This window comes from Schistocerca nitens, chromosome 4 (assembly GCF_023898315.1).
Source record: "Schistocerca nitens isolate TAMUIC-IGC-003100 chromosome 4, iqSchNite1.1, whole genome shotgun sequence".
In the NCBI taxonomy this organism is placed as follows: Eukaryota; Metazoa; Arthropoda; class Insecta; order Orthoptera; family Acrididae; genus Schistocerca; species Schistocerca nitens.
The window spans coordinates 68170173-68458530 of NC_064617.1; the positions used below are offsets into that span (position 1 = coordinate 68170173).

At 42.2% G+C, this 288358-nt stretch overlaps 1 long non-coding RNA gene across 2 annotated transcripts; it reads right to left on the reverse strand.

Moving 5' to 3' along the window:
* Positions 1–29280: 29280 nt before the first annotated feature.
* Positions 29281–158414, reverse strand: LOC126252981 (uncharacterized). 2 transcript variants are annotated; one of them, XR_007545877.1, is made up of 3 exons: positions 158329–158414; positions 29956–30556; positions 29281–29867 (listed from the first exon to the last, which is right to left on the reverse strand). It is a non-coding gene; the product is annotated as an uncharacterized LOC126252981 (long non-coding RNA). The 2 variants fall into 2 exon arrangements; XR_007545876.1 differs by lacking the exon at positions 158329–158414 and adding an exon at positions 34250–34338.
* Between the last annotated feature and the right edge of the window lie 129944 nt (positions 158415–288358).

The window sequence follows — 288358 nt, forward strand, 5'->3', positions numbered from 1 at the left end:
GGTGTGTTTTCGACAGCACTAGGACCGTTCTACTGCCTCCTCACAACGCACGCGTCAGCCCCAAATACATTCGGACCTGCTGCCGAAAGTGCGAAGTCCTCATGACGAGGTAAGTTTTGGCGAGCGCGTTCACCTCGGCCGGCTTCGTCACGTCACGCAACCGTTGCACGCTGCTTAGTCACTGGACTTGGTTAGTCAGCCGGCTTGCAACATGGCCATTACAAGGTCGTACGTGCCTCGTCCCACAACCTGAGGCTGCATTCCTTCATGTTTAGGCCTATCAGCACCACCGAAGGCATGGGCGTCCGCTGTAATGTATCCCGCCAGGAAGGGGCTGGGTGAGAAGACTAAAACTGCCATTTATTGTACAAATGAGTTGGTCAGTTTCGAGAAGTACAGTGTTACAACTGGATCTTGGCAAATCACCTCTAGTGTCGTATGAGAATTCTATATTAAATAAATCTGTGCTACAAATTCCTGGGGGTTGCAGGGGTGGGGAGGGGAACTATTCCCTCGTGCCCCCCCCCCCCCCCCCCACTCATCTTGTGGACTGCTGAACATGTTCATTAATGAAGGTAAAATTTCCTAGGCTGTTAGGCAACGAAATGCTCCTTTTCAAATTTCTTCTCACCCAATTGACGCTCGGCATCTCTTTTGGCATTTTCTTTAGGATCTTCTTAGATCCTGAACACTGCCAAAGACCAATGTCACCTCCACTTATAAAAGCAAGTTTTCCTGCACGTGTTCTGAAGAAGAGAAGTTCTTCGATCAAGTTTATCCGATTACTATTGGTGGACCATTATCTACATCTACATATATACTCTGCTAGCCACCAAGCGGTGTGTGGCAGAGGGCACAATTCGCGCCAAAATCGTATTCCCCCCCCCCCCCCCCCCTAGTTCCACTCGCGGATCACGCAAGGGAAAAACGACTGTCTGAAGGCCTCAGTACAAGTTCTTATTTCCCTTGTCTTTGAATGGTGATCATTGCGCGATTTGAAAGTTGGTGGTAATAAGATCGGATTTCGGAATTTAGTGAGCAGCCCCTTCTGTTTAGCGCGCCTTCCATCTGCAAGTGTGTCCCACTCCAAACTTTCTATGAGATTTGGAACGCTCTCGCTATGGCTAAATGTACCAGTCACGAATCTTGCCGCTCTTCTTTGGATCTTCTCAATCTCTTGAATCAGACCCAACTGGTAACGGTCCCATACAGACGAACAATACTCCAAGACTGGACGAACTGACGTATTGTAAGCTATTTCCTTTGTTGAAGGACTGCATCGTTTCAGGATTCTACCAATAAACCGCAATCTAGAGTTCGCCTTACCCGTTACTTGTGTAATCTGATCATTCCATTTGAGATCATTTCGAATAGTCACACCCAGATACTTGACGGACGTTACCGTTTCCAAAGACTGGGCATTTATTTTGTACTCGTACATTAATAGGGATTTTCGCCTGTTATACGCAGTAGATTACACTTACTAATATAGAGAGAAAACTGCCAGTCATTACACAACGCATTTATTTTCGGCAAATCTTCATTCATTTGTTCACACTTTCGTGTGATACTACTTTCCTGTAGACTACAGCATCATCGCAAACAGTCTAAGGCCGCTGTCAATACCATCAACCAGATCGTTTATGTAAATTGTAGAAAGCAGAGGACCTAATACGCTGCCATGAGCCACACCTGAAGTTACACTTGTTTCTGTAGAAGTCACCCCGTTCAGAACGACATACTGCTCCCTGTCTGTTAGAAAACTTTCTATCCAACCGCATATGCCATAGGATAGACCGTAAGCGCGCACTTTTTGTAGCAAGCGACAGTGCGGAACTGAGTCGAACGCCTTTCGAAAGTCGAGAAATATGGCATCAACCTGGGAGCCGGTATCTAGAGCCCGTTGTATGTCACGCACAAAGAGGGCCAGCTGTGTTTCGCATGACTGCTGTTTCCTAAAACCGTGCTGGTTTCTGCAGATGAGCTTCTCAGAGTCAAGAAAGGTCATTATGTCTGAACACAAAATATGTTCCATGAGTCTACAACAAATCGATGTCAGTGAAATTGGCCGGTTATTGTGTGCATCCGATTTTCTACCCTTTTTATAGATTGCTATGACCTGGGCCTTCTTCCAGTCCTGTGGAACTTTCCGCTGTTCCAATGATCTCTGATAGATGATGGATAAGAATGGTGCTATATTTGTAGCATAGTCAACATAAAATCTTACGGGGATACTGTCCGGGCCAGATGCCTTCCTGGCGTCTAAGGACCTTAACTGTTTTACAATCCCAGATTCACTAAACACTGTGTCAGCCACCCTTTCGTTTGTTCTATAACTGAAAGGGGGAATAGTGCTGCAGTTCTCTACCGTAAACGAGGTTTTGAAAGCTAGGTTTAGAATTTCGGCCTTCTCTTTACCATCGTCATCAGTTACATTACCCGTACTGTCAGCAAGAGAAGGTATTGAATTATTTGTAACCTTCATAGATTTTACGTACGATCGAAATTTTTGGGGTTATTCTTAGAATGTGCAGATAAAATATTGCTTTCAAATTCGTTAAAAGAGACTCTCATTGTCCTTCTGAAAGCTGCTTTCATTTCGCATTATTTCTTTTTATAGCTGGATATGTAGCGATAACAGACCGAGGGTGAGAGTGGTAGTTTTTACCAAAATACAGTGTAATTTTGAAGTCTACGAAACATTAAAAAGAAATCGGTACAGGTAAATGGCTAAACGTAACTTAACAAATGAAGGCCAAGTCTCGGTTTTTTGTGAACGTGGTGACGGCAAGTTAATTTAGAAAATCGTCCACAGGGGCGACACCGATTGTAGTTGCTGAAAATGGCGGCTTCCTAGGCAAAAAAGGCGTTTTGAATGCTAGAACAACTCCGTTGCCCATCGGTATTTGGGTATTGATGTTGCAAAGTCCCGTGGAGTCTAGCTATCCACCCAGTGAGCAATTAAACATCCCTCAGGAAACAGTGTAGAAAATCCTTCGTAAGTGATTAAGAATGAATCCGCACACACATTCAGCTCCTGCAAGCCATGATCCAAGAAGACAAATTGCGCCTTCTTCAGTTCTGCGTTGATACGCAGAAACGATTTGAATATAACGACTTCGTAAAGAATTAATCTTCACTTAGGAAGCCACTTTTGATACGTCGGTAAAGGTCTGCCGACATAGCACTCAGATATGCGGGATAGGGAATCCACAAGTAACAGTCGAACACGTCCGGGATTCTATGCCGTGTCCAACAAGACAGTCAAAGGACTATTCTTCGTCGCTGACAGAACTCTCAGTGGTATCACATATAACGACATGCTGCAATTGAAGCTCATGCCACAACTTGACACTGATAGCAGCGATTTCATCTATCAGCTCTTTTATTTGTTCATTAAGTATGTTGTCTCGTTGTTATGTCATGTGGGTGTATATTTCGATTTCTTCGAGAATATTTAATAATCTCCCTTTGTCTGCTTCGTCAAGAATGGTGATGTTTTTGTTAATGTCATTAGCAAAATGGTTGTATTCTCGTAAACGAACATTGAATACTAATAGACTGGTTTCACTGACATTGATATGGACTCAAATTCTGTTTTGAAGTTTCTCCCTGTTTATCCAACATAAAATTTTCACATTAAGTACATGTTGTTTTATACACACTTCGCCCTTATCTATAGTGTGCACAGGACGTGAACTCACAATGTCCTCTGTCCTGACGCCAATTTACAGCCTAGTTTTTCGGAACAGCTGTTTGTTCCTCTGTATCAGATGCCACTGACAATGAGTTATAAACCCGAAAAGCGGTTTTGGCAAATAAACATTCCTATTACGCCTCATAATGTATATAAGACGTCCTTTGATAAACATCTGAAAGCTGTGGAGCACCAAGATTTTTAAGTCCGGGAAGTGGTCAACATTTGTAACAATGAAAGTAATTTCAATAGAAATGACGGCTATGGGCTTCCAAATTCATGGCTTCCCGCCTTCGAAGAAGTGAACCCAGACAGATACCCGGAATCTACCTCCGCGCCCCGACAATAAAAGCGGTAAACATCCCCCCCCCCCTCCTCGCCCTCTCTCTCTGCTTGTTATCGCTAAATATCCAGTGAAGATGGCTCACCAGCACTAGCCGCAAAATGTTTACCTAACAACCTAACTTCTTCAGGCAAAGCTAGGGAAAACTCCCTTTCTGAAAAAGTGAAAGGGACACGTGTCCTCGGCAGTTTCAGCTAACCGGCGACACCAAGAGATTCTGAAGAAGGTCTCGGCAGGAAGGTCGAAACTTCGATTGCCGAAAAAGAAATTTGAAGAGGAACATGACGCGGCGTAATAACGTGAACATTTCGTCTTCAGGCTCAGAGGCTCATTAATGTCACTTATCACTGGACTGCATCTAACAGGTGATACGACGATGGCTGAATCTTACAGTGCTTCATTTGAATTACCTGTGTTCTAAATCTAGAACTACTAGACACTTTTCTTGAATAGGTGGTGTGGAAAACACTCCATTTCGTCTCAAGACATCAAGTTACCTGCTAATTCAGTACTATGTGCACCCTCAAACTCCAACGTGCACTTAGAATACATGAGCCCATGAAAACTTAGAGAATGTCGTAGAGATCAGTCTGTTGACTGCAGAGATTAATAGCATAACGTAGTTTAGTTCTGCACCAGTCTCGGCGTTTTAGCAAGAAACATCTTGTCCGACGGTGTACACAGGATCTCTGCGGTGAATGAAGAAATGGTTTTGAGATTTTACGAAATATTTCACTGCTTACACTAGATACAAGTCAATTCCATTATGTGTTACAGCCTTCTTCAAACTGATATTCTGTTTGTCTGTAGGGGCTTACTACACTACTGGCCATTAAATTGCTACACCAAGGAGAAATGCAGATGATAAACGGCTATTCATTGGACAAATATATTATACTAGAACTGACATGTGATGACATTGTCACGCAATTTGGGTGCATAGATCCTGAGAAATCATTACCCAGAATAACTACCTCTGGCCGTAATAACGGCCTTGATACGCCTGGGCATTGAGTCAAACAGAGCTTGGATGGCGTGTACAGGTACAGCTGCCCATGCAGCTTCAACACGATACCACAGTTCATCAAGAGGAGTGACTGGCGTGACGAGCCAGTTTCTCGGCCACCATTGACCAGACGTTTTCAGTAAGTGAGAGATCTAGAGGATGTGGTGGCCAGGGCAGCAGTCGAACATTTTCTGTATCCAGAAGGGCCCGTAAAGGAACTGCAACATGGGGTCGTGCATTATCCTCCTGAAATGTAGGGTTTCACAAGGATCGAATGAAGGGTAGAGCCACGGGTCGTAACACATCTGAAATGTAACGTCCACTGTTCAAAGTGCCGTCAATGCGAACAAGCGGTGACCGAGTCGTGTAACCAATGACACCCCATACCACCACGCTGGGTGATACGCCAGTATGGCGATGACGAATACACGCTTCCAATGTGCGTTCACCGCGATGTCGCAAAACACGGATTCGACCATCATGATGCTGTAAACAGAACCTGGATTCATCCGAAAAAATGACGTTTTGCCCTTCGTGCACCCAGGTTCGTCGGTGAGTACACCATCGCAGGCGCTCCTATCTGTGATGCGGTGTCAAGGGTAACCGCAGCCATCGTCTCCGAGCTGATAGTATGTGCTGCTTCAAACGTCGTCGAACTGTTCGTGCAGATGGTTGTTGTCTTGCAAACGTCTCCATCTGTTGACGCAGGCATCGAGACGTGGCTGCACGATCCGTTACAGCCATGCGGATAAGATGGCTGTCATCTCGACTGCTAGTGATACGGGGCCGTTGGGATCCAGCACGGCGTTCCGTATTACCCTCCTGAACCCACCGATTCCATATTCTGCTAACAGTCATTGGATCTCGACCAACGAGAGCAGAAATGTCGCGATACGATAAACCGAAATCGCGATATGCTACGATCCGACCATTATGAAAGTCGGAAACGTGATGGTACGCATTTCTCCTCCTAACACGAGGCATCACAACAACGTTTCACCAGGCAACGCCGGTCAACTGCTGTTTGTGTATGAGAATTCGGTTGGAAACTTTCCTCATGTGAGCACGTTGTAGGTGTCGCCACCGGCGCCAACCTTGTGTGAATGTTCTGAAAAGGTAATCATTTGCATATAACAGCATCTTCTTCCTGTAGGTTAAATTTCGCGTCTGTAGCACGTCATCTTCGTGGTGTAGCAATTTTAATGGCCAGTAGTGTAAATGAAACCGCGACTAAATGTTCCGCTCTTCGTACGACCGCCTCTGTCTGTTCTGTTAATGCAAATTAGTAAGCGCCCCGAACTGGTGATGAATGCTCAAAACTATGTGTCACTTGTGTTTTGTGAGGGATTACATGTCCTTAAAACTCACACATCGAAGCGAAGCCAGGAGTCTGCTTTCCTTGCCACTACTTTTGTATGGTCGAACCATTTGAGATACACTGTACTCAATCAGATTTTGCTGTACTTTCTGTTACGGAGTAAAGTCAACCACCAGCATGTCCGTCAGGAACGACAGGGAAGAGAAGGCTGTGAGAAGAAGTCAGGCAATCGCACGCTGAGTGGACCTCCCTCCAGGACGACAACGCGACAGCAGCGGCCCCTATGTGGAGAGGAAATAAGCGCCGCGACCGACTGGTGACGGCCCAGTTCAATAGCAACTTCACGATTAGCAAGTTGGATAGCAGCGTCAACTCTATTCACTTCGTTTGTACTCTCTATGTAGCACAGACTTGCGATCGTCTATACTGAAGAAGATTAATTATTTTGTATGTCGCCCTTTGCTTGTGTAATTGCCGAAGTTAAGTATCGTATCTTTTCTTTTTGTAATAAAACTGATTAATACCACTTGTTTGATCGTTTGTCTAGCGAACCGAGTATGCCGGCTTCCTAGACACTACAGTTTTGTTGCTACAATAGTTTGTGACAGCTTGCAAACAACAAAAATGGTTCAAATGGCTCTGAGCACTATGGGACTCAACTGCTGAGGTCATTAGTCCCCTAGAACTTAGATTTAGTTAAACCTAACTAACCTAAGGACATCACATACATCCATGCCCGAGGCAGGATTCGAACCTGCGACCGTAGCGGTCTCGCGGTTCCAGACTGCAGCGCCAGAACCGCGCGGCCACTTCGGCCGGCTTGCAAACAACATAACCAACACTTAAATGTTAATTTATGGACGTAAAATCCCACGGTTTAATGCTTGAACTATGTGATATTACCTACATCTACAACTACACCTACATCTACACTCCGAAGACCACCATTCGGTGTGTGGCAGAGGGTACTTTGTGTACTAGTGTCATTTCCCTCTTTTCGTGTTCCAACGGCGCATGGTTTGCGGGAAGAACGATTGCTCGCAGGCCTCTCTACTTTTATCCTCTTCGCCTTTTCCCGAGATACACGTAGGCGGATGGAAGAGACTGGTTGACTCCTCTAGGAACGTACACTTTCTGAGTTCTAACAGTGCACCACACCGTGATGCTGCAGTATGCCTCTCGTGCAGCGTCTGCCCCTGGAGTCGCCAGAGAATTTCCGTGACGCTTTCGCGCTGACGAATTGAAATTATAACGAAATGTGCTGCTCTCCTTTGGTTCTTTTCTATTCTCTACGTCAGTCCTATCTGGTACGGATCCCATACTTACGAGCAGTCTTGAACTATTAGTCGAGCGAGTGTTTTATAAGCTACTGCCTTTTTTCGATGGACTATATATCCTGGGGATTCTTCCTCACTCGCGATTAATTTTATGTGATTGTTCCACTTCACATCGCTTTGCACGCGCACTCCTAGGCATGGTATGGTAGTAGCTGCTTCCAGTGATGGTTCTGCAGTTGTGTAAACATACAATAAAGAGTCTTGCTATGTCTTCGTAATGCGTTACATTTGTTTATGCCGAGGGTGCACTGGCGCCCGCTGCGCCAAGAGTTGCGACTTCTCTGTATACAAAAGCGTCATCCTCAAGAAACCTAATGGAACTTCGGACGTTATGCACTAACTCATTTATACATATTTTCAAAAGTGACGGGCCTATAACATTGCCTTGGGGTAAGTCCGAAGTTATTTTTACTTCTAAGGAATTCTCTCATTTACATACACTGTCAAAACTAGCTGCCGTATAATACACCATTGCAACACCCTCGAAGTTATTTTTACTTCTGAAGACTTTCCTCCGTTCAGAATGACATGCTGTATTATGTTTCCTAGAAACTCTTCGCTCGAATCACACGTTTCATCCGATACTGAGTACGCTTGTTCCTTAGGTGGCAGTACGGAACTGCATATCAAAGTCTCACCTTAGTTAAGGAACACGGCGGCTACCTGGTTGCCAGTACCTTCGTCTTTCTGGGTTTCGTGGACGAACAGTTGTTTACCGAACCCATGTTGATTCCTACATAGGTAATTCTCAGTCTGCGAAAATGTTATAATGCACGAGCATAAAACATGTTCCATAATTCTATAACAAGCCGACGCCAGGGATATAGGCCAATAATTCTGTGCGTCTGATCGACGACCCTTCTTGAAAGCGGGAGTGACCTGTGCTTCCTTTTTCCAACCCATAGGAATGCTTCGCTCCTCTAGAGATCTACGGTACACTGCTGTTAGGACAGCAGCAAGTTCTTTCGCATACTCGTGCAGAATCGAGTTGGCATACCGTCAGATCCAGTGGCCTTTCCTCTATTGAACGATTTCAGTTGCTTTCCTATCCCTGGCTCACTTATTTTGACAGAGGTCATTTCGTCAGTTATGCGAATATTTAAAGAAGGAAGTACAGTGCGATCTTCCTCTGTGAAATATTTTCGGAGAAATACGTCTAGTATTTCGGCCTTTTCTGTGTCATACCCTGGCTCAATTTCGTAATGGTCACAGAGTGTCTAGACTGGTGGCCTCGACACGTTTACTGATTTAATGTAAGACCGAAATAGTTAAGGATTTTCTGTAAAGTCGACAGACAAAATGTAGCTTTCGTCGGCGTTGAACGCTTCGCGTATAGCCCTCCTTATGCTGATTTTGGCTTCATTTGGGTTTTGTTTGTCTGTGAAGATTTGACTATGTCTGAAATCTCTTAAAGTTTGCTTGACACATGTTTGTCGGAAGCGTATTCTACGACGCTCTTAACTGTGTTCATTGATGCTCAACATTGTCAGTGCTGGAGATGAAATTTTACCTGTCATGTAATCTAAAGACTTATGTAAATTCTTAGTATTCCATGGACAGCGTCACTTTGAATAAAATAATTTTTTATGTTAGGCTGCATCACTCAAAAACCAAGAGATCTAATGCAATTAAAGTGCCATCTTTTCGACCGACATACCTCGGCCTAACATCCAAAATTATTTTATTCAAAATCTGAAATCTGTCTCTTCTCGCTCTTCTTAACAGAAAGATCTTCCTTTCTTTCTATTCCTACTTACAGCCATATTCAATGATGCAGTAACGGCCTTATGATCACTGACGCACTGTCCTACGCTAACTGAATCGAAAAATTCGGGTCTCTTTGTCACCAGCAGGTCCAAGATGTTATCTTCATGGGTCGGTTCTCTGATAAACTGCTCGAACTAGTTTTTTGATAAGGCACTGAGAACAATTTCACACGATTCTTTATCCCTACTACAGTCCTAATCACTTGACTCTTTCTTTCTGTAGCAGGTAAGTTAAAATCTCCACTTCAAACTATAACACGACCACGAAATTCACGCGAAAAATTTTCCAAGTTGCCTCTCAGAAGTTTCGCCACAACTACTGCTAAGATAGGGATCCATAAAAGCATCCAGTGAACACGTTCAATCTACCTTTGGAAGGGCACGGCCGACTTCCTTCCCTAATCCGATGAGACCGATGACCTCGTAGTTTGGTCTCTTCCCCCAAACAACCCAACCCAACATACATACTCTGCAAAGCCACTTCAAAGTCCTTGCCAGAGGGAACTAACTGATGGATCATAAACATGAGGGTTTCGCCTTAAATGCCTCTGTGCGTACTGTAATTAATCTGGACTTGTCTTCGTGGTCCCTGCGACAGCATTACGCAACAAGTTGTAGTACAATCCTAGATCTCCACTTAATACTGGTTTTCCTATTTCGTAAGCAGGCTTTCATGGGAAGCTTTGGCGTCCATCTTCCCAACAGTTCAGGTTTTCAGCATTTCCATGATGCAGTCCAGCAAGTAAATTAACCTGAGACAATTTGGCCGCCGTTTCTCGTGTAATTTCAGTATCCTTGTCAGTCTCATTTGATAAGGACACTACACACTTGAGTATTAGCCGGCCGGAGTGTCCGATCGGTTCTAGGCGCTACAGTCCGGAACCGCGCGACCGCTACTGTCGCAGGTTCGAATCCTGCCTCGGGCATGGATGTGTGTGATGTCCTTAGGTTAGTTAGGTTTAAGTAGTTCTAAGTTCTAGGGGACTGATGACCACAGCAGTTAAGTCCCATAGTGCTCAGAGCCATTTGAGTAGTGTTGTGACTGCATTCTGCCAGTATCCGAGCAATGAGCCGTAGTTTTCCACCTGTTTTATATATGAATAAGTCTCTGCGATGACTGCAGTCTAGATCCCCGCCGTTAGTCATAGAGTCCTTATGGTTTCGTTGTGGTTTCGCAAGACAGTTTTGATCCAGCTCTCTACGCTAATCTGTCCTGTCCAAATCTCTTCATCTCTGCACGACCACTGCAGCTCCATTTGAACCTGCTTGCTGTATTCGATCTCTGCTCTCCCTTCAAAATACCCACCACGCTTTCCTCAATTACGATTTACATTATATCTGAGAATGTGTCTTGTCAGAAACGATCCCTTCTCTTAGACAGGTTGTGCCACAAATTTCTTTTCTCCTCAGCGCCTCCTACATCTACATCTACATTTATACTCCGAAAGCCACCCAACGGTGTGTGGCGGAGGGCACTTTACGTGCCACTGTCATTACCTCCCTTTCCTGTTCCAGTCGCGTATGGTTCGCGAGAAGAACGACTGTCCGAAAGCCTCCGTGCGCGCTCTAATCTCTCTAATTTTACATTCGTGATCCCCTCGGGAGGTATAAGTAGGGGGAAGCAATATATTCGGTACCTCATCCAGAAACGCACCCTCTCGAAACCTGGCGAGCAAGCTACACCTCGATGCAGAGCGCCTCTCTTGCAGAGACTGCCACTTGAGTTTGCTAAACATCTCCGTAACGCTATCACGCTTACCAAATAACCCTGTGACGAAACGCGCCCCTCTTCTTTGGATCTTCTCTATCTCCTCTGTCAACCCGACCTGGTACGGATCCCACACTGATGAGCAATACTCAAGTATAGGTCGAACAAGTGTTTTGTGAGCCACCTGCTTTGTTGATGGACTACAGTTTCTAAGGACTCTCCCAATAAATCTCAACATGGCACCCGCCTTACCAACAATTAATTTTATATGATCATTCCACTTCAAATCGTTCCGCACGCATACTCCCAAATATTTTACAGAAGTAACTGCTACCAGTGTTTGTTCCGCTATCATATAATCATACAATAAAGGATCCTTCTTTCTATGTATTCGCAATACATTACATTTGTCTATGTTAAGGGACAGTTGCCAGTCCCTGCACCAAGTGCCTATCCGCTGCAGATCTTCCTGCATTTCGCTACAATTTTCTAATGCTGCAACTTCTCTGTATACTACAGCATCATCCGCGAAAAGCCGCATCGAACTTCCGACACTATCTACTAGGTCATATATATATTGTGAAAAGCAATGGTCCCATAACACTCCCCTGTGGCACGCCAGAGGTTACTTTAACGTCTGTAGACGTCTCTCCATTGAGAACAACATACTGTGTTCTGTTTGCTGAAAACTCTTCAATCCAGCCACACAGCTGGTCTGATATTCCGTAGGCTCTTACTTTGTTTATCAGGCGACAGTGCGGAACTGTATCGAACGCCTTCCGGAAGTCAAGAAAAATAGCATCTACCTGGGAGCCTGTATCTAATATTTTCTGGGTCTCATGAACAAATAACGCGAGTTGGGTCTCACACGATCGCTGTTTCCGGAATCCATGTTGATTCCTACATAGCAGATTCTGGGTTTCCAAAAACGACATGATACTCGAGCAAAAAACATGTTCTAAAATTCTACAACAGATCGACGTCAGAGATATAGGTCTATAGTTTTGCGCATCTGCTCGACGACCCTTCTTGAAGACTGGGACTACCTGTGCTCTTTTCCAATCATTTGGAACCCTCCGTTCCTCTAGAGACTTGCGGTACACGGCTGTTAGAAGGGGGGCAAGTTCTTTCGCGTACTCTGTGTAGAATCGAATTGGTATCCCGTCAGGTCCAGTGGACTTTCCTCTGTTGAGTGATTCCGTTTGCTTTTCTATTCCTTGGACACTTATTTCGATGTCAGCCATTTTTTCGTTTGTGCGAGGATTTAGAGAAGGAACTGCAGTGCGGTCTTCCTCCTCAGCGCCTCCTGATTAGTTACTCCACAGACTCACCTGTTTTTCGGAATTCTTCTGCAACACCATACTTCATTGTCTGAACTATTATCTTTCACCTTCCACTTGTGTACATGGGTACACTCCAGGCAAAAACCTTGAAAAACAATTTTCTAACATTAAAACGTATATTCGATGTCAACAGATTTGTTGCCGAAGAACGCAACCAGCTATAAATACCTTTAAAAACCTTTATTTTAATATAGTTGTCCGTTGCACGCTATCCGGCTCATCTTCAGATGGCTAACTTTTCCATTCATAGTAATGTATTCGTCAGAAGTGTACCTTCCATTCCTGCACTGCACAAGAATATTTGTGTATATTTAGCGCATCTGTAGGTGCTGTGTGAATCGCAAGAGATATGTATGCATGTAAGAAGATTTGAATTTGTGAACACTTGCTCATGTTCAAGTTGACGACGTTTCATTTGACTTTGTCCTTATGCTTATTCAGGATGATGCACAAAGTGTTGCAGTCTATACAGCATACATATTATCACAAATCCAGCATGGACAAAATTAATCTTTTTCAGAAATGATTTTCTTACTACTGACCGTCCATCATCAGTTATTTCATTTCCTGATCTAAATAATTCAGCATTGCTGGTTTAATACGACTACATCTCATTACCCTTCTTTTACTTTTGTTCATGTTCCATTTATGACCTGTTTTTAAGACTGTTCTCCCAGGTCTTTTATTATGACATTTCGATCTTTATTATAGTCTTCGCTGACTACAGTGTTGATGCAGTCATTTAAGCTTCGTTTCATGTAGGTCTGTCGCCTGCCAGCTATCATCATCTTCGTTTCAGCACAGCTGAGGTATCCCAAATTCTAGACGGTCTGCCTTATGTACTCGTATCTAGACTTGTCCTTGCGACTCGTTTCCTATATAATCCCTCCAGCTACTGTTTTCAACAACGTCATCCACCACATTTCACTAGTGCGACGTCCCATTCAGGTGCATACAGTTTGATTGTCCCTCACACCCTCGCTTCGAGAACCTTGTCATTTACCGTTAGTTATCAATTCATCAAAATGTCGTTCTCTTAACCACCAACCTGTGACAGGTTTCTTGTACCATTATAAACTATATGTCACAATCATCCTGTGCACCAATGTCTTTCGACAAGGTGAGTGTTCGTGAGATCCGCCCCATTTCTCGGCAGCTCGTTCAGTAACTGAACCCTGTGAGCGGCAAATACTACTCTGCAATGTCTGATGACTGATTCGTACAGAATATTTAAAATTCCTGCTGTCACTAAGAGTGAATTTCTTCTGTCTGCCACAACCTTGAGTGGGATCTGAGCTTCTCTGCCGTCACATTAGAATAAGATGATTGACCTTAGACGCCTCTAACCTATATAAAATCTGTTTTACGAAATCTGCAAATCTGTGAACCTCTACAATCATTGCGTATTCACGAAAAATATATCTATTATGTTGAAGTTGTGTGGCTACATTATTATATACCAGTATGTAGAACTTATTTATGCTACGCAAACCGTTCAGTGGTGTTTCAATAAATTTTTACACTCACAGTTTATGTTTGGCGTATCCCAGAACACATTTCTGATACGTAAAATTTTTGATCTACCACTGACGTTCATGAAAATCAAAATACGCACTATACATCCCCTAATTATCATCGTCATCATCACCATCATCAGCCATTGGAAATCCACTGTTGGCTAAAGGCATCCTTTTGTCTCACTCATTAGAATTTTTATCTATGTAAATTCACGTTTGTTCTATATTTTACCTAAACCACTACAAGCAACCTCGACTTTTTTCTGTCTTCTAGTCAGTGTATCAGCTGCCATAAATCCAAAAACCCGAGAAATAGGTCTATGACTTAATTCATCATTTCTAGTTCGTGGAGAAGGAGGAGGAGCTTAGGGGGAGCTTAGTGTTTAACGTCCCGTCGACAACGAGGTCATTAGAGACGGAGCGCAAGCTCGGGTGAGGGAAGGATTGGGAAGGAAATCGGCCGTGCCCTTTCAAAGGAACCATCCCGGTATTTGCCTGAAGCGATTTAGGGCAATCACGGAAAACCTAAATCAGGACGGCTGGAGACGGGATTGAACCGTAGTCCTCCCGAATGCGAGTCCAGTATTTCTAGTTGGTCCACATGTACATGACTAGTTGACAATTCACGCTTAAGATGTTTGGCAGAAAATTCATAGAAGCACTTTCACCCCAATAATTTTATAAATCATTTCAAACCCTCGAATAGCACACGGGAAGAGTGAGCACTTAAATTTTTCCTTGCGAGCTCTATTTTCTCTTAGTGTATTATGATTGTCATTTCTCCCTCCGTGGTTGGAAGTCAACAAAATATTTCCGAAACCGGAGGAGAAATTTGGCTATCGAAATTTCGTGAAAAGATAGCGTCGCAACGAATTATGCCTTTGTTTCAATGTCTGTTACCTCAACACGGTCATCAGATCAGCGATATTCCGTCCCCCATTTCAAGGCAGTACAAAACTAGCTGCGCTGTTTTGAACATTTTCGAGATCATCTGTCTGTCGAACCTCTTAAGTATCCCTCACCGCGTATCATCACTACGGAGGAGGACACACAAGCGTATTTTAGGCCATCTCCTTAGCAGATCAGTGGCACTTTCTATGAGATCTGTCAGTACATTTTCTGTGTGATGTTTTCAACTTAAATTGTTCGTTATTGTAGTTGTTACGTATGTTGTGGAATGGAAGGAACTAAGACTTTTTATTGAATAGCATCAACAGCCACTTGTAACTCAATGTGGATATCTTGTCTAAATGACTTCACAATTAATTTTGATCTTTTGATGACTTTGCTAGGAGCTAAACGACGGTATCATCTGCCAACAGTTTTCAGAGAGCTGCTCAGTTTGCCTCCTAAATCGTGTACATGTATAAGGATCGATAGAGGATCTAGAACACTTGCTTGGGGGACAACATTTCTGTTCCGCTTCTGTCCACTAGATGTCATTCCATTGGTTTTGCATATACATCTACATAGATATTCTGCAAACCACATTTAAGTACCTGGCAGAGGGTTCATCGAACCACCTTCACAATTCTCTATTATTCCAATCTCGTATAGCGCGCTGAAAAAGCAAACATCTATATCTTTCAGTAAGAGCTCTGATTTCCCTTAATTTATCATGGTGATCGTTTCTCCCTATGTAGGTCGGTGGCAACAAAATATTTTCGCATTCGCAGGAGAAATTTGGTGGTTGGAATTTCCTGAGTGGATTCCGCCGCTGCGAGAAACGCCTTTGTTTTAATGATGTCCACCCTAAATCCTCTGACCTATTTCGCGGTAATTCAAAACGTGCTGCCCTTCTTTTAACTTTTTCTATGTACTCCGTCAATCCTATCTGGTAAGGATCCCACACCGCGCAGCAGTATTCTAAAAGAGGACGGACAAGCGTGGTGTAGGCAGTCTCCTCAGTAGATATGTTACATTTTCTAAGTGTTCTGCCAATAAAACACAGTCTTTGATTCCTCTTCCCCACAACATTTTCTGTGTTCCTTCCAATTTTGCCGGCCGCGGTGGCCGTGCGGATCTGGCGCTGCAGTCCGGAACCGCGGGGCTGCTACGGTCGCAGGTTCGAATCCTGCCTCGGGCATGGGTGTGTGTGATGTCCTTAGGTTAGTTAGGTTTAAGTAGTTCTACGTTCTAGGGGACTTATGACCTAAGATGTTGAGTCCCATAGTGCTCAGAGCCATTTGAACCATTTGAGCCTTCCAATTTTAGTTGTTCGTAATTTTAATTCCTAGGTATTTAGTTGAATTTACGCCCTTTATATTTGACTGATTTATCGTGTAATCGATGTTTAATGGATTCCTTTTAACACTCATATGGATGACCTGACACTTTTCGTTATTTGGCGTCAATTACCAATTTTATAAATCGTTTTGCAATTTGTTTTGATCTTATGGTGACTTTTTTACTCGATAAAACTTTGTTAGTCGATAAACGACACCGTCATCTGCAAACAACGTAAGACGGCTGCTCAGAATGTCTCCCAAATCATTTATATAGATGAGGAACAGAAAAGGGCCTATAACACTACCTTTGGGATCACGAAAAATCACTTCTGTTTTGCTGGATGACTTTCCGTCAGTTACTACGAACTGTGACTTCTCTGACAGGAAATCACAAGCATGCAATTTCACTACAAGCCTCTTGTGTGGTACAGTGTCAAAAGCATTCGAGAAATCTAGAAATACGGAATCAATCTGAAATCCCTTGTCAATAGCACGCAGCACTTCATGCGCGTAAAGAGCTAGTTTTGTTTCACAAGAACGATGTTTTCTAAATCCATGTTGACTTTGTGTCAATAGACTGTTTTCTTCTGGGTAATTCATGATGTTCGAACACAATATATGTTCCAAAATCATGCCGAATATCGACGTTAATGATATAGGCCTATAATTAAGTGGAATACTCTTACTATCTTTCTTGAATACTGATGTGTTCTGTGCAACTTTCCAGTCTTTGGGTACGGATCTTCCGTAGAGCGAACGGTTGTATAAGATTGTTAAATATGGAACTATTGCATCAGCATACTCTGAAAGGAAAGTAATTGGTATAAAGTCTGTACCAGAAGACTTGCTTTTATTGAGTGATTTAAGTTGCTTCACTACTCTGAGGATATTTACTTCTCATGTTGGTAGCTGTTCTTGATTCTAATTCTGGAATATTTACTTCGCATTCTTTTGTGAAGGCATTTCGGAAGGCTGTGTTTAGTAACTCTGCTTTGGCAGCACTGTCTTCGATATTATCTCCATTGCTATCGAGCAGAGAAGACATTGATTGTTTCTTGCCGCTAACATGCTTCACATATGATCAGAATCTGTCTGGATTTTCTGCCAGGCTTCGTGACAAAATTTTGTTGTGGAAACTATTATAAGCATCTCGCATTGAAGTCAGCGCTTAATTTCGAGCTTCTGCAAAAGATTGCACATCTTTGGGATTTTGTGTCGTTTGCAACAGTGTTCTGACCTGTTTTGTGTACTAAGGAGGATCGGCTCCGTCGTTTGTTAATTTATTTGGTATAAATCTTTCAATTGCTGCAAATACTATTTCTTTGAATTCAAGCAACATCTGGTCTACACTTATATTGTTAATTTGGAAGGAGTGGAGAATGTCTCTCAGAAAGGCATAAGTGAAGTTTTATCTCCTTTTTCCAGTAGATATATTTTTCCTAATTTTTGGAGGATTTGGGGGTTTCAATATTCAGTCACGCTGCGATAACCTGTGTTCACTAATCCCTGTATTCGTTTTGAAGTGTGACCTTTGAGCCAGGAAATCATGAATTCAGAGGCACAGCTGACTGTGGGGCGATACTCCATAGGCACGCAATATGATTGGAATCATTTGCGCAAATATTTCTGCAAATCCCGAAATATGGAATCATAGACCTATTTCTGATACCGTTTGTCGAAAGCACAATTTCCCACCTTTTCTCGTTCGATTTGTCCGCGATACACCATTTTTAATTTTTTTAAATTGCACATGTTTACCTGTAACAGAGGTAGATATCCGCAAACCGTAGGTTTTCCCAGTTTAAGGATCTGAAATTTTCTTACAGGCTTCATCAGAATAGTTTGGCTGATATAGACACTTCTTTCAGTTATGAACTTCTCTCTGTGCTGATGAAGCTAGCGGGACTCAGTGCATTATTCCTGAAGGGCTGTTAGTAGTGTTTTTATGAGTCCGAGTCGAAAGCTTCCTCAAAAACATACTGAGTCCTCTGTTTATAATGTCGTGCATAACTTTCTAAAGATTAATTATGGTGCAGACACTTCTCAAGCTAAATTACTCTTTGCCTTATTGAAATCCAAAGCCTTTTTATGTGCCTCAAATATGAATAATCAGAACCTTCACGCCCACATTGCAAAAATAAGATCAATCGGTACATTGATCATGACATAATTAAATGGAGATACCTAAATAATTCTGATACAGATATAGTAGTAATAAGATTCCATACAATGTGACGTCTACGTCCGAATTAGTTGTACACATTTTGTTTCTTATATTCACTTTGAACTATGTGCTCAGTTCCACATACTTACCTCTGTGAGTTACAGCAACGAGGATAGATGTGTAATAAATATGTTTCTACTTCCCCATGTGATTTTAAGTCTGCTGTTCTACACATATGTCTCTATCAATAGTTAACTATGACTTTGGGTAACTTTTTTATTCTTCCACAAAATTAGGTGCAACTAGTTTATTCCTTGCTGTTTTTTAAATAGTCTTACGACAAGCCTGTTTTGGAATATGGACAATTTTAATGTGTTTCTGTTGAAATTACATTTATAAAACATTTTATTCTATGTCTATGTAAAAATACTATGAGATTTTTATCTCATATTTACATCTAGATGGATTAAGCAGATCAAATATCTTGGAACGTAATATTTTTTATTTACTATGTTGTTAATGTTGGTCACGCATTTACCTTCTATAAAAAGTTCGTGTTCATACTGTTCCATTCACATATTATGTTTACAAGTAAATTATATATTAGGTAGTTAGAGGTTGTGTTTTAACAAACATACTTTGCATTATGTCGATGTGCGAACTTAATGTTGCCTATTTTTTTGTTTATCGTATTGTGTTCATTCCTTTTTTCTATTGTTAACAAAATTTTCCAGATACTTTTTATGTTTGAGGTTCATTTGTTCGTTTAGGACGTCACTCGGATATCTATCTCTGTGTGAACAAATTTCTAGTTATTCCAAAATTGTTCATGGTTTCACCTTTTTGCATCCTTTGTAGAATTTTCAAAGCGGGTTCGGTTGAGTCCAGTACGGTTTTTTTTAAGTGTAGGTAAAAACTCGATAGTTGTTTTTGCAGTCTCTCTCGTGTTCTTTGAATCTTATACTAAAACTTCGTCCTTTTTGTCTTACTGCAATCATCTCAGGAGATTTTGTATATACTTGAATTAGAAAAGATAGGGACATCGCTCTTTCCTGATCTCAGATTACTTTGTAGGTAATTGGTAGTGGAAGTGTTAGCTGAATTTTCGTATTCTTTAACAGTTCGTTTATTTCGTGTGATATATCACACAAAATAAAAAAAAGTCAAATAATACGAAAATTCAGCTAACATTTCACTACTAAGAACTTACAAACAAAGCTGAGATCAGGAAAAAGCGACGTCCCTGTAATTTCTAATTCAACTATGTATAAAATTTCCTGTGATGTCTGCAATAAGACAAAAAGAATGAAGTTTTAGTATAAGATTTAAAGAACACGCGAGAGACTGCAAAATCAACTAATCAAGTTTTTCCTACACTTAAAAAATAAAAACCATAGATTGGACACAACCAAAAAAGTTTTGATAATTCTATGTAGGATGCAAATAGGTCAAACCATGAACAATTTTGGAAGACCTAGAAGTTCATACACACAAGAATATTCGAATAACATCCTAAGCGAACAAATGCATGTCGATCATAAAAATTATCTGGAAACATAATAGAAAAAGAAAAGGGATGAACACAACACGAAAAAAAAAACAATAGATAACATTAAGATCGCACATCTACATGACACAGAATATTTCTGGCAAAAACAAAAAAACATGTGAGTCTACCTAAGATATTATTTACTTGTAAACATAATCCATCAGTGGGACGGACTGAATTATTTGACAAATACCAAATGTAACATGAAATTTCTACAGAAGATAAGTATATCAGCTGTATTAGCAGTGTAGTAGATAAAATAAATTACGTTCAAAGATTTTTTGGACGTCACCCCATCTAGGCGTAAGTAAAAGATAAAAAATCTCGTAGTATTGCCACACAGAGGTAGAATAAAATGATTTACAAATGTAATGTCCACAAGAACACTAGAAAAACAAGCTTGTCGTAAGCCTATGCAAAAACAACAAGAAATAAACTATTTGCAGATAATTTTATAGAAGTATAAAGAAGATGTCGTATTTAAACCTTATGCAAGCTGAGGAACCAGCAGAGAAGAAGTTATTTAATATAAGATCGGGTGAGTTTTAATGACTTTATTCTCTTATTTGTATTTTTGTATTCCTCGTTCGAAATTTCTTTCGCTTCCAGCACCACTTGCTAAGAATATTAGTTTTTGAGAAAGAGGTATGGGACTATTTCCAGGTGTTAGTTTTCCTCGAATATCATTGGTGCCTATTTTGTGAATGATTCAATATAATTTGCTTCTTTATATAAATTAGAGTTTCTGTTCTGATGTGGCATGTTAATGCACCTACTGAAAAATTCGCCCATATTAGTCAATATCTTATATTAGTTCTTGATTCTTTAATTAGTTCTTTTAGTGTTACATTGATTATTGCCTTTAAATATATTGACCACTTTAAGAACCTAAACATTTTCTTAATCCAGCGTCTCGTGGACTTCTCTTTCACTTCAGGGAATGTAATAAAATATTAACTACTTTCATTTTGTTTCGTGAAATACAGTTTTATTTGTAATGTACAATTTGAGCTAGTATGTCACTGACATTCACATTTCACATCGCTTACTGTGAAGCTCAATCTTCTTTCAGAGACAGTGCAACGAACTTCGAACAGACGATGTCAGTTTCCTTGACTTTTATGTTGCTTTCTCAGTGAACAGGCCAGCTTGCAGCTCTCTAGATAAGCAGTGCCTATCTTTTCGAACATTAGGGATGTTCGTGTCCAAGTTACAAGAGAGGATTTCAACATGACTTTTTAATCATTTAGTGGAAATGGACAAATGTTCTATAGCAATTTATTGTAAAACATCCAGTAACATCGTTCCCTTTCAGCTTCAATTTCGCTTACCACTTCTATGCTCTTATATATTGATGAAAAAAAACAAGTCCAAAGTCGTTACTTTAGAAAACTCAATAGACAGTCCTGAGGCTGTAGCGTAAATATTTCTAGTTTCTCAGCAGTATTACTTGAAGGACTTTAGTTTTTCACGAGAATTAGGGCAAACAAAATTCAAATATAGTTTCATTGAAACATGAACATTTTACCTGAAACAAGGACGCTCGCAGGTGAGACACGTTTTTTTGTACTGATCGCTCTTCGTCAAAAATAAAAGTAACAGACTTTCGATGTAACAGAAGTCTTACTATGACTGTTATCAACGTATTATTTTTTCCACAAGTAACAGTTCTCTCTTATGTAAGACTTTCAGCTTCTCACTGATTTATAGCAACGTCTTTTCTCTGCGTTCCATGGATTAAAAAAAATGGTTTTCGCTGCCTGGTGTGATGCCAGATTTGCTGGCTTCGAAGCTGGCTCTCAGTCTTCTGACTTGTTTGATGTGACCCGTCGCGAGTTCGTCTCCTGCTCCAACCTTTTCATCCTAGAGTAGCACTTGCGGCATGCGTCCTTAGTTATTTGCTGTATGTATTCCAATCTCTCCCTTGCCCTACAGTTTTACCGTCTACAGTTCCCTCTGGTACCATGGAAGTCATTCCCTGATGTCTTAACAGCTGTCCTATCATCCTGTCCCTTCTTCTTGTTGCGTTTATCATATATTCCTTCCCTCGCCGATTCTGCGAAAAACCTCCTCATTCTTCACCTTATCCGACCACCTAATTTTCAACATTATTTTGTAGCACCACGTCTCAGATGCTTCGACTCTCTTCTGTCGAGGTTTTGCTACAGTCCATGTCATTTAACGACTAGGATCAGTTTGTTGTCCGTCTATCCAACTCTTAAAAATCCTTTTTTCTCAGGGTTGGGTAGAAGTATCAAGTCGAAATTCATGTCACATATTAATGTGTATTCTTTGACAGTGTAAAATATTGAAGTTTGAGAGTCAATGCAATCAAAAGATATGTCACATATTTCTGTGCTCATTAAACCTGTGGGATACTTCCCGTTGACCTAGAATCAAGAACTTTGGCAAGACAGTACAGTAAAGGAAAAAACATATAAAATTGTTAATTTGGAATTATATATCACAAAAACATATTTCTTTTACATTTTTTATTCGACTTCAAAATTAAAACAGTCTCGAAAGGCTTGTAACTCGCGGGACCGATACATTGCTAGTATCAATGTCGATAACAGGCAGAAGTCGTCGATTTCCGTGATGGATGAACTGTATATGTAAATAATTAAGTTTGTACGGAACCGTCACTGCGCGATTCCTACTCACACCTGCCCAGTTTTTTCTTCATTCACCAAACCTTCCTATTGCCTTACATTAGTGTTTAGGTTAATATTATCCCGAATACTCCTACATGTGTTCCATTTATTTCTGCATTGGATTGTTTTATTTTTTATCATTATTCAGCTTTATGCCGAGTGGCCCCAAGATGTACAACAACACCTATTTTCAGCGCTTTCTTTCAGCTTTCCTTTGTGCTCACATTACTCTCGCTCTATCACAATGGGCTCTTTTCCTCTTCTCAGATCTATATTTTCCGGTCTTATTGGGTTTTTCTTGCAGGCCAGCTGTCCAATTGTGAATTTTCTGCCTAATTTTTTCTTTCCGTTTGGTATATTACGTAATGTTACTACTGCTTCCTTCACATCTTCTTTTACTCCACCAATCCGTTGTACTGTTTCAGTTTTAGCTTTACTGAGGTTTCGTAGAATTCGAAAAATTATATGGTTAATCTGGTCCGTCCCGTCCTTTTAAACTGGCCATCAAATTTTAGCGTGCGTTTCTTTAGTATGTGAATAAATGTTGATATACTTTTCAATTGCTTTATTTGTGTGTGTGTGTTCCTTCTTCAGTAAAACTTGGACCTAAAATTTTCCTGATACATTTTCGTTCCATATTTAGGATTTATTTTTCTCTCTTTTTGTTTTAAATGCGTGTTTCAGTTCTGTAAAGATACTCTGGTTTGATGACTGTATTAAAGTGTCTCAGTCTCATGCATTTTGGAATGCATATTTTTACAGACGTCTTTTGTGAGACTGAAAACAATTTTTATTTTATGGCAATGAAATACGTAAACAACGTACCGCAGGACAGTTTTCTGAATGACTTCGTTTAAATATCTTAACTGAGAAACTCTCTCGATTTTTCCATATTTCACTTTCAGAATTTTGGCTGTCAGGTTGTTGTTAGACATGTATTTTTTTTTCAAATGTATTTAGAGCTCTTCTCTTTCTACTGTTTCTGTAAGAATTCCTATTAATTTTTGCGCTGTTTTAATCTCCTCACATAGAATCAACAGCACGTCTGCAGAAACTAAGGAGTATATTCTTCTTAATTTGTTTGGTTCGCCTATTTTGAACTCTGATTTCAATTTTCGATATTCTTGGATTACTTCCTCAAAGGCCAGTCGAAAAGTAATAGGGAGAATCCTTTACTTTGTCTCACTTATGATTAAATTGCAAAATGTTCCGAATTTTGTCCTCTAATTTTACTCTGAATTTTGTACCATTTAATGTTTAACTAGTAATTGCAGTATGTTTGAGGTCCAGACTTCGTTCTTTCAAAATCTGGAAAAGAGCCTAATGGTCCACTGAGTCATAAGATTGTTTTTAAAATCTAAGAAGCCAAACGCTACTACCTTGTTATTGATTTTTTTAAACCTTAGAATTACTGTCAGAACTAAAATTTGTTCTTGGCAAGATCTATGCGGTCTGAAATCTGCTTGATATTCACCAACTTTGCTTTCAGTTAGTTTTTGTACTCGGTTCACTGCACAATGAGATAGAATTTTCTGTGGAACAGGCAGAAGGTAAATGCCCCTGTAATTATTGAAATCCGTTCTCTCTCCAATCATCTAGAATTTATGAGTCGTTTTGCATTTCTTATATCTGGTATTTTGGCCAGCTGATTTCAGGAGTCCTGCAACAGTTCCGCCTTGCCCGGAAGCTTTGTTACTTTTTAACCTTTCAACTTCTCTAACAATTTCCTCTTCATTTGGTACTAGGGAATCAGGATGCGCTTTAAGGGCGACTTTGTAGTACAAACCTTTCTGTGGGATCAAGACAATTTAGCAGTTTATAAAATATAGGCAAGATTCTCTGAATTTTTCTTGGTTTTTAAGTGACAGGTGTCCGTTTTCCTTCTTGAAGCAGATATTTTGGGGCTGGTACCCGTTAAGCTTCGTTTCAAAAGTTTTATAAAAAGTCTGACGTTCATTTTGCGAAATACTTCTTCAATTCCACGGGAAGGACCTGATGTTGATTTTGTGGAATTCTTCCTCAATTTTACGGAGTTACCTGCTGTTTTGGTTTGTCCAATTAATTTTGAATGTTGTCTTCTAGTGGCTAGGAACAAGTCAGGTGCATGTTCTGACTTTTTATTATTCCATATTTTGAATGCCTTATGTCGATATACTTGACAGAAACGTGGGATATCCGCATATTTGTACTGAAAGTTGCAGCCCCCAAAATAACAGCGTGGTGCAGCATCCCTAAACACGAGCTTTCAGTGGATCTTTCAAGACAATAATTCATGCGTTGCCTGTCCTACGTTAAAGCTTTTTACCTGTGACCGCAGCTTTGGGTTACTTGGAAAGGAAAGCGCAATGTACTTATTAACGTTCCAGGCTAAGACTTTCATTAGGATATCCTCCTTTTTTGTAATTCTTAGACCCATCATAATACCCAGTATTCCGGGAAGAGCTTATATGTTTCTCCAGATACCTGTTTATTCATTTGACGTCATATTCATGAAATTACGTTTTTTGGTGCAGGAGAAACACAAGGCCAATTTCGTAAAATTCAATAAATATCATGCTATACCTTTGGTTAGTCATGTAATAATGTGTAATAAGCTATTACGGTGCGAATGTGGCGTAAATAAATGCAACAGAAATTAAAAAGTTTCCCAGGTTGTGAAGAGATTTTTTGTGCTTTACTCGAAATCACGTAAACGTGACTTATCTGGTCGTTGCACCAACTCCTTCGATTACTAACGGCCCCAGCAGCACACAATACGACATACGCGAGTAAACGGCACCAATCATTCCAACACTGATGAGCCAGAACGGTAGGAGCTTTTGCTTCACTCTAACTTGCGTCTCCGCGCAAGCGTCCCACTCCATCAAAAACCAACAATAGTTTAGAGCAAGTGTTCTGGAACTTCTCACGACGCTGTATCGTTGTATAAAGTTTTACGTTCAGAATTTCTCATGCTGTCGGCTTTCAAAATGAGTCTGTTACCTCCTGAAACATCCCATATCAACGACAAAAGACGATTACACACACACACACACACACACAGACAAAGAAACACAAGACGAGAACCGTATCTCAAAAGATTGTTCAGGACAACAATCTGGCTTATGAAGAGAACGTCTTCGCATGGATGAAAAACTCCTGCTCGAAATAAAGCTCATCCTTTAGATTTCAGTATGCTCAGGCACCGCGTAGCAGTCACTAATCTGGAATGTCAGTCTCTACACGTAAACAGAAAACTGAAACTACATGTAGCTGTTGAAGATTAGAAGATCCCCGTTGGCAGTTAAGCACTAACCATTATTGACATATCGTATTAGCATATTCGTTTTTAGGCGAACACGTAGCGTAATACGACTGCAGTCGAAAAGTCAGTTCGCTGGTTTGTGTTTAAACATTTTCCATTCTACAACTTTAATTAACTGCAGAACGTCCGTAAGATAACAAGGAAAGTTCGAATCTGGATAGCAGCATATTTTTAGTTTTATTTAAATTCCACATTTAATAACTATCGAAAATGTTACTAAACAAACATTAAGTCGCACTTTTTTAATAAAAATAACATGTTTTTTTTATTTTTATTACTATAGGTACAAAAATGCGAGTATTCACAGTAAATTAAAATTTAGTTAAAAAGTTTGAAACAACAAGTAATAAATATTTTTTTTACTTCTAGGTTGTGGACAGATTATTGATATGTTTATGATTCTTTTAGTTTCAAAAAATAATCGTTCCCCATGTCTGCACGAAATTTTAATTTGTTTTCATATGACAAATAATTAAATATAAAAATACGTTATAGTTGTTTAAAATTGTAATTCAATAGTTATTAAACTGACGTTTCCAATTGTTGATAAGAATGGAATTTGAATAAAAGTAAAAGACAACATGCTACTAGCGAGAGTCGAAACAGCCACTTTACTGTTGAAATTTTATTAGGCTATGCATTCACTTATCGATGAACACATCAATAGGCAAATAATGTTCTATGTAAATCTTGTAATGTTCAAAGACTATATGTACGAACTTTTTGAGAATTGTGTCGCAATGCTTCAACAAGTTTACGTCTGAGATCTGGCTTCCAAATCCGAAAACTATGAATGAAACTGAAAATGGCCATCTTGTAAGCTGCACAAAACATGTTCAAATGCCTTTGTGAAAAACACTCTACAATTACACGGTAGACACTCTTGAAGTGTCAGGTAACTCGGTAAGATGACGTTCAGCTTCTTCCGCGTGAAGAAGGATGAAGTTGAAGCCCAAGTTTTGCTGATAAACTGCGGAGAATCTATGTTGACATTAGCATGCAGAAGCAGCTTACGAAAACGTCACTGTGGAACCTCTTTTAACATTCTTTTGGCCTGTTTCAACACAATAAGGCTTATCTAAGAGCTCTAATTAAACACGAAATTTTGAAGGGAGACGAACGATAACTTAGTTTCAAGAAAATTTAGATAATGATCGTGATCTCTCCCTTCAAACAAACAAATATTTGTGACCAGTGCACATTAGCTCTTTTGTGGACTCAGTAGCTATAAATTCTGGATAGATTTCAGTTTCATCCAACTTGACATCGGACTTCCTGACACATTTGTAAAATGAATCTAGGGCAAGCTATTTACGGACTGTGTTAGTGGATGATTGCAAAATTCACTACTGACTGTACAGCTAAAATTAACTAATTCAATAATGTTCTGTTGATAGATCTAAAATTGTATTACACTCCTATGCTGTTGGCGAATGTGAGATGTTTCTGCGATTTTCTTATAAATGTCATTTCGCGAGAAGTATTTGGGGAACTTCATATGCTTATGGGTCTTCTTAAAACTTATGATATTGTAATTTTAATTAGAAACTTATCCGTTTAACCTCATAACTGTTTTTAGCAAGTTCACTTGAGTTGGATGACGAATGCTCATTGCTCACGGTCTGAATATGTGGTCCAGAGAAAAATCTTCCTCCTTTAGTGGCTAAAAAAATCGAAACGACAATTCCACAATTTCTGTAAGCCACTACGTACTAGCCATAGATCATGGTATTTAGCAGGAACTGCAATGGAGCGTGGTGGGTTTAGACAGGTCGTTTTCTTAAATAACTCAAGTCAGATAAGGATGTGGTATTAAATTCATGAACGTTCTTTCAACAAAACGTGCTAAATAGTGAGGCAATCATCTGTAATTGTCTGCCTCAAGACAAGGCGGCTATTTGTCCCAATAATAATAATAATAATAATAATAATAATAATAATTTTATGCCTATTTAACTGAAGTAGTATTGATGATAACGTCTTTGTGGAGCGCTGTTGTGTGAGAATCTACACGTAGATTCATAGTGGGTCTTCGCTTTTAATATTTTTCTTTTCACAATTTTTGTTGTTCTTGTTAAGTATAAAAGTGCTCCACACTTCGGCAATATGATATGCAGGAATATGGAACCTTGTCACCAATATAACGGCTTCCTTTCGTCCAAGTTTGGTAGAGAACTGTACCTATGAAACAGAAATGCAGTGTATGACAGATGTCTAATATTTTTATGGTAATGGACATTTCTGGGCTAATTACGCCGTTTTCATATCTAAAATACCAAAATAATGGTAGCTACCACCGAATGCAGTCCATGCACGTCGGCAAAACATCTGTTTTACCTTGACTGATTCTATGCAATATTCCATTTCATACCCCCACAACTTGTGGTTACGCACAGGTATTTGTATGAGTTGACTGATACCTATTGCTAGATAGATGCTGTAGTCACTGCAGTTTGTGGAAAACACAGTTTTACGCTCCTAAATACTTAAAGCACGTTACTTTATCTTTACAAGCCCCTGAAATCTTCTTAGTATCTGACTGCATATTTGTGTAGTTACTCTCAGATAGTACCTCCTTATACATATCGGCATCATATGCAAGACGTCAGAGATTTTGTGATCCATAAGCAGTGTTTCCATACACATTCCCTATATAGCTACCTAATCTCGCTGGATTAAGTGTGATATACGTGCTGTCCATTTACCGAGGAATCTGTGAGCAGGTATGTTCAACGAAATGAGGTATGTAAAACAGGTTCTGATACTCCAATGATCTCAAAATTTTCAGATCTATAGAGTGGGCAAATCCTGGACATGTACATTGTTGAATGAAACATAGACGTTCAGAACCTTGTCGTCTGTTACCAGTTTTACCATTACTTTGCATCGTCGACAGCAGTATTTTGTCATCCAACGAGAAAATTACTATTGCGGCTGCGCAGTACGGAAGTCGCTTAAAAAGAATACTGAAAAATCTCAGGAGTTGAGGAGTAATTACAGTAGATTATATCCGGAAACCTCGTGCAAGAACTCTACACAGTATCGCATATATATATATATATATATATATATATATATATGGCGATCGACATGCCAGACCAGCAATAAGTATCGTCGTCTTCACTGGCGCCTGTCTCGCCAGTGGATGGAGAGTGATAAATAACACCACACTTTTAAAAAAAATTAACAATTCTCTTTCATTTAAAAGATAGGAAACATAAGTGAAAGCATAACAGAAAACGAAACTAATTATCTACGGCGATCGCTGAAACACGTAAAACAAAAGAGAGGTAGTACTGACTATTACCAAAGCTAATGTTAAAAAGTAATTAACAAAATCACAGAAAATGCAAATGCCTTTCTCAGGTAATATGGTCCACTGAAAACTGTGTTTCTCTAGAGAGCGAAGTCCAACATGTTTAGTAGTGGTGATCAGTTAGTAATATAACTAACGCTCTAAATGGGCTGCCGGAAATGGTTTCATGTCAACAATCTGAGAGAGCGTCTATATTAGCTCGAAATATTTTCGTATCATTTATGCAATACAGACAGGTGAAAATCTTCATACTGTATTAACATGACTTGTTTTTATACGTTAACGAGCTTGCAAGTAAGCATATTTAAGTACATACTCAAGCTACTACAGCGATTTAAGTTTTACGATGCTACCTTCAGCTGCACCTAGTGGATGGCAGAGTGATTACTGTTGAGGCTATTCTTTGCTACCTTCCCTTCAAAAGTTCAGTCTCGCCACCAGCTCATTGCCTATTGAACTTAAAATCAAGTGGACTTGTAAATTAAATGGGCTTTGAAAAGACTATCCTTCTAAGGTATTCATTTTTGGGTGCCATACATTACTAATTCGATTATAATGATTTGTCCCATATAGAGCAGATTCATTGATAGTGAGACAGCGGTTGCACGACAGGAGCCCTGAAAAAATTGTAAAATCATTATATCTGAATTTATGCTAGTGATTATCAAAGTTTTTGTTCGTGCTTTGAGCTGAAATGATACATACCAAAAGGAATCAATGACCCTCAAAACACCAGGATATCTGTAACAAGGAGAATTTGCAAAACCTAACATTACAACATCTCCTCCTATACGTCATTGGCGATGGTAACTTCATCTTCGATAGAGCATTGGACCATTGTAAACATTCATATTAATCACACTCTGAAGATTAGATTTAACGTGAGATACACAATTAGTATCAGGAATCTAATGAACAAGATGTACCTTCATTATCTGAGTAGTCTTTGAACAGAATTTAAGTCTCGTTTGTTTCAGACGTCTACGAGTCACAGCTGAGGCACAAAACTAGCTGCATATTTGGAGCATCGTAACAAGTCACTTCACAACAAAGCTTGTCATTCTTTCACATGCGACTATTAGTTTTCCAAAGAGCAACCACGTTTTCAGTCTTCTCCTTGAGACGCGTGTACCTACAAAACACACACTTAAGAAATTTCTTGGACACCACAGTTCCCATCGTCGTTAACACGTTCACTGAACGGTAACTTCCACATTCTTCTACCGCTGCACTTCTTTCTGTCCTCTGTTACGGTGGTTGGCTCATAACATCGTGGACCTCCCAGTCGCATTCCACTACCATAGACCTGGAAAGAAAGAAATTTGTATCAGCCTCTTGTTATTTTTTGCTCAAAATTCGTACACGTACTACAAAAAAAGAAAAATAATTAAAGAAATGGTGTCTGAGATGCAGCAGTCGGATCGTTAAAGGAAAGCTCAAGGACTCCATACACACTTTTAACATTACAGCTTTTTCATGACCCTGACTGGCTAATTGCTGTATTTATTGAAATTTACTCTAGCACCTGTATTTTGAATAAAATAGTATCTACAGCCTCAGTGAAGCAGTGTGGCTATGTCGATTAAGGATCATTTTGCAGATAAGTGAGGTACTGAAGTATGTGGTACCTCATCTGTGGAAAGCCAAGATTGCATCCACTTCATCTTCAAATGTATAAGTATTACAGTTGGTCGTCTATAGGTAGGGGTAGGGGCTTGCCTATATGCAGGTGCAAGATGTCATCAAGAAATTTGAAAAATAGTGGGCAATTTAAAAAACAAATTACAGATGCTGGTGGCTGGTAAATTTAAACAAACACAAAACACACACACACGCACGCGCACACACACACATACACACTGCATAACGCACCACTTCCCTCTCATCTCCCCTCCTCCAATCAGAGCCTAGTATTTCAGCCACCATGAAAATGAACAGGTAATTACAGTGTAGTCCCATCTGGCTTGTGTTCAGAAGTATCTGAACGTCCTGATTTATTTGTCAAAAATACGTCACATACTTCCTTCTACTCTCCTCTCGTCCAATCAGACCTTGTAAAAAAATCGCACACTTAAATTATCTGAATTGCGTAACACGACTAATATGTCTGAACTAAGTTTTCGTTACTGACTTCAAAAATCGTATATAGGCTGGTCCAGCAGTCACATCGCAAAATTTCATTGCAGAGTATACATAATGTGCTTTGGAATAATAAAACCAAATCTGGAACGTAGCCTCTATAAACTACAAAAACTAACATTTGATTATGTAATGAAATTAACTAATTAATAATATATAGTTGTTGAACATCAGTTTTACTTTAAATACTATTCTGAAAAACTTCAGAAAAGCGAAATAATCAACTACTGCTTTAAGCTTCTCATTCCCTACAGGTGGTGACATCTGATCTGATATCCACGCTTAGTTTACGACACAACAAAGCCTCAAATTAAGTATTTTCCTCATCTATAATTCTTGTCAAGTGCCACAGTGTTATTTCTGTCTTAAATGTCTGCAAAAATACGTCAGAAACGAAAAAAAATCACGATGTTTACATCAAGTATCGCAATGTTATTTTTCACATACACACATATTCGTGAAATTACTGCCAAAAACATGATTTTCAACTTCAAAGTAAATACTCCAGTGGTGATTCCTCGACTAAAGCGTTACACATTACATAATAAACTAACAGTTCGATCGATATCGTAAACTAACCTGACCCAGCTTATGACTGCACATAATACGTGTTAGATAAAATGCTGCACTAAGCAGGCAAGCACATATTTCTAGACAAGCAAATATTTCCATGTCTAAATTCTTCTCAAGAGCCATTTAAGGAGGAATAAAGATAATGCATCATGTTATACACAAAAAATATATCTAGATAATACCGATTGGTAATTATTGCTTTTGTTACAAATGGCTCAAACTTACTAGAGCTACTGGAGATTATCAATAATAACTTTTTACGAAGGATCAATATATTTAGAATTCGGATATTTGCCAAGGCTCTCTAAACATTTATAGACCGTATTTCCTATACATAAATATTAAATAACACCAACATATAAGAAAAATACACGATGTGGAAACACATACAACATCGTTAAATGAGAAACAAAGTGAGCAAACACCGTATTAGGTAGTAAAGGGGAAGATGTTTTGAAGATTTTATAGTGATGTTGCACTTCGACTTTTTCGTAAAACACAATGAGAACTTCATTTATGTTTAGATACATATCACAATCAAAATGATGGGAGAACTGAAATATCCCCAAAGAAGGCAGTGCAACAAGACGGAGACGAATACCAGAGTAAACTCTTTACTAAAATTATTTATCACTTTCCAAGTGCAAAAACACTCGTACATGCGACTTGCATGCTTATCTCGACACGTAAGTGTAATTACAGATCTCTACAAAAATTCGAGCAAGAAAATTGTATTATTTCTCAAAATATGTAAGATTTCTGAATCTTTGCAAGCTTTATGTGCCCTCGAATTAAATATTTCTGCATCTAAATCGTCCACATTATTTGTTAAAATACTTAAAATACACACAGCACACTCATTAACAAAAAATGGCTCTGAGCACTATGGGACTCAACTGCTGAGGTCATTAGTCCCCTAGAACTTAGAACTAGGTAAACCTAACTAACCTAAGGACATCACAAACATCCATGCCCGAGGCAGGATTCGAACCTGCGACCGTAGCGGTCCTGCGGTTCCAGACTGCAGCGCCTTTAAGACTTTTGTGAGGTCTTTGTCCTACACATTAAATTGATCTCAAAACATAAAAATTGTTTGTGTGAATATGTGCATGAGCACTACTGCAGGCCTAACGTAGAGCCTAAAGCACACTGAGAATTATCTAATAAATATACTCATCACTTGACTTTGACTGCCAATAAAATTCAGGTGGACATTTGTTATTTGATCTGTTATGCTCTTTTCCTAACATAAGTATTTTTAACGAGCAACAGAATAAATTCCGTGATATCTCTTTCCCCGCTGGGTGGTTTCTTATTTACGGGGTACATTGAGAAGATAATACTTAACTCAGCTGTCGCAAATCAACCGTTGTTTGGAGGTAATTACATTACTTCACATACCTCCTCTGCAGGTAAAATGTCTGAGGAGTTGATTCTTTGTGCTACAGGGAATGCCAGCGATCTGTGGACTACAAGTTTATGGGCATTGTACTGTTGAAATAAAAAGTATGGTGTCTGAAGATACCGGCCTGTGGCTGCTACTGTGGTGGTGCGTAGCACAGACGCACTTGATTTGAATCCTTCTGCAGGAAGAGATGTTTGTCACCAGAATTCTGGAGGAAAACGACAGAGAGGTGGCACCACCAAGTGCCTAACATCCACACTACCCACCAGTACTCTGTGTTACATTCCAAACCTCTCTGTAGTGTGTCATAATGTGTGTTGTATGATCATGCTGATGGCGATCCATTAATCTGAACGACCCTTCCGATGAAAATGGAGAGGAATAATCTAGTGGTCACAGTTCCTCTGGGGACTGCTGCCGTAATGTCAAGATTTTCGATTCATGCCAGGAATTTAGATGTCGAGGACAATGCTCCAGTGTGCTTTGTTTCAGACTGGTTCAGACAGACCCTCATGAGAAAATTTGGTCTGTCACTGTGATGGCCCTATACCAGTTACGAAGAAAATCAGCAACAGTCACCCAGACTTACATACCACTCAAGGTGGGAGGTATTACAGGGCACACCTGTTGGCTTCTGCCGGTCCGACATCATCTGTAAGACACGAAAGAAACATGATGTGGTGTGGATAGGAGGATCACTAGACATAGACATGCAATCGAATGGAGCTATGCTGAACTTGTGTATTTGTAGTTGTACAGATCCAAACGTCGAACATCTCCAGAAAGACACAGATTTATGGGCTTCATTCCACAGGATATGATCGAGGTCAATACAGAATGAAATGAAACTAGATTCACATTTAGGAGGATTGTGGTTCAAACCTGTGTGTAGCCTTCCAGAGTTTGATTTTCTCAAATTGCTTCAGGCGCATTTTTTGATGATTGTTTTCAATAGGCCAGTTTCGACTTCCTTCTCCATCTTTGTCCAACTAAGGTTAAAGTGACTCTCGAATCATCCCAATGTTGTTGGGAAGATACTTTTCTTCCTGCTTTCCCATTTCCTCCAATCCTTTCTTCCTTCCTTTTCAATCAAAAGGCTGCCTATCTGATTCAGTCCTGCAAATGTTCAATGTGAAATAATTCTCGAGACAAAATAAATATAGATTCAATACTCATTTATAACAAAACGCAATACATTCCACAAGCACTCAGCCTATTCATCCACACAACATATATATTTACAGAACTGAATATCTTGTGTCTTTTTAAAACTGAGCATGAGACAGTTCATAGAAAAACATTCAATGTTACTTTTAAGAACTTTGTTTACCATTTCTTCTGTTTCTGTATGTATGCTTGAATTTCTGCTTGTTGTGTATTAGAGGTAAGATCGTTTAAATATATGATGAACAGTAGTGGACCTAAGATTGAGCCCTGGAAAATCCCACAAATGATTTCTCCCCAATCAGAATTATGTCCCTGGACTATAATCGTTGCATTACAAAATACAACTTTCTGCATTCTTTTGGCCCGATACGACATTATCCATTGTTTGGCTATACCATCAAACCTATAAAACCTCAATTTATGTAGCAGAATACTATGGTTCACACAGTTAAATGCCTTAGATAAGTCGCAGAAAATAGCAACTGGCGCTATTTTATTATTTTATGCTCATAAAACATGATGAGTGAATATGTAAATGGCATTCTCAGAGGAACAACCATTCTGAAATCCAAACTGTGATTCACTGAGGATATTATAGTTGCTAATGTGAGATATTGCTCTAGAATACACACCCTTCACAAAAAGTTTGTAAAGTGATGTCAGGAGTGAAACAGATCGGCAGTTATTGACAGCTCTCCCATCATGTTTCTTGAAAATGGATTTAATAATGGCGTATTTCAGTCTCTATGGGAAAAGAACCTGAGTTCGTGATGCATTACATATTTCCCAAAAGACTGGGTTTATTATATGGTAACAAATCTTTAGTACTCTATTGGAAACAACATCTAAACGAAATCAGATATTATTTTTGAGAGACTATATAATTTTCTTATTTTCAGAAGAAGTTGGTGATGCACTCATATGACTGAATTTTACAAGTTTACTTTTTCAACATGTACTGTGAGTTTCCTCTTGAGTTGTTTGTCCGTATGCTTTCTACTATATTTAAGAAATGAACACTAAATACATTTGGCGAAAAGAGTCACCAGAAAAAAAAAAACGCAAGATGTTCTTTGTTTCGTGTGGTCCCACACGAATACCGTCCACAGTAAATCTGCGAGACGTCCTAAACATTAACATTCGCTTTGGCATATGGTTAATTCATGAAGTGAATACTGATCCACTACATAGCTACTAGCTCTATAGGATTTGCCTATGTAGATAAAGGGTTGAGCATTGTAAAGTGTTGAAAGATGTTATTAGTACTCAGCTGCAGGTATAAACTATCCAGAGTACAAACGATAACTGTTTAAAGCGTACCACAGTGGTGCTGGGTTAGGTAGGACGGAGAATCTGATGTAAGTCACTTTCGGCCTGTCAGGCATGGAAGCAGCCTCAAATTGGTGTGCAAAACACGCCGAAGCGAAAGCGTAAGTGCACCACGCGTGATTTTCAGTCTTTCTCGTTTCCTTACGCCACCGGCTTAGTCGACTAATTCGTTATCATCGTTAATCAAAACTTTACTGTGGAGGTAATGAAAAAATACTTTTGAAAACAGTATGCAAAAAGTACTTGTTATGTTAAGAGTTCGATCTAAATTTGACCTTTACAAGCACTGTATTTTCGTCGTAAGGAAATAAGATAAACAAAACAGTTTGGTGGTTAATTTTTTGCTGTTAAAATTCACAGTATTTTGAGGTAAAATATACACAATCGTGAATTTTGGATTTTGTAAGTGCTAGAACAAAGAACTTTTAGTACTAAACGGCAATTTTATTCAGGACATCGCGCGGCTCGCATGTGCAGTAGCTTAAACTTTTGCTGGCCAAATTCAAATTTGACAGACCACACGCGTACTGTATCAATCCGTTCACCTCGACTTTCGGCTACGCCCGTGTGGTACGTTGTAAACAGTTATCGTTTACTTCCTGTAGACAGAAATAGGTAACATGCAGTATGTGCCAGAATCATGAGAGATCAGTAAGACCAAGAGGGAAGAGCCCAGACAGAGAAGAACGGCAGGCAGTGATGTAGTCTTTCTCCTATACTGTTCTACATGTACATAGAAGAGCGAATGACGGAAATAAAAGAAACGTTCATGGGACGTCAGTGATAAGATTCAGTGATGACAATTCTGTTCTCTGTGAAATAGAAGAAGAAACTGTTGACTGTAAAGAACAGTCTGTTGAACACAGATTGTATAAAACAAAGAGAGACGAAAGAAATGCCGAGTAGCAGAAATGGGATTTATATGAGAATTGAGGATCATGTAGCAGACGAAGTGGAGTATTTCTGCTACCTCGTTCGCAAAAAAAGCATGATAGATGAAGAACGAAGGATGTAAGAAGCGGAGTAGCACAGACGAAGAGAACACTGTCGCCAAATGATGCCTTCTGGTACGGAACATAGGCCTTAACTTGAGAATGAAATTTTTGAGAATGTACTCGTATGTGTGGAGTACAGAACTGTATGGAAATTCCCTTTCATATACATAGAGAATTAGAAGACGAAACTTGACCTACTACTAGGGCTCGAATTGTTAATCCAATACGACAGATTTAACAGAGTCCTTAACTTACAGGACATGTATAATAAAACAGGTCTGGAGAATTTTTCAAGAAGCTCAAGATAGGCAAACCAACTTACATCGTACACTCGAAGCGTGGACGATGTAAGCCGGGTTGCCTATCATAAGGTTAATGAAATACACCCCACGTCACAATTAAAGGATCAATTCTTCGAAACGCAATAGTTCTCTCCCATTGCGATTTAGAAGTTTGAAATTTGGCTCAAAGGTGCCTACATCCGTCCTCTGTAATGGATCAGAAGCGTGGCGCTCTAAGACGTCACTCTGGGCCTCCGTGACGTTTCAAACAGCAAGGTGTCGACACATACGAAAAAAGAGACCAGAGCTCAGAAGTTCATGTGGGAAGTAAGGTGGGTTAATGATGTAAAGTTGGCACCAAATTTCACCACCACAGACGATGGGAAGGTCGCCACACACCCTCTTGCACACGTTTCCCCGCTTCCTTCGACGCCTCTCCGATGGCGTCCAGCGTCCGATGACGAGGAAAACATTTCAGACACACCGCCGTTCAGAATCGACACTTAAAGGTCTTAGGTGGTGGCGTAAGGGGCGTTGTTGAATCCACCCCTTTCCTTGTAATGTTGTTTACCACACATTACAAGGCCGAAAATGTCAGTGAGCAGTGTGATCGGCAAGAGGACGACGAGCTTGAGAACTTTTCCTACTGCTCACAGCCCCTGGAGCGTTCAACCCCTTTCGAAACACATCGTGGATCTGTAACCCCACTGAATGTGGTCGTACCCATTCGGGGTGCAGTGGGGTGGCAGTCTTTGCTGTGGTGTACATGGTGCAACACTAGGACCGTTCAAACCCATTCGACGAATTTTATATGGGATCCAAAACAGCAAAGAGTGGTTATTGTTTTTCAGCCCTCGTGTTTCGCACCCTCGAGTGACGTTACCACGGACGTACGCTACATTGACACATGTGTGAATAAAACGCAAAGGATCCCTCTAAGAGCCTCTCCACCTCCCGCCACCCAGGTCGGCAACACCCTCAGTGCCATCCGGCCGCCTTTTTTGAACACTTTAAAAGTATACCTGAAGAGAGACACTCCGTGATGAGAATCCGGGGCACCTGCAGGCAGGCTGGCTGCTGCTCTTGCGCCTACTAGTAGGCGTGCGGAATCGGATGGCTGTCTGCAACCGTCCATGTCTCCATTAAACAATTACACAGGAAAGTTGTAGACGCCTTTGAGCCAAATTTCAACTTCGCAACGGGAGGCAATTACGGCGTTTCGAAGAAGTGATTGTTTAATTGTGTTGCATTTTCCAGTCAGTTTTATTTTGCCGATCCTGCACAAACAAGAGACAGCTGGAAGGAATTCCTTAATGGTTTCATGTACCTTTTCTGATATTAGTATGCGCATAGTGCACATATAAAAATAGCTCACAAATAACTAAGTAAAAATTTGCCGGGCTTGCTGTCTTTGAAATTGAAAGGAACAGTTAACTTGTTCCATTCATGTGATGTCTTTCACTGGAAAACCAATGTAGCAGAAATCAACTCATGTGACAACAAGCGGACACATTCGGACACACGGCTGAAGAAGAGGAAGCACATTGATGAACGAGCAAAAGTGTAATGTTTATTTGACACTATAATAGAGAAGCCAGTCACAGTACCGTACATAAAGTTTTTCTTTAAAAGAAAGGGGTCACATTACCGGGTTTAACGAACTTCAACGTAAAACATCAAAATTTAAAGATTAAAAACAGTCTTGATCGCAACTTTTTATTTTTATTGGAGTGACCGGTTTCGATTCTATTTAAGAACCATCTTCGGACTCTAAAAAAACATGTTACCTGATAGAACTAATAAATAAACATATCCAGAACGGTGGGTGGACTCCGTGGTGCAAGTTGCACCGACCTTCGACGCTGGAATAACTGCTAATTGGACAAGGAGACAACGGTTATTAAATAAGCTTGGTCACGCCCATCGTCCTGAGTGTGACATCACTGCTAGCCAATCAGAAAGACGTCTATGATTAGATAAGCACAAGAAGTAGATTAAAAAGTGACCGCAACTTTGCTCTTAGTTTTAAAGAACATACATCAGGTACTAGTCGTAATAAATCCTTAATTGACCAACATTTGAACGACTGCGATCATTCAGAAGGATCAATTCATAACAATTTAAAAATTCTTCATATTGCCCCAAAATAACCGTTATTAAATTCGTTGAACGAAATACAAATTTATACACATTATGAAAACAAGCCTCTAGCCTTACTCAACGAGCAGCTCGACTTCAGAGAAAAATTTTTCTTTGATCTTTGTGAAGACTTATTATAAGTAATGCTGCTCTTTCGTTCTCAAATACGTTATGTCCTTGCTATTTTTATAAATCATGTTGACTATTGATTTTATCATTACCGCTTTCACAATAAAGGATATAATTTAGTTTTTATTATTTATACATATATTTTATATTTTGATATAACCATTACTGTTACCTCATTACGTTCATGATAAAACTTGGATTTACTATATGTCATTTCTAGCAAATAATATCCCATTTTTCCTATATTGCTAATGGTCTCCTGGTTATAGACGTTCTATCCTCTAAATGCTAGAAGTAATGTAACGTTTATGTCACATATTTTTGTCAACTATCTCTCATTATGGGATTATTTCCTTAGTGTACACGAATATTGCTACCATTCTACATTGTAGCATCATGATTCTACTTTTTAACTATTTCGTAATCAATACTAGATAGGATATAACCTGCAATGAACACCTAAATCTGTCCGAGAGGACTCTGATTACTCATACTTCATTGCAGAAATCATTTCTCCCTACTTATAAGTGAATCAACAATATATTTTGGCAATTTGAGGAGAAAGTTGGTAATAGAAATTTGATGAAAAGCTCTTGCAGTAACGAAAATGCCTTAGGTTTAATGAGTATCACCCAACTCGTTTATCATATGCATGACATACTCTCCCTATTTCGCAACAATACAAAACAAGCTGCCCTTCTTTGAACACTTCCAATTTCTTCAATCAGTACTATCTGGTAAAGCTCCCATACCACACAGCAATATCTTCAGCAACAGGACGAACAAACGTAGCATAGGTAGTCTCTATAGTAGCATTTTGTGTAAGCGGCGGTGGAGAGCTTTTAGGAAGGTTAAGAATTGCATTGCAAAATACAAAGCTGTATGACTAGTTTAGTTGAAGACAGTCAATTTTGGTCCAGACTCTGCCAGTCTCATGCACCAAAAGGAGAAAAGTAGATAACTAGTGCGTAATTTCTAATGCATAACCATCATATGTCTATACATTACATATAGACCATCACTCATTATCACAAGAAGGTACATACAAGAAGCAAATCAGCTATGTACAACAAGAGTTGCAATGCCAAATGTAACTTACAGAACATCCCATTACTGTTATTAAGTGTCCATCAGTAAACATTACATCCTGACAACATCAGGGACAGCTGTGTCCACTCTGTTCCCACATTCTGAATTGAGTAGGCCAGAGACGCTAGGCTGGAGGCCCTAAATATTGCCAAGATATAGTACCTATAGATTTAGTCAGTCTGTCAACATATCAAAGATATCAATAACGTTGCATAACTCGACTAATAATTGCATTCACCCAGCTGTATATTATTGCTTATTCATTTATTGACATTAATTTCACCAGGGTACAATTTATTTCGTCATTTTACAAAAATGAGTTGTGTATTGGAAGTGGCTGATGAAGGGTAGCCAGATTACTACATACAAGGAGGGTAGTTGTCAGCCATCAGATGGCGTCACTGTTGGAGTCCGAAATCTTTATGCCATGTAGAAAGGTCATGAATTACTAACTCGTGCTCTTTTTGCAGTGACTATATGGAAGAGTGCTTAATTGATAGTAAAAGACGTCGGTGTCCGGTTGCTGCTTTCACATGTATTTTTTCTTGTTAAGTTTTACAAAGAGTAACAATTTGATTAGTGGTTCACTGCAGAAGGTCCAAAAAACTTAACTGTAAAATTAGTGAAATTTCTGAACGAAGTGAATAGGGAAATAGTGTTTGTGGGCTGAAGCCTAACTGTATGCAAAATTTACCAATACCAGATATTCCTGTTCAGGGCATCTTTTACTTGAAAATGCTGCAGGTCAATGCTTTTAACACATATAATTTGAAATGTATACACACAAACTCTTATGGGTACCATGATAGAGAAGCCAACAAAGGTGGAAATGAAGCCTGTTCATTTCTATACCATTATATCTAGAAACATATCCCAGAAGATGTGGAAGATTTTCACACTTTCTCCAATTGGTGTGCGAGTCATAATAAGAATAATACAACAATTAATTTTTTTAACACTTGTATCAACTGGGAGATTTAAGAAGCTGTAGCAATACTTCCATGTTCAAAGGCAACTATGAAGAAGTTGGTTGGCCATCATGGCAGGATGTATATTCTTGAAGAGTGTGCCATAATGATCAGAAAGGCGTCAAATAAATTCTCTGTGGGAACTGCTGACGATGTTGCTATCTCAGCATTTAAAAATTGATGATCTGTCTATTGCTTGTCAGAATCAAAAATAGAAAAATTTCCTAAGGAACATGCAATTCCTTTTTACTCTTTTAAACGGATGAGTTTTGAGTATGATGTACATTATTGTAGGCAAGTGGAAACAGAGCATTTCATTGATGGTGCTGTCACAGAGATATTTCAGCTCATCACAGCTTCACTAAGGATCGTGTACTTCCTATTGAGTTTGCATATAGTGGAAAAGGGTGCAAATCTATGTCAAAAAAATGCAAGATGTAATAAAAGTAAAAATGTATATTTTATCTAAGCATTCGGAATTCTATGAGCAGTTGGAAGAATGGCCAAAAACAGGGGGAACAAACAAGGATGATCATGACAAGAAGATTAACTTCTTTCACCATTGTTATAAGAAGTGCAGGTGCAGCTCAAAATGTGAATAAAAAAGTAATAATCTCATTTGAGTTTGCAGTTCACTGTATTTACTGATTTTGTACTGAAATAAAACTATGTTTCAAGTATATCTTTCATGTATAAAATATGAAAGCTAAATGAGTGAATAGCAAAAAGGTCACGACACAGCTGTTTTTAAACTTACATTTACTCTAAACTATAAATTACAAAATGGAAACACACAATGATACAGAGTATCTGCAGACTCAATAACCATTGACATCTAAATAACAATAGATGCACAAATGGTTTGTTCTGCAGGAAATTTTTGCTTCCTCTATAAATTTTTAGATTTATGACTCATGACCTTTTTAAAATTCCCAATTCAATTAGGAAAATTAATAGGAAATTAGATTAAAGGAAGTCATTATTCTTAAGGGAGACGAAAGGACTCCTCTTGTTATCATTACCAAAGAAGATTATGTAGAGAAAACTGAAAAATCCACTGAACATAATCGAATATTTAAAATTCCAAATGACCCCACGAAAAATTATCAAGACAGAATCTAAAAATAAAGTAACAAATCGTGTTTCCTATTTACTGATTTTCTAAAGAAAAACCGCATAGTCATTATTCCGAATGCTTCTAAGCTTAGAATACAGACAATAACAGATAAAATTAATGTCCCCATAAGGTCAATTGTAAATTACATTTACTGCCCAAGAATTGAATATGGTTCTACCAGATAATTATACATTCACAAAGAGACACAGGATAGAAAATGCTACAGAACTTGCATATTTACCCAAGATACTGTAATTCCAGACACAACTAGATTCCTTTTATTTGATGTGACTAATTTTTTACAAATTGATGAAACAACTTATATTGTTAAAAATAATCTTTTGACACTTGAGAAGATATGTAGCCATCAGACTGTAGAGAGAGTTGACAGTTTAGTTTTATCTCAGACCTATTGGTCACTCAGTGGGTCCGTTTACAAACATCCAGATGGCTTAGATATGGAAAACTGCCTAGTGGGAACATTAGCAAACATCTTTAAGGGTTATGTAGAGAACAATGTTTTCACTGAGCAACGTACTAGGTTGTCAGTTACAAGAGGTATGTTGATGACAATCCATATTCTGCTCAAAGGGAGGATAGTAGAAAACCAAATTTTAGATTATAAATTTAATGAACTACACGCCAACATCATTTTCGCAATTGAAATAGAAGAAAATAACTCTATCAGTTTGCTTCTTCCTAACATGGATATGTGGGAAACTCAAACTGAAAAAAGCGATCAGACAAGAAGAGATCACACTGCAGACCATTACAAGCAGGGAAAACTCCAGACTTACAAGCTTTCCATATTTACGAAAAATTTCTGACAAAATAGGCCAGATCTTCATGATCAGTACTGTGAATGCTGCTTTTAACAACTAATAAACTAAGCAAAAAAGTGAGACATACGGTAGAGAATGAGCCTGTATATGATGTCACAGGTATATAAGATTATCTGTGACACAAATAACCATACATATATAGGGCAAAAGGAATGGAAACTTAAGATGAGGTTTAGTGAACATTGTAATCTTCATCGCAGATCTGCTTTGAGTGTGCACCTCGAAACAGAGGAATGTACAATAGGCAACATAGAGAAAAAATATGAAAGTGATACATAGGAAAGTGTTTTCATATGAATCACCAAGAAGAAGTAAAGATATATGCTATTCTTAAAGTTGACCCTGTTTAGATACTTAACACATTCACGCTGGCGCTGCAAATTGTGTTTCTTGGTATGAGGCAGCGGGTGTATTCATGCTTTCCTCCATCTGGTGCTACTGCTTTCCCTGTTTCTTGCCTTGAAGCCGCAGTCATATTCAAACTCCCTAGGCTATTATTTTACTATATCCTGAACTATTGCTTTTAAAACAACGCGAGATCATATAAAGTAATTTTACACTAAATTAATCACAAATAATTTGATATCTCATTTGTTCGGAAAACTCTCTGGTTTAAGGGTACACAAGTTCGTGCTGAGGGCTGTTCATTGCGCCTGGCTGATACGCAATATATCACACGCTATTGTATTGCTGGTATCATAATTGGTAACGCCTAGTATGAACTGCCAGCGGCGAAGCCCATCCGATGGGAGCGTCTAGCGTGAGTCACCAGTGGTTCGGGCCACCCGATGGCAAGTCTAGTGCGAATCTCCGGTGGTACACGCCGGCGTGAAAGTGTTAATGAATAGAACAACCTCAAGAGTACCACATATTAAGACAATTCTGTTAAATGTGTAGAATAATAACAGCTACCAGGCAGAACAAAAGACGATTTTATATATGGGGCTTGCACCCATCTTCAGGTAGTTTATATTCATTTACATATTTCTATACTCAGTATTGCTGATCATTGTTGAAACAAAAAACAGATCGTGTGATGATGATTAAATAGAAACAATTGAAATAACTGTCGGTGGCTGTGCGACATATTTTGAAAAATCTGTATGCATGCGACACCATTTATAAAAACAAGGCCCTTGTAGGGCTCATACAACAGACTCTACTGATGATAGAGAGTTAGGGTCAAGTGTTTTAGATATCTCTTGGGCTAGGGGCCATTTGTAAACCCAGCAGAAGGATCGTCTTAGTGTCACTATCAGTGCAAGGTCGAAGTATGAATATTACATACTTCCTCCTGCTTAGGCAAATGGAGAAAATCGTTCTTTTTGCATTTAATATGATATACAATGGGCCTTAAGGGGTTTATGAAAACACCTTTATTTCATGGGTGGTTCATTAGAAGGCCTCAACAAAATAGGATTTTTACCATTTTTTCGTACCAGAACTGAGCCGCGGATTCCAAGTCGGCTATGCGCAACAAATACATGAAATTTTTACGATATATTCCTAAGGTCCTAATCTCGAACTATCTTGAAAATTTTCTTGATATGTTTACCCGTTTCCAAGATAATACGGAACTTCAAAGTTATCCTACATATACATGTAAAATATGCATGTAAAATCCGGTATGAGGCGAAATCTAAATAGCAGAAAACCGCAGCAAATTCCTCAAATTCTATCGGTTTTTCTCAGGGCATTTATACAGAAGTGCCAACTTCCCCTCTTCAGAAATCTTTATTGGTTCATGGACGGTTCCTCAAAAAACAAAAAAAGGTTATTTTACCGTTCTTTCGTACCAAAACCGAGCCGCGGTTTCCAGGATGGTTATGAACAACACATGGGTGAAATTTTTACATGTTCCTATGTCAGAGATAAATAAGTTCAAGGTTACCTTACATGTAGACGTAAAATACGTAAATGAAATCCGGTGTGAGTACATCAAAAATTTACCGATACATAGAGTTTTTTCATGAGTGACAAAGAAGCGAACCAGCGAAGCACAGAAAAAGGCGAGTATGGTACGACAAAAAAAACTCTGACTGGGAAGTGGGGTACCAGCTGCATAATTCTACCTTCCTAGCCGCGCGGGATTAGCCGAGCGGTCTCGGGCGCTGCAGTCATGGACTGTGCGTCTGATTCCGGAGAAGGTTCGAGTCATCCCTCGAGCATGGGTGTGTGTGTTTGCCCTTAGGATAATTTAAGCTAAGTAGTGTGTAAGCTTAGGGACTGATGACCTTGGCAGTTAAGTCCCATAAGATTTCACACATTTCTACCTTCCTCAGCACTTTTAAAAATTTCCCGAAAATTTTGGCATGTGATCGTATTCCCGCTTTTTTTTTATTTTGATAGAGGAGGAGACAGTGAGAATGAGGCAGGTAAGTAATAAATACTGGAAGATAGTAGTGGTTGTGGTGTAGAAAGAGCGAAGCAGACAATGGCATTTGCAAGATTTTAAATCTCCTCTCTTGTACCACTGTACAGGATAATCGTATCGTCAACACACTTTTTGTAGCAAGTTAGTCTATTTTTAAATAAACATTCTGACCAAGGCTGAGGAGACTGAAAAACGTATAAATGCTCTCAGTATTATGGACAATAACGTTAAGTTCACTGTAGAACATCATGTAGATAAAAGAATCCATTTTCTTGCATTTTCAATGTCTAATGTAAATAATAAATACGTCTTTCAAATCCACAGAAAACATATCACCAGTGATTGTGCCATTAACAACTCCTTCTGACACCCAATACAGCAAAAATGATATAAGTCCCACTTAGACCTCTTCATGAAAAAAAAATACTTTATCATAGGATTTGCACACAGCAGTGGATACAACCCAGATGTAACATAAACTTCACAAAAAAAAGAAACAATGCACACCACCTAGATCAGATTCACAAGAACGAATATACACATTTGCACAATTGCCCATTATAGGAAAGATTTCGTACCAAGTTGCTAACCTTCATAACAGTGGTATTCAAAAAACCTACAGGTCATACAATAAGGTACAACAGCACATCATTCTGTGCACCAAGACAAATAGTGTGACAGAAAATCAGGGTTTTAAAAATCTTTTATGTGACAATTGTCCACAATTCCATTTAAAGCAGACAGGTAGGAGTGTCAGTATAAGATATGAGGAATGTATAGATGCCTTCTGGCTAAACAACTTTGATAAATTCACTTTTGTAACACATCTGTATGAACATCGACACTCAACCGCTAGAGATAACCTGCAAATACTACACAATCTCAGCGAACGAATGAAAATGAATCTTCTTGAAGATCTTGAAATTTACATCCATAGTTTCCATTCATCAGACCTAATTCTCAGTGAACAAGTAGACCTTGTGTGTAAGTCATTTCTACACATTTGCAATGAAATACGAAAATTGTAGCTTGTTACCCCTCCAATCAGTAACTTATAAAATAACATTCACTATTTAACCTTATGTAGTCTGCCAGCAACCATTCTATGTATTATAAATGATGCTGTGGTTCCACAATCATACAACAATTTCATTTTCATAATTTGTAATATCCGTCACGTTTTTGTATGAGTAAAATCTCTTACGTCTTAGATCAAAGCTCTTGGACCATAACCTTTGTTTTCTGACATAAACATACTGTATGTTGTGAGTGAATAAGCTTCTGAAGTTGCTAACATCTGTAGTGTCACTACTATATCAGAGGCAGAAAATGGAAGTACCAATAATTACCATAGTGATTAATAATAATGTTAACGTTTAGAAATGGAAATATTTCTGTAAAAAATGTTTTCAGTGTAATGTGGACACGATGTGCATACTCCAGCTATGTAAATACTGTAATATCCTTCAACACATGTCGCTGAGCCACTTTCGGTCCTTTCAACTGTCTGTACTAGGTCCTTATGAAATTATTTTTTTACTTAAACAGTAACCTCCAAGATTGAGTATAGAATCCCGGTCGTTTTTTAAATAAAATCATCATCTGTTGTGACCAGTAGGGGTTATTATTTTGCAGCCTATGAAGGAACAGTCACGATTTCAACTGCATCCATTATGGATAAAATACTCTTAATTTCAATGAAGTTCTTGTATTACTGGAAGTGTAATTATGTCCAACAATAGTAGACAATTTTATGTATTCTAACACAATAAAGTTGATGACAGTGGTTGTATTCCCCGTTTAATTTATAATTTGAAAACTTTAGTTGTTTTACAATACGCAGGTATTTGATCATAGGATAGGGTTACAACTTGTGAGGATACGTATATGGTCTCATTGTTGCAAACAGTGCCATAAGAGCGACCAGATATTGACGCAGAATGTGTTTTAGCAGTTTGAAGCATTTTTGACATTGTAATTCTAGGTTCTTGGTATCAGCACATCATAAAAACATTTACTTTATTTACAAAAAAAGTCTACAGTTCTCCTGTAGGAATAAATAATTTCAAATAATTGTTACTTTCTAAATTCGTAAGTAGCGATTTTATTAGTATTAATCGTGTTATTTTTATTGATGATAACCAATTATCTTAAAATATAATTAATGTTAATAAGTGAATAATTAATAATGCAACTCTTGGGGCACACAATTATTAGTCGAATTAACCAGCATTATTGCCATTTTTCATATGTTGACAGACTGACTAAATCTATACTTATTATATCTCTGGAATGTTAGGGCTTCTGTCGTAAGGTCTTTGACCTGTTAAGAATGTGGTAATAGGATTGACATAAACGACTCTGATGTTATAAGGACGTAACCGTTACTCATAGACAGTTAATAATTGTAACGGAACATTCTGTAAGTTTTGGTGTCGCAACTGGGACAGTGCGTAGCCGAGTTGCTTTTTTTAAGTACCTTCCTGTGATAAGGCGTGATGATCTATGTGTAATGTACATACACTTGATGTTTATATATTAGTATTGTACATATTTGTTATCTAGTTTCCTCTTTCTGGTGCAGGAGAGTCGAAGATAGTCTGATGTTGGCCTGAAATCGATTGTCTTTAACAACAGTAATAGTACGATTGTGTTTTTTACAATGCAATTCTTAACCTTCCCATAGTAGATTTGTTACCTTTTTAAGTGGTCTGCAATTAAAACACAGTCTTTGGTTCGTATCAACCGCAACATTTGCTATATGATGCTTTTAATTTGAATGGTTTGCTTCTGTAATCTTTAGGTATTTCATTGAATCGACAACCGCTAAATTTTTGTGATTTATCTAGTAACTGAAATTTGACGAAATTTTTTGTTACTACGAGGAGGAATCTCACTTTTCTGTTGTTCAGGTCAATTGCCACCTTTCAAGTCAAATTTATTCACACGAAGTAGTGAGTGCTATCGAATGCAGATTTGAAATTTATTAAATATTTGTAGGTTTCTCGAAGGCTTTTGATACCGCTCCTCATAAACGACGTCTAATCAAGCTCCGTGTGTATGGAGACTGGGTTCCTCAATTTCTGTCAGAAAATGTCACTGTTTGAAGTAATTGTTGGGAAGGTATCCAGTGAAACTGAAGTGATATCTGGGGTTCCTCGAAGATGTGTTACAGGCCTTCTGCTATTCTTAATCAATACAAACGACTTAGGAGACAATGTGAACAGCCCTCTTGCATTGTATGCAGGTAGTGCTGCAGCTGAGCTGCAAGTAAAGTCGTTAAACGATCAAAGCGAATTGCTAAATGGTTTAGACAATGAATCAGTATGGTGAGAAAAGTGGCCATGGACTCTAATCAATTAAGCAATAAATAGTATGAAGACATCGAAAAAATTGAAAGAAGGGCCGTTATATTGTATTATATAGAATTAGAAGGGAGAGTGTCACGGATATCATAAAGTAGTTGCGCAGCAATCTTTAAAACAAAGATGCTATTTTCGTTACCACAAGATCTTTTCACGAATTTTCAAATATCAACTTTCTCCTCTGCAAACAAAAAAAAAATATTTTGTTCACTCCACTATACTCAGACAGAAATGATTAGCGCAGTAAAACGAGAGAAAACAGAGATCGTTCAGAAAGTTTTAGGTACCCACTTTTCGACGTGTTATTCGAGAGTGGAATGGTCCAGAAATGGTCTGTAATTAGTTCTATGATTCGTCTGCCTAGCACTTAAGTGTGAGTTTCAGAATAATCATTCAGTCCTAGAGGTGGACAGGTACTTCTCGATAGTTTTCACGTGCTCCGTTGTACTTTTTGTGTTAAGAACGAGTAGCTTGTAGTTCGTTGCTGGGGCTGTTGTCGGATCGCACAGTGACCAGCTGCAGCGGGGTTGCAGTGGACTGGTAGCTGCTACAGCTCGCGGCGGTCGCAGAGGCGGCAGACGGGGGCGGGTCGAATTTAGGCCTAGCGGCGCCGCCCCCATCGGGCGCGGGGGCGGCGACGGGTTGCTGCACGCACACGGCCGAGGATCGGGTCGAGTGTCAGAAGAGGCTCTACACGTGTTGTGTCATTCGAATGACTATACGCTGCGTGCACAACACGTCCCAATAAAACAAAGCACAATAAGTAAGACTGTGAGGCAGCTAATCGCTGTGAGAATAAGTTTTTCTTTCTCGGCAAAGAACATGGAGATAATACACTTTAACTGAAGTTAACACAGGACTGCAGTCTGTACGAAATGTTAGCACCTCTCCGCGCGCTGCAGAAACGTAAAAATGTTTTGCATTTTGAGCTCAGAAAGAAACTTGTAGAATCTGTAGCACTACCAACTCTAGATTATACTGATGCTATTTTTCAACGAATCTTTGTAGTTATGGAGGTAGCAAGGATAAAATACAGGGAGCGAACACTTATTGACAACATGCTCAAAAATCAGACTGCAGTTACAAGAGTACAAGGACATGAAACTGAAATAGTGGTTGTGAACGGAATGCTACAGGGTTTTCAAGTCTATCCCCGATGCAATCAATCTGTACATTGAGTAGGCACTAAAGGAAACCAAACATACATTCCGAGAGGTAATTAAAGTTCCCTAAGGTTGCCGAAATAAGGCAAAACGCGTAGTTGAAAAATAAAAAAATAAAATTGCAACCAAGACTGTTTTCAACCAATACTGAGGAGGTACTGAATATAATTGGTGAAAAAATAATTTTATGGCGTAACTTGAGTAAATGAAAGGTTCGGTTGAAATAACACAACCTGGTGCATCAAGGAACCGTCAGTTGGTAAAGGAAGGAATTGTCGGGTGAGAGATGGGCAAGAGAGAACAATGGATGAATACATTAAAGTTCAAATGGATGTATCGTTGGGGTAGGTATCAAGAGTTCACAAGAATTGCACACGATAGAATAGAGATCTGCATGAAATCAGTCTTCAGAGTGAAAACCACAGCAGCAATGTTCTTCAATGATTTTCGTATGAGAGTTCACGAATTTAAAATTGATGACGCGCTCTTATATGATGTACCTTTGTGATGTTCGTTTTATCGATCACATTGTATCTGCCTTTGGACAGTTATATTACACTCTACTCCACCTACCTTCTGCTCAAGCATTGCTCTCGTTCTTAATTAACTTCAATTTCACCACTATTTGAACAGCATAGCAGAAATATTCGCCATCAACAAAACAAAATCCTGTTTAGAGCAATACATAACACAGCTTTGTGCTTAAAATAATGTTCTGTTCAGGACCCCAACTTTTTAGTCACAAATCTTCCCCAAAAGATTCGAGAAATCGCTCTTTCCCAAAACACACATGCTGGTACACAGCCCATTACAATAGATATAGCCTTTCAACGCATTTTTTCTATAGTTCGGCCAAGTTGAAACTCCCCCTCCCCCCCCTGCCTTACTCACCCCCTGCCCACAGAGTCCTCTATTGGAGAGGACTGCTGCCCTTTTCTTAACACTATTACTGTCACCTCAATCTTCTCCTCTGTCAGTTTCCTCCCCGTTTATAATGATCTTAAACACGGGTTCAAAGAGCTAAACTATGTAATGTTATTGCTTTTCTTAAATTCAGCTGTTACTATTAAATTTCTGAAATATTCCGTCAGTACTTGGTGGAACATGGACGTTTTAAAAATTGAAATATACAATATCTGTATTCCACGTTGTTTACAATATTGGTTTGGCCTGCAAAGAATCACATGCAATAACTTACGTATTATTGTTTGGTCATTTCCCTCTTTCAGTCATTTTTCACTCTTTCCTTATTTTTTTCTTCTTTCTTCTGGCCACATTGTACCTGTTTTTTTTTTTTCTTTTTTCCTCCCGGAAACCCTTGAAATTTATTAATTTTGCTCTGAATCTTTCCCTCCTCCTATTTCTGCCTCCACTGTTTCCATTTCCCTCAGGGATGCTTTAACTTCGTTTATCCACGTTACTGATGTGTTGGGGCTTCTGTCAAAAAAGCTAAAAATTCTTTTTGTCATCCTGTTTTCATCCAGCATTTTCAAGGGTCCATAGAATACAACTCTTCTCTTCCTCATTGTGTCTGATATTCGCTCTGGTTTTATCATAAACTTCTTTATTACTTTTTAACTTCCATTTCCTATTCTCATATTTTGGTCTCAAGATTTTCCTGATTATTTACTTTTCCTTCTTTTCTATTTCACCTGATTGTTTGGCTGTATTTAACGAAAGGCATTCCTGTTTAGTGGCGGTATTGTAGTGCCGAAGTTTTTCATTTGCGGAAACAGGTTTCTTATTATACAGAATTTCGTTAGTTCAAAATTCACCTCCGTTGCCATTGCTAGGTTACCTTCTTTGTCTAAGGCATTTAGTTATGTTATTTCAACTAGATTTTTAAATTTTGTAGCCTTTTTATTCTACCGTAATCAGTTTCCATATATTTCGGTGTCTCCTTCACGTCTGTCACGTACTCTGTTTTTTCAACAGTTATATGTAGGCTTGCTTTTGAAGTTGTCTCTTGTAGGAGATTTATCTGCATTGTAGCATCTACTACAGATTCAGCAAAGAATGCAAGGTCATCTGCAAAAGCCAGGCACTTTAAACTGAGATTATCCTCTTTTCTCCCTTTTGTGGTTCTTCTAATTCATTCTTCTTCTGTTCTTTTCCTGCATTCCCTGATTGCCTCTTGTAGCACACAATTAAAAGACAGTGAGGACAGTCCATCTCCCTGCCTTACGCCAGTTTTGATCTCAAAACCCTTGGAGTTTCGCCTAAAAATTTAATTCTGCGTTTTGTATTTGTTAGTATGTCTTTTATTTTTATTATTAGTTATATTTAATTATTAATTATAACTATTATTTCTATTGCCAATTATAACTATCCTCATAATATTATCTCTCATGTACAGATAACTGTGCTACAAGTACGATTATAAACCGAGAAGCTTGGAAGATCATATTTATAATTACCTGTCTGATGTAAGAGACAGCCTGAATGTCCTAAACTGCCTAGGCTAAATAAAACAGTTCTTACTTTCTTTACTTTACCTTACATGTGGCAGGGGCCTTATAGACTATATGCCTTTCTGTCGAGTGTATGGTTTACCCATTTTATTCTGATGTTCATCCTAGTTGTGTCGTTGTTTTGTAGAATCCTATTCTGTGTAATCTATCATTTATACTACACGGCCTGCCTGTTCAACCTTCTTTTCTTTAGCACTTTGACGGTGTTATGGTGTTTGTACAATTCTCTTAATTCTTCGTTTTTGACCTACCATTCCATTTGTCATATACTGGTCCAAAAATTTTCCTTGGTATTTTTCATTCGAATATTAACAATTTTTCTTCGTCTTTCTCCCTAAATACTAATGCTTAACATCCATATAATGTTACTGGCATAACAGTCGATTGATACAAAGTTTGAAGTAAGTACTAAGTGATTTTTTCTTTATAATTTTGATGAAATTAAAATTTTTTTCGCTGTCAGTAGACAGGCATCTATTTCTACACCATTCTATCGTTGATACAATAAATCGTATATACGTGTTATTACAAAAACGAAATACATGTGTATATATTCCATATCTCCTCCTAAATCTCTGCATCGATTTCAACCATACTTGGTACACACAACATTTATTGTCTGGAATGAAGCACTGTGGGGGTAACAACGACCCAGCTTCTATATGGGTGTGGTGGGGCAGAAATCGTTTGGTGACACCTGAAATCTCACCTGTTCTACAGGACCGGCATGTAGTGTGGGTAGTACTGGAATGTGTTCCAAGTAGTGTACATGGGAACAGTTTGACTGAGCAGAGAAATGGGGGAGGAGAAGATGGTTAGTGTGACAGAGAGAGGGGATGAGGAGATGGAAAGAAACAGGAGGCAGAAGGAAATGGTCAGGGAGAAGGGGATGAGGTGATGGGCAGAGAGAAGAGGGAGAGCAAGTGAATGGAGAGGAGGTAGAATATGAACAGAGTGAGGGGGAGACAGAAATAATGAGGCGGAGGAGATGGACAGAGAGAAAAGGGAGGAAGGGGAGGTGTGGGAGGCAGATGTAAGATGGGTAGTGACAGTTGGCAAGTGGCAAAGGAACTTGGCGTCAAGAGGCGGATGGAAGTACTGTGGATGTAAATTATGCCTACTGTCCCTATGGATGTGGATGAGGATGACAAGAGAGCGAAATGTAAAAATGTTCTTAAACGATCTTTTGGTATTTTCTTGGTTTTTTGCTTTACTTGGAATATTTTAATAGTATGAAGCGCAATTTATCTATTATTTGCACCGCTCATTGTGTCGACTGGGTCTCGAGATTGGCTCAAATGGCTCTGAGCACTATGCGACTTAACTTCTGAGGTCATCAGTCGCCTAGAACTTAGAACTAATTAAACCTAACTAACCTAAGGACATCACACACATCCATGCCGGAGGCAGGATTCGAACCTGCGACCGTAGAGGTCGCTCGGCCCCAGACTGTAGCGCCTAGAACCGAGCGGCCACACAAGCCAGCCGGTCTCGAGATTGGTACAGTACTTTCGTCAGCATGTTTAGGGACCAAACATCATGCTGCATAGCTGAATATAACAAATAAATGTAACATCATCTCTGGGGTTGCTTAGTGTAAAGCAGCAGAGAATCAGTTATATACGTGTGAAATGCATGTGACTTATGGATACCAGGGCGAAGTCACAGATAAAAGGCAGGTAAATAAATAAAATAAGAGAAGGTGGTTGCTCTTCAGCTGTGTATTAGGAAAAAATTACTGTAACATATAATAGAAAATTAAAGGACTCGAAATATAACATATGAAGCTGTTGAAAATCTGGGATTAAAAAGAATGAAATAACTTGGCGTATCACCAATAAAGCTATTGAAGTAAACTGGATGGTGCTTGTGCGTGATCTTGGAGTACTATCTGATTATGTAGCAGATGGGGAAATACAAGTCACTCTATAGGAACAAAGAGACAGTAGGAAAGGTTTATTTATCGTCACAGATAACCTACTTCTTTACTAACATAAAATATGCAACAGAATTTTTAGTAAAAGGCACTGGTAAAATAAAAAAGGTAAAGATGCCCAAGTAGGGGATATATTTCAATACAATGGGTTAGAAAAATTCGTTCGGGTAAAATATATGCAAAATGAAGAAATCATAAGGAATAAAAAAGAACATTTGGAATAAAATTTGTATAAATCGAGAAATATAAAAATAGCATAGCAGTGAAACCAGAATTCCTCTGCATAAGTGAAAGCCTAGCATTGAATTATAAATTAGAAGAATTAGAAATACTGGAAAGAAAAATTGCGAAAAAAATTTTGAGTCAATAAGAAATACACAACCTGGAAATTAAAAACTAATGATGAAGTATAGTATAACATAAAAAAATAACAGAAAGAAAAAAGAAAAATACCTGATCCTCAGGTACGTCTGGGACACGAGAGTAATAGATATGAGAAATAAAAAAAAATGTTTAAATACAAAGCATAAGAAATAAACTGGAGAAAAAAATGATCCCAGACGAGAAATGTTAAAATTATCAGTATTCCAAGGTAGAAGTGTTAATAGAACAGGTATGAAGGACTCTGAAGAAATAAACACATAACATAGCGAAAAGATGGCTGAGTCTTCTGGAAAAAGAAAATAATATGTGAAGGAATTTAACAATGGCTAGCGATAATGAAAAGAGAAACGTTAAAGCAGTATTCCTCTCTTTTTCTTTGAAATATTTTGACTACACTTTCGACGCTTTAAAAATATTCAAATGTATGTGAATTCCTAAGGGACCGAACTGTTGAGGTCAGCTGTCCCTAGACTTACACACTACTTAAACTAACTTATGCTAAGAACAACACACACACACACCCATGCCCGAGGGAGGACTCGAACCTCCGGTGGGAGGGGCCGCGCAATCCGTGACATGGCGCCTCAAACTGCGCGGCTCGACGCTCTAAAACAGGCTGTCGGCAGCTAATCAAAACGCCTTCAATAATTTTAATTTATTCCATTGTAAGGTGTCCTGTATCATTACAGACAAAAGGCATTTATTCAAGGCAGTAAAAAAGCCATGGTGACTTTGGACGAGAGGGTTATTCCAGTCATTTCCTGGACTCTGATAGGTGGCGAACTAAATGATTTAGTCGAGTTTTGTGTGGCAGTTCGCTCTGATAGATGTAACAGGTTTCAGACTTGGTGTATGTTCTATCAGTTACACGCTAACTCAGAAAAAAGTGCTGTGTGTTAATTATACTTCGTGTGCTTCTGGTTTTGTGATCTCCGGCAGTGAAGTACTCAACATAACCTGTAACCTTCTCGCTTCTCTTGTATTGGGTTTGTTTTTCTACAGAAGTTTGTCAGCAGAGATAAATGAGAAGCTGCAAGGTGTAATTCGTGCTTGCAGCATGTGTAGAGACACTTCTGTCGCCATGTTTCATACCTGTATTCATGGCCGTTAGTGGGATACATAGAACTTCCGGCATTTTGTCACCAAGGGGGGTACGAAGAATGAAGGAGGAGAACGATGGAGAAGAGTAGGGTTCAGAGATTCAGCTTTAACCGTAAGTGGCTATTCTGGATTACGTAGTATGAACTAACTGAGCAGGATGGCGATTCTAGGGTAAGAAGAACGGACGATGAGAAGAAGATGGTAAAGCGGGGCTGAGAGATCGAACTTCTGCGATCTTAGCGCTGAAGTGGGGATCAGAGAGGTAACTCGATTTGTAACATCTTTGCATTACTGCAGGCGAACTTCTGAGGGTACGGTGCCAACAGGAGTATAAAGAATGAACCATTGTTCTTAGAGTTGTAGCCTCTGACCCTCCCCTGTCCGTCTGGAATGTATCTTTGATGGTGCTGATGCTGCAGTCGAACTTTTCGGTTGGTGCTAAGTGAGCTTACTTTTCAAAAACTCATTTTGAGCAATCCATCTGCAACTTCTTTTTAAGGGGCTCCGGAACGCCCTATACTTGCAATGTTAAAATAACGCTTATAAATTACATCTTTCCTCGCAAAGTATTTGAGGTAGGAAGTTGAACTTTCTACAGATTATTTATTGGAATATGGGCTACAACTTAACACAGGGATTTTACAAAACTTTAGTTCAGTTATTAAAGATGATTTTTTTTCAATTGTAATGAAAATTCACAACATTTTTTTGCAATTTTTTATTTATATATTCAAAAATATACAATTTTTTGGAAAAAGGCTGTGTTAAATTATGCAGAACGTACTGTGTAACATTTACTGAGAGTTTGAAACAAATATGTTTGGAAGATCCTTAGAAAACATGTAATTAGTATGAGAAAATAAAAGTTTTGTGAATCGAGCGACAAAGATTGGATTAACTTTTTAGTGCATTCCAGGTCCATAGGATGGATTATCTTCATCCTATGCAAACTCCTCCTCCAGCTTCCTCTTGTTCCTCCTCCTGTTTACTCTTGCTTGTATTTCTAGACTCTTTACAGCCCTGTCTGCAGCCCGAAGGCGTTCCTTGTCTAAAGCAAGCATCGCTCGTACCATGTTAGAACCTATCTTCATTCCCATATTTCTAAATACCTTGCGCCTTACAATGTTGCCATCATTGAAAGTCGCAACAGCATCATACACACCAAAGTGAAGTGTTTCTATTCCAACAAATACAGTCTTGGGGATTCTCGACCATATAACACTATTTACACTTTCATTGGGGTTTTGAGTTTTTCCGTGAATACACTTTTTCAACAGTTCAGGTTCTGCTAAGTCTCTGAATATAGGTTTTATCACCTCCATTATTGCATGAGGCAGACTATGCTTATGAGTGTACACTTCACCAGTTAGCAATCCTTTGTTATATTTACACCAACTGTCTTCTTCTTTGGGACACAAGCTATGTTGGGGAATTTCATCGTCTTTATTGTTTACAGTATTAACACATACCTTTGGCTTTCCAACATTTCTCCTTTTCTTAAAAGCCTTCAGAGGATTTCTAATAATTTTACTTTTACTCATAATTATACTTCAACAAAACAGAGACTCAAGAAACAGAATTAATTACGAATATTTTCGAGATAACGACAGAGTTAATAAACATGAAACAATCGACAATCACACCAGCGATATATATTGAACCATCACAGGTTAGCCACAACACATACTTTATCTCACATCACTAAAATGTACCTGATGAACACGGACGTTAATAATAACACCATTTGACAGCAGTTTAACAGCGCCACAGTGGGTCACGCCCATGTAGAACACATTTCAAAAAAAATTTAAAAATAGTTGTAGTCTACGGAATTGAATAAATTATATATCTATTAAAAGGTAATAGTCTGCAGATTCAGAAAACGCAAAAAAGTAAAAATTGAACTTTTCATGATTTTGAGCTTTTCCGGAGCCCCTTTAGACCACCATTCACATATGTAGATTAACATAAATAGGCGACTTTTTAAAAGTTTTTTTTAAAGGATTAACGAATAAGAAAACAGATGTCTTTGTTCAAAATGGTTACAATCTTATGCATACAAATTTACACGTAGATAATAAATCTTACATTATGTTTGTTTGGTGCAGTTTTATTAACATCCAGGTAAATTTTTTAATTACAATTTAAGTCTACATGCGAATCATCTAGTTCTTTCTCCAACCAAGGAAATGGAAAAAGAAGGTATGTCGTCAATTACCAATACATGCGTAATTTTTTTCTGTGGACTACTTGTTGTATACCGTTGGGCCACAAATCACTGTCTAGTGTTGGCATCACTGCCTCTAGCTACGTATATTCGTATTGTCCAAGTCGACAAATTTTGAAATACAGTGAAACGTATCACAGAAGCTGTTCTTGCCGTACAACTACTGTTAGCATTTAATCACTTAGACAGTATTTCATTGGGTCAAACATACTACCCATTGTTTAGACATAAATTATAGCTTCCAGTCAAGTAATACCATCGCAGGGAAAATGTAAAAGTTTATAATAATATGTGTCTATATAATAATATGTCTATGTCTAAATAATACGTCTATATAATAATATGTGTCTATAATAGACACATATACAGTCACTGTATGAAATCGGTACGACGGTTACCAATATTTCTGTCGACTCCTGGGCTTTTGATATGCCACATAAATTTGTCATATATCTTTTTACACAATTGGAACCGACCTTCGTTAAACAGTCTGTTCCAACTCTCTTATCGTTGTTCCCAATTTTATTATTGTTTCCCTGATAATCTTCCTGCTCATGAAGTCGTGGTTTGATGTTAGGCAGTCACACATCTCCAATTTGTTAAAAACCCAGCAAAATTTTGTTTTATATCCAGGCCCGTAAGGCAATAATCGTGTGCATGGAGTTGATGCAATATCACAGGCAGCCCATCCATTACTGAAAATATTTTAGTGTCAGCCAGTTCCACTTTATATGATAGAGTCACAGGACTTGTATATTCAGTTATGAAAAGGATAGATTACTACTCAGCATGAAGATGACACCTTGGATTGCAGACAGGAACAACGAAAAGACTGTCAAACACTGAGGTTTCGGCTAAGGCCTTCTTTAAAAAAGGAAGAGAAAGGTTTTGGGAAAAATCTCATTCCGTAATAGTTGGACTGTCTGTAGGTGAACGTGTTATCTTTACCGTCAGTAGCAACTACCTCTTCACAAGTGTTGACAGTCCAACCTGAAATTTGAATTGCTTGGATTCTTATATTTCCTCGAAATGGTTGCCAGTGCTTCCTTGTTACCCTGCATTTGGGAGCTACACATGGTGATACAAAGTGACAAAGCTAATTGCGACCATTAAGATCCGTTTCGAAATAAACAAGTATTAGCAGAAAAAAGCAATATGTTTGCTTTTGAATCGTAACATTGAAAATGATTCTATCAAGAAGTGATCGAAGAATCGATAAATATGACTTTGCTAGACGGGAAACGACAGCATCGTCTGCAAACGATCTAAGAGTGCTGCCCACATTGTCTCCTAGGTCTGTTATATAGATTAAGAACTGCAGAGGGTCCATAACACATCGCTGGGGAACCCGAGATATTACTTCGGTTTCACAAGACGACTATCCGCCAGTTACCACGAACCACGATCTTTGTGACGGGGATTCGTGAATCCAGCAGCACAGTTGAGACAGGACTCCATGGGCACAGAGTGTGGTTATAAGCCGCTTAGAAGGATGGGCGCAAAAAGCCTTCTGGAAACCTTCAAATGTGGAATCAAACTGAAATCCCCTGTCGATAGTATTCGTTACTTCTTGAGTTTAACAAGACTCTGAATCCGCGCTGGTTGTATGCCAATAGGTAGTTTTCTTCTAGGTTTTTATTAATGTTGGAATTGTTTAAAAGTTTCAAAATACTGTTAAAATCATTGTTTCTTTTATTCTTTCATTTTTTTTTACATTGGTGTAACATGTGCAACTTTCCAGCCCTTCAGTACGCCTCTCTCATGTTGTGAGCAGTTGTATATGGCTGCTAGAACTGTAGCCAGTTCATCACAATACTCCAAAACGAACCTAGCTGACATACAGTATGGACTAGAAAGGTCACCTTTATTACGGGACTCGAGTTGCGTCACTCTTACAGCTGTTATTTGCAGTCATGGACTGTGCAGCTGAACCCGGCGGAGGTACGAGTCCTCCCTCGAGCATAGGTGTGTCCTAAGGATAATTTTAAACCCGCTATAATCCCTCACGTTAAGTGAGTAAACGCAGAGATTAATAGTAGCCCAAATTTCTTAATACCAAGCAAAGTACAGGCATACATGTGCCTCCTGAACTGCACTCCAATTCCCACGACGGCGTGTCAAACAAGAAGTGTAGCTGTGTACTACAGAAGCGAGCAATCACCGAACGAAGATGTATTATGGTGCAGCATGTTTGCCACACCTCCGATTCCACGAATGGAGTCAGAAGTATTCCTATGGTGAGACTTCACCGTCAGCGTTCCTCCTCCGGATGATGCATTCGTGTTCAACCTCCAGAAAAAATTAGAGCCGCTGATGGAGACGTCATTGTGGGTAACTGCCCATTGACTATGTAAAAGTAGTAGTATTTTATTCATCCGCTGTTCACTTTTACAAAGTCGCCGTCTTCCGGGTGTCGACAAATTGCAGTACTGCTTACCAATGAAATACTTATTTTAACAATATACAAACACACACGGAAAGCCAACGTTTGGTGTATGGTGGAGGGTAGATTGTGTCAATAACAGTCGTTTCCTTTCGTGTTCCACTCGCAGATGGAGCCAGGGAAAAACGACTATCTATATGCTTCCGCACGAGACCTAATTTCTCTTACCCTGCCTTCACAGCTGTTAACCAAAATTTTCGTTGGCAGCAGCAGAATAGTTCTGCAGTCTGCCGCAAATTTCTGTTCTCAAAATTCTCGTAGTACTCTTTCGTGAAAAGAATGTTCTCTTCGCTATGCGTATTTCCATTTGAGTTCACGGAAGATCTCCGTAATACTCACGTGCTGATCGAACCTACGAGTAGCCAAACTAGCAGCTCTCATGCCTTCCATGAAGCCTGCCCGCTGGAGGTCCCAAACACTCAACCATCACTCTGGAACGGGCCACACTAGTGTTCCATACGCGGCCTCCTTTTCAGATGAGCCACACTTCCCTAAAATTCGCCCAGTAAAACTAAGTCGACCATTTGTTTTCGCTACTTTAATGCTCGCTCCATTTCATTCCGCTTTTCAGCGTAACACCTAGATATTTAATCGCCTTGACAGTGATAAGCAACACACTACTAATGCTGTGTTCGAATATTATGAGATTGGTTTTCCTATTCATCTATATTAACTTGCAGGTATCTACTTTTAGAGGAAGATCTCATTCATCACACCAATTAGAAATTTTGTCCAAGTCATCTTGTATCCTCCTATACCCAACGACGATACCTTCCAGTACGCCACAGCATCATCAGCAAACTGACGCAGATTGTTGCTCATTCCGTCTCTCTGAATAGTTATGTGTGTAGAGAATCCGAGCGGTCCTGTCACACTTACTTGCACTCCACACTCTACTCTTGTCTGTGATAAATACTCGCCGTCGAGGACAACGTGCTGGCTTCTATTACTTAAAAACTATTCAAGTAACTCACATAACTGGGTAGCTACTCCGTATGCTGAGCTCTTCGTTAACAGTATGCTGTGGGACACCTTGTCAACTCTTTCTGGAAATCTAGGAATATCGAATCCAACTGTTGCGCTTCATCCATGGTTCGCAGTGTAAGGAAGCAGCCTACTCACGCCGTTGTAAATTCACATCAGTCTTTCCATTGTGTGCCGGCCAGTCCACTGTTACTAGCTCTGACGTCATAAATGTTGCGCAATACTTTAAAAATCAAGTAAATAACCTGAAACGGTTCTAGCATGTCAGGAGTAATACTAAATTAATATGTGTTGAATATCAGTTCGATAACTTTAACCAGTTTCAAAATTTGGACGTTTTTCTGTAAAAATCATTGGCGCAACAGAAAAGAGCTAGAGATTTAAAAATTTATATTTAGATTCCTTTTCCATAATAATTTAATAGAAACAGTAATTTGGATCTCACAAATTAAAATTTTTGTTGAAATTCATAATTTTCTGGTTTTTGTCTTAAAAATTAAGGAAGCAAGATAGATTAAGTAGGCTAATAAATAAGGCTAGGATGTTTAAGTAGAATGGAGATCCGCTATAATCATATAGATGTGAGAAGTTTCAACTGAATAACTATAAAACTACAGTGATAGCGTATCTCCAAAGGGCAAGTTCAGAGCTTGTCTACTACGTGTAGTGTAATTAAATTAATTCTCTCGCCCAAAATATTTAACTTAGCCACGTCAAACTTTTATTATGATTACTTACCTGTGTGCTGAATGCACATTTAAATTGAGAGCTTCATCGGCCATCAGCAAAAGCAGCTATGATTTATTCGGTAACTTAAAGTGGTGCATTACTAGCCCAGCGGCTAGTCGGGAGAGCCGATTTGATCAGGTGTTCCCTTAGCCGTCCGCACCGCGGCTTTATATATAAGAACGCTGCGCGAGGAAGCAAGGCCCCAGTTCTCTCCAGACGCTGAATAGCACACCATCTGTGTCGGGAGTCGCGTCGCATTGGTATCATTGCTATAAACAGCCTCGGATGCCGTATTAAGTTACTCGGGATACGTGTACCCATGAAATGATTTTCGAGTGAAGTGTTAATTCTGGGATGACTTTAATTATCTATCTTCAGTTTGCGTATGTCGTATTTTCACGTACCGTCGCGGGACACACATTCTACCATTATCATCAGATTATGGTGAGCATTCACTTAAACATTTAATTTGGACAGTTATAGTTGCATCAGCGCATTAGACTCTGAACTGCTCTGTTAGTCAGATTGTGTGGATCCTTTTTCTTTTTTTTTTTTTTTTCATCTGTGACTTTCATAATACAGAGAACGTTTTTTACACAATCGTTTTTTTGATTATGAATCCCAGACAATCTCCTAATTCCTCAGAGCTATAAGCTGTAGCTATAAGTGTATTTCTCAGATGAAGTGGGCACTAGGAATTCTAATTACAGGCTTCACGTTTTGCTAATCACTTTCTGGTTGCCAATATTGTAGTTAGAGAGCCAGTGTTGAGAACGGCAAAAGACAGCATAAATAATAGTAACTGGTTTTACATTCAACATTATATATTAACAAAATAAATTCCACCGCCGCCCCACAATTGGTGCATCGGCCGGGAAGTGTTTCTACATTCTACAAAATTTTAAACCACCATAAATTCCACCGCCGCCCCACAGCAGGATGACATGTGAGAAAAGGACAAGTTGAGTCTCTGAATCCATGCTAAGTTGTTGACAGAAGCTTTTCCGTCCCAAGGAAATTTATCATACTCGAAATGAGCCATTCTGCAGCAAACGGATGTTAATGATATTAGTCTGTTTTTTGCTGGTCCCTTCTTTCACCTACCTTACATACAGGAGTCAAATGCCCTTTTTTCAGTCGCTCGGGACTTTGGGCTAGTCTAGATATTCGTATTAACTGCAAGCTAAGTCAGGGACCAATACCGTACAGTACTTTCTGTAAAAACGAACTGGTATCCATCCGGACCTGGCGACTTACTTGTTTCCAACTGTTTCACTTGCTTTTGTAACGCCAGAGATACCTATTAATATGCCCTCGATATGGGAGTCTGCGTGCCGATAGAACGAAGCTAAGTGTATCGTCATTGTGTGCAGACGAACAAACGGAGATAATTTCGTTGTCAGAAATAGTACCGTTGTCATTTCGCGGTCAGTCATTCATGTCGTTAAGACTTACCTGTGAGCATCTTGGTAGGTTTATAAATGCTTCAACAACGAATTCAACAGCACTTTTTCCCAACAATTCTCCTTTACCTATATCCATATAGTGGATTTAATTTTTGGTACTTGGGAACTGTCACCTATTGTCTTTTTGGTGTCTTTTTACACCGTCAACAAACGGGGGCAACACAGTACTGCGCAACTAAATGCCTGATTTTTAACTGAAATTTTGCCACGATCTGGCGTTTGGTTGCATATAAATTCATGATTACCGTCTTGCATTGTTGCTATCGTTACAGCCGTAGTATGAGCTACTGTGTAGTTAGTGCAAAAAAAAAAAAAAAAAAAGAAAGAAAAAGAAACAGACCAGATAGCCGGACTGAAGGGGCCCGCACAAACTAGGTTCGCTGTACTTTCTTAGCATGAGTCTAGTTTGACAAGGATAGGACAAGTAGTCGGCTGTGGCCTTATATTAGAAACCATGTCGGCATTTGTCTTAAGTACGAGAGTGTACAAAAACGTAATGCCCCCGAATTTCTTCTGTGAAAAGTCTTAAGCATTTAAGGGGCTCCGGAAAGATTCAAAATCATGAAATGTTAATTTTCACTTCTTTGGGTTTTAAGAATCTACAGACTTTCTCCTTTAAATTGATATGTTATTTATTCAGTTCAGAAGACAACTAGTTTTGAAATATATTTGAATATGTTCTGTGTGAGCATGACCCACTGTGACGCTGTTAAACTGCTGTCAAATTTGTATTCACGAAACTACATGCTCACCACATACATTTTAGTGATGTGAGAGAAAATAAGTGTTGTGACTAGCCTGTGATAGATATACATCGGTCGCTCGATTGTCGAGTGTTTCATGTTTACTTACTCTTTTGTAACCCTGAAAATATTTGTAGTGAATTCCTTTCACTGAAGTCTCTGTTTTATTGAAGAATAATCATCTGTAAACGTTAAGTGACTAGAAATCCTCTGAAGGCTTTCAAGGAAAGAACAAATGTTGGAACGCAAAAGGTAGGTGTTATTACCGTAAACAATAAAGACGGTAACCAAGTGTGTGAACTGAATCTTGCTGGTACACCTGTCCATTGCAATGAAAGTGAGAGAGAAAGTACCTCGCAGAGGAAGCTTGGTTCAGTTATCGAAAAGTATGAATGTTCTATGAGCGAATGGGATGTGAATGAAATATTTGATATGTCAGTTCTCAACGGTATTTTTCCAAACTGTGTAAGATTTATTCGGTGTAGTGAAGTCAGTCTGGAACTCTGTATCAAAAATTAAGTAGATCGCGTCAGCGAAATAGAACTTAAGTGTAGTAAGTGTTCATACACGACCACTTTTTGGAACAGTGTTGCAGTAACTCCAAATGAAGAAAATGGTAGCAAAATCTATGAACACAACATTAGATTTGTTGATGCTTTGCTTACAAATGGTAAGGGTGCTACTGCAGGTGCAGTTTTCTGTGGCATGATGAATCTTCCAAATCTTCCAACCAAGTTTACGAACTATAATGTTTTTATAGGGTCTAGAGTAGAAGATGTCTGTATAGAATCTATGAAAAAAGCCGTGGAACAGGCAGTAATAGAAGACAGTGGTAACAGACTTGACTGCCGCATTCATGGTATCTGGCATAAACGGGAACACGCATCTCTTCATGGTGTAGTATCTGCCACCAGTACGTCTATAGGGAAAGTTGTAGATGTAGCAGTAATGTCTAAATATTATAGACGTCAAAAAAAAAATAAAGGCACACATTAAAATAATTGCACAGCTAACTATAGCGGCAGTAGGAGGCATGGAAGTGGTTGGTATGGAAGAATGGAAGTTGTTGGTTTTGCTAGAATATTTCAACGTTCTGATGCTTGTAATAAAGTGCGATATGCGAATTACCTTGGTGACGGTGATTCTAAAAATTTCAAACTTATTCAAGAACTGAAGCCCGATGGTGGTGATGTTGTAGTGCAGAAATTTGAGTGTACTGGTCAAGGTACAGAAACGAGTGGGATCAAGGCTTCGGCGACTGAAAGCTTTGTAAAAAAACAAGGGAAGGGAAGGGAAGGGAAGGGAAGGGAAGGGAAGGGAAGGGAAGGGAAGGGAAGGGAAGGGAAGGGAAGGGAAGGTTAACTGACAGTGTAATTGACCAAATTCCCGACTGTGATGGAATAGCTATTATGCAAAACATACATGGTGTCGACGAAATGAATAAGGCTGTTTGGACTTTTATTTTTCATACTTTTTCAACCGATGAAAGTCCCTATCATTATTTGTGTCCCAAAGGAGAAAACAGTTGGTGTATGTACAACAAGGGATCGCTAACTGGTGAAGTGTACACTCATAGACATGGTCTGTCTGATGCGGTAGTGGAGGCGATAAAATCTATTTTCAGAGTGTTAGCAGCACTCGAACTGTTGAAAAAGTGTGTTCATGAACAAACTCAAAACCCCAATAAAAGTGAAAATAGTATTATATGGTCAAGAATCCGCAGGACTGTGTTTGTTGGAATAGAAAAACTTCACTTTGGTGCGTGTGATGCTATTGCTACTTTCAATGATGGCAACGTTGTAAGGTGCAAAGTATTTCGAAATATGGGAATGAAGACAACAGGTTTCTACATGGTACGAACGATGCTTGCTTTAGACAAGGGCTGCTGACAGAGCTGTAAATAGCGTAAAATACAAGCCAGAGTAAACAGGAGGAGGACAAAGAGGATGCTGGAGGAGCAGTTCGTAGAAGATGAAGATAATCCATCCTGGGGACCTGTAATGCACTAAAAAAGTAATGCAAACTTTGTCGCTCGATTCCCAAAAGTTTCATTTTTATAAAAATTACATGTTTTCTCAGGATTTTAACTTTTTAGCTCAAAACACGTAATTTATAAGCGCTATTTTAACATCGGAAAGATACGACTTTCCGGAGCCCCGTAAATAAAACCAACTTCATTAACATTCTACATCTTTTTCATTCATGTCTACACATTTACTTCTCAACATTGCCACCCTGTCGACGAACACATTTTCTCCAGCGAGAGATCAGTTTGTTGATTACGTCACTGTAGAATCTTTGACACTGTTGACGGAGCCACAACCTCATCTCTTCTTGCACCGCTTTATTAGTATGAAAGTGATGCCCTCAGAGGTGTTCTTCTAGTTTTGAAAACAGATGAAAATTGGATGGGGAAAATTCGGGACTGTATGGAGGATGATCGATTCCATGTACGGACGAACTCTTCGAATTCGAAACTCGATTAAAGCATACTGTCTCTCAGGCACCGACGTAATTTAATGACGAAACAGAAACATTAATCATGGTTCAGCACATCTCATTATACTGGACGTGTTCCAGCTTCATAAAATGTGTGCAACATCGCTGCTGTAGTAAATGTTTCCTGAAGTCAAGGAGAGGTGTGTTAATGTGTGTGAACAACATGAAGAATCGTTTCCGATTACCAAACCTCGGTCCACCACTAACAGCCGTAAATGAAATGAGCTGTTCAAGGATAATAGCATACCATATCATAAGAGGGGTTATCCTGTCCCTCTATTGAAATACAGTGAGTTGTAAGAGCTGATGAGCTTTGATTGAGTAGGATTCATGATCATGGCAACTTGTGAGTCAGAATAAGGCATTCTAATTTACTATGGTGTCAAATTTTATGCCCACCAGTTGATCTAGCAGTATTTTATAAGAGGTTACAACTTTGTTCTTGTTCAAAATTGTACTACTTGACTGCATAAGGTCTATAAGTCCTGTATTTACTCAAGGCGGTAATTCTAAACACTAATACTTGCCCAGTTATTCAAACCATGGTGAATACTTATTAATATTAGGCAACTTACATGTTAAAAGATATTCTAGTAGCCTTTGATTGCATTTATTCATAAAAACCACTATTGCAGTTTCAGCCATGTGCCAGTTATCGAGTGTAGTACCGTGAAAATTGTGCTTAAATCCACATCACAACTTTAAAATATATGTTCCTCCCGCCAACAGCGTCACTTGTCATTAATAGTTTACACATGTAGTGGTTTGATATAATTTGTGTAACATGTGATACCAATGGTAACATTGCCAAACATATTGTTGTGATGATGACAAAAATACAAGTCTGATATTTTTTTAAAGTTTTGAAATGTGCTCAGGCACAGTTTTGCTTAAAATATTTTATGTGTTTGTGAAACGCAGCCATGAGACATTTATCAGTACAGAATTTGTTTGCTTTCGTGTTCCAGAACTTTTCAATGAAACAAACGAGTGTTGCAGCAACAGATAATGTTAAGAGTTTATAAATTATTTTATGAGGTGAACAGCATTATGAGCCAGCAACCAATTAATTTTGTTACTGGAATACCTCATTTCCACAAAAATAATGGTAAGTGATGAAAAACTAGAAATGTAGTCGTTAATCACAACAAACGTAAGATATAAAAACAAAAAAGGGAAATTGTTAGGTAGGTAGTCATATTATCAACTGATTCAAAAAATGGCTCTGAGGACTATGGGACTTAACTTCTGAGGTCATCAGTCCCCGGTTCCAGACTTTAGCGCCTAGAGCCGCTCGGCCGGTTTATTAAGTGAATGTTAATTTTATAAATAATGTACTGATATAAACTATAAAAAGTGCATCACTATGCACATTAGATGAGTATATGCAAGTAATAACACAAAACGTGAAATAAATTTAATAGATTATGAAGTAAATAAATTTTAATAAAAAATTGTACAAAATACCAATCAACATGAAAATGGCAATATTTCTAGTATGAATATATCAGTATCAAGTCTGTCATGTATATTATTATTTTTATTTCATTAAGTTTTATTTTGCGATCCATTAATATCAGTCCTATAAATCCATCCAGTTCTATACTTCCACTGTATCTAATAATCTCAGTAACTGCAGTCTTTCTTCCCTCATGAAGGTATTCAGTCTGCTACATCCCCTCTAGCAATATAACACTGTCCAGGAATCCTTGGCACGAGTACAACAAACCAGTGTGTGTGTGCGCACACCATACTCCAAATGATTCGAGCTTGTTCTCTTGCGGATTCTGGACTGCTCTCAGTTTATTTGCGTACAGGGTCTACAAATTTTAGTCTTTCTGAAACTTAAGCTGATTCCTCAGCATAAGTCAGTGAAGACCAATTTCTTTGTCTGAAGTATGATTTCATTCTCAAATTAGCCAATTCTTTACGTATTCTTTAAGCTAGATATAATAAATCCTTCACATTATTTTATGTGAGAACTCCAACTTTGATATTAATTTTATTGTTAATCTTATATATGCTACAGCGAATTACCTTTGTTCTTTTTATTTCCTCCTTAAACACAGTTTTAGCTCTCATTCCAAAAAAAAAAAAATGTAAACACAAACATTTTTTCTCATTAGAGGGATGCAACAGGTGACTGTAGCTATCTACTGTTACTGTTTTAGTTATTTTTACAATTTTTGGTACTTTGGAACACACATATTGCTTTTGAGTATAAATTTGATACAGAAATTTTTATTTAGACATTTTCTAAGACTGTAATAGAATTTAGAAAATGCACGTCAGTTACATGTTTTTGTTTATTATTCACAAAACTCGACTGTACGAGTATAAAATGGAAAGTTCTGAACCATGAAAGGCATATTAGTTGGTATGAAGTATGAAATATTTAGTAAATGTAGTGATCAAAGTGAATAATTAATTTAAGTTAATGTTATACTTCGATAATACTTTGAAGTCCCTGTTAAACATAATTAATTTCATTTTTCCTTAGAGAGTAGTGTGATAAACTACGTAAGGCTTTAGGCTTCTTCTGGTCTAATCTTGATCCAGATTTTATTTTCTTGTATGGAACCATGTATTTTGAAGATATACTTCTAACCTTTTCCCAGATACTGAGATTTAAAGTGACGTCCAGTCGACAGCTTACGCTCCTGCGCCTTGCGACAAAGCATCTGTCTTGAAACGTCACAGCTTCACATCAGACTTGCCCGCATCTCGTGGTCGTGCGGTAGCGTTCTCGCTTCCCACGCCCGGGTTCCCGGGTTCGATTCCCGGCGGGGTCAGGGATTTTCTCTGCCTCGTGATGGCTGGGTGTTGTGTGCTGTCCTTAGGTTAGTTAGGTTTAAGTAGTTCTAAGTTCTAGGGGACTTATGACCACAGCAGTTGAGTCCCATAGTGCTCAGAGCCATTTGAACCATTTGCCATTTCACATCAGACACCATAGCTGTTTATCGTAGCAATGTAGCGTTATTTTAGATTATTTACAGGATATTTTCACAAACCTGTGGACACCACAGTTATTAATGTCATACTCCCCTTTGTATGTAGTCACAAGGATTTTTGTCAGGCATGGTGGAACCTCCCACTGTCGTATCTCGCCAACCTCTGCAGCTTTGAAGTTTGATAATAATCAGATCGAAATTTAATTTTTTTCTTTGGCACCGCGTACAATGCTGATAATGTTTCTTTGGCGCTTTCCAGAAGTGAAATTTAGAATGACCTGAAATGGATGGTTTCTACTTCTTCTCAGACACCATAGCTGTTTATCGTAGCAATGTAGCGTTATTTTAGATTATTTACAGGATATTTTCACAAACCTGTCCACACGCACACTTCACAGTTATTAATGTCATACTCCCCTTTGTATGTAGTCACAAGGAGACCCATCGGCTACTCCACCTGAACCAACAAGCAAGTAAAGTGCACTGTAACCTCACAATTCCGCATTACGCGACTCGAACTTTTCTGCGACATTTCAATGTTATTCTGAATGTTCAGTGGCTCTTTCTCATGGTGCCCCCGCCCGCCCCCCCCCCCCCCCCCCACCCTCCCCAACGAGTCAACAGCTACTGATAATTTGAAAATGAAAAGAAATAAACTTACAGCGAGGCCAAAAAACATCTTTTTAAACACAAATGAAACTTCTCTGAGAGTGTGCTGACATAGTAGCTCCATATTTAGCAGTTATATACAACAGCTCGCTCACAGAAAGAACCGTACCTAAAGACTGGAATATTTCTCAATTCATACCAATACCCAAAAAGGAAAGTAGGAGTAATCCGCTGAATTACAGGCCCATAACACTAACGTCGATTTGCAGTAGGGTTTTGGAACATATATTGTATTCGAACATCATGAAGTACCTCGAAGAAAACGATTTGTTGACACGTAGTCAGCACCGATTCAGAAAATATCGTTCTTCCGAAACACAACTACCTCTTTATACTCATGACGTAATGAGTACTATCGACAGGGGATGTCATATTGATTCCATATTTTTAGATTTCCAGAGGGCTTTCGACACCGTTACTCACAAGCGTCTTCTAAGCAAACTGTGTGTCTATGGAATATCGCCTCAGTTGTGCGACTGGATTCGTGATTTCCTGTCAGAAAGGTCACAGTTCGTAATAACAGACGGAAAGTCACCGACTAAAACAGAAGTAATATCCGGCGTTCTCCAAGGAAGTGTTATAGGCCCTCTATTGTTACTGGTCTAAATAAACGACATAGTAGACAATCTAAGTAGCCATCTTAGATTGTTTGCTGTCATTTACCGTCTCGTAAAGTCATCAGATGACCAAAACGAATTGCAAAATGATTTAAATGAGATATCTGTGTGGTGCGAACAGTGGCAATTGACCCTGAATAAAGAAAAGTGTGAAGTTATTCACATGAGTACTAAAAAAAATCCGCTAAATTTCGATTACGCGGTAAGTCACACAAATCTGAATGCTGTAAATTGAACTAAATGCTTAGGGATTACAATTACAAGTAACCTAAATTGGAACTATCACATAGATAATGTTGTGGGTAGAGCAAACCAAAGACTGCGATTCATTGGCAGAACACTTAGAAGGTACAACAAGTCTACTAAAGAGACTGCTTACACCATCCTTGTCCGCCCTATTCTGGAGTGTTGCTGTGCGGTGTGGGATCAGCATCAGGTGGGACTGACGGGTGATAGCGAAAAAGTACAAAGAAGGGCAGCTCGTTTTGTATTATCGTAAAATAGGGGAGATAGACATGATACGTGAATTGGAGTGGCAGACATTAAAACAAAGGCGTTTTTCTTTGCGACGGGATCTTCTCATGAAATTTCAATCACCAGTTTTCTCCTCCGATTGCGAAAACATTCCGTTGGCACGCACCTACATAGGGAGAAATCATCATCACGATAAAATAAGAGAAATCAGGGCTCGCAGAGGGTAATTTAAGTGTTCGTATTTCCCGCGCGCCGTTCGAGAGTGGAACTGTAGAGAGACAGCTTGAAGGTGGTTCATTGAACCCTCTGCCAGGCACTTTATTGTGAATAGCAGAGTAATCACTTAGGTGTAGATGTAGATATGGTTCATATCTCAGGAGTTCACGTCCATTTACGTATCAGAAAACATTATTTTCACTTATTGTGGATCTCTGTTGTATTCGCTCATCTTGTGAATAAATTGGAGTTAAATCAGATGGTTTTTCTATGAATTTTACTAATTTCTTCATTCAATAGAAAGGATATGAAATGTGCATCATCTGCATTAAAAGGCATTATGCAGAAATATTTCTCAGTACTACTCATCTTAAAAAACAACTAAAGACTGTAGACACAAAATTAAGAAGGGACTATACTCTTGGGATGTCCTTAACAAAACCGTCACTTGCGGAGCCTGTAGCGTATGTACGGGTGTCGCAGGCGGCAGATCGATGGTTGTAGCCAACCAGGCCGTGGCCGCTACACGCCTCCTAGCGTGGCGAGTTTTGGGTCCGCAGCTGTCGAACATTAAAGGAAACTAGTAATGTCAACCTCTTTCCTTGTATCTTACGACTAACTTCATTAAATAGAGTCTGTGTGACATTTAGGGTCACAAAATAAATACTGCATGACTTTAAGAGTTTATTTATTATTAGTTAATAACCGCCGGTCACTTTGTGTTTGTAAAAAATTATTGGTCCTCAAGACCACTTCCTTTTTACAGTCCTTTAATTGACATTTTCGGCATATATGTGGCAATTTTACGAGTATTTACGGACCTCTGCAGAGGAGCCAGACAACGCCCTTTATTTGCTCTTATCCTATCCTGTTCTCCATCTCTTGTCTTCGGAAATACGGACTTCGTTAGCAATGGCATGCCATCCGTATAGGAGAGGGACAACTCCAAATTGAAACTCGGAATCGGCACTTCCGTTAGGCGCAAGTACGGTCCAACCGGAAATGAGTGGTAATTGCCTGCAACCAACCTGACTCCGCACGTCGCGTATTTTCGCTCCTGTGGATCCAGTCAGCTAGGCCGAGAGGGTGGCAAGAGTAGTGGGCAAGCTCGCCGTCACCTAAAATCTAAGGCACAGCAGCATCCACGGAGAGGACACTCCATCCATGGGAAAACAACATGGATAGCGGTCGTAGGCTCGCTCTGATGGGCGTAGGAGCGGGGGCCAGGGGTCGCTGTTGGCAGTGGGAGGGCCCATCGCAGGTCCACTGGCCAGTCACTGCCCGCTTCAAGATGGGCAGCCCCCACTCAGTTAGGTACTGGCCCGTCCTGGTGCCGATTGTTGCAGTGGGTTTATGGAACACTAGCACTGCTAGAAGTCGTCACCGTAATATCGACCCCCCCTGCTACAAAAGTGAAAAGTAAAGATATTTCATTACGCTTCGGTACACAGGACATCCGCACTGTGCTGCAGGGCTTCCCGGACACCTGTGGAAGCTCACAAGAGCTACCCAAAACTGCTGCTATCGACTTAGAGATTCCATATCGCTATAACAGCACTGCATGAAACCAGGCTACCAGAAGAGGGGTCAAAATGGGAAAAAACTACACTTTTTTTCTGGAATAGCAAAGATGTTTCTAGCCCCAGACAGCACAGAATCGGTTGTGCTGTCCCCAGTGACTTGCTGTGTTGTACCGAAAACCCGATTGGGATATCAGAACGCATTATGACTCTGCGTTTCACAACGAGTAGTGGACCCCTGACGCTGATACCTGTACATGCACCAACACTTACCTCAGCTGCAGATGCCAAGGATCAGTTTTATGAACAACTCAGTGATGTGGTACAAGGAGAACACTCCGGGGCCGTAATGCATCCTTGGTGATTTCATCGGTCGTAGTGATTTTGCCACTTGGCCTGACTGCCTAGGTAAACACGGAGTGGGCAAGATGAATGGAAATGGTCTATGGTTGCTTGAATTCTGTGCAAAGTATCAATTGTGTGTCACCAATACATACTTTAAAGGCAAACTGAACCACAAGGTTTCCTGGCTCCACTCCCGCTCAAAACACTGGCACCAATTAGATCTTATTCTAACTAAAAGGAAAGATCTGCCCTACTTTCTCCATACAGGTTCTCTCCTTGGTGCGGACTGTGACACGAATCATGCACTAGTAGCGAGAAAAGTGCGCTTAGTGACTAACTAGTTTCACACCGTCAGAACACCTTGCAAAACAAAACTTACTCTTTGCCAAACAAGAAACACTGCTGCAATAGAAGTATTTAGTGACGAAATACGAAAAGAGGTGGATCCCTGGTACCCAGCTGCACCGATGTCTGAAGACTGTCAGAAGATAAAATCGCTTTTTGCAGTTACGGCTGGAAATGTGTTCGGTAATCTGGAAGCAAAATCCCAGGATTGGTTCATCGAGAACGTAGATGTCCTGAAACCTCTCCTTGAGGCTAAGCGTCAGGCCACTGTCATCTGGTATAAAAACCCATGCAATTCTACACGCAAGGGGCTAAGCAAAGCAAAGGCAGCCGTTCAACGCACTGTCCGAAACTACATCAACTCCTACTGGGAGCAACTTTGCACTGGCATACAGGAGTGTTTCAATGGTCGCGACATTGGTGGTGTGTACTCGGGCATCAAACGGGCCATTGGACCCATTCCAAAGAAGAGCGTGCCACTCAAGGAAATAGATGGAAATGTCATCACAGATCGAAATCGTCAATTGCACCGTTAGGTAGAACATTACTCCAGCCTCTGCTCATATCCCATCAACATTAGTCCAAAATCCATCCCAGAACATTAATTCCATTTCTGGATTTCATTTTGGTTTCCTTTACTGCCAGCTCAAAGTGCAGGTTCAATAACATTGTGGATAGACTACAACCCTGTCTCATTCAGTTTCGTATATTTTCACTCCTATCACTGCCGCCTGGTTTCTACGCCAGGTGCATATAACAATCGCTCTCTGAAATTTTATCGTTGTTACCATCACAATTTCTCAGACTGTACTCCACTGAACACTGTCAAAAGCTTTCTCTAAGCTGACAAATGCTATAAAGGTAGGTTTACCTTTCTTCTCTTTGTCTTGTAAGGTAAGTCGTAGCACTTGCCTGAAGTGTTCCCACATTTTTTTTTTCAGAACCCAGACTGATCTTCTCCGAAGTCGGCTTCTACGTCTTTCCGTTCTCCTAGAAATAATTCCTGCTTCTTTGTAATCGAGATTATTACGGTCACATGCTAAATACTAACACGAATTCCATACAAAAGAACGCAAAAACTGGTAGAAGCCGACGTTGGGGAAGATTACTTTAGATTCCAGAGAAATGTAGGAACACGCCTGGCGATACTGACAGTAAGACTTATCTCTAAGATAAGTCTTACTGTCAGAAGACAGAAGGTAGGTTAATGAAAGACAAACCCTTGTTTATAGTATTTGTTAACTTAGAGAAAGCTTTTGACAATGCTGACTGCAATACTCTCTTTGTAATTCTGAAGGCAGCAAGGAGTAAAATACAGAGAGTGAAGGACTATTTACAATTTGTTTATAAACCAGACGGCAGTTATAAGAGTTGAGGCCCATGAAAGGGAAGCACTGGTTGAGGAGAGAGTGATGGTTGCAGCCAATCCCTGATGCTATTCAGTCTGCACACTGAACAAGCAGTAAAGGAAACCAATGAAAAATTTGGAGTAGGAATTAAAGTTCAAGGAGAAGAAATAAAAACTTTGAGGTTTGCCGATGACATTGTACTTCTGTCAGAGACAGCAAAGGACTTGGAAGAGCAGTTTAGTGGAATGGACAGTATCTTGATAGGAGGATATAAGATGAATGTCAACATACGCAAAACAAGGATAATATAATGTATTCGAATTAAATCGGTTGACGATAAAGGAATTAGATTAAGAAACAAGAAACTTAAATGAGTTTTGGAATTTGGCAGCAAAACAACTGGAATATAGATTTCAGTGTCAGAAAGTCTTCTGTGAAAGTATTTGTTTGGAGTGGAGCCACGTATGGAAGTGAAACATGACCCATAAACGCCGTCCACTGTGGTCGACCGGTTCTAGGCGCTTCAGTCCAGAACCACACTGCTGCTACGGTAGCAGGTTCAAATCTTGCCTCGGGCATGGATGTGTGTGATGTCCTTAGGTTAGTTAAGTTTAAGTAGTTCTAAGTCTAGGAGACTGATGACCTCAAATGTTAAGTCCCATAGTGTTTAGAGCCATTTGATTCGGCCCATAAACAGTATAGACAAAAAGAGAATAGATATTTTCGAAATTTGTTGCTACAGAAGAATGTTGAAGATAACTTGATCACGTAACTGATGAGGAGGTACTGAATAGAATTGGCGAGACAAGAAATATGTGGCACAACTTGACCACAAGAAGGGATGCGTTGACAGGACACATTCTGAGACAGTAAGGGATCACCGGTTTAGCATTGAAGGGAAGTGAGGGGGGGGGGGGGGGTAAAAATCGTAGAGGAAGGCTAAGAGATGAATACGGTAAAGAGATTGAGAAGGATGTAGGTTGCAGCAGTTGTTCGGAGATGAAGAGACTTGCACAGGGTAGAGTAGCATGGAGAGCTGCATCAAACCAGTCTCAGAACTGAATACCATAACAGCAACATGTCTCTTGTCGTCGGTTCTCTCAGTGATCTTAATAATTTTAACAGAATGTCGTATAGTTGCGGTGGGTTGATCCGACATAGTTTCCTGTGCTCCGTGAAATAGTGCCCTTTATCGCCTACTTCCTCTTCCTTTTCCAAAATAATGCCTTCAACCATCTTTTCTGTGCGCTTATTCTTTCCTCTTTCCGTTCGTTGCCTAGTACTTGTTTGTCATCCGAGTTGCTGTTAATCATATAGCTCCTTTTCTTTTCTCAAAGGTGTTTTTTAAATTTTCTTGTCGATGCCACGTATCTTTCCCGTAATGATGGAAGTGTGTATAACACTGCAGTTCTTCTATAGGCACTCCTGCTTTGCACTTATCTTTTTGTCGTCTCTGTTCTCTTTTGCGTGTCCATATTGCTGTGTTTTTATATGTGGTCCTTTTCTTTCTTTATTTTTTTTTTTTTTTTTTTTAGTCGTCAGTCTATTGACTGGTTTGATGCGGCCCGCCACGAATTCCTATCCTGTGCTAACCTCACTTGCAACCTACGTCCTCAATTATTTGCTTGACGTATTCCAATCTCTGTCTTCCTCTACAGTTTTTGCCCTCCACAGCTCCCTCTAGTACCATGGAAGTCATTCCCTCATGTCTTAGCAGATGTCCTATCATCCTGTCCCTTCTCGTTATCAGTGTTTTCCACATATTCCTTTCCTCTCCGATTCTGCGTAGAACCTCCTCATTCCTTACCTTATCAGTCCACCTAATTTTCAACATTCGTCTATAGCACCACATCTCAAATGCTTCGATTCTCTTCTGTTCCGGTTTTCCCACAGTCAATGTTTCACTACCATACAATGCTTTACTCCAGACGTACATCCTCAGAAATTTCTTCCTCAAATTAAGGCCGGTATTTGATATTAGTAGACTTCTCTTGACCAGAAATGCCTTTTTTGCCATAGCGAGTCTGCTTTTGATGTCCTCCTTGCTCCGTCCGTCATTGGTTATTTTACTGCCTAGGTAGCAGAATTCCTTAACTTCATTGACATCGTGACCATCAATCCTGATGTTAAGTTTCTCGCTGTTCTCATTTCTACTACTTCTCATTACCTTCGTCTTTCTCCGATTTACTCTCAAACCATACTGTTCATTCCGTTCAGCCGGCCGCTGGTGGCCGAGCGGTTCTGGCGCTACAGTCTGGAACCGCGCGACCGCTACGGTCGCAGGTTAGAATCCTGCCTCGGACATGGATGTGTGTGTTGTCCTTAGGTTAGTTAGGTTTAAGTAGTTCTAAGTTCTAGGGGACTTATGACCTCAGCAGTTGAGTCCCATAGTGCTCAGAGCCATTTGAACCAACCATTCCGTTCAGCAGATCATTTAATTCTTCTTCACTTTTACTCAGGATAGCAATGTCATCAGCGAATCGTATCATTGATATCCTTTCACCTTGTATTTTAATTCCACTCCTGAATCTTTCTTTTATTTCCATCATTGCTTCCTCGATGTACAGATTGAAGAGTAGGGGCGAAAGGCTACAGCCTTGTCTTACACCCTTCTTAATACGAGTACTTCGTTCTTGATCGTCCACTCTTATTATTCCATCTTGGTTGCATTTAACAGTGGAATTCCCGTTGCACTCTTAATGTTACCACCGTTGCTTTTAATGTCACCAAAGGTTGTTTTGACTTTCCTGTATGCTGAGTCTGTCCTTCCGACAATCATATCTTTTTCGATGTCTTCACATTTTTCCTGCACCCATTTCGTCTTAGCTTCCCTGCACTTCCTATTTATTTCATTCCTCAGCGACTTGTATTTCTGTATTCCTGATTTTCCCGGAACATGTTTGTACTTCCTCCTTTCATCAATCAACTGAAGTATTTCTTCTGTTACCCATGGTTTCTTCGCAGCTACCTTCTTTGTACCTATGTTTTCCTTCCCAACTTCTGTGATGGCCCTTTTTAGAGATGTCCATTCCTCTTCAACTGTACTGCCTACTGCGCTATTCCTTATTGCTGTATCTATAGCGTTAGAGAACTTCAAACGTATCTCATTCCTTAGTACTTCCGTATCCCACTTCTTTGCGTATTGATTCCTCCTGACTAATGTCTTGAACTTCAGCCTACTCTTCATCACTACTATATTGTGATCTGAGTCTATATCTGCTCCTCGGTACGCCTTACAATCCAGTATCTGATTTCGGAATCTCTGTCTGACCATGATGTAATCTAATTGAAATCTTCCCGTATCTCCCGGCCTTTTCCAAGTATACCTCCTCCTCTTGTAATTCTTGAACAGGGTATTCGCTATTACTAGCTGAAACTTGTTACAGAACTCAATTAGTCTTTCTCCTCATTCATTCCTTGTCCCAAGTCCATATTCTCTGTAACCTTTTCTTCTACTCCTTCCCCTACAACTGCATTCCAGTCGCCCATGACTATTAGATTTTCGTCCCCCTTTATGTACTGCATTACCCTTTCGATATCCTCATACACTTTCTCTATCTGTTCATCTTCAGCTTGCGACGTCGGCATGTATACCTGAACTATCGTTGTCGGTGTTGGTCTGCTGTCGATTCTGATTAGAACAACCCGGTCACTGAACTGTTCACAGTAACACACTCTCTGCCCTACCTTCCTATTCATAACGAATCCTATACTTGTTATACCATTTTCTGATGCTGTTGATATTACCCGATACTCATCTGACCAGAAATCCATCTGTTCCTTCCACTTCACTTCACTGACCCCTACTATATCTAGATGAGCCTTTGCATTTCCCTTTTCAGATTTTCTAGTTTCCCTACCACGTTCAAACTTCTGACATTCCACGCCCCGACTCGTAGAAGATTATCCTTTCGTTGATTATTCTATCTTTTTCTTATGGTAACCTCCCCCTTGGCAGTCTCCTCCCGCAGATCCGAATGGGGGACTATTCCGGAATCTTTTACCAATGGAGAGATCATCATGACACTTCTTCAATTACAGGCCACATGTCCTGTGGATACACGTTACGTGTCTTTAATGCAGTGGTTTCCATTGCCTTCTGCATCCTCATGTCGTTGATCATTGCTGATTCTTCCGCCTTTAGGGGCAATTTCCCACCCCTAGGACAAGAGATTGCCCTGAACCTCTATCCGCTTCTCCGCCGTCTTTGACAAGGCCGTTGGCAGAATGAGGCTGACTGCTTATGCCGGAAGTCTTCGGCCGCCAATGTTGATTATTTATCAAACTTTAGGCAGTGGCGGGGATCGAACCCGGGACCGAAGACGTTTTGATTATGAATCAAAGACGCTACCCCTAGACCACGTGGTTTGCATGTGGTCTAGTGACATTAATGTGAGTGTTGCCCATGTTCGACGTGAACCTGCACTGACCACTCACAGAGGGCATGTGCAGCACTAACAGTCGAGGGCATACAAACCGTGTCGGGGGGACGCGGGAAACAGGGCATCCGTTGTAATGCGGAAACAGAGCGATTTATCTGTCATCCAAAAGGGCGTTATGACTGGTTCTCAGAGCAGAAGCATTTCCGAAACCGCTAAGTTTCTAAACTGTTTGCGTGCTGCCGTGGTTAAAGTGTACTGTGCGGCGGAAAGTGGCGCCGAGGGAAATGTGGTGCACCACGGGACGTAGTTGACAGGGATGAATGGCGACTGTGGAGAAATGTATGGACGAATAGCCGCGTAACTGTTGAGCAAGTGACCGCCCAAGGCGCTGCAAACATCGTCTCTTCAATGACCGTTCAGCCAACATTACTGCGTATGGGCCTCCGTAGCAGGTGCCTCGTTCACGGACGCATGCTGACTGCTATTCGTCGGCGACGAAGCCCAGAATTTGCACGACAATATAACAACTGGACTTCCACTGAGCAGCAATAGATGGCCTTTTCAGATGAGTCACGTTTCATGCTCCGTCGGACAGATTCCCGTCGGCCTCTACGTCTGGAAGCAAACACTCTGCAACAAATGTCCTGAGGAGGCAGCGATATGGCCTGAGGAACGTTTTCGTGACATTCTTTGCATGATCTCGTCATTCTGAAAAGCGCAATGACTTAACACGACTAATCATCTATCCTTGGGATTCTGATGTCCACCGCTACATGCAGTTTGTTTTTCCTCGGCACGCTGGCATCTGTCGGCGGAACAAGGCAAGCATAGCTCGCAGCGTACGTGCGTGGTTCTAAGAGCACCAGCATGAGTTAACCGTACTCCCCTGATCTTCAAACCACCCGGATTTAAACTCAATCGAGAATCTGTTGGGACCACCTCGATCGGAATTTTGCACCTTGCATCCTGAACCGAGAAGTCTAGGGCAGTTGGTCACGGCACTAGAATCGCCGTATCTCTACAGCCCTTTACAGAACCTGGCTGACCCTCTTCCTGCAATATACTTATATGGATATGGTGCCTCTTCTTTCGGTCATGTCCGAAAGAACAGACACCATATCCATATAAGTATACAGTTCTGGCAATACCGGCCAAGACCTTCTTCTTCTGTGCGGATGCGCACATATTACCCGAGCTCTTACGGTACTTGGCAAGAATGTCTTCCACGAGTAATGAGTGTGTTCGATAGGGACACTACGAATGTAGTGTGTCTACATATCGGGTGAGAATGTGGGACTCGCGGGAACCGTGCGCGAGATAGTCCCTGCAGTCGTACTATCCTCTGTGCCCTTGGAGGCTCAGATAGTTCAAGTGGCTCTGAGCACTATGGGACTTAACATCGAAGATCATCAGTCCCCTAGAACTAAGAACAACTTAAACCTAACTAACCTAAGGACATCACACACATCCATGCCCGAGGCAGGATTCCAACCTGCGATCGTAGCGCTCGCACGGTTCCAGACTGAAGCGCCTAGAACCGCTCGGCCACTCCGGCAGGCGGTGGCTCAGATGGATAGAGCGTCTGTCATGTAAGCAGGAGATCCCGGGCTCGAGTCCCGGTCGCGGCACACATTTTCACCTGTTCCCGTTGATATATATCAACGCCAGTCAACAGCTGAAGGTATTAATATATAATTCTAATTTCTTCCTGCAAGTCTCCCAACGGCCTGTGCTGCAAAAGGCTTTTGACTCGTGGTCACGCTAATGTGACTACACAGTGTATTTTCGACAGCTAAATTCAACATGTCCTATGTCGTCTAATGAGTTTTCCTGGTGTCTTCATTATTCATCTCTCAAAAGCTATAATTTATCTTACGATGTATTCACTTCCCCTGTCTCATTAATAAATGATCCAACGCTTCCTTCCAATAAATCAAAAGCACCAGTTTGCTTTTGTTCTACAATATTACTTGTATTGTTAACTGGTTTTCGGCTTACAACGCCATCTTCAGACGTTTACTGAGTATTATCACCCAACAAGTTTCAATGTTTGCCAACAACATTGGAAGAGAAGTAACACGACTAGACTGAAGTAGAAACATACAGTAAGTAACATCTTTGACAGTATGGTGGTAATGCAATGAAAAAGTAAAAAAAAATAATTGAACAGTACATAAATAGTACTGGAGTAGACAGGAAAACCTTTAACATAGAATAGGAATAGCATGCCTATATAACAGTTTCTATTAATAAACAAAACTAATAAAATAAAATAAAATTAGTACTAGACAACGCTACATCAGGAGGTATGAAACATGGAGAGTGATACACAAACCAATTAAAAGAAGAGACATGTATCAATGTAACTACAGAATACATAAGAAACTTAAGCAATATCAATAACATAAACACAAATAAATTAATGCAGGAAAATGGAGGTAGTAAATGCAATCTTTGAGAGTGTGGTGGTACTGCATTTTAATATTAACATTATAATCAAAACATGGCTGTGTAACAGTTTGCATTAAATAAATGAACAAAGTAAAATATGAACAATAATTGATGAGACAACTATAAGAGTTGTTAAACATGGACAGTAATACAAGTACCACTTAAAAGAAAGCCTTACCTATTGAAACTATGGTCTATATGGAAAACAAAGACAACCTCAACAAAACAAAAGAACTTAACGAATACAGGAAAATGGGAATATGTAGAAGAGACAGACTGGGAAGTAATGAACAACAGAGATGATTGTATGAAGGAGAGGGGAAGTGTTGAGCTGTGTCTGGTCATTTAGGATTAGATCTGGACTGTGAGCTAGATGTTTGTTAATTTCCAGCGCTTCCAGAAGGTTGAGTATGTGGCCTCTGTTTGCTATGTGAAGTACACGGGACACTGGCTGGTAGTTGTGATCCTCACTCAGTACATGTTCAGCAAATGCAGAGTCTGAATTCTGCAACCTCCAGCTGCGTTCATGTTCCTTCGAACGTCTTTAGTACTGTTGGTAATATTCTCACTCTTGAAAACTACCAGTTTTTGTGTAACTATCGTTACGTCGACAGATGCTTGGGACTTTACAGAATCATTACAGTTACCAGTATATAAACATCTAGTTCCTTGAGAGTTTTTGCAGACGAGGTCGGCTGGTGTGGCCGAGCGGTTCTAGGCGCTACAGTCTGGGACCGCGCGACCGCTACGGTCGCAGGTTCGAATCCTGCCTCGGGCATGGATGTGTGTGCTGTCCTTAGGTTAGTTAGGTTTAAATAGTTCTAAGTTCTAGGGGACTGATGACCTTAGAAGTTAAGTCCCTTAGTGCTCAAAGCCGTTTGAGCTGTTTGCAGACGATGCTGTTGTGGTGCTAACGTCATAGGAGTATACATAATGATCGAAGAGCTGCGGAGGATTGATAATAGATGCAGGGACTGGTAAGTGACCCAGAACGTAAATAGGAGAACAGATCAATTACCGTTCTACTAGGCTATTGGTGAAAACTCACAAGAAACAATAACAACCGTAAAGTGCCTAGCAGTAACCGTAAACTGGAATGAGCACATTGTAGAAAAAACATTGAGTCTAGATTGCCGGGATGCATTTAGTATTTATTTACCAATAAAGCGTTTCGCCTAATTCAGGCGTCTTTGGATGGACTGAATATTAGATGGTGTTGGGTACATGGGATACGAAAGGCGCTCCTGTCCGGGCCGTATCCTCTTGTCTATATACACATTCCGAGACGATGAGTTCCGGGGAGCCAGTTGCTCCAATTCACAAGTTTTTGTGGTCTGTTGTATCTTCGTTAAGTAGCTGAGATATAAACTATGTCCGGACTGGTAGTGTATAGCTATCTTGGCCGGAAGGAAGTATGTCTTTCTTTTATGTTAGGAAGGAACTGGTAAGTTCTTCTTGCTATTTTGTCATGTCCAAGATTTCTTACCATTCTCTATCAATGCACGGTTTTGTTTTCTTATTCGATGTGGCTCTTGTGGTTAGTGTCTCCTTTACCTTATCACATTCGCTCTTTTTGATCCAGTGTTGTGCACCTCCCTTTCTTACGGCTAGACCTAGAGGTAGCAAACCTGGAGTCACCAGAAAAGCCTCAGAGGGTGTTGTTCTATATGCACCTGTCAGCCGCAGGAGTAACCTTCTCTATGTTCGCCGAAGAGCCTATACTGTCATTACCTATATTTCTGTACGAACCCAAACACTCGACTCATAGCCCACAAAATCGACTCATAGCCCACAATAACAATTAAGATTACGTTGTGGTGCGTTCTTATTGCACTAATTGGTAGCTGAAAACTTCTTTGGTCAGTTGTTGCCATTTTATTCAGGATTTTAACGCCTCTCTGCCAAAGGATTTCTACATGTGTATGAAAGTATCAATTTCGGCTATGTTTATACCAAGTTCCCTACATACTTCCTTTTCTTTTCACAGGATGGTAATTTATTCTGATTCTGGAATTTATTTTCTCGATAATGTTGCTATTAGTAACTTATAAACTGTTTTGAGTGAATGTTGATTGGAATACTCCCTTTCAAATTCTGAAGATTGCAAGGGTAAAATACAGGGAGTGAAGGGCTATTTACAATTTGTACAGAAACCAAATGGTAGTTATAAGATTCAAGGGGCATGGAAGGGGAGCAGTGGTTGGGAAAGGAGTGAGACAGGGTTGTATCCTATCCCCGATGTTATTCAATCTCCATATTGCACAAGCAGTAAAGGAAACAAAAGAAAAATTCGGAGTAGGTATTAAAATCCATGGAGAAGAAATAAAAACTTTGAGGTTCGCCGATGACATTGTAATTCTGTCAGAGACAGCAAAGGACTTGGAAGAGCAGTTGAATGGAATAGATAGCGCCTTGAAAGGAGGATATAAGATGAAGATCAACAAAAGCAAAACGAGCATAATGGAATGTAGTCGAAGTAAGTCTGGTGATGCTGAGGGAATTAGATTAGGAAATGAGACACTTAAAATAGTAAAGGAGTTTTGCTATTTGGGGAGCAAAATAAATAATGATGGTCGAAGTAGAGAGGATATAAAATGTGGACTGGCAATGGCAAGGAAAGCGTTTCTGAAGAAGAGAAATTTGTTAACATCGAGTATAGAGTTAAGTGTCAGGAAGTCGTTTCTGAAAGTATTTGTATGGAGTGTAGCCATGTATGGAAGTGAGACGTGGACGATAAATAGTTTGGACAAGAAGAGAATAGAAGCTTTCGAAATGTGGTGCTACAGAAGAATGCTGAAGATTAGATGGGTAGATCACATAACTAATGAGGAGGTATTGAATAGAATTGGGGAGAAGAGAAATCTGTGGCACAACGTGACTAAAAGAAGGGATCGGTTGGTAGGACATGTTCTGAGTCATCAAGGGATCACCAATTTAGTATTGGAGGGCAGCGTGGAGGTTAAAAATCGTAGAGGGAGACCAAGAGATGAATACACTAAACAGATTCAGAAGGATGTAGGTTGCTGTAGGTACTGGGAGATGAAGAAACTTGCACAGGATAGAGTAGCATGGAGAGCTGCATCAAACCAGTCTCTGAACTGAAGACCACAGCAACAACAACATCGTTAGTCTGTTTTCTACGCACCAGTTCCTAGTATTTCAAGAGCTACCCGACCGAATTATTAGATTAAAAAGTCATGATTGCAAAATACTGATACAAATTATTTACAGAATAATGAAAAAACTGATAGACTCGGTGGGAACACGAGGAAACATTGACCCTACGTTTATGCCACGTTTAGATTTAGAGAAATCTTTTGACAATGTTGACCGGAATACACGGTTTGAGATTCTGAATATAGCAGGGATAAAAGAAATGAAGCGAATCTTTATTTACAACTTGTTCAGAAACCATATTGCAGTCATAAGAACCGAAGGAGAAAGAAGATGGTGCTTACAGGCGCTCAACAGCGAGGTTGTCAGCGGGCAAGAAAGAGAAGCAGTAGTTGAGAAGAAAGGGATATAAGTTTGTAACCTATAGCCGATGGTATTCAAACTGTAATTTGAAAAAACAATAAGGGAAACCAAGGAGAACACTGGAAGTTGACTTACAGTGCAGAGAGTAAATTTAAAAAAATCGAAGCTTACCGAAGGCATCCTAATTCTTTCAGAGCCAACGAAGCACCTGGGAGAGCAGTTGAACACAATGGATAGTGTCTTGAAAAGAAATTTAAGACGAATATTAACAAAGCTAAAACAAAGATAATGGAATGTAGCCTAACTGTGTCAGGCGATGCTGAGGAAATTAGACTGATAAAAGAGACACTAAAAGTAGTCTATGAGTTTTTGTATTTTTGCAGCAATGAAACTGATGATAGCCAATGTATAAAGGATATAATATGCAGACTGGCAATAGCAAGAAAAGCATTTCTGAAAAATAGAAATTTCTTAACACTGAATATAAATTTAACTGCTAAGGAGTCTTTTGTGGAGGTACTTCTCTGGATTCTAGACTTGTACTGAAATGACGTGTCTATGCTAAAGAGTCAAAACAATAGCGGAATAGAAGCTTTTGAAATGTGATGTTACAGAAGAATGCTGATAATTGGATCAATGGATCGAATTACTAATGAAAAGATGCTGAATGGATTTGATGAAGACAGAAATTTAAGACACAACTTGTCTAAAAGAAGTGATCGGTTGACACGATGTATCCTGAGGTATCAAGGAATTGTCAGTTTCGGTAGATTAATGAAGTGTGAGGCTTTAAAAATTATAGAGGGAGACCACTGTCTGAATACAGCAGGAAAGTTCAAATCGATTTAGACGGCAGTGCTCATGTAGAGATGCAGAGACATATATACGGCAGATTAGCATGTGAAACTGCATCTGATCATTCCCTGTACTGATGATTACAAGAATAACGTGTAAACTGTCATTGTGGTTGTTCCAAATAACCAGATTCCTTTTCATTTCGATACAATATAAGTCTTTAAATCTGAATTTCCATCTTACCAGCAAAAGACTACACATCAGCAGCTGAAGAACCATCAAGCTGTAGAGATATTACATCGAAAATTCCCGCAAGGCCTGCAACAAATAATTGAGAAGAACATCGTTCGAGACCAACACTTCGTTTGGTAAGGAACATATGAGAGTGTACCTTTAGCCACTCTGTGGAAGCCATCAAAATCAGTGGGAGTAAATAAAAAAAATAGCCGTAATGTATTCATTACAGAAATAAAGTGTTCTAGAATGAAAACGGGACAGTATTTACCACCTGCACATCAAGTTACAAATGTATTACGTTAGGAACTTGCGTTTCACACAATTGACATAAAGTACACACAGAAGAAATTCTACGGTACTGGAAAATTAAAACGTGTAAATATGTTGTTGTTGTGGTCTTCAGTCCTGAGACTGGTTTGATGCAGCTCTCCATGCTACTCTATCCTGTGCTAGCTTCTTCATCTCCAAGTACCTACAGCAACCTACATCCTTCTGAATCTGCTTACTGTATTCATCTCTTGGTCTCCCTCTACGATTTTTACCCTCCACGCTGCCCTCCAATACTAAATTGGTGATCCCTTGATGCCTCAGAACATGTCCTACCAACCGATCCCTTCTTCTGGTCAAGTTGTGCCACAAACTTCTCTTCTCCCCAATCCTATTCAATACTTCCTCATTAGTTATGTGATCTACCCATCTAATCTTCAGCATTCTTCTGTAGCACCACATTTCGAAAGCTTTTATTCTCTTCTTGTCCAAACTATTTATCGTCCATGTTTCACTTCCATACATGGCTACACTCCATACAAATACTTTCAGAAATGACTTCCTGACACTTAAATGTATACTCGATGTCAACAAATTTCTCTTCTTCAGAAACGATTTCCTTGCCATTGCCAGTCTACATTTTATATCCTCTCTACTTCGACCATCATTAGTTATTTTGCTCCCCAAATAGCAAAACTCCTTTACTACTTTAAGTGTCTCATTTCCTAATCTAATTCCCTCAGCATCACCCGACTTAATTCGACTACATTCCATTATGCTCGTTTTGCTTTTGTTGATCTTCATCTTATATCCTCCTTTCAAGGCGCTATCCATTACATTCAACTGCTCTTCCAAGTCCTTTGCTGTCTCTGACAAAATTACAATGTCATCGGCGAACCTCAAAGTTTTTATTTCTTCTCCATGGATTTTAATGCCTACTCCGAACTTTTCTTTTGTTTCATTTACTGCTTGCTCAATAAACAGATTGAATAACATCGGGGAGAGGCTACAACCCTGTCTCACTCCCTTCCCAACAACTGCTTCCCTTTCATGTCCCTCGACTCTTATAACTGCCATCTGGTTTCTGTACAAATTGTAAATAATCTTTCGCTCCCGGTATTTTACCCCTGCCACCTTTAGAATTTTAAAGAGAGTATTCCAGTCAACATTGTCAAAAGCTTTCTCTAAGTCTACAAATGCTAGAAACGTAGGTTTGCCTTTCCTTAATCTTTCTTCTAAGATAAGTCGTAAGGTCAGTATTGCCTCACGTGTTCCAGTATTTCTACGGAATCCAAACTGATCTTCCCCGAGGTCGGCTTCTACTAGTTTTTCCATTCTTCTGTAAAGAATTCGTGTTAGTATATTGCAGCTGTGGCTTATTAAACTGATTGTTCGGTAATTTTCACATCTGTCAACACCTGCTTTCTTTGGGATTGGAATTATTATATTCTTCTTGAAGTCTGGGGGTATTTCGCCTGTTTCATACATCGTTCTCACCAGATGGTAGAGTTTTGTCAGGACTGGCTCTCCCAAGGCCGTCAGTAGTTCCAATGGAATGTTGTCTACTCCGGGGGCTTTGTTTCGACTCAGGTCTTTCAGTGCTCTGTCAAACTCTTCACGCAGTATCGTATCTCCCATTTCATCTTCATCTACATCCTCTTCCATTTCCATAATATTGTCCTCAAGTACATCGCCCTTGTATAGACCCTCTATATACTCCTTCCACCTTTCTGCTTTCCCTTCTTTGCTTAGAACTGGGTTTCCATCTGAGCTCTTGATGTTCATACAAGTGGTTCTCTTATCTCCAAAGGTCTCTTTAATTTAATTAAGATAAATATAGCCATTGCAATAAATGATAATACAGCGTACTCATTACAGTTTGGCTGAAATGGCTCTGAGCACTATGGGACTCAACTGCTGAGGTCATAAGTCCCCTAGAACTTAGAACTACTTAAGCTTAACTAACCTAAGGACAACACACACATCCATGCCCGAGGCAGGATTCGAACCTGCGACCGTAGCGGTCGCGCGGTTCCAGACTGTAACGCCAGAACCGCTCGGCCACCAGCGGCCGGCTCATTACAGTTTGCAATGAAAATATGATTGTAGCCGAAAACTATGACACTACTGAGTATATGACCATTAAATATATAAAAGAACGCCAAGAAGTAGGTTCCAAATATTTAAAAAAATTTAATACAGTGATTCAAGAATCACTGACAATTCCTCTTAGATCAATGCAGGAACTAACTCAGCATCCTACAGCCAACTTTGTCTACAGTAAGTGTAAACTGCAGTTCAATCACGTAGACACAGCTACAATAACATAAAACCCTCAGATGTTTGTCACCTGCTTCTGTACCAGGCGAAAGTTGCTAATGATGGGGGCTGTGCAAGTTAAAACGTCTGGTTCTAGAACTCTGCTGTCCACCACTATACATCCGTACAAATTTTACAAGGGCGATTGAAATTTAAATCTTTAAGTTAGTAATAAGGAAAGCGAAAACTGTTAGTAGTTTAGAAATTTCCTAAAAGTGCTCCGGATATTTGGTAGGTAGCAGCGCAGTGGAGATGCATAAACACCGCCAAAGAGCCAGTCTGAAGATGGTTGCCCACTACCGACTTTCCCCAGGGACGAGCAGCGTTTCTACACGGTTTCTGCGTACTGAAGGAGTTAAACCTATTGCAATTCTTGGCAGAATTTAGATCCAGAATGGTGATTAATAGCTGCAAGTCTACGAAAGGAGCCAGAAGTTCGCAATGAGTGTCACGTCTGCGACCGATGTTACACATTTATAGAACTGGCATTTGAAGCTCATTGCCGAACGATTCTACTGCCACCAGCATACATTGCGCATGAGGACCACGAAGATACGATACGAGAAATTAGGGCTAATACGGAGGTGTATAGACAGTCGTTTTTCCTTCGCTCTATTTGCGAGTCGAACAGGATTAGAAATGACAAGTAGTGGTAGGAGGTACCCTCCGCCACGCACATTACGGCAGTATCTACGTAGATGCAGATGTAGATCTGTCTCAAGTAGAGAGTCCACAATATATTCCAACCACTGGCTCCATCGTGATGGGAAAACTCCAGAAAACACTGGATAAGATTGCAGCAACTCTAAACATTACTCATGATTCACCATACCACATTGCCCGTGATGTGCTCCAATTTAGCAAAATGTCGTTAAGACAAGAGCCCTGACGGCTGACTCCCGAGTAGAGAACGATCGACTTCTTCGATGTGTTTAGCACCCAGATGATACCTTACTTGTAAGAATAGTCACTATGAACGAAATCTGGCTCCAATACTACGAACGAGAAACGAGGAGAAAAAATGAGTAACGACGACATTCCTCGTCAACCAAACCAAACAAGCACTGAACACAACAACGATCAGAGAAGGTGGTTTTACGAAAAAAGAATGAAGATTGCAATATATCCTCGCGTCGCGAACTTGATCATTAGACACAAGGCACAGGCTCGGATTGGACGAGAAGGGGGAAGGAAAACGGCTGTGTCCTTTTTCGGAAAATCAACCAATCTTTTGCCTCCAGCGATTTAGGAAGAGATGGAAAAAATCTCGGTAGGCGACACGCGGGGATTTCAAGCGCTATCCTCTCGAATACGAGTCGTATTTAGTCTGTTGTCAGCTGTAAAGAGGGCTACATGTGTTTAATATTGCTGATCATTTCTTGGGTATAAAATGGATCAGAGAATTTGTATTGAAGTTTGATAGAAAAACGGAAAAAAATTAAATACTGCTTGTGGTGAGTTCATCAGTAGAATATTTGTAAGATGGCCGGCGAGACGGTGAAGATCACGAGCGCCCTGATAGCCCCAACTTATCATGAGCCAATGAAATTGTGGAAAAAAGGGAGAAAGTATTATTTACGATCGCCGAATCACAATCAGAGATGTAGATGACACATCAGATGGGGCATGCCGTGAAATTTTTCGCATGTTTTGGGTACGAAACGTGTGATAGAGAATTTGTTCAAAAATTGTTGACTTTTGAACAGCGGATAATGCAAGTAGCTCGGGTTTCGGTCACTGGATGAAGCCACCAGCGATGCAGAATTACTGAAACGTGCGACGAAAGATAGGTTTACGGGTATGACGGAGAAACTGTGGTGCAATCGATCCGGAGGAATCGTTCGGGACCGCCAGGACCGAGAAAGTCTCGAAGACCGCGTTCAAATGTGTTGTTAGATTTTAACGGCATGGCGCACGGTGAGTTCTTGCTTCAAGAGAGGACGGTCAACAAGAAGTCCTACTTATAGCTCCAACGCCGTTTCTCTAGGCCAATCCGAAATAAAAAAAACCTGTCATGGCTTTGTAGCGCGATTATGCACATTCTTTTACTTCGCGTTTGTTCGTGAACTTTTGGGGAAAAAACGGTACTCTTCTGATGCCACAGCTTCCACATTCGAAAGACAATATCCCGTGCTCTCCAAAATAAATATAACCTTACAGGGCCGTCGTATTAGAAGAATGGATGAGATTAAAAACGCAGAGATCAACAAGTTCGAGTTCGGGGATTCGGAAAATCGCTGTTTCTAAGGGAGACAAATTTGAAGAGGATAGCACTGTAGGCGAATAAATGAAAATATTTCTAAGAAACAACAATTCGTCTTATTTTTTGAACACCCCCGCTATCTTCTCAAAGTTATATTATTGTACGAAAGTGTAGAAGTAGGTCAAAGTGAAGAACTGCATCAAGGCTATGTTTCGAGATTAATCCACCCATTGTTGCCAGTGGCAGTTATTTCATCTTTCAATGAAAGAAATGCGATTAGTCCTTAATGTCAGTCATGGTTTGTTTAAAGTTTACTTGGTGTCAACTGATGGATGTGCAAGAAGCCGGAGTAGGAAATCTTACGGATGCGACCTTTCTCATTCTTACAGAATTTGAACGTCAGTGCCACAACATCGATTTCCTAAACCAGTACGAAGCAGTTAAAAAAAAATTGATTTCCTATCACTGTTAAGTACACACATTTGCATCATATACAAAGAATCGATGGCTACTGAATCCTATTTGGTAAACAAAATGAAATGTCAAGATAGTGTTTGTTTAAAACAAATGCCTAGCAGAAAACTCTTGAATTAGCGAGGCCTTTGGTCAGATATTGCCCAGTAGCTTTCTGTTTTCGCTTATAAATTCTGCATTTATTATCAGGTAGAAACGTTAATCAACAAATATTGAATCACAAGTTTTTAATAAAAGAATATCATTTTAATTTTTACTAAAAAGAAAAACTATTAAAATAAATTAAAATTGAATACAGACATGCGGAGTGTCGTAGTGTTAAATGAAGAAATCGTATACATGAATAATACTGTTCAATTACTAGACATAAAAAATTATTTTATTTTATGTTTGATGTTTCACATTTCAATTTTAAACTATTTCGAAAACTTACATTTTTTGTGTCAAGGAACAAAGATTAAAAATATTATTCAATATTTATAATTAATACACTCCTGGAAATTGAAATAAGAACACCGTGAATTCATTGTCCCAGGAAGGGGAAACTTTATTGACACATTCCTGGGGTCAGATACATCACATGATCACACTGACAGAACCACAGGCACATAGACACAGGCAACAGAGCATGCACAATGTCAGCACTAGTACAGTGTACATCCACCTTTCGCAGCAATGCAGGCTGCTATTCTCCCATGGAGACGATCGTAGAGATGCTGGATGTAGTCCTGTGGAACGGCTTGCCATGCCATTTCCACCTGGCGCCTCAGTTGGACCAGCGTTCGTGCTGGACGTGCAGACCGCGTGAGACGACGCTTCATCCAGTCCCAAACATGCTCAATGGGGGACAGATCCGGAGATCTTGCTGGCCAGGGTAGTTGACTTACACCTTCTAGAGCACGTTGGGTGGCACGGGATACATGCGGACGTGCATTGTCCTGTTGGAACAGCAAGTTCCCTTGCCGGTCTAGGAATGGTAGAACGATGGGTTCGATGACGGTTTGGATGTACCGTGCACTATTCAGTGTCCCCTCGACGATCACCAGTGGTGTACGGCCAGTGTAGGAGATCGCTCCCCACACCATGATGCCGGGTGTTGGCCCTGTGTGCCTCGGTCGTATGCAATCCTGATTGTGGCGCTCACCTGCACGGCGCCAAACACGCATACGACCATCATTGGCACCAAGGCAGAAGCGACTCTCATCGCTGAAGACGACACGTCTCCATTCGTCCCTCCATTCACGCCTGTCGCGACACCACTGGAGGTGGGCTGCACGATGTTGAGGCGTGAGCGGAAGACGGCCTAACGGTGTGCGGGACCGTAGCCCAGCTTCATGGAGACGGTTGCGAATGGTCCTCGCCGATACCCCAGGAGCAACAGTGTCCCTAATTTGCTGGGAAGTGGCGGTGCGGTCCCCTACGGCACTGCGTAGGATCCAACGGTCTTGGCGTGCAGCCGTGCGTCGCTGCGGTCCGGTCCCAGGTCGACGGGCATGTGCACCTTCCGCCGACCACTGGCGACAACATCGATGTACTGTAGAGACCTCACGCCCCACGTGTTGAGCAATTCGGCGGTACGTCCACCCGGCCTCCCGCATGCCCACTATACGCCCTCGCTCAAAGTCCGTCAACTGCACATACGGTTCACGTCCACGCTGTCGCGGCATGCTACCAGTGTTAAAGACTGCGATGGAGCTCCGTATGCCACGGCAAACTGGCTGACACTGACGGCGGCGGTGCACAAATGCTGCGCAGCTAGCGCCATTCGACGGCCAACACCGCGGTTCCTGGTGTGTCCGCTGTGCCGTGCGTGTGATCATTGCTTGTACAGCCCTCTCGCAGTGTCCGGAGCAAGTATAATGGGTCTGACACACCGGTGTCAATGTGTTCTTTTTTCCATTTCCAGGAGTGTATTTATATTTCATAATAAAACAGATTTTAAAAATAAAAGTAGAAAAAGCTACTAACAAGAACAGAACAAAAGTTGTCGTGAATACAAAACTCACATACTGCGCATTTTTAACTTATATCTTTTATTTTCTAAAATGCTATGAATTTCAGCTTTGTAGTAATATTGAAACAAAACTTAACCACTACCAACACACCCCTCAAATTATTTCAGTAATCAGAGCATTAATTTTGGAAAGTATATGGACACATAAGAAAAATAACGCAGACAATACCAGTGTACATTTGTATCCACAACAATTTAAATTTTTTTAACAACATTAGATTATCACAAATAGATTTTTTTGAATTGGGTCATAATGGTTTAGGAAAGGTCCGTTGAAAATGTTGAACCTGGAGAGTCTCCTGAAGGTTTTGTCGAAATAGTCGTAGTAGACAGGATGAAAAGAGGCAAAATAAATTTTTTATAAACAGAAACACCTATCATCTTGAAATCTAAACCCTGAAACCAAGGAAAAAAATCGTGAACAGTATTCCGTATGGATGTAAAATATGGACAGTTGGGAGGACAGATTGAAAGTACTGGCCGGTCTCTGGTGGCCGAGCGGTTCTAGGCGCTTCAGTCTGGAACAGCGCGACCGCTGCGGTCGCAGGTTCGAATCCTGCCTCGGGCATGGATGTGTGTGGTGTCCTTAGGTTAGTTAGGTTTAAGTAGTTGTAAGTTCTAGAAACGAGACTCCTGCTCCGACACAACGAGAAAAAACGTCTAATTAAGAAATAAACGAAGAGGTAAAATATTTGGTCACATATCACGACGTGATTCCTTTCTAGAACCTGTAGCTGGAGGTATCAGTGGGACAGGACTAAACGTGAGTAGATAGGGCAGATGTGGGATGCAGGAACTATGCTGAAATCAAGATAGTAGCTGCAAGCGACAGGGTAGGATATCAGCATCAAATCAAACTTACGGTTGAACACCAGATTCATAACTTGGGTATCGAATGGGAATGCAGGTTTCCTCATCAAATTTCGCTGAAGCAACCTTCTCAGGCGAGTCGCCCGCCTACACAAAAAACACGAGGGCACGGCTCTTATTATAAACCGAGAACGTTACGTCAACTACGTATCAAATGCCTTCTAATAGCCAGCGAGAAAAAGTATTTTTCCGTGACGAAGTTTGAGACCAGTTGGATAGGACGATGGAAAAACTAGAGCGGCGCGTTCTGCTTTTTAAAACGCAAATGCAATAAGCCCGTTGAGGCCACGGAAACTCGTGTTAGTAGCGCCGGTCACGCGAGCCGCTTCGACCCCACTGATTTCAGTGAGGCGATTGGCGGAGTCGAAGCAAAACGCAGTGATGCCAGAGGCAAATATTAATGCCACACGACGAATGCTATATTCTCCTTTCTCTGTGAGGTACTGGATGGTTTAAACAAAAGGTTTCGAACGCCAGGAATATTTTTTGATTTAACTAAGGCGTCTGATTGTGCTGATCACAAAATATTGCTCCAGAAGTTGGACCATTACAGAGTACGGAGAGACGGCCGCAGTGGCCGAGCGGTTCTAGGCGCTACAGTCTGGAACCGCGCTACCGCTACGGTCGCAGGTTCGAATCCTGCCTCGGGCATGGATGTGTGTGATGTCGTTAGGTTAGTTAGGTTTAATTAGTTCTAAGTTCTAGGGGACTGATGACCTCAGATGTTAAGTCCCATAGTGCTCAGAGCCATTTGAACCATTTTTTTTTAGAGTACAGAGAGTACCTCACAATTGCTTCACTTCTTACTCTAGCAACAGACAACAAAAGGTCATTATTTACAGTGTTGAGAATGGCTGCGATGTGGGGTCTGAGTGGGGTGTTAGTGGGGTATGGTAAAGTGGGGGGTGCCCCAGGGATGAGTGTTGGGGCCACTCCCGTTCCTCATCTATATAAATGATATGTCCTCCAGTATTACGTATAACTCTAAAATACGAGGGCCATTCAGAAAGTAACCTCCGGTTGATTTAAAAAAATACACCAAGTTAAATAAAAATATTTTAATATATACATCTTACAACTACATCTTTGCACTATTTTTCTACATAGTCTCCATAGCGATTGAGGCACTTATCGTATCTCTTTACAAGCTTTGAGCCGGCCGGTGTGGCCAAGCGGTTAAAGGCGCTACAGTCTGGAACCGCGTGGCCGCTACGGTCGCAGGTTCGAATCCTGCCTCGGGCATGGATGTGTGTGCTGTCCTTAGGTTAGTTAGGTTTAAGTAGTTCTAAGTTATAGGGGACTGATGACATTAGAAGTTAAGTCCCATAGTGCTCAGAGCCATTTGCCACAAGCTTTGAAATTCCTTCTGCATAAAAATCACCCGCTTGTGCCTGGAGCCAGCCTGTGACCGCATCTTTGAGCTCTTCGTCGTCATCAAACCGCTGTGACCCGAGCCATTTCTTCAAATGCATGAAGAGGTGATAATCACTTGGCGCCAGGTCTGGGCTGTAAGGTGGATGGTTGATAACGTCCCACTTGAAGGACTCAAGAAGGGCCGTTGTTCTGCGAGCAGAGTGAGGACGGGCGCTATCGTGCAAAAAAACGATACCGGAAGTCAGCATACCACGGCGTTTGTTCTGTATAGCCCGTCGTAACTTTTTTATTGTTTCACAGTACACGTCTTGATTAATGATCGTACCACGTTCCATGAATTCAACCAACAACACCCCTTTGGCATCCCAAAACACCGTTGCCATCAGTTTTCTGGCAGAAAAATCTTGCGAGGCTTTTCTTGGTTTGGTGCCCACATCTTTGATTGTTCTTTTGTCTCAGGGTTCACGTACTTAATCCAGGTTTCGTCACCGGTCACGATTCTGTTTAACAATGGTTCTCCTTCGTCCTCATAACGTGACAGAAAGTCTAATGCAGAGGCCATTCTTTGAGTTTTGTGGTGGTCGGTAAGAATTTTGGGCACCCATCGTGCACAGAACTTACGGTAACCCAATCTTGCTGTCACTATCTCGTACAAGAGAGTCTTAGAAATCTGTGGAAAACCAGTAGACAACTCCGACATTGAGAAACGTCGATTTTCACGAACTTTTGCATCAACTGTCTGAACGAGTTCGTCAGTCACCAATGATGGTCTACCACTCCTCTCTTCATCATGAACGTTTTCTCGTCCACTTTTAAATAAACATACCCATTCACGGACAACTCCTTCACTCATAACTCTTGGTCCGTACACGGCACAAAGCTCACGATGAATAGCTGCTGCAGAATATCCTTTGGCTGTAAAAAACCTTATGACAGCACGCACTTCACATTTGGCGGGGTTTTCTATTGCAGCACACACTTCAAACTGCCACAAAAACTAAACTAGCGCAGGTACGACGTTCACTCGACCACGGCTTGATGGCGACTGACCTGTTGAGTGCGTGAACGCACAGATGGCGTCGCTACTTCCCCCACAACCCGCACTGTGACCAATCGGAGGTTACTTTCTGAACCGCCCTCGTATTTATGTTTGCTGATGACAATAGCTTGGTAGTAAAGGATATTGTGTGCAACAGTCGTTCGGTTTCAGATAGTGCAGTTCATGACATAAGTTCATGGCTTGTAGAAAATAAACTAACGCTAAATCAAAGTAAGACTCAGTTTGTACAGTTTCTAACAAGAAATTCAACAAAATCTGACATTTTAATTTCATAGAATGAGCATATGATTAGTGAAACTGAATAGTTCAGATTTCTAGGTGTTCAGATAGATACTAAACTGCCGTGGAAAGCCCACGCTCAGGATCTTCTTCAAAGACTTAATATTGCCGTTTTTACTATTCGAACGCTATCTGAAGTGAGTGATCTTTCAATACGAAAATTAGTCTACTTTGCTTATTTTCATTTGCTTATGTCGTATGCTATTATATTTCGGGGTAACTCTTGCCATTCTAAAAGGATAGTTTTGGCTCAGAAACGGGCGGTTCGGGCAATAAGTGGTGTAAGTTCACGAACTTCATGTCGACCCCTGTTCTCGAGACTGCGTATTTTGACATTGGGCTCTCAATATATAAATTCCTTACTGTCTTTTCTTGTTAACAATATTAGCTTATTTCAAAGAATAAGCAGCTTTCACTCGCTTAATACTCTGCAGAAATCAAACCTGCATTTGGATCGGACTTCCTTAACTGATGTGCAGAAAGGTGTGCACTATACTGCCGCATCCATTTTCAATAAGCTACCACTTGAATTCGAAAATCTTAGCAGTAATCCACGCGCTTTCAAATAGAAACTGAAGAGTTTCCTCATGGGTCACTCCTTCTATTCTGTCGAGGAGTTCCTTGAAACTTAAGCTGAATTCTGTGTTATATTGTTGATTGCGTTTACTTAAACTTATGGTTTGACTTTTTTCGGGTTCATAAACACTTCATTTTTATGTATTATTACTTTTATGTTGTAATTTCATGTACTGACGCGTTCTATGACCTTGGAGATTTGCTCCTCAATTTGACGTGTCAAGAACGGCGCCCTGATGCTCACCGCACTGAGAACTGTCGTTTTCGACCGCGAAACGTGGACGAACCAACGCCTCAAGCAAATAAGTGGTTTCATTTAGGCCCTTGATGCCAACTTCTGTGGCCGTTTGATGTTGATTCTGTCTAGGCGGTGTGTCTGAAATATTCTCCTCTGCCAACCATAAGAAAACTGCGTGGTTTCAACCCTGCGTGTCGCCGTTCTGACCCCCACCGTACAGGTGTCAAAAGAAAGGGTGAAATGCAAGAGGGGATGTGACGACCTTTCCGTCGTGTGACGCGTCCGCAGTGGCGTTGAGCAAAATTGTGGTGAAATTCAGTGCCACTGTGACATCATTAACCCACCCTACATGCCATATGAACTTCTGAGCTGTGGGCTCCTCTTCGCATGTGTCAACACATCGCTGTTTGAGGCGTTGCTGAGCCCTTGGGTAACGTCGCAGGGCGCCACCCTTTTACACCATTGCAGAGGAAGGTTGTAGGTACCTTTGAGCCAAATTTCAAACATATGAGTCTCTATGGAAAACAGTTTCAGAGCTTCGAAAAAGTAATCCTTTGACCCTGTTGTGCAGTGTATTTGTCTATAACAGAGTCAAGAGGTACCGTTCATACACCTACGGGATTTCATTTCGGTATTATTTCTTGTCGAAAAACATTTCTGGTCGTTTGTAAGTAAAGCGCACCGGTAAGGCATTGTAGGCATGTTGTACAATACACAATAGCTCGTAGTTAGTTCTCGATAATTTTTCAGGATAGCAGTCGGTCGGCACTTACTAACAGAGGATTTGTGTAGTCAGGCCTGAAAACAGCAGCACTTGAAAAAACATCTTGATGGTGGGACACTTCCATAGTGTGGCGGCATGGAGAACAGAAATTGATGGAGTTTTTACTGAGTCTTAGCTTTGTGTGTAAGAATATGCACTTCAACACGTAAACAGAAAACTCAGGTTGTTTGCCATTCCTGGATGTTCTGATCAGAGGAAAGCTGGGCCTATAGAGCACTCACACCCAAACTGATTTTTATTTGCAGACATAAGATGTAACCACCACTTATAGCCTACGTGTATGCTTAAAACACTTCTGAAGAGAGCACACACTGTTTCCGATTCGGGAAGCTCGCCCACCGAAAAAAGTGGTACGCGAAACGGGGAACTATCTGCTTAAAGAAAAACGGCAGCCATTGGATACCGAGAGGAGGACGCTGGCAAAATCCACAGTTTTCTTTCGTATGTTGGCCACGTTCGTATGAGATAGCCAAGATCTTGCGGACATTTCAAGTTTTAATCTTTTCCATCCAACGTATAAGATTGCAGACAAACTAGGACAATCGAAAATCATGTTGCACCACCGTCAATTCCTGTGAAAATTTTTATTACTGCTACTAGTTCCATCATCGCCAGTCACAATAAATTTTCAAATTACAGTATCTGTGTGGATACATACTTGAATTCCATCCCAGCCGACACAGCGTCAAAATACGAACTGGACAACAGAACTCAATACACAGAATTTAAACATTACTGAGAAGATCCCAAATGTCAATAATTGTACAACGTATCCAACATCTGGAGACATGTAAACCGTTGGGAAACATCTCTGTGAACGTCTGAGCACCGATTGCGCAGGTATGTATCTATATAGATACGGTAATTGAAGCTTTCGAAATGTGGTGCTACAGAAGAATGCTGAAGATAAGGTGGGTAGATCACGTAACTAATGAGGAGGTATTGAATAGGATTGGGGAGAAGAGAAGTTTGTGGCACAACTTGACTAGAAGAAGGGATCGGTTGGTAGGACATGTTTTGAGGCATCAAGGGATCACAAATTTAGCATTGGAGGGCAGCGTGGAGGGTAAAAATCGTAGAGGGAGACCAAGAGATGAATACACTAAGCAGATTCAGAAGGATGTAGGTTGCAGTAGGTACTGGGAGATGAAGAAGCTTGCACAGGATAGAGTAGCATGGAGAGCTGCATCAAACCAGTCTCAGGACTGAAGACCACAACAACAACAACAATTGAAATATTTGCCGGCCGGAGTGGCCGAGCGGTTCTAGGCGCTACAGTCTGGAACCGTGCGACCGCTACGGTCGCAGGTTGGAATCCTGCCTCGGGCATGGATGTGTGTGATGTGCTTAGGTTGGATAGGTTTAAGTAGTTCTAAGTTCTAGGGGACTGATGACATCAGAAGTTAAGTCCCATAGTGCTCAGAGCCATTTTTTGAAATATTTCTTCTGTCTGAAGATTATTAGTAACGATTGACACTGTAGGCAATACTAAAGGTTTTCATTGCGGATGAATGTGGCACAACATTATTTTGGATAAACAGCTGTAAACTGTGGAGCACAGACAGTAGGATCCGTAAGAAATGGTTTACTACTGCGAAAGGCCAGAGATTCTAAAATAATTTTATGTACATAGGCCGGAACACACGCACCGTGCAAGTGGAACAGAGTAGACATGGACACCGACACTACACTCACCCATATGCTATTCCTTCTCCAGCTAGTTATTTGAGGCGCAATATTATCTACACGTGATCTAGCAGCCACATGCTCACTCTGCTCTTCCAAATCTTCCGCCTGTTCTATTCTTCTCGCATCATTCGTTCGCACAGCTAGTAAGGATCTCGGTCCTCACATGAATTGTTTTTGGTTGCAATTAATTATTTACTAATTCAAATTAAAGTTGACAGATGGTTGCAAAAATAAGAAAAATGTTGTCCTGGTGTGCCACAGAGTGTCGCGAGAGGGCGGTGTCTAGTTGGGATTGGGTTGTTTAGGGGAGGAGACCAAACAGCGACGTTATCTGTCTCATCGGATTATGGGAGGAAGTCGGCCGCGCCCTTTCAAAGGAACCATCCCGGCATTTGCCTGAAGCGATTTAAGGAAATCACGGAAACCCTAAGAATGGCCGGACGGGGGTTTGAACCGTCGTCCTCACGAATACGAGTCCAGTGTGTTAGCCACTGCTCCACCTCGCTAGGTGCGGTGTCTCGTCCGGTTGCTGATACGCACCTGCGAAGACGTGTCCCGTGTGTTATAGTTTCATAAAATTTGCGCCACATCGCAAATATTTGCGTATGTTCTCATTTGCGGAATTCCTGAAATAGGTAACTAATAAAATGCAATTGTTGCTCATTCAAATGTAGATTTTTTTCACTACGCCGTTGCGAGGCATCCTGTAAGCTTAATAACAGTTACCAACAGAATGAGAGGAGTCCATAAGCCAGATGTTGCCTAGCGGCCACATACAATGCGATCTACGGAAGATGCCAAAGTTATTCCGCTATTGTTTCTCAGAACATTTATTTTTCATGCACTGAACTTAGATACAAAACTAAGCAATTCAAATGACTATATTTTCGATTCGTACAGCTTTTTCAGACTTCTGCGAGCACTTCCAATACCACGAAACGGAATACTGGACCACCTTAAGAGTATTCAACCATGACGCTACGCTTTGTTGTTTTTCATGCTTTTACTTTCTCAGTTCAGCTCTGTTGCTGTTGTTTCGTTCGCTTGCTCCTTACTTTGTGGTAGTTTATAGTTAATTACATAGAGGCAACCTCTAGTTTCTGTTAAAAGACTCCTTTAATATTTTATCCAGTTTACTATACCAATGACAGTTACTGTCTCCACTGTATTCGCATTAGATTTTAGTCTGATGTTGTTGTCTATATGAAAATATCGGCAATGGGTGATTAGAGTAAAAGCATAACTACTTAGGCGGTATTTATATTTAGTGTTCCGAATGCGATCTCTGTTTCAATGGCGATAAATGCTGGTAAATGCAAGAAAATACCCACAGGAAGGAAGAACGAGACGGTCTGCGACTGCAAGCCTAGTGGAAAACTTGTGGGGCCTCTCACATCGTTTACATGTCTATAGGTCACAAATTATATCAACACTCGTAATCAGCAGCGGAGAAGGCGCATGGAAGATTTAAATCGTTGGGTACAAAATGAGGTGCATTTTCAAACAAAACAGCATACAAGACGATTTTGTAAGTTCCCCTAGAGCACTGTCCCAGCATTATGAATCGTTATCAAGCAAACAAAGAAAAATCTTAATTGTACGAAAGAACTGGATGGGTACATAATGATTTATAATGGTGTTATGCAAGATGTACGGGCAAAAGCTGGGATAGCTACGTTTATTTCCTAAAGCTAGAAATCGAGAACCGACAATTCATCAATGAGAGTAAAGATAATCAAAGGCTACTTAAGTACAGTGCGACACAAAGAAACAGGAAGTTTTCAAATACACAATAAATATTTTAAAAGAAACTCAACAAAAAACGTTTCGTTAACAACATTTGCACCACTGCACCGTACCTTCTAAGAGACAGATATTTTATCTCTTCCCTGATTGTATTTTCCTCTTTTGCCCGTAGATTTTCATTTTGGCTGACTGTGCTTCTTTTCTCTCTTTTGACCATTTGCAGGCAGGACGTGGAACTGGCATAGTAAGCGAAATAAAGTGTTCAGTAATTTTGACTTTTTCTCTGAAAACTTCTCGATCCTGAATGTCATCAAATGAAATTTCAGCTTCCTGTAAATCCTTTTTAACTTGGCTTCCCCATTTAGAATACGATTTTGTTTTTCAAATTGATGAATGTATGCGATGAGTAAGTCTTTGCGGATTTATTCTTTCCAGATGACCAAAAAACATCATTCTCCGCTTCCTCACGCTGGTGACAATGTCTTCTGTATGTTCGTATAATTCACAGTCGTGTCTTCGGCGGAATTCTCCGTTTTCTTTGATAGGGCCAAGGATTTTCCTCAAAATTTTCCGGTCTTTTATTTCAAGTTTTCGTAGTGGTCCTCTCTTCCCATGTTTAAACATTCTGATGCATACAAAGCTGACGGTCTAATTACGGTGTTATGATGACGAAGTTTTAGGTTTAAAGACAGGCTTTTGCTTTTGTATAAGTCTTTGCACAGATGAAAAGCACCTTCTATCTACTATCTTCAGCTGCATTTTCTGAACCGTCAGGTGTAATTATTTCTCCAAGATATTTAAATTTCTTCGACTGCTAATTTTCTCTTGTTGTGTTTCAATATGAGGAGGAGCATGTTCGATGTTTGTGATGAATTCAGTTTTGTTAAATAAGAGACAGTTATACAAATTATAGCGTCCTCTAGTACGTCTGCATAGTTCGAATCTTCTCTTGAGATTCCTCATTGAATGCTGCAGCATCTCAGATAGGATACCGTGAATTGAATATTGTTCAAAGTAGCGCAAGAAAAGATTACAATATCTCAACATACCGATCCGAAGTTATAATCACTGTGATCATCTCTTCATTTTCGAAAAAGTAGGGTCCGATGACCCCATGTCACGAAAATCTACACCATACTGGCACCTTGCTGACAAGTAAAGGGCGTCGATGAATTTCATTACGGCTGCTGTCTGCTCGGTAACGATAGTTCTGCTTATTCACGTTACCTCTGACATGAGAGTTGGCCTCGCTTGACATGCTAAACTGATCCAGAAACCCATAATTTGCTGATGGAATCCTAATCGCAGCTGGAAATGGTTCTTCTTCAGTTGATGCACCGTCTGCAGCTTCCACGAGTGAAAATTTAAATACACACATCAAAAAAAGTCTTGTATCACCTCGGTTCCGAGAGTTCCGGACCTGTACAGAAAATTTTAATAGAGATCAACATAAACATCATTTCCGCCCTTTTTATTGCTCATGAAAACCACACATTGCATGTTGTGCTACCATACAGAGATAGTGGTCCAGATTGCTGTACACACCGGTACCTCTAATACCCAGTAGAACGTCCTCTTGTATTGATGCATGCCTGTATTTGTCGTGGAATACTATCCACAAGTTCATCAAGGCACTGTTGGTCCAGATTGTCCCACTCCTCAACGGCGTTTCGGCGTAGATCCTTCAGAGTGGTTGGTGGATCACGTCGTCCATAAACAGTCCTTTTCAATCTCTCCCAGGCATCTTGGATAGGGTTCATATCTGGAGAACATGCTGGCCACTCTCGTCGAGTGATGTCGTTATCCTGAAGGGTCATTCACAAGATGTGCACGATGGGGCGCGAATTGTCGTCCATGAAGACGAATCCCTCGCCAATATGCTGCCGATATGATTGCACCATCGGTCGGAGGATGGTATTCACGTATCGTACAGCCGATACGGCGCCTTCCATGATCGCCAGCTGCGAACGTCGGCGCCACATAATGCCACCCCAAAACAGCAGGGAACCTCCACCTTGCTGCACTCGCTGGACAGTGTGTCTAACGCATTCACCCTGACCGGGTTGCCTCCAAACACGTCTCCGACGGTTGCCTCTTTGAAGCCATTTGCAACACTTAACGGTGAAGAGAACGTGATGCCAATCCTTAGAGGTCCATTCAGCATGTTGTTGGGCCTGTCTGTACCGTGCTGCATGGTGTCGTCGTTGCAAAGATGGACCTCGCCATGGTGGTGTGGGTGAAGTTGCGCATCATGCAGCCTATTGGGCATATTTGAGTCGTAACACGACGTCCTGTGTGTGGCTGCATGAAAAGCATTATTCAACATGGCGGCGTTGGTGTCAGGGTTCCTCCGAGCCATAATCCGTGGGTAGCGGTCATCCACTGCAGCGGTAGTTCTTGGGCGTCCTGAGCGAGGCATGTCATCGACACTTCCTGTCTCACTGTATCTCCTCCATGTCGGAACAACATCGCTTTGGTTCACTCAGAGTCTGGACACATCCCTTGTTGAGAGCCCTTCCTGGCACAAAGTAATAATGCGGACGCGATCGAACCGCGTTATTGACCGTCTACGCATGGCTGAACTAAGGCAACACGAGCCTCCTGGTGGAATGACGAACTGATCGGCTTCCGGACTCCCTCCGTCTAATAGGCGCTGTCCATGCATGGTTGTTTACATCTTTGGCCGGATTTAGTGACATCTCTGAAAAGTCAAAAGGACTGTGTCTTTGATACAATATCCACAGTCAACGTCTATCTTCAGGAGTTCTGGGAACCGGGATGACGCAAAAGTTTTTTTGAGTTGTGCAGTAACGGAAAACTCGGCGAACATTCTGTCGGGTCACCCTGCCGGCAACTGCTAGCTTAAGGACTGGACGCCGTGGACTCCGCGAGAATGGTATTCTGTGGAATACGGGCAGTTCTCGGTCATATTGTTTCTTATTTTTTAGAGCGGATCCAGTCTTTTCAAATATTTCAGTCCATGTTTTTGTAGCGTTTTTCGAGGCGAGGAAACCTTACTATGACGCCCGGAGTTTACGTCGAAACTCCCTCTGCGTACTTTCCTAGCTATCATTATTTTTGTAAAGCTTTTTATGACAAAAGCATGCGTTTGACGTTCCACTGACCCAGGATTACTAAATGGTGTGACCGTTTGCAGATCAAGGTCCCTGTTCCACAGTGCTGCCAATGTGTGTGGCTGCCAAAACGCATTCCAAAAGACCTCGTTTTTCTGTGACACCCTATATAATAGACGTATACACTCCCGAAAAGGGCAAAAGAGAACATACCGAAAGATTCTGTAAGCAGTTGCTGTGGCAGATTGATGCAACTATTAAACTAAAAATTGGCCACGTAGGGCCTACGAGTGGGACTGGGGCACTCAGGGTTCCGTACAAACAAACTTAATTATATGTAGTTCACCCAACCTGGAAATCGAGAATCTCAATGATTTTTCGCGGTTATGGACAACGATATTGGCAACACCGTATCAAGATCTCTACAGGTAGTTCCTCAGACCATCCTGGAAGTACAAAAAGAGTCGAGCAGGGGACCTCACTTGCTATAAGCAGTGAGAGAGAAAAGATTTAATGAATTTTTTTTTTATTTGCTTACTGGAATCTGTTTGCATGTTCGTCTATTATGCTTTTGACGGATGATGAAAGCAATGTATGTTCAAACGGCAAAAACATATTTTGTATGTGATATCATTACAGTTTAACAAGTTACAGGTTTTTAAATTTATTTGTACTGTGAAATCTTCCTTCTCGTCGAATTTCATGATTATAGGTCAACGGGAACCACGCTATAGGTTTAGATGACCGAGTTTTCGAACATCAAAATATATGACATAAATGGTCTTATCTTATGAATGAATTTACATAGAAACTTAACATTTTTATACTTCAAAGGGACCATAGGCCCTAAAATGTGACATAAATAACTTGATAGGTCCACTCATTCCTGATAAAATGGTTCAAATGGCTCTGAGCACTATGCGACTTAACTTCTGAGGTCATCAGTCGCCTAGAACTTAGAACTAATTAAACCTAACTAACCTAAGGACATCACACACATCCATGCCCGAGGCAGGATTCGAACCTGCGACCGTAGCGGTCGCTCGGCTCCAGACTGTAGCGCGTAGAACCGCACGGCCACTCCGGCCGGCTCATTCCTGATAAAAACGGTTCTTAACAGTCGGACAGACAGTCAGACAGACAAGAAACAGCTGCTATAATGGTTCTGTTTTTACAGCATGAGGCATGGAACCCTAAAAATGAACACCTAATAATATGTGGAAATTTTAATACAAGAGTAGGTATCGCACCTGCACGAGGGGTAGCCGAATTACTTGGAGGGAAAAATTGCAATAATAATGGTAATCAACTCAAGTAATTTACTTCCATAAAGCATTCAAAAAGCTCGAAAACCTTTTTCAAAAGGAAAAAAAACATATTTTTTAAGAATATACGTTGTGTGCACGAGATCATAAGTCAATAATAGAGTATTTAGTAATAAATGTAATAATGTAGTAATAAATTTAATAGTGAATGTCAAGACTTCAGTCCAAAGATGTGCAGGTCTTGAGACAATGTAATATTATCTGATATCACTAAATACTAACAGCAAAGTGTGACCTGTGGAAAATACCTCGTCACGTGGTCTACCAGATGAATTGCACAGAGTGCACTTATTACAAAAAGAAAGCATGAAACAGCTCTATGAAAGAACTGAAACAATAGAAACACCTACCAAAAATAACCTGGCGACAAGTGGCAGAATGTTCAGAAAAAGCAGCAAGAGAAGCTCTTGGGAAAAAAGAAGAAAATAGAAAGCAAAAGAGGTCTAAGGATATGAAACGAGGAAATCGACGAAGGCGTAAAAATTAACCTGTCACTTAGATATAACATTTGAAACAAAACTCGTAAAATAGTAAAGAAAGATGTATCAAAAAATAAATTCTGCTAAGAAAACAAGTAGAGAAGCACGACGAGCGTCTTGAGTCAAATTTATTAATTAAATTGAGAATCGTATTCACGGAAGATAGAATTTTCCATATAAAATGTTAAGACACCTGATCAAGACTGAGGAGGACATAGTACGAACAGATGTGAATGACAAGGAACGATGGGTTCACACTACAGAGACCTATGGTGCCAGCAGAGAGAACAAGTCTGGAGAAGAAGAAGAAAAAGAAGGAGAGGACAACGAACCTGAAGAAGCTGACGCCATTAGAGTACAAGAGTTTCAGAAATCCTTAAAAGAAATTAAAAACTGTAAAGTAACCGGAATGGATGAAATATACGTAGAGGAACTAAAATATGGAGACGTGAGACTGTTGCAGATATTTAACCAATTCTGGCAGACAAGTAAAATACCTCAGTCACGGAAAATAGCAAAAATAACTCTGTTCAAGAAAGTTGTCCGGTAAGATTGTAAAACTCAGCCGACTTAAAATTTTTTTTGAAATTCTCGTTAGTGAAGAACAGACTGGATTCAGTAAAGTAAGATCAATCACCGAAAATGTATTTGTTCTGCAAGAAGTAATACAGAAAAGATTAGAATGTAACCTACAGACATACTTAACATTTATAGGTTTGTTTAACGCATTTGACTCTGTGAACAAAATGTGTATTATAATGGGAAGCAATGGATATACCAGAAAATTAGTAAAGGCCATAAGGAGTCTATACACAGATCACAAACTATAATAAATACGGGAGAAACAGGAACGGAAGCTATTTTAATAAATGAAGGAATACGGCAAGAGTGCCCAATACTACCTACTCTTTTTTATATCCATAATATTCACATTACCTTAAACTGGCGACAACGGTTAATAAAAGGCATTAAAATACCAAATGATCTCATGTCAAATATTTTATTTTATGCAGATCGTACCTTGATATTGCACTGAACCACCTGAATCACCTTTTTAAACAATGCGATACCAACATATCTAAGACCAAGATTGAAATCATGGTTTTCTGCGGTTAAGATCTGGTCTGATCCTAAATCATTGCGGATAATGTGATTTTTGAAGAAGTATCGTCCTTCATTTATTTTCAATGTAAAATTTTCCAAGACACTAATAAACATCCAGATGTAAAGTTGACTTGATTTGGAAATATATGTGCCACCACACGAAATGAATACAAAAATCAGAAGACATAAGAATTGAAAATAAAAGTTTAGAATATTTTGGATTCTCCAGCACTTCTTCATGGTATTAAATGCTGGAAATCTACGTAAAGAACATTACGTAATATGTAAAGGGCAGAAATGATATTTCTAAGAACAAACGGCTACTCAAGAAGAGACAGCATAAAAAACTGAAACAGTGGAACAAAAACTAAAAGAAGAGATAACTGAAAACAGAATAACGAGATACCAAAAATCTGGTACGAACGCGTGCAGATAATGGACTGTAAACGACTAACCTTAGATTGTAAACCGTTAGGAAAAAGAGATGTTAGAAGACGTAAGAAAGGGACGGACAGACGTTTTCGAAATACGGGACACGTTAATGCCTAATCCATGAACTGTAGAAGAAAAAGAGCGATGACGTAGGCATGACAGCAGTCATGGAACAATTTTAGAGACTGTAATGCGTCAGCACTCCGCAAACTAATGTACAGGTAGCTGAAAATGGGTACCCGCCGAAGACACTGTTATCGCGAAACTCACTAGGTTAAATTCAGAGAAGCCAAAATCTAGGTAGATATGTGCGACAGTTTTGATAACTCTTTCATACATCCATTGTAGATACCTAAAGATTAAGACAAAGAGAGGTCCGGGTACCATAGCAAGCGTACGGACAATAAAGCTGAAAATCGCTGATTCTGGTACAAAGTGCCCTCCGCAATGCACTGAAGACTGTATAATGCTATAATTGTAGGCCACATGTATACACATACGTAGTATAAAACGTTTTTCGACTTCTATTGTCACATTTTTTAAATTGTAAGTAAATACAGAGTGCTTAAAAAAGTGGCGCAATTTCTACCGTTCTAAAAGAAGAGTTCCTATAATAACACATCCGGAGGCCAACACCTACTGAGATATCGGCCAATCTGTCCTCTCATTCCCACCCATCTGTTACGTAGAAGTTGACACTCTAGGCACTGCTGCATATGGTTCAGACACATCCTTCAGCCCTGCTTCATAGTGGATCACGCGCTCTTTCGAATACACATGGCTCCATTCGGATTGCAGCACATGCATTAGTCGCACCTTCCAGTAACGCCTGCACATTGTCAGTGGCCCGACATACATCAATGCCGTTAAATGGCCCCATAATCAAAAATCCTATGGGTTCAGGTCCAGTGATCGGCGAGGCCATGCTACCAGACGGCTTCGACCAATCCATCGGCCATGAAACGTTGCTATCAGATATTGTAGTACGATCCGTACAAGATGCTGCGTGTTCCGTCGTGCCTAAACAACAGTCGTAGTTTACTTGCAAAGGTAACGTTCTCCAACAGCTTTGTTAATTCGTACACAGTGAACTGCTACAGTAAGATTGTCTACTCCACCAAATGCTACGCATTACTCATCACAACTAAACCTGTCCATATTTAACAGGTGGTGCTTTCAGGACACAATTATTTGGACTTTAATTCTAGTTTCGACCAATACTACCTGCTGTAGGAATATGTGACACTTTCGTTTAATGCCCTATATTTAAGTGACTTTTTGTAATGAATTCTACATGTCATGTGAATATATTTTACCTGTTTAATCATTTCCCCAGGAATTTTGACTGATCCATGTACAGGCATAATCACTAGGTGAGATTATATAACATTATATACAGAAAGGCAGGGAGGAGGTCCTCCTGTACTAGGAGGACGTAGAGAGAAGCCAAAGAGACAGGCAGAATGTACGAAGACTGTGAGCGCCAACCAAGATTCGCAGAGGCTTGTGTGGAGTAGAAGTAGGACGTATCTGCGCTGGTCGGCATGGTGCGACCAGTCGGACAGTCGTTATTTGTGTGCCAAAGGCGAGGCCCCAACAGGGGCGATTTCTGTTTGTATTTTCGAACGTTAGTGGACACTCGAATAATTCTGTTTTTTTCCCTTCTGTTTGGGCCAGTTAAGGATCACGAGATAATTTCAAATCCTTCTCATTTTTTATTCTTATCTCCTCCAATATTGTTTCATCTTTTTTCTTTCTTCACACTGCTCACATCTGTTCCCTTACTGCTTCTACCTTGTTATAGTAAATTTAACACTTTCCTTCTAAAAATATCTCTTTGTGCTGCTTCTCTTTCTTTTGTGTTTTCTATTTCTAAATATAAACCTCTCGAATCAGCATGTCCTTAATTTCTTTTCCCAGAGATACTTGAATATCTATTTTGTTCAAATGGTTCAAATGGCTCTGAGCACTATGGGACTTAACATCTATGGTCATCAGTCCCCTAGAACTTAGAACTACTTAAACCTAACTAACCTAAGGACATCGCACTACACCCAGTCATCACGAGGCAGAGAAAATCCCTGACCCCGCCGGGAATCGAACCCGGGCATGGGAAGCAAGAACGCTACCGCACGACCACGAACTGCGGACATCTATTTTGTCACAATGTTATTGTCGTCTCCTGTATACATATCCAAAAGATATTAGTCTTTCTATCTTATGTTTTCTTACTTTTTCTATCTTTTGACATGTTTCATCGTTGCTTCTTAATTTTCACACTTCTGCGCTTCTTATTGGCCTTAAATTTTTACTCGTTATTCTTCTGTCTAATATTTCTAATTTGCTTAATTTACAAATTCAGTGCTAGACATTCTTTTGGAGCCACGTTCTGGTGTCACTACCGCCTTGTAATGCATTATTTTTGCATCTCTTAATATGCACTTTTTACTGTACGTAATTTTTGTTATTCCATAATTCTATTTTATTAAATCGCATTTTACTTATTACAAATTGGAAAAAGTGTTTTATATATATATACTTTCTGTCCCATTATAGCCTAACAGGTGTCGCAACATTTTCCTGTGTCATAAAGTCTATCTGGAGCTCTATATATCGTACTGCATCTGCAGCTGCAATTTGAGCTGCAGTTGGCACCACTGTGACACACACAACCAACTGTTACAAATTGGTTGCTTCAAAAAGGGGTCCGTGAGGTGCCTTGTAGCGTGCATTCCACTGAACGTAAACCACCGCCAAAGTATATGATGTCTAAAATTAATGCAACAAACGGAAATTTTGGAAGTCTAAGTTCATTTTGTCACAGAACACAGGTGATAGTATCTAAAAAAACAATATAAAAAATACGGAACGTAAACAACTGTATCATGCGTGACGGTAGACAAAAATGTTCTTCGTTTCTTTCCGACATAACGATTTGCACACACATTCTGACAACTGGTTAATGTGCTCAGCATTGGGTGTGATCACCTCTGGCATCAACACAGGCCTGAAAACGACTTGACTTGGTTTGAATGATGTCATTAATCTCATGTTGAAGCAACAGCGCCCATTCTTCCTGCAAAGCTGCTCACAAGTCCTGGAAAGTAGTGGGTGGATGCTGACGTGATGTGACACGTCCCAGCAGTGCATCCCAGACACGTTCTGTGGGATTCAAATCGGGAGAGCGATCAGGCCACGCCATGCGTGCAGTTTCTTTCGTTTCCAAGAAAACATCAACCACCTGTGTTCTATGAGGCCGAGCGTTATCGTCCATCAGTACGAAGTCAGGGCGCACAGCACTTCGCAACAACCGTAAATGATTCCCAAGACCGCGGCACGATATCTGACAGCAGCTAAACCTTTTCGATTCACCCGTACAATTTCGTGAAGAGGTGTTCGAGTGGTCAATATCATCCCTGTCCACACCAAGGGATCCTCCTCGATATCGGTCTCTTTACACAATGTTAGCCGGCCGCGGTGGTCTCGCGGTTCTAGGCGCGCAGTCCGGAACCGTGCGACTGCTACGGTCGCAGGTTCGAATCCTGCCTCGGGCATGGATGTGTGTGATGTCCTTAGGTTAGTTAGGTTTAACTAGTTCTAAGTTCTAGGGGACTAATGACCTCAGAAGTTGAGTCCCATAGTGCTCAGAGCCATTTGAACCAATTCGTTTCCTCCCGCTACCAGGTTGCACACAAAAGAACCAGTCTTTGAGAATTTCCGAATCATGTACTTCAGATCCATGGCAGTCATCGGACTAATGCTTTTTTTCAAACCGTTCAGTGCCCGGAACTTCATCAGGGCGACGTGTGCACAGTCATCAGTCTTGTAATACAAGCAGAGCGCGATCCTGCATTGAGACAGTCATGTCCAAAGTTGCGAAAGGAGGAAAAGCCGTGTACCCGGCGTGTTTACACCTTCTTCAATGGGTCGTGCGCATGACAGGTGTTTTCATTTACGTATTCTGACAAATAAAGCACCACCTATTGATCAATCTTCAGACTATTTTTTTCTTCTGTCATACGTTTTCCTCCTCCTCCGATAATATTCCGTTGCAGTTTGACGTTGTTTTGACCCGTGGTGTTAATTCTACAGCGTTTTGAAAGTTTAACTTTAATTATAATCACCCTGTATATAAACGATACAGGACGCAATCTGTGATGCCCTCTTAAATTGTTTGCAGATGAAGCCGTCGTTCACTGTTTAGATAAGTCACAAGCAGATAATAAGATCAAAACCAGTTCAGAAAATATCCATCAGAACCACTACATAGGGAGAGACGAGTATCGTAATAAAGTAAGACAACTCAGAGTTCTCTCGGAAATATTTAGGTGTTCATTTTTCCGAAGTGCTGTTCGAAAGGGAACAGCCGCGAAATAATCTGAAAGTGGTTCTATGAACCCTGTGCCAAACAGTTTGCTGTGAACCGCAGAGTAATGATGTCGTTGCAAGCATATTAGAAGTTTCGTTTAACGTATTATTTGGAAGTGAAATAATACATCTAGAAAAAAATGTGAGTACGTTTTGCTTAGTAGAAGCTAAGAGGACGGCAAAATCACCACTGGAGTCAATAATGTGTTATCAGACGTCGAACAGGAAAGAAGATTCCGGTCAAGAGTACTGCGTGTGAACCTTGTGTGCAAAGAGGCTGCGCCGCCAGAGTGAACTATGACAACACCACACCGTATCGTTTGAAACTCTAAATCCGAGGGTTAAGTATTACTTACTCTTAACCTACGAAAAACTGTGGCTTGGATTCGGTTGCAAAACAAGACGATGACTATTCCACCATTTCCCGTCCCCCTGTCAACCAAGTACAACTCATTTAAATTTCTTACTTCACACTTTACCTCTGGGACGATGTAGATCAATATAGCAGGCAGGCCAGTAAAGATAGATGTAACATATTATATTTAGCAAACAGCCGAGAATGTCGGCATATTGAGGCAAAATACACCAATTCGTGTTGAAGAGAGTGTGTAAAAAACAATAATGTGTCCGAACATGAGTCTTGTGTTGTATACCGAAGAGAAAATGCCGTGAAAGAAAACTTTGGAAGTATTGTGAAAATAAGGCTATGAGTTGTTTGACCACCACTGTCCTTTGTCTGAAAGCAATGGAAGCGTAGAAGAAGTACTAAACTGGGTGGGCAGGGTACCTGCAACATGAAAGGTAAATAAATTAGAGGAAAATATTGTGGAAAATAGCGGAAAGGAGGAAAAAAAATCTGCTGAATGTACGACTTGAGAAAGATACAGCGGAAAGAGTATAAATATTATTATTTTTGCAGAGACAAACTGTACTACTTCGCAGAAGCATGGATTTGTGGAGAGAAAACAGACAGCACGAACCGATATTTCTGTCGGTCTTTTAATAGTAGTCGACAATTCAGGAAGACGCACGCTATGTCATGGAAGGAGAGCAGCAAAAGTGAAAGGCCGAAAAGATTGTGATATACAAGGACGTGATGTGCCTGAGACAAAGTTTTAAAAATCATGTTTCCCTACGTTATTTATATATCCCATTTGTTTTGAAAAACTATCACTTTCGCTCAAAGGACACACCATCCTTGATAATTAAGAATGACATTAATTATGCGTCATGGGCCCAAGCATGATCATTCGGTTCTAGATCACCGTTATCCATTAGATGTATCAAAATAAATATTATTTCTTACATTTTATTGTAATTTATTACTTCAATTCATAGTAATGTGTCAAAATAAATATTATTTCCTATTGTTTTTAATGCAGCAAATGGATGCTGCTGATTTCGATGCAAATGATCGAGCTTTGGACACATTAAATGCGATTAATTTCGTTCTCAGTGCCTGAGGATGATTGTTTGTGTTGACTGAGAGCAGTGTTCAATTTTTAAAGAAATATTCTTGCAAGTATTGTGCCAAATTATGAGTTTTTGAAGTAATTTAATAGCTACAAATCATTGCCTCCTCAAAAGAATAAGTATAAATGCCGGATGTTGGGCACCCAGCTCTCGAATGAATGCGATTTTAAAATTTCTTGCCCAGCCTACCCATACATTGACACAACAATGCTACAACTTTTTATTTTTATTTCTGATAGTATTAGTTACATACCTATCCCGCAACAGCTAATTCACCAGGCACGCTAACGTCACATCAGAACGCGCATCCGAATCTCTTACAACGGCAATTGTCACGACGCGGTTAACAACACACTAAACGCTGTCGGTTTATTTGTTTATCTGTTAGCTTCTGTGAGACCGTGTGAGCCACAGTTACGTGATCGTGCAACGAGTCAGTGCATAGTTTACAGAATGCTGATTAGAACATTTATAAATAAAAGAATTAAATCATTATTAACAGGCATAAAAATTGTGACCAATAAATAACACATTGCAGAAGAATGTTCTCGACTACGGAGAGGGACTCGTGTACAGAAGAGACGGGCTGAGTCACAAGGAAACCTTGGAACTTCGATTTGAATACTAGTAGTTTATCATTCAATTTTTTTTCAGTTTTGTTGGAAATCTTTTGGAAATGAAACCTGTCGAATACTGCACGTCTTTCTGTGCAGTGCTTAAGAATGTGTTCTCCAAAAGCATATAGTTTTTCCGTCTAGTGCTCACTGAGTGAATGTTACAGTTCCTTCTGAATCGGTCAGTTTTGCCAACGTCAAATCACATGATGGAAAACATAGGGTATCAGTATTCAGGGATACGACATGAATAACCAGTCGAAGCAAAAAAAGTCCCGTAAATATGGGCTCTAAAGTACGTACCGTAAGAGCCATGAGTACTTGCTCTTCTTCACTTCTGTGGAACACATCTCTTGAACAGCGACAGCAAAGTTAGAATTCCAATGCACCTGAGCAACCTACTACACAAAGTATGGGAACAGACACGGCAGATCAGCATTACCGCCCTTTCCTGGCCAAAGAATGTTCTTGGTGAGCACACAGAGTTCTCCCAAAACTCGGATGTCCGGGCTAGAGATATACACAAACAAGTGCTTATAGTGAAAGAACTCGACATTGTATGTGGATGGATAAATAAACAGTCGTTAGAGACAATCGCCAAAATGTGCTACGCACCATTTCATGAACAACGCCCAGTCAATGATGGCGCACAGCTATGGCGAACTATGCAGTTCCACAGACGTCTCCCGACGTCATTTTCCAGTAGGATAGTGCCCCACCCCACTATCATGTCATCACGTTTCTCCACAAGACATTTCCTGTGCCTTCTATCGGAAGGGTGAAGGGGTCCAATTGCCTGGTCTCCTTAGTCCACCTATCTGACTACGCTGGATTTCAGTGCACGGTGGTTTATCGAGGACGTTGCTTACAAAACAAAGGTTCGAGATCTTGTAGAGATCTGAGACAACGGATCTGCGCCGCAGAAGGGGCTATAACATCTGCTTACGAACGTGGGGCGAGAATTGGGGTACCGTTACGATATCTGTCGAGTTGCAAACAGTGCCCACATTGGACTGTACCGACATGCATAGAACTGTTTTAGTCCTATGTTCATAGTGGACATTGTGGTATCACATTTCGATATCACCCCTCCGGATTCGTAGAAATGACACTGCAAGTTTCTGTAAGACGGTGACAGTGGTCAAGCGGAATCTGGGATCTGGCGGACCCAATAGTGCACGGTCGCTGAGCCGCGCTTCCAGCAGCTCTGCGCCACGAGCGAAATCTGCCGCCGCGGTATACGAGGGTCACTCCAAAAGAAATGCACACTATTTTTGTAAAAATACAGTTTTCATTCTGCGTGTGTGAAAGTTTTACAGTGTTTAGATACCTCCTTCCCGCTTGTTTTCAAACTTAGTCCAACCTGTTCCCGTGAGTGGCGCCGTCACAGCATGTCTTCAAGATGGCTGCTGCACTTGACGTTCGTCGGAAGCAACGTGCTGTCATAGAATTCCTGTGCTGCGAAAACGAGACGGTGGGAAACATCCACAAGAGGTTGAAAAAGGTGTATGGGGATGCTGCTGTCGATCGCAGGACAGTTAATCGGTGGGCACGCAGGTTATGTGATGAAAGCGGACACGGCAATATTGAGGATTGTCCTCGCAGTGGCAGGCCTCGTACTGCACACACTGCAGACAATGTGCAGAGAGTTAACGAATTGGTGACTGCTGACAGGAGCATCATAGTCAACGAATTGTCACGCTACGTTGGTATAGGGGAAGGAAGTGTTGGCGTTAAAAAAGGTTTGTGCCAGGTGGATTCCCAGGACGTTGACAGTGGCTCACAAAGAAACAAGAGAAACGGTATGCACCGAACTTTTGGAACAGTACGAGAATGGTGGAGATGAATTTCTTGGAAGAACTGTGACAGGTGATGAAACATGACTCCCTCATTTTTCACCAGAGACGAAGAGGCAATCAATGGAGTGGCATCATGCAAATTCACCCAAAGAAAAAAAATTCAAAACCACACCTTCTGCTAGAAAAGTTATGGCTACGGTGTTTTTAGATTCCGAAGTACTCTTGCTTGTGCACGTCATGCCAATTGGTACCACCATAAATTCTGATGCATATGTGACGACACTGAAGAAACTTGTAGCTCGACTGAGTCGTGTTCGACCACATCAGCAAAAGCAGGATGTTTTGCTGTTGCACGACAATGCACGGCCACATGTCAGTCAAAAAACCATGGAAGCGATCACAAAATTCGGATGGTCAACACTGGAACACCCGCCTTACAGTCCTGACCTGGCTCCATGTGACTGTCATTTCTTTGGGAAACTGAAAGACTCTCTTCGTGGAACAAGGTTTGAAGGTGATGATTCCCTTGTGCACGCTGCCAAACTGTGGCTCCAACAGGTTGGTCCAGAATTTTACCGTACGGGTATACAGGCGCTGGTTCCAAGATGGCGTAAGGCAGTTGAGAGCGATGGAAATTATGTGGATAAAAGAAAATATTGTTCCTAAATGATGTATCTTCACACTGTAAAACGTTCAAACATGTAGAATAAAAGATGGATTTAAAAAAAAAATAGTGTGCATTTCATTTGGAGTGACCCTCGTAGGATGGCCGGCGGCAGCGCCTCACCCTACTCGCGCTTGGAACCGCTTCGTTTTGGGACACTACACAGAAGACTCCTAGTCGTTGTTACTGTTGTGGCAGTTGGACTCTATTTCTTGTTGCGACGACGATTTCAGTGGAAATTCCAGACACGAAGACCACGCATTAACGAAAATGTTCTGAAAGATGAAGTCGCCAAACTTTCGGTAAGTGCAGTGAAGTTTTTTTGAGCGAGCAAATTATGAATAAAAATTAGGACACATGTGAACTTAAAGAATGGACAGGTTGGTAGGACACGCCTTAAGTCACCAATAAACAGTAAGTTTTGTGATGGCAAGAGTTGAATGGGGTAAAAATTGCAGAGACGGAACCTAGACTTTAACATAGCAAGCAGATTTAAGTGGATAAAGCCTGCTAAAGGTATGTAGATATGAAACGATTCGGCAGCGGAGATGGTAGGATAAATACTGCATTACATATGTTTTGTTGTTGACGGTGAGTGGAGCGTACATGAAGAGCTTAATATTCTGTGTGAAGAAATGGAATCCTACGTGACTAGCTAGTTAAAAGAGTGGGGATTGCGAAAAGCAGATAGGGACGGATCAACAAAATATAAATTTTCAGTTTTTATATGTTGGCAGCGTTTCCACGAAATACGTAGGGATGCAGATAAAGTGGATATTTAGTATTTCATATGGAAGTATTACATCTGAAGGTTCTATCTCACACATAAATCTGCTATTTTGTTTAAATATTCTTATACTGTCTGTAGCCAGTATACGTGGCAGGAAATATACAAAATGCAAATAAATAAATCCTGACCTAATTTTTTTATGTCTGAACTTTAGGGTTAGTGATTAATCTGCCAACTTGTGCTTTATTTCAAATGTTCTGTCGTCGCTGACCTTTTACAGTGACCCTTCTGACCTTCCGCAGTGCTATCCGATACCTAAACAATAGCAACAATCGTGCATTCGCTGCTAGCGTGAAATACGCCGTGATTCAGTTAACAAATAACACTGCGAGAACACTGAGCACCTCTCTATAAGTTCGCCTGTAGTAGCTTATCCGTACTGTTGTGTGACGCCAACCGAGTACTTTACGAAGGGTGACCTTCACAATGCCGTGCAGTGTGTACATCATAAATGTGCTGTGTGAACCTTCGTTGCACACGAGTATCTTTCGGCTCGCTACGCAATTGCATTGATCTAATGAAATAAGGTGCTGAATAATTTGAAAGTTCCTGTTTCAAACTTTTAAAGGATAAATATTAACCCAGTAGTAACTGTATTTGCTGCAAGCAAAAATGTTGAAAATGTTGGTCGATGAAGACAACTGGAACCGGAATACAATTCTACATATGGAAGAGAGAAATCGAGAAGTTTCAACGCTGCTGGAAGTTCAGTGTTGTATGTGCGTGTAACGATTAAGATAAAGATTAGAAGATTTGAAATCTGTGTTGTGCCAATGTACAGTGGAATGTGACGCAAGTGAAGGCTCAGTGGCTCTCTCTAATATGATGGAGAGATATAAATTTACGTGCCACCGCTTAAAATGTGTAAGACGAATAAAGAAGGCCTCCTGAACTGTCTCATTACGATAGCCGAATATTAGATTCACTTTTACGACCACAAAACAGAAAGGAACAAATTAATTACTCAGACAAAGGAGTGAGTTGTGTGATTGTAGCGGTGAGATAAGAATTTCACAAAATTACTTGGAGTGTAATAGGTGACGTAGATTTCTATAGAGTGTTACATCTGGCAGAATAATATAGCATATTAAACACCTGTATTCTTTAAGGCTACTCCTATGTAATCCGTAATGTTATAATAATTTATTGAGAAACATGCTACAAGATATTAAACTGAAAATACATTCTTTGAAGTGAATGCGTGTTCGAATGTTGTCGGATTTCGGTCCAAAGACGAATTTGATGCAGCTCTCCACGTCACTCTATCCTGTGCAAGCCTCTTTATTTTTGCATAAGTAAGTCAACCTACATCCATTTTAAATTGCTTGTTTTAGTCAAACATTGTACAATGTTGACACCTGCCAAGTCCACCCATTATAGAAGTTACTATTCTTTGATGCCTCAATGTGCTCCTTTTACTCAAATTATACGATAAATTTATTTTCTGTTCGATACAGTAGTCTCTACTCAACTAATCCTCAACATTCTCCTGTAGCACCATAATTCAAAAACTTATATTCTCTTTTCGTATGAACTGTTTATTGTAAACTTTCACTTTCGTACAAGGCTACACTCCACACAAATACTTTCAGAAAATCTTCCCTAACACTTAAATTTAATCAAATGTTAAAATATTTCACTTTGTTTCTTTGCTTGCTCTCGCCAGCCTACATTTTATATTGTCTCTACTTCCAACATCGTCAGTTACTTTAATGTCCAAATAGCATAATTCATCCGATACTTGTAGAATTTCATTACCTAACATTATTCCATCGGCATCGCCCGATTCGTTTACAATTTTTTCCTTTCGTTGCTATTCTTTTTACAACCTCTTTTCATGGCACTATCTGTTCCATCCACCTTATCTTCCTTTCCTGTCTCTGACAGATTCACAATGTCATCGGCAAACCTCAATGTTTTTATTTTTCTCCGTGAATTTTACTTACCTATCCCGTTTCACCTTGTTTCCTTTACTGCTTTCTCACGCTACAGACTTAATACCATCCGAGATAGGTTATAACAGTGACTCACCCTCTTCTCAACTACTGTTTCCCTTTCATGCCTTTCGACTCTTGTAACTTCAGACTGGTTTCTGTTCAGACAGAAGATACACTATTGCTTCTTGTATTTTACCTTTGTTATCTTCAAAATGTCAACGAATAAATTCTGACGACATTCCCAACATATTTTTATAAGTCTACAAATTCTACAAACGTAGTATTGTCTTTCTTAAGTCTATCTTCTGAGATAAGTCGTAGGGTCATTATTGCCTCGCGTGCTGCTACATTTCTCTATCACCCAAACAGAACTTCTCTGAGGTCGGTTTCTACCAGTCATTCCATTCTTATATAAATAACTCGTGAACTGATGGCTCGCAAATATTCGTATCAGCCACCACCTGACTTCTTTGGAATTAGAATTACTACATTCTTCCTAAGTCTGAGGGTATTTCGCTTGTCTCATCTTTTTTTGTGCACCAAATGCAATAGTTTTGTCACAGTCGTTTCTCACAACGATCTGCATAATTCTCAGGGAACGCAGTGTACTCCAGGTGCCTTGTTTCGTGTTTAGTATTTCAGAGCTCTGTCAAATTCATCTCGCAGCACTGCGTATTCCATCTCATCTTCATCCATTTCCTCTTCTCGTTGCGCTATGTTGTCTTGTGGGTCCTTCCTTTTGTTCTATAACTGTAATACATTCACCTTTCGGCTTCCTTCATTTTGCTTAGTGGTGGCGTGTCATCTGAAATCTTAACAGTCCTACTGATGCTTCTATTTTCTACAAAAGTTACTTTAACTTTGCTAAGTTGGCGTCTATCTTTCTCACAATCACTCCACTATATGTCAGTCTCATTCTTAGACAACTATATTCTCTTGTATGTGATTCATTTCCTACATTTTATATTCCCATCTCGTCAATTAACTGCAGTATCTCAAGAGTTATTCATGGGTTTCTACTGGGCTTTGTCTTTTTGTCTAGCTGTCCCTCTGCTGTCTTCACTATTCTGTATATCAAAGCTATTCACTCCTCTATGGCGTTTCTTTCACCTGATCCCATCAATCGATGCCTATTCCTGTCTTTGAGACTCTAAAGAACCTATGGTTATTTTAACTTATCCAGGTGCAATGCCATTAATTTTGTTTCTGCAGTTTCTTTAGTTTTAATTTTCATAATCAATGCATTATCGTCAAAGCTCACTTTTGCCCCTGGAAATGTTTTCTAATTTAAAATCTGACTTCGAAATTTCTGTCTTACTATTATATAACTGATCTGAAACCTCTTCGTGTATTCGGATCTCTTGTCTGTATACAATCTTATTGCACGATTCTCTCCCCATGTATTAGCAGGTGATCAAACCGTACTCTTCACAACACTCCGCTAAACAGCTTCTCCTGTCATTACTTTCACCCAGCCCATGTTCTCTTCTATTTATCCTTTCTGTAGAATTCGAATGCCTTACTATCACAATTAAAGTTTCGTTTGTCTTAACAATCTGAACAATTTCCTTTCTCGTAGTATGCAGACTGAATCATCTAAAACTGTCGCGGCAAATATTGCGGAAGTGGAAAGTGCTATTGATATACGATTTTCACAAAACGGATTGATAGGAGATCGTATTTTTAGCCAATAAACAGGTTGCAATAATACTTAGAAAGTATATTTCTGTGCGAACATACATTTTTAAATGGAACAATTCCTATTAAAATTAACAAACTGGAAGTAAGGTAAATTAGAATGTCTGTGATGTTTGTTGCAGGAGTCTTGTGCGAGTCGTTTCCGAGATATCATATTTTGAAAAGTTTCCACTCTGACACTTGTATCTGCCATTCAACACGCGAGGTTGCTAGGTACGATATTTGTTTACGGTGTACCTGTGTGTTGCTTGAGTGCGTTGCGATTTGCTACTCAGTGTGTGACAGTCTAAGCAGTAGGTCGTAAGTGGACGATGGAATTTACCGGTGCAGAAAGAACACACACGCTCGTGTGGTATGGAGAGGTTAGGAAGAATGCAATTCGTTCCTGTATAGTGTACGCGGCAAAATATCAACTAGATGTCAATCATCTCGGCAATTATTTATCAGCCTCTTCAGTTAGTGATAGCGTAACAACTAGACAACAGAACAGAAGGAAACAAGTGACTATAGAAGAGGGGTAATTTAATGTTCTTACTGCAACACTTGCTTCTATTTAAGTTGATCCTCACATTAGATCCGCGCATTAGCACGAGGAAGTGGCATTTCGCGGAAAGACCACGAAGATAAGATAAGAGAGATTACGGCTCGTACAGAGGCATATAGGCAGTCATTTTTCCCTCGTTCTGTTTGGGAGTGGAACAGGGAGAGAAGATGCTAGTTGTGGTACGAGGTACCCTCCGCCACGCACCGTATGGTGGATTGCGGAGTAAGTATGTAGATGTAGATGTAGATGTAATTGTAGATGAGTCAAGCAAGTGTTCTACGAATTCTCCATCGGCATAGGTTCCATCCCCACCACATCTCTCTCCATCAAGAGCTGCATGGAAATGTTTATGAGAATCATGTTAACTTCTGTACAATGGCTTTAAGACAGGATACTCCAGATGTAACATGTATCTTGTTTAGTGTTGAAGCCACATTTACCAATAATGGTCAGGTAAACCACCGAAACTTGCACTATTGGTCTGCTGACAATCCGCACTGACTTCTTCAGTTGGATCTTCGGCGTCCACGGAGTGTAAACGCGTGATTTTTTATAGTGCACCATCAGCTCATAGGCTCATTTTCATAGACGAAATACTGAAAGCGCAGAAGTGTCGCAGCCTCCTAACAGATCATTTTCCTCCGATACTAGAAGATGTTCCTCTGTAGACTAGAAGAGACCTATAGCATCAACATGATGGCTGTCGAGCCCATAGTGCACGAAGTACACACCACGTCTTCGCGAATTGTTTCCAAATAGCTGGACTGGACGCAGAGAACCCGTACCTTGGCCAGCCCGTCCTCCTGATTTGACGCCTGTGGATGTTTTCTGTGTGGAAAGCTGAAAGACGCACTCTACATGAACATACCAACTACACACCATGATCCGCATCGACGTACTATTGCAGCCTGCTGGGAAATTTCTGTTTAAATTCTAGCACGTATTAGACTGGAAGCGTCTATTTCCCTGCCGGTGGTCATTTTGGACACAATCCGTGATACATTGCTGTCTCGTTACTGGTCAGAATCTACATGACTTGTGTATGCATTAGTGTCGTCCTTTGGTGTATCCTACCATAGGTATTGGACAAGTGTCACTGTGGGAACTTATCAAAATCCTGCAAAAGACATCACTAACGGTCTAATTTACCCTAAGTTTAGTTTCTTAATGTCAATATGCATTGTTCCATTTAAAAACTGTATATTTGCACAATAAATACACTAAGAATTATTACAATATGTTGATGGCTAATAAGGCGTGTCCCTGACTACCAATACATTCTGTGAAAACATCACGTCAATAGCTCTTTCCATTCCCTTTCCATTTCCACAGTGTTTTCGGTGCAAGTTTTAGATGGTTCACCCTGTATTCTATCAATGCCTTAATCATCTGTGGTGCCTGTAAACATACATACCTGTCGTAACGTGGTGGTGCGGGTTTTGTTTTTATTTGAACTGTATCCACTATGCTGTTGACAGTATCTCACCAGATCTCCTCTTTACTTATTAATTAATAGACCATCCCATGCATTACCAGTATTTGATTATTCATAGTTAACCTTGTACGGACCAGGCCAGAAGTCATGATCTTCCTGTCAACGCACTCCAGTAATTCCTACTACATGTGAATTCAACCTATCCATTTCTAGTTTTAAAATTTTCTATCCTACTTGCACGATTAAGAGATCTAACATGCCACAATCCAATCCATAGAACGCCAGCTTTGTTTTTCCTGATGACATTTTCCTGACTAGAGCTTGCCTGGAGATACGAAGTCATACTACGTTACCTCAGGAATATTATACTCAAATGGATCCCATCATCATTAAATCATGCAGTATAGGTACACGTCCTTCAGAAATGTAATGGCTGCAGTTTCTCTAGCTTTCAGCTATTTGCGTTACCATCATAGCAAGCCATGTTGGCTAATATTACAATGCAGGATCAGTCAAACATCCATATTGTTGAAACTCCCTGGCAGATTTCGTTCTGGATCCATGTTGTTTCCCCTGAAACGTTTTTCATGATCTGCTCGCAGTGGACTATGAGTCTAGTAGTGTAACTTTTGTTTCAATAGAAAAGAAATCGGGTCTTCACCAGACATGACATTGGGTATTTGCTAGCTTATTCGTCATGTGGAGGAGACACTAACATAATTATTTCTTTACAGAGTTTAATATTGACACACTGGTACCCTAGTCTAGGACTCAGAATTAACGATGAGAAGTATCACTCTTTGATAGTTTACTTTCCGCATCGCACTAAAAAGTTCCAGGTAGGCTATTAAGATGGAATATAAAAGGGATTAACATGTTTTTCAAAAAAATACTCCCAGTCTCAGTTAGTACACTTTGTGTCGTATGGAATATGGAACAGCTTTCATCCATCTTACAATTGCATTCTGACAGGAGCGTCCTTTCCGACAACAAGTGGATGGTCAGGATGTTCTGCTTGATCAGTGTCCATCTTCCACTATAGGTCTGTGCAGTTGTAAGTGTTTTGTTTGCTCGAAGAGAGATACCTGAACATATACGAAACCAAAAATGTTTATTGCAACCAAAAAAGTTTATTTCGATATACGTATTCCTGTGGTAACAGAGAGAGCGTATCCTGTTATGGGTTATTTCCAAGTTAGAACCAGTGAAGGATTTAACCTCAAACTACTGGGCCCATTTCATGTATCTTTATTGTTGATGGACGCTTGGCAACCAACATTAAGGCACTATAAATCAGACTTGCGGATATATGTTGATCAATAACAAGCACGAGACCAACACACAATGGCATCTACCCTCCATGCTTATTTCTTCCATCAGTCACGCCTATGTAGCGGTTGTCAATGACTGATGTGAATACGGTCATTCACAAGTCACTTTGGATTATCAGGAAGGTACCCCACAGGATACTGACAGGTGATACTGACAGGAGATAATACTGATAGGGAACACTGATAGAGATACGGACAGGAGATAATATCAGGGGGTACTTACAGGGTGTAGTTAAAGGGGATTCGTACATGGATTACTGACCAGGGATACTGACAGGGAACCCAGTGAAGGAGGATTCCGACGGTAGATACCTATGGGGTATACTAATGAGGGATACCGACAGGGAATACCAACAGGGGATACCAATAGGGGTACTGATAGTGGATACTGACAGGGGACACTGTGGGGGTATACTGATGGAGGATACTGACAGAAGATTCAAGTGGGTAGGGATACAAAGGGGGGATATCAATTGACGATACTGATGGGGGCACCAAAAGGGGTTACTGAACGGGGATACTGAGAGGGGATACAGAGCCTCGTTGGAACTTCAACCGACCTCTCCCTCCTTTACACGCTTGCAGCTGCATGGCACTATCAACTGCTGAAGAAATGTCGTGCATTGCCAATTTCAAGCATCCTTTCAGAACAGATAACTGCGAAATTACCTCGATATGACTGTCTGCAGTAACTTGACATGTAACTTCGCAAACAGATTTCGATTCATAATCCCTAACCAGTCTCAGGACTGAAGACCACAACAACAAGTAAACAAACATCACTTTCAACACGAAGATACCTTTTTTTAATGGCACAGGTATTGGAGGTACAATTTGTAATGACATATTCTAAACCTTATATCTTCTGGAATAATTAGATTTTAAATAGTGGAAACGGCGCCACAGTTTCTGCCGTATTGCTGTAATGTCGTAATGCGGGTTGCCTGAATTGTACTGAAACCTGCTATAGGCAGTCCTCACTCTGCGTATTACGGCAGAAACCGCGACACCGTAAGACAACCTTTAAAGTCTACGTATTTCAGAAGGTATGATATTTATAACAGTGAAAAGAAGTCTGGCGTCACTAATTGCACCTATAGTTTTCATTTGCTTAGAAAAAACGCACAGATGCCTTTTTTTTTAATATAACTTTGAGTTGAAAGTGATGCCTGTTTACATTAATGGATTGTACATTCTTGCCCATTAAGTGAGCCCCTGACATAGTTTCATTCCTGAACAAAAGTATCTCCGTATTTTGCTCCGTTTTGGAAATATATGACGTGGCAGAGTTAGGTGAGACAGCCTGTATTCATTAAACGATATGTAGCCTGTGCCCATCTGAATGCTTATTAATCATATAAAAATTTTAAGTAAACCAGTCAAGAACTTTTCAAAAGTTTTGCTACCAGTATTTCCCTACTGTATACATATATTTATATTTACATGCAACAGATGGCTCTCCAATTGGTATATAAAAAACAGTGTATCAGAATGTAACGCTGTTTCGATATTTCAAAGGAATCGCTGAATAACTTACGTAGAGTTAAGATTTTGAAGAAACGAATATTTACATTTTTATTTATAGATCTATGGTTATGGAATTCACATCATTGATTCTAACAGTGTCTGAAGCAGAACATTGCTATACTTCGTTAGAGCACGTTAAAATAAACGAGAATATTTCTTTCTTTATGTACGCTGCTAATTTTACCATATCCTGTGTGGCTTTATTCCTGAAAATGCTATGCACAATTTAGAGTTCTAGGAATACTTCTGATCCTTTTTGTATATTGTGTTTATCTTCTGCACGTAGCTGACAAATATTTCCATCATTATCCGCCATATCTCTTATCTGCACCTCTCACGGTGTGGGCAGAAAGAAACTGTCCCAGAAAATATTTCAAGCACTTTAATGTTCCTTTTCCTTTGGGTCATCAGTCTTCTGAATGATTTGATACGAACCGCCACGAATTCCTCTCCTGTGCCAACCCCTTCATCTGAGAGTAGCACCTGCAAATCTCCGTCCTCAATTATTTGCTGGATGTATTCGAATCTCTGTCTTCCTCTACAGTTTTTACCCTCTACGGCTCACTCTAGTACCATGGAAGCCATGCCCTGAAGTCTTAAGAGATGTCCTATCATCCTCTCCCTTTTCCATGTCAGTGTTTCTCACATATTCCTTCCTTCTTCGATTCTGCGCAGAACCTCGTCATTTGTTACCTTACCAGTCCACCTAATTTTCAACATTCGTCTGGGGCACCACATCTCAAATGCTTCGATTCTCTTCTGTTCCGGTTTTTCCACAGCCAATGTTTCACTACCATACAATGCTGTGCTCCAAACATACATTCTGAGCGTTTTCTTCCTCAGTACACTTATCTTGGCCAGGAACGCCCTTTTTGCCAGTGCTAGTCTACTTTTGATGTCTTCCTTGCCGTCCGCTGCTCGTGGTCGCGCGGTAGCGTTCTCGCTTCCCGCGCCCGGGTTCCCGGGTTCGATTCCCGGCGGGGTCAGGGATTTTCTCTGCCTCGTGATGACTGGGTGTTGTGTGATGTCCTTAGGTTACTTAGGTTTAAGTAGTTCTAAGTGCTAGGGGACTGATGACCATAGATGTTAAGTCCCATAGTGCTCAGTGCCATTTGAACCATGTCTTCCTTGCTCCGTCCGTCACTGGTTATTTTGCTGCCTAGGTAGTAGTATTCCTTATCTTCATCTATTTCGAGACCATCAATATTGGTGTTAAGTTTCGCGCTGTTATCACTACTAATATTCCTCATTACATTCTTCTTTCTTAGATTTACTGTATTCATCAGCCTGTTCACTCCGTTCAGCGGATCCTGTAACTCTTCTTCATTTTCACTCAGGATAGCAATGTCATCAGCGAATCTTACCATTTCTCCTTGAATTTTAATTCCACTCCTGAACCTTTCTTTTATTTTCATCATTGCTTCTTCGTTGTACAGATTGAACAGTAGGGGCGAAAGACTACACCCGTGTCTTACACCCTTTTTAATCCGAGCGCTTCGTTCTTGGTCGTCCACTCTTATTATTCCCTCTTGGCTCTTGTACATGTTATATATTACCCATCTCTCCCTATAGTTTGCCCCCATTTCTCTCAGGATTACGAATATCCTGCACCATTTTACGTTGTCGAACGCTTTTTCCAGGTCGACAAATCGTATGAACGTATCTTTATTTTTCTTTAGTCTTGCTTACATTATCAACCGCAACGTCAGTATTGCTTCTCTGGCGGCTCTACCTTTCCTGAAACTAAACTGAATGTCATCTAACACATCCTCAACTTTCTTTTCAGTTTTTTGTGTATTATGCTTGTGAGCAACTTGGATGCATGTTCTGTTAAGCTGATCGCCCGACAATTCTCACACGTGTCACCTCTTGCAGTCTTTGGAATTGTGTGGATGATATTTTCCGTAAGTCAGATGGTATGTCGCCAGACTCATACTTTCTACACATCAACACGAATAGTCATTTTGTTTCCACTTCCGTCAATGATTTTAGCAATTCTGGTGGAATGTTATCTATCCCTTCTGCCTTATTTGATCTTAAGTCCTCCAAAGCTTTCTTAAATTATTATTCTATTACTTGATCCCCTATCTCTTCTAAATCTACTCCTGTTTCTTCTTCCATGACATCAGACAAATCTTCCCACTCATAGAGGCTTTCAGTGTATTCTTTCCACCTATCCGCTCTCTCCTCTGCATTTAACAGTTGAATTCCCGTTGTACTCTTAATGTTACCACCCTTACTTTTAATTTCACCGAAGGTCGTTTTGACTTTTCTATACGATGAGACAGTCCTTCTGACAATAATTTCTTTTTCGATATCTTCATATCTTTCATGCAGCCATTTCGTCTTAGCTTCCCTGCATTTCCCGTTTATTTCATTTTTCAGCGACTTATATTTCTGTAGTCTTGAATTTTCCTGAACATTTTTGTATTTCCTTTTTTCATCGACCTACTGAAGTATTTCTTCTGTTATCTAAGGTTTCTTCGCAATTCCTTCTTTGTACCTGTGTTTTTCTTTCCAACATCTATTGTTGCCCTTTTTAGAGATGTCCATTCCTCTTCAACTGTAGTGCCTACTGAGCTATTCCTCATTGCTGTATCTACAGCCTTAGAGAACTTCAAGCGTGTCTCGACATTCTTTAGTACTTCCGTATGCTACTTCTCTGCATATTGATTCTTCCTGACTAATCTCTTAAACTTCAACGTACTCTTCATCACTACTAAATTGATATCTGAGTTTATATTTGTTCCTGGGTGGGCCTTAGAATCCAGTATCTGATTTCGGAATCTCTGCCTGACCATGATGTAGTGCAACTAAAATCTTCTGGTATCACCCGGCCTTTTCCAAGTATATCTCCTCCCGTGATTCTCGATCAGAGTATTCGCTATTACTACCTGACATTTATTACAAAACTCAATCTTTCTCCTCTCTCATTCCTTGTCCCTATCACATATTCACCTGTAATCTTTTCTTCTACTCCTTCCCCTACAAATGTACTCCACTTCTCCATGACTATTAGATTTTCATGTCCTTTTACGTACAGTATTACCTTTTCAATATCCTCATATACTTTCTCTATCTCTTCATCTTGAGCTTGTGATGTCGGCATGTATACCTATACTATCGTGTCGGTGTTGGTTTACTGTCGAATCTGATCAGAACAACCCAATCGCTGAAACTGTCCACAGTAATACAGTCTCTGCCCTTCCTTCTCATTCATAACGAATCGTACTCCCGTTATACCATTTTCTGCTGTTGTTGATATTACCCTATACTCAACCGATCAAAAATCCTTGTCTTCTTTCTATTTCACTTCACTGACCCCTACTATATCTAAATTGAGCCTTTGCATTTCCCTTTTCAGAGTTTCTAGCTTCCCTATCACATGGAACCTTCTGACATTCCACGCCCTGTCTTGTAGAAAGTCATGCTTTCGTTGATTTCCTTGATTATTCCATCTTTCTCTCATCGTCACCTCTCCCTTGGCAGTTCCCTCCCGGAGATAATGGAGAGATCATCATGACACCTTTTTAATTAGAGGTCACATGTATTGTGGATACACATCATGTGTCTTTAATGCAGTGGCTTCCATTGCCTGCTGCATCCTCATGCCGTTTATCATTGCCGATTCTTCCGCCTTTAGAGGCAGTTTCCCACACCAAGGGCAAGAGATTGTCCTGAACCTCTGTCTGCTCCTCCGTTGTTGAACTGCTTACGCCGTTTTTTTTTTTTTTTTTTTTAAATGTTAGGCAACCCAATTTACGTCTTCCGTACCTGAGGTAGATGACGTAACTTGGGTTACCGTTCTTAATGGGCATGAAATGGTATCCGGGCCACTTTAATCCTGCCCATCCAAACTGCAGATATGCACTCGAGAGCAAGTACAATATAACAAGTGATCGACATGGCCATCGTTCATGAGAATGAAGGCTTCAGCTCGAGTCCTCATCGATGTCCACAGACGTTCAAAAATCCCGGGCGTGTTCGGAATTCATTGACAACCATCCACTATGCTTTCCCATAGTTCATAGGCACCATCAACAGGACTGGAATACACCAAAGCACTTAAATGTTCCCACACACCAAAATAAGTGATGGGGTCAATTACGATGACCTGGGAAGCCGTCGTAGTGGGGAGCAGCGACCGGTGCACTTGTCGAAGATTCGTGCTATGTACCCCATATGGAAAGGTGCTGCTCCACAATTACGTATGTAAGACTTACGCATCGTTTCACCATAAGGAACGTCATCCATGTAGTCGATTATCTTGTGTCGCAAGAAGTCGGTCACGTAGGAAATGTGGCAGTATAGAGGACACCATTCGTTTCCATACCTGTGCTGATGACGATCAATTGTTTGTTTAACTGTCGTCTACTCTCCCTTTTCGTTTTTACTTATAATAGTCAGACAGTCTGTATAAGTAAGCGTAAATAAAATAGTTCATAATAAATTTTCTGAGAAGCCTGTCAATGCCCAGATCACACAAAGGTTTTGAAACGCTACTGCAAAAGTGTCACCGTACACGAATAAATCTCGAAAACTTCTTGCCAAAAAATCTGTAGCACCCGACGTAATAGTCGAACATGAGAGCAGAATCGGGAACACTCCGTTTTAAGTTATAGACACCCCATGGCCACCATGACAATGAAACGAAGATGGAAAAATATCTAGCCAACGCGCTGAGAGAACTGAAATTCGACAACTGGATTAGATACAGATCGCTGTTGAAGAGTGATCATTCAGATTACAGCATGCACTCGGGACCTGTTTTTCTTACTTGAAGACCATCAGAACTACGTTTCGATCACTCGTAAACATTTAGTAAATATCTTACATAACGTCTGTCCTTGTAGCAGCCTGAACGAGTGACTTTTTCTTGTTGATCTGTCTAGTAGACAGGCCACGTTCAAGGTGATCCTACAGACATTCTCTCCTTTCCTCGGACGGTTTTTACTGATGATGTATTCATACTAAGAAACAATGAGCTAGAATTGACCATTGATCGTAGTTTTGTCAGGCAGCCTTTGTGAAGACTAGTTTGAACAAGCATTTTCTACTATCCCACTCTAGCTCTGATTGCTTATTAGGGCTGAGGTTGTTTCCTATGAGATGTATATGAACGACGGGGATATTGTAACACAAGCACCGAGAAATCATACTGGTGGCGCGAAAGAATATTTGGGGCATCTAATTTCATACCGTTTTCTAACTGATTGAACTCTCTGCATCGACTGCTGAACTGGTGACCGCATAAAATATTTATGTACTTTTACAATAATCTGCTGTTTGTGGCTATTTCATACAGAGTCTATAATGTAGTCTCACAAGGATTTATTATTTTTGCAAGTAAACCTAAAATTATAGTGTATACGTTATTAGGCCATACACAGTTGTATGCTTCTTTCTTAATGCACTTGCAAACAAGCAGAAAAATTATCTGACAGTGATATGACAACTTGAAAGCAATCAATGGCGTAGATTCCGTAAGTCTGGATGATTTACAGTTCTGGTTGCATTGTAGTAGTGCCTACTATTCTGACACTTGACTTGCATCCTGAATCAAATATTAAAAGAAAAGGCATTTGTTACCTAATGTCTTATCCTTTAGTTTATTCTCATTCTCCAACATTACCCCATTACTCAGAAACTACAAGTATTACTTTCAATATTGATATTGGTAATGGTAATAATAATGATAAAAATAATAATAATGATAAAAATAATAGTTTTTGAGGTGGTCATTGCTAAATATAGCAAAGGAACTAAATTTACTCTATGAAGAAATCTAGAAAACAGAAAAAATCCTAGAGGAATGGAAAGTTGCCTTGATACATCTACTACACGAAAAAGATAATAAACAGGCTGTAAACAACCACAGAGGAATCTGTTTACCAACAGTAGCGTATCAAGTATTTTACACGCTTTTATTGAGCAGTATAGAAACAACACTAGACAATCATTTTGATGAATATCAAGGTGGTTTTAGGCAAGTCACTCTCAGATTAAATATTTAATCTCAAGTTAGTAATTCGCCACAGATTACTTAATTCAAAGGACATTGTAGTTATGTTTTTGGATTTCAAAAATGCTTTTGATTCTGCTAATATAGGAGCTATAGACAAAATAACTCGAGAATTTGGGGTAAGATCTAAATCGTCCTTGAAAAACTTGTAGGTACAACCTGTAAAATAAAATTCATGGGAGAAATTTCACACCCTTTCAAAATAACAACTGGTGTCCGACAAGATGACGGCCTATCCACAATTGTTTTTACTAGTGTATTAGAGAAAAAAATGAGAATTTGGAACGAATAATTCATTGAACTCAACATCTTGCCTATGATGTTAGGAAGAAGAAATAAAGCGATCGAAATCAATTGTCTTCCATTTCCAGATAATTTTTCTATGCTTTCCGAAAATGTGGCATCTGCTATAACACAAATAAATCTCCTGGAAGAAATAGCCAGCAGAAATGGGTTAAGAATCTCTGCAGAAAAAAATTTTTTAACAAATGTTAAGCATGCTCCAGAATTCTTGAAAACAGATATTGGCCAAATAGAAAGAGTAAAAAAACTTGAATATCTAGGGGAGATAACCAAAGAAAATGCTTTGGAAAAAATCTGCAATAGAGGAAAGGCTGCATAAAATGGGAAGAGCATATGGTATCACCAAAGACCTCTACAATGAAAAGCGCTTATCCAAAAATGCAAAAATAAGACATTAAAATACAGTAGTGAAGAGAGCACGCCTATATGCAAGCGAATTCCTGACATTAAACTAAAATTTAGATAAGTTAGAAGTACAAGAAAGGCGAATGATAAGGAAAATGTTTGGACCAGAAGTTTGGAAATTACGAAGTAATGCTGAAATATACCAAAATGTAGTAAATACTTTAACCGTAATGGGAAAAAGAAGACTCATGTTTTTTGGACATTTATTTCTAATGCAAGATAATAAGATTTTCAAATATTTTTGGGGTAAGAAGTCCACAACAAGCTGAGTCAACGAAGTATAAAAGATCTTAAAAAGGAACAACATAGAAATGGAAGATATAAACAACAGATAAGCCTTTGGGGAAAAATTATTGAAAACGGAAGGATTCCAAGACAGGGTAGCTAAAAAGACTGATTCAAAGTGGTCTGAAGAAAGAAAGGAGAAACATTGCGAACAGATGAAAGAATACTGGAATAAAAGGAAAGAACAAAGAATGAATTGAGATTGGAACGTGGTCGTCAGGTGCCCTAATCACAGTAAAAAAAAAAAAATAATGTCTTGTACTTCACTATCTTTAGTAAATACCTCAGGGTGTAGTGAAGACAGCGACACGTGCGTTACCTGATCAAAAGTATCCGAACAATCCTATGTAATGCAGAATAGACCACCAGATGTCACAAGGGGCGTACGTGGCAGTATAAAAGGCGACGGGGAGTACTGTGTTGCCCACACAGTAGCAGTACCAGCAGAATGGGTCAGTCAGGAGAGCTGCTGACTGCAAGAGTGGACTAGTCATTCGATGTCACCTGTGTAGCAGATGAATCAAGGGCATTTAAACGCTTGTGGAGGTACCCAAGCTGGCGACGTGACTGCGAAGTAGTAACGCGAAGGGAGAACCACAGCTAAACCGAGACACGGCAGACGTCATACACTGATGGAACGTCGAGCATTTCGCGGAGTGGTTGTAAAAACCGCGTGAAATCAGCACAAGGTAACACTCGTGAGTTCCAGAGTGCCACCAGCAGTCCAACTAGCACAACGACTGTGCGTAAGGAGATAAACAAAGTGGGGTACAGTGTCGAGCTACTGCTCATAAGCCAAATATTGTTGTGTTCAGCGTTAATTGTGGCTTCAGATGCAGTAAAGAGAGACGCCACTGGCCATTGGATGACTGGAAACCAGTGGTCTGTTGTGATGAGTCACGCTATGCCCTGTGGCAGTGCGATCAAGGGCTTTGTGTTTGTCGAGCACCAGAAAATGTCACTTGCCATAACGTCTAGTACCACCAGGGAAGGATGGAGGATGTGGTGATAGAGTACGAGGGTGGTTTTCGTGGTTAGGATATGATCACCTTATTCCGCTTAAGAAAAGGCTAAATACGGAAGGCTGTGAGCATATTTTATATCGTTATGTTTTGCCTAAAGCAAATGACGGTTTGGAGACGATGGCTGTACCAGCATTGCTGTGATCCGTGTCATAAAGCAGCATCCGCGAGGCAGTGGATTGTGGACAGTCTCATTGCTGAAATGGATTTGACTGCTATGAATCCCGCCCTGAACCCAATGGACCACCTTTGAGATGAGTTAGAAGGCCTACCTCTCTCCATACAAAATCACTACCTCCTGTGGTTTCTGGTCTTCCATTCCACCACAGACATTCAAACACCTCATTGTCCCGAGGAGCGTTCAAGACGAAGGGTGAACACACCCCACGTTAATGAGCAAAAAGGCCTCGGAACTCCCAACGGTACCGACTGCCCACTGTGTTATCTTCAACTGGTAGACGTCACTGGATACTGATGTGGAGGGGCATGTGGTTAGCACACCGCACTCCCTACCGTTGTCAGTTTTGGTGACCGGAGCAGCTACTTCTCAGTCAAGTAGTTCCTCAGTTCGCCTAACACGGGCTGAGTGGACCCCACTTGCCAACAGCGCTTGGCAGACCAGGACGGTCACTCATCCAAGTTCTAGCCAAGCCCGACAGCGATCTGACGGGAACCGGTTTTATCACTGCGGCAAGGTCGTTGGCAATGTCCGGTAATACGTGTCAGAATATTTTTGTTGAGATAGTCCATACGGTACAGTATTATGCAGAATGACTAGAGTAAAGCATTGTAGAATCTCTTAAGTTTCGAGGCCTACGCTTCATGAAGCTGACTTGACAATATCAAACAATGTAATCTCCGTTGTGAAAAAATAAAGAACGCAATAATAATAACAACGCATTCCTCTGTCAAGTTCACACGATACAATCATTTTCTCTTCGTGTTCTGCGCAACACCATTTATATATAATTATATAGCTCCAGTTTTATGATAACAACATAATCTACTTGTATTTTTATGTTTCACTGTACATCGCTGCGCTGAAGATGTTCCGAGTGTTCCTTCAAACTTACTGTTCTATTCCTTTGCTGTATGTAGCAAAATTTAGGTCTCATTCAGAATACAAGCAGAAATTCCAGTAGTTTCGTAACATACTTCCCGCTTCAGCATAATAACACGTACAACACGATAGTAACCAACATGCCATCAAGAAACAGATCACATCTTTCTTTCTGAAAATGACTGATATGCAGAGGCACAAATATAAATCGGGTTCATGATGGTGGAGGAATTGTTAGAACTTCTTCTTAAAGCTGTCAGATACTGACACACACGAAAAATGCAGAAAATATTACATCATTCTGTATCTATCAGTGGCTTTTTTTAAAGCAGCTTATAACCTTAAAGCTTGTCAGAAAACTTTATAAGTCCAGCTATAACTCATAATTCAGTTATGTCAATATTTAACATCTTCATATCGAAACCAGTTTGCACTCTTATAGGATTTATTTCATCACTGTTCAAGTGAGCTTATTCCGAGACCTGCTTGAACACCAATATTTATATGTCCAGGTTTTAGGATGGCAAACAGCGAACAGAGGCGAAGAAATCATTGTGATAGAGAGACGAAATAATGACAATAGAAATAGGTACATACTTACCACTTCTTTTCGTAATTCGTCCAAAGTTTCTTCACTTACAATCACAGCAAAGGCATGTACTGCAATTGAATTCCTCCTGCGTTTTTCCGATATTATTAATTTTGCCACAAAAAATTTTATGTCCTTTTCGTGTTTTCGGTTCCCCTCTGTTGAGATAGTGCAGCACTGCAGTATTGTTGGATTACCTCCCACTGAGGAACACACAGTGAAAACCTTTCTTTTGGGAATCACTTCCCTATACGCGCTTCGGTATTCTTTTCAGCTGTAAGTTAGTGAGAATGCTACGAAACTGATTTGTGTTGACCCTGACTAATAATTTAAGTAGTCAGATTTTTTCCTTTGTAAAGGAAGAGGTAACACTTGTGGAGTTTGAAGACCCATTACCATTGTGTCTCATTAGCCGCATTACTGACCCCAGTCGAATTCTAATCCAGAGTATATTACTATCAACTGCCATTCGTTATTCACTGTGTTATCTCCCATATGCAATAAAATGAAAGACCATTCTACTTGTGAGAATTTTATGAGCTGCTTGTCATTTTCCAAAATCTACCACGGAATCCAGTTCTCATCTAAGTAAAGACAAATAAAGAAATTACATTTCGACAGAAGTATACTGAATATTCCAGTCTGTTTAGTGCTGGAGTATAATTATATGGGAGTCAATCACGTTATTTGAGTATCAAGGCTCTTTGCCACTGCTCCTCAGGGAGAAGTTATTTTGCAATTGATATTTATACCTCAAAGTGAAAGCGACCGGTACCTAAGTTATTGTAAATTCACAAAACTCAAGCGATTGTATGTGCTTTAAATTAATATTCATTGGATGTAAAGAAAGAAGATGATACACAGTTTTTGTGCTACAATTTTTGTCGTGCTGATGCATTATGTTTTCTCATTCATTTTTCAGTTTCAAGAAATGCTTCCTTAGGAGCGATTCATATCGCCATCTGAGGTGCATTATTGCTGAATTCAATATTTAGTGTGAATTTTGGTATCTTAATTTTCCAGGTACAACATATGGTCTTGACCTCGATGCTGAACACTTTGTTTCTTTGGGTTTAGCTCCGTCGCTCATCTAAGTCCAGTAATTGGGTATTCAGAAGTATGACTTACTCGTAAATAGTGGGACCTATTATCCAGTCATCTAATATGTATTATTTACTCATTTTCTGACAGATATTATATTCAGTGATATTTAAGATGGCAATTAAAAACAGATAAGAGATAAGCTGTTAGCTAATAACCAGGCATGTTATCACGGTTTTGTAAGCATAGTATTTCCACTTCACGTCTTTTTAGCAGCGGGTCTCAGCAGGAACAGTCACTGGCCAGGTGGCGGCTGGAATGAGTTTAGGCCTAAAATCGGTGCCCCGTCCCGTGGCGTTGGTTACGAGCTGTTGGGGGCCGTTAAACTGCATAATATTTTTCTGATTATTGTCTCTCAACAAACACTTAACTATGAAAATAATTAACTAGGAGAGAAGCTTCCTTAAATAGTTATAATTTATTATCCCCCGGAATGTGTTTTTGCTATACACAAATCAAATTATCCACTTCTGATAAACTAAATACCGACATTTTTCAATATAAGGTAATGGCGTGATCATGATTCGAGAATTTTATAGAATGGCGCATGAATTCATTTGATTCGTGTACAGTAGACAGACAACTACCTATATCGCGCCACGTACATGTTACATACTACTGTTTTATGGCATTCTTTTGATTCATAAAGGAATGAAACATGTTTATTGTCAGTCATGCTACATCCTTCATGGGGAAAAGCACACAGATACGAGGTAAGCAATGACTCATAGAAAAAAACTGAATATAGCTGTTACAAGTTTTCAGTAAAAAAAGAAGGTATATGTTGAAGGTCCATTGTCATCACATAGCATCTTTGGACCCTACTACTGGCTTTTTAAATTCTTTATTCTTCATTTGATGGAAATATTCCTCGCAGTTCTCGATTTTTGAGCATTTTTAAACTTGGTCTATCAGTGAAAAATAAAACTTATGTCCGAGCATCTCAAGGGTGTCCACATGGAGATCCAATAAGAGAAATTACAGCTAAGAAACACCATTTGCGACACAGAGTTTTATTATTGGCTTTCTTATGGGACATCGCATGACCTACACTACGCAGATAGAACTCTGGACGTCTAAGTTACTGCCAATGAAGTGCGTGTACATCTGGAGGTTTCTGTAGTTCAGTAACTCACCGTAGAACACATTATTGGGTTTTTACTTTCTCCACCGTGATGACAGTCGAAAAACATGAGGGGACAATGAAGACCACTGAACTGTTACAGAGATGTACAAAATTTTACTTCCTGTTATTACAGTGACAAATTCACTACGAGTCATCAACTAAGCGGCAGTGGAAAACACTTTTAATATATTAAAAAAACTAAAAACCCGCCTCGATTGCGAAAAAAGCATCTAGTGTTAAGTCTTAACCCAGGTTTCGGCGTAGATAACTACACCTTCTTCAGAAACCTGGGTTAACACTTAACACTAGGTGCTTTTTTCTCAATCGAGGCGGGTTTTTAGTTTTTTAATATATTAACCAACGATTACTGACGCGCTGCGATGTTGAAGGTTCTGGAAAACACTTTACCTGATACATAAATGTCCGGGTAAAGTCGAATTCACAGTTGTTGCTCTCAGAGTTTAGAATGTTGACTGAAAATAATAACTAAATGTAATGACTAAAAACATAATAAACAGCTGCATTCCTAGTTTTCTGTAGGGGAGACACATTACAAATGAACAGGAACTATAACCAGTTTTAGAATATCATTATGCTGCTCACAGCAGAGTTGTATGCAACTAATCATGGAAAGAAAATTTCAAGCATTAATGTAAAGAAGGTTTCTTTGAACGCCAGCGAAGAAAGTAAAGAAGTTAGTTTAATCAAATGACAAGGTACTTGTCGAGGTTGAACACAGATTAAATATTGGGTGTCCCAGAATCACGTAAATGATTTTTTAAACCGAATATCTCTTTAGTTAAAGAAGATAGAAACGTTTTTGGTGTGGTATACGTTTGCTGTTCTGGTCTTCAGTCCTGAGACTGGTCTGATGCAGCTCTCCATGCTACTCTATCCTGTGCAAGCTTCTTCATTTCCCAGTACCTACTGCAGCCTACATCGTTCTGAATCTGCTTAGTGTATTCATCTCTTGGTCTCCCTCTACGATTTTTACCTTTCACGCTGACCTCCAGTACTAAATTGGTGATCCCTTGATGCATCAGAACATGTCCTACCAACCGATCCCTTCTTCTAGTCAAGTTGTGCCAAAAACTTCTCTTCTCCCCAATTCTATTCAATACCTCCTCATTAGGTATGTGATCTACCCATCTAATCTTCAGCATTCTTCTGTAGCACCACATTTCGAAAGCTTCTATTCTCTTCTTGTCCAAACCATTTATCGTCCATGTTTCACTTCCATACATGGCTACACTCCATACAAATACTTTCAGGAAACGACTTCCTGACACTTAAATAAATACTCGATATTAACAAATTTCTCTTCTTCAGAAACGCTTTCCTTGCCATAGCCAGTCTACATTTGATATCCTCTCTACTTCGACCATCATCACTTATTTTGCTCCCCAAATAGCAAAACTCCTTTACTACTTTAAGTGTCTCATTTCCTAATCTAATTCCCTCAGCATCACCCGACTTAATTCGACTACATTCCACTATCCTCGTTTTCCTTTTGTTGATGTTCATCTTATACCCTCCTTTCAAGACACTGTCCATTCCGTTCAACTGCTCTTCCCTTGCTGTCTCTGACAGAATTACAATGTCATCAGCGAACCTCAAAGTTTTTATTTCTTCTCCATGGATTTTAATACCTACTCCGAACTTTTCCTGTGTTTCCTTTACTCCTTGCTCAATATACAGATTGAATAGCATCGGGGAGAGGCTACAATCCTGTCTCTCTCCCTTCCAAACCACTGCCTCCCTTTCATGTCTCTCGACTCTTATAACTGCCATCTGGTTTCTGTACAAATTGTAAATAACCTTTCGCTCCCTGTATTTTACCCCTGCCACCTTCAGAATTTGAAAGAGAGTATTCCAGTCAACATTGTCAAAAGCTTTCTCTTAAGTCTACAAATGCTAGAAACGTAGGTTTGCCTTTCCTTAATCTCTCTTCTAAGATATGTCGTAGGGTCAGTATTGCCTCATGTGTTCCAACATTTCTACGGAATCCAAGCTGATCTTCCCAAAGGTCGGCTTCTACCAGTTTTTCCATTCGTCTGTAAAGAATTCGTGTTAGTATTTTGCAGCTGTGACTTATTAAACTGACAGTTCGGTAATTTTCACATCTGTCAACACCCGCTTTCTTTGGGATAGGAATTATTATATTCTTCTTGAAGTCTTGCCCACGAGATGGTAGAGTTTTGTCAGGATTGGCTCTCCCAAGGCTGTCAGTAGTTCTAATGGAATGTTGTTTACTCCCGGGGCCTTGTTTCGACTTAGGTCTTTCAGTGCTTTGTCAAACTCTTCACGCAGTATCGTATCTCCCATTTCATCTTCATCTACATTCTCTTCCATTTCCATAATATTGTCCTCAAGGACCTCGCCCCTGTATAGACCCTCTATATACCCCTTCAACCTTTCTGCTTTCCCTTCTTTGCTTAGAACTGGGTTTCCATCTGAGCTCTTGATATTCATGCAAGCGGTTCTCTTTTCTCCAAAGGTCTCTTTAATTTTCCTGTAGGCGATATCTATCTTACCGCTAGTGATGTACTCCTCTACAGCCTTACATTTGTCCTCTAGCCATCCCTGCTTAGCCATTTTGCACTTCCTGTCGATGTCATTTTTGAGACGTTTGTATTCCTTTTTGCCTGCTTCATTTACTGCATTTTTGTATTTTCTCCTTTCATCAATTAAATTCAGTATATCTTCTGTTACCCAAGGATTTCTATTAGCCCTCGTCTTTTTACCTACTTGATCCTCTGCTGCCTTCACTACTTCATCTCTCAAAGCTACCCAATCTTCTACTTCTGTATTTATTTCCCCAATTCTTGTTAATCGTTCCATAATGCACTCCCTGAAACTCTCTACAACCTCTGGTTCTGTCAGTTTATGCAAGTCCCATCTCTTTAAATTCCCACCTTTCTGCTACTTCTTCAGTTTTAATCTACAGTTCATAAGCAATAGATTGTGGTCAGAGTCCACATCTGCCCCTGGAAATGTCTTACAACTTACAATCTGGTTCCTAAATCTCTGTCTTACCATTATATAATCTATCTGAAACCTTCTAGTATCTCCAGGGTTCTTCCATGTATACAACCTTCTTTCATGATTCTTGAACCAAGTGTTAGCTATAATTAAGTTATGCTCTGTGCAAAATTATACCAGGCGGCTTCCTCTTTCATTTCTTAGCCCCAATCCATATTCACCTACTACGTTTCCTTCTCTTCCTTTTACTACTGTCGAATTCCAGTCACCCATGACTATTAAATTTTCGTCTCCCTTCACTACCTGAATAATTTCTTTTATCTCACCATACATTTCATCAATTTCTTCATCATCTACAGAGGTAGTTGGCATATAAACTTGTACTACTGTAGTAGTCGTGGGCTTCGTGTCTATCTTGGCCACAATAATGGGTTCACTATGCTGTTTGTAGTAGCTTACCCGCACTCCTATTTTTTTATTCATTATTAAGCCTACTCCTGCATTACCCCTATTTGATTTACGTTTAGTTGTAACTTAAAATGATACATGCTCCAAATGACGACCTTCAGCGCAATGCATCGTCAGCAGGTACTTAGAGCAGTGACAAACCGGTTGTATTGTTTCCAATGAAATAGCATTGCAGGCTTGGGCAATTTCCTCTCTTAGATCATCCTGTGTTTGTGATTTTGCTTCGTACGCTGTTTCCTTGACAATGCCCTAGAGATAAACTATAAAGGGCTTAAATTGTGTGACCGAGCTGGATACTGCGCAGCCCTTCCTCTTAGTCCAATCCATGTCGAAGGAAATGTGCGACTCTGGAATTCCCTCTCATCAAGCTGAAAGTAAGGTAGCGCCCCATTCTGTTGGAGGTAATATTCGTCATTGTCAAATATAACGTTAAGACCTGGAGCCATATTGTGCAGCGTTTCTAGGTACGAGTCACCTGCGACAGTGTCTTCAAAGAAGTACGGCCCGAGTAACACTCTGCACGACAGATCACACCAGACTGACACTCCAGGTAAATTAATACTCCAATCTCATTCTTCAGTTACGAGTGGAGTTTACTTAGCCCCGAACACGCAATTACGGTAATTCATAATTCATTAAATTTTAAGGTCATTTCACTTGGCCAATTTGGAAACGTTCATCTTCTTCACATATGTTGATGAACCACTCAAGAAATTCATTTCGGCTATCGGGTTCATCCTCGTTCAGAGTATGGAGAAGTTTCGAAATATAAGGCTCCGATCTCTAAGCCCACACAATTCTGTCAACAGTGATTTTGTTGAGTGTCCCGAGAGCATTGCCTCAGATTTCTTTCGGCGACTGTGTGTACGCCTGAATTCTGGTATCAACACTTTCGTAGTCTGTTGAACGTCTCTTCCCTCCAATATGTCTCTTCTTCCACCGACTTCAGGCTTCACTCATATATTTGTAATTATTAACTGTGAATGTGGTGGTGCTTCAAATTCAACTCTCCAACACCTTTGAAACTCACTCACGTTCTGTTTTTCCAGTAACACTTTAGCACCCACTTCCGTTCTTCAAATGATAACGTCATGTTCATTTCCACCCTGCAAAAAAATGGAAGCGCTGTTAAATTTTCCATTGACTCCTGAATCATTACCCAAAAAATTAATTTCTATCTGCTTTATTTAAAGAGTGTCAGTTTCAAAACGTGAATACATTATTCTGAAATACCCTGTATTTAACAAGTTAAATGAAAAGGCCTAGACTTATTCTAGTGTCACCACAAACACAAGGCTAAAAGTGGAAAACTTTATGGACAGTTTTCACGTCGTTACATGTCATACAGGCGTTATTAAGTATCACGATACAAAATAATAGATGGATTCATTGTGTACTTCCTAATCATTGCCAAATGATGCGGAGACAATCTTGTAATGCTTCCATAATATTAATATTTAGATACAAATTTTCTTTCCTGCTTTCATTAGTCCTGATGGATCGCTTGTAAATCATGAACGTTTTCTTGTTCCGTATACTGACGCAGGTTCAAATGTCTCATACGAGTTCATCTATTTTCTTATTTCGTTGCCATATCTGTTGTTGACGCACTGGTGTTACAAAGAATGTTGAGATTTATATGGTTGAAACTTAAATACTCCAATGAAATCTAAATTTTTAAAGCGATTACTATTACGTCCAGCTGACAAGTTGAGCAAGAATTGGTCACAAGTGCTTACAATCCTGACGTATACGATAGCTGTCATCGCAACTAGTCACAACTGTGAAAAATGAGTTTTCAGGTCTTCATCACTAGCCTTAATATCGTCAATAAGGAGATATCAGGACAAATTCATGGTTGTAGTGTGTTAATAAGTCTGCAGTAAAGGAAGTAGCAGAGTTCAAATAGTGTGATCAGTATGTAACATATGCACTATGCGAAATCGGAAACGTCAGTGGTCGAAATATTTAGACAACTACTTCCTTTTAATAGCTGGGAACTCACATCCAAAGTCAGGTAGCCATCCAGAACTTTTACAAGGCATTGTTGTCACACAATTATGTCACATTCATATACAGTAAATACGCAAGAAGAACACAGACAAACATCGGTGTCATGAAGACTACTGCTCCATCTTTAGAGCTGTATTTAGATGTATTGAAATAGACGTCGGTAACACCATTTCACTAAAGGAGAAGAAGAGATCGCGGAGATATATATATCAAGTATCTTAGTACGAGAATTTCCAAATGTTTTTAGAGAGCCAGTAATAAGCGAATAGGTGCATACAGGTATAGTACCGAACCGTCAACTTAATCAGTACTGAAAGCAAAGTCTTAAAACTAATTATTTACAAATTAGTGGAAGAACTAGTAGAAGTCTAGGAGAACATCATTTTGGCTTCGTGAGAAATGCAGCAAAATAACTCACGATGTCCGAGTAAAGTAGATACAGACTGCGTACTGGCAACGGCTAGAAAAGATTTTTGGGAACGAGAAATTCATTAGCGCCTAATACAAATTTAAACTTTAGAAAGCCTTTTCTGGAGTTATTTCCTGGCGTATGAACTTGTCTGGAAGTGAAGCTTGGATAATAGCAGCTTTTGAAATGTGGTTTTATAAGAGAACGTTGAAGATGAGGTCGGCAGATCTAATAACTGATGAAAGGGTACTACATCGAATGGATAGAAAAAAGCTGCCTGGTACAACTTGCCTAAGGAAGGAATAGTTTGGCAGAATACATACTAAGGCATCAACGAATGGCTGATTTGGTAATGAAGGTAACTGTGGCGCTTGGGGGAGGAGGGGAAAAATTGAAGGAGGCGACCAAGGGATAAATACGATAAGAAAGGATGTAAGTAGCAGTGGTTTTGTAGATATGAAGAATCTTGCACATGGCAGTCTAACGTAGAGCGCCGTATCAAACCAGTCTGCGGACTGAAGACAACAGCAACAGTTATAAAAGAGAAGTGAACTATCTCACGGCACAATTCTTATACATCTGCAGTTTGGCTCCAGAATGGACCATAAGGAGGTAATTCAAAATATTCGTTAATCTCTGAGACAACGATAACGCTAAATGATACGTTGGAGCATGAAATACCTTCTTTTAATCAGGAAAACATTACATGTTTTGGATCTTGGTAAATCGTGCTACAATTTGAGGTATTACGGAACAAAAGGTACAGCTTATCAGTTGATCCTTGAATATGTAGGAGCGTTGTTCGGGGGTGGTGGTAGTTATAATTGGTAGTGAATAACAACGCACTGCTGAATTTACTCAGTTTACACTAGACAGAAAAACTATTGCAGCTAGATAAAACGTCTTCAGTCGTTGAAAAGAGGAGTGTCCACTGTTCTGCTGTCTCTATTTTCAATAAACTCCCAAGAGATATGAAAAATATGAGTGATAAATATATTTTATTAGTGTAAGTTGACTTGCCTGCTTGTGGTCCACCCATTTGAAATTCCATACAATGCTTTACAGCAGTTTGCTGCGTTTCACGAAGCTGTATTACTTATATGTACATGTCGTACTTTTGGGATTTATGTTTCTCCTTTCTGTCAATCAGATTGTCTTGGACTACACATGATTTGCCTAACAACATGAGAACAGTTTCAAAGTCACAAAGAAACCGAGAAAAGAAATGTTCCGCAGCAATTAAACCTACTACCTAAGATTTGTACTTTTGGCGTTACACGATTGTTATTCATAATTTTAATTCAGAAGACGTGAAGAGCTCGTGTGCCAAAATTATTCGAAACAACTTGCTACGTTCACTACCGCTGAACGATTCGTTACAGCGATTCTGTGAAGGGGATCGATATTTCCAGCTCCCATAATTAAAGCAAAGTCAGAGAGACCGTCAAAAAATCCGTGTTTAATTTTCGTTCAGTCTGTTGTACCTACTCTCAATACAGAAGGAACTATTGAATTACAAATAGCATTATCAAACACATAAAATGATAGTAGTAGATGGCATAATAATAATATCAAAAATAATATGAACATTATAACAATTTTTAAAGCTAATATATGGGAAGGAACGCCGGTGTCGCTGTTTCAGTTAATGGTCGCTGTCTTATTCTTTCGTATTGGAAACCACTGATACTTAATATAATCCTTCGGGAAGTGATCCAAGAATTTAGGAGCAAGTTAAGACTGTAGGTGGAGAATTAGACAACATTAAGAAGGTAGAGATTCAAAATCACCTTTATAGCATTTGTTGATTGAATGGCGACACCAAGAGACGACGCAGGAAGTGCTAGGTTACAGGCAGAAGTGTTTCATGGTATCGTTGAAATCACAGGTCAACAAATTTACTGTGAAAATTTGTAATGATTTAAGAAACAAAATGTCGACAGTGACAGTGGTATGACCATAAATACTAATTACGAAACAACTGAAGAGAGCTCCTATTTAAGTATCTAGGGTAATAAATAACAACAATCGGGTACCAGTGATAGAATCACAGGAATATGTACAAAACATAGGAACAGTCTTCTAATTTTTCCAAACAGCTTGCGCTTATCACTAATCCATTGTGTTTGAATACAGAAATCTAGATTGCACAAAACAGTTAACATCTTCCAGATATTTGAGCCAGCGGAATTGTTAAGTTTCGTAAAGAGAGATGTTAGTTATAGTTCACAAAACTGCTTGTGTGTCCAGAACATGTGTGTATTGAATTCACCAGCCGAGAGTGAATAAACAATCCTTCATAAAATCTCAGCAGTCCTGGTATAAAGTAACTTAATAGAAACTATGTATTCTTCCACACCTCCACTAACACAGCCTAAATAAGAGAAAACAATTTAAATTTTGAGGTTTCCTTTTCGTAAGAGATTATTTGGTCAGTCTTGCAAAAAAATAGGCGTCTAATAGACGAACGTAAAAATTAGCAATGTTTCGGAAGTAGTAGCGATTACTTTGTACCAGTAACGATCAAGGGCTGCGACGCAACCGAATTAATGCTGGTGTGCGCTCAGTATTTGCTACAAATGTGGACTCTCTTTCTTAGTTTTAACAGTAGGTACTTACAACACGTCTAGGGCATGAAGCGATAGGTCGAAAGAAAATATATTCATGCCCATGTGGAGAAACACAAATTTGGTGGAGAAAATCAGGAAGTTGAGAAAAACGATATTGTTTCAATTGTTTTCCATATAACTGAATCCACATCCACCAAATACTCGTTAAATGAATAAATGTTTCCGACGAGGCCATAACTTTATATAAGGCTGTTATTTGATATTGGTCAGTTTCAGTCTCATTATTACCGACAAACATTGTCATGTAAGTGGTCATTTGTCTCAACGGTAGTCGGTAAACTGAAATGACAAAAGTCATGGGATATCTCCTAATGTTGTTGTTCTTGTTCTTGTTGTAGTGGTCTTCAGTCCTGAGACTGGTTTGATGTAGCTCTCCATGCTGCTCTATCCTGTGCAAGCTTCTTCATCTCCCAGTACGTACTGCAGCCTACATCTTTCTGAATCTGCTTAGTGTATTCATCTCTTGCTCTCCCTCTACGACTTTTACCCTCCACGTTGCCCTCCAATGATAAATTTGTGATCCCTTGATGCCTCAGAACATATCCTACCAACCTGTCCCTTCTTCTTGTCAAGTTGTGCCAAAAACTTCTCCCCAATTCTATTCAATACCTCCTCATTAGGTACGTGATCTACCCATCTAATCTTCAGCATTCTTCTGTAGCACCACATTTTGAAAGCTTCTATTCTCTTCTTGTCTGAACTATTTATCGTCCATGTTTCACTTCTATACATGGCTACACTCCATACAAATACTTTCAGAAACGACTTCCTGACACTTTAATCTATACTTGATGTTAACATATTTTTCTTCTTCAGAAACGCTTTCCTTGCCATTGCTAGTCTACATTTTATATCCTCTCTACTTCGACCATCATCAGTTATTTTGCTCCCCAAGTAGCAAAACTACTTTACTACTTTAAGTGTCTCACTTCCTAATCTAATTCCTTCAGCATCACCCGACTTAATTCGACTACCTTTCATTATTCTCGTTTTGCTTTTGTTGATGTTCATCTTATATCCTCCTTTCAAGCCACTGTCCATTCCGTTCAACTACTCTTCCAGGTCCTTTGCTGTCTCTGACAGAATTACAATGTTATCGGCGAAACACAAAGTTTTTATTTCTTCTCCATGGATTTTAATACCTACTCCGAATTTTTCTTTTGTTTCCTTTACTGCTTGCTCAATACAGATTGAATAACATCGGGGAGAGGCTACAACCCTGTCTCACTCCTTTCCCAATCACTGCTTCCCTTTCATGTCCCTAGACTCTTATAACTGTCATCTGGTTTCTGTACAAATTGTAAATAGCCTTTCGCTCGCTGTATTTTACCCCTGCCACCTTCAGAATTTGAAAGAGAGTATTCCAGTCAACATTGTCAAAAGGTTTCTCTAAATCTACAAATGCTAGAAACGTAGGTTTGCCTTTCCTTAACCTTTCTTCTAAGATAAGTCGTAGGATCAGTATTGCCTCACGTGTTTTAACATTTCGACGGAACCCAAACTGACCTTCACCGAGGACGGCTTCTACCAGTTCTTCCATTCGTCTGTAAAGAATTCGTGTTAGTATTTTGCAGCTGTGACTTATTAAACTGACAGTTCGGTAATTTTCACATCTGTCTCCACCTGCTTTCTTTGGAATTGGAATTATTATATTCTTCTTGAAGGCTGAGGGTATTTCGCCTGTCTCATACATCTTGCTCACCAGATGGTAGAGTTTTGTCAGGACTGACCCTCCAAAGGCCGTCAGTAGTTCTGATGGAATGTTGTCTACCACCGGGGCTTTGTTTCGACTCCTAATATCGTGTCGGAGTTGCCACAACTCGACGTGAAATGGACTCAACAAATCGTTCGATGTCCCTCCCACAAATATTGAGCATGCTGCCCCTATAGCCACCCACAATTGCGGAAGTGTTGCCGGTACGGGATTTTGAGCGCGAACTGACCTCTGGATTATCTCCCATAAATGTTCATTAGAGGCCAAATACTTCGCTTAAATCGTCCAGAATGTCCTTCAGAGCAGTCTGGAGCAGCTGTGGACAGGTGAAGTGGCACATTGACAGTCACAAAAATTCCATCGTGTTAGGGAACATGAAGTAAATGAGTGACTACAAATTGTCTCCAAATAGCTGCACGTCATCATTTCTGGTCAATGATAGATTCCGTTTGCCCAAACGACGCAGCTTATTCTACGTGAACAGAGTCAACACCATTATGGAGCACCATCAGCTTCTAGAGTGCCTTGTTGATAACTCGGGTCCATGGCTTCGTGCGGTCTGCGTCACACTCTAACCCTACCATCAGCTCTTACCAACTGGAATCGGGACTCATCTGACCGGGCCACGGTTTTACAGCCGTATAAGTCCCAACCGACATGGTCACGAGTCCAGCAGAGGCGCAGCAAACGACGTTGTGATATTAGCAAAGGCACTCGCGTCGGCCATCTCCTGTCACAGCCCGTTAACGACAAATTTCATCCCACTATCCTAACGGATGCTGTCGTCGTAGGTCCCATATTGATTTCTGTGGCTGTGTCACGGAGTGCTGTTTGCCTGTTAGCACTCACAATTCCACGCAAACTCCGCTGCTCTCGGTCGTTAAGTGAAGGCCGTCGGCCACTGGGTTGTCCACGGTGTGAGGTAAAGCCTGAAATTTGGTATCCTCGGCACACTCATTGACGCTATGGATCTCGGAATATTGAATTCCCAAACGACTTCCGAAATGGAACGTCTCGTACATCTAGCTCCAACTATCATTCCGCGTCCACAGTCTGTTAATCCCGTCGTGCGGCCATAATCACTTCGGGAACATTTTCACGAGTATCACTCGAGCACAAATGTTAGCTCCGCCAATGCACTGCCCTTTTATACACTGCATATGCGATGCTACCGCCATCTGTCACACTCCTAACCCACGTCTTATGTCACTTCAGTGAATCATCACCATACCAAATAAAAATACCTAAAATGACAACGTCGTTGCAAACATGTCTTCATTTAAGCAGTACTGCGTAATAAATGATCTCATTTCTCTAAAGACTATTCTGAAAACTCTTCAGTTCGAAAATACAAATTATTTCAAAAATAGTTCACTCTTCGCACATGAAAAAAACACACAGGGGGCTACAACAATTAGGGGAACTTCGTATGTTAGCTAAACGGTTCGGTTAAACGGCAACATTAGAATGTGAAAGATACACTACTGGCCATTAAAATTGCTACACCAAGAAGAAATGCAGGTCATAAACGGGTATTCATTGGACAAATATATTATACTATAACTGACATGTGATTGCGTTTTCACGCAATTTGGGTGCATAGATCCTGAGAAAACAGTACCCAGAACAACCACCTCTGGCCGTAATAACAGCCTTGATACGCTTGGGCATTGATTCAAACAGAACTTGGATGTGCGTGTACAGGTACAGTTGCCCATGTAGCTTCAACACGATACCACAGTTCATCAAGAGTAGTGACTGGCATATTGGGACGAGCCAGTTGCTCGGCCACCATTGATCAGACGCTTTCAATTGGTGAGACATCTGGAAAATGTGCTGGCCAGGGCAGCAGTCGAAGATTTTCTGTGTCGAGAAAGGCCCGTACAGGACCTGCAACATGCGGCCGTGCATTATCCTACTGAAATGTAGGGTTTCGCACCGATCGAATGAAGGGTAGAGCCACGGGTCGTAATACATCTGAAATGTAACGTCCCTTGTTCAAACTGCCGTCAATGTGAACAAGAGGTGACCGAGACGTGTACCCAATGGCACCCCATCCCATCACGCCGGGTGATACGCCAGTATGGCGATGACAAATACACGCTTCCAATGTGCGTTCACCGCGATGTCGCCAAACACGGATGCGACCATCGTGATGCTGTAAACAAAACCTGGATTCATCCGAGAAAATGACGTTTTGCCATTCGTGCACCCAGGTTCGTCGTTGAGTACACCATCGCAGGCGCTGCTGTCTGTGATGCAGCGTCAAGGGTAACCGCAGCCACGGTCTCCGAGCTGGTAGTCCATGCTGCTCCAAACGTCGTCGAACTGTTCGTGCAGACGGTCGTTGTCTTGCAAACGTCTCCATCTGTTGACTCAGGGATCGAGACGTGGCTGCACGATCCGTTACAGCCATTGCGCATAAGATGCCTGTCATCTCGACTGCTAGTGATACGAGGCCATTGGGATCCAGCACGGCGTTCCGTATTACCCTCCTGAACATACCGATTCCATATTCTGCTAACAGTCATTGAAACTCGACCAACGCGAGCACCAATGTCGTGATACGATAAACCGCAATCGCGATAGACTACAAAACGACCTTTATCAAAGTCGGAAACGTGATGGTACGCATTTCTCCTCCTTACACGAGGCATCACAACAACGTTTTATCAGGCAACGCCGGTCAACTGCTGTTTGTGTATGAGAAATCGGTTGGAAACTTTCCTCATGTCAGCACGTTGTAGGTGCGCCACCGGCGCCAATCTTGTGTGAATGCTCTGAAAAGCTAATGATTTGCATATCACAGCATCTTCTTCCTGTAGGTTAAATTTCGCGTCTGTAGCACGTCATCTTCTTGGTGTAGCAATTTTAATGGGCAGTAGTGTATGTTGGCATATTTCACTTTATTTGAGCATTTGCTGCGTTACAGGAAACGAGCTCCACCAACCGGAAAACTCCGATTATTCCGAGAGTGATCTATGAACCAATTATATGGTATCATCTTAAGAAATGATGAGAAAATTCATGCTAACTTTTTCTTTAAATGTCTCAGATCATAGTCGATTTACAACTGAATTAGAACTGTATGTTTTCTTCCTTTTCTGAAATGGAGTGACCTTGGAGCTTTTCCTCAGCAAAGATAGTTTGTATGTCCCTTCTTAGTTCTTCCTGACGATATTCTATGTTTCATCTCGTACGTTAATCTCAATTTGGCAAGAACTATTTAGTGTAAGTATTGTTACCAGCATTTGGCGTGTTTAATTATTCTACATTTCTGTTCTTTTTACCTCCTTTTTTGTGTCTCATGTTCTGCACTCGAATCTTATCCCCTCTCACGAAGAAACGCTCACAGAGCTATGAGTTGAAAGAATTTTATTCCGTTTTTCAGTAAAATCTTACTGTTTTGTATTGTTTTGCCCTAATAATTTTATATTTATTTCGTAGGTCAAGTTGGCGGCCTAAACGACTAGGGGGTAATACAGGTTCTAAAATCATGTCTGTTTCGGGATGGAGTTTTGCCAAACCAAGCTATCACTTTAATCTTAATTTCAAAGACCTTTAAGAACTTTTCTAAGAAATTATCTACTTTCCGCTAAATCGGTTATGCAAACTGAAGGTTCAGATACCTCATATTCTGATAAATTTTAAAACATATTCAGTAGTATAATTTTATGTTATTTTTAAAAAGATAGTAACACGATTCAAATTACTTAGACCTTAAAATTTCACTTTAAAAACTGTCATTTGATGCTGGTAGCACCTTCTTTCCGCTCATTTGCTGATATGCAGTACGACGAGCGAAAACAACGTGCATGCAGTCTATTTGTTTTGTGAAGATGTGTCTAGATAGTTCGAAAACAATCGCCCAGTTTCCGTAAATATTTTGTGCATAAATACAATACATACAATAATCGGTGTTCAAACTGATTGAGGTTTATTATTATGGTGGCTTTTTCAGTTATTGTTTTGTGAACTGATTAGGGAATAGTCTGTTCCTCATTTTTCGTTTCGTATCGATGAGGTAAAAATTCACACTTAATTAATGATTAGAAATTTCAAATGTCTCCATCACCTTCGTCGAAATGAAAACAAAAATCGAAGTCTGACGTCTACAGCGTTTTAGATAACCGTCTTTCCAACGTATGTAGTTCCCAGCAGAATTTCGCCGGAGCTGGCGTCCTCGTTCCGCAGCCGGCGGCATCGCTGCCTGGCTACGTTGCCTAGCAACCAGCGCCTGTGGCAGACGCCAGCGCCACCACCTCTGGCGGACACTGCTTCACCTCTGGCTACGACGCTAAGACTACTGCTGCCGGCTGAGTGCACCTTACATCCAGTCCTGTTGCCTTACTACCGCAGGACCTTACAGCGTGCGTAATTGCCATCGTAATGGATGAGGATAGGAGATACTTGCAAGAGTCGCAGACAAAGCTCAAAAACAGGCAGGATTATTGTCCAATGAAGCAGTCAAGGCTTGTTTGTTGTCGTTAGCGAAAGGACTGCGTCGCCAGCTCTGCAGTGTCGTATGATAATGGTGATGTCCACCGGAACAATGCGAACAATGGATCACAGACAGTAAAAAAAGAAGGTGGTTTAAATCCCCAAGTCCCTCCGAAAAAGTATCCGTGGCTATGATATGAGATTGTAATTTACATATACATGTACGTATGATGTGAATGATCACAGTAAAATTTCCAAAAAAGCAACTGTTAAGTTGTAAATGGTTCGTTAAGTAGCAAGGATAACGTCTCTAAATACCAGTGTTTCTTGCAATTATTGTTTTTTGCATTTGTTGCTATATTTATTTTCAAGTGTAAAACTTATTTGTCTTGTCGACTTTAACGACTTAACCATCTGAAAAGAAATGTGATTTACAACCCGCGTTAGAGATGCATCGTCGCTGTATTTATTGTTGCGAGTCACATTTCCTAACATTATTTAGTTGTTATTGCCAGGTAGGCTTTCGTTGCTCTCGATGGTCTCACTGAAGTGATTAGTAGAAGCGCTGCAATGTTTACTTTAACGATATTTCAGTGCTATATGCTTCAAAATAGCCCAGTTCGTAGGTACAATAGTTGTTATGAGAAACATCCTAATGAGTTTGGCAGCAGGATAACTTTCACGTATACTCACATTCACCTGTTCAGTAAATTGAGTTAACCCTTTATATTCCACAAATCTTTTCTTCGCCAGTGATCAGGATACCTCTTTGAAGATATGCAGTATCCTAACCAAAGAGGAGTCAGAACAAACTGAAATGTTACAAAAAATCTTCATAATGTTTGTACCACGGAAAGCAGCATTCATGCTTGCACGTTTTATGTTATGGTATTGTCTTTATTAGAATTACAACTATTTAGCAGCTCCCATATTTAAATGGCTTCATATCGAAATAATTTATAACATACACAAGTTGCTTTTCTGTGGACTAGCAGCTAACAGAAACATCTTCTGTTACGTACTTCGTTTACAAGTACCTGTTACCTCTTTAAGAGGTGTCAGATAATAATTACTGGAGAAGGAAAGACTTGTTTCTTACGTCTCCTTTTTGTCTGGTGGTGGCTACATGCACTTCACTCATGACGACATGATATCTTAAGGCTGTTATATGAATGAGGAGGATCCCACCATCGGTGTAGAGCCAAACTTTTGTGCAACTGTTAAAGCAGGAGACGGTACCTAATACGATAACTCGCTTTAGACCACGCACTGTAGTATTATGAACAAAGTGCTCGTGTGTGTGTGTGTGTGTGTGTGTGTGTGTGTGTGTGTGTGTGTGTGTGTGTGTGTGTATGTGTATGTGTCTGTGTCTGTGTATATGTCTGTGTACGGAAAATTTCTTCTTTAACAAAGTATTTCACTCCTTTTGGTCTGTTGGTGTCACATGTAACAGCAGTCAATCGATGAGTAACAGGAGAGATCTGAATTAGATGTAAACACTGGCGCCTCAGTCATCGTCTCACTTCATGGCACAAGTTAACAACTAAAATGACAATATTTTATGCGATTTTCATACTCTTTCGGAACACGCAGAGCGCGAAACTACAGCATTTAACTAATAAAACGTGCTTCAAAACTGCACTCCTTGGAGTTCTTTCTATTAAAACAAGCATAGCATATTCTGTTGACATGTGAAATTACCTGTGTCAAAAAGTGCGACAACTTGCTGGTGGAGACTGACAGAGTAAAGTACGGTAGGGGACGACCATAGTGTTCCCTGTTCCTAACGACAGGTAATACCTGACCTTCAGAAACTGACACATGCAAATCGAATACTGCACGCTTCGGAAATTATGTAAATAGTATGGAAGCTCTGCTGTTTCACTAAAATCTGCAAATTTAGCCCACTGATCCCTGTAACGTAAATGTACAGCTGCTATTAATTATTTAGAATGCATGAGAAAGTAAGCTTTCATGGGGAGGAATTAGGAAGACATAAAGGCGAATGCATTGACCACACTTATAATATGTGCAGTGCAGTAAGAAGCAATAGAACGCAATGAGATTGTTTAAGACAATAGGAAAACCCTGTAAGTTAGATCATTATTAGTATATCAAATAATTAAAACTATACGAAACGCCAATCGTAGTAATGTTTTTGTATACTATTATCTTACACGTAACATGTTTGTACAAGCAACTAAGATAACAAAAACCACCGACATTAACAAACTTCACAAAAAACTCAAGCAGAACACTGTAATAACTGTCCAAGTTCTGTCTCCCCATTGTGCCACTATGGCCACATGGAAAACGTGCACCCATTCCATTAAAAACGGAAGACGCAGCAGAGCTAATGTACAACTGTTGCTGCTGTCTGAACGAAATTCAGCTGACTTCCTTTACAGATGTGGTGCTTTCGGCCAGTACTACCTATTCTTAAAGATTCTCACATACTATGATGCAGACTTCAATAACCTCTTAAACAGCACTTGCACAACCACGAACACTGAAGCAACATGCCCTCCTCCACCGCCCACCAACTAATTTTGTTTTTATACAATAGTTACAGTATTATAAAAAGTTAGAAAAGAAATATTTAAGAATTGCATTATTTAAGAATTGCATTATTCATTCAAGGGGAAAAAATTATAAACTCGCAAGTCATTCTCGAAACGTGGTAAACCGAAGCCTTTTCCGATTGAAAGCGACAGAAGTACTACAGGCATCTGTTTGTGATCAGTGAGGTACAACAGTGTGAAAATAAGTTTCGATTGATCACTTTAAAACTCGAAGAGTTACAATAGTGAAGCGAGCCGACTTCCAACTGCCACCCCCCTTCCCTCGCCTCCTCCTCTCACACTACATGCAAGCCATTTCTTGATAAACACGTGTAGAAACAATTTCGAAAGTTATGGAACTCATCTGACAGGAATTTTCCCATTCCAGATATAAGAATAAAGTACAGGTGTATTGTCCTTTAGTTGGGTATTGCAGCTGGATAACTATTTTGGTAATTTTCTTCTACACCATAAATTGTGCAATAACGATTTTACTCATTACGGTTTATGTTATGAGCTCTGCAGCTGTTGACTGAAGCGGAAAAACATACAATTCTGCGTCCAGTCTCGAAGTTTTTACGTAATCCATTCTTATCATCACACTGTTTCAAGTAGGAAGCAGCGGCGATTTGTTGCCGCGACTTACAATGTCTAGATGAGCAGTATGTCAGCTGCATTCTGAAGTTGCATATTTCATATGCATCTCATTGCACATCAAACACACAATGCTGTGATTACATTTTTCGCAAGAAAATATTTGCGACCCAGTACATTACAACATTGCTTGATTGAGGTACAGTGAGAGTAGTACTCCATTTTCGGCTTCAGAATAACCTCATGGCCACCTCACATATTGCTCCAAGAAATAGCACATGATGATGAATATTTACCTGTCGAAATGGATGAAGTGAAAGCTTTGTGACTGATACCAAATTATATGATGTCTATCAAGAAATAGCACATGGTCATGAATGTTTACCTGTTGAAATGGATGAAGTGAAAACTTTGTGACTGATACGAAATTTTATGGTTTATATCATAATATATGTACGTAAGAAAGTTGTTACTCCTGTGTAACTTACTCAGCCATTCTGTGATAAAGAAGCAGGTGATTAAGAGGTGGTACAAGTAATCTGTCTGACAGGAAAGTGGGATTATGAAATCGAAATAGATAAATAGATTATACATAGAACCATCCCCCCTTTCCTCTCTTCTGCCAAGCTATTTCATAATAAACACGCAAACAATAATGCTGCAAATTTCGAACACTCTAGAATTAATTTGACAGTAGTTTTTCCACTGTAAAGGTAAGATCTTAAGGAGAAATGCCCGTTTTTCTTCTGTTTGACATAACATTTTGCTAAAAATTTCGATAACTTCCCCTCGAGCATGAACCACGGGACAAATTTGTCTCTTTCTACCCTTAAAGCCATCTTTAACAAACAAATTGCTGATTTAAAGAGTGTTAAAAGTCATAGAAATGAATCTGAAGAAGAATCAGACGACTAAAAGAGAAGTAGAATAGCTGTGGTGTAAACAAATAGGCGTGCATCGGAAGATACCGACAGTACTCACCGCCGTCGTCTGAGCCGCGTGCGGCGACGCCGAGGCACAGGTGAGGCTGTTGTTGCGGTTGAGAGTGCGCGTCGGCGGCAACAGAGCGCGCGGCGGGCAGAGGCCACGGGAGGCGCAGCGGTGCGCGGCTCACGCCTAGCGCGACGCGTGCCGCGGGACGGACTAACCGCCAGGCGCGGAGCGGCCGCGCGGCGCGGCACTGAATAGCGGCGCTCGCACTCAATGGGAGCCGCCTGCCATTGGCCGGCGCCGCCGCTGACGTCAGAGCATTGATTGTCATATCCGCCCCTCCCCTCCCTGCCCCGCGCTCTGACGCCTCTCCGCTCTCCCGCCCCCATCTCACCTCCCCTCCCCCTCCCACCCCCGCCTGCAGTCGGCGTGCGGTGCGGCGCGCCGCGGCGGGGTGGCGTAGAGGCGGCGGGGTGGCGTAGGGACGGCGGGGGTAAAAACAGAGAGAGAGGGAGAAGGGGAGAGAGGAGTGAAATGAAATAGAAAGAGAGAGAGAGAGAGAGAGAAGCGCCGATCGACAGAGTGGAAAGGTGAGACAGATGTGGAGCAAGACAGAAATAGAGAGGGAGGAAGGCAGATAGGGAGACTGGGAGAGAGAGACAAAGAAAACTGAGCGATAGAGAGATGAGAGGCTGCGAGAGAGAGACTCCGGAAAGACGGTGAAACTACAAGAGAGAGGCGTGTGTGCGGGCACTACCGGAAAGGTGCTGTTGCTCCTTCTTTCGTCTCCGAGAGAGTTATTCTTAGCGAGTCTCATTATTATTGTTTATAATACTTTGTGTACGTTACAGAGCATGAAGGGGATGTTTTACACGGAAACTCATCGACGCTCTCGCCAGTGTCACAGATATGTGACCTACTTCTGTCTGTCGCAGTGAATGACTGGTTAGCAACCGATAAACTGACCACTGCCGCTCTCTTCTCGAGGAACTGGAACGCGATACATTCGGCAAGTGGGCGACGTACCCAAATACTTCCGCTCGCTCTACTACCTCTTCAAACGCATATCAGGCAGTACGATTTAGAGGTTATGTGGTTTCCATAAATCTACTCAATCAATCCATGATTCGTTCCTCGAAGGAACCCACACTCTGTTTCCTGTACCTTGCAAAGACAACGTCGTCCACGTTGATGCCTTTGACGTAGACTTCAGAAAAGCATGCAGTACAATTGCATACTGCCACCAACTAAATAAAAATACGATCTTACACAGTATTGGTGTGGCTTTGTTATTGGATTCAGGACTGCTTAGTTGACAGAACTCAATGCATGTTAGTCGATGGAGATAAATAATCAGGCGTAAAACTACCCCAATGGTCGCCTTTACCGTTCGCAATATATACCGGAGTATTTAAAAGAAAGAGTTTCATTTTCTCACAGGAGACGGCACTGATTAAAAATATAAGGAAAAGAAATCCTATGCAGACCATCTGTCTGTTGAAGACACAGGAGCTGCTCTATGGTTACCACTCATTTAATCAAGAACGCTAGTGAACACATTGGCTGCCCTTGGATTTCTTCAGACGCGTAGTAACGTGCCAAGTTCTTGGCAGTGTGACCCCATTTGTCAGTATAACATTGAACCCACTCTGGTCTTGACACAAGCACCACTTCGGTTGCGAAACTTGTGGCCGGATATTGACACTGAGACGGAGTTAACGTCAGAAGTGGCCCCACACATGTCCTACTGGCGACACATTTTGGGATCGTGTTGGCGATAGGAATGCCTCCACATCACGCGGACACTTCATAGAGGTACGTGACAATATTATGCCCCCCCCCCCCCCCCTTAATACCTTGTTTGTCCTTTTTTGGAACGACATACATCACTGATTCAGCGTATCAGGGATCCGATGTTTCCATTGATCGGCGGTCGAATCCCAGTGGTCCCGTACCCACTTCATTCGTAATCCACGATGTCGTTGGGCCAACATGTGAACCGTAGGGGTGGTTTTCTGCGGAGCTCCGCGTTCAGCATTGTACGATTAACGTTGCGCTCCGAAACATTTGTGCGTGCACCAGCATTGTGCCCTTTCAGCAGACATGCCACGGATCACCATCTACGCTACTTTACAGAGCAGACAAGCCTGCGATTCCCACGTCCTGTGAACAGTCGTGGACGACCAACAATTTAGCGCCTAATGGTAATTTCGCTGTCTTCCTAACATTTTCCGTAGATGCACACGACAGAAGCACGTGAACATTCGAAAAGCTTCGCCGTTTTCGAGATACTTGTCACAGGCTTGCATAACAATAAACTGCGAGTCAAAGAAACTGGTACACCTACCTGATATCGTGTAGGGCCCCCCGCGAACACGCGGGAGTGCCACAACACTTGGCATGGACTCGAATAATGTCTGAATTAGTGCTGGAGTGAAGTGAAACCATGAGTTCTGTAGGCCTTTCCATAAATCCGTAAGAGTACGAGGAGGTGGCGATCTCTTCTGAATAGCACGCAAGGCATCCCTGATGTGCTCAATAAATTTCATCTCTGCGGAGAGTGGTGGCCAGCGGAAGCGTTCAAACTCAGAATAGTGTTCCTGGAGCCACCCTGCAGCAATTATGGACATGTGAGGTGTCGAATTGTTCTGCTGGAATTGCCGAAGTACGTCGGAATGCACAATGGACATGAATGGATGCAGGTGATCAGATAGGATGATCACGTACGTGTCACCTGTCACAGTCATTGTCTAGACTTGTCAGAGGTCCCGTATGACTCCAATTGCACTCGCCCCACACATTTACAGAGCCTCACCAGTTTGAACAGTTCCCTGCTGGCGTTAATGGGCCATGGATTCATGAGGTTGTCTCCATACCCTACATGTTCATCCGCTCGATAGAATTTGAGTCTAGACGCATCCGACCAGGCAACATGTTTCCAGTCATAAAGGGTGCTATGTCGGTGTTGAAGGGCCCAGGCGAGGCATAAAGCTTCGTGTCGTGCAGTCATCAAAAAATGGCTCTGAGCACTATGGGACTTAACATCTGAGGACATGTCCCCCAGAACTTAGAACTACTTAAACCTAACTAACCTAAGGACATCACACACATCCATGCCCGAGGCAGGATTCGAACCTGCGACCGTTGCGCAGTCATCAAGGGTAGATGAGTGGTCCTTTGGCTCCGAAAGCCCATATAGATGACGTTTCGTTGAATGGTTCAGAGGCTGATACTTGTTGATGGCCCAGCATTGAAACCTGCAGCAATTTGCGGAAGGGCTGCTGTCATGGTGAACGATTCTTTTCAGTCGTCGATGTTACCTTTCTTGCAGGGTCTCTTTCCGGCCGCAGTGATGTCAGAGATTCGATGTTTTACCGGATACCTGATATTCATGGTGCTCTCATGAAATGGTCGTACGGGAAAATCCCCACTTCATCGCTACCTCGGAGATGCGCTTGAGCGCCGAATACAACATCAAGTTCAAACTCACTTAAATCTTGATAACCTGCCATTGTAGCAGCAGTAACCAATCTGACAACTGCGCGAGATACTTGCCGAGCGTAGCGCCGTATTCCGCCTGTTTACAAATCTCTGTATTTGAATAAGCATTCCGGTACCAGTTTCTTTGGCGCTTCAGTGTATCTACCCTTTGTTAAAGTCGATTATCTCAATGGATTTCCCAATTTGCAGCCCATATCTCCGATACGGTGATCCCCGTCCGTGCCTGCTCCGCCTACGCACTTTTAATACCGCGTCACGTGCCCGCAACGTCATCACAGAATCCAATTTCGCGGTGGGCGTTGGTCATGTTTTGGCTTATTAGTGTATGTATACGAGCATTGTCATGTTGAAGAAGGCACCACAAGACTATCGTATGAGACGTAACACATGAGGACGCAGTGAGTCTTATCAGTTTAATTCTTAAATTCTTTCTGTATTTTTGTGAGCCTGCAAAGTTTACTTCTTAAATTCATTGCGTGTTTTCGTATTTGAGAGGCATAGCAACGCATTTTAGCAAGTGTCACTCCTACATTCGCGCACTCGTCGTTTGTTTATTGTTTTCAGACGGTCGGTCAACGTTGATAACAGCTCAGTCAGTTACTAGCCTCCTTTGTTGTAGCACCAGTAGACTAGTGAGTCATATATTTGCCTTAGCCTATTCGTTTTCACAGTTTAATTCTCAAGTTACTAGTAGTAGGATGGATAGTGTTTGTGTGTGTCTGTGTGTGTGTGTGTGTGTGTGTGTGTGTGTGTGTGTGTGTGTGTGTGTGTGTCTGTGTGCTGTGTACAGACGCAGGAGGAGCTGGTCGCAGTTTGCGAACAGCTGAAGATGCCTCTTGCCACTGTCAGCCGTCTGCAATCCGCTGCCTCGGGGTGTGGCGGCAGCAGAAAAGTAGCGTGGCCCATATTACATCTCAGGTGTTGCTTGTTTCGCTCGTCCGAGCAGACACACGGATGGAAGGGTTTACTAGTTATGAAGAGCTCTAGGGTTAGACGTGTTATGGAGCCTCTTAGGGAAGTAGGGTCCAGGACTGGTAAGAATTTCAATGTGCCTTCAGGTGTCAACCAGAGGACTCATCCGGTTTGTGTAGAAGGCCCTGCTTGTGGTTATCGAGAAAGCAGAGTGCAGTGGTCGGCCATAATGAAGCTTGTCGCTTGTGTTCTGAGCCCATCCTCAGTCCCTACTGGCGGCTGGCGGCTATCGGCAGTAGTGAAGACTGTTGGCCTCGCCTGCGGGGTGCAAACAGGGCTCACAATTTACAGCATCATACCTAGAGTCGATTGGGGGCCTTTGGTTTGGAGCCGAGTGAATGGTAAACAGAGGCTGCGTCTAGTCTGTGACGGTCATGACTGCAGATTTCTGCACGTGCGTTGCAGGTACAGAGTTGTTGGACTCCCCTTAATAGGTCAGGGGTGCCCTACACAAATGAAGCAGATACCCGAGTAGTAGAGTACTTGTGGCGTGAACATGGGAGTTTTTAAGCTAGGCGGTAGTTGGAGGTCCTCGTCAGTCGATGCTCAGGGAGCGAAATCAGATCACGTACAAAGCAGAGACATATCGACTGTCAAAATTTTAATAATAAATTACTAAGTATTCGTAGCAAAGTTTCAGAATTTAATAAATCCTGCTAGAAAAAAACTTAGACGATGGACACCAATTTCCTATAGTATGACGGACGTAGAGAGATTATGGACAAAGTTAAAAATGACTGTAAATTGCGCTTTGGAGTCGTACGTGCCAAGTGAGAGGATTAGAGTTGGAAACAATCCTCGGTGGTTTCATAACCAATTTCGGAAAGTGCTGTATTGCCAGTTATAAGAGCGAACATACGCCCACGAGAAAAAGTTAGTTGGAATTCGAGCGTCCATAAGAAGAGTAGTGCGTGAAGCATACAAAACCTTCCGCCGTCATTCCCTAGCGAAAGACGCGAGAAAATTCTGGTAGTACGTAAAATCACTAAGCGGGTCGAAGGCCTTAATCCAGTCACTCGTCGACCATTCTGGGTGGCAATATAAAGTAGGAAAAGAAAAACTGAAATTTTAAATTGCAAATTTAAGAAATCAGTCACGCAAGAGGACCGTTCAAACATACCGTCGTTTGACTGTCTTAAAGAGTTCCGCATGGAGGACATATACTTAAGAGCTAAAGATACTGGGTCTGGCCGCTGTCGCAGTTTCGAATCCTGCCTCGGGCATGAATATGTGTGATGTCCTTAGTTTAGTTCGGTTTAAGTAGTTCTAAGTTCTAGGGGACTGATGACCTCAGATGTTAAGTCCCATAGTGCTCAGAGCCGTTTAAAGAAACTGGTACATCTGCCTAATATCATGTAGCCACCCCCCACCCCCCCACCCCCCCCACCCCCAACTCCGCGAGCATGCAGACGAGCCGCAACACGACGTGGCATGGACTCGACTAATGTCTGAGGTACTGCTGGATGGAACTGACACAATGAATCATGCAGGGCTGACCATAAACGCGTAAGGGTACGAGGGGGTGGAGGTCTTTTCTGAACAGCACGTTGGAAGGCATCCCAGATATGCTCAATAATGTTCATTTCTGGGTAGGCTGGTGGCCAGGGGAAGTGCTTAACCTCAGAAGAGTGTAGCAATTCTGGACGTGTGGGGTGTCACGTCGTCCTGCTCGGATTTCCCAAGTCCGTCGAAATGTACAATGGTCATGAATGGATGCAGGTGATGAGAAAGGATGCTTACGAACGTGTCACCTGTCATAGTCGTGTCTAGATGTACCACAGGTCCCACATCACTCCAACTGCACACGCCCCTCACCATTACAGAGCCTTCACCAGCTTGAACAGTCCCCTGCTGACATGCAGGGTCTATGGATTCGTAAGATTGTCTCCATACCTGTACACGTCCATCCGCCCGATAAAATTTGAAACCAGACTCGTCCGACCAGGGAACATGTTTCCAGTAACCAACAGTCCACTGTCGGTGTTGACGGGCCCAGGCGTAAAGCTTTGTGTCGTGCACACATGAAGGGTACACGAGTGAGCCTTCGGCTCCGAAAGGGCATATCGATGACTTTTCGTTGAATGGTTCGCACGCTGACACTTGTTGATGGCGTAGCATTTAAATCTGCAGCAATTTGCTGAAGTGTTGCAGTTCTGTCACGTTGAACGATGCTCTTCAGTCGTCGATGGTCCCGTTCTTGCAGGATCTTTTTCCGGCTGCAGATTTGATGTTTTACCGCATTCCTGATATTAACAGTACACTCGTTAAATGGTTGTATGGGAAAATCCCCACTTCGCCGCTACCTCGAAGATGCTGTGTCCTATCGCTCGTGCGCTGACTACAACACCACGTTCAAACTCACTTAAATCTTGATAATCTACCGTTGTAACAACAGTAACTGATCTAACAACTGTGCCAGACACTTGTCGTCTTATAAAGGCGTTTAAGACCGCAGCACCGCATTCTGCCTGTTTACATACTTCTGTATTTGATTGGCTCAAATGGTTCAAATGGCTCTGAGCACAATGGGACTCAACATCTTAGGTCATAAGTCCCCTAGAACTTAGAACTACTTAAACCTAACTAACCTAAGGACATCACACACACCCATGCCCGAGGCAGGATTCGAACCTGCGACCGTAGCAGTCCCGCGGTTCCGGACTGCAGCGCCAGAACCGCTAGACCACCGCGGCCGGCTTCTGTATTTGAATGCACATGCCTATACCAGTTTCTTTGGTGCTTCAGTGTAGAAGCAGTTGCTGTTTCAAAAATGGCTCTGAGCACTATGGGACTTAACATCTGAGGTCATCAGTCCCCTAGAACTTAGAACTACTTAAACCTAACTCACCTAAGGACATCACACACATCCATGCCCAAGGCAGGATTCCAACCTGCGACGGTAGCGGTCGCGCGGTTCCAGAATGTAGCGCCTAGAACCGTTCGACCACCCCGGCCGCCAGTTGCTGTTTCCTTTCGGCTTGAGTATGTTCAGGAGTCTGGCATCGTCTGCTCGTGTAGAAAAATGGGAAAAACTGTAAAGCAAACTGTCGTGGACGATTCATACTATGAGATACATGTCTATTTAGGAAATGTCGGCCAACATATGTGAGGAATCCCCTCATAAGGGCGGGTGCCAAATGGATGGGTTAGTCGAGGAGGTCCATTGGCGAAACCTTCCTGTCCTCCGACCTTAATCCCTCTTGCCTTGGGACAGTTATGGAACTAAAAATTCATTTTAATTATTGCACAATCTAAAGCTAATTATTACAATTATCTTCTTTGGTGAAGAAAGTTTGTAAACTCTTTTGCTTTGTAGACTCTTTGGAAGTCGTGAGTACGACAGAATATAAGGAGTAGTGGGCATGCCTCTGATGGAAGTGGACGTTTTCTGAGTTTGTTACCAACAGCGTAATTATTGGTCTCTTTGAATGTGGAAAATGTAAAAAAAGGTGTTATGTTGAAGGATGTGACAAAGATAAAATTCAAGAATAATAGAGGCAAATCTTCAGCAGTTATTTAGTCATCAAGAACCTACAAAACTGAAATTTCAGCTGCAAGAATGTACCCCTAGACAAGACTTTGAGCCATCGACAAAAACAACAAGATAATGAAGGTAAGTAAAAAGTTTTTCTTTTGTATATATTACGTCTCTCGAAGCTTTCAAAATTTTTGCAAAGAATGAGAAATTTAATGGTGATGTATGGGAGGGTGAGACTACAAACTCCACACACCGTAACACCTGGACCACCAAAACGATCATGTTCGACACTGTTATACTGTGTTCATTACGTGTTCCCTCCTCTCGTCGTGTCAGGATACAGTCAGCATTGTCAAACATGACCGCTTTGGTGACCCAGGTGTTATGGTGTATGGAGGCATAATGTTGAATTGGTGTACTGACCTCCAGGTCTTTGAACACGCTACACTTACCTGACACTTCGCTAGTAACTCATGGTGCGACTTTTCAGTGGTGCACTCGACCCAGACTGGTGGAGGCGCTCTCGGAACGCGATGATGTTCGGACACTGGAATACGTAGGCTGCCCCCCCTCCTCCGGCTTAAACCCGTTGACCACGTAGTGGATGCATCGGGGAGAAGTACTGCAATACGTCCACATGCACTAGCGAAACGACCATACAGCAGCCTTCAACCGCACTGGTGAAGGAACACGACGCCCTGTCACAAGAAGTCCATACCAATCTTGCTGCCACCACGAGAGCTTGCTGTAGAGCTTGCTTTGCCTTCGGTGGTGATCACACACCTTATTAAGAACCCTGTCACGCCTTTTTAATGTCGAGGAGATCATCATCAATCACTGTGACCTGAGTGCAGATACTGTCTTTGAATAAATGTGTCACTTCTGTCCGTCTCATTGCGTATTTCTTCTGTACTCTACTGTACTGTACTGTTTTTTTTTTTTTTTTTTTTTTTTTTTTTGGTCATCAGTCTATTGAATGGTTTGATGCGGCCCGCCACGAATTCCTCTCCTGTGTTAACCTCTTCATCTCAGAGTAGCACTTGCAACCTGCGTCCTCAATTATTTGCTTGACGTATTCCAATCTCTGTCTTCCTCTACAATTTTTGCCCTCTACAGCTCCCTCTAGTACCATGGAAGACATTCCCTCATGTCTTAGCAGATGTCCTATCATCCTGTCCCTTCTCCTTATCAGTGTTTTCCACATATTCCTTTCCTCTCCGATTTTGCGTAGAACCTCCTCATTCCTTACCTTATCAGTCCACCTAATTTTCAACATTCGTCTATAGCACCACATCTCAAATGCTTCGATTCTCTTCTGTTCCGGTTTTCCCACAGTCCATGTTTCACTACCATACAATGCTGTACTCCAGACGTACAGCCTCAGAAATTTCTTCCTCAAATTAAGGCCGGTATTTGATATTAGTAGACTTCCCTTGGCCAGAAATGCCTTTTTTGCCATAGCGAGTCTGCTTTTGATGTCCTCCTTGCTCCGTCCGTCAATCCTGATGTTACGTTTCTCGCTGTTCTCTTTTATACTACTTCTCATTACCTTCGTCTTTCTCCGATTTACTCTCAAACCATACTGTGTACTCATTAGACTGTTCATTCCGTTCAGCAGATCATTTAATTCTTCTTCACTTTTACTCAGGATAGCAATGCCATCAGCGAATCGTATCATTGATATCCTTTCACCTTGTATTTTAATTCCACTCCTGAACCTTTCTTTTATTTCCATCATTGCTTCCTCGATGTACAGATTGAAGAGTAGGGGCGAAAGGCTACAGCCTTGTCTTACACCCTTCTTAATACGAGCACTTCGTTCTTGATCGTCCACTCTTATTATTCCCTCTTGGTTGTTGTACATATTGTATATGATCCGTCTCTCCCTATAGCTTACCCCTACTTTTTCAGAATCTCGAACAGCTTGCACCATTTTATATTGTCGAACGCATTTTCCAGGTCGACAAATCCTATGAAAGTGTCTTGATTTTTCTTTAGCCTTGCTTCCATTATTAGCCGTAACGTCAGAATTGCCTCTCTCGTCCATTTACTTTTCCTGAAGCCAAACTGATCGTCACCTAGCGCATTCTCAAGTTTATTTTTCATTCTTCTGTATATTATTCTTGTAAGCAGCTTCGATGCATGAGCTGTTAAGCTGATTGTGCGATAATTCTCGCACTTGTCAGCTCTTGCCGTCTTCGGAATTGTGTGGATGATGCTTTTCCGAAAGTCAGATGGTATGTCGCCAGACTCATATATTCTACACACCAACGTGAATAGTCGTTTTGTTGCCACTTCCCCCAATGATTTTAGAAATTCTGATGGAATGTTATCTATCCCTTCTGCCTTATTTGACCGTAAGTCCTCCAAAGCTCTTTTAAATTCCGATTCTAATACTGGATCCCCTATCTCTTCTAAATCGACTCCTGTTTCTTCTTCTATCACATCAGACAAATCTTCACCCTCATAGAGGCTTTCAATGTATTCTTTCCACCTATCTGCTCTTTCCTCTGCATTTAACAGTGGAATTCCCGTTGCACTCTTAATGTTACCACCGTTGCTTTTAATGTCACCAAAGGTTGTTTTGACTTTCCTGTATGCTGAGTCTGTCCTTCCGATAATCATATCTTTTTCGATATCTTCACATTTTTCCTGCAGCCATTTCGTCTTAGCTTCCCTGCACTTCCTATTTATTTCATTCCTCAGCGACTTGTATTTCTGTATTCCTGATTTTCCCTAACATGTTTGTACTTCCTCCTTTCATCAATCAACTGAAGTATTTCTTTTGTTAGCCACGGTTTCTTCGCAGCTACCTTCTTTGTACCTATGTTTTCCTTCCCAACTTCTGTGATGGCCCTTTTTAGAGATGTCCATTCTTCGTCAACTGTACTGCCTACTGCGCTGTACTGTAGCAGTGGAATTTCACTAGTCAAAGAGTCATCGAGCTATGTTACTTGCCAATGACACATCAAGCGAAAGTTACTTTCATCATTAAGTTTCGCACGCCAGTCTAAAATCCGGGGCCTGCTAGCCGGCCGTAGTGGCCGAGCGGTTCTAGGCGTATCAGTCTGGAAACGCGCGACCGCTGCGGTCTCAGGTTCGAATCCTGCCTCGGGCATGGATGTGTGTGATGTCCTTAGGTTGGTTAGGTTTAAGTAGTTCTAAGTTCTACGGGACTGATGACCTCAGACGTTAAGTCCCATTGTGCTCAGAGTCAGTTGAACCATTTGAACCGGCCTGTTAACCACATGTTTTTTCTTCTTCTGGGAAACAAGGCAAGAAAAGAAATAGTCTATCTCTGTAACGAGATATATGACAAAGGGGAGGACTTCGTGACAACAGTTATGATACCAATAGAGAAAAAGACAAACACTAAAAAATGTGAAGAGCACTGGGCCATCAGTCTCATTTCTCATCCAGCTAAAGTCTTGCTGAGAGTATTGAATAGAAGGTTATATGGCAAGCTGGATACAGGGATTGCAGAGGAGCAGTTCTGATTTAGAAGAGGAAAAGGAACAAGAGATGGCCTGCTAAGAACTATAGGGGAAAGATATACGGAAAGGGGTAGAGAAATCTTTGCTGTTTTTATAGATTTAGAAAAGGCTATTGACAGAGTTGAGTGGAACAAGCTGATGGATATTTTGAAGAGGAGATTGGAAAGAGAGACGACTGATACAGAATCTATATTTACACCAGAAATAAGGATAAGAATTGGAAATGAAATGTCAGAAGGAAGCAGCATTGTACGAGGTGTTAGACAAAGTTGTTGCCTTTCCCCGCTGTTGTTTAACGTATACCTTGAAGAGATTATTGCGAAAAGCTTAGACGGGAAAAAATAATATGTATTGGTGGAAAGAGATTAGAATGTATAAGATTTGCTGATGACATGGTATTAGTGGCAGAAAGTGAGCGGACAGTGAATAACATGCTCAAAGATCTGAATGAAGCTTGTGAGGAATATGGGATACAAATAAACACAGCAAAACCAAAGAGTATGGTCATCAGTACGAGACGCAGACTGTCCAATATTAAAATAGGACAATCTACCATTAGCCAAGTAAGTGCATTTAAATATCTAGAAAGCACAATAACTGAAGACTAGAGATGTCACCAGGAGGTGAAAACTCGAATTGCTATAGCGAAGGAGGCATTCAACAGAAAGAGGAGACTCTTATGTGGCAAATTAGATAAAGGACTAAGGAAAAGGCTTGGCAAATGTTGTGTCTGGAGTGTGGCACTATATGGGGCATAAACATGGACGCTGAGACGAGAGGATGAAAAAAGGTTAGAAGCATTTGAGATGTGGATGCGGAGGAGAATGGAGAGAATAAGCTGCATGGAAAGAGTGAGTAATGAAAGAGTATTGGAAAGGTTTGGTGAGAGAAGATGTGTGCTGAAGGTTGTAAGAGAAAGGAAAAAGAACTGGTTGGGACATTCATTGAGAAGGGAGTACTTGCTAGTAGGTGCTTTGGAAGGATTGGTTTGTGGGAGAAGACTGAGAGGAAGAAGGAGATACAAGATGATAGACGACATAAAGGGAAGAGAAAATTATGCAGACCTGAAGAGGATGGCAGAAGACCGGACAGCCTGGGGAACTACCATGTGAAAACCTGCCTTTTGGCAGAACACTGATGATGATGATGATAACCACAATTTCTAGATTTTGAATTACAGTCTTTCGTATGACCAGTTCTGGACATTTGTCTGCCACATGCATTGCTTACAGATCATCACCGTCTCATCTCTGAACTAGGTCTGATCCATGGTTGCACGCTAAATGTGCAGTGCACATCAACCCTTTCTTGCTTCACTCATAACAGCCTCTCTGTAGAGTGAAGACCGAGCTCAAGCGTCATCTAGCGGCTAACTGCTTGGATGGTAGCAACGTGTGCTATTCGTACTATTCAACACAGCGTTCTTTATTACTGCTTTCACATACCGTGGAAAGGGTTGACATCAATATCAGTGAGAAGTATCACAGAACCCAGTTGCTTTTCCACTATATTACTGGTTTTCTTGTGAGCAGCGTATAACCTTACAGAGGCTTTGTGTTTCATTTCTCTGTGAGCACAGCAACGACCGCTGAAGGACAACGGTTCATGTCCCCGCCCGGCTGTCCAGACTTACGTTTCCGTGGTCTCGCTTAAAGCGCTTAAAGCGAACGCTGGGATGGTTCCTCTAAAGGGAAACGGACACGGTCAAACTCCTTCCCCGTTCTTTCCCAATCCGAGCTTGTGGCCCCGTGTCTAATAGACATGCCAACAGCGGGGTATCGAACCATTTTCTTTTTCCTGTTTCCTTTCCCAGTTTGTACTTCAGGGCTCCCATGCAACGGTGTGCGATTTTCACAGTAGTTTCTTCTAGTAGTTCCCTGAAGTTGTCTACTTTTTGGCCGTCAGAACCAAACAGAAGTCATTTGTTAAAACTTTAACACAATCATGGCTCAAGTCTCTATTTCCAACGACCGTTTCGTACTATGGAAGCAAATAATACGAAAAAATTTCAGTGCCGTTTTTAACAGAACGCGTTTTCAGTGCTGTTGTGTTCTCGGAGTTAGTAGATGCCTTTGTGCCAAGCTGCGTTTCCCCGTAGAGGTTCAAAATTTAAAGGTATCAGACGTGGTTTTTTTGGCTATAGTTCTAATAATTAAAAACGTAATTCTGTATTTATGTACTTGTATTATTATAAACAAAACGGAGTGCGTCAGTGTTAAGGGCACTTGGAACAAATATTTCCTTCCTGCTATTTCATCGAAAACTGAAATTTTTGAGACAGTGACGAGCACAAAGTGTGTGTTGATTCTTGCAAGGAGAAAAAAAGCAACCAGCCCCTGTCAACAATGCTATTTCTGTACACAAACCAAAAAGTTCATTGTCAGTCGTCTGTTCACTTTTATATTACTTCTGTTATTGTTTGGACGAAAAACAGCCAACAACTAATGTGAAGAACAACAGATGCAATATAAACTTGACCACCCGTCTGTAGATGAACCTGTCGGCTCACAACCGGTAACGACGGTATTTGCGTAAATAAATGGCATTGTTGACAGAAGCTCGTTACTGTTTTCTTCTTTGTAAGAATCAACTTGTCAAAATTTTCTTATTGGCATCATAATACTATGGTTTCAGAATTGCTTTTCAAATTTTTTGGATACAAGTCTATTACGAACATGGAGAGAAACATTTTTTTTTTTTCAGTTTTCGAGACAAACATCAGTTTGGGCATTTAGAACGTTTCCTATTTCCTCCCTCTCAAATAACTAAGAAAACTGCAAACTTAACTTCATAGATCATTTAAATTGTTAACTACCCCAAGGTCGACTCACTTTCAAAAAGCCCAAACCAAATACAGAATCAGAATTTCCTCATTAAAAGAATCTGGGCAAGTAACACACGGGATGATGGAATAATTACCAAAAGTGAAAATGCGTGTCAAAATACTCGCTCAGAAACATCATTCTTTGGGTACAGACAACTGGCTCAGAGAAAGTATCCCTGGTAAACGGTAATGTGACGTTCTGCACCCTATCAGAATAAACGGGATAAACCTGACAACTACCGTTGTGATCTTCACACCGAAGACTGCCCCGACGCAGTTCTCCACGCCAGTTTATCCTGTGCAGTTCTTTCATCTCCGAATAACAACCTTAGCCCCCATCAATTTGAACCCACTTGTTGTTGTTGTTGTTGTGGTCTTCAGTCCTGAGACTGGTTTGATGCAGCTCTCCATGCTACTCTATCCTGTGCAATCTTCTTCATCTCCCAGTACCTACTGCAGCCTACATCCTTCTGAATCTGCTTAGTGTATTCATCTCTTGGTCTCCCTCTACGATTTTTACCCTCCACACTGCCCTCCAATGCTAAATTTGTGATCCCTTGATGCCTCAAAACATGTCCTACCAACCGATCCCTTCTTCTAGTCAAGTTGTGCCACAAACTTCTCTTCTCCCCAATCCTATTCAATACCTCCTCATTAGCTACGTAATCACCCACCTTATCTTCAGCATTCTTCTGTAGCACCATATTTCGAAAGCTTCTATTCTCTTCTCGTCCAAACTAGTTCTCGTCCATGTTTCACTTCCATACATGGCTACACTCCATACAAATACTTTCAGAAACGACTTCCTGACACTTAAATCTATACCCAATGTTAACAAATTTCTCTTCTTCAGAAACGATTTCCTTGCCATTGCCAGTCTACATTTTATATCCTCTCTACTTCGACCATCATCAGTTATTTTACTTCCTAAATAGCAAAACTCCTTTACTACTTTAAGTGTCTCATTTCATAATCTAATTCCCTCAGCATCACCCGATTTAATTTGACTACATTCCATTATCCTCGTTTTGCTTTTGTTGATGTTCATCTTATATCCTCCTTTCAAGACACTGTCCATTCCGTTCAACTGCTCTTCCAAGTCCTTTGCTGTCTCTGACAGAATTACAATGTCATCGGCAAACCTCAAAGTTTCTACTTCTTCTCCATGAATTTTAATACCTACTCCGAATTTTTCTTTTGTTTCCTTTACTGCTTGCTCAATATACAGATTGAATAACATCGGGTAGAGGCTACAACCCTGTCTCACTCCTTTCCCAACCACAGCTTCCCTTTCATGCCCCTCGACTCTTATAACTGCCATCTGGTTTCTGTACAAATTGTAAATAGCCTTTCGCTCCCTGTATTTTACCCCTGCCACCTTCAGAATTTGAAAGAGAGTATTCCAGTTAACATTGTCAAAAGCTTTCTCTAAGTGTACAAATGCTAGAAACGTAGGTTTGCCTTTTCTTAATCTTTCTTCTAAGATAAGTCGTAATGTTAGTATTGCTTCACGTGTTCCAACATTTCTACGGAATCCAAACCTTCCCCGAGGTCCGCTTCTACCAGATTTTCCATTCGTCTATAAAGAATTCGCTTTAGTATTTTGCAGCTGTGAGTTATTAAACTGATAGTTCGGTAATTTTCACATCTGTCAACACCTGCTTTCTTTGGGATTGGAATTATTATATTCTTCTTGAAGTCTGAGGGTATTTCGCCTGTCTCATACATCTTGCTCACCAGAGAGTTGAGTTTTGTCATGACTGGCTCTCCCAAGGCCATCAGTAGTTCTAAAGGAATGTTGTCTACTCCCGGGGCCTTGTTCTCTGTCAAACTCTTCACGCAGTATCCTATCTCCCATTTCGTCTTCGTCTACATCCTCTTCCATTTCCATAATATTGTCCTCAAGTACATCGCCCTTGTATAAACTTTCTATATACTCCTTCCACCTTTCTGCCTTCCCTTCTTTGCTTAGAACTGGGTTGCCATCTGAGCTATTGATATTCATACAAGTGGTTCTCTTCTCTCCAAAGGTCTCTTTAATTTTCCTGTAGGCAGTATCTATCTTACCCCAAGTGAGACAAGCCTCTATATCCTTACATTTGCCCTCTAGCCATCCCTGCTTAGCCATTTTGCACTTCCTGTCGATCTCATTTTTGAGACGTTTGTATTCCTTTTTGCCTGCTTCATTTACTGCATTTTTATATTTTCTCCTTTCATCAATTAAATTAAATATTTCTTCTGTTACCCAAGGATTTCTGTTAGCCCTCGCCTTTTTACCTACTTAATCGTCTGCTGCCTTCACTACTTCATCCCTCAGAGCTACCCATTCTTCTTCTACTGTATTTCTTTCCCCCATTCCTGTCAATTCTTCCCTTATGCTCTCCCTGAAACTCTCTACAACCTCTGGTTCTTTCAGTTTATCCAGGTCCCATTTCCTTAAATTCACACCTTTTTGCAGTTTCTTCATTTTCAATCTGCAGTTCATAACCAATAGATTGTGGTCAGAATCCACATCTGCCCCTGGAAATGTCTTACAATTTAAAACCTGGTTCCTAAATCTCTGTCTTACCATTATATAATCTATCTGATACCTTTTAGTATCTCCAGGATTCTTCCAGGTATACAACCTTCTTTTATGATTCTTGAACCAAGTGTTAGCTATGATTAAGTTATGCTCTGTGTAAAATTCTACAAGGCAGCTTCCTCTTCCATTTCTTCCCCCCAAGCCATATTCACCTACTATGTTTCCTTCTCTCCCTTTTCCTATTGACGAATTCCAGTCACCCATGACTATTAAATTTTCGTCTCCCTTCACTACCTGAATAATTTCTTTTATCTCGTCATACATTTCTTCAATTTCTTCATCATCTGCAGAGCTAGTTGGCATATAAACTTGTACTACTGTAGTAGGCATGGGCTTTGTGTCTATCTTGGCCACAATAATGCGTTCACTATGCTGCTTGCAGTAGCTAACCCGCACTCCTATTTTTTTATTCATTATGAAACCTACTCCTGCATTACCCCTATTTGATTTTGTATTTATAACCCTGTATTCACCTGACCAAGAGTCTTGTTCCTCCTGCCACCGAACTTCACTAATTCCCACTATATCTAACTTTAACCTATCCATTTCCCTTTTTTAATTTTCTAACCTACCTGCCCGATTAAGGGATCTGACATTCCACGCTCCGATCCGTAGAACGCCAGTTTTCTTTCTCCTTATAATGACGTCCCCTTGAGTAGTCCCCGCCCGGAGATCCGAATGGGGGACTATTTTACCTCCGGAATATTTTACCCAAGAGGACACCATCATCATTTAATCATACAGTAAAGCTGCATGTCCTCGGAAAAAATACGGCTGTAGTTTCCCCTTGCTTTCAGCCGTTCGCAGTACCAGCACAGCAAGGCCGTTTTGGTTAATGTTACAAGGTCAGATCAGTCAATCATCCAGACTGTTGCCCCTGCAACTACTGAAAAGGCTGCTGCCCCTCTTCAGGAACCACATGTTTGTCTGGCCTCTCAACAGATACCCCTCCGTTGTGGTTGCACCTACGGTACGGCCATCTGTATCGTGAGGCCGCAAGCCTCCCCACCGACAGCAAGGTCCATGGTTCATGGGGGGGTTGAACCCACTTACTACCCTCAAAACTTCGGCTGCCCCACAACTTTTGCCTTCTGCTTCCCTCCATTATCAGACTTGGAACTCTTTTAACACTCCGGATAGTCTTATCAATCGATCCCTTCTTTTAGTAAAGTTGTGCTATTGTTTTCCCAACTCGGTTCAGTATCTCCTCATTAGTTATTAGATCTACCTTTCTGATTTTCTATATTATTCTATAGCACCACATTTCAAATGCTTATACTCATTTTTTGTCTGAAGTGTTTATCTTCCAATGCGACTACACTCCCGACAAATACCCCCAGAAAAGACTAACATGTAAATTAATATTTTCTCTTAATAAATTTCTCTTTTTAAGAAAGAATTTTTTTTACTATCACTAGTTTGCGTTTTGTATCCTCTTTACTTCTGCTATTGTTGGGTACTTTGCTACCCAAATAGCAAAAGTAACCGACTACTTTTAGCGTCCCATTTCCTACACCTGGTTCTATCGGAACCCCCGCTGCACTCGGTCGTTAAATGAAGGCTGTCGGCCACAGCGTTGTCCATGGTGACAGGTAATGCTTGGAATCTGGTATATTCCGCACACTTTTGACACTGTGGATCCCGGAATACTGAATTCCCTAAGGTATTTCGGAAACACAGTGCCCCATGCGTCTAGCTCCAACTACCATTCCGCACTCAAAATCTGCTAATTGCCGTCGTGCAACCATAATCACATCGGAAATCGTTTCACACGAATCACTTAAGTACAAATGGCAGCTCCTCCAATGCACTGCCCTTTTATAACTCTTGTATCTACACATATATCTGTATATCGTTATCCCATGACTTTCTCCACCTCAGTGTATAACATACGTCATAGGAGCAATATTTCCTCGTGTGTTGTTAAATCTCTCTGGAACCTGAAGTGATATTTCCTGAGGTCTACCAGTTTTCCAATCGTCCGTAAATAATTCGTGTCAGTATTCTCCGAGCATGAGATATTAAAATGATGGTTCGGTAACATTCAGATCTGTCTGGAACTGTCTTCTTTGGAATTAGAATTACTACATTCTTCTTTAAGTCCGAGGGCATTTCACCTGTCTCGTGTGTCTTACATAGCAGTCGGGTCTGTCGCTTAATCTAGGTCTTTCAGCTCTCTGTCAGATTTTTCTCTCATCTTTTCGTCATCAACTTCCTCCCTTTTCATACTACTGTCCTCAACTTAACTACGTATATAATCTGTGGTATCGATGGTTTCTCCACACACGCCGCGCAGCCGAGCGTTGCACATATCTCCGCGGAAAGCGTGTCATTTAAACATGCCGTTCATTTATTAAATGTTTGGATGTGTCACATTTAGACCTGCCACTTCATATCAGCTATGAACACCAAATACTCCTTCCACCCTTTACTTACCCTTCTTCGCTTAGCGCTGGCTTTCCATCTGAGCTCTTTCTGATCACACAACTGTTTCTATTTTAGCGGAAGGTTTCTGTAGTGGACTGTTAAGGCAGCCAGTCCACAGTGAAGTAGCCGAAAGGGCACGCGTCAACTCACGCCGTCTGGCGTTAAGTCTGGAACAGGATTCGTAATGAATGTGATAAAGAAAAGAACGTAGCTACTAGAACACTTAACTTTTATATTGTCCTTTGGTATACAGCATTCTTGATGATACAAGTGAGACTATCTTGAGATACATGCAATGGTACAAATGGCGCCTTCCTAGGTCGTAGCCATTAACTTAGCTGAAGGCTATTCTAACTGTCTTTCGGCAAATGAGAGAAAGGCTTCGTCAGTGTAGTCGCTAGCAATGTCGTCGTACAACTGGGGCGAGTGCTAGTCAGTCTCTCGAGACCTGCCTTGTGGTGGCGCTCGGTCTGCGATCCTGACAGTGGCGACACGCGGGTCCGACATGTACTAATGGACCACGGCCGATTTAAACTACCACCTAGCAAGTGTGGTGTCTGGCGGTGACACCACAGTTTCTTTTATTTTGCTATGGCGGCATGTATCTTTCCCCTAGTCAGGCATGCTTCTACTGCGTTGAATTCGTTCCCTAGCCATTCCTGCTTATTCATTTTGTACATTCTGCCAATTTCATTTTTCAGCTGTCTGTTTTTTCTCATGCCTGCTTCACTTCCTGCATGCTTATAATTTCTCATTTCGTTAGTTAATATCAATATCTCGAGGGTTGTATAATGATTTATACTGGTACCTTCATTATTTCCTCGTCCATCTCTTTCGCCAGTTTCAGTCAGTCGTTGCCTAATGCTTCTTTTGAAACTCTCAACAAGCTCTGGTTCGTTCAATTTATGCTAGTTCTATCCCCTTAATTTCCCATCATTCTGTAATTTCTTCACTTTTGCTCGGCAGTTCATAAGCAATAAATTATGTTCAGAGTCCTCATCTGCGCCTGGAAGTGTTTTGCAGTTTAAAATACAGTTTCTGAATCTCTCTTGCGACATTATATAATCAATCTGAAACCTTTCGGGGTCTCCAGGTCTCTCCATATAGAAAACTTTAATCCATGATAAGTAAACCAAGTAGCAACGATTGAATTACGCTCTTCACAGAATTGTACACTCCTGGAAATGGAAAAAAGAACACATTGACACCGGTGTGTCAGACCCACCATACTTGCTCCGTACACTGCGAGAGGGCTGTACAAGCAATGATCACACGCACGGCACAGCGGACACACCAGGAACCGCGGTGTTGGCCGTCGAATGGCGCTAGCTGCGCAGCATTTGTGCACCGCCGCCGTCAGTGTCAGCCAGTTTGCCGTGGCATACGGAGCTCCATCGCAGTCTTTAACACTGGTAGCATGCCGCAACAGCGTGGACGTGAACCGTGTGTGCAGTTGACGGAATTTGAGCGAGGGCGTATAGTGGGCATGCTGGAGGCCGGGTGGACGTACTGCCGAATTGCTCAACACGTGGGACGTGAGGTCTCCACAGTACATGGATGTTGTCGCCAGTGGTCGGTGGAAGGTGCACGTGCCCGTCGACCAGGGACCGGACCGCAGTGACGCACGGATGCACGCCAAGACCGTAGGATCCTACGCAGTGCCGTAGGGGACCGCACCGCCACTTCCCAGCAAATTAGGGACACTGTTGCTCCTGGGGTATCGGCGAGGACCATTCGCAACCGTCTCCATGAAGCTGGGCTACGGTCCCGCACACCGTTAGGCCGTCTTCCGCTCACGCCCCAACATCGTGCAGCCCGCCTCCAGTGGTGTCGCGACAGGCGTGAATGGAGGGACGAATGGAGACGTGTCGTCTTCAGCGATGAGAGTCGCTTCTACCTTGGTGCCAATGATAGTCGTATGCGTGTTTGGCGCCGTGCAGGTGAGCGCCACAATCAGGACTGCATACGACCGAGGCACACAGGGCCAACACCCGGCATCATGGTGTGGGGAGCGATCTCCTACACTGGCCGTACACCACTGGTGATCGTCGAGGGGACACTGAATAGTGCACGGTACATCCAAACCGTCATCGAACCCATCGTTCTACCAATCCTAGACCGGCAAGGGAACGTGCTGTTCCAACAGGACAATGCACGTCCGCATGTATCCCGTGCCACCCAACGTGCTCTAGAAGGTGTAAGTCAACTACCCTGGCCAGCAAGATCTCCGGATCTGTCCCCCATTGAGCATGTTTGGGACTGGATGAAGCGTCGTCTCACGCGGTCTGCACGTCCAGCACGAACGCTGGTCCAACTGAGGCGCCAGGTGGAAATGGCATGGCAAGCCGTTCCACAGGACTACATCCAGCATCTCTACGATCGTCTCCATGGGAGAATAGCAGCCTGCATTGCTGCGAAAGGTGGATATACACTGTACTAGTGCCGACATTGTGCATGCTCTGTTGCCTGTGTCTATGTGCCTGTGGTTCTGTCAGTGTGATCATGTGATGTATCTGACCCCAGGAATGTGTCAATAAAGTTTCCCCTTCCTGGGACAATGAATTCACGGTGTTCTTATTTCAATTTCCAGGAGTGTACTACGTAGCTTGCTTCCCTTACTTTCGAGTTCCACTCCAACATCGCATTTAAATTTTCGTCTCCTTTAAAGGTGTGAATAATTTGTTTTATCTCATCTTTTACCGAGCGAGTTAGCGCAGTAGTTAGCAGACAGGACTCGCATTCGGAAGGACGACAGTTCAGACCCGCGTCCGGCCATCCCGATCTGGGTTTTCCGTGATTGCCTTAAATTGCTTCAGGCAAATGGCGGGATGGTTCCTTCGAAAAGGCGCGCCCGACTTCTTTCCGCAACTCTGCTTAACCCGATGGGACCGATGACATCACTGTTTGGTCCCCTACCACAAAAATTTAAAAAAAAAATCTCATCTTACATTCTTTGAAATTCTTCATCGCCTGCGAACCTAGTGCAGGTACTGCCAGTATTAACTTCATTAATTCATAGTCAGTATTACTTACTCACATTGCCACTTCAGACACTGAAGTTATTTTAATGGTTCACATGGCTCTGAGCACTATGGGACTTAACTTCTAAGGTCATCAGTCCCCTAGAACTTAGAACTAATTAAACCTAACCAACCTAAGGACATCACACACATCCATGCCCGAGGCAGGATTCGAACCTGCGACCGGAGCGGTCGCGCGATTCCAGACTGTAGCGCCTAGAACCGCTCGGCCACCCCGGCCGGCCAACTCATTCTAATATTACTCGTCATATTAATACTGTTATTTCTTAAGTGACTATGTAAAGAAGGTACCGTTTCTCTGAAACCCTGATCTGACGTAACAGAGGTCAGTTCAGGTCAAATAAATAAAATAAAAAAATTATTCTAGCACTGTCGTGGCCGTTGACTTCGTGCCTATCTTACAATGGTCCATTCACTATGCTCTTTATAGTAGCTTACACGCTTTCCTATTTTCTTATTCATTATGAGACCTACTTTATAATTACCAACGATTGATTTTGTATTTATAGTCCTGCTCTCAGCTGTGTTCTTCCTGCCACTATATCTAACTCAACTAACCACTTTCCGTTTTAAATTCTCTAAACTACCGATAGGGTTAAGGGGTGTAACATTCCAATCTACGTCCTGTAGCATACCAGTTTGGTTTTTCCTGATGTCAGCATCCTTCCGGAGGTCCATATCTGCATACTGTAATCTTCTACCCTCTAGTGACCACAGCTTCAGCAATATGTGAAATAACATGTTCCCCAAGTTCATTCCTTTCTCTGTGCTACGAAAGATTTTACCGTGGCTGTATGTAAAAACGTGTCGTCAATTTGAAGAAATAAAGTGCAATCTAGACAGGCAATTTTTGTATAAATTACAGGAAATAGACAAGAAAATAAAACTCATTTGCTCTATTAGGTCATCGCATGTTGTTTTTGTTGTTGTTGTGGTCTTCAGTCCTGAGACTGGTTTGATGCAGCTCTCCACGCTACTCTATCCTGTGCAAGCTTCTTCATCTCCCAGTACGTACTGCAGCCTACATACATCTGAATCTGCTTAGTGTATTCATCTCTTGGTCTCCCTCTACGATTTTTACTCTCCACGATGCCCTCCAATACTAAATTGGTGATCCCTTGATGCCTCAGAACATGTCCTACCATCCGATCCCTTCTTCAAGTTATGCCACAAACTCCTCTGCTCCCCAATCCTATTCAGCACTTCCTCATTAGTTATGTGATCTACCCATCTAATCTTCAGCATTCTTCTGTAGCACCACATTTCGTAAGCTTCTATTCTCTTCTTGTATAACAATTTATCGTCCATGTTTCACTTCCATACATGGCTACACTCCATACAAATACACTCCTGGAAATTGAAATAAGAACACCGTGAATTCATTGTCCCAGGAAGGGGAAACTTTATTGACACATTCCTGGGGTCAGATACATCACATGATCACACTGACAGAACCACAGGCACATAGACACAGGCAACAGAGCATGCACAATGTCGGCACTAGTACAGTGTATATCCACCTTTCGCAGCAATGCAGGCTGCTATTCTCCCATGGAGACGATCGTAGAGATGCTGGATGTAGTCCTGTGGAACGGCTTGCCATGCCATTTTCACCTGGCGCCTCAGTTGGACCAGCGTTCGTGCTGGACGTGCAGACCGCGTGAGACGACGCTTCATCCAGTCCCAAACATGCTCAATGGGGGACAGATCCGGAGATCTTGCTGGCCAGGGTAGTTGACTTACACCTTCTAGAGCACGTTGGGTGGCACGGGATACATGCGGACGTGCATTGTCCTGTTGGAACAGCAAGTTCCCTTGCCGGTCTAGGAATGGTACAACGATGGGTTCGATGACGGTTTGGATGTACCGTGCACTATTCAGTGTCCCCTCGACGATCACCAGTGGTGTACGGCCAGTGTAGGAGATCGCTCCCCACACCATGATGCCGGGTGTTGGCCCTGTGTGCCTCGGTCGTATGCATTCCTGATTGTGGCGCTCACCTGCACGGCGCCAAACACGCATACGACCATAATTGGCACCAAGGCAGAAGCGACTCTCATCGCTGAAGACGACACGTCTCCATTCGTCCCTCCATTCACGCCTGTCGCGACACCACTGGAGGCGGGCTGCACGATGTTGGGGCGTGAGCGGAAGACGGCCTAACGGTGTGCGGGACCGTAGCCCAGCTTCATGGAGACGGTTGCGAATGGTCCTCGCCGATACCCCAGGAGCAACAGTGTCCCTAATTTGCTGGGAAGTGGCGGTGCGGTCCCCTACGGCACTGCGTAGGATCCTACGGTCTTGGCGTGCATCCGTGCGTCGCTGCGGTCCGGTCCCAGGTCGACGGGCACGTGCACCTTCCGCCGACCACTGGCGACAACATCGATGTACTGTGGAGACCTCACGCCCCACGTGTTGAGCAATTCGGCGGTACGTCCACCCGGCCTCCCGCATGCCCACTATACGCCCTCGCTCAAAGTCCGTCAACTGCACATACGGTTCACGTCCACGCTGTCGCGGCATGCTACCAGTGTTAAAGACTGCGATGGAGCTCCGTATGCCACGGCAAACTGGCTGACACTGACGGCGGCGGTGCACAAATGCTGCGCAGCTAGCGCCATTCGACGGCCAACACCGCGGTTCCTGGTGTGTCCGCTGTGCCGTGCGTGTGATCATTGCTTGTACAGCCCTCTCGCAGTGTCCGGAGCAAGTATGGTGGGTCTGACACACCGGTGTCAATGTGTTCTTTTTTCCATTTCCAGGAGTGTACTTTTAGAAAAGACTTCCTGACACTTAAATCTATACTCGATGTTTACAAATTTCTCTTCTTCAGAAACGTTTTCCTTGCCATTGCCAGTCCACATTTTATATCCTCTCTACTTCGACCATCATCAGTTATTTTGCTCCCCAAATAGCAAAACTCCTTTACTACTTTAAGTGTCTCATTTTCCAATCTAATTCCCTCGGCATCACCCGGATTCGACTACATTACATTATCCTCGTTTTGCTTTTGTTGATGTTCATCTTATACCCTCCTTTCAAGACACTGTCCATTCCGTTCAACTGCTCTTCCAAGTCCTTTGCTGTCTCTGACAGAATTACAATGTCATCGGCGAACCTTAAGTTTTTATTTCTTCTCCATGGATTTTAATACCTACTCCGAATTTTTCTTTTGTTTCCTTTACTGCTTGCTCAATATACAGATTGAATAACATCGGGGAGAGGCTACAACCCTGTCTCACTCCCTTCCCAACCACTGCTTCCCTTTCATGCCCCTCGACTCTTATAACTGCTATCTGGTTTCTGTACAAATTGTAAATAGCCTTTCGCTTCCTGTATTTTACCACTGCCACCTTCAGAATTTGAAAGAGAGTATTCTAGTCAACATTGTCAAAAGCTTTCTCTAAGTCTACAATTGCTAGAAACGTAGGTTTGCCTTTTCTTAATATAGCTTCTAAAATAAGTCGTAGGGTCAGTATTGCCTGACGTGTTCCCATATTTATATGGAATCCAAACTGATCTTCCCCGAGGTCGGCTTCTACCAGTTTCTCCATTCGTCTGTAAAGAATTCGCGTTAGTATTTTGCAGCCGTGACTTATTAAACAGATAGTTCGGTAATTTTCACATCTGTCAACGCCTGCTTTCTTTGGGATTGGAATTATTATATTCTCCTTGAAGTCTGAGGGTATTTCGCCTGTCTCATACATATTGCTCACAAGATGGTAGAGTTTTGTCAGGACTGGCTCTCCCAAGGCTGTCAGTGGTTCTAATGGAATGTTGTCTACTCCCGGGGCGTTGTTTCGACTCACGTCTTTCAGTGCTCTGTCAAACATTTCACGCAGTATCCTATCTCCCATTTCATCTTCATCTCCATCCTCATCCATTTCTATAACATTGCCCTCAAGTACATCACCCTTGCATAGACCATGTACTCCTTCCACCTTTCTGCTTCCCCTTCTTTGCTTAGAACTGCGTTTCCATCTGAGCTTTTGATATTCATACAAGTGGTTCTCGTTTCTGCAAAGGTCTCTTTAATTTTCCTGTAGGCAATATCTATCTCACCCCTAGTCAGATAAGCCTCTACATCCTTACATTTGTCCTCTAGCCAACCCTGCTTAGCCATTTTGCACTTCCTGTCGATCTCGTTATTGAGACGATTGTATTCCTTTTTGCCTGCTTCATTTACTGCATTTTTATATTTTCTCCTGTCATCAATTAAATTCAATATTTCTTCTGTCACCCAAGGCTTTCTACTAGCCCTCGTCTTTTTACCTATCCTCTATTGCCTTCACTACTTCATCCCTCAAAGCTACCCATTCTTCATCTACTGTATTTCTTTTCCCTATTCTTGTCAATTGTTGCCTTACGTTCTCCCTGAAACTCTGTACAACCTCTGGTTCTTTCAGTTTATCCAGGTCCCATCTCCTTAGGTTCCCACGTTTTTGCAGTTTCTTCAGTTTTAATGTACAGTTCATAACCAATAGATTGTGGTCAGAGTCCACATCTGCCCCTGGAAATGTCTTACAATTTAAAACCTGGTTCCTAATTCTTAAGTCTTACCATTATATAATCTATCTGAAACCTTTTAGTATCTCCAGGGTTCTTCCATGTATACAACCTTCTTTTATGATTCTTGAACCAAGTGTTAGCTATGATTAAGTTGTGCTCTGTGCAAAATTCCACCAGGCGGCTTCCTCTTTCATTTCTTACCCCCCATCCATATTCACCTACTACGTTTCCTTCACTCCCTTTTCCTACTATCGAATTCCAGTCACCCATGACTATTAAATTTTCGTCTCCCTTCACTATCTGAATAATTTCTTTTATCTCATCATACATTTCTTCAATTTCTTCGTCATCTGCAGAGCTAGTAGGCATATAATTTTGACTACTGTCGTAGGCGTGGGCTTCTTGTCTATCTTGGCCACAACAATGCGTTCGCTGTGTTGTTTGTAGTAGCTTACCCGCACTCCTATTTTTTTATTCGTTATTAAACCTACTCCTGCATTACCCCTATTTGATTTTGTATTTATAACCCTGTATTCACCTGACCAGAAGTCTTGTTCCTCCTGCCACCGAACTTCACTAATTCCCACTATATCCAACTTTAACCTATCCATTTCCCTTTTTTAATTTTCTAACCTACCTGCCCGGTTAAGGGATCTGACATTCCAAGCTCCGATCCGTAGAACGCCAGTTTTCTTTCTCCTGATAACGACGTCCTCCTGCGTAGTCCCCGCCCGGAGATCCAAAATGGGGACTATTTTACCTCCGGAATATTTTACCCAAGAGGACGCCATCATCATTTAACCATACAGTAAAGCTGCATTCCCTCGGGAAAAATTACGGCTGTAGTTTCCCCTTGCTTTCAGCCGTTCGCAGTACCAGCACAGCAAGGCCGTTTTGGTTTAGTGTGACAAGGCCAGGTCAGTCAATCATCCAAACTGTTGCCCCTGCAACTACTGAAAAGGCTACTGCCCCTCTTCAGGAACCATACGTTTGTCTGGCCTCTCAACAGATACCCCTCCGTTGTGGTTGCACCTACGGTACGGCTATATGTATCGCTGAGGCACGCAAGCCTCCCCGCCAACGGCAAGGTCTATGGTTCATGGGAGGGGGGTCATCGCATATAAACTAAAATAACGTCATTAGACTAAAGCTAAATAGTTCAGTCAATTGGTGTTCAAAACTGACTTTTCGGTAAAAAAAAAATTGCGAATTTTTTTTCGACGGTTATATATAATTATTATGGTACTGAATTCGAGTGCCATGATTCCTGCCTTTAGGAAATTGGCTTCACAACAAAGAGTGCAAGAAACCTCAACAGTTTCGCAGTTTTTCAGTTTTTCATGCATATCTCTAAAACTAAAGCGTTTTTTCGAAGATGACAACTCTACAGAAAATGAAAAGCAGACAAAATTTCCTACATAATTCGCTAGTCAGAATTCATTTTGTGGCGAGCGGTATTGGTTATAGAACGCGCCGAAAAGCAGCGAGTTTTTTGGCCCTTCTGAGAATACGTCAGAAATGTCCACCTCCACCCCATATATCTCGAAAACTTTTCATGTTGTCAACAATAACCTCTACACCACGTAAAAGGACGTCAAATTTCCTATAAGAGACGTCTTTAACATTTAATTTTCGTGTAAGGAGGGAGGGAGCAATGCGAAAATTACGAAAAATGGCTTCTGCACCCTCCAGACAAACGATCCCTGCCTTCTGTCTATCTCTCATCGGCGCTTTACTTGCGGTGTATTATGCTTAGAAGAGATTGTCTTGAATTAATTGATGGGAAATTATGTTTGATGGAAACATTATCAAGTTATATTTACGATATACTAGGTACATGAGAGGGAACAGGAAGATGGATACGTAGTATGTAGCATGTAGTAACGCACATGTGTCACGAAATGACCCAGCGTTGGGTCATCGAGTAGGTTCTCTATCTGGAAAAGAAATATTAGTGATAGGATATCCATAGAAAAGTCAGGTAAGATGTATAGTGAACTATCGATCTTTGAAGGAATACCTGTACTGACGTCATGCATGCACCTTTTTTACTCGTCTCCCTTTGCCTATTGTTGGAACTAAAGGGGCCAGGTAAAGGGTCCTGAGCACTTGAAGGTCAAGGTAAAGCGTCAGGTGCTGCGGAAGTCCCGACTGTACAGTCATTTGTTGCTTTTCTTCAACTAAAAAGAGTGTAATTGAATGACTAATGACACTAGTCAACAAATTTAAACTTTTTCCTGCATGGGGTTTGTAAATGGGTAGATTTAGCTAACTTTGGGGTGCTGAATACACTGGTAAAATCAGTTTCTCTCTGTGACGTCACATTTCCTCGGTGCACAAGAAGAATAAAAAATGGTAACAGCGAAAATTGACACATATATGTCAAACAACAATACACATTCAGAACGTTTGAAATCAATACTATTTTGTGTGTGTATATATGGGCATGATGCCAATAAAAGGTCGAAAATAGTTCAAAAGATATTTTCACCTTTCATCGTTTTTGTTTTTTGAAAAATGCGACGACGGAGCTTTTCTTTGCCGTTTCATCCCTCTCCCTAACAAGACCCCAGCAGTAGTCACCCATCATCGAAAGGTTCCAGTGGCCTTGGAAAAAGCCTTCCATGGTAAGAATGTCTTGGTGAAAGCGTTTACAATGCTCATCGCTTACGGTTCCCAGATTTCCCTGGAAGAAATCAAGCTGCGAATGTAAAAAGTGAATTTTAAGCGACATTCTACACCCATGTTCTTATAGTTGTCCAACAGATCATTCACAATGATAACATAGCTTTTGTCTTTTCTGTTGCCCAAAAAGCCCTTCACAATTGCTTTAAAAGAAGACCAAGCAGTTAATTGGATACCTGTGAGTTTGGTATCAAAGGTCGGACATTTCAGCAATTTTTTTGTTTGTGGTACAACAAATATACCCTCTTTCAGCTTTGCCTCACTTAATTTGGGAAACTTGTGACTGAAAGCCACACCTTCTTTGTACAGAGCTTTTACAAAGTTCTTGGTAAGGCCCCACTTGATATGAAGGGGAGGCAAAATGATTTTATCAGGCTCAACCAGTGGGGCATTTAGATTAGATTAGATTTACTTTCATTCCAATTGATCCGTAGTGAGGAGGTCCTCCAGGATGTGGAACATGTCAGAAAAACAACAATACATGACAAATATTTACAACTAAAACAAATAAGCTAATGTACCATTCCACGTGTCCCAAGTGGAATGATCGTCATTTTTTAATGAACACTAAGAGTCATTTTACAAACACTAATGCACTGAATTTAAAATAAAAAGGTTTTTTATTTATTTATAAGGTAATACAACTACTGTAATACTTATTTACAATGAACACATTACTGCACTGAAATGGTGCAGAAGTTAGATTATACTAACACACACACACACACAAAATTTTAATGAACACATTACTGCACTGAAATTGTGCAGAAGTTATGTTGTACTTATATACAAATCAGTTGGTTTTACTAAGAAATTCATCAATGGAGTAGAAGGAGTTGGCCACCAATAAATCCTTTAGGCTTCTCTTAAACTGAATTTCATTGGTTGTTAAGCTTTTTATGGCTGCTGGCAAGTTATTGAAAATGTGTGTTCCTGAATAATGCACACCTTTTTGTACAAGACTAAGTGACTTTAAATCCTTGTGAAGATTATTCTTATTTCTAGTATTGATTCCATGAATTGAGCTGTTGGTTTGAAAAAGTGATATATTTTTAATGACAAATTTCATTAAGGAATAAATATATTGGGAAGCAGTAGTTAGTATCCCTAGTTCCCAAAACAGGCTTCTGCAGGATGTTCTTGAGTTCACACCACATATAACTCTCACTGCACGTTTTTGTGCCCGGAAAACTTTAGCTTGACTTGATGAATTACCCCAAAAAATAATCCCATATGACATTATGGAATGAAAGTAAGCATAGTATGCCAGCTTTTTCATTTTTATATCCCCTATGTCTGACAAAATTCGCATTGCAAACAGAGATTTGTTAAGACGCTTCAGCAGTTCTGTGGTGTGCTCCTCCCAGTTGAATTTATTATCAAGCTGTAATCCCAAGAATTTAACACTGTCAACTTCTTCTATCTTCTTGTCATCGTATGTTAGACATATACTCTTGGGACACCCCTTACAAGTTCTGAACTGCATGTAGTGTGTTTTTTCAAAGTTTAGTGACAAAGAATTGGCTAGGAACCAGTGATTAATGTCCACAAATATTTTATTGGCTGATCTTTCTAAGACTACATTTGACTTGCTATTTATTGCAATGTTTGTATCATCGGCAAACAAAACAAACTTGGCATCTGGTAATGTTACTGATGAAAGGTCATTGATATACACAAGAAAAAGTAAGGGCCCCAAAATGGAACCTTGTGGGACTCCACATGTAATTAGTTCCCAGTTGGATGAGGCCTGATAGCTTGATACATGTCTCTTTCCTAATAACACCCTTTGTTTCCTGCCAGAGATATAAGATTTGAACCATTTTGCAGCATTTCCTGTTATACTATAATATTCTAGTTTACTTAAAAGGATATTGTGATTTACACAGTCAAATGCCTTTGACAGATCACAAAATATTGTTCACATTTACTTTTCCAGGAACATAAGACTTCCGTGTAGGCCATTTCTTGACTGTATAGTCGTTCTTGGTGTCACGGCTGTCCCAAAGGCACAAAAAGCAGCGGTATTTTGTGAATCCAGCCTGTAAACGTGTAAGGAGTGCAACAATTTTTAAATCAGAGCAAATCTGCTATTCATGATCCTTATATCGGATTGCCTCTAGCCATGGTTTCATGTCTACTTCGTAAGCCAAATGTACCGATGGAAATGCGTTGCCGTTAAGCAGTAGTACTGCTTTCAAACTGGTTTTACTGGAGCAATAAATAGTCGCCACTCCTGTGGATTATGTTGTACATCTAGCTGCATCGTCAGACCATTGACATCTCTACATACACACATTGAATTCTGCATATCGAAATACTGAGCGAAGGAAGCACCTCTTCATCTGAAACAGGAAATTTTTGTCCCTAGAGCTAGAAGGTTCCGTTGTTGTAGTCTCGATCCCCTAGAGTTCAGCTTGCTATTTCGAAAGTCTTAGATCGCGAGCCAAATCGTTCAATTCCTTTTGATTAAAGAGTTGAGACGAAGTGTCATGATATTGTGGGCAGTACTCTTCTACATGTTCAGTACTTTCTGATTCACTTGGCATGGTGTCTGGTTACGTGGCTTTCCAGTTACAGACAATAACAGGCAACCTCTCATCATGAGGCACAGGCAAATGCACTGAAGATACATTTTGCTACTTTATTTTATGCTTAGTTTTGCTTGAATGTCCCGAAATATTTGTAAGATAGAAATAATAGGCTGAATAATGGTCATTAGGCTCACACCACTCCTCTACAAACCAAAAACAAACGCCGGCCGGGGTGGTCGAGCGGTTCTATGCGCTACAGTCTGGAACCGCGCGACCGCTACAGTCGCAGGTTAGAATCCTGCCTTGGGCATGGACGTGTGTGATGTCCTTAGGTTAGTTAGGTTTAAGTAATTCTCAGTTCTTGGGGACTGATGACCTCTGATGTTAAGTCCCATTTGAACCATTTTGCTATTATCACGGTCCGAACTACACGCAATATTTCGCCGTCAGCTTGTGTGTTCAAGTTATTCCCTCAGCGACCAGTTTACTAACAGAAGGTACCAAACTGCCACTGTTATTCAACTTTCTTATTCTGAAGGTGTTTCCAAAAATTCTTACGGTGACTGTGAGTATTTTAGCTGCCACAGGAGACGCAGTCTTCAGCGCGAGTTGTATCAGTTTTCTCCAACTCTGCCTGGCGTTCTCTGAGAACCGCAGAAACGGAAACCTCCGACCGCCAACTCATTCTGTACCTTATACGTTCTCTTCTTACAGCAGCCACGGAAAAAAAAAGATCTATAGTCAAATTTCTTCACAGATTTTTGTATTAGACAGGTAAAAATTTTTAAAATCAAAAGAGAGTTTAAATCCAGTGCCTGTCTTATCTGTGTCAAAGTCAAATTTCAAACGAACTAATTAATTCTTTTTCGACGTAGCAGTCTCATTGCACAAGGCAACGTTAAATATCTCAAGAACCTCTACAAACATCCGAATTTGGAATCACATATTTCAAATTGACTGATCCTTCCGCACATCCAAAGGAAATAATAGCTGCTTGTCAGAAAATTCTAATTGCCCTTTATTGTAGTAATCGCCCAACCACAACACCCACCAAGCCAAGTTATAATTGACATCAGCCTACAAGGCACCAGAGAACACAGCTCCCATACCTGTCACTATAGCAGCAGGTCAATAACACACCTTAGAGTTTTCGATTATATGCAACAGTGGATGGGAAACTACTTGAACCGAGTGCAGTGTGGAAAGTGACAAAAAAAATGGTTCAAATGGCTCTGAGCACTATGGGACTCAACTGCTGTGATCATCAGTCCCCTAGAACTTAGAACTACTTAAACCTAACTAACCTAAGGACATCACTCACATCCATGCCCGAGGCAGGATTCGAACCTGCGACCGTAGCGGTCACGCGGTTCCAGACTGTAGCGCCTAGAACCGCACGGCCACTCCGGCCGGCAAAGTGACAAAACATGGGTTGGCTCCTATTACTACACTGATATTCCCGGCTCTGTAAATGCTTCTTCAGCCTATATCTTACAAATACTAGACGGATTGTCAAGGTCGGTGTGGGTACAGGCGATTAGTACGAAACTGTGACAGCAATGTGGAGGGTCGTGCTGCAACATTGACGACAGTTTTGATGTATAAGAGAAAGACAACCTGGACGAGCCCCTTGCAGTACCACCTGAGGCTACAGAAGGAACTAATACATGTAATATTTGGCACCATTATGGATCTCTACTAGTCAATTTTAATCTATCCTAACATTAAACATTCAATTAGAATTTTTTTTTTCAGTTGACGAACAGCAGTAACTGACTGTTCATCCGCGACCCTCGACATCAACATTAAAAGGACACATACAGCATTCCGTCAAAATTCCTACGTATAGACTAGTGCTAGCTGCTTAATGAGGCAGTCGCCGAAAGATGACGCTAGGGCAAGGCTCTTTGCGAGTCTCAGTTCGAACGTCGCATCTCCAAAAATACGGCATATTTGTCCTACAGTCATATGTCACATTCCTATAACGATTTAGTACTTAGGAATCTGACTAGGTACTGTGTATCGACACAGCTGGAGAAACAGCTAAGACAGACGACCTAAAATATATCCAGAACAAGTAAATCTCTCACAGTTTACTGGCGTATACGAGAAATATTTAACTCCTACTGTACCAAATGTAAGAAACAAGCATTCAGGGAAGTTTTGTGGGTATACCTGTGATATTGAAGCTTACCGGTCCATATTATTCTTTTGTAGCGATCAAACAACTTGTTGACGTCTGACTTTTACGATGTATACTACCGTCGAACAAGTGAATATTGTTTTCTTTATGGAGAATGATGTCAAACTCTTTGAGCAGTGGAAGCGGTTGTATGTTGCAAGCGACCCTGTCCATGCAGAAACTAAGGATAAAGTGGTGAGTAGATCTATTGCGAAGTACAAAGGCAGCTTACAAGAGAGCATTAGAGACTGAGGAATATCTCGGACTGGGGTAGAGTAAAAATCGGGCTAGTTCTTTCCAAAATATTCAAACAAGTAATGTACTAAAGAGTAGTTTCAAATTTTATGTAGAAACAATTTACTTAGGATATCACAATTTGAATTTCACAAGCATTACTCAACTGAGAATGCTATTTACACATTGATATCGGCAGTTTGTATGTTGTTTGATCTTTCCAAGGCGTTTGATTGTGTAGGTCATGATACACTCTTAGAAAAACTTTATATTTTAAATTATGGAATTAAGTTTTATGGAATTGATGATTTTACATGAAGCTGGTTTGTCATACTTAAGAAACAGAAGGCAAAAATTTGTACTGTTTACTCATGCAGTGTTGGAGAGGTACAAAATTTGAGTGACTGTGGAGAAACCACAAAGGACATCCCACAGGGTTCAGTTTTGGTTGTACTTCTATTCCTTATTTATGTGAATGATCTTCCAACAAGCAGAATTACTGATTTACCCAGATGATTCTAGATTTATCATGAAACATGACGTTTTACAAAGAATTACTAAATGGTCCTCTTAAAATAAACTATCCCTGAATTTCGAGCAAAACGCGTTATATTCAGTTCTGTACAACTAATAGAGTCATACCATTAAATGATGTAGCGCATTGACAGCGGTCAGTAAATAGGGTAGAATGCTCCAAATTTTTGTTTGCAGATACTCATGAAAACTTGAACTGGAAGAAGCATCAAACAGTTTAGTTCAGCTACCTTTGCTCTTCGTATAATTACTGGTCTTGGAAGGAAACGAATCAACCTCCTAACATATTTTGCACATTTCCTGTCAGAAACTTCTTACGGAATAATTTTCCTGGGTAAATGATCGCTTATAAAGAAAGTATTGATTGCAGGAAAGCGAACAGTAAGATTAATGTGGTGTTCACCTGCGTCTCTCATATAGGTACCTCTGCAATGAGATAAGCATTTTAACTGAACCATCTCTATACATCTATTACTTAATCAAATTCGCAATAAATAATCCATCACAATTTGAGAAGTGATAGCTATACCTATGACAATAACCGAAAAATTACCTTTATTGTCCATTATCAAGACTGAGTGGCTCAGAAATTAGTTCAATGTACAACAACAAAAATGTTTGATGATATCCTCAATAACAGAAAATGTCGGACAACAAAGCAAATTTTATGTCCAACCTAAAATCATTTCTCTTGAATAAGTCCATCTATTTCCTGGACGAATTTCTGTTTGAAAACTGGTAGCTAGTCTTTCTAGCTGTTTTTAAGTGTTGTGCCACGTGTAAGGCTAAAAATATAATGTGTTCATTAATGTTAATACCAATTATGTATCATGGATATCTTCATTGCGATAAAATAATAGTTCAAATGATCTTTGGAACTCGTAACTAACTACCTCGCCTTAAGCGATATAGGGAAAACACTGAAAAGCTAAATCGGGGTGCCCGGATTTGAATTTGATCCGCAGACCTCCCGAATTTGTGTCCAGTGTCTTACCTGTGTTCAGCCACCTCACGCCTTATGTGTAGAGGTTCAGCTGAGAGTCGAAGGTGTATTTTTGTCTCGGATGTCAGGAATGAAAACAAAGAACGGGCATACCAAGCCGTGGTATTCGAGGACGTAATCTCCGGGATCAACGAGGAGTCACAAGGAAATACTAAATATCAGCATAACATACGGTGTGTGGAGACGCAGTGTTGGGACGTTGAACTCACAGTGCAGAAGAAAGCGGTTTGTATCGCCGTCCACCTATACGGATTCAGATTATCCGTGATCTCCTCATCCGCTTAAGGCGAATTCAGTTCTTATACCTTCCCCGTCAGAGGATCTCCTCCGTTTCTACTGACCTTCCCGTCGACGGGAAGTGAAATTTGCCCCTACCCTTTCAGTATGACGTGTTCAGAGGGTGTCGCCGTCTGTTTATGATGTTCAACTGACCTATGGAAGCAAGCGAGTCGTAGATGCAAATTCCATACATGCTGCGTCCTCCAGAAGATACGGGACACAGCCGGCATACATTAGAGCCGAGCTGCCTACTACTCAGGCGAGACATAGAGACTCTGGAGGGCGCACACAATGTGAGCTATGTTATGTCACACAAATAGTTCCCAAGTGGAGTTTCCTGTTTTAGTGGAACTATTTTTTTTCTAAAAGCAATTATAATGAACTAATTGTGAACCGTGCCATTGGTGATTAAGTAAAGAATCCACACTGTTTTAAATTTGGAAGAATAAGTAGCAAGTACGATATCTTTACAAGGCAATCTCTATCTTTTGTCTGGCGTACTTCTTTTGTCAGTTTGTAGCGACGCTGCCGCGCGCTAATTCAAGCTCGCCGGTGTGTGTGGGTGCTGTGCGCGTGTGTCAGTGCAGTGGTGAGCGACGTTTGTGTAGTTCCGCGCCCAGCCTCTAGAGGCGCTGTGTTTTCTAGCTTTTATATACGTTCTGTTTATTATTATTATTATTCCTTGTTTTTTGAGTTAGTAGTTCCGTGCCTCCTGACTTGTGTGGACGAGTACTGTTTTCTCTCCTAACTACGGAAGTTTTCGAGGATTAAGGATCATGTGTATAGGCCGGAAGCAAATTTTATAGCTCAGATCTGTCCATGCATGCCGGGCGTCGTCAGATACGCGCTCGCAATAAAGTTATTGTTGCTCAACTGAGGGTCCTCATTCTTCTGAATCACGTTAACCAAAGGTCGGACAGCCACCAGTTTAGCTGAACCCGACAAGTGGTGACCCCGACGTGATTCAAGCAGAGACCGACGTGATTAAGAAGAAGCAGCCGTGAGCTACGCAAGTAACGAGTACATAATGATCGAACAGCTGGCCGTCTCCAGGATTGCAGTCCGTTTGCCGCCGTTCTGGCACGACAACCCGGTACTCTGGTTCGCGCAGGCAGAGGCAAGTTTTAGCTGCGCTGGAATAACGGTCGAAGCAACTAAATTTGCGCTGATTGTGAGCCAACTCGACCAACGTTATGCAGCCGAGGTGCAGGACATAATCACAGCACCGCCCGAGGCTGGAGCTTCTCGCACACCCACGGCTCGACGCGCCATTAGCAATTGTCGTAGATGCGAGCCAGACGGCGATCGGTGCCGCGTTACAACAATGGTCCGACAACGCATGGCAGCCACTGGCGTATTATTCCCACAAGCTTTCGCCTGCACAGAGAAAATGGAGCACATATGACCGTGAGCTCCTGGCAGTATACCAGGCAGTGAAATATTTTCGCCCCCAAGTGGAAGCGCGAACTTTCACGATATATACAGACCACAAGCCACTCACGTTCGCCTTCCGTCGGAATAGTGTCAACTGCTCTCCCCGTCAATTTCATCACCTTGAGTTTGTGGCCCAGTTTACTACCGACATTAGACATATTTCTGGGATCGACAACATTGTTGCGGATTGCCTTTCACGGATCAGCAGTGTTTCCAGTACCATAGACTTTCCTGCACTGGCACAGAGAGACGACGAAGAACTCCTTGCCTATGTTAAAGACACGGCTTCCGCATTGCAACTGAAACTCGTTGATGTTCCGGGGGAAGATACACAGCTATACTGCGACGTTTCTCGCGGCCGACCTCGTCCCTTTCTGACGCCGGCTTTTAGAAGACAAGCCTTTGATATAGTACATGGATTGTGCCATCCCGGGGTACGCCCGACATTCCGCCTAGTATCGCAACGTTTCGTGTGGCCAGGCATGCAAAAAGACTGCCGCGAGTGGATCCAATCTTGTCTTCAGTGCCAACGCTGCAAGATTAACCGCCATGTACACGCACCGGTCGGCGATTTTCCGGATACCACCGCCCGCTTTGCCCACGTTCATTTAGATGTAGTCGGACCACTTCCACCTTCGAACGGGCAAAGATATCTGTTTACAATGATCGACCGTTTTACGCGTTGGCCGGAGGCAGTGCCGGTGGATAATATCACAGCAGACACATTAGCTTCCGCTTTTGCAATGACTTGGTTGGCAAGATTTGGATGCCCACTACACCGCGGACGGCAATTTGAATCAGACCTGTTCTCACAGCTGGCCAAGTTTTGTGGTTACACCCACCATAAGACCACAAGTTATCACCCAGCAAGCAACGGAATGATCGAACGCTGGCACCGTTGTTTGAAGGCCGCGCTGATGTGCCACGAAGAAACCTGGACAACCGCACTACCAGTGGTCTTGTTAGGCTTACGGACGACTTTCAAACCAGACCTGGGGTCGTCAGCGGCAGAACTGGTTTATGGAGAAACACTGCGCCTTCCTGGTGACTTTGTAGACGCTGATGCCACAGAGACAGTTGCTACTGGCCAGCCGGATTTCTTGCGACGATTGAGGGACCATGTATCAAAGATTCGCCCTCCGAAAGCCACACGTCATGGCAAGCCGCCCACTTTCGTGCACCAGGACCTGGAACAATGTCGTCACGTCATGCTCCGCACTGAGGGCGTTAAACCGCCTCTACAAGCTCCTTATTCTGGTCCATATGAAGTGCTACGGCGCAGTGCCCACACCGTGGATATCCTAGTGAACGGCGAAACCACGACTGTCGCGTTGAATCGGGTTAAACCTGCGTATGTTTTTCCTGACACCCCACTAGCGGCACCTCGTCGTAGGCGTCCACCTACCGCTGTTCCAGACACTGACGCCACATCTCCGGCGCCGGCTCTTCAACATCCGCCGCCCAACGCAGCACAACATCCGCCTCCTGACGTTATTCCTCCTCCTCCGACGAGGACGACCCGTTCTGGACGTCGGGTGCACTTTCCGGCGCGGTATCTCGACGCCGACGCTCCGCTTCCACCCGGGGGGCTGATGTAGAGACGCTGCCGCGCGCTAATTCAAGCTCGCCGGTGTGTGTGTGTGTGCTGTGCGCGTGTGTCAGTGCAGTGGTGTGCGACGTTTGTGTAGTTCCGCGCCCAGCCTCTAGAGGCGCTGTGTTTTCTAGCTTTTATATACGTTATGTTTATTATTATTATTATTCCTTGTTTTTTGAGTTAGTAGTTCCGTGCCTCCTGACTTGTGTGGACGAGTACTGTTTTCTCTCCTGACTACGGAAGTTTCCGAGGATTAAGGATCCTCTGTACAGGCCGGAAGCAAATTTTATAGCTCCGACCTGTCCATGCATGCCGGGCGTCGTCAGATACGCGCTCGCAATAAAGTTATTGTTGCTCAACTAAGGGTCCTCATTCTTCTGAATCACGTTAAGCAAAGGTCGGACAGCCGAAAGTTTAGCTGAACCCGACAAGTTCCTTCATAACTTTTCCTCTGCCTGGCCTTGATCTTTTAACATGTATAATGCTGAAACTTATTACAACTGAGAATAATTACTTATTACCATTCAAGCATTGACTCACGTTCTATTATTTTGTATCTCTGATTTCTTTAATATGTTATTGAGTCGTTTCTAAGTGGAAGTGTTGGTGAGCCTTGCTATGTGAACGGAAATAGCCGGCTTGCGCGATATCTGTTCAGCAGCAACTACGGCCATCTGACCGAGACAACTACGAATTGCAGTAATTACTTAGAGCCTGCTTGTAATTAAATTCTCGAAGTCCGATTGTTCAGTGCGAACAAAATTGACGCATTTAAGATAGTCCGAACTTACGCGGTGGCAAAACTACGAAGCCAAGCCAGCCTATCCGAGAGCGCAGGCTTTGGGTCTTGTCAAATTTCAGTCTGTAGACTTTCCGTCAATTTAACTCACACACTGCAAAGAAGGGAGAGTTAAAATGGCTACAGCTTTTGTAACTTTATTTCAACATATGTCTGTTTCATAAATGTTTGTTTCTTTACCATGTTTCTTCAGATGTCGAACAAATACTGATCTATAATTTTCTGAAAACTGTGAAACGTTATCGACAACTGAGGGGAACTTAAACAAAACTAGTGAACTAAATGAAAACGGAAGAAGAAAACGTTGATAACTTCTTAAAAATACAACATTGTCAATGGCTAGAACACGAGACAATATACCACTCATTACGACTACTTCTGCTTCCCATAGACGTAAAATTTCTTTCTTTGGGGCTTGTACATTTAAAAAATTTGAAAAATGATAATTTTGCAATTATTATTTAATTACTGTACATTCTGTGAAAGAGCCGCAAGATAGCGGATATACGTAGTTAACGGTGTGTAGCTTGTCGTAATGATCTGTAGCTGTTATAAAGAAAATATTTTTTTGATCTGTGATGATGCGCTATGCGCAAATGGTTCAAATGGCTCTGAGCACTATGGGACTCAACTGCTGAGGTTATTAGTCCCCTAGAACTTAGAACTAGTTAAACCTAACTAACCTAAGGACATCACAAACAACCATGCCCGAGGCAGGATTCGAACCTGCGACCGTAGCGGTCTTGCGGTTCCAGACTGCAGCGCCTTTAACCGCACGGCCACTTCGGCCGGCTATGCGCAAATATCATCTCTGAATTGCTTGCGTATATACTGTATTACGACAAGCAATACATTCGACAAACTGCGATGCACGTTAGTACGGTAAAACCTGACAGCATTTCGGACCAATGGCTTCTTCATATCCAGAAACAATCTAATCACGTACCAGAGGGCGAATTCACCAGTGTAAATTTAAATAACATGATAGCTGTGGCGAGTTGTGTTACGTCGCCGGCTGCAAGCGGAACAATTGCTGAAGAATTTAAATGTGCAATAGGTGCTATGGATCAAAGGCAAGAAATTAAGGCTAATGACTTGGCCATTATCAATCGGAAAGTAGCTAATATTGGTCAAAGGAAAGAAAGTGTGACTAATTATATGCTCACTGTGAATCACAGGCAAGATATTGCAATGATGAGAACTATCATTCGGAGGTATAACGCTATGAAACAAAAAACTTGTTTGTTTTGTTGTGGTCTTCAGTCCTGAGACTCGTTTGATACACCTCTCCATGCTACTCTATCCTGTGCAAGCTTCTTCATCTCCCAGTACCTACTGCAGCCTACATCCTTCTGAATCTGCTTAGTGTATTCATCTCTTGGTCTCCCTCTACGATTTTTACCCTGCACGCTGCCCTCCAATGCTAAATTTGTGATCCCTTGATGCCTCAAAACATGTCCTACTAACCGTCCCTTCTTTTTGTCAAGTTGTGCCACAAACTCCTCTTCTCCCCAATTCTATTCAATACCTCCTCATTAGTTACGTGATCGACGCATCTAATCTTCAGCATTCTTCTGTAGCACCACATTTCGAAAGCTTCTATTCTCTTCTTGTCTAAACTATTTAGCGTCCATGTTTCACTTCCATACATGGCTACACTCCATACAAATACTTACAGAAACGACTTCCTGACACTTAAATCAATACTCGATGTTAAAAAATTTCTCTTCTTCAGAAACACTTTCCTCTCTACTTCGACCATCATCAGTTATTTTGCTCCCCAAATAGCAAAACTCCTTTACTACTTTAAGTGTCTCATTTCCTAATCTAATTCCCTCAGCATCACACGATTTAATTCGACTACATTCCATTATCCTCGTTTTGCTTTTGTTGATGTTCATCTTACACCCTCCTTTCAAGACACTGTCCATTCCGTTCAACTGCTCTTCCAAGTCCTTTGCTGTCTCTGACAGAATTACAATGTCATAGGCGAACCTCAAAGTTTTTATTTCCTCTCCATGGATCTTAATACCTACTCCGAACTTTTCTTTTGTCTCCTTTACTGCTTGCTCAATATACAGATTGAATAGCATCGGGGAGAGGTTACAACCATGTCTCACTCCCTTCCCAACCACTGCTTCCCTTTCATGTCCCTCGACTCTTATAACTGCCATCTCGTTTCTGTACAAATTGTAAATAGCCTTTCGCTCCCTGTATTTTACCACTGCCACCTTCAGAATTTGAAAAAGAGTATTCTAGTCAACATTGTCAAAAGCTTTCTCTAAGTCTACAAATGCTAGAAACGTAAGTTAGCCTTTTCTTAATCTAGCTTCTAAAATAAGTCGTAGGGTCAGTATTGCCTCACGTGTTCCCATATTTCTATGGAATCCAAACTGATCTTCCCCGAGGTCGGCTTCAACGATTTTCTCCATTCGTCTGTAAAGAATTCGCGTTAGTATTTTGCAGCCGTGACTTATTAAACTGATAGTTCGGTAATTTTCACATCTGTCAACGCCTGCTTTCTTTAGGATTGGAATTATTATATTCTCCTTGAAGTCTGAGGGTATTTCGCCTGTCTCATACATATTGCTCACCAGATGGTAGAGTTTTGTCAGGACTGGCTCTCCCAAGGCTGTCAGTAGTTCTAATGGAATGTTGTCTACTCCCGAGGCGTTGTTTCGACTCAGGTCTTTCAGTGCTCTGTCAAACTCTTCACGCAGTATCATATCTCCCATTTCATCTTCATCTACATCCTCATCCATTTCTATAACATTGCCCTCAAGTACATCGCTCTTGCATAGACCCTCTATATACTCCTTCCACCTTTCTGATTTCCCTTCTTTGCTTAGAACTGGGTTTCCATCTGAGCTTTTGATATTCATACAAGTGGTTCTCGTTTCTGCAAAGGTCTCTTTAATTTTCCTGCAGGCAATATCTATCTTACCCCTAGTCAGATAAGCCTCTACATCCTTACATTTGTCCTCTAGCCAACCCTGCTTAGCCATTTTGCACTTCCTGTCGATCTCGTTTTTGAAACGTTTGTATTCCTTTTTGCCTGCTTCACTTGCTGCATTTTTATATTTTCTCCTTTCATCATTTAAATTCAGTATCGCTTCTGTTACCCAAGGATTCCTACTAGCCCTCGTCTTTTTACGAACTTGATCCTCTGCTGCCTTCACTATTTCATTCCTCAAAGCTACCCATTCTTCTTCTACTGTATTTCTTTCCCAAATTCCTGTCAATTGTTCCCTTATGTTCTCCCTGAAACTCTGTACAACCTCTGGTTCTTTCAGTTTATCCAGGTCCCATCTCCTTAAATTCCCACCTTTTTGCAGGTTCTTCAGTTTTAATCTACAGTTCATAACCAATAGATTGTGGTCAGAGCCCACATCTGCCCCTGGAAATGTCTTACAATTTAAAACCTGGTTCCTAAATCTCTGTCTTACCATTATATAATCTATCTGAAACCTTTTAGTATCTCCAGGGTTCTTCCATGTATACAACCTTCTTTCATGATTCTTGAACCAAGTGTTAGCTATGATTAAGTTATGCTCTGTGCAAAATTCTACCAGGCGGCTTCCTCTTTCATTTCTTACCCCCAATCCATATTCACCTACTACGTTTCCTTCTCTTCCTTTTCCTACTATCGAATTCCAGTCACCCATGACTATTAAATTTTCGTCTCCCTTCACTATCTGAATAATTTATTTATCTCATCATACATTTGTTCAATTTTTTCATCATCTGCAGAGCTAGTTGCATTATAAACTTGTACTACTGTAGTAGGCGTGGGCTTCGTGTCTATCTTGGCCACAATAATGCGTTCACTATGCTGTTTGTAGTAGCTTACCCACACTCCTACTTTTTTATTCGTTATTAAACCTACTCCTGCATCACCCCTATTTGATTTTGTATTTATAATCCTGTATTTACCTGACCAAAGGTCTTGTTCTTCCTGCCACCGAACTTCACTAATTCCCACTATATCTAGCTTTAACCTATCAATTTCCCTTTTTAAATTTGCTAACCTACCTGCCCGATTAAGGGATCTGACATTCCACGCTCCTGAGTAGTCCCCGCCCGGAGATCCGAATGGGGGACTATTTTACCTCCGGAATATTTTACCCAAGAGGACGTCATCATCATTAAACCGTACAGTAAAGCTGCATGCCCTCGGGAAAAATTACGGCTGTAGTTTCCCCTTGCTTTCAGCCGTTCGCAGTACCAGCACAGCAAGGCCGTTTTGGTTAGTGTTACAAGGCCAGATCAGTCACTCATCCAGACTGTTGCCCCTGCAACTACTGAAAAGGCTGCTGCCCCTCTTCAGGAACCACACGTTTGTCTGGCCTCTCAACAGATACCGCTCCATTGTGGTTGCACCTACGGTACGGCTATCTGTATCGTTAAGGCACGCAAGCCTCCACACCAACGGCAAGGTCCATGGTTCATGGGGGGAAAAAAACTCGTAGGCCTACTATAATTCAAAAACAAGTACACGTTATTGATGAGGTTAAAGGTCAGACCGAACAGTTAACTAAAGTGTATTCTGAACTGAGCACTTCAACAAAAAGAGTTAATAATGACTCATGACTCACACGAAATCCCTTGACGCAGGATTTGCCTAAATGACAAGAGAATGTTCATACTCACCTGAGACAGGTGACATAGAAAAAAATATTAAACGCGTTAAAGAAAGAGGTTGGTAATGACTCATCCCTGGCACGTCAGATAGCTAATATTTGCGATGTTTGTCATATAGCGGTGCCCAATGAAAATGCTTGTGTTGATGAGATACATTGTAGTAATTCGTTACGATAAAACTATGCAAGTAGGAGTCCGGGGACGGAAACCGCTTCTTCTATTACTTTATTAGACAAAAGTCTATTAAAACACAAACAGCTTCAAAGTTTCACTTTTATGGCAGACAGCAATGATGACAAAGACAAAAATTGCAATAATAGTTGTGGTCTCATAAGCTCCAAACAAACATATTCAGTTGTGGTGCGATTTATATCTCGCAGCTGCGTGTAAAGTTTACGTGGCGCTCTACATCACGAGACCGAAACGTTAGTCCGGTGACGCAGTCGTTGACATTGCCGCTGCATTACACCTGCCATGTAAGGCAAATTTTGACGATAGCCCAGACGGTCACCGTTCTCCCAATTTAAGACTACACCCTGATCATGACACGTTCATGGTACATAACATATTACGCACAAACAATGGATCACCAAAGGAGGTGTGTGCAGTTTAATTCCACTACCAAAATTATTAAAGAATTTTATTCGCACCGAAACCTTGAGAAATACTTTCCCCAACTACATGTAAGCCACTAAAAGACCTAAGGCAAAAGACAGGTTCAGTAATTGCACTTTATTGTCTGCTCAGTTTGGCACCACTGAATATATTCAGACTATGAACAAGGGCAAAATAAAAGCGAGCAGCTATCTTCTTCCTGCCATGGAATGAATAACGACCTATTTTATCTCTAGGGTACTCTAGTTATGTTTCACTATGTTAGTATTACCGCTATTTTATAACTAGGATACATTAGTGGCTACTTGCTGTTATTCACTAGATACGTACTTGTTGTAGTGAACAAAGACAGGTACTACGACCACTGTAATTTTAAGACAGATTCATGAAAGGGAATCAGAGTTAGCTGACACTGCCCAGATAAGTAATTAGATGCAGTTGGCCGCGAGAATGGAATTTTTGGAGGGTATGAAAGAATCGACCTTCCATAAAAATGGAATTTAACTAACGGGAAAGTAAAAAGGTGTGTAAGAATTTATGTAAGCTGAGAAAACAATGCACAGAGACACTGCATACTATGGCTGTGTTTATTTATTCCCGGACAGATCAGTGAGTCAGAAAGATATTTTAAAAACTGTCTACAGTATTGTGTAAACAAATTGCGCTAAAGCAGTCAGTGTCCTACTATAATATGACGGCTTCGTAATTATGAGAATTTCTTATAAATTAATTCTGATGCAACGGAAAAAAATGGTTCAAATGGCTCTGAGCACTATGGGACTTAACATCTATGGTCATCAGTCCCCTGGAACTTAGAACTACTTAAACCCAACTAACCTAAGGACATCACAAAACACCCAGTCATGACGAGGCAGAGAAAATCCCTGACCCCGCCGGGAATCGAACCCGGGAACCCGGGCGCGGGAAGCGAGAACGCTACCGTACGACCACGAGCTGCGGACTGATGCAAGTAACAACGATTATTATGAGACACAAAGAAAATAATTTAACTATGCCTAATATAAGTTCTTCTTGTCGTACATGCAGGTATTTCGTGTGTGCAGCTATCCTTATACGGGTCTATCTATTTTTTCACGTAATCTAACGAATGCGGACGTCGTCATATTCTCCATATCCTGTCTACGAATTCCGAACAACCTTCCTGAACGGTCCTGGCTTCGATAACGGTTCCTGAGATATCACACCATCGCGTCTGCAGTCCTACGCATCTACCCGTCGTTTGCAACGCGCACCACACCGATCCTATCCAATTAAAGCTCCAATTTAAGATCCTAATGGATGATGTAACTAACAATTTTTTTTTACAAAACCTTTTAAGGAAAGGCTTGTAAAAATAATCAGACTATTCGTGTTTCGGTGTTTGGTGTCACTTCATTCATTACCTTTCCTCCTCTTGGCCTTGATCTCTTAAGGTATATGTATTACTGTAAGTTCATATAAGTGAGATAAATAAATTATTTTCGTTAAAGCATTGACTCATGTTCTATTACTTGATATCTCTAATGTCTTTAGTATGTTGTTGGCAGGTTTCGAAGTGGAAATGTGAGTCTTGTATGAACGGAAATAATAGGCTTTGGCGATATCTGTTTGGGTGGTGGTGGTGGTTAGTGTTTAACGTCCCGCCGACAACGAGGTCATTAGAGACGGAGCGCAAGCTCGGATTAGGAAAGGATTGGAAAGGAAATCGGCCGTGCCCTTTCAAAGGAACCATCCCGGCATTTGCCTGAAACGATTTAGGGAAATCACGGAAAACCTAAATCAGGATGGCCGGAGACGGGATTGAACCGTCGTCCTCCCGAATGCGAGCCCAGTGTGCTAACCACTACGCCACCTCGCTCGGTATATCTGTTTGGGCGCCATTGCGACCATCTGACCCAAGAACTACGAATTGTTGTAATTACTTAGAGCCTGCTTGTAATTCCGAATGCCCAGCGCGAATAAAGTTTGCGCACATAAGGTACTTCAGTCTTCTACGGTTGCGAAAATGCGAAGGCAAGCCAGCCAGTCCGAGAGCAAAATATTTTGGATCTTGTGAAACTTCAGTCTGTAGCCTTTTCGTCAATTTAACTCCCCCCCCCCCCCTGCAAAAAAGGGAGAGTTAAATGTCTCATGACTTATCTACCATCACCGCCAAGAAGAGCGAAAATGGGTATTGTACGAGTAATCTTTGAAGACAGATTGCTACAAGTGATCACTGAACTGCATTGCCACACGCTGTCTTCATACTCAACATAAAAATTGTAAAAATTCTATCAATAAATAATTGTAAATTGTTTGTAATCTGCGCTGCCATATACATTTTGCCATTGCTGTTGCCTAACCGTATACGGGCCTGTGACGAATCTGTATAGTCGCTGCGAGCAAACAAGGCATTTCGTAACGGCGCCTACGTCTATGATAGAGGGTGCGCTTTCTGCCTCATTTCTACACTGATCACCAAACCATTTGACCACCTACCCAATAGCTGGTATGTCCACGTTTGGCACGGATAACAGCGGCGATGCATCGTGGTGTGGAAGCACTGATGCCTTGGTAGGCGGCTGGAGAGAGCTGGCTCCACATCTGCACACACAAGTCATCTAGTTCCCGTAAATCCAGGGGAGGGGTGGCGATGAGCTCTGACGCCACGTTCAATCGCACCACAGATGTGTTCGATCGTGTTCAGATCTGGCGAGTATGGGGGCCAGCATATCAACTGGAACTCGCCACTGTGTTCCTCGAACCACTTCCGCACACTCCTGGTGACATGGCGTATTATCTTGGAGGAAAATGCCACTGCCGTCGGAAAACATGAAGGGGCGTACGTGGTCTGCAACCAGTGTACGATACTCCTTGGCCGTTATGGTGCCTCGCACGAGCTCGGCTGGACCCATGGATGCTCACGTGAATGCTCCCCAGAGCACAATGGAACCGCCTCCAGCCTGTCCTCGTCCCATTGAACAGGTGTCAAGGATCTGTTCTCGTGGAAGATGACCGAGCGAGGTGGCGCAGTGGTTAGGACACTGGACTCGCATTCGGGAGGACGACGGTTCAATCCCTCGTCCGTCCATCCTGATTTAGGTTTTCCGTGATTTCCCTAAATCGCTCCAGGCAAATTCCAGAATGGTTCCTTTGAAAGGACGCGGCCGACTTACTTCCCCGTCCTTCCCGAATCCTATGAGACCGATGACCTCGCTGTCTGATCTCCTCCCCCAAACAGTCCAATCGAATCCTGGAAGATGGCGGATTCATGACGACCCTTCAGCATGATGAAGAAAGCATCGAGATTCATCAGACGTGCAACACTCTACCACTGCGCCAACGTCCAGTGCCGAAGGCCACGTGCCGATTTCAGTCATAGCTGCTGGTATCGTGGTGTTAACACTGGCATGTGCAGCGGTCGTCGGCTGCGGAGGCCCATAGTTAGGAGTGTTCGGTGCGCTGTGTGCAGAGGCACACTGGTATTCTGCCCCGTATTGAAGTCTGATGTTACTTCCGCCACAATTCGCACCCTGTCCTGTTTTACCAGCCTGCCCAGCCTACGACGCCAGACATCTGTAACGATGAGTGGCCGTCCAGCCTCACGATGTCTCGATGTGGTTCAAATGGCTCTGAGCCCTATGCGACTTATCTTCTGAGGTCATCAGTCGCCTAGAACTTAGAACTAATTAAACCTAACAAACCTAAGGACATCACACACATCCATGTCCGAGGCAGAATTCGAACCTGCGACCGGGCGTCACAATCATGACACCCGGTGAGGACAGCTCACCACGTTAGGTCCCACTGCACCCCTCAGAGGTCAACGCAGGAACAGCAGCTCCGCTGCTTAAACTGCCCATACACCTGGCATATGTAGCCAGAGTTTTAGAGCGAAGCGAACCTGCGACCGTAGCGGTCGCGCGGTTCCAGACTGTATCGCCTAGAACCGCACGGCCACAGCGGCCGGCCTCTGGATGTGGTTTCACCTTGGTTTCGTCAAGTGTTAAAGGCACTCGTCACAGCACTCAGCACTCCTCGAACACCAGACAAGTCGCACAGTTTAGGAAATTCTCTTGCCGAGCCTCTGGGCCATCACAACTTGCCTTCGGACAGACTCACTCAGATCGCGCGCCGTCCCCATTCCACACACGGACAGCACGCTCACTGTTACTGTGCGTGTGTCTGACTAGCAGGCATTCCTCGCCAGGTGGCGCTGCTGTCGCCTGGACGGGTTTATATCGACAGTAGGTCACTGGTCATAATGCTCTGGCTGATCTGTGTATGCCCGACACCGAGTGCATTTCGTGAATACAACAACACACAATCAACCAACAAGGTAGCCACGATACAGAGCTCACACAGTAAACAGACTATAAAAGCTTCATTCATACGCAAAATTGTACATGTATGTACATGCACGTCCATACTCCGCAAGCCACCTGACGGTGTGTGGCAGAGGGTACTTTGAGTATTCCAGTCTCTTATTGTTCGTGGAAAGAAAGATTGTCGGTATGCCTCTGTGTGGTCTCTAATCTCTCTGATTTTATCCTCGTGGTCTCTTCGCGAGATATACGTAGCAGGGAGCAATGTACTGCTTGACTCCTCAGTGAATGAATGTTCACGAAACTTCAACAAAAGCCCATACCGAGCTACTGAGCGTCTCTCCTGCAGAGTCTTCCACTGGAGTTTGTCATCTCCGTAACGCTTTCGCGGTTACTAAATGATCCTGTAACGAAGCGCGCTGCTCTCTATTCGATCTATCTCTTCTATCAACTCTATCTGGTACGGATCCCACACCGGTGAGCAGTATTGAAGCAGTGGGCGAACAAGTGTACTGTGACCTACTTCCTTTGTTTTCGGATTGCTTTTCCTTGTGATTCTTCCAATGAATTTACCGACGATTAATTTTATATAGTCATTCCATTTCAAGTCACTACTAATGCCTACTCCCAGATAATTTATGAAATGAACTGCTTCCAGTTGCTGACCTGCTACATTGTAGCTAAATGATAAAGGATCTTTCTTTCTATGTACTCGCAGCACATTACACTTGTCTACATTGAGATTCAATTGCCATTCCCTGTACCATGCGTCAATTCGTTGCAGATCCTCCTGCATTTCACTACAATTTTCCATTTTTACAACCTCTCGATATACTACAGCATCATCCGCAAAAAGCCTCAGTGAACTTCCGATGTTATCCACAAGGTCATTTATGTATATTGTGAATAGCAAGGGTCCTAAGACACTCCCCTGCGGCACACCTGAAATCACTCTTACTTCGGAAAACTTCTCTCCATTGAGAATGACATGCTGCGTTCTGTTAGCTAGGAACTCTTCAGTCCAGTCACACAATTAATCTGATAGTCCATATGCTCTTACTTTCTTCATTAAACGACTTTGGGGAACTGTATTGAAAGCCTTGTGGAAGTCAAGAAACACAGCATCTACCTGGGAACCCGTGTCTATGGCCCTCTGAGTCTCGTGGACGAATAGCGCGAGCTGGGTTTCACACGATCGTCTTTTTCGAAACCCATGCTGATTCCTACACAGTAGATTTCTAGTCTCCAGAAAAATAATTATACTCGAATATAATACGTGCTCCAAACTTCTACAGCTGATCGACGTTAGAGATATAGGTCTATAGTTCTGCACATCTGTTCGACGTTCCTTCTTAAAAACTGGGGTGACCTGTGCCCTTTTCCAATCCTTTGGAACGCTACGCTCTTCTAGAGACCTACGGTACATCGCTGAAAGAAGGAGGGCAAGTTCCTTCGCGTACTCTGTGTAAAATTGGGGTCGTCTTTTGGCCTATGTGAAGCCCAATCATACTCTGCTAAGTTAATGTCGTTCAAACAAAACGAGGTAGACTGCATTCTGAGAATTTTATCAGATAATATACACGAGACTGTGAAATCGCAAAGCGTTGGATTGTGGTTAGGTATTTTACTGTGTTTCACAGACCTATCAGAATTCTGATTCTGCGGATGGGTCTGACGTATTCCAAGCAAGGTACTCGCACTTTTAATTTCGGTGGTTTTTGTTCCACTTCCTTGAACCCTACCTTCTACAGCTGTCCCGGTACAAACACATCGGCGTATTGATGAGTTTCTCGGAACTGCCTCTTTCACGCGGAACAATACATAATATTTAAAATGACAGACACAGAACCAGTTGCTATCAAAGCCGTAATCGCTTGTCATTGGTATAAAGAGAATTTGCATCTACTATCCGATGGACCAAATTAATTTTATGAATTCGCCAGTGTGATACAGTTTAGGAACAAATAAAGTGCATATAGTTTTACGAACCAGTCAATAATAAGGTACATCATTTTAAGCACTTCCAAAAGCTTAAAGTACAATGTATAATTACTGTAGAAAAAGCAATGTAATACATTATGCAAGGACTATAAATTACATCTACATTTGTACGCTTGAAACGTCCCCTTTTGAAAATTGTGCTGATAAACCTCTTACGTTATTTGATTTTCAAACACCTAGGAGAAACTGAACGAACTCAGACATTTTTCTCTTTATTTATTCTGATCATCACTAAACTGACACACAATATTTTTTTAGCGCAGACAAATCTGACTTTCAATAATCCCTACTAAAGAATGGCCCTGACTAACAATAACCTATACCTTTCATGGATCACTTACCTCACAAAAATCTTCGTTACTCGAACTACTGCAATACAGCGAGCGCCAATATTGCCAGCTAAATAAAAGATTCTAACCACTGAAGGCACTAACTGCTGATAGGCATAGTTAGCAAATGAAAGATTTTGGTACAGAACAAACAATGTGTTTACCTTAATAATGTTCTATCAGTTCATGATATCCAGCATTACAAATTTACTATTTCTGATGAACACACGTCCAGATCGTCCGCTCTCAAAATTCTGCCATCTCTCTTCCCACATCCACCACTGCTGGCGCCTCACCTCCAACTGCGCAACGCTGCGCGCTGTTCACATCCAAGTGCCCAATACTACAATAGCGAATATTCCAACAATGCCAACCAGCCACAGACTGCACACAGCACAGTCAGTGATTTTCATACAGGCGCTACGTGGCGTTACCAGCATAAAAACCTAAACAGCCTACTTTCACGCTGGAACCCCCGATGTGGTGTGTGGCGGAGAATACTTTGTGTACAAGTGTCACTTAGTCGCGAATGGTCAGCGGAAAGAAAGGTTGTTGGTAAGCGTCCGTGTGAGTTCGAATCCTCTAATTTTATCTTCATGGTTTTTTCGTGAAATACACGTAGGAAGTAATATGTTTTCAGACTCTTCTAGAATCTTTCGCTCTCAGAATTTTAACGGTAGATCTCTCTGCGATGCCCAACGCTTTTCTATAAGCAGCTGCTAGTGGAGCTGCATGGACACCTCAATGACTTAGTAAATGAACCTGCTATTCTTTGTAACTGTTATGCAGTATGAATATTCGAAAAAAGAGACAGCATTGGTCGTATATTTTTTACTATTGCAAAATCGATTTTCTGTCACTGAGTGACCATCTTCAGTGCTATATTGTATAACTTAAATTGGGATGCACTGTTGTCACTAAGCTTACGGCAATCACATAGTGATTGCCGTAAGCTTAGTGACAACAGTGCATCCCAATTTAAGTTATACAATATAGCCATGAAGATGGTCACTCAGTGACAGAAAATCGATTTTGCAATAGTAAAAAATATACGACCAATGCTGTCTCTTTTTTCAAATATACCTGTTATCTGGTCGTAGTGCACAAGACAACATGGAGTCGCCAATCAATAGTATGAATATTAATAAAACCGACAAACTGCAGGGACGGATTCCTGGTAGAAAATGGTGGAAAGAAGGTTCTATGAACATGTTCCCGGAGATGCATCGATGCCACGGTTGATGGCGCTGACGAATGACTAGCCATGTGCCGTGTGTTCCTTGTGTGTATCAGGCTGTGTGGTTGACGCAGCGTACTGTAAGCCTCGGAATGGTCCGGTCTTCATGTCGGGAACAAGCCGATATGGTGTTTTTGAACGGCCATGCACATACCGAGAAGCATGACGGCTATGCCAAAAGAAGTACCCTCACAGTCACCAATCATATCAAACAACATTTCAAGCCCTTTCTCGGCATTTATATCATCATCGATCCTTTCAGACAGATGAACGTGCAAAGAGACGGCGGACTGTGTGTACATCACATTTGGAGCTTGTACTATGGTTCGTCTCAGTATCCTGTGGAACCCGGTCCACCATCTCGGCTTTTTCCCGACATGAATACCGGGCCTTTCTGCGTCTTACAGTACGCTGCGTCAATCACACAGGAACATACGTCACGTGCTCAGAGGAGCTTCTATTCGTCAGCGCCACCTACCGAGGCAACAATGAATTTCCGGACACATGTTCATAGGACCTTTCTTCCTCCATCTCCAGTCAGGAATCTGTTCCTGCAATTTGTCAGCTTTATTAATGTTCACCCTCAATACATAGCGATTAAAAAATCAAGTTTCAAAAGACAACGAGTCAACTGTCTTGGCCCGTAGGATAAAGTCATAATTAATGGAGTCACCGGAATTTCAAAAAGACGCATGCTTGCTACAGATGTGCTTTAATATTACAAACAAAATGTTACCTCATCGGTCAACGACGACCTGAAACTTAGCAGTACAATACAACCATTATCGACGGTCAGGCACGTACCTTTAAAGGAAAAGGCGTTCTGACTGACTTCCATCCTGGAGAGGACACATCTGAACTTGGCGAAGGACTCTGCTGGTCACCGACCGCAACGTCGCTGCCGGAATTTCTGTATAGGCTCTGGTGACAGTCTCCTGCCGGTCAGTTCAAATGGTTCAAATGGCTCTGAGCACTATGGGACTCAACTGCTGAGGTCATTAGTCCCCTAGAACTTAGAACTAGTTAAACCTAACTAACCTAAGGACATCACAAACATCCATGCCCGAGGCAGGATTCGAACCTGCGACCGTAGCGGTCTTGCGGTTCCAGACTGCAGCGCCTTTAACCGCACGGCCACTTCGGCCGGCTGCCGGTCAGTTAATGCTGTTGGTGTGTTGGTGTACACTGTAGATCGGGTGTGTTGGTGTACACTGCAGATCGGGTGTGTTGGTGTACACTGTAGATCGGGTGTGTTGATGTACACTGTAGATCTGAGGTGCTCCCAGTGTCGCCGAGTCTGGCGACCTAGGTGACCATTCCACCGTACCCCGTCTATCAATCAAACGCCCTGGATGACCCTCATGCAGGAGACGTCTAACTTTGCGTTTGAATTGTAGAGGTGTGCCATCCTGCTGGAAGAGAAACCTCCGTCTCCGTCCGAGACGCAGATCGTCAAAATAGGGTAGTAATGTTTCCTCAAGATGATATCCGCAGCGTTCAGTCTTGAGCGCGTCATTAAAAAATATGGGACCAATGAGGACATCCCCATGCGTGCCACACCACTTATTTAACTTTGATTTCGTCTGAGTGTATGCCTCGACAGCGAGATAGGGATTGTCGTTTGCCCAATGGACAGCGCATTAACCATCCCATTCAAATGGAAACTAGTTTCATCCCTGAAGAAATTGTGAGTTTCGAGATTCCGCTGGTATGCTTCTATCTTCAACCAATCACAGCACTGCATCAGCCTGTCAGTATCATCACACACATTACACAAAGTCGATTCGATAGGGACGGAAATAATCAGATGGCAGTATCCTGAACACGGAGGCTTGGCTGCCGTCTCGTTTATGCGCCTCCTCCCGACCGAATTGGACTCATTGTCGCCTGCTGATTGTATATCCCCTATTTCTGTGCGTGCTCGCCCAGAACGTCTTTGGCCGTGAACACTGCCTGTGGAGTTGAACCGTTCCATTAAACGGCCTCTCATTCTGAGACCACGCTTACGTTGGTTTCGATGTCGCCTGTGGTATTCCTGCTGCTTCTTCCCGTTGATTCATGCGTGTCGCATGCATGAGAGCCTTTTCACCCTCCTGTCGTGTGTACACTCTTTGACATAAAACTCGACAGGCGGCCAGCCGCTGCAGAGGCTAAGTCCGCGCCGATCGCAACATGCGACAAATAAACTGACTAACTCGCTAATTCTCTAAGTCCGGCTATCTGCACAATTTGGCAACACTGTAGACTGCGGCACTTCCTGGAGGAAGTCCTGTCCCACGTTAGACAAAACGTAGACTGTATACTGCTGTGGTCAAGCGGTAGCATCCGTTGTGTCTGTCTACAGTGTCTGTGGATCGAGACCAGCTGGCGCAGAAAATTTTTATAGCCTCTTCTCTCTGAATGCTGAAGACGTGAATGTAATGGTAGCGCACATTCAATCTATTTCACTTTCTGACACGCCGATAACAAAATTTTATCCAGTAACCATTTTGCGGCATATTTCTTGCAGACTGTAGTCCTCTGATCGCCGTATTGGCAAAGCTCCGGGATCCATTTGGTGGCTACTGGCAGCGACCGTGGCGACAGCACCGGCGTTGCGCTCCCCCGTTCTGTATCGAAAGCGCCTGCTACCGCTCATCGCTTTTGATAATTTAAAACGTTTTATTATTAAATGTCGCTCCACAGAAAATTTCTACGATTTCCATTGTCGCTCGAAAGCAACGGAGACAGACGCCCTGATTAGTAGATGGGTACTGTATTACATTAACCGTCAAAAGCCAGAAATTAATTTTATAGACTGGGACGAAATCAAACCACCTCACTACATTCTATGAATTTATAAATGCTTCCTATCTCGCTTCTTTTCCTTTCAAAGTCAATTATTTGTGCAACAGTTAAATGCCATTGCAAAAATTTAGAAGAGAGGAACTACAGGGTGTTACAAATAGGTACGGCCAAACTTCCAGGAAACATTCCTCACACACAAATAAAGAAAAGATGTTATGTGGACATGTGTCCGGAAACGCTTAATTTCCATGTTAGAGCTCATTTTAGTTTCGTCAGTATGTACTGTACTTACCATGATTTCATACGGGATACTCTACCTGTGCTGCTAGAACATGTGCCTTTACAAGTACGACACAACATGTGGTTCATGCATGATGGAGGTCCTGCACATTTCAGTCGAAGTGTTCGTACGCTTCTCAACAACAGATTCGGTGACTGGTGGATTGGTAGAGGCGGACCAATTCCATGGCCTCCACGCTCTCCTGACCTCAACCCTCTTGACTTTCATTTATGGGGGCATTTGAAAGCTCTTGTCTACTCAACCCCGGTACCAAATGTAGAGACTCTTCGTGCTCGTATTGTGGACGGCTGTGATACAATACGCCATTCTCCAGGGCTGCATCAGCGCATCAGGGATTCCATGCGACGGAGGGTGGATGCATGTATCCTCGCTAACGGAGGACATTTTGAACATTTCCTGTAACAAAATATTTGAAGTCACGCTGGTACGTTCTGTTGCTGTGTGTTTCCATTCCATGATTAATGTGATTTGAAGAGAAGTAATAAAATGAGCTCTAACATGGAAAGTAAGCGTTTCCGGACACATGTCCACATAACATATTTTCTTTCTTTGTGTGTGAGGAATGTTTCCTGAAAGTTTGGCCGTACCTTTTTGTAACACCCTGTATATTACTCAACATGTTCACTTAATAAACAACCTCCTGACATGTTAGACCTATATGACGAACAAAGCTCAAATTCGTATCGTTGACGCCGGCCGCTGGTGGCCGAGCGGTTCTGGCGCTACAGTCTGGAACCGCGCGACCGCTACGGTCGCAGGTTCGAATCCTGCCTCGGGCATGGATGTGTGTGTTGTCCTTAGGTTAGTTAGGTTTAAGTAGTTCTAAGTTCTAGGGGACTTATGACCTCAGCAGTTGAGTCCCATAGTGCTCAGAGCCATTTGAACCATTTCGTATCGTTGACAGTCGGTTTGAATCTTTTCAGAAACTATTTTACAGTGAAGCACCTTGGCATTTATAAAGCAGATATCCATGATATTAACATAATTCGAAATTGCACGAAGCTTTATGTGTAAAGGCATTCTTGAGATTCCTTATAAGGAATTTTTACTAGCAGTTCGAAACTCCATTAATTAAAATGGAAAAATAAAAGGTTATGTTCGGCGGCTTTCACCGAGGTTGGAACTGCCATCTGATATAGCACAAACACCGCAACTGATGAGGGAACCACTGAGTTAACGACACACTGGCGGCAACAGGTGGACTATAGTCACTACGATATTGCCTGAGCCTCAAAACGCAACATTAAACACACAAATAGGTGTTACTTAGGTGAAGAAAGCCGTTCTTAGAGTCCAGAAATTAAATATACTTTCTAAGTGTCTCACAGTGGATTATATCGTATGTGAAAAACTAATGCCAAGTGAATGTGACGAGGCAAGCCGGGCTACACCCGGAAGTAAATACACTACCACTGTGTTGACAAATACTTGCTACGGAGCTGCCAATTCTCGGCTCTCTTACGAGGCAGCTCTTTAGCGAAATGCTTGTCGTGATTGTCCGATACGGTTCTTCAGAGGGGAGACGCGCGCCCTCGATTGGTTTCTTTGCGGCGTTCTCCCCTGATAGTTTCTGACGTCGCCTTGTCGGCTATGTATACATCTGAGGCATTCAGTTATCATTAATCCAGAATGATCCAAGTTTCAGCTTCTGGCGTGTAAGAAGGCTGTGACGCCGACATTATATCATTTCAACGTAGGGAAAGCAAAACGGATGATTTAGTGTTTGTCATTCAGCATAAAGCACGTGAGATAATTTTCCGTAACGTTCATAATCATGTCAAAATACAAAGGAAGTAAAAATACATCGGATGCTTATTCGAATTGAATATAATGTAAGATATCAAACGCTTTGCACATCGATGTCGAATGCGTCCACGTGCAATCTTTTGCAGCATACATATAGAGTGTCATGATTACCACGAGAGTGAAGAAATATGTTGGTAGGGATGTAAGCAAGAAGAGATGCAATCAACAAATATTCGATTCCTTATGGCACTCATTTCATTTGAGATTTAAGAAGAGGTAAAGCGGGATATTACTTTCGTTAACACGAAAGATATTCCGCACATATGGATAATGAAGAAGTCTGCGTCTTCATACGTTTCCTTCTTGGTTTCTGTATGCTCTATTATATACTAAGTAGCCTGATCATTGTTCCTGTAATGTTACCCTCTTGTTTGGCCCCTTAAACGATGAACAGATTCCAAACGCATGTCTCTGCATGAAAGTAGTTGTTCGAACCCTTCCAGCGTTGTTTTGTGTTTTTTTTTTTTTTTGCTTGCATTTCATGAAGCAGACCGCTGTGCTTCCCCTCCCCCCCCCCCCCCCCCCCCTCGAGGGTTAGGTCTCGAACTAAACCGTTTTTCATCCACTGGCATAATTTATTCAGTCAGCATCAGCACAAGACTATCAAACAAAGCCTTGCATTTACAGTTGAAACACTCTAACCAGCAGCTGACCCAAGGGTAATCCGCTGTCATGGTCCGAAATTAGCAGCTCTCTGCTACTGTGGCAAAGTCCGTACTACATTTTCGATTCCGCAGCGCCAGTTTATCTGGTAACACTGTGTTCAATCAACAGGAGTAGTTGCAGAGTTGTGCCACCATATCTGTCCTCCCATTGTCAACTTTATGTATCTTACTTCTCCTGTAGCGTTGATCACGAGGTGCCGAAGTAAATGAGTGTATTCTGCATGACGCAAGATTCAGTATTCCCTTCTTTCATAGGCACTCTTCATGTGCATCGATACCAAATAGGGATGTGAAAACTCTTGCTGCCCTCCAGTACCAAATTGGTGATCCCTTGATGGCTCAGAACATGTCCTACCATCCGATCCCTTCTTCTAGTCAAGTTGTGCCACAAACTCCTCTTCTCCCCAATTCTATTCAATACCTCCTCATTAGTTATGTGATCTACGCATCTAATCTTCAGCATTCTTCTGTACCACCACATTTCGAAAGCTTCTATTCTCTTCTTGTCCAAACCATTTATCGTCCATGTTTCACTTCCATACATGGCTACACTCCATACAAATACTTTCAGAAACGACTTCCTGACACTTAAATCTATACTCGATGTTAACAAATTTCTCTTCTTCAGAAACGATTTCCTTGCCATTGCCAGTCTACATTTTATATCCTCTCTACTTCGACCATCATCAGTTATTTTGCTCCCCAAATAGCAAAACTCCTTTACTACTTTAAGTGTCTCATTTCCTAATCTAATTCCCTCAGCATCACTCGATTTAATTTGACTACATTCCATTATCCTCGTTTTGCTTTTGTTGATGTTCATCTTATATCCTCCTATCAAGACACTGTCCATTCCGTTCAACTGCTCTATCAAGTCCTTTGCTGTCTCTGACAGAATTACAATGTCATCGGCGAACCTCAAAGTTTTTACTTCTTCTCCATGAATTTTAATACCTACTCCGAATTTTTCTTTTGTTTCCTTTACTGCTTGCTCAATATACAGATTGAATAACATCGGGGAGAGGCTACAACCCTGTCTCACTCCCTTCCCAACCACTGCTTCCCTTTCATGCCCCTCGACTCTTATAACTGCCATCTGGTTTCTGTACAAATTGTAAATAGCCTTTCGCTCCCTGTATTTTACCCCTGTCACCTTCACTAGAATATCAGGTGTTATTATGGGTAATAGTCTAACACATCGAAATCATTTGGTGGATTCACAAAGAAAAATGTAATGTGAGACTACTGAAGAGGAAAGGGAACAATGGGAAAATGCACTGATGTGCATTTTCATACGTTTTTATCTTCATATCTGCCATAGTTAATACATCAATAATAACCTCGTTTGTTGCTTCAGTAATTGTTACCGTCTTGTTTGATACCTAGATGGTGTAAACAACACAAATTCGTGTCGATGACAGTTAATTCTAGTCTCTTCAGGGACTTAGTCTTTATTTTGTTGTTGCTGTAAATTGGTATTCGCGAAGAATACTATTGTCGCAAATCCTGAGAGGTTTCCAGAAAACATTTGATAGGGAGCGTGTATGCATGGTCTCTTAGTTGTGACCTTTAGAACAGCAGTTGCCGCGTGGGGTGGCCGGGCGGTCTGGGCAGCTCCTTCAGCCGGAGGTTCTAGTCCTCCCCCGGGCATGGATGTGCGTGTTTTCCTTAGAGTAAGTTAGTTTAAGTTAGTGTAAGTAGTTTGTACGTCTAGGAGCTGATGACCCTAGCAGTTTGGTCCCTTAGGCATTAGAACTTAAAAAAGAGCTGTAGCGGAAGGAATTGATAAGATAAAGCTTTTGCAGAAAAACTGGAACTAATGAAAAAAACATCTATAGTTATATAAATTGGGCGCTGTACTGCAGCAGTGCCTTGTTCGCAGAGGAGTAAATACTGCCCTTACCATAATCGTAGCTGACGTATACAGCTCGCAACGTGAAACATGAGAGTATGGCCACCTTTTGCATGAAGCGACCATTTTGAACTGAAATACGTTTCCTAACTCAAAACTACTCCTCCTGTGGTGATTACTCTCAATATGTGATGTAGATGACAAGAAAATATTAAATGGATGTAGGTCTGTATCACCTAATCGCATCGATGTGCAAAGCGTTTGATATCTTACATTATATTCAATTCGAATAAGCTTTCGATTTATTTTTACTTCCTTTGTATTTTGACATGATTATGAACGTTACGGAAAATTATCTCACGTGCTTTATGCTGAATGAGAAACACTGAATCATCCGTTTTGCGTTCCCTACGTTGAAATGATATAATGTCGGCGTCACAGCCTTCTTCCATGCCAGAAGCTGAAACTTGGATCATTCTGGATTAATGATAACTGAATGCCTCAGATGTATACATAGCCGACAAGGCGACGTCAGAAACTGTTGTTGTTGTTGTGGTCTTCAGTCCTGAGACTGGTTTGATGCAGCTCTCCAAGCTACTCTATCCTGTGCAAGCTTCTTCATCTCCCAGTACCTACTGCAACCTACATCCTTCTGAATCTGCTTAGTGTATTGATCTCTTGGTATCCCTCTACGATTTTTACCCTCCACGCTGCCCTCCAATGCTAAATTTGTGATCCCTTGATGCCTCAAAACATGTCCTACCAACCGATCCCTTCTTCTAGTCAAGTTGTGCCACAAACTTCTCTTCTCTCCAATCCTATTCAATACCTCCTCATTAGTTACGTGATCTACCCACCTTATCTTCAGCATTCTTCTGTAGCACCACATTTCGAAAGCTTCTATTCTCTTCTTGTCCAAACTAGTTATCGTCCATGTCTCACTTCCATACATGGCTACACTCCATACAAATACTTTCAGAAACGACTTCCTGACACCTAAATCTATACTCGATGTTAACAAATTTCTCTTCTTGAGAAACGCTTTCCTTGCCATTGCCAGTCTACATTTTATATCCTCTCTACTTCGACCATCATCGGTTATTTTACTCCCTAAATAGCAAAACTCCTTTACTACTTTAAGTGTCTCATTTCCTAATCTAATTCCCTCAGCATCACCCGACTTAATTTGACTACATTCCATTATCCTCGTTTTGCTTTTGTTGATGTTCATCTTATATCCTCCTTTCAAGACACTGTCCATTCCGTTCAACTGCTCTTCCAAGTCCTTTGTTGCCTCTGACAGAATTACAATGTCATCGGCGAACCTCAAAGTTGTTACTTCTTCTCCATGAATTTTAATACCTACTCCGAACTTTTCTTTTGTCTCCTTTACTGCTTGCTCAATATACAGATTGAATAGCATCGGGGAGAGGTTACAACCATGTCTCACTCCCTTCCCAACCACTGCTTCCCTTTCATGTCCCTCGACTCTTATAACTGCCATCTCGTTTCTGTACAAATTGTAAATAGCCTTTCGCTCCCTGTATTTTACCACTGCCACCTTCAGAATTTGAAAGAGAGTATTCCAGTCAACATTGTCAAAAGCTTTCTCTAAGTCTACAAATGCTAGAAACGTAGGTTTGCCTTTTCTTAATCTTTCTTCCAAGATAAGTCGTAAGGTCAGTATTGCCTCACGTGTTCCAACATTCCTACGGAATCCAAACTGATCTTCCCCGAGGTCAGCTTCTACCAGTTTTTCCATTCGTCTGTAAAGAATTCGCGTTAGTATTTTGCAGCTGTGACTTATTAAACTGATAGTTCGGTAATTTTCACATCTGTCAACACCTGCTTTCTTTGGGATTGGAATTATTATATTCTTCTTGAAGTCTGAGGGTATTTCGCCTGTCTCATACATCGTGCTCACCAGATGGTAGAGTTTTGTCATGACTGGCTCTCCCGAGGCCATCAGTAGTTCTAGTGGAATGTTGTCTACTCCCGGGGTCTTGTTTCGACTCAGGTCTTTCAGTGCTCTGTCAAACTCTTCACGCAGTATCTTATCTCCCATTTCGTCTTCATCTACATCCTCTTCCATTTCCATAATATTGTCCTCAAGTACATCTCCCTTGTATAAACCCTCTATATACTCCTTCCACGTTTCTACCTTCCCTTCTTTGCTTAGAACTGGGTTTCCATCTGAGCTCTTGATATTCATACAAGTGGTTCTCTTCTCTCCAAAGGTCTCTTTAATTTTCCTGTAGGCAGTATCTATCTTACCCCTAGTGAGACAAGCCTCTACATCCTTACATTTGTCCTCTAGCCATCCCTGCTTAGCCATTTTGCACTTCCTGTCGATCTCATTTTTGAGACGTTTGTATTCCTTTTTGCCTGCTTCATTTACTGCATTTTTATATTTTCTCCTTTCATCAATTAAATTCAATATCAGGGGAGAACTCGTTTCTGCCAGTTACTTTGACATGGGAAGTGCGTGATGACGGGGCTAGGAATCAGAGAATGAACGTACTGGTGACGTAGTTTGAGGTTCCTGGTGTCTCAACCTAAAGCCGTTCAGCCTGGTGTGGTTTCTGTCAGGAAACATCGTCCTCGGAAAGTGAACAGAATGGTTTTCTCATCCTCTAAAATTCTGAGACAGCCGGATCAGCACGTTTCCAGGATAGTACACAGTTGTTCATGGGTTCGAGATTTCTTTCTCGTATATCATTTTCTCTATTCCTCCTTTACATTCAATTTTGATATCATCTGACAACTGGCTGCATTGCCTTGATTAAAAATTATATGACAAAGAAACAAATTGTTTTCATGTTTAATATTCCGTAGGCGCATGCAGATATATGAATTGGGTTACGATTTACAGATTTTATGATCTTAGTCGTAACAGCAACGTCGCATACACGAACTGTTCTTGATCAATGACCATTACACGAAGATACGTTCTCGTAGTGGTATTTAGTTCTCACTACTGTGAAGGGAAGACTTATTTCATAACATTCCTGAACTCAGCTGTTTATCTCAACTGTAGGCGTTTACTCCGAGCGCGGGGCCGCGTTGACACGCGGTGTGAACAGGTGACGTCAGCGGCCACGGTCGCCTTCGGTAAATGCAACACATTGAGCGAACGAGAACGTGTAAAGTCCGTAGAGAATATCTCGCTACAAAACAGATATGTTTCTTCTATATATCTTTGTCAGTGGATAGAAAAAAGAATTGTATAATGAAAGCTAGCAATCGTATTGAATAAGCGAAGCAGATTAGCTTTACAACCATGCAACAGAGTCTAGCAGTTCAGCAGACTTCTGCACTGTATTGAACAACTTACACCCCACTTCATCATTACCAAAGCATAGGAGGATGGTATGTTCTGAAAGAAGGCCTACCTGCGTGTTTTAACTGGCGCCTTAAACTACAGGGTGATTCAAAAAGAATAGCACAACTTTAAAAATGTGTATTTAATGAAAGAAACATAATATAACCTTCTGTTATACATCATTACAAAGAATATTTAAAAAGGTTTCTTTTCACTCAAAAACAAGTTCAGAGATGTTCAATATGGCCCCCTCCAGACACACGAGCAATATCAACCCGATACTCCAACTCGTTCCACACTCTCTGTAGCATATCAGGCGTAACAGTTTGGATAGCTGCTGTTATTTCTCGTTTCAAATCATCAATGGTGGCTGGGAGAGGTGGCCGAAACACCATATCCTTAACATACCCCCATAAGAAAAAATCGCAGGGGGTAAGATCAGGGCTTCTTGGAGGGCAGTGATGAAGTGCTCTGTCACGGCTGCCTGGCGGCCGATCCATCGCCTCGGGTAGTTGACGTTCAGGTAGTTACGGACAGATAAGTGCCAATGTGGTGGCGCTCCATCCTGCTGAAATATGAATTGTTGTGCTTCTTGTTCGAGCTGAGGGAACAGCCAATTCTCTAACATCTCCAGATACTGTAGTCCAGTTACAGTAGCACCTTCGAAGAAAAAGGGACCAAAAACTTTATTGGCTGAAATGGCACAGAAAACGATCACCTTAGGCGAGTCACGTTCATACTGAGTTGTTTCCCGCGGATTCTCAGTGTCCCATATACAGACATTGTGACGGTTGACTTTCCCGTTAGTTAGCTTCATCACTAAACACAATCTGAAACGAAAGATTCATCTGTTTCCATTTGAGCAAGGGTAAAATCACAGAAATCGATTCTTTTAATCTTATCAGCTGCAGACAGTGCTTGAACCAATTTCAGACGATAAGGTTTCATAACTAACCTTTTTCGTAGGACTCTCCATACAGTTGATTGTGGAATTTGCAGCTCTCTGCTAGCTCTGCGAGTCGATTTTCCTGGGCTGCGAACAAATGCTTGCTGGATGCGTGCTACATTTTCATCACTCGTTCTCGGCCGTCCAGAACTTTTCCCTTTGCACAACAACCATTCTCTGTAAACTGTTTATACCAACGTTTAATACACCACCTATCAGCAGGTTTAACACCATACTTCGTTCGAAATGCACGCTGAACAACTGTCGTCGATTCACTTCTGCCGTACTCAATAACACAAAAAGCTTTCTGTTGAGCGGTCGCCATCTTAGCATCAACTGACGCTGACGCCTAGTCAACAGCGCCTCAAGCGAACAAATGTACAACTAAATGAAACTTTATAGCTCCCTTACTTCGCTGACAGATAGTGCTTAGCTCTGCCTTTTGTCGTTGCAGAGTTTTAAATTCCTTAAGTTGTGGTATTCGTTTTGAATCACCCTGTATATTACCATTCACTCTGTATTCTGATCTCCGTCCCAGCACCCTTACCTTGTCAATGTAAGTTTTTGTCAACAGCTGTTAGCAAAGTATTTTGGAATGTGGAATTCTTCGAATAATTTATAAACCTGTAGCTTAGACTACAGAGCCATTGCAGTTGTCGAATTTTTTCACAGTATGGAAATTATGTATTCATAGTATCAGTCGGAAGTATTTAATTTCTGTGTTAATGGATGATCATTTCTTTACAGGACCATAGCCCGATTCATAATAGCAGAGCCGTCCAGAACTGGTTCCAAGGTCAGCAGAGAATAAAACTTCTTCCTTCCGTGCCAAAATCTCCAGACCTCAACCCCATTGAAAATGTGTGGGCGGCGGTTACGGGGTCGTTACCACCTGGGTCAAGGAATTCAGAAACTCTGTGGGAAAATATAGAGAATACGTGGTAGGAGATAAACGATCATCACAATCTCTCGAGGAATTGAGCCTTATCTCTTCCCCGACGCCTTCGAGCAATTATAGTAAATGAGGGAGGATGGGTAGGGTACAGAAAGAAAAATAAAGGCCAACCCAGTTGTGAGGTCCTAAAGTGTTCCGGAAACCCACTAAAGCTAAATTGTCCCTGTGTATTCTCATTATATGTGTCACTGCGTGTTTGTTACACATAGTAACTAATAATCAAATTCTTTACTCAAAGAAATAAACAAATGTATGCGCAACGGATAAATGTTTGATTTTGAAATGTTAACCCCAACTTTCGTACACTGCTAATCACTCGACTGTGTTTAAAGAAAATGCGTAAGTAACCGGAATTGTAACTGGGCCTGCATAACTCCTCCTCCGTTCTGTAAGCTACACTCCTGGAAATTGAAATAAGAACACCGTGAATTCATTGTCCCAGGAAGGGGAAACTTTATTGACACATTCCTGGGGTCGGATACATCACATGATCACACTGACAGAACCACAGGCACATAGACACAGGCAACAGAGCATGCACAATGTCGGCACTAGTACAGTGTATATCCACCTTTCGCAGCAATGCAGGCTGCTATTCTCCCATGGAGACGATCGTAGAGATGCTGGATGTAGTCCTGTGGAACGGCTTGCCATGCCATTTCCACCTCGCGCCTCAGTTGGACCAGCGTTCGTGCCGGACGTGCAGACCGCGTGAGACGACGCTTCATCCAGTCCCAAACATGCTCAATGGGGGACAGATCCGGAGATCTTGCTGGCCAGGGTAGTTGACTTACACCTTCTAGAGCACGTTGGGTGGCACGGGATACATGCGGACGTGCATTGTCCTGTTGGAACAGCAAGTTCCCTTGCCGGTCTAGGAATGGTAGAACGATGGGTTCGATGACGGTTTGGATGTACCGTGCACTATTCAGTGTCCCCTCGACGATCACCAGTGGTGTACGGCCAGTGTAGGAGATCGCTCCCCACACCATGATGCCGGGTGTTGGCCCTGTGTGCCTCGGTCGTATGCAGTGCTGATTGGCTGATTGTGGCGCTCACCTGCACGGCGCCAAACACGCATACGACCATCATTGGCACCAAGGCAGAAGCGACTCTCATCGCTGAAGACGACACGTCTCCATTCGTCCCTCCATTCACGCCTGTCGCGACACCACTGGAGGCGGGCTGCACGATGTTGGGGCGTGAGCGGAAGACGGCCTAACGGTGTGCGGGACCGTAGCCCAGCTTCATGGAGACGGTTGCGAATGGTCCTCGCCGATACCCCAGGAGCAACAGTGTCCCTAATTTGCTGGGAAGTGGCGGTGCGGTCCCCTACGGCACTGCGTAGGATCCTACGGTCTTGGCGTGCATCCGTGCGTCGCTGCGGTCCGGTCCCAGGTCGACGGGCACGTGCACCTTCCGCCGACCACTGGCGACAACATCGATGTACTGTGGAGACCTCACGCCCCACGTGTTGAGCAATTCGGCGGTACGTCCACCCGGCCTCCCGCATGCCCACTATACGCCCTCGCTCAAAGTCCGTCAACTGCACATACGGTTCACGTCCACGCTGTCGCGGCATGCTACCAGTGTTAAAGACTGCGATGGAGCTCCGTATGCCACGGCAAACTGGCTGACACTGACGGCGGCGGTGCACAAATGCTGCGCAGCTAGCGCCATTCGACGGCCAACACCGCGGTTCCTGGTGTGTCCGCTGTGCCGTGCGTGTGATCATTGCTTGTATAGCCCTCTCGCAGTGTCCGGAGCAAGTATGGTGGGTCTGACACACCGGTGTCAATGTGTTCTTTTTTCCATTTCCAGGAGTGTATTTCTTTTCTTTCCTTTTCATTCATTCATCTCTCAAAACATACTAACGGTATTACCAGTAACGTACAGGATAAAATTGCCTAACAGCTGATCTTGTAACAGCACGTATAATGATATTTCTACTTCCTATGGTCTCTTACGAAGATAACCTCATCCACGGGAAGGAATGAAGGATAGCCCACAATGCTTGATTCATTACGTCACAGCAACACACTATCACTCTTATTACCATTGGGCAAAGCAATGACGGTATCTCCACGCGGACCAGTTCTAGAAAAATTCTATAACTTCTTCAATCACTGTTTGATCCAAAAAACACCTCTCATTTATTGACGTGCCTCGACGTTAACTAACTCTCGCGTGGTTGGAAAGTTCGCGCGGTCGCGATTCCGAAATTTATGTTCCCCTCATTTTTGTGCGCGGCACGTTATTGCAACTGAAAAAAAAACCTTCAAAAGTGACCTAGACTGATTTCCTAACTATACCTCTGCACCATTAAATAATATACCATCGAGAACCTCCAGTCCAAAAGATACTTAAATACACACACAGAACTTTTCACAATACGTACAGTTCTCGTACAGCGTGCATAGTATGGCTACACGAATTACTATTATGCAGTTTCCCCTTTATTCAATTCAGGAAAGCGATCTCACTGATTCCCACGTATCTTCCAAATCCCGTTGTTCTAAGAATCAGCTTCCCACGTAAATTTCTACTGACTCATTTCACAAAAGGTGACTTCTTAATATTTCTTATTAAATTAGCAACCTTGCATTTATCCATGAATTTCAGAAACTCGTCGAATTACAAATTGAAACACACGCAAGCTACAAATTCTTTCAGATCAAAATTGAGAGCGTTACTTTCTACCATGAATTTCTGTTAGCAGCTCGATCAGATAAAGCCACGAGATAGTATTTTCCTACACTTCCACATCAGATTTTGAAACAAACTAACCAAAATCATGAATTTAAATTGACCATTAATAAAGAGAAATATGGTAAATCAACACATTCCTACTTATAAACTAATGGTTCCTAGCACTCAGTCATCAAGTCTTCATCATTTTCTTCATCAGACCTTTGTGGTGAGTGCCAAATCTTTAGGCTATAATAGTTCGTCACATGCATCCTATTTGTGTCGTACCTTCTTTACAATTGAATTCTAACACTTTACCGTTCACCGAATTACTTAAAGGCAATATCAAATTCCGTTAACTTTCAAGTTACTTTTCGCGGTCGCGACATAGTATTCTCACATTCGCCAATCATCGAATGTAGTGAGGTGGTTTGATTTCGTCCCAGTATATAAAATTAATTTCTGGCCATACAGATTTCAAGGAGGAAACGTATGAAGCCGCAGACTTCCTCATTGTCCGTATGTGCGGCATATCTTGACGGTTAATGTAATACAGTACCCATCTACTTATCAGGGCGTCTGTCTCCGTTGCTTTCGAGCGACAATGGAAATCGTAGAAATTTTCTGTGGAGCAACATTTAATAATAAAGCGTGTTAAATTATCAAAAGCGATGAGCGGTAGCAGGCGCTTTCGATACAGAACGGGGGAGCGCAACGCCGGTGCTGTCGCCACGGCCGCTGCCAGTAGCCACCAAATGGATCCCGGAGCTTTGCCAATACGGCGATCAGAGGACGACAGTCTGCAAGAAATATGCCGCAAAATGGTTACTGGATAAAATTTTGTTATCGGCGTGTCAGAAAGTGAAATAGATTGAATATGCGCTGCCATTACATTCACGTCTTCCGCATTCAGAGAGAAGAGGCTATAAAAATTTTCTGCGCCAGCTGGTCTCGATCCACAGACACTGTAGACAGACACAGTGGATGCTACCGCTTCTTTTGGTTTTGTTTTTACACATTTTAACCATTTTTTCATTTTTTTGTTTTTTCTTTCTTTTTAACATTTTCTTTTCTTTTTGCAAACCCTTTAATAAAATGGAACTACAAAAAAAAAAAACAAGTGCCACCACCACTTTTCATCCTATAACAAAAAAAATCTGGTCCACTTCAGGCGTTGGCTCCTGACTAAACCTACCCCAGAGAGCTGCCTATATACCAGGGGAAATATGGGAAACCAAGGTTAGGGCTATCCTTACAAACAAAACAAAATCTTCCTTTTTCTGAATGTTATTTTTATTGTTTTTATGTTATTTTATTTTTTTTTATTTTTATTTATTTTTTTTAAGTTTTGTTGTGTAATTGATCAGAGGCCTTCTGCGCCCCGCTGGTAATATGTTGAGTCACGTCTTCTCGAAATTAATGTGTTCCGTTCAATTGTTCAGAAATGTTCATTGGTTCAAACAGGAAACCTTCTTCTCTCTTGGCTTAACACATTCCAGCTGCGAGGCGGCTCGTGGAAAGCACTCCCAAGGAAGTTCGAGAAAAATTGTCTGTATTTTGGGTGACGGACAACGACATAATGACGGTCATTGAGGTATGTCCAAAAATCGAGTACAGAGTTTACAGTTTGTCCAAATAAGTAGTGAATGGCATGTGCTCGAATCCAATTGACTGCATAGGTCTTTGTCCGAGGAAAATAGTCACGTTCCGGAAATAATAATGAAAGGGGAGTAATCCGATCCGGAATTTCCCTCGTTAGAAAAGCCACAATACGTCGAACCAAGTGCCAAACCTCCGCCGCCGGTCCGCAAACAAACCGATGTTCATCATTGTCTGGCACTCCACACGTGGAAGATAGAGGTGATTGGGCGAGGTGGATACGATGAAGGCGAAATTGGTTGATTTGCTTACCATTGACAGTTAGGTACCAGACAGATTGAACATTCGTGTCAAGGTAACAGGCGAACACCGCGCGCCATACATGACGCCAGTCAACCTGGGGGAACTTTTGTTCAATCGGGTTAGGTGGACGACCTAATTGGAGGACATTGTATACTTCCTTGGTCTTCAGTAAAAGCGGTCTTGGTAAGGTGAGGCGTAGATAACTGAGTTCCAGAAATAAGTACCGTATATAATGGAAGTGGTCCGGAACATCCGAGATCATCACTGGGGCTGACAGTGAGACCGGCGAATATGGCGACAGGAGGAGACCAGTGAGGCTCGTTGGTCAACGTGTCAATACCGTCATCTGGGAGCTGACAAATAGGGCGCGAGCTCTATCCGGCACGAAACAGACCTATCCCACCTCGTGCACGGGGAAGAGTAAGGGTTGCATAGTTAACTTTGAACAACAGCCCAGAGCTGACGAAAAGATGCCATCGCTGCCAACATGCGACGTGCCACAGTAAGCGGGAAAGGTAGAACTTGTGCGACATGGGGAACTCGGGATGCGATATATACACTCCTGGAAATTGAAATAAGAACACCGTGAATTCATTGTCCCAGGAAGGGGAAACTTTATTGACACATTCCTGGGGTCAGATACATCACATGATCACACTGACAGAACCACAGGCACATAGACACAGGCAACAGAGCATGCACAATTTCGGCACTAGTACAGTGTATATCCACCTTTCGCAGCAATGCAGGCTGCTATTCTCCCATGGAGACGATCGTAGAGATGCTGGATGTAGTCCTGTGGAACGGCTTGCCATGCCATTTCCACCTGGCGCCTCAGTTGGACCAGCGTTCGTACTGGACGTGCAGACCGCGTGAGACGATGCTTCATCCAGTCCCAAACATGCTCAATGGGGGACAGATCCGGAGATCTTGCTGGCCAGGGTAGTTGACTTACACCTTCTAGAGCACGTTGGGTGGCACGGGATACATGCGGACGTGCATTGTCCTGTTGGAACAGCAAGTTCCCTTGCCGGTCTAGGAATGGTAGAACGATGGGTTCGATGACGGTTTGGATGTACCGTGCACTATTCAGTGTCCCCTCGACGATCACCAGTGGTGTACGGCCAGTGTAGGAGATCGCTCCCCACACCATGATGCCGGGTGTTGGCCCTGTGTGCCTCGGTCGTATGCAGTCCTGATTGTGGCGCTCACCTGCACGGCGCCAAACACGCATACGACCATCATTGGCACCAAGGCAGAAGCGACTCTCATCGCTGAAGACGACACGTCTCCATTCGTCCCTCCATTCACGCCTGTCGCGACACCACTGGAGGCGGGCTGCACGATGTTGGGGCGTGAGCGGAAGACGGCCTAACGGTGTGCGGGACCGTAGCCCAGCTTCATGTAGACGGTTGCGAGTGGTCCTCGCCGATACCCCAGGAGCAACAGTGTCCCTAATTTGCTGGGAAGTGGCGGTGCGGTCCCCTACGGCACTGCGTAGGATCCTACGGTCTTGGCGTGCATCCGTGCGTCGCTGCGGTCCGGTCCCAGGTCGACGGGCACGTGCACCTTCCGCCGACCACTGGCGACAACATCGATGTACTGTGGAGACCTCACGCCCCACGAGTTGAGCAATTCGGCGGTACGTCCACCCGGCCTCCCGCATGCCCACTATACGCCCTCGCTCAAAGTCCGTCAACTGCACATACGGTTCACGTCCACGCTGTCGCGGCATGCTACCAGTGTTAAAGACTGCGATGGAGCTTCGTATGCCACGGCAAACTGGCTGACACTGACGGCGGCGGTGCACAAATGCTGCGCAGCTAGCGCCATTCGACGGCCAACACCGCGGTTCCTGGTGTGTCCGCTGTGCCGTGCGTGTGATCATTGCTTGTACAGCCCTCTCGCAGTGTCCGGAGCAAGTATGGTGGGTCTGACACACCGGTGTCAATGTGTTCTTTTTTCCATTTCCAGGAGTGTATATTGACATATCGAGCTCGTTGGAGAATATATAGGGATCGAAGGCGGTGGTCCTTAAGACCTGCTCTGATCATTGAAAGGAGGCATCAGCAGTTGATAGTGGCTGAACGCCGGAGATCAGATGAAAAATCTATTCCCAAACAGCGAATGGTATCAACGGTGGTGAGAGGTGTAACGCACTCCACGGGAAGTCCCGTGCCAATGAACATAACTTGTGACTTACGTACGTTTAAAGAGCTACCCGACGCCTCACCATAAGTCGCTACCCACGTCAAAACAGCTCGAACCTCGTCGGCATTACGTAAACAGATGACTACATCGTCAGCATAGGCCGTGCAACAGAATCGGTAGCGATCTATGGACAACCCTACCAAACGTTGTCTTAGTCCACATAGCAAGGATTCCAAGGAAAAGGCGTACAAAATCGATGATAGAGGGCAACCTTGACGTACGAATCGACCTATTATTATCGGTGGAGTGAGTCTGCCATTGTACATAATCCTGGATGAGGCACCCCGCAGAAGGCGCATCATTACCGTGATAACGGCGACTGGGAAACCCATATGGTGGAGAACGGCCGTAAGGAACGAATGGTCAATCCTATCAAAAGCTTGACTCAAGTCCAAAGACGCCCCAGAGAGGCGTTGTGCCTGGGTAACGGCGATCATATCCCTGTAGCGGCATAAAGCCATGCGGATATTACTATCCCCTCCCAAAGATGCTTGGTCTGGCGACACAACATATCGGGAAAGATTTTTAAGTCGTGCTGCCAAAAGGCGAGTGGACATTTTCATATCACTGTTAAGGAGGGTAATGGGCCGATAATCACTGATATTGTTGCCACCATGTGGTTTATGTACAGGAATAATAATTCCTTCCATGAAAGCGTCCGGCACAGGTACTTCCGGAGACATCAGTTCCCGACAGATGGAGGTGAAGGTGGACTCTAACAAATCACGGAAGGTGCGATAAAATTCGAGGGGAAGACCGTCGGGTCCTGGGGAGCGATTGATGGTTCCTGTCCGGATCGCATCGCGGACTTCGTCATCAGTCACCTCTGACATCACGTCAATCGCCGCATCTGCTGGGATACCACCGAAGTTGAGCTGTGAGACTTCCTCGATCAACTCTGGGGAATGTGGAATTGCGGCGTATAGCTGCTGGTAGTGGGCGTGAAGCACATTCCCTATTGCAGACTGGGTTACGTAGCGACGCCCTTCTTGATCTGTTAGGACGTGAATCAATTTTCGGCGTCGATTTTGGCGTTCTTGGATGATATGGTACATCAACGGATGTTCATGAGGCATGCGATCAGCAGTACGAGATCGTACTATCGCTCCTTCCAAATGCCTTCGCATGAGATTGGAGATTTGGGCCTTAGCATGGTTCATCCTTGTATGGCGCTCAGGGGAGGCTGGCATCGTGGAGCATTCTCGTAGGATCCTGTAGTAAAAGTCCATAGTGCTCTTCCTCCAGGCGACAACATCTTTGCCATACCGGATTAAAGTTTTTCGAAGACCAGGTTTTGCACACTGTATCCACCAGGATATGGCAGACGGATACGTGAGTCGGCGTCTATTACATGTGATCCAAGTGTCTCCTATTAGAAGTCGACAGTCAGGTGAATTAAGAAGTGCCGTGTTCAGTTTCCATAAACCACATCCGTACTATACTGCCTGTCTTGTGAGAACAACATCACAGAAGTAAGCCTCATGATCTGAGCAAGCAACAGGCCAGATTTCAGCCTGTCGAGTGTGTTGAATTAGGGATCGCGAGATGTAGATGCGATCCAGTCGGCTAGAGGAGTGCGCAGTGTAGTACGTAAAGCCCAAAAGATCACCGTGAACATGTCTCCACGTGTCGACAAATTGCAGCCGCGTGACGACTGTTTCCAGAGCTGCGCATGGTGAGTGACGCGGTAATTGATCCCGAGGTCGGTGGGTGCAGTTGAAGTCTCCACCCATGACCCAGTCAACGTGTGGTCCCATAAAAAGGGGTGTAACTTCATTCGCGAAGAAGGCATTGCGTTCACGACGGTAGCTGGAGCCCGACGGCGCATAAATGTTGACGATGCGTACACCAAAGAGAGTAAGGGCCATACCTCTGCCGTTGGGGAGGTATAGGACATCTTCGGCAGGAAGACCTTCGCGTAAGATGATGGCAACACCACTACCGGTGTCCGAAGCGGGAGAAAGATGCACCGTGAAGCCATGTGGTGGTGAAAAATCGGCGACATGCACTTCCTGAAAAAGCGCAATATCTATGTCCGCATCATAAATCATATCGCGGAGCAGCGCTAGTTTGTGGGGCGCACGAATGGTCGCGAGGTTAATCGTTGCGACACGATAATGCTGGTGTTGGAGTCCCACAGGCACAGGTGGGGCTTCTTCTTCAGGAGCGAGAGGTCGTCGATCTTGCCGGTCCGCTGAAGAGGCTGCTATTGTGGAGAGTTTGCGGGCGCGGGCGCAACCGATCGGGGTGCCCCATCATCAGCAGCGTCCACCCCAGTCCCTTCGATCTCCACGTCGTCTGCCCAGGAGACTGATACTGCGGTAGGACATCGGCTGTGCACATCATCCACGTGGAGAGGAGACGTAGTTTTCGTCCCATCGGGTAGGCTCTCTTCAACGTCGACCTGTGGGGGCGACGGCGCCAGTAAGGAGGGGTGTTCGTTGCCAGTGGTCGCCTGTGGCGGATCTTTCGCATCAGTCTTTTGGTCATCAAAGAGCGGTTTGTCGTCCATCTTCGGGTCTGCATCCCTGGTATCCATCCATAGAATGGATTCATCAGGGGGTGTACGACTACGTTTCTTTCTCTTTCGTGTCGACCCTTGTTTTCGAACAGGTCGTTCAGAGTCCGATTGCGGGTGGCTTTCGTCTGACTCCGGACCAGTCTGAAGGAAAGCAGTAGGAACCACTCCCGGATCAACGTCCATCTCAGTAGCATTTTCAGTCACAGTGCTGCGATGATTCGGCAGGTCAGGATCTGGCGTCTGCCGGCCGAAGTGGCCGTGCGGTTAAAGGCGCTGCAGTCTGGAACCGCAAGACTGCCACGGTCGCAGGTTCGAATCCTGCCTCGGGCATGGATGTTTGTGATGTCCTTAGGTTAGTTAGGTTTAACTAGTTCTAAGTTCTAGGGGACTAATAACCTCAGCAGTTGAGTCCCATAGTGCTCAGAGCCATTTGAACCATTTGAACCTTAGGTTAGTTAGGTTTAATTAGTTCTAGGTTCTAGGCGACTGATGACCTCAGAAGTTGAGTCGCATAGTGCTCAGAGCCATTTGAACCATTTTTTGATCTGGCGTCTGTGGAACCTCAGAAGGAATCTCAGGAGCGGTTGCATCTACCTGATCAGGACGTCAACGGAGCAGGAAGACCCTGTGTAGAGGTGCTACCTCCCTGGACAACCTTGGCATATGTGACAGGGATCTGGGTGATCATCGCTTGGGACGCTTCCTCTCCGACCGGTGTCTGGATCAGGCGGCGTCGCATGCAGGCGGATCTGACGTGGCCTTCTTGTCCACAACCCGCACATGTTCGGGGTTGGCCGTCGTACATGACAATGGCTCGCACCCCGCCAATTGTCAGGTATTATGGTATATGTTTTTTCAGTTCAATTTTGACCTGACGCACACCATTAAGGACATGGTAGGTCGTGAATGTTTGCCATTTTTCCTCTACGTAACCGATGACGTTACCGTATGGTTGTAACGCAGAGACAACTTCGTCCTTCGGCACTTCAAAAGGTAGTTCAAACACCCTAATCGTGCGTTGACCGTACTCTGCGAGTTCAAGTATTACAGCTCCGACGTCACCATCAGAGTATTTGAACTTAAGTCCATTGGCATGGCGGCAAATAACATCTTCACACACCTCAGTGTTTGTCATTTTAATATGAACGACACTACTCGTGGTCGAAAAATTGATTCCGATAACGTGGTTAGGATCTAAACGAACTTCTTCACGTATGAACGTTTCAACTTCATGTGCACGAGGTCGCGCATGTTCAGCTGGGAAGGAAACTTTAAGGGTCGCACGGCGGTAAGCGCTCGACATGTTGTTCACGGTGGACGGACACAAGCCTTAAAGCTACGACGCGGAAGTAAACAACGCCTGCAGCGGAGCACTGGTGGGCGCGCGGGGACGTCCGCACGCTGCCACGGCTGAGAGCCGACTGACCGCTTTTTTTTCTTTTTTTTTTACTTTAATGTTATTTTAACACCTGAACAATCATGTAGGCTGGCAGCGGCATGCTACGCCGCTCTTCAGCCATAGAGTTGACAATCACAGTACAATAATGGAGAATGAAAATGAACATAGTGACGGGCAAAAAATAGTAGGCACAGACACACAAAAAACACGGAGCCGTTCACACTCGACGAGAAAGACACTGAAAACACGTTGGCACGGCGCACATAACACTGATGAATCCGATGGCACAAGTGAACGTAGAAGCGTGACGGCGCACACTAAAAACACAAACGACGTCACACACACGAGACACAGATGGCGATGATCTCCGGCGCGCGAAAGTCCACGTAGCGTGTGCGAGTCCGGGGACCTGCCAAGAGGGGAAGAAGGGTGAGGGCGGGCGGAGAGGGTGGAGAGGGGAGAACAGAGATGCCAATGGCTGAGGAGATGGGAGGAGGAGTAGAAGGACAGGGGAGGGGTGGCCCGGGGGAGGAGTGAGGAGAAGGGGAGGAGGGATGGAGGGTGCCCAAGGGAACAGAAACAGGAAGAGGGAGGGAGGATCAAAGTTGGTAGGAGGGGTAGATGGAGGGGAGGAGGGCATCATCAGGGAGGGGGAGCTGGCGGAAGCCACCTTGGGAGAGGTAAGGAGGGTGGAGAGATGGAGACTGGGTGGGACGTGCGAATACAGGCGCGGCAGCGGGTGGGGGTGGGAGAGGATCGGGGAGACGAGCGGGTGAGGAGGATCGAGTTTGCGGGAGGTGTACAGGATCCGTATCCTTTCAAGGAAAAGGAGGAGGTGGGGGAAGGGGATGAGATCATACAGGATCCGCGTGGGGGAGGGGAGACGGATGTGATAGGCGAGGCGGAGAGCAAGACGTTCAAGGATTTGGAGGGATTTATAAAAGGTAGGGGGGGGGGCGGAGATCCAAGCCGGATGGGCATAACAAAGGATAGGGCGGATGAGGGACTTATAGGTGTGGAGGATGGTGGAGGGGTCCAGACCCCACGTACGGCCGGAGAGGAGCTTGAGGAGACTGAGTCGGGAGCGTGCCTTGGCTTGGATTGTCCGGAGGTGGGGAGTCCAGGAGAGGCGACGGTCGAGGGTGACGCCAAGGTACTTAAGGGTGGGAGTGAGGGCGATAGGACGGCCATAGATGGTGAAATAGAAATCAAGGAGGCGGAAGGAAGGGGTGGTTTTGCCTACAATGATCGCCTGGGTTTTGGAGGGATTGACCTTGAGCAACCACTGGGTGCACCAAGCAGTGAACCGGTCAATCCGACTGACCGCTAGACCACGGGCGTATATAGTCTACCGTTTGTCTAACATGAGACAAGACGTCCTCCAGGAAGTGCCGCCATCTACAGTGTTGCCAGATTGTGCAGATAGCCGGACTTAGAGAATTAGCGAGTTGGTCAGTTTATTGGTCGCATGTTGCGATCGGCGCGGACTTAGCCTCTGCAGCGGACGGCCGCCGGTCGAGTTTTATGTCAAAGAGTGTACGTTGCTGTATGGGTCCCTGAGCTGCAGAGCGGCGTCACAGTACGCAGGACACAGCTGTGGTAATCGGCTTCCTTTTAATAGCCTTCCGTCAGATATCGTTCGGCGGTGTGGTCGTGGTGATGTGTCATTCCTCTAGTTATAGTTCTCGCTATGTTCACTGAATCTATCCAGGACATAACTATTGAATCACGCTATATACCGGGATAAATCACGGAATAATGTAGATAGAGTGGTACAAATTGACACACATGCATGGAATGACATGGGGTTTTATTAGAACCAAAAAAATACAAACGTTCAAAAAATGTCCGACAGATGGCGCTTCTTCTGACCAGAATAGCAATAATTAGCATAACAAAGTAAGACAAAGCAAAGATGATATTCTTTACAGGAAATGCTCAATATGTCCACCATCTTTCCTCAACAATAGCTGTAGTCGAGGAATAATGTTGTGAACAGCACTGTAAAGCATGTTCGGAGTTATGGTGAGGCATTGGCGGCGGATGTTGTCTTTCAACATCCCTAGAGATGTCGGTCGATCACGATACACTTGCGACTTCACGTAACCCCAAAGTCAATAATTGCACGGACTGAGGTCTGGGGACCTGGGAGGCCAAGCATGACGAAAGTGGCGGCTGAGCACACAATCATCACCAAACGACGCGCGCAAGAGATCTTTCACGCGTCTAGCAATATGAGGTGTTTTTTTTTTTTGGTTCTAATAAAACCCCATGTCATTCCAAGCATGCGTGTCAATTTTTACCTCTCTATCTACATTATTCCGTGGTTTATAAAGTTTTCAAATTTATACTGACTTTTTGATCACCCGGTATATTGACGGAAGAAAATACCACCTGTAAGAAGGAGTCGCGCAAGATAAACGGAAGGTGGCAAGCGTGTTTCTATATCTTAAAGATGATGCCATTGTTTGTATGTTTTATTGATCTGTGTTGTGTAAGGTTTTCTGTGTGTGTTGTACTTTCATTCCTTTTCTGCTTACAAATTTGTTGGTTTAATTTCTCTATCATATGGAGCTTGTAACCATTGTTCTCTGCTATCTGTTTTATTGTGTTTAGTTCCTGCGTGTAATTCTGTTTCTTTATAAGTGTTCTGATCAATCTGTGGAGCATGAATCTGTAGCTTGCTTGCTTGTGTGACACCGGGTGGTTCGGCAGAATGTGAATGGTGATGCTCGTGAATATGGGTTTCCTGAATATTGTGAAGTCATGGGTGTCTTCCGTTTTTCTTATGGTGAGGTCCAGAAAATTTTGTGAGCTCTCTGTTTCTGTTTCTAAAGTGAAGTAAATTTTTGGGTGTAAGCTGTTCATCTCATTGTTTAATTGTCCTATATGTTTGTGTTGTTCATCAATCAGACATATTCTGTCATCGACGTAACGGTAGCAGTAGATGACTTTGTATTTTTTGGTCTTATTGAGCGTGTGAAGAGCATGTTCTTCATGTTGTTGAAAAAAACAATTTAAATAAACGGCATGTTTCTAAAATTAGCCGCAGACGCAATCTTTAATAACCAGTGGTGCTTCATTTCCGTGTGCTCCATTACATTACTGGATGAACCGTGAAAACGCATTCCCTTTTTACAGGTCGTACAGATCGCAAAATCCCAGTCAGCTTTTACGTAAGATTCGCATGCAACTCAGCGTTTCAGCATTTCGATCCAGAGACGAAGTCCGCTATCAAGTAAATAAACGATCCAAAAAATACGGGCGAAAACATGAGCTAAAAGCTGCATGTTAGCAGTAAATAAAATGCAAACTCGGAACGAAAGTGACAGTAACGACAGTCGACAAGAGAAAGAGTTTAGTCACCAAAACTGAAATCACAGGTTGAGGGGTTTGCGGGGTGGGGGGGGGGGGGGGGAGAGGAGGATGGAAATCATACGACTCCAGTTGTCGTTGCCAATGTCCCAGGAGGACTGCGAACTTCGTTATACACTGTTTACAGTGTTGGCTAAAATGTGCTCTACTGCGAAATTTATGTATATGTGTGTGAATGTGACTGGTACTTCTTCATACCTGTGTTTGTTGTTGTTGTGGTCTTCAGTCCTGAGACTGGTTTGATGCAGCTCTCCATGCTACTCTATCCTGTGCAAGCTTCTTCATCTCCCAGTACCTACTGCAGCCTACGTCCTTCTGAATCTGCTTAGTGTATTCACCTCTTGGTCTCCCTCTACTATTTTTACCCTCCACGCTGCCCTCCAATACTAAATTGGTGATCCCTCGATGTCACAGAACATGTCCTACCAACCGATCCCTTCTTCTAGTCAAGTTGTGCCACAAGCTGTTCTTCTCCCCAATTCTATTCAATACCTCCTCATTAGTTATGTGATCTACCAATCTAATCTTCAGCATTCTTCTGTAGCACCACATTTCGGAAGCTTCTATTCTCTTCTTATCTAAACTATTTATTGTCCACGTTTCACTTCCATACATGGCTACACTCCATACAAATACTTTCAGAAACGACTTCCTGACATTTAAATCTATACTCGATGTTAACAAATTTTTCTTCTTCAGAAACGCTTTCCTTGCCATTGCCAGTCTACATTTTGTATCCTCTCTACTTCGACCATCACATTGTAATATTGCTACTTTCCACACGCTATGAACTGTAAACGGACTTGTGTTCACGGGTTTCACTTCAACGTACGTAGCAGGTGATATATTTTTCTGCACCAAGTATTGCGTCATCACATACCCCCGTGATAGGGGTATCCTCCAGGAGAATGAGTGCCCAGATTTAGTTCAGTCAGTGAGAGTATTGCAGACTCAGAAAAGCGAATGGATAGCTGCGGGAGCTGGAACACTATATAGTATTTTCAGTGGAAAGAACCAGTACCCGGTTTCTTGAACAGAAAGAATGGTTAGTTTAGTCTATGTGGTAAAGTACAACGGACTGTACCGAAGGTTTTCGTTCGATAGCTCCTCCAGAACGATTTCACTCGAAAGAAATCAGTGAATAATAATCCAACAGATCCGTGAAACTACAGCCGACTGAATCGACTGTTTTCATTCGATTGTTTCCACAGACTAGTGTCACTCGGAAACAAGACTGAACAATTCAGGCGATGTGTAAAACTACAACCGTGTTAATCGATTGTTTTCAACACGTTACTGTATCGATTTGTCCCATCACTACGTGGGACTCGTGTCCTGTTGCTGTTGGTTATTATCTATTTACCCCACTGTTCACACGAAATAGTTCAAATGGCTCTGAGCACTATGGGACTTAACATCTGAGGTCATCAGTCCCCTAGAACGTAGAACTACTTAAACCTAACTAACATAGGGAAATCACACACATCCATGCCCAAGGCAGGATTCGAACCTGCGATGTTCACACCAGACCAGGGCTATTCATGAAATATCGATATACCAACGTACCAACATATTTCGACACTACAAGTGTTAGGTCCCAGGCGTTGGCAAACATAAAAAAACAGCGAAGTCGACGTGAAGTGTTCCGGACAGATCAGAAATGTGACGAAACCGAACGACGGACCCATTGGACATATTTTACTGTGCCATTTACATGTAGTGACCATTGTTAGCAAAGTGCTCATCGTCAAGTGCGAACATGCATCGTTTTCCTTTAAATTCTTGCTCTGAGGGGGATAAGCAGTCTGCTAATGTTGTAAACAGTTCCGCGTAGTCAGCGCGTACACAACTTCCCCACTAGAGCGCGCCCCGCTAAGCACAACAGCGCAGGCTCAGCGCTCGTCCGTTTCTGCACTACGAGATGTCGCTGCCATGGAGACGGACCAAATTCTGCTTCCGCCGATCCGCGTATTAATATGTAACGCAGCCAATGAGATTGCTGCTAACGTAGAACCTTTTCGCCTCACGGATCACACTCGCGCAGTGATACATGAACGCGCGAGGTATTATAACGAGTGTACAGACCTCCGATTAGTCGGTGTGCATTTATCTGCACCAGTCTGTACCTGTCTACATTTGTCTGTACCAGTCTAAAGTCAGGTTTCAGTCTGCACCTGATAAGATTATCATATTCCTGCACATAGCCATGAAGAGAAATGTATAGACACTTTGTCAAGTATCAGAGATATGTGAGAATAAGATTAACGTACCAAGACCAAAAGAACTTCAGATTGTCAATTGTAAATAGCATCCAGAATCAAGTTAAGTAAGGTTTATTATTGTTATTATTTTAATAAATGTGTGTGAAAATTAATCAAGATCTGTTTAAAGTTGGTCACCGTGAATCTGCTACTCTAAGCGTGCAAGTGTCATTTCTTTCGTCTGACCTAACGGCAGAAGATAAACACGCCACGATAAGACCACGAGACATATTTCTGACACTCGCCTACTTCGTTAGAGCGACAAGTTAAATGATCTGATGGTGTGTGTACCGAAGGTCTTAGAGTACGCACACCACAGGTAGCTTGTTGATGTACAGAATATCCAATAATAAGTCAGTACTTAAATGTACAACTTTAAAACTGACTGTACATTTACAATGTGCAGCCGATATTTTTCTATGCCGGTACATGGGTATATTTTCCGCTCGTGTATCGATATAATCATTTTCGATACATCGAAAGCAGATAGTAACACTGTTTTAAATACACTCCTGGAAATGGAAAAAAGAACACATTGACACCGGTGTGTCAGACCCACCATACTTGCTCCGGACACTGCGAGAGGGCTGTACAAGCAATGATCACACGCACGGCACAGCGGACACACCAGGAACCGCGGTGTTGGCCGTCGAATGGCGCTAGCTGCGCAGCATTTGTGCACCGCCGCCGTCAGTGTCAGCCAGTTTGCCGTGGCATACGGAGCTCCATCGCAGTCTTTAACACTGGTAGCATGCCGCAACAGCGTGGACGTGAACCGTATGTGCAGTTGACGGACTTTGAGCGAGGGCGTATAGTGGGCATGCGGGAGGCCGGGTGGACGTACCGCCGAATTGCTCAACTCGTGGGGCGTGAGGTCTCCACAGTACATCGATGTTGTCGCCAGTGGTCGGCGGAAGGTGCACGTGCCCGTCGACCTGGGACCGGACCGCAGCGACGCACGGATGCACGCCAAGACCGTAGGATCCTACGCAGTGCCGTAGGGGACCGCACCGCCACTTCCCAGCAAATTAGGGACACTGTTGCTCCTGGGGTATCGGCGAGGACCATTCGCAACCGTCTCCATGAAGCTGGGCTACGGTCCCGTACACCGTTAGGCCGTCTTCCGCTCACGCCCCAACATCGTGCAGCCCGCCTCCAGTGGTGTCGCGACAGGCGTGAATGGAGGGACGAATGGAGACGTGTCGTCTTCAGCGATGAGAGTCGCTTCTGCCTTGGTGCCAATGATGGTCGTATGCGTGTTTGGCGCCGTGCAGGTGAGCGCCACAATCAGGACTGCATACGACCGAGGCACACAGGGCCAACACCCGGCATCATGGTGTGGGGAGCGATCTCCTACACTGGCCGTACACCACTGGTGATCGTCGAGGGGACACTGAATAGTGCACGGTACATCCAAACCGTCATCGAACCCATCGTTCTACCATTCCTAGACCGGCAAGGGAACTTGCTGTTCCAACAGGACAATGCACGTCCGCATGTATCCCGTGCCACCCAACGTGCTCTAGAAGGTGTAAGTCAACTACCCTGGCCAGCAAGATCTCCGGATCTGTCCCCCATTGAGCATGTTTGGGACTGGATGAAGCGTCGTCTCACGCGGTCTGCACGTCCAGCACGAACGCTGGTCCAACTGAGGCGCCAGGTGGAAATGGCATGGCAAGCCGTTCCACAGGACTACATCCAGCATCTCTACGATCGTCTCCATGGGAGAATAGCAGCCTGCATTGCTGCGAAAGGTGGATATACACTGTACTAGTGCCGACATTGTGCATGCTCTGTTGCCTGTGTCTATGTGCCTGTGGTTCTGTCAGTGTGATCATGTGATGTATCTGACCCCAGGAATGTGTCAATAAAGTTTCCCCTTCCTGGGACAATGAATTCACGGTGTTCTTATTTCAATTTGCAGGAGTGTATCAATATATCGGATTCCTGATATTTTTAAAAATACCGACAGTTCTAGTTCATTCGCCGTGTTACGTGGCTGCAAGTTGCACTCTATTAATCGGAGATACGCTGTACACTCCGCGCTGATACGCCAGCAAATCGGGCAACTTCACTGACAGTCTGCCGTGGGCGCGACGCCACAGGTTAACTTCTTTCCACCGTCGTGTCAGGTTCTTACGTTGACCCATCCACACAGCCGAGTGACCCACACACCACTCTTCACTGCCACGATTTTCGTCAGTAGCGGAATGGTACATGGCAACCTTGTACCTCACCATCTAAACAGTTCAAAAGCGACCAGTGTCCCTTTGGAAAGTGTGATTAACATTTTATCCGGCGAGATTATCTGAAAAGAACCCTCGCGCCGGGGAAGTCGGCGAGCGTAGGGAGATACATCGCCGTCTCACAATGACCTCTGTTACCCGTTATTTATAGGGTATACCTGCTGCACGCGGTGACATTACGGCGCGGTTAAAGGTCAGCAACTTTTGAAGGAGCGGCTGTCAGGAAGCGGATTAACAAGGAAAGTTGCGGGAGGAGCACTTTGGCTCGCTGTGAGTGACGGTACAGTAGCGGTCCCGCAGCCCGTGTGCCTCCGCCTCCGGTGATTGCGCCAGCAGACCGGCGGCGCGCCGCGGCTGACCTTTGGCGGCCTCTTGTCTCCTCGCGGAAGCGGCGCGCTCTCTTTGAAGCCGGCCCGGCGCGTCATTCGCCTGCCGCCGGCAGCCGCGCGAGGAGCCAAATGTCACGCCCACTGCATGTGACGCGGCTTCCGCCGGCTGCTGGCGACTCACGCGTCACAAACGAACGTATTCTTGATAAAACCTTCCCGACCTTACAGCCGTGCCAACTGGCTAGAAACTCACTATCTTTCGCCCACCGCTCTCTGTCCATTGTCAAATGGTGACTCTCCACTGATTGCTGCAAGCGTCATTATGGTGCAAATAGCCGCGCTGCCGCCTGTGATGTTGCTCGTTCCCGGTCCAATAGGTAATGTTACGATATAAGTAACACCTTCGCGCTCGCTTTGACTTCCGATGGTCGCGACCCAAGCTGTGCTTGGCTGCAGACCGCCGTCTTTATTCGATACGTTTTCAGAAGTACTTATCTCGGTTGCTTCATTTATAACGCTATTTCAGAGACCATTTGTCCTGTCTCGTCGAATGCCGGACACCGAACTGCATTCGACGAGACAGTGTATGTACTGGTATGTAAAAACTTAAGGAAGAATCTAACTATTATGATGTCTCGCTGCCAAGTAAGACAGTTCGATGGAACTTGGGTACACATACATAGAAACAGCTGCTACAGTGCAGCACAGAAGGTACAGGCAGTGCTTAATTTCTAAACTTTTAGATGCCGGAACGCGCCCCCTTCTACCACTTCCCCTCCCCTCCCCCCTTCCCGCCGACCACAGAGAGACACTTGTGATAAGACTTACTATGAGTAATCATTTTTTAGAAATACTGTTCTGAAATTCAGGTTTTAAACTATAATATAATAAAAAAACACGCACAGGCACACCAAGTCCCAAGTAACACAGTTCGATGGAACTTGGGTATACATACATAGAAACAGCTGCTACAGTGCAGCACAGAAGGTACAGGCAGTGCTTAATTTCTAAACTTTTAGATGCCGGAACGCGCCCCCTTCTACCACTTCCCCTCCCCCCTTCCCGCCGACCACAGAGAGACACTTGTGATAAGACTTACTATGAGAAATCATTTTTTAGAAATACTGTTCTGAAATTCAGGTTTTAAACCATAATATCTTATAATAAAAAACACACACAGGCACACAGTGTCTCCTGCCCGTCACGTCACATTGGCGACCCATTGTCATGTTCACTTGTGCTGGCGCAGTGGCAAATTATAGTTTTATTGTGATTTAATACACGCGTTGCGGCGCGTTCCGGCCGAAATTAAGCCCTGGGTACAGGGTGACACTTAGTGAACTATATGAAAAAAAAAAAATTAGTTACAAACTTCGGAGTGCACACACTTTACTCAACATGTAAACACCACTACAGATGTTCGGATGTAGGTTATGACATGTTCGAGATGCCTGCCATCATTGGCGATGATGCAGCACAAGCGGTTAGCGAAATTTTGCATGACCCGCAGAAGTGTCGGGATATCGACGCTGTCGACGACCTCCTGAATGGTTGTTTTCATCTCGGCAGTGGTTTTGGGCTTATTGCTGTACACCTTGTCTTTAATACAGCCGCACATATAGGAGTCGCATGGTTTCTGATCCGGAGAATATGGTGGCCAATCGAGGCCCACGCCAGTGGTCTCTGGCCAGAGCCAGAAGGCCGTCCCCAAAGTGCTTCATTAGGACACCAAACACTCTCCTGCTTCGATGGGTCGAGATCCGTCTTGCATGAACCACATCTTGCCGAAATCAGGGTCACTTTGGATAATGGCAATGAAAAAATCCTCGAAAACCTTCACGTACCGTTCGGTAGTGACAGTGCCATCAGAGAATATCCCACCGACTATTCGGTGACTGGACACTGCACGCCACACAGTCACCCGTTGAGGGTGAAGAGACTTCTCGATCGCGAAATGCGGATTCTCAGTTCCCCAAATGCACTAATTTTGCTTATTGACGAACCCATCCAAATGTAAGTGGGCTTCGTCGCTGAACCAAACCATATTCGCATCAAAGTCCTGTTCATCAATTCTGTGCAGAATAGTGTCGGAGAAACACAACCGCTGTACCATGCTCTGGGGCTTAGTGGCTGATGGGATTGAATGTCGCATGGGAAGAGATGCAGGTCTTCAACAATTATTTGTCGGAGTGTCTCCCGGTTGATTCCCACCTGTTGTGCAGCACATCTGGACAATTTCCTGGTTGTGGTTTGAAACACAGCGCGTATCTTCGCGACGTTTTCGGGTGTTTTCACCCTTTTTGAACGACCGACATTGCCAACACTGTCATCATGGACAGTGCCCGTTCTCTCAAACTTGCGAATCAAATTCTTGATTGTCAGAACAGTTGGACCGGTTGTTTTCAGCTTGAATTCGGTCGAGAACTTCCTTTGAGCCGCAGTTGGGATATTATTGCTCGCATAGTAGGCCTTCACAAGTGATACACTCTCAGGCACGCTGGACCTTGACATTTTCACTCGCAAATGGCTCTACATGTCAGGTTGCGTAACGCACCCAGGGACTTCCGTTCTGAAGTTATACCACTCTTCACATCTCCCTGTATCTCTCCTCCTTCCCACTCTCACCATCCACCTCATCCTCGTTCCTTTCTCTGTCCATTCCCCCCCCCTCCCTCTAGTGTCTACCTCTTCCCTTCCCCCCCCCCCCTCCATCTATTCATTTCCCCTCTCTGACAATCTCCTGCTGCGCTCTTTCTCTTACCACGACCAAGTTTCAACCCCCCACCACAATAGCACGCTGCAGATTCTTACTTCCAATTGTTTTTTTCCAGGTAGTAAGTAATATGTCTACCAAGTGGGGGCGAGATCGATCCAGGAGTCTGGGAAGAGCGTTTTACCCGCGGCTTTGCCAGGATAAGGCCGTGTCATATTTATTTGGCACGTATTTAACACATTTCACATATATTTCTTCTGTATCTGTAGCGAATTTCGCTCTGGAGTTCCGCTTTTACGCAGCTCGTTGTTATTACGTCATTTGTCGTACAAATAAAATTGTAAACATACTGAGACATGATACAATACACAGAAGCCTTCATACAGTGACATGCCCTAAAGTAAGGAACAGAAACGAATGCGACAAAGTACACCATAAAATAAATTGATTGTTTTTGTATGACACAATAAAAATTCAGAGCAAACATTACTTTCTTTTCTCATGTGAGTGGAGTTTCAAATTGGCGGACAACAGGGGTACAACACAGAGAAGACAACATGTAAAAAACAGTTTTCTGTAAAACTGCGTGTAAAAGATAGAAGTAAATATTTTAATTGTTATTCATCGCTCCGACATCTCTAACTGTAAACAGCGGTTGTACTTGAACATATGACTGAGCATAATGTCTCATCCACCATTTACCCTGAAACTCTAACCCATCGGTTGGAAACTGACAGTATTTCACTCACCTATCAAGCAGAACTGTTTTACAAACGGATTCTTGAACTCGTTCCCCTTCGTCTTTAATATATACAATTTGTTTTATAAGTTTTGTTTCCGTGTTTTTGTTGACACGATAGAACAAATCGTCGGAGCCTAGTTATTACTTCCAGTTCCAAATACATGAGGAGTCCTACCACATCGACGTAGGAGTACTCGTAACGACCTTTGGAGGCGAGAGATTATTTGGACCAAAACATTCAGCAAGCATCCACGAAACACTCCTAAAATTAATTACAAAACGTATATACAGGCGCCGGCCGGGATGGCCGAGCGGTTCTAGGCGCTACAGTCGGAACCGCGCGACCGCTACGGTCGCAGGTTCGAATCCTGCCTCGGGCATGGATGTGTGTGATGTCCTTAGGTTAGTTAGGTTTAAGAAGTTCTAAGTTCTAGGGGACTGATCACCTCAGAAGTTAAGTCCCATAGTGCTCACAGCCATTTTATATACAGGCTCTTCGGTTTCTGTGGTGTGCGAACTGTAAGACCTTCGGTACACACACCATCAGATTATTTGACTTGTCGCTCTAACGAAGTAGGCGAGTGTCAGCAATATGTCTCGTGGTCTTATTGTGGCGTGTTTATCTTCTGCCGTTAGGTCAGACGATAGAAATGCCACTTGCACGCTTAGAGTAGCAGATTGACGGCGACCAACTTTAAACAGAACTTGATTAATTTTCACACACATTAATAAAATAATGAAAATCATAGACATTACGTAACTTGATTCTGGATGCTGTTTACAATTGACAATCTGAAGTTCCCTTGGTCTTGGTACGTTAATCTTATTCTCACATATCTCTGATACTTGACAAAGTGTCTATACATCTCTCTTCATGGCTATGTACAGGAATATGATAATCTTATTAGGCGCAGACTGAAACTTGACCATAGACTGGTACAGACTAATGTATACTGGTACTGACAAATGCAGACTAATGCAGACTGACTAATTGGAGGTCTGTACACTCATTATAATACCTCGCGCGTTCATGCGTCACTGCGCGAGTGTGATCCGCGAGGAGAAAAGGTTCTACGTTAGCAGCAATCTCATTGGCTGCGTGACATATTAATACGCGGATCGGCGGAAGCAGAATTTGGTCCGTCTCTAAGACAGCGCCATCTCGTAGTGCGGAGACGGACGAGCGCTGCGCCTGCTCTGTTGTGCTTAGCGGGGCGTGCTCTAGTGGGAAAGTTGTGTACGCGCTGACTACGCGGAACTATGTACACAACAGTTTCACAAAATTTTGTCAGTTGACCACGTTTTCGATTGCACTAGGGCAATCTTCATCAGAATAAAAAGTTACATGGAATACATGTAATCACACCATGGTTTAAAACGTCTCAGCAAAAGTGCTCTCTTCGAACAGAAATGTCATAGGAATAAAAACTAAAATGTAAAAGTGTAACATAATTGTCAACCAGATAAAATTCTCAACGCAATATAATGACAATCTCAAGGTTGGTTAGGGCCACCACGTGGCTGCCACGGTGTGTTTAGTCTTACGGCACCGTCGGTATTATTCCGCTCTTGGCCCTAGGCGACCTTGCGGTCATCATTATATTCCATGGAGAATTTTATCTGGTTGTCAATTATGTTGTAATTTTACATGTTTGTTGTTATACCTATGACATTTCTGCCTGAAGAGAGCAGTTTTGCTCAGACGTTTTAAACCATGGTGTGATCGCATGTATCCTATGTAACTTTTTATTCTGATGAAGATTGCCCTAGTGCAATCGAAACCGTAGTCAATTCACAAAATTTTGGGCAATCGAAGTGACTGTACAGTTGCTGGATCACAGCCAATAAAATGTTTAAAATTTCGAGACTCCTACAATTAGCCAGTTGAGTTCATATCTATTTCCTACAAGAGAAGAAAAAAAATGGCTCTGAGCGCTATGGGACTTAACTTCTAAGGTCATCAGTCCCATAGAACTTAGAACTAATTAAACGTAACTAACCTAAGGACATCACACACATCCATGCCTGAGGCAGGATTCGAACCTGCGACTGTAGTAGTCGCGCGGTTCCAGACTGTAGCGCCTAGAACCGCACGGCCACACCGGCCGACTACAATAGAAGGAAGCCCAATAAACTGCAAGTAACAAGCAGCTTGTTTTTGACGACACAACAAAGATCCGTCGCCTCAAGGTGACACACACTTTGCTTGACAACTTTTGCACTGGGTTCACAGTGGACATCAGCTGGAAGGAAAGAAGGAAGATGGTCATTGGAGCACAAGCTCTGACTGTGTGAAGGATGGGGATGGAAATCGCCGTGTCCTCTCAAAGGAACCATCTTGGCATTTGCCTGGAGCGATTTAGGGAAAACAGGGAAAACTTAAATCAGGATGGCCGGACGCGGGTTTGAACCGCCGTCCTCCCCAACGCGAGTGCTGTGTGCTGACCGCTGCGCCACCTCTACTCGGTAGTTTTAGCTGGAGCTAGAGTTCTCTTGAAGTATTGGAACTCTCCAGTAAGCACGGATATCATAACAAGGGGCTGGTCGCGCTGCTATACGAGTCCCAGTAACGGCGTGCAGCCGGAGGCGGCTGTGTGACGGCGGCGGCGCCTCTGCTGCCGGCCCCTGTGTGACCTTTACCCCCGCGGTCAGCGCCGCCATGCAGGCCTAGCGCTACGTCACGTCACGTCACGTCAGCTGGCCGCCACAAATAGAGCTGCCCACGCACACCAGCTAATCACGATGCGTTTCCTGTTCCGCCCCCGCTGCCATTTCCCGCTTGTTATTAACCTGATTACGAGCACTACGTATACACGCACGTGTTGTGCATGTTGTGATAGGCAATGGACATTGAACTAGAATGCCTGGTAATTAATGAAGTATCACATCTATATTTCTCCAACTTGTTTCGCACAATTATTTCTCTACGACGTACATTAGAGGTTATTAGCCCCTCTTCTGATACAATAGCCAAGGGCCTTGCCTTAGTGGTAACACCGGTTCCAGTCAGATCACCGAAGTTAAGCGCAGTCGGGCTGGGTTAGCACTTGGATGGGTGACCATCCGGTCTGCCGAGAGCTGTTGGCAAGCGGAGTGCACTCAGCCCTTGTGAGGCAAACTGAGGAGCTACTTGGTTGAGAAGTAGCGGCTCCGGTCTCGGAAACTGACTTAAGGCTGGAAAAGCGGTGTGTTGACCACTCGCCCCTCCATATCTGCGTCTAGTGACGCCTGTGGGCTGAGGATGACACGGCGGCCTGTCGGTACTGTTGGGCCTTCGTGGCCTGTTTGGGAGGAGTTTAGTTTAGTTCTGATAAAATAATACACACAGGACTTCAAAATGGGTGTATGACTTCCACGGCTTCTTGTCACCTGTCTTGTTGTTACAAGCTCACAAGGGGACCGCTCCCAATCGTCACCCCGATTTCGTCCAAACTTATGATACATGCAGAGCTTGGCCAGAATTGTGAGTGGCAGAAGCGGGAGCTCCAGGTGGCCAAAGCGTTTATAAACGGTAGCAGTTTCGACGCGTCTCGGGCGAGGTAAGCGCAATTTACATAAGCGAAGTAGCGAAGTGTCATAGAGGTTGGCGTAACGGGTTGGGTTGGGTTGTTTTGGGGCGGAGACCAAACAGCGAGGTCATCGGTCTCATTGGATTAGGAAAGGGAGTCGGCCGTGCCCTTCCGAAGGAACAATCCCGGCATTTGCCTGGAGCGATTTAGGGAAATCACGGAAAACCTAAATCAGGATGGCTGAACACGGCAATGAACCGTCGTCCTCCTGAATGCGAGTCCAGTGTGCTAGCCACTGCGCCACCTCGCTCGGTTGACGTAACGGGAAGATTACAGAACGAAATCCGGGAGACGTGAGTTATACTCCTTACGCGGAAACTTCTTTCTATTTTCCATTATTACGTTACATACATTGCAAAGAAACCGAAATACTGCTCACACCGTTGCACTTATTAATATTTTCACAAAATAACAAGTATAATGGACAGCCAACCAGCTGCAATAAACGGTGGTTTTCAAATTACCTTTATCATGGTTTCGACGGATTTAAACCCGTCTTCCTCAGAAGGACAAACAAACTTCACATTAGCCACCAGCTGTCTCCATATGATATGTATCAGCAACGATCTGTATGCCCATACATAAATGCCCCTGGAATCAGGTGCTCGTCGACATGTAGTTACTAACATGGTCTGTTATTTTAAGACATTAGTTTTACTGGTGTGACAAGCCCTTGATTCTACTTGTGGAGACAGCTCTACTGACTGATTCCTAATGTGAAGTTTGTTCTTCTGATCAAGACGGTTTTAATTGCGTCGAAATCATGGTAGAGGTTATTTGAAAATCACCGTTTATTGCAGCTGATTGGCTGTCTATTATACCTACTGCCCTGGAACCGTTGCTGTAGTACACCCGTGTTCAAAATACTGATCTTTAGAAAAGTCATGAAAAGGAAAGGCAAAGGGAAACTTGGGATTGCATTTACTCATTTATTTATCGTATGGAAATACATATACAAAGATTACAAAACTACTACACATCAACATTTAAGCACAGCTCTCCAGCATAAAATAACACAAGTAACAACAGCTATAGACGGATATCAAGATCTTTTATGTATTTTGTTACATCACTCACTGCTGTGAGGAAATCTTCGAAAGGACTTGTCGATATAACATGAGCCACTGTCTGTCGTTCCACACCATAAATACACGTTGAGGATGAAGATTTGCCCCACTTGTAGAGAGTGTCTGCACATCGTCCGTTCTCGTTCGGATGCGGCTAAAGTTAGTCCAAATTGCCTGACGCTGATCGAATCCAGGGGGTTTCTTCTGGATGCAGGGCAGCGTCAGGAATTGTCGGGGTTTTCCTGCCAGCAGTGTTTCCATTCATCGATGGCATTGAATTCACTTTCCATGGGAGTCCTGGCTGTGACGAGAGCGGGATGTCTTGGTCTTAGTCTTTTTCGCTGCGCAAGGTATACGTCGTCCATTACTGGAAGGTCGGTGGTAATAGCAATCTTCTGGCATTCACGCAGTAGCGCGCTAATCCGTCTGAGATCATGAGGGAAATGTGGCTCGAGATAGGTAGCCAGTAAGTGCGAGTAGATCGTACTGACCCACTAACAGTGCACGTGGCCTCATTAAGTTGTACGTCTATCTTTCTTACGTGTGCACTATTAAACATTTAAAATATCTAAAGCCAAGAAGCAGAGGCAGCCTGACAATCTCAAAAATCTCCTGACTAAAATGAATTTGTTACAAGACATGGACTCACACGGTTCTTCTCAAGACCCTCCAGCTATATAATGTGGGATTGCAAATAAAATTCCATGAAGGATTGTAATGTCTACACGAGAACTTCGTATACAGAACTGCAGACATTTATTGTTTTACAGTTGATGATCTACACCTGCTGATTTATATCGTAAAAACAGGGGAAGCAGTGATTTGCACGGTATCTTGCACGCGTTGTAATTTACAATTACATGGTTGTTTAAACATTTCTACAGAAAAACAAACATTGGTTTGTATTTATAGAAAGTGCTCTTTCTTCGCACAGTTTGGCTGTAAAATTTCGTGAAATATTGGCAAGGATAGCTGGCGATGTATTTTGATGAAGTCTTCTCCAAGGTCTAAACGGAACTAACGCAATACGAAGTCCTAGACGCTTTAATTACAATCCCTTTTTGAAATGTTATAGCCGAGCGGTCTTAGGCGCTGCAGTCATGGACTGTGCGGCTGGTCCCGGCGGAGGTTCGAGTCCTCCCTCAGGCATGGGTGTGTGTGTTTGCCCTTAGGATAATTTTGGTTAAGTGGTGTGTAAGCTTAGGGACTGATGACCTTAGCAGTTAAGTCCCATAAGATTTCACACACATTTGAACATTTGAAATGTTATATGCAGAGTCCTCATGGACGCTGTAATCCAAACTTTCCTTCACCTTTCCATTTCAGTCTCTTACAATAACAACAATAATAAATATAATATAATGGGCATTATTTCGGTTTATTTGCGGTATAGGTGACGTAAAAATTTAAATTTTTAAAAAAAATTGAAAAAAGTTTCCGCACACGTACTCGATTCCACACCCCTCGATTACCATCCTGTAATTTTTCGGCAGCGCCAGCCGTTACCTGGCAAGTGCACTGACATAAGTGGCTCTTGCCTCGCCCTATCCGCCCCAAAAATGCTACTTTTCTCTAAACTCCTGGCCATGAGGAGCTCCCATATGTGTCACTTTCATTTGTGGTCAAGCCTTGCATACACCACAAACTTGTATGATGTCATGGATGATGAGTAGGCGCTGTCCGCTTGTTAGAAATGCAGGAATTCTTCAATCTTCAGCTCATGCATGATGGAGGGATGTAAGCATTAGTGAAAAGCGGAACATAAAGTAGAATCACTTCAGTATAACTAGTAATTTTCTGTAAGAAAATGAAACACCTACAGCCGTCCTGATGATATCTTTTATTGTATGGCTACCAGTTTCGGTCTTCAGTGCCACCATCTTCAGGTCTTAGTTGATGCCGAGAGGGTTAACACCATCCGTATACATGATGCATCAGAGAGACAACATTGCGGTTACAGGTAATACACGAAAACCACTTATAGGTGTTGGCTTCCGATACGGCGTATATATGGATGGTGTTAACCCTCTCAGTATCAGCTAAGGCTCGAAGATGGTGCACTGAAGCACCGAAACTAGTGGCCATATAAGAAATGACATCATACGGACGGCTGTAGGTGTTTCATTTTCTTACATAAGGGAACGGCCGAAGCCCCCAGACCTCCAATCATAAGGACAGACACACAAAAATTTTATTTTCTGTGTTGGACACATTCAAAATAGTAAAAATTTTCCAAAGGAAAGGATGCTCAGAGTTTGGAAATCGAAGAATAGTGCGACAGAAGGCCAGAATTCTCCATTGTGAGTTTGGGACACACGGTTACAGGAGACGTGGGACAGTTGAAGGCATTCCAGGTGCCTGAGGAGGTAATTCGACGTCAAAAATGAACAAAAATACAATTATTAATTGTTTATAGAAATGTTAGAAATAACAGATAGCTAAAAATTGTAACTGGGAAGAAAACAACAAGATTAACTGTTCCGATGGTGGTCCACGGTTTTTGCATGATTTTCAATGTGTTTGGAACGAGTGTATTGAGAAATCCATTTTGAGATAATGGCAAAAGATCTTAATGGAATATGAGAAATGGAATATTGAAGTTTTTATGTATTAATTTCATCCCATTCCAGCTTTTTAAAGTTAATTTTAAAATCCTCTGTCATGTTGTCATAGATAGCTAACTGGTTGCTGTAGTGATGTCTCAGTACTGTATGTCAAAACTTTGTTTATCCTAATTACCTATGTATAACGATATGGGTCCTAAACTACTAGATACACATTTATGTGAATGACTTTTATTCATAAATATATAATAGGTAAATTTCCTTTCACCTTGATGCAAACTTGTTGGAAAATTTCTGACTGAAATCGTATTTTCTGACACAATACCATAAAAAGTCATATTTTCTCTCAGAGCCCTTTATAAAATATATACCATACACCACTATTTGCTTCTTTTTGTCTGTTAGATAGCATAACAAACAAGCAAGCAAGGTGACTAATACACTGTTTCACAGGGGGGATCCACACTCATGCTCATAAATTAAGGGGGTTGGGTTGTTTTGGGGCAGGAGACCAGAGATCGAGGTCATCGGTCTCATTGGATTAGGGAAGGTTGGGGAAGGAAGTCCGCCGTGCCCTTTCAAAGGAATCATCCCAGCATTTGCCTGGAGCGATTTAGGGAAATCATGGAAAACCTAAATCAGGATCGCCAGACGCGGGATTGAACCGTCGTCCTCCCGAATGCGAGCCCAGTGTGCTAGCCACTGCGCCACCTCGCTCGGTCATAAATTAAGGATAACTGCAGAATTTGGTGCCACACAACGTGGCACTACACAAAACTGGCGCTAATAGCATAGGCACATAGGGAACACACACGACACAGATATGTAAGTTCACGGTATTGGTGATAAGTTGAGAAAACCGTCCCAAAATCTATGTGCTACAAAACGTCACTGTTTCCTGTGCACGCACCCCGACATCAATATGGGATATGATCACCATGCACAAGTACACAGGCCGCACAACTGGTTGGCATACTCTGGATCAGGTGGTCGTGCAGCTGCTGGGGTATAGCCTCCCATTCTTGCACCAGTGCCTGTCGGAGCTCCTGAAGTGTCCTAGGGGTTTGAAGACGTGCAGCGATACGTCGACCGAGAGCATCCGAGACGTGCTCGATGGGGGTCAGGTATGGAGAACAGGCAGGCCACTTCATTCGCCTGATATCTTCTGTTTCAAGGTACTTCTCCACGATGGCAGCTGGGTGGACCGTGCGTTATCATCCATCAGGAGGAAGGTGGGACCCACTGCACCCCTGAAAAGGCGGACATGTGCAAAATGACGCCCCGATACACCTGACCTGTTACAGTTCCTCTGTCAAAGACATGCAGGGGTGTACGTGCACTAATCATAATCCCACCCCACACCATCAAACCATGACCTCCATACAGGTCACTTTCAAGGACGTTAAGGGATTGGTATCTGGCTCCAGGTTCACGGCAGATGAAAACCTGGCGAGAATCACTGTTTAGATTATACCTGGACACGTCCGCGAACATAACCTGGGACCACTGTTCCACTGACCATGTACTGTCTTCTTGACAGCAGGCTTTATGAGCTCTCTTGTGGCCAGTGCTCAGTGGAATGCACCTTTCCGGTCTCCGGGCCAATAAATCATGTCTGTTCAGTCGTCTCTAGACTGTGTGTCTGGAGACAAGTGTTCCAGTGGCTGCGGTAAGGTCCCGAGCAAGGCTACCTGCAGTACTCCGTGGCCATCTGCGGGCACTGATGGTGAGATTTCATTCTTGTGGTGTTGTACACTGTGGACGTTCCGTACTGTAGAGCCCTGGACACATTTCGTCTGCTGGAATCGTTACCATAATCTTGAGATCACACTCTGTGGCACACGGAGAGCCCGTATATTGTATATTTTCATTCCTAATAAAGATTATTATCTCCCAAAAAATACTATTTCAGCCTCCAGTCGCCCTAGTATTCTACTCCTCGTAACGTCATCAGTATGTGTTCTTTGAGCCATTTTCAACACACAGTGATCATTAGCACGTCTGAAAACGGCTGCACACTTACTCGCTGCACCGTACTCTGACATGCTCCAACACACCTCTGCGTATGTGGACTGCTGCCAGCGCCACCGCACGACGACCGCAGGTCAAATGCACCGTATGGTCATACCCCGAGGTGATTTAAACCCTCAAACTGCCCACCAGAGCGGTGTTTCACCATGAATCAGCACTATCCTTGTATGTGAACGAGTCAAGAAGGATAACAAGCAGTTTCCCAATGGAGGTCTGTATACGTTTACACTTAAACAAGACAAATTTTTTAGTGTTAGCTCGGAAGCACGTAATTCTTTGTTCTGAATTCCTCACAATCTACTCGTTGTAATTTATCTACACAAACGGCCTGATTTATGTATGTGAGAACTCCTCTCTTTTCCACAAAAAATGGTTCAAATGGCTCTGAGCACTATGGGACTTAACTGCTGTGGTCATCAGTCCCCTAGAACTTGGAATTAATTAAACCTAACTAACCTGAGGATAACACACACATCCATGCCCGAGGCAGGATTCGAACCTGAGACCGTAGCGGTCGCGCGGTTCCAGACTGTAGCGCCTAGAACCGCTCGGCCACTTCGGCCGGCCCTTTTCCACATTTAATCGAGAAAAGTGGGTTGCTGTTATTAACTTATTGTATTCACTTTTCTGTCTATGGTTACGTTGTTTTCAAACAGCCACTCAGCACTCATATTTCCATGACATTGTAAACAATCCGATCACACACGAAGGTGATCTGACATTTCTTAATCCACTGATAGTTTCATGCTAATCTAGGTAATCTGTTGCAATCTCCTGCCATTGCTGCCATTGCAGCGTTTTTTAAAACTGGTCGATATTTACATTTACTTAATACTGAATTTAACGTGATAGGTGCTAACTTTGCGCTCTTCGTCCTTTAATTTACGAATAAAAGGGAATATACAGGGTGATCAAAAAGTCGGTATAAATTTGAAAACTTAATAAACCACGGAATAATGTATATAGAGAGGTAAAAATTTACACACATGCTTGGAATGACATGGGGTTTTATTAGAACCAAAAAAAAACCAAAGTTCACAAAATGTCCGACAGATGGCGCTGGACAGCAAAACTGCTACCGTGACGGGTGAGAGGTAAGCCGATATGTTACAGAATCGCATCATCCCCAGCCTGGCTGATTTTTCGGCCTTCAGCCAAATTATAGTACTTACTTAATGTGAGGCCTTCTGCCTTCTAAATGTTCTTTTTGGCGTCTGAATTTTTAGTTAATGGCTTTTAACCGTTTTTTTTTTTTTTAAATTAATGTGGCTGTGCCCTTAAGGCATAAGATAGTGTGGCGTATTCAGCCGATAATTAAGTTCAAGAATTTGTACTGTAATGTTTGATCAAATAAATAAAGTTATATGTGTTCGAGTGTAACTGACAACCGCTCATTTTTGCCCCTTTCCACAATTCCAACTACCTGTCTTGTCCTGCGGGTTTAGCAGGGCGTTTGATATACACCGAGGTAACAAGTTGGTTCAAATGGCTCTGAGCACTATGGGACTTAACATCTATGGTCATCGGTCCCCTAGAACTTAAACCTAACTAACCTGAGGACATCACACAACACCCAGTCATCACGAGGTAACAAGTCATGGGATACATCCTAATATTATGTCGGACCTCCTTTTCCCCGGCGTACTGCGATAACTCGACGTGTGGTGGACTCAAAAAGTCGTAGGAAGCCCACTGCAGAAATATTGAGCCATGTTGCCTCTGTAACAGTTGTGTTACTAAATGTGACACTTCTGTCACTAAATGTAACTGGGTTTTCTCTTTTGATGCTGTCAATTGTCAGGATGAGCATTCTAAAGCATTCTGTCAGGGTGAAAATATTAAATAATTTAACTTTTCTCTCTTAACAACATGTGGGCAGGGTGGGCTCTTCCTTGGCTCGGGTATGAGGTCGAATGAAACATCATTTTTACATAAGATAACTTTTATTGAACATTTGTACAACTGTATCTTACGGGATGTTCTGGTTCGGAGAGCGGCAGCTATGTCGTTTGTGAAGTCTTCTGCTGCGGCAGCGGCGGCGGCGGCGGCGGCGGCGGCGGCGTCTGATTACGCGTAGCGGTGTGTATCTCGTGTCGCCGTCTCGCCCAGTTGACTGGAGACGCGCAGCGCGAGGTGGCCCGTTTAATTATTGCGAGCGAAATCGTGCATCGGATGATACCTTGGGTGTCGCGTCCCAGTGTTTCTCTTCTCTAAGCGGCCGCGTGTGTTCTGCGTCGGCCAGCGGAGCGGCGCGGCGGGGGAAGGCCAGTGTGGCGAACTCGAACCACGGACTCCCGCTTGCCAGTCTTCGGCTGTCATGTCTTCATCCCAGCTCACAGGTGACTGCTGATGTGAGGCCGTCTCCTTCCCGTCCTCACGAGTCACCCGGGTATGTAAAAATCCGACTTCAAATACCTTTTAACTTCTGTCTTCTGGCGCCGCGGCTGCTGCTTGCTATTCCATTACAGCGGCGGACTTGGTGCGTCTGTGCATGATGCAGTCTCTTCTTGCATGACGGTCTTCAGCACCGAAACTGACTGAAAACTTCTTCGTCTTCTTCGTCTCTCCTCTCCGTCTCCGTCTCCGTCTCCGTCCCCGTCTTCATCTGTCTGGCCCACTGCGTCTCGCATATTTATTCACTTCAGTTTACTGGAGGTGAACGACTTCACGATCATTGCCTCTTCTGTCACGTTGAATAGCTTCTCGAAGAATCTTCTTTACGTCGGTCATTGGCTCTTGGGATGTAGGCGAGGGCCTTTGCTCACATACGACAACTGAGAAACATGTGAGCCGGTCGGGCGATGCCCTGACGGCTGAATCGACAGCGCCCGCTTATGTGGAACTTGCTGACTTCACGGTCATTGTCTCTTCTGTTCTGCTGTTCGGCCCGCTGTTTGCGAGTATGTAACTCTCTAAACTAAACCAAGTTTTTCATTTATATTCTAATTTCTAGTTCACTTTGATTTCACTAATTTATTTACTTAAGTACCACTCAACACTTCTGTAGCCGTCCATAATTGCCGAAGCGTTGTCGGTGTAGGATTTTGTGCACGAACTCAGCTCTCGATTACGTCCCATAAATATTCGACGGGATTCATCTCGGGGGACCTGTGAGATCAAATGATTCAGTCGAACTGTCCAGAATGTTCTTCAAACCTATCATCAACAACTGCAGCCCTGTGTCTGGTGCGTTGAATGACTAAAAATGTTCTCCAGGTAGAATAACATAACCATTTCCAGTCGGTGATCGGTTCAGTTGGACCAGAGGACCCAGCCCATTCGATGTGAACGCAGCCCACACCATTATGGAGCCTCCACCAGCTTTCGTAGTCCTTGTTGATAACTAAGGTGTATGGGTTCGTGGGTCTACGCCACACTTATATCCTACCATCGCTTCTTATCAACTGAAATCTGGCTCACCTGAAAAGGCCACGGTTTTCCACTGGTCTAGTGTCCAAGCGACACGGTCACGAGCCCTGGACAGGTGCTGCAGGCAATATCGTGCTGTTAGCAAAGGCAATCGCATCGGTCGTCTGCTGACATATGAGGTGCGGCTAGAAAAAAACCGGACTGATGCTGGAAAAAACATTTATTTACAATTATTTACAATTTCATGTTATCTGCTTCAATGGTCCGCAGCTCGTGGTCGTGCGGTAGCGTTCTCGCTTCCCACGCCCGGGTTCCCGGGTTCGATTCCCGGCGGGGTCAGGGATTTTCTCTGCCTCGTGATGACTGGGTGTTATGTGCTGTCCTTAGGTTAGTTAGGTTTAAGTAGTTCTAAGTTCTAGGGGACTGATGACCTTAGATGTTAAGTCCCATAGTGCTCAGAGCCATTTTCTGCTTCAATGTACTCTCCTCCTCGGTCTCTACACCGCTCCATACGAATTTTCCACTGTTCATAGCAATGCTGCAGATCATTTTCGGTAAGTCCATACATTACTTCCGTCGCTTTTTCTTTTACTGCTTCAACAGTCTCAAATCTAGTTCCTTTCAAAGCTGACTTGACTTTAGGGAAAAGAAAAAAGTCACAGGGGGCCAAATCAGGTGAGTAGGGTGGATGATCTAAGATGGGAATGTTGTGTTTTGCCAAAAACGTCTTCACTGACAACGCACTGTGAGCTGGGGCATTGTCTTGGTGAAGGATACATGACTTTTTTCTCCACAAATCGTTCCGTTTTCTCCGTACTCGCTCACGTAGGGTACCCAGGACGCTAATGTAGTAATGCTGATTCACTGTTTGTCCCTCTGGTACCCAATCAATGTGCACAATCCCTTTGATGTCAAAAAAAAAACAATCATCATTCCCCTGAATTTCGATGTTGACATTCGTGCTTTTTTTTGTCGTCGAGAACCAGGAGTTTTCCAATGCATCGATTGGCGTTTAGTTTCGGGATCGTAAGTAAAAAACCACGATTCATCGCAAGTAATAACATTTTGTAAGAAGGTGGGATCACTTTCAATGTTTTCCAGGATGTCAGAACAAATCATTCTTCGGCGTTCCTTCTGTTCAATTGTGAGACACTTTGGAACCATTTTTGAACACACTTTGTTCATGTTGAAACTTTCATGAAGAATCTGCCTAACACTTTCCTTGTCAACTCCTGTTAACTCAGACACTGCTCTGATTGTTAAACGGCGATCTTGTCGAACAAGTTTACCGATTTTTTCAATGTTTGCATCAGTTTTTGCTGACAATGGTCTGCCAGTGCGAGTGTCATCACTGGTGTCTTCGCGGCCATCTTTAAATCGTTTAAACCACTCAAACACTTGTGTTCGCGATAAACAATCATCGCCGTACACTTGTTGTAACATTACAAACGTTTCACTTGCAGATTTTCCTAGTTTGAAACAAAATTTGATGTTAACACGCTGTTCTTTCTGTACACTCAACATTTTCCGACGCACAGACAAAACGTCAACTACTTAAAACAGACGCCACGGGCAGACTGAGTGCAGGAGGCAGATGAAACTCGAGCAGTAGGCGGAGCGAGAGTCACGTGACAGGCCACGCGACTTTCAGCCTTATTGCATTCGTTTTATTGTTTCACCAGTACTAGTCCAGTTTTTTTCTAGCCACACCTCGTAAGCCTTTAACGCCAGATTTTGCCGGACTGTCCTAACGAATGCGTTCGTCGTATGTCACAAGTGATTTATAAGGTTATTTCACGCAGTATTGCTTGTGTATCAGCACTGAAACCTCTACGCGAACGCCGCTGCTCTCGGTCTTTAAGTGAAGATCATCGGCCACTGCGTTCTCTGTGGTGAGAGCCAGTGCCTAAAATCTGGTATTCTCTGCACATTTTTGACACTGTGAATCTTGAAGTATTGAATTCCGAATTGGAATTTCCGATGCGTCTGGGTCTAACTACCATTCTGCGTTCAAAGTCTGTTAATTCCCGGCGTGGTCACAGTCCCGGCGGCCACTTTTTCATATGGATCATGTGAGTACAAATGACACCTCATCAATGCACTTCCCTTTTATACCTAGGGTAAGCGATACTACCTCGATCTGAATATGTGCATATTGCTATCCCGCGACTTTTTCCACTTCAGTGTACAATTTCTTATTACATCTGTTACAGTTATATGTATCATTTACTACAATTTTTTTAAATATATGAAATGTTATCTAATGTTATGCATTTAGCGTCCAAACGCATTGTATTTCTTCTTATATGATCATGAGTTACGAGGTGCATTCAAGTTCTAAGGCCTCCGATTTTTTTTCTCTGGACTGGAAAGAGATAGAAACATGCGCACTGTTTTAAAACGAGGCCGCGTTCATTGTCAATAGGTCCCAGAGATGGCAGCACCGTACGGCGGATGGAATTTTACCGCCAGCGCCGAGAATGAGAACTGTTTTAAATACTTAAAATGGTGACGTTTTTCTTACTTGAACAGCGTGCAATCATTCGTTTTCTGAATTTGCGTGGTGTGAAACCAATTGAAAATCATCGACAGTTGAAGGAGACATGTGATGATGGAGTTATGGATGTGTCGAAATTGCGTTCGTGGGTGTGACAGTTTAATGAAGGCAGAACATTGTGTGACAACAAACCAAAACAACCTCAGGCTCGCACAAGCCGGTCTTACGACATGATCGAGAAAGTGGAGGGAATTGTTTTGGGGGATCGCCGAATGACTGTTGAACATATCGCCTCCAGAGTTGGCATTTCTGTCGGTTCTGTGCACACAATCCTGCATGACGACCTGAAATTGCGAAAAGTGTCATCCAGGTGGGTGCCACGAATGCTGACGGAAGACCACATGGCTGCCTGTGTGACATGTTGCCAAGCAATGTTGACGCGCAACGACAGCATGAATGGGACTTTCTTTTCGTCGGTTGTGACAATGGATGAGATGTGGATGCCATTTTTCAATCCAGAAACAAAACGCCAGTGAGCTCAATGGAAGCACACAGATTCACCGCCACCAAAAAAATTTCGGGTAACCGCCAGTGCTGAAAAAATGATGGTGTCCATGTTCTGGGACAGCGAGGGCGTAATCCTTACCCATTGCGTTCCAAAGGGCACTACGGTAACAGGTGCATCCTACGAAAATGTTTTGAAGAACAAATTCCTTTCTGCACTGCAACAAAAACGGTAGGGAAGGGCTGCGCGTGTGTTGTTTCAACAAGACAACGCACCCGCACATCGAGCTAACGTTACGCAACAGTTTCTTCGTGATAACAACTTTGAAGTGATTCCTCATGCTCCTTACTCACCTGACCTGGCTCGACTTTTGCTTTTTCCAACAATGAAAGACACTCTCCATGGCCGCACATTCACCAGCTGTGCTGCTATTTCCAGTGGTCAAAACAGACTCCTAAATAAGCCTTCGCCGCTGCCATGAAATCATGGCGTCAGCGTTGTGAAAAATGTGTACGTCTGCAGGGCGATTACGTCGAGAAGTAACGCCAGTTTCATTGATTTCGGGTGAGTAGTTAATTAGAAAAAAAATCGGAGGCCTTAGAACTTGAATGCACCTCGTAAAATAGGTCCATATTTCATTTTGGTACAGATTCACATCCAAATTTTATTTTTTCCTGTTCTTCACGGAGCTATAATTGTAACTGTCAGATACTAAGAATAGTCGGCTACAAAAACATATAGGGAGTCGTATGCAACGTTCCTTGATTATAATTACACTGCAAATCTTTGAAGTTTCCGTACAGTGAACCGAATATGGTGAAGGATTGTATCACTGCAGTCTGGACGTCTACATCTACGTCTCCACTGAAATCTACATCTACATCTAGGCTATAGTCTGCAAGCCAGTATGAGGCGCGTAGCGGAGGGTGCTTTCCATTGTGCCAGGTATTAAGAGTTCCTTCCCCTTTCATTCGCTTACGGGGCGGTGAAAGCATGACTGCTTAACTGACTATATGTGCGCTCTGGAATTACTTTAATCTTGTCTTCGGCGTCCTTACGAGAGCGTTCATTGGGAGGCTACTTGGTAAATATGCGTTCGCGTGATAGTCCGGGTCAATTTCCAAGCGTCTGTCCTTCTCAGTATTCGTACAATTCACCTTTTTAGTGGCATCTAGTGTGGAACCTGCACACTTACGAGCAATATTCTAGAAGCGGTCGCAGGGGTCTTTTGTAAGCTGTATCCATTGCACACTGGTTATCCAGCAGAGCCTGCCACTGCTTTGACAACGATGGAACCTACGTGATCAATCCCTTGCTTAGCCCTACCAGTTTCAGTCGTGCCTAATTGATAATCCAGTCATCGGTGTCTTCGTTTGAGCTTTATAGAGCAAGTGCAGTACTCGATTCCAACTTTGTGCTTTTGTACTGTTTTCGGTTGACTCTGGAGAAAATCGAGTTCGTTATTTTTCGATTATGAGGTTGTATTCGAATGATGTTAGTCTTACTGTCGTATTTGAAGTTTGTCGCCTCTGAAGACTTCCTAATACCCACAGCTGTCCCGTTAGTTTCATTTCATTAGGTGACTAAATAACACGTGTGTTTTTGTGTTTGTCTGCGGCCGTAATGGTCTGTCATGTATCGCCATCTTGAAGGACGTAAGCGACGTGTTATTAAACGTTATCTGTGGGTTTTGCGTTTTGTGAAATGATCTTTTTTACATTTCTGAACATTTAAAACAAGTTGTTAATCTTTACAACACTTCTAAATCTAATAAAAAATCTTATTTGTCCTTCTCTTTTCATATAGCCCCGGCTGTTTCAAAATGACTACATGGGTTTTAAGGCTTTGTAGCATTTATTATATTCAGATTACAATTATAAGTAATATATCAAATGAAAGAGCTTATCTTACTGGTTTAAATGAGCACCATTCATCACACGTTGAGTCGATAGGCGATTTCTTCCAAATCTTGATCTGAGTGTCTGGAGCAATTGTTGCAACAATGCTATTCCTGAAGTCTGGTAGATCAGCTGATAGAGGAGACACACACACGTGATCCTTTATGAATCGCCAAAGGTAAAAATCACATAGCTTCAGATTGTATGAGAACGTGAAATTCATTCAAAACAAGCTCTGTCATCTGCCTCTTGCGGCCAATCCAGCGGTCGGGTACAACGTGGTTTAACCAATCGGGTACTGAGTTACGCCAGTGAGGCGGCGCACCATCTTGTTGCCAAACAAACTTTTGTGGTTCAGCTTCTTCTAATTGAGGAAAGAGCCATAGCTCTAGCGCATAAAGATGAGAAACACCAGATAAAGCTGCTTCACAAAAAAGAAAGGCCCCTAAACTTTGAGTCAGAATCTGGCGCAAAACGCATTCAATTTATGGTAATCTCGTTGCAGCTGTACCTTCTCGTGGAGATTTTCTAACCTCCAAATGCGCGCGTTATATGTGTTCACATTTCCACTTACGTTAAGTGTCGAATTGTCACTGAAGACGACATGATCCAGAAAATCTTCATCGTCTGCTGCAACATTTCGTTTACGAAGTTGCCACGTAAACCGTAGTTCTTTAAGACTTGTAACACCCGCAGGAAATAGGAACGTAGTTGTAAGTGTGTCTTTAAAGGTCTCCAGACACACCCCACTGGAACTACTAATTCACGACTAGCCCTCCGAACTGACGTCTTGGGGCTACGCGTGAACGACTCTCTCTCGGTCCACATTAGATTAGATTAGTAGTTGTTCGATAGATCATGAATACGACACTTCGTAATGATGCGGAACGTGTCAGGTTAATAAAAGGTGTCTATACAAGATATTACATTACACAAAATATGACATGACAGTTAATATTTTTAATTTTTTTATGGGTGTTGGGGAAATTACTCACTTACTACATACAAAAATTCATCTAATAAGTAGAAGGAGCCGCCATTAAGAAATTCTTTACTTTCCTTTTAAATGCCGTATGGCTATCTGTCAGACTTTTGATGCTATTAGGTACGTGACCAAAGACTTTAGTGGCAGCATAATTTACTGCCTTCTGAGCCAAAGATTTAAGCTTGAGTAGTGAAGATCATCCTTTCTCCTAGTGTTGTTCTTCAGTCACTCATGGTCGTTCCATACCCTTCTCTTCACGCACAGGTGTGCAGACAAAACTCTTTGAATTGCTCTTTCATTTGATGTATTATTTACACTCATTCTGAAACACACTGTACTTTGTTATAGGTAACTTAACACTCTACGTTGTCTGATGTTACTACTAATATAGCCTGTCAGTAAGGCTTCCAACGTATTTTACTGTCGTACACCTGTTAATTTCACATCTGTTGACAGAACTAGCTACGTCCTCAATACAGTCACCAACTTTGTTAGCAACGCGTTAGTCGCTTTGGTGTGCTACTTGGTCAAATGCTTTTCAGATGTCAAGAAATGTTGTATCCAACTGATCGCCTTGAGCCATGATGTCATGTGAGAAAAGTGCATAGCTTGTGGAATAGTATTTTTTTTATCGTTGATTCTCCCAAACATATTAATAGCTCGGAGAGAATATCATCTACTTCAGCTGTCGAGTTTCGACATAGGCCTTTCACTGCTCTGTCAAATTTGTCTCAGTATCACATATCCCTTCTTCACCTTTTTCCTCTCTATTTCGTGTAGTCCTTTTATATACACTCTATCACAAATCAAAATTTACACCACCGAGAAATCCAAATGGCATACATATAGTAGATGTGACGTACATGGATAAACAAACAAATGATTACAATTTCAGAAAAAATGGATAATTCTTTAAAGAGAAAGAGCTTCACTAATTGAGCAATCCAATAAACTCTGGCCCTTATGCAAGCAGTTATTCAGCTTGGCATTGACTGACAGACTCGATGGATGTCCTGCTGCGTGTTGTCCTGCCAAACTCTGTGCAGTAGGCTCGTTACACCGTCAAAATCCCGAGCTGAGTGCAGCGCCCTGCCCATAATGCTCCAAACGTTCTCACTTGGGGAGACATCCGGCGATCTTGCTCACCACAGTAGGGACTAGCAGGCGCGAAGGCAAGCAGCAGGATCTCTCGCCGGGTGCGGGCTGGCATTATCAGTTAACTCGTATCCCATCGCTGCCTGGGGCGCCTCCACATACATCTTGGCCTGGAATCTCATACGGCGCGGCAGCCAGCAGTGATAGTCTGGGGTGCCATTTCTCTTCATAGCAGGACACCTTTGGTTGTCATCAGCGACGCCCTAGGGGCACAAAGGTACGTCGATGATATTCTACGCCCCGTTTTGTTTCCGTTCAGGGTAATCCATGCTGGGTTTACATTTCAGCAAGATATCTCTCTGGAGGACGACTAATAACTCCATTAATCAATGCCAAGCCGCATAACTGCTTGAATAAGGGCCACAGGTGGGCCAACGCATTATTGGCTTGCTCAAGTTATGAAGCTCTTTTTCTTGAATAAATCATCCAGTCTTTCTGAAATTGTAATCGTACATGAGCCGTAGTAAAGTTAGCTTTGAAAGGCGCGCCGCAGCGCGTAGCGTGAAGCAGTCGCCCTCCGTTTTCTGGCGGTGGCGCCTTTGTCGCAATTGAAGGCTTCGGTGTCTCCCTCTAGCGGGAAAGGGGAAAAGTGGGCTGTTCGCGTGGGTTTAACGTTGTATGGGCTCTCGTGGAGAGTTGGCAGTCGGGGTATCGAGAAGCGACTTCCCTGCCGGTGCTACAGGGACAGCACGCAGACCGCGGCATCAGCGTACGCGACGCGAGCAGCGGCTCCGTGGTATGGGGCGTTTAACTGCTCGTCGCGAAAGGAATCTTCTTGAGCGTGGGTCCGCAAGGAGCCTAATCTGCTGTTCGGTCGTATGCTGTCGACCGGCGAGGAGGTTCCGAAAATCGGCGCGCCTTCCTGCGTCCGTTGAAACGGCTGGCAGCGGGCGGCTCGGCAGAGCACTTGGAGGTGCTGCGTTGGTTCAGTCATGGGAGTCGTAACGCAACAGGAGTATTGATTGTTAACAGATTTTATGAAGTTCAATTGAATTCAATTTACTTATTCTTGTTAATTATACCAGCCGTATTTTTTGGGGGGTTTCCCGCCATTCATTCTCGTCTGCCCACTCGCGGGAAGGTGGTAACATTAGAAAGGGTGGTCCGTTTGTCCCCTTTTGAGGACGAAAGGGAGGAGTCAGAGTAAATCTGTGGTTCGGATTGCTTCGTTCCCCTCCCGGCTTACCTTCGGGTTTATTCGACAGCCTCTGCCATCTCTGTGAAAGTCTAAGGCACCAATCACTGTAATGTTTAAAACGAAAGGCACTAAGACCTGATCCATTCTCTCGCCTGCCATAACTAGTATTACTAGACTCACGTGTAAAAGCTACTCTAAGAAAGAAGAAAAATTCCTTTTGCCTCGTGGTAAGAACTAGTCAATTGCATAAGGAATTCCTGCTCATCTGGAAGCTGTAACTTACGTAAATTTGTGTTTATGTATATTTGGCTATAATCAAGCAAGGTTGTTAATGTACGCCGTTGTGGATTTTTTTATATTGTTTCTAGTCAGCAAAAACTTGTGTGTTTTTCCAATTCAATACCTTTTAAGGCTTTTACTCAACGTGCTTGTGTGTTTTATACAGGCAGTTGGTTATTAGTGTGTTTTCTTGCCAAGCAAAAGTTTGCCATTTCACTACGGATAGAAATTGTTGTCTTGAAAGGAGAATGTTGTGAAAGTTCGCAAGTCCTACCTGGCGAGCGTTTGTATTTACGTAAGTTAACTGGCAGAAATTTGTAAAATTTGTTTTCTTATATATTTTGGAAATGTTAACGCTATTAACTGTGAGTGTCCTCCGCGTGCATGACTCACACGTTTTGGTTTTTCTATTTTGAGAACTTTTGTAAACAGGATTGTCTTTATATGTTGCAGACAAGTTATATTCTGCGCCATTTAATGAATGGAGTGAAATTCACCTGTAATTTACTTGAGCTTGAAATATTATACAGCGTCGCGTTGTATACGTTAAATTGCTTGCCTGTACTTGCTTTTACTGGTGTGACATTTTTTATAATGATTTAATAAATTAAAAGTTATTTCCTATCGTACATTGTGACTTATTTGTTAAATGATTGTTGTTTTTTTTAAAAAAAATATCGTAAAGTCTTGCACCAAATTTGAATAAAGAGTGTTACTGAAAATTGAGTGTAATTTCACCAGTTGTTCCTTGGCACCTACTTCCACTTTACATTTTGTGTATTGATTGAGATTAATAACCTTTGGTGATCCAGTAGTAATTTTACGGTTCCATACACGCATCAAAAAAAATTGAATCACCTCGGTTCCGACAGTTCCGGAACCTGTACAGAAAATTGGAATAGAGATCAACACAAACATAATTTACGCCCTTTTTACTGCTCATGAAAACCACCCATTGCATGTTGTACCACCATACAGCCAGACCTCCAGAGGTAGTGGTCCAGATGGCTGTACACACCGCTACCTCTAATACGCAGTAGTACATCCTCTTGCATTGATGCTTGCCTGCATTCGTCGTGGCACACTATCCACAAGTTCATTAAGGCACTGTTGGTCCAGATTGTCCCTCAGAGTGGTTGGTGGGTAGCGTCGTCCATAAACAGCCCTTTTCAATCCATCCCAAGCATGTTCAATGCTGATCATGTCTGGAGAACATACCGGCCACTCTAGTCGAGCGATGACGTTATCCTGAAGGAAGCCATTCAAAAGAACTGCACGTTGGGGCACGAATTTTGTCGTTCATGAAGACGAATGTCTCGCCAATATGCTGTCAATATGGTTGCACTATCGGTCAGAGGATGGCACTCACGTATCGGACAGCCGTTACGGCACCTCCCATGACAACCAGCAACGTACGTCGGCCCAACATAATGCCACCCCAAAACAGCACAAAGCCTCCACCTTGTTGCACTCGCTAGACAGAGTGTCTAAGGCATTCAGCCTGACCGGGTTGCCTCCAAACACGTCTCCGACGATTGCCTGGTTGAAGGCATATGCGACACTCATCGGTGAAGAGAATGTGATGCCAATCCTGAGCGATCCGTTCGGCATGTTGTTGGGCCCATCTGTACCACGCCGCATGGTGTCGTGGTTGCAAAGACGGACCTCGCCATGGACGTCGGGAGAGAAGTTGCGCATCATACAGCCTATTGCGCACAGTTTGAGTCGTAATACGACGTCATGTGACTGCACGAAAAGAATTATTCAACATGGTGGCTTTGCTGTCAGGGTTCCTCTGAGCCACAATCCGTAGGTATCGGTCATGCAATGCAGTAGTAGACATTGGGCGGCCTGAGAGAGGCATGTCGTCGACAGTTCCTGTCTCTCTGTATCTCCTCAATGTCCGAACAACATCGCTTTGTTTAACTCCGAGACGCCTGCACACTTCCCTTGTTGAGAGCCCTTCCTGGTACAAAGTAACAATGCGGACGCGATCGGATCACGGTATTGACCGTCTAGGCATGGCTGAACTAGATACAACACGAGTCGTGTACCTTCTTGCTGGTGGAATGACTGCAACTGATTGGCTGTCGAACCCCCTCCGTTTAACAGGCGCTGTTCATGCATGGTTGTTTACATCTTTGGGCGGGTTTAGTGGCATCTCTGAACAGTCAAAGGGATTGAGTCTGTGATACAATATCCACAGTCAACGTCTTTCTTCAGGAGTTCTGACAACCGGGGTGATGCAAAACTTTTTTTGTGTGTGTATATTTGTCTGTACATGTACGTCACACCTACTGATTTCCATCCCATTCGGATAATTCTTGCGTAGAGCGTCTCTTTTTTGTTAGAGTGCATTCCTTCCAACTTACAATCTGTCCTACTTTGCTTAGTACTGACTTGCAACCTGAGCTTCTCAGCTTTTGATATTTAAACAACTGCTTGACTTCCCTCTTTAACTTTCTTACACACATATATTTTTCCCATAATCAAGCATGCTTTTACTGATTTGCATTTAACTTCTAGCCGTTCGTACTTCATTCATTTGCTAAATTTTTATATTTTTACAATTTGTCGTTTAAATTTTATATTTCGTGCGTTATCCAATGATGTCCATTGAGCATTGTTTTTTTTTTTTTTTTTGCTTTGTTGACTCTTTGCTCCTTTAATATTTGATCTCTCAAAGCTATCCATTCTTTTTCTACTGTGTACCTTATACATGTTTTAGGGAATAGTTGTCTAATCTTATCTTTGAACTCTGAACGACGTCTGTTTCTTTCAGGTTATCAAGGTTCCATCTCCTTAATCTCCTACCTCCTTCTAATTTGTTTGGTTTCAATCTTCACTTCTTTACCAATACGTTATGGTCAGAGTCTCCATACTCCTCGAAATGTTTTCCAGTTTAAAATCGTGTTTCTGTATCTCTGTCTCACGATTATATAATGTATTCTAGTATGTCCAGTCTCTTCCACGCATACAGTCTTCTTTCACGATTCGAGAACCAAGTGTTTGCTATGATTCAATTATACTCCGTGCAAAAGTCTTCCAAGCGGCTTCTGCATTCATTTCTTCACCCAGTTCATGTTCTACTAATTTTCCTTCTATTCCTTTTCCTATTACGAATTCCAGTCCCTCATCATAATTTAATTTTAATCTTCCTTAACAATGCGACGTTTATCTCGTTCTACATTCTTTCCATCTGTTCATCAATTACGGAGCTGTTAGGACAACCAGCTGGAAAGCCCCGAAAGTATAAATTTTACGATCAACTTTTATTTCTTCCACCCACCGTAGAAGTACGTGAAACAAGTGGAAATGCTGAACCAGTAGTAAGCAATGAGGAAACAGAGAACGTTTCAAGGCCACCCATCGTTCGTTCTCCACATACCTCCTACAATCCAAATAACAAGAAGAAGAGTTATGAAGAAACTTTACTCGATATACTGCTGAGAAGAAAGAAACTGCTTAATTAATGGATGACCCTGCAACACGTTTTGCATTGTCGCTTGTAGCTATGCTGAAAGCAATACCCACAGACCGAATGATCGATGCACAAATTGAGATTCTTCAGGTAATAAGACGTTTGCAGAACACGTGTCTAACAAGTGATACGTGTGATAGTTTCAGTGGTGAAGTTCAGTATTCTAGCTTCTCCACCCCTGCGCAAGTGTTTACTGCAACATCTATGTCTGACAATCAACCTGCAGCTGGAAACAGTTCGAACACCGTCCTTACTTCTCCTCATGATTGCGACAGTGTAAACCCATACCTGACTAATTTTTCTGTGCCTTCAGATGGATCGTAAAGGATGTACGATGTCGCTACACTCAACAGTGTTTCAGCTTTATACCTGAACTCCTTTTCTGCCGTTTCAATCAATTGCTTTGGACATATTTTATACAAAATTACTGTTATGATCTGGTTTCCTAGAATTATAAATAATATCAAACAAAATAAAAAAAGTGTAATTTCATGCAACCTACCTTAATGTAACACCGAGTCTTTCTTCTGGTGGAATCGTCAATCGCATATTTGCATTTTGGGAGGTGATGGCAGGCATCAGAATTGTGACTAGTGGCCGAGCGGTTCAAGGCGCTTCAGTCCGGAACCGCGCTGTTGCTACGCTCGCAGGTTCCAATCCTGACTCGGGCATGGATGTGTGTGATGTCTTTAGGTTAGTTAGGTTGAAGTAGTTCTAGGTCTAGGGGACTGATGACATCAGATGTTAAGTCCCATAGTGCTTAGAGCCAATTGTGACTAGCACGTCAAATGACGTTACACTCATGCGGAAATAACTGAAGAATTTCTCTGGGTAACATCTTAGCTCCTGAAATATTAAAGTGAATTTCCCTTTATTTAGTCTTTCAGACTTCCTTTTCCGTTGTTTTGTCCTTTGTCGAATGTAAGAGCGAAAACCACTGCAGTCTCGAAACGATTCATCTCTGTGGACTAGTGGACTACGCTACAAAAACCCTTGAAAATGGGTCCACTGTCAGGAAACAGTTGCTAATCATCTGCGAGCTCTCAAAAACCGAAGCAACAGGAAAGCAACAAAGACGAAATGGTTGCGGGACGGTAAGTCTCTCATGTGTGCCCGACCTCAGGCATATACTGTGGTCTATATAGGCTATGAGAATGCGTGCATTGTGTTGCTGATAGTATCTTACCCGAATTCCTTATTCCTCATCCATTATTGACCCAAATGCTGCCTTATCATTATTTGATTTTGTGTTGATTACCCTTTACTGGATGGCTGACTAGAAGTCATTCTTTCTGCCACCACACTTCACTGATTCCCACAATATCTAACTTCAGCTTGTGAATTTATCTTTTTAATTTGTCTGCTATACCTGTATGGTTAAAGGACATTCCACGCTCCGACACGTAGACCGACAATTTTTCTTCTCCTGGTGATAACATCCTGCTGAGTAGGCCCCTCCTGGAGATTCGAATGGGACACTATTTTAGACTGTGTTTATTTTACTGAAGAGGATTGTAATTATATCATACAGTCGAGCCGCATGTCCTCGGAAAATTTACGGACTGTTGTTTCTGCCTGCTTCCACCTTTCGCAGTACCAGCATAGTAAGGGCATGATGGCTTATGGTACAAGCCGAGATTATTCACACGCTAGAGTGTTTCTCGAAGCTTAGCTAAAAAGCGTTGGTGTAGCACTGAATCTTATGCAGTTGGGAAGTTAAGAAATATTACACCCATCTGACTGCCTTCTTGATCAACGTATTTCAGGATATCACGTGAGACAAGCGCGATTTGGGTTACGCGTTCGTCTGAGGTCTCTCAGGTAAACCAAGAAAAATGTGGATAACTGAGCGAGAGTTTGAACTCCACGGTTCCTAGTGTCACAGCAGTAGTCCAACAGACTGGAGGACATTATTAAATAAATCTTTAAATTATCATTTTCAACTATTTTTATGACGTAATTCGTTCTGAAATTTCGTCAGCAGCGTTGTTTTATAAACCCACTATGAAGGTTTTGTGAAACTGCATTATTTTAGGGAATATAGCCTGGCGTAGGATATACCGATCCCTCAAACCTGTTGTAGTCTGTAAGGCGCGAACGTAGTTTGAGTGATTGGAGACTATCAGACAAATGTGTAACGTTATATTTTCTTCCAGCGTATAACATAAAGGCGTGTAAAATGTCATGTGAATAGGGCCTGCCGACGGTTACACGGTTCGCCGGATTCGACGCCACTTCGGCGACTTGCACGTCGATGGGGATGGAAGGATGATGATTACGACAACGCAACACCCAGTCCCGGAGCGGAGAAAATCTCCGACGCAGCCGGGAATAGAACCCGGGCCCTTAGGATTGACATTCTGTCGCGCTTACCACTCAGCTACCGGAGGCGGAGATAAAGGCCTTTTGTTAGCAGCAACTGAAATTCACAAGTTAGATGCGTCTGCATTACTACTCGACTATAAATACGACCTATTAGAAAACGCCTACGCTGCTGTTGATGGAGAATGCAGCGAGAACGATCGTAGATAATGTGTGCTAAAACACGCAGCAAGAAACAGCACAGTTGCCTCTAAATAAAGATTTTAAATTTCGTTTCCACCTGCGACGCAATCAGCATGTGGCACGAACAGGTTATTGACAGATGATGCACACATGTAACGCAAAAACGCAGATTTCGGAGATCAAATGTAAACGACAGTATAGTCGACCGATAATTCACTACACTAACGCGCTAGGAGACAGTATTAATAGTAACCTCAGAATTTTTGCTGGTAGCGTAGTTACCATCCACGAAGGACAAACTGAAGAAAGCTCTATAAATATTGATATAAGATCTTGAAGAGGGTTGAAAGTCTTGCAAAGAGAGGCAACTTGCTGCAGAGGGTCCGGCGAATGGCGGGTTGAGTTGGGGCGGTCGGTTGTTGTCAGGATGATAAGCGACGGTTGCTCAGAGAAACGTGACTAGTAGCGACACTTTTTTTACTGAAGAACGAACTACAACATCCCTGTCGAGACAATGCGGTGGCAGCGCCATCTGGTGCGCGTGCTGAAGGCAGCGAGTGGGAAGGCGGGCCGCGGCCTGCTGTGACGTCAGCGGCTCAGCAGAAATGCTGACGTGCGCCGTGTGTGGCGGCGCGCATACCGTCTAGGCGCAGCTCCGCAGGGCCACAGGAAGGCGCAGGCACTGCCGTCATCCTCGTAAAGCAAGACAGGCTTCAGCAGGAGTGTCCGCCCTTCTGAGTGGAGGCATAAAGCGACAGTATACTCGCCCCAATAGAAGTGGTCGGGCGGCTGCACCTCCCTGGTCTCGAACAGCTGCCTTCCAGGGCAGCCGGCCGGTGTGACCGAGCGGTTCTAGGCGCTACAGTCACAGGTCACGGTCACAGGTTCGAATCCTGCCTTGGGCATGGATGTTTGTGATGTCCTTAGGTTAGTTAGGTTTAAGTAGTTCTAAGTTCTAGGGGACTGATGACCACAGCAGTTAAATCCCATAGTGCTCAGAGCCATTTGAACCATTTGAACCTTCCACGGCAGAATGACTGGCAGTGGGTGGAAGTAAGCCCGCAGGGGACCCTGAAGATGAAAGGCACAGCTTCGGACTCACATCCAGCTGTAGGTTCGCAGTTAGTGTAGGGCAAGTGACTTGGTGGCTGCTTGTACAACAGTGTCGCCTGGTGGACTGGCATAGAATTCTCCTCGTACATCGTGCCTACCTGACTGCGATTCTTTTGAGTAAAAGTGCGAGACATTTATACCGGCTCAGTGAGCACTCCTTTTGCTACTGCATAGGATCTGGCCCAGGGGTAACAGTTATGGTGAAACAATCGGTTTTCGATTATTCAGATTTTCTTATTCTCAGTTTAACTTGACTGCGAAAATAACCTATTTTCTATTTTTTGGTTGCTATTATTTGCAGCAATAAACGTAGGCTGGACTTCGAACAAAGCCCGAAAAATTCCAAGACTCCCTCAGGCTTTTTCATTACACGTTTCAAGATACGTAGAGAATAGTATCAAATAAAATAGGGGAATAAAAGCAAAGTTAGTCCGTCCACCGTTGGCGGCTTTTCTCGAAGAGTAATGAAGGGTTAAATACCATATAAAAGTTCACCAGTTTTCTCATACTGATTCTAATTTTTTAAATCATGTTGCAATCGAGGATCGTACAACTACTTGGGCACTACGGATAGTCAGTGCTAAAAGGATGAAAACTGAAACTATAGAACTCTGCTTTTCGTGTTAAGTTTCCGTTTCCAAGTAGATATAGGCATTCGATGTAGACACAGGCAGCTGATCAGCTACTTTCCATTCTTGTTATGCTCGCCGGCACGGTAGCTCAGCGTGTACGGTCAGAGGGCTAGCTGCCCTCAGTAATAAGAAAGCTAAGTTAATGGATGAACCATGAACTTGGACAAGCATCTTGGGACGTCCGCCCCGATCAAAGACAATGAACACTAACGAACAAAATGAGATTAAAAAAGTGGTCAGAGTGGCTGAGTCGGAGGCTTCCTCCGCTCTGGGACGGGGTGTTGTGTTGTCCTCATCATCCCATCATCCTCAGAGACACGCAAGTCGCCGAAGTGGCTTCACCTAAAAAGACTGCCACCGGCGCCCCGAGTACCCAACGGGAGGCCTTCGTCACACGACATTTCATATTTTAATTACAAAGTATGAATGAATTGTTAAATTTTTAATGTATTACTGTTGCTATAACTTCCTTTCTCTTTTATTATTTTACAGAAACGACAGACAAATAATCGTTTGTGTAAAATTTGAAGTGCTCCTTTCCTTTAAATGTTTCGAATGAAAAACCCGTTTTTTAGTAAATATATAATTTTACATTTTAATGGGAATTTACATACAATTATTTTTTTACAGACAAAACCAAAACTACATTTAAAAAATTCTGATGAACATTTTATACAGTAGGCAAAGTATAACATTTACCAGGAATAATATCACGATAATAGGTAAAATATCAATATTGCGTTAACCAATTGGTGAATATTTATCGACCAATCCATTCATACATACTGGTGCTGTAATGTGTTGGTCTGTAAGTTAACTCCTTTCATCAGAAACAATACTATTGGAATATGATACCAATCTTTCAGAAGGCACAGAACTTCCTGTCAAACTCGTTTCAAAAATGTGTTATTTGAAAACCAAAAATTTTAGCACCACTGCTATGGTAAATTGATGTACCAGTTATTAGTAAAACATAAAAATGCCTGTTACATACGAGACCAAACAAACAGAAAAAAACTGGTAATTTAGAACTAAAATATTGGTATGGTTTTAACTTGTCGGTTTTTGCCATCCCTAGTTTGGTCACGTGGACCAAAACAAGTCCGCTGCTCTGATGTAATGTGATCGGCTGTATAGACCCTTACCTTTCTGCTGCGTCGATATTATCTACGCTTCTTGGCCCTCCGCTTGGAGAGGACACGAGGTAACAACCCCGACGCTTCAGCAACTGTGCTCGGTACATCAGCAGGTTGTCCTGGAGGAAGGTGTCTGAATTTTACCCAGCCGCACCCAGTAATTTATTTCCGGTGCAACAATGCCTTAAGCGTTCAGAAATGTCAAAATGTGGTCTTCACAAAAAGCCAGAACCGTGGTTGCTTATGACCACAATAGCAACGAGTCACAACTGTAGTTAGTCAACATACTAATACCTTCTTAAACAATTTGTACAGATACAAAATGGAGAGCTCGCCTGGGCTCACTCGTAGGTAAACTGGGTGGAGGATTTCGGTCCATTACTGGGAAAAGGCAATCACCCTACAAAGGAAACTGCTCATAAACACGCACGTGTCACTTCCTAAAATACTACTCGAGTGTATAGTTGCAGTAGTAGTAGTAGTAGTAGTAGGTATTCTGCCTTACGGCAGGTCTTGTCATGGGTTAAGCCTCTTCTACTTTTGTCTGTCCGTAGCCAGTCTTTTCATTTCTGAATATTTGTCTCCTTGGCTATTGTTCAGCATTTGATATCTTCTTTCTCCTCTTCCCCTTTTTCCCTCCACCATTCCATCTATTCCTTCCTTCAATAAGCAGTCCCTCCTCAAACAGTATCCAATCCAGTTAAGTTTTCTCTTTCTAATGACTTTCAGCAGGTTACTTCATTCATAAGAGACCAAACTACTGAGTTCATCGGTCCCTAGACTTACACACTACTGAAACTAACTTATAGTAAGAACAACACACACACCCTCAGCAGGTTTCTTTCTTCTCCAATTCTTCTTAATACTTCTTCATTCCTTACTCGGTCTTCCCATTTCACTTTTTCAATTTTTCTCCATATTCACATCTCTAGTGTCTCCAATCTTCTTTCATCTTCCTTCCTCAATGCCCAGGTCTCCAGACCATACAGTGCAACGCTCCAGATGTAATACTTGGCAAGTCTTTTCCTCAGCTCTTTGTTTAGTGGTGCGCAAGGAAATTTCCGTTTCCTCTTGAATCCTTCTTCTGCCATTTCAATTTTTTCCTAATTTCTGTTGAACAATACATATCATCCATTATTACACTTCCCAAGTAATTGAAGTTATTCACTTGCTCTATTTCCTCTCCCCCTATTTTCATACGGCATTTTCTCCCCTTTCCTCCAATTACCATGTTTTCATTTTCTTCTTGTTAACCTTGATTCCATATTCTTCTAATTTTGTGTTTAGATCATCTAACATTTGTTCCAACTCTCTTGCACTCTCTGCCATCACAACCATGTCGTCTGCAAATCTTATACACTCCACTCTCTGACCCCCTTTACATACTACTCTCCTTCCATCAAAACTTTCATTAACAATTTCCTACAGATAGATATTGAACAGTGTTGGTGATAAACAACAACCTCTTCCCAGTTCAATTTCTTCACTCATCACACCTCATATTCTTACTCTTGCACTCTGGTTCAAACATAAATTTCTAATTAGCCGTCTATCCCTCCAGTCAACTCCATATTTCCTTAAGATTTCATCAGTTTGTCCCATCTCACACAGTCAAAAGCCTTCTCAAGATCAATGAACACAACATACATCTTCATTTTCTTCTCCATGTATCTTATCTCTCCCCTATCACTCTCAGTAGCCCAATGGCAGCGTATAGAGTCAGTGTCAAATAGGACTAAAAGAGGTTACACTGTGCCTACAAAGAAGGACAGCACGAATGGTCACAGGTTCGCTAGACTCAGGGGCGAGCGCCACGGAGATGCTGAAAAAACATAACTGACAGGGGTTTAAAGTCAGACGCTAACTGTCGCTCAAAATCCTAGTGCAAGCCAGGGCAAGACATCGATCAGAAATATGCACGGATGCATTATCCTGTTGAAACCTTACACTTTCATTTTTTCTGCTCTGTTGTCAGACCATGCCAGTGATATTAAAATTCTATGTGGCCCATATAAATTAAACTTTTTTTCATCACTGAAGTCCTCTGCATCCCATTCTGAAGTACATAACATATGTTATTCCGCGAACTCCAATTTAACTTGTTTATGTTTAGGTGTTGGAGCAGTTTTCTGCAGTCATTTGTTGAATGCAAGGTATTCGTCATATATCAAAATTTGTCGTACACATCTGGCAGTTACTGGCAACTGTAAACCAGCAACAAATTCTGAAGAATAAGAATTTGTGGCTCTTGCCTTGCGCAAAAGTAACCGTTTCGAAGCCTAAAATAACTCTCTACTTTGTCCATATTTTCCGTGCAGTCCACATTGTGCTGCAGATCTAACGAAATTATCAAACACTGTACTTGAACGGATCAACGTCTTGGCGATTTGATGATTAGAGAGTCCCATTTCCCAGTACCTACCGACTTTGGCTTTATCACATGATAACAGTTTTCAGCGCAGCATTGTCACAACAGCGGTTTATGTACACAACACGCGCTATCACTAACGGTGTCTGTTTCCTATCCGCAGCAAAGGATCTTACACACACAGTAACACCGCACAGAGACGACTACCTCTATACCGAGTTCCACCCTTTACTACCTGAATTGTTGATGTACTGACTACATTACTGACATCAAATGCGAAATATCATTTGATTACATTTGTTGGTATACTGCACCTCATACTACTGCATATATATACATATTTGTCACCAGTCTACTGACTGGTTTGATGCGGCCCGCCACGAAGTCCTTTCTTGTGATAACCTCTTCATCTCAGAGTAGCACTTGCAACCTACGTCCTCAATTATTTGCTTGACGTATTCCAATCTCTGTCTTCCTCTACAGTTTTTGCCCTCTACAGTTTTTGCCCTCTACAGCTCCCTCTAGTACCATGGAAGTCATTCCCTCATGTCTTAGCAGATGTCCTATCATCCTGTCCCTTCTCCTTATCAGTGTTTTCCACATATTCCTTTCCTCTCCGATTCTGCGTAGAACCTCCTCATTCCTTACCTTATCAGTCCACCTAATTTTCAACATTCGTCTATAGCACCACATCTCAAATGCTTCGATTCTCTTCTGTTCCAGTTTTCCCACAGTCCATGTTTCACTCCCATACGTACATCCTCAGAAATTTCTTCCTCAAATTAAGGCCGGTATTTGATATTAGTAGACTTCTCTTGGCCAGAAAAGCCTTTTTTGCCATAGCGAGTCTACTTTTGATGTCCTCCTTGCTCCGTCCGTCATTGGTTATTTTACTGCCTAGGTAGCGGAATTCCTTAACTTCATTGACTTCGTGACCATCAATCCTGATGTTAAGTTTCTCGCTGTTCTCATTTCTACTACTTCTCATTACCTTCGTCTTTCTCCGATTTACTCTCAAACCATACTGTGTACTCATTAGACCGTTCATTCCGTTCATCGGATCATTTAATTCTTCTTCACTTTCACACAGGATAGCAATGTCATCAGCGAATCGTATCATTGATATCCTTTCACCTTGTATTTTAATTCCACTCCTGAATCTTTCTTTTATTTCCATCATTGCTTCCTCGATGTACAGATTGAAGAGTAGGGGCGAAAGGCTACAGCCTTGTCTTACACCCTTCTTAAGACGAGCACTTCGTTCTTGATCGTCCACTCTTATTATTCCCTCTTGGTTGTTGTACATATTGTATATGACCCGTCTCTCCCTATAGCTTACCCCTACTTTTTTCAGAATCTCGAACAGCTTGCACCATTTTATATTGTCGAATGCTTTTTCCAGGTCGACAAATCCTATGAAAGTGTCTTGATTTTTCTTTAGCCTTGCTTCTATTATTAGCCGTAACGTCAAAATTGCCTCTCTCGTCCCTTTACTTTTCCTAAAGCCAAACTGATCGTCACCTAGCGCATTCTCAATTTTCTTTTCCATTCTTCTGTATATTATTCTTGTAAGCAGCTTCGATGCATGAGCTGTTAAGCTGATTGTGCGATAATTCTCGCACTTGTCAGCTCTTGCCGTCTTCGGAATTGTGTGGATCATGCTTTTCCGAAAGTCCGATGGTATGTCGCCAGACTAATATATTCTACACACCAACGTGAATAGTCGTTTTGTTGCCACTTCCCCCAATGATTTTAGAAATTCTGATGGAATGTTATCTATCCCTTCTGCCTTATTTGACCGTAAGTCCTCCAAAGCTCTTTTAAATTCCGAATCTAATACTGGATCCCCTATCTCTTCTCAATCGACTCCTGTTTCTTCTTCTATCACATCAGGCAAATCTTCACCCTCATAGAGGCTTTCAATGTATTCTTTCCACCTATCTGCTCTCTCCTCTGCATTTAACAGTGGAATTCCCGTTGCACTCTTAATGTTACCACCGTTGCTTTTAATGTCACCAAAGGTTGTATTGACTTTCCTGTATGCTGAGTCTGTCCTTCCGACAATCATATCTTTTTCGATGTCTTCACATTTTTCCTGCAGCCATTTCGTCTTAGCTTCCCTGCACTTCCTATTTATTTCATTCCTCAGCGACTTGTATTTCTGTATTCCTGATTTTCCCGGAACATGTTTGTACTTCCTCCTTTCATCAATCAACTGAAGTATTTCTTCTCTTACCCATGGTTTCTTCGCAGCTACCTTCTTTGTACCTATGTTTTCCTTCCCAACTTCTCTGATGGCCCTTTTTAGAGATGTCCATTCCTCTTCAACTGTACTGCCTACTGCGCAATTCCTTATTGCTATATCTATAGCGTTAGAGAACTTCAAACGTATCTCGTCATTCCTTAGTCCTTCCGTATCCCACTTCTTTGCGTATTGATTCTTCCTGACTAATGTCTTGAACTTCAGCCTACTCTTCATCATTACTATATTGTGATCTGAGTCTATATCTGCTCCTGGGTACGCCTTACAATCCAGTATCTGATTTCGGAATCTCTGTCTGACCATGATGTAATCTAATTGAAAACTTCCCGTATCTCCCGGCCTTTTCCAAGTATACCTCCTCCTCTTGTGATTCTTGAACAGGGTATTCGCTATTACTAGCTGAAACTTGTTACAGAACTCAATTAGTCTTTCTGCTCTTTCATTCCTTGCCCCAAGCCCACATTCTCCTGTAACCTTTTCTTCTACTCCTTCCCCTACAACTGCATTCCAGTCGCCCATGACTATTAGATTTTCGTCCCCCTTTACATACTGCATTACCCTTTCAATATCCTCATACACTTTCTCTATCTGTTCATCTTCAGCTTGCGACGTCGGCATGTATACCTGAACTATCGTTGTCGGTGTTGGTCTGCTGTCGATTCTGATTAGAACAACCCGATCACTGAACTGTTCACAGTAACACACCCTCTGCCCTACCGTCCTATTCATAACGAATCCTACACCTGTTATAACATTTTCTGCTGCTGTTGATATTACCCGATACTCATCTGACCAGAAATCCTTGTGTTCCTTCCACTTCACTTCACTGACCCCTACTATATCTAGATTGAGCCTTTACATTTCCCTTTTCAGATTTTCTAGTTTCCCTACCACGTTCAAGCTTCTGACATTCCACGCCCCGACTCGTAGAACGTTATCCTTTCGTTGATTATTCAATCTTTTTCTCATGGTAACCTCCGCCTTGGCAGTCCCCTCCCGGAGATCGGAATGGGGGACTATTCCGGAATCTTTTGCCAATGGAGAGATCATCATGACACTTCTTCAATTACAGGCCACATGTCCTGTGGATACACGTTACGTGTCTTTAATGCAGTGGTTTCCATTGCCTTCTGCATCCTCATGTCTTAATCATTGCTGATTCTTCCGCTTTTAGGGGCAATTTCCCACCCCTAGGACAAGAGATTGCCCTGAACCTCTATCCGCTCCTCCGCCCTCTTTGACAAGTCCGTTGGCAGAATGAGGCTGACTTCTTATGCCGGAAGTCTTCGGCCGCCAATGCTGATTATTTATCAAAATTTAGGCAGTGGCGGGGATCGAACCCGGGACCGTTTTGATTATGAATCGAAGACGCTACCCCTAGACCACGGGTCCATGTACTGCATATATACCGAGCACAACTATTCTAACGAACAATATTAATTTTCCTAAAAATATCCATGCTTTTAACACCGACTACCACTATTGTATGCACTTATGTATGTCATACATCTCCTCCTAAATCGTTCGGCCAATTCCAACGAAACTTGGTGCACGTATCACTAAGCACCTTGAAATATTCTCTGTGGCAATAAGAACGACATGCCTATCAACGGAGTGAGGGTGAAGTTTCAGTACATCACACGACGTGGGAATACACGCTGGTTGGCTGCTTAATTTGGGGGAAGGGACCAAACAGCGAGGTCATAGGTCGCATTGGATTAGGGAAGAATCCGGAAGGAATTCGGCCGTACCCTTTCAAAGGAAACATCCCGGCATTTGCCTGAAGCGATTTAAGGAACTCAAGAAAACCCTATATCAGGATGGCCAGACGAGGGTTTGAACCGTCCCCCCCCCCCCCCCCCCCCGAAAGCGAGTCCAGTGTGCTAACCACCGCGCCACGACCCTTGATGGGAATACCTGTAATTTAGTCATCCAGTCTTTGAAAACTGGAATTTTAAATTCTTATGAAACTTTTTCTCACCGACAACCACCACACAAAATTTCTCTGTCCGTGCAGTAAAACTGCCACATGAAACATAATGTTTTAATTCATCACTTCTTCACTAGTAACAGTGTACGCAACACATTCTTCAGATACCATTCACGTATACCTCTGAACGTACCAGCAAAATTACAACATTGTATGACCCATAGTTCAGGGGATATGACGTCATCAACACTGTATGACGTTTACGTTTATTACTTCGTAGCTGGTATCTTTATTCGCAACATTTTTGGCAGACACTATCCACATATCTCGCCAAATGCACCTACAAAAATATATCGATGTACAGCATATAGTTCAGCAGATACAACGTCATAAGCATTGAACTACAGACACTAGTGAAATCTATCTACAAATACGTGTGAAACACGTTAAATATATAAGAAATGTACGTGACATGCGCGTACAAGGATGAAGGCGCGGGTAGAAAGCTCATTTAAACCCGTGGAACGATTACAGTCAAATTTTGTAGTCATATTACACTATTGGCCAGTAAAATTGCTACACCAAGAAGAAATGTAGATGATAAACGGGTATTCATGGGACAAGTATATTATACTAGAACTGACATGTGGTTACATTTTCACGCAATTTGAGTGCATAGATCCTGAGAAATCAGTACCCAGAACAACCACCTCCGGCCGTAATAGCGGCCTTGATACGCCTGGGCATTGAGTCAAACACAGCTTGGAGGGCGTGTACAGGTACAGCTACCCATGCAGCTTCAACACGATACCACAGTTCATCAAGAGTAGTGACTGGCGTATTGTGACGAGCCAGTTGTTCGGCCACCATTGACCAGATGTTTTCAGTTGGTAAGAGATCTGGAGAACGAGCTGTCCAGGGCAGCAGTCGAACATTTTCTGTATCCAGAAAGGCCCGTACAGGACCTGCAACATGCGGTCGTGCATTATCCTGCTGAAATGTAGGATTTCGCAGGGATCGAATGAAGGGTAGAGCCACGGGTCGTAACACATCTGAACTGTAACGTCCACTGTTCAAAGTGCCGTCAATGCGAACAAGAGGTGACCGAGACGTGTAACCAGTGGCACTCCATACCATCACGCCGGGTGATAAGCCAGTACGGCGATGACGAATACGCACTTCTAATTTGCGTTCACCGCGATGTCCCAAAACACGAATGCGATCATAATGATACTGTAAACAGAAGATGGATTCATCCGAAAAAATGACGTTTTGCCATTCGTGCACCCAGGTTCGTCGTTGACTAGACCATCGCAGGCGCTCCTGTCTGTGATGCAGTGTCAAGGGTAACCGCAGCCATGGTCTCCGAGCTGATAGTCCGTGCTGCTGCAAACGTCGTCGAAATGTTCGTGTAGATGGTTGTTGTCTTGCGAACTTCCCCATCTGTCGACTCAGGGATCGAGACGTGGCTGCACGATCCGTTACAGCCATGCGGATAAGATGCCTGTCATTTCGACTGCTAGTGATACGAGGCCGTTGGGATCCAGCACGGCGTTCCGTACTACCCTCCTGAACCCACCGATTCCATATTCTGCTAACAGTCATTGGATCTCGACCAACGCGAGCAGCAATGTCGCGATACGTTAAACCGCAATCGTGATAGGCTACAATCCGACCTTTGTCAAAGTCGGAAACGTTATGGTTCGCATTTCTCCTCCTTACGCGAGGCATCACAACAACGTCTCACCAGGCAACGCCGGTCAACTGCTGTTTGTGTATGAGAAATCGGTTGGAAACTTTCCTCATGTCAGTACGTTGTAGGTGTCGTCAGCGGCGCCAACCTTGTGTGAATGCTCTGAATAGCTAATCATTTGCATATCACAGCATCTTCTTCCTGTCGGTTAAATTTCGCGTCTGCAACTCGTCATTTTGGTGGTGTAGCAAATTTAATGGCAAGTAGTGTGTAAGACGTTTACGTGACATGGGCGTACAAGAATGAAGGCGCTCATTTAAACCCCTGGAACGATGTCAGTCCAATTTGGTAGCCATATTATGATGTGGGAAAAAATACTGTTGGGCTATAAACGACCAGTTACTTACCTCTTTGGTTGAATGTGATAACGTGGAGGGAGGGGGGGGGAGAAGAAAATGGGTGGAGGGAGGAGGAGATGGACAGACGGGGAGAGGAGTGTGAAGGAGGAAGTGGACGAAGAGTGCGAGTGAAGAGGGACAGAGAGGAGGAGAAGAAGGAGACGGGCTAAGAGAAGACTGGAACAAATACACATCCGAGCAATGGCGAGTACCCAGCTAGTGTAGAAATATAATATATTCCCCTTCATAGGGATAGCGAACATAGATCAGAATAATTGCTGAACGCACAGAGGTATACGAGCACTGATTCTTCCCGTGCTCCATACAAGAACTGAGGGCGAAGAAGCTCTAATCTCTTGTACAAGCGAAAGTACCCTCTCTGATTCACTTCACAGTAGTTTGCAGTGTATAAATTTAGATGCAAATGTAAACAAAGCAGTATGAAGAAGCAATCAGACGTTAATGAACTATGAGGAAGGTAATTTCAGTATGTGCCGTACAATTAATAAGGACTATCAAAAGAGTGAAGCACTTCTCATCGGCGGGAATGCATTAGTGTTGTTCGTGTTTAGTATTGTACCAGGCCTGGTGACTTGTATAATGAGCGTGAACAGCGTGGTCACTGAAGAACAACATGACACGTAATCCCACGAAACGGCGTTGTTAACAGCTGATAAACCTTTAAAGGGGCCTCATTGCGTGTCATCATTTCGTCGGCTTGTCTAATCGTGTAATATCCAGATTTGCGAGACATTCGGTTGTGAACATGGCTTGATATTGGACTGCATGGAACACGAAGGCAAGGATATCGTCGTTCATATCGCGCTGGACCACGTGTGACCATCACAAGAAGAGACCACTGTATTGTACAGCAAGTGCATCGTGGTCTCTTATTATTTGCACCTGCCACCCAAGAACAAGTAGCGCACTTTTTTGTACTGGACGAAAGTACACTCGTTGTTACAACTATGGGTTCTTTGGTTTGCTCCAGGAGGAGATAATGTATACTACAACACATAACCTTATTACAACATAGATAAGAAGAAGTACTTAGCTTTGTACAGTCCATTTCCACAGGAGTATCTCGAATATTATGCAGACAGTATATCGTGACAGTCGGCAGCGCCTATAAACAAATGAGAACATTGACTGTCCGAGGAGACAGGAGCGGTGCGGGGGGAATAAATCCAGATCCACTCTCGTAGGGCTGCCATCATACGTCCGCGTTCTGTAGTTCCATGAAAGCAAAACTGACGTAACGGTCACAGCGATCGTTGATTCCATTTCGTATGGTGTGAATATCATTCGAATCCCTTTAAGCACCAGGACTAGTCTCTTCACTCATTTCAAAATTAGAAAAAACGCAAAATGAATTTGAGCACACAAAGGACTTGATACTCGCTAAGCGCAATTGTTTTCTGAGGTTGGTGGTGGCAGTTCAGGCCCGACCTCTATCGGTATCTTACGCAACCATAGTTCAAAATACTCCCCACGTAAAACTGCCACGATACAGTGTCCGCATAACAAATACAACTGTCTTTGAACTTCGAGGTATCACTTTATACAGATAATATGGAAGTCTCTCACTCAGAGTGCATTTAACAGTAGCTTCCACGTAGAACACTGCTTGTTACGTCACGCAGCTGGCGTCTTAGAGGACGATGCTGCCTCTTAGTCGATGATCGCTGACTTAGCTCAGTGGTCCTGTGCAAGTAGAAGATCCGTTGCAGCGGCGTAACGAAACGTTTTTAGGCGTGGCTACATTCGTCCATGCGGCATGCAGAGGCTATCTTTTCTAGTAATTATCAATGAAATTTGCCAATTGCCGTGTAATTGAGATGTTATTTAATTTTTATTTTGAAACTTCCTGGCAGATTAAAACTGTGTGCCCGACCGAGACTCGAACTCGGGACCTTTGCCTTTCGCGTACAAGTGCTCTACCAACTGAGCTACCGAAGCACGACTCACGCCCGGTACTCACAGCTTTACTTCTGCCAGTACCTCGTCTCCTACCTTCCAAACTTTACAGAAGCTCTCCTGCGAACCTTGCAGAACTAGCACTCCTGAAAGAAAGGATATTGCGGAGACATGGCTAAGCCACAGCCTGGGGGATGTTTCCAGAATGAGATTTTCACTCTGCAGCGGAGTGTGCGCTGATATGAAACTTCCTGGCAGATTAAAACTGTGTGCCCGACCGAGACTCGAACTCGGGAGGTTCGCAGGAGAGCTTCTGTAAAGTTTGGAAGGTAGGAGACGAGGTACTGGCAGAAGTAAAGCTGTGAGTACCGGGCGTGAGTCGTGCTTCGGTAGCTCAGTTGGTAGAGCACTTGCCCGCGAAAGGCAAAGGTCCCGAGTTCGAGTCTCGGTCGGGCACACAGTTTTAATCTGCCAGGAAGTTTCATATGAGCGCACACTCCGCTGCATAGTGAAAATCTCATTCTGGAATTTTTATTTTGACTGCCAGTTTCGGCATTCCACTGTGCCATCTTCTTTTCTTGTGATTGCGGTGCGAGGTACCAACCTTGCTTCGCTACCTCGCTCTTCGGACGACACCACACACTTCCTGCAAGATTCTGTTGTCATCCTGCACTACTGGTCGCAGACTAACAGCAGCCGGCCTACGGAACCACCGTCACACGTGGAGACTGTCGTTGACGACACAACCTAAACTGCTGCGTTTACAGTAGTACCTTGACCTGGAAGCATGCACTACTGACGAATGGCGTCGCACTGTGTTCAGCGATATCTGGCGGTTCTGGACTGCTCCGGATGAACGTCATCGGCGAGAAAGGCGGCCTCTTCCAGTGAGAGGCACAGCGGCGTTTACTCCTGGCGTTGGAGCCGCGCGGAGTGGCCGTGTGGTCTTGGGCGCCATGTCACGGATTGCGCTGCCCCTCCCGCCGGAGGCTCGAGTCCTCCCTCGGGCATGGGTGTGTGTGTGTGTTGTTCTTATCATAAGTTAGTTAAGTTGTGTGTAAGCCTAGGGACCGATGACCTCAGCAGTTTGCTTCCTTAGGAATTCACACACCTGCTACTGGCGTCATGGTGTTGGGGAGCCATCAAGTCACGGCTGGAAATGACTGTCGAGAGAACTCTGACGACACAACGCTACTATACGGACATCCTCTGTCCTCATTGTTATCACTCTTGCGTCAATGCCGTGGCGCCACTTTTCGTCACGACAGTCCTCTTCCACGCGTGACACAAGTCTCCATCAACTGTGTGACGTTGAGGTATTCCCTCATCATC